The sequence below is a fragment of the Pipra filicauda genome, unplaced genomic scaffold (assembly GCF_003945595.2).
Source record: "Pipra filicauda isolate LSUMZ 115617 unplaced genomic scaffold, ASM394559v2 scaffold241_size1546129_pilon, whole genome shotgun sequence".
NCBI classification, from domain to species: Eukaryota; Metazoa; Chordata; class Aves; order Passeriformes; family Pipridae; genus Pipra; species Pipra filicauda.
This window is the reverse complement of record NW_024104356.1, coordinates 1199161-1465909: the sequence shown is the minus strand read 5'-3', so window position 1 is coordinate 1465909 and position 266749 is coordinate 1199161. Positions and strand designations below refer to the sequence as shown.

Genomic DNA, 266749 nt, shown 5'->3' with positions numbered 1-266749 from the left:
CAAGGGAAACCACGAGAAGGGTTAGCATTGTGGGCTGGGCTGGCATGGCTGCAGTCATTAAGAGTGTCTTTAATGAACTTTCCCAGTCAATAATGTTGTGAGAAAGGACAGGAGAACACGAAGGCAGCTGCTGGTAAGGTACCAATCTTCATCATGAGAAGGCAGGGCAGTTCAGGCAATTACTGCCCATCAACAGAACTTCATCCCTAGCAACATAATAGAGCAAATATTAAGAGAAAAATGCTTCTGAGGACCTCGAGGGCAGGGGAACAGGGAGTAATAAAGATGTGCTTGGAGCTCGCATGGAATAAATCTGCCCGATCTGACTTGATTGCCTTTTTTGGGTAAAATCGCTAAATAAATTGATGGTGAGGAGACAAGAGGTGTGATATATCAGGTTTTTATTAAAGCATTTGATATAGTATCTCAGGGAATTAATTCCAGTTGGTGGGGACAGCCATACCCTGTCTGAGCTGGGTGCAGCTGAGGAGACGAGGGAGATGGGGCAGCCTTGGACACAAGTAGAACACATGGTGGCATCCTGTGACACCACTGACAGAGCAGCCACTCTTCTTCCACCCAGGTGAATGTGTCACAGCTCCTGCTCCATGGGCAGCTGTGACAGGAGCACCAGTGTTGCATCTGGATTATCTGGATGCACCACCCTGAGACAGTACCCATAGCAAGACTTGTGCCTCAAACTGCACCTGTTTGGGGCCACCACCTCTATGTGCCCAGGGCCATTCTGCAGCTTCAGGACTTTTCTGCTCTTGCCATGGGCTCTGCTTGCAGAGCTCTGGCTGGGAAGTGGCATCAAGCATGGGCAGTGGTCATGCCCAGCTAGGCACAACTGGATAGGATGCCTCAAGCCGTTCCCATGACTCTACTTTGCACAGCATTTCTGCTCTTCTGCCATGAGTGTCTCCAGGCAGGAGATCTGGTCCTGCCTCTCAGCCCAGCATGGGTTGCAGTTTCGGCTCATGCAGGCAATAAATCAGCCTGCTTGCCCGGAGGTGGCTGTGTGGCCCCTGCTGCTTCAGCTCACATTTCCCAGCCTCAAATTACCCCAGGCTGCCAGAGAGCTGGATGGCTTTGTGCCACCCCTCCAAACTCCCCTTACTCTGCTTTTGTCACCAGATCTTGCCAAAGCCTCTCGAGTGCCCCTATGTCCAGGCGCAGCATCTCCCAGCACGTGGTTCCCACCAGCAGCCCTGCTGGGCAGCAGAGCTGTGCCAGCCCCAGCTGCTCGACACCACAGGGAGCCAGATGAGCCTCGGGAAGGCAGCTTTGTTCAACTGCAATGGCATTTGCTCCTTGACCAGATCAGTACAGTGTCAGAGGTCCCCTGCCAAATTTTGACATGTTTGGCTCAGTGGGGGAGCAGCCCAGAGCATGCTTTTTGCTGGAAACCGCCTGGAGTGTTTCTCCTTGAAAACTGTTTTTTCACAGTGGGGTTCCTTTGATGTTCACACTGGGAGCACCACATGCAGCAGTTACACTCCCAGCTGGAGTCTCTTTTCCCCTGACTGAGGAGTCCCTCTTTCTGTCCCCTACAGCCCCTTTCCCTGTCCAGCAGCGCCAAGCAGACAGGGGCTGGAGGTGCTGGAGGTGATGGCAGGCTCTCTGATGGAAACAGCCCTGCCACGGGGCAGGGCTTGAGGGAATCCTTCTGCTGTCAGCACCCACAAAGTGTTGGGTGCTGTGAGATCCTGGAGGAAGCTGGGGGAGAAGCTTCCTTCGTGATGGCACAGCTCACCTTTGGTGCCCGGCCAGCCAAGCTGCCCCAGAAGAAAACCACTAAATCCATGAGACTATTCAGGCATCCCAGGTGGGTGTGATGATCAAAGCACAATGATTCAGGGGCCAAGCAGAGAGAAAAGATCTGTGTTTGTGTGGCATCAGCAGATTTCCCCACAGCCCCCACTTTTCGGGCAACAGAGGAAGCTATTAAATGAGGCGCATCCATAGTGGTCCCAGCAGGATGCTCTCCCCTATATGCTATCTTCTCTCTCCCTGCAGTCTAGCTACTTCCCGCACCAGCCTCTTTCCAGCTCCTTGCACTGGTGCTAATCCCCTAATCTGTGCAAAGCAACAATTTTCTGCATGGCACAGCTGCTGCTTTGAGATCTGCATCCCTCCTCCCCGCATAACCAGCTCCCTTATCAGCAGCAGGTATCAGGTGAGCCAGGCACCATCTACTTCTGATAAACCCGTGTTTTATTTTGCCCTATTTCCATTTATCTCCAAGCTTGTAATTATCCCTCATCTCGCAATGTGTTGTGCTGCCTTGTGCGCTGAGGAGTGGAGGTGACAGGTGCTTTGCCAGGCAGCCCTGGACCAGAGTCTTCCTGGTGGGATGCAAGGACCTGGTGAGGTGATGTTCCAGGACGGGTCCTGCCCACCATGCTGGCTGCTGAGCTATCCCTCCTCTCTCAGCACCCAGGCCGCATTCCCTTTAATCTTACACAGTGGTGGAGATGGATTCTCTCCCTGTGAGCCAGATGTGTTGCACGGAGCATAAACACCCGCGACAGTTGTTGTGCTCCTCGGTGCGAAGGCATCAGATGTCTGCATTAAAACAAAGCTCTCCACTTAATTACTCAGGCTGATAATTCAGCGCGTGGAGGCGGCTCTGGCTGAGAGCAGAGGGCTGGATCACAGCTGGGACTGGAGAGCCTTGAAGTGCACATTAATCCCAGCTCTTGCAGCCCTGATTAACGGTACTGGAAACCTGCCCGCCCCACGCATTCCCAGGGAAAGGGTCTGTTACTGCCCCACCAGAGGTGGCCCAGGTTGGAGCCCAAGTGGCTCTGCTGACCCCTCGCTAGGCCAAGGTACCCCCTTCTCAGCATCTTTGGAATGGGGTGGTCCAGGACATGAGGGACTATCACTCTGAGGGTGTTGTGCTGCCCATCTACTGCTTCTGGAACCCATGGGAGCTGGGTGCAGTATGGTGAGGGTCAGGCAGGACCCCAGGGTCACCCTGCACAAGGACCTGATGCAAGGGAGAACTAGAGACTGGAACTGCCGCTGGCTGGTGAGAACTGGAGACAGACCATGGCTGGGCTCAGATCAAGACCAGGCAGACCACCTAAGACCTTCCCCTTGGGGCCAAAGCTGCCTACTCCTGCTAACCTGAATTTCTCCTTCCAGGACCAACAAACACCTCCTACAAATTCTTTTTGCTCCCCTCAGTCATCTCCAGGGCCTAGGGCCCTTCCTGGCAGAGTCCCTCACTCAACTGTGTGCCTAGGCCTGCAAGCACCTGCCCAGCTCTGCCAGTTTGTCTGGGATGGGATTCTTTCTTGAACCTATCTCCCCTTCTCTCCCTCCTGCCTGGTTCTCCAGCCCTGCCCCTACTCCCTTCCCTCTCCTCATTCCTCCCTGACCCCAGTGCATGGTCATCCCTGGATCTGGGGCATCCCTCTCCCAGTAAAGCCCCCAGCAGATTGGCACTGACGAAGATCTGCCTGTGGGGTCCTGTCTGTCCAGGGAGACTGATTTCCTCCAGCTCTGCTCCTGCCCTCTTATCTCTCTTCCCTGGCCCACACATTTTGCTCTGTGGCCAGGGTGAGTGGGAGTCACAGACCCTATCCTGCCTGGGCTGAGCACCCAGGCTGGTGCTGGGCATGCGGGTCAGACAGACCCAAAGCAGGCAGGCAGGCAGATGCAGACAGCACCATCCCAGCGGGGCTCCAAGAGTTAAGTTGTCATGTATTCAGGGCCATGCGCTGGCCAGGAATTACACTTTTATCGGCATGCGGTGCTGCCGCCACTTGAATTGGGACTGGGAACTCTATTTCCGAGCTCACCCAAATTATTCTCGAAGAGATAAAGCGCGGTGCAGAGCAGCGCCGGCGCTTCATTAACATTCCCCAGCCCATTCAGCTTTAAACGAAGATTGCCTGCCTCGGAAAATGATAAAATTGAACATGTGAAGCAGGGCATTATGTTCCATCAGCCGATATTATTTCCCACGCAGAGGCCGAGCAGAGACACAAACAGCTATTTATGCAGTGCCTGGCCAAGCCAGGGTGGCTTGGGAGGGGGGAACAGGCAGTGGTGGGGACACAGACTGGGTGGCAAGTGCCCCCCTCCCATCCCTGGGCATAAGAGGGGCTGTCTGCATACTGCCAAGGCTGCTCTGACCTTCTGGGGGCTTCCAGGCTTGTATCCAGAGTGCAAGGTGAATCTGGAGACCACAGGCCTGCTCCATGTGTGGTGTGGAAAGGGGCTCAGGGGTGTGTGGGTTTCCCCAGGCAGTGCTGGCAGGGCTGGGGCATCTCCGTCTGCTGCCCTGACCGGGAAATGCATGTCCCCTACGAGACCTGAGCAGGTGGGGTGCTGGCTCCATATGCAGGATGGGGTCTAACCTCGTGGGTGGGTGCTGGGCCAGTGGGGTTGGGGGCCATCCACAGCCAGGGAGCATGTGCCTCCCCAGAGGCAGGCAGGGAGGGCTGGGCACGCAGGGGAGGGCTGAGCAGGAATGCCCCCGGGGCTGCAATTGGATTTTGCTTGGCCATGCTGAGCCTATCGATCCAGCAGTAATTAAAGTCGCTCCAAAACCTGACTCATATTCAACCTTGGAAGGAAGGAGCTTCTCTGAGAAACACCCTCTGCTTCCCGTGTGCTGGCATGGTGTGCAGCAAAGCCTTGCCAAGGTGCTTCCAGCCCATCCCTTTGGGTAGATGGGCTCTGTCCCAAAGAGGGACCCTGCTTTGGGACTGCCTGGGGCCCAGGCAGCAGCACCCATCAGGCAGCATTCTTGCCAGTGTCCCCAGCATCACACAGCCCCGCTTGTGAATGCTGATGAGGTTCAGCCCTTGAGGGGGGGTCCATGTTGTCTGGACTCTATAGCTATTCTCTGGACCCTGGCTATTTTGTCCCCATGTGCCCGAGACACATCCCTGGGATGTGGTAGTGCTCCCCCATGCCCCTTTCTTGTCATTGTCTGGGCCCAATGAGGGACTGACACAGGGAGAGGAGCCTATTGAATCCACAGGCACTCCTGAGAAGCACCGGGGTGTTGGGGTGGACCTGCTGCCACATGTCCACAGGATGTAAAACCCCTTCTCCAGTTCAGAGGCAGCCGCGGAGGCGTGAAGGCAGGCGAGGGGCCTGCGAGGTGTTTGTGTGTCTGTATGTGTGTGTGCAGGGGCTTGCACGCCCAGCCCTGCCGCCAGCCCCGCTGCTATTCCTGGTATTCGTAGCAGGTCGGGACAGGCACTGGGGAGGGGGAATTGCCTTTCGTCGGTGCCCCCCGCACCCTGCCTGGACCCTCCAATGAGAACGCAGGGCCGCCAGGACCCGGGGGCTGCGGCAGAGAGGGGGTGCGGGGCGGGGGGCTGCCCTGGGGAGTCCCCGTGCAGGGGACCCGGGGGCACAGCACGGACAGCGCGGGCAGCGGCGGGGCTTTGCGGCGGGAAGGTGGCTCCATCTGCAGGACACGGACCCGGCCGGGAGACCCGGTGCGGGGGATCCTCGCCGCCCCCGCCCGCCGCTTTCCATGCGGGGCACAGTGCTGGGGGACAGCGGACAGGGGCAGCGGCTCCTCCGGCTCCTCCGCCCCCATCTGCGCCCCTCCCGGGATGCGGGGCTGGGGAAGCCGTGCCCCTTCCCGCATCCCTGCACCCCCCCAATGTCTCCCGCGCCCAGTGCTCCCGCCGACGCTCCTGCACCCCCGAGCACCCCGCACCCACTGACCCTGCACTGCTCAAGTGCTCTCATTAGGTACATCCAGTGCCTGGGCATCCTCCGCCCCCAAAGGCAACCCTCACCCTGTTCCGCACCCCTGCAGCCAGTCCTGCCTCCGCACCCCGGGGCATTCCATGCCTAAAGATCCCTGGAACATTCCCCCTCGCCGGCAGCAGCCGGGACGGCGGGTCGGGCCCGGTGGCGGCGGGAGGCGGAGGCGGAGCCGGGCCGGGCTCCACCCCGGCCCCCGGCCCACATAGGCCGGCCGAGAGGGCCCCTCGCCCCCTGAGCCTGCGCCGTCCCGGGGGCGCACGGCCCATCCCAGTGGTCGGAGGAGAGCGTGGTACAGAAGCTGCGGGTGGATCCGGGGGAAGGGGTGCTGTGCTGCCTGACTGCGGGGTTCCTGTCCCGGGCGTCGGGATGCTGCGGCAGCGCTGCGGGCGGCTCCTGGCCCGGCTGGAGCAGGGGCTGCAGCTGCTGGAGCTCGGCGGCAGCGTGGAGGAAGGTGGGTGTGTGCAGCCCCTCGGCCCAGGGCACCCCGGAACCCCTGTCTCCATCGAGGTTTGGGGGAGCTTGCCCCGCTCCCGTCTGGCCACCCGCTGGTTTTGCCCCCAGACTACATCCGGATCGTTCGGTGCTTCGAGGCAACACGCCAGAGATGCTGCCGGCTGGAGCAGGACGGGCGTCGTGCCCGCGAGAAGCTGGCCCGTGTGGAGGCCGAGCGGGCAGCGCTGGAGGTGAAGCTCAAGCATGCCCGAAACCAGGTAGAGGTGGAGATGAAGAAGCGGCACCGGGCAGAGGCTGAGCTGGAGAAGCAGGTCAGGGGGCTGGCCACAGGGGTACCCCGCAGGGCTGGCTGCGGGGACCCCAGCCCTCTCACCACCACCCTGTTTCACTTACAGGAGCGCAAACTTCAGCTGGTCTTTGAGTCTCTGATGCGGGAGCCATGGGGCAATGAAATGCTGAGCAGGAACCAGTGCTCTGTTCTCAGCGCCCTGGCCGGCCGGCGCCTCGGGGCGACCCTGGCACCGGGCAGGAGGTGAGCAGGGCTGCCAGACCTCAGCCCCTCGGGCAGCCCTGGGCTTGGCTGTGCCCCTCTCCCCCTCACTGCTGCTCACCTTGAGGGGCTGGTTGGGCATGGGGATGCTTGGGCTCTGCAGAGGCATCAGCCATGAGCTCCCAGGAGCAGCTGTATGAGTAGGTGCTGGCTGAGGGGGGAATTGCTCCAGCTGAGCTCACTCTGCAGGTCATCTGCAGTGGACGAGTCGTGCCAGTCCCTCTTGTCCCACTCAGATATCAGCTATGACCGCACCGAGGATGATGTGGTAAGGAGTGTCCTGCTGTGACTCTTGGGGTTCACCCCAGCAGTGAGGGGGTGTTTTTACCCCACTTCTGCAGTGGAGCAGCCCCTTTGCATGTCTGTGGTTAGGGGTGGGCTGCTGTCAGAGCCAGAGATGAATGTTGGGGTTGTCCCTGGCCTTGCCAGCCCCTAGACTCCTTGCTGCCTTTCAGGATGTTGATATGACGGTGGTGCGGACCCTGAAGCGCAAAGCCCCGGAGAGGCAGGTATGAAGGAAATTCCGGGAGCCCTGGGGGCTGGTGTTGAGGTGGGGTCTGTGCCCCTCTGTGGGTAAGGATCACCCAGCTCTGATCCCAAGGTAATGTGCCCTTGGGTCCCTCTTCCCACTCAGATCCTCATGTACAGCCCAGATTGGGGTACTGGCCCTGGGCCATGAGAGGTGAGGGCACCCAGATACTTATCCATCCCAGCACAAGAGGCTGCAAGGAGCCTGGCAGGGGGTTTAATTTATTGATGCTGGGCTGGGAGCATCGTCTCTCGGCAAACCTCCCGCGATCAATAGAAACTCCATTATGCTCCACTGTGGCCCAGCTGGGCTCCTCAATAATTCATCCCCATATGTGGGCATCCCGCACCCTGCTCCGCTTGCACCTCTGCATTGCAGGCCTGGCCTAGCCTCCCCCAGCCCCAGGGCTGGCTCCAGCCCGGAGGGGGGCCTGAGTCCCCAAGGTGCCTGGTGTGGGGCAGGCAATGCTGGGGGGGTGACATGAGACTGGGACTTTTTTTTGGGCTGGGGGCCACTTGATTGAGTGATCTGGTGTGTGGGGCAAAGTCAGGGAGAGGTCTCTGCCTGCTCTTCACACTGTTTTCTCTGTTTCTAGCATGTGTCCCTGGCCCCTCAGATTGGCCCTGTTGTGATGGCAAAGAGGCACCGTTCTTCTGTGATACCCCATAATGCTGTGAGTAGGGACCTCAGCGTGCCCTGAGCAGGAATGGGGTGCATGGGCTGTCCCAGTGCCAGAAGGCAATGCTGCAGCCTTCAGTCCTGTGGGTTCTATGGGGTCTGCTGTGTCACCCTGGCCCCAGTGGGGACAGCATCCCTGGCTCTGGAGGACCACAGGGATGTGGATTGGGTGGAGCAGAGATCATGAGGGAGATGTTGGAGAACTGTGGGGCTGCGGACAGGCACCTTCTCATTGCCTCCTATCTTGACAGGCAAGTGTCCCCTCTATGCCCCCTCCTGCTGAGGTCCCAGGCCCTGCTGGAAGCCTCCTGCCCACTGCTTTGGTCCCACGCCGCCGATCTTGCCGGGGACACCGTGTATCCATGCGTGCAGGTCATGGGAAGGGCTGAGGAGAGGGTTGGTGGGTGATGGGGGACTAGCCTCAGGATGCTGCTGTCACATGTCCTCTGGACATGCCAAATGCCACTGTCCCATGCAGAGGTTCCCTGAGAGCTGAAAAGCCCCTCCCCACATGCCAGCTGGTAGATGGGATGGTTTGCCTTTCAGGTCTCCCTCCACTACCTCCTCCCTCTGAAGAGCTGACCACGGCGTGCAGCACCAGTGAAGCTCATGGCTGCCGTGCCCCGGGGCAGGAGAGCCACACTGAGGGTAGCTCAGTGGGGCAGCCAGCACCAGCCCCCTTCCCCTCACCTCCACAGAGCCTCCCAACAGTCCAGCACCAGTTCACATCCAAAACGGTTTGAGTCCCAGCCTCTCTCATCCTGGGTGGCAGGCAAGGGGAGAGGGTCGTGGTTTGGGGGGGGGAAGGGTCTCCTCTATCCCCCACCCTCTTAGCTCTGTCTGCAGGGGGAATGGATGGAGGTAGTGGGGGCTGACTGAGAGAAGATAAAGGAGTGGTACTGGGTATCTGCAAGAAGGGGGGCCCCTTACCCTGCCGTCCTCTCCAGGTGATCCGCCCTGAGCCGTGTGGTGTCTGTGGCTCCCGCATCCGCTTTGGGAAGACTGCCATCAAGTGCTGTCAGTGCCAGCTGCTGCTGCACACCAAGTGTCGGGAGCAGTGCCCCAACCCTTGTGCACCCCGGCCTCGCCACCCCACCTGGCCCCGTGAGGTGAGGGGGCACAGCAGTGCGTGGGGGCTGCTCCATGTCCCCATGGGGCTTTGGGGCTATCAGCCCCAGGATGCTGGGCCTCTGCCCACCCTGACTGCAGGGCTGGGTGGTGGGCACAGAGTGGGTCAACGTTGTCCTCCCCAGGGTGTGTTGGCTGACTTCGCCCCCTCCATGAGGCCCCTGGTGCCCTTGCTGGTGGTTCAGTGTGTGACCGAGGTGGAGACTCGAGGCTTGACAGAGGTAGGGGCTAGGATGGTGGAGGTGGTTGATGCTGTGGTTCCTATGGGCCTGAGCTTCTCTCCCTGTGCCCCAGACAGGGCTGTACCGGGTGCCGGGTGCAGAGCAGCTGGTGCGGGAGTGGAAGAGGAGGCTGCTGCGGGCTGGGGGTGCGCTGCCCGCCCTCAGCAGTGTGACTGACATCCACGTGGTGTGTGGTGTGCTCAAGGACTTTCTGCGGGGCCTCAAGGAACCACTGGTTACCTTCAGCCTCCACCCTGCCTTCCTGAGTGCTGCTGGTGAGCAGGGGTCCCAAGGTGTGGGACATGAGAGAAGAAGAGGCTGCTTCTAACAGTGATCCCTGGTGCCACCACAGACATCCTGGATGATGCTGCCTGTGACACAGCCCTGCGGCACGTGGTGAGCAAGCTGCCCCCAGCCAACAGGGACACCCTGGCCTTTCTCATGCTGCACCTGCTCAAGTGAGTGGATCATCCTGGTGTGGGTTCTGTCCCCATCTTCTGGCTCTCTGCCCCTCACCCAAGCTTTGTGCCCTAGAGCAGGGAAGCTGTGGATGAGGGGCCCCTTGGCTGGGCAGCATGCTCACACCCTCTGTCCCCACTTGCAGGGTATCGCGCAGCCCCGACTGCAAGATGGACGTGCTCAACCTGTCCCGTGTGTTTGGTCCTACGCTGGTAGGACACAGCTCAGCCAACCCCACACCACTTGCCATCATGGAGGACACACCGCGGCAGTGCAAGGTGAGGGGGTCCTTGAGGTGTGGGGTGTACCCTGGGCACTGCCAGCATCCCTGTCCTACATCCCTCTCTGCCCAGGTGGTGGCTCGTCTCCTCTCGCTGCCACCTGACTTCTGGAGAGGCTTTGTGGGGACAGAGCAGGAGAACCTTGTGCCGATGCCAGCCCCAGGGGGTGAACGTGGTGAGGCACAAGAGCCCCAACCCCTCCTGCCTTGGCCTTGTGGCTTCTTTGAAAGGTCCTGGTTGTCCATGGCTGGGGTTTGATAGCTGTCTCCACTCTATCCTACAGAGCTGTTCTTCCACCCCATTGTCTCTCTGGAACCCAAGCCAGGCCAGCTGAGCCCAGCTGGTACCTGCTGCCTCCCCAGCACCCTGCGGAGCTGCGTGGGCACGGCCACCCAGCCCCCGTGAGTGCTGCCAGGGGTGGGTGGGAGCCCAGGGGAGCTCACTTTGCACCCCTGACTCATCTCTCCCCACGCAGGCAGGGGCCGGCCCCGAGGAAGGTGGGCCGGTTCTTCCCTTCTCCAGTGTAGCCTGCACCAGTGGCTCCCTGGGGACATGGAGCTGGCACTGGAGGAGGAGCAAAGCCTGCAGCAGCAGGCTGCCTGTGGGGTGGCAGTGCTGAGCTCGAAGCTCTGCTCTGCTTCCCTGGGGTGCTTCCCTCGGGGCTGGGGAGCAGAGCTGGCTCTGCCCAGCCATGGTGGCAGGGATGCTACCCCAGTGCTGTACTTTGTCAGGTTTCTATTAAATGTTTGCAGCAAAACACACCTGGCTGTGGCTGCTGTCTGTCCCTCCTTGCTGCTGGCACCCCAGGTACCAGGGGTTAGGGAGCATGGGCATGATGGAGCCTGGCTGGGCAGTCGACAAGAGCTGTACAGTCAGCACAGGTGTAAGCAATGCCTATTTTGGTAGGGCAGACAAGGCCTCCTTCCACCTGAGCTGAATCCCTCCTCTCCTGCCCTGGAGACCAGGATGTGGGAGGCCCCTCTATGAGCTCAGATGTTGGCCTCAAGTAATTGGAGCTGTCCTGCTCAGGGCAGGACAACCTTAAAGTGTTTCCAGACTTCCTAGCGCCTCAGCGGAGGCCCCTTTAACCCCTTCCTCTCCTCCAGCCCTGGCGCTAGAGCTGCAAAGCCCAAGCAGCACTGGAATGTACAGCTCTTTCCCTCCAAGACAGGAAAGCAGAATGATGCTGTAATGGAGCAAGATACTAGGAAGGGCTCATCTCCCAGACAGCTCTGTGCAAGGGGGAACTTAGAGAAAAGGGTCATTACACAACAGGGCTGAGAACTGCCCCATGGTCACATCCAGCAGCTGATAAACCTTTGTCCCTACTAAAAGCTGGACCAGATGTGGCACATGGGAGAAAATTCATGTACAATCTTGAAAGCAAGTACTTTGGCTCAGTTTTCCCCAGCGCAGGAGTGTACACCACAGGGCAAGAAAATTAACACATCCAAGGCAGAGGCAAAACTGAAGGAGTTTAATGTGCTTAAAGCCAGGGAACAGCTAATCCCCGCCCAGGACCACAGGAGAACTGGCACAGGAAGGCACAGGGCTGGGAGCAAGGATTTACTGCAAATCCATTGAGCTGGGGTGGTACTGGATGAATGGAGAATATCTAATGTGGCGTCTCACTGAAGGTGAGAGGCATGATGGGGCCCTCGGTGCAGTGCAGGGCTTTAGCACAGAGCTCAAAAATGGGGGTAAATGGATAAAAGGCAGTGTTGGTTACAATAGAGAGCCTGTGCTTCAATAAAATCAGGTTTTTGAGACAAAGCGAGGTGCTACATCTCTGGCACCTCTACACATGTAAGTTGATTGCTCTGGTGCCCTGTGAATGTGGCTAGTGCAAGAGAGAGACGTGCGGTGAGCCCCCCAACCTACAGCCATGCTGGTGTGAAGGAGGCTCTTGGCCCACCAGGGTGGCAGAGGCTTGCTGCCATCACTCTGAGCCCTGCCTAGGCAGCAGACACAGGTCTCAGCCTGACAGAAGCAGGCCTGGCAAGGCTGGCAGCTCTTCTGGCTTGCACTGAGCCCATGGGGGAAGAGGTTGTGCTAGGGGAAGGGGTGCTCTTGCAGTTCCCTCCAGGGCCAGCAGCCTTCGAGTCTAACCCAGCCCTTGTGTGCCAGTACCCTTAGGACAGCTTGGCACTGTTTTCCCAGTAGTAGGCAGGAGCCCAGCTCAGGCAGTTGCAATCACACTGATGAAATCAGGAGGCTCCCAACTGGCTCCTGTGGGGTGAGCTGCCTACACAGGACAGGCCCATTCAAAGCTCCTTGGTCTCTAAGATGGGCCAAGACCTTCCAGGGAGATGCAGACAGCAAATGATGCAGGGAGAGCCTGGTGAGGAGTGTCAATGTGGTGCTGTTAGTGCCCTTTGGTGGAGAAACACCCAAAATTGGATCCACAACACTGCAGGCAGCAAGTGCTCCCTACACAGGTAGGCAGGCTGGTGCCAGGGTCACATGCTGTCCCTGAAGCCTTCACCCTGGCCTGGGGCTGGTCCCTGGGCTGCAAGAGAAGCAGCACACAAGGCTGATGCTCACCAGCTTTAATGTCTGTCTGGAGCAGTAGTCAGGCACTTGCAGGGCTCCTGGCCTGTACCTATTCCTTTGGGGGTACTGGGAACCTCCCAAGAGGGCACAGGCTCTTGTTGTGGGGCACAGCAGGGAGTGGGTGGCTGGTGCTGGCCCCTGACTCACAGGATAATCTGGTTTTTGTAGCTGCGGCTCAGCTCCTTGTGAGGAAGGACAATGGAGTTGAGAATAACGACCTCAGCAGGGATGGTGACACTGCAGCCTGCAGGGAGAATGCAAGGACGTTAGCAGGCGGGGAGAGACTGCCTCGCTGAGCAGCGCCATTTGGTGCAGCAGGGACATACCCAGGATCGTGATGGATGGTGTGAGGCGTCCATCCCGGAAAAGGGTCTCGCTGTCAATCTTGGCATAGGGATCATTGGGGTTGGGGTCACTGGGCGTTCCTTCAACCCGGGCCCAGCGCCCAATGGTGCTGTCCCAGCCCACAATGGTATTGAGGACACAGGTGTGGTCCTGGGGTGAAGGAAAGGGGAATGCAGAGTGCAGCTGCCTCCCTGCAAGGAGTGGGGGTTGATACCCACTCCCTCAGGCAAATCCTACTTACGTGGAGTGAGGCACCGTGCAGTACAATGGACTCTCGCACACGCACACCAGCTCCCACTGTCACCCCCTCCCCAATGGAGACATTGGGGCCTAACTGTGAGGACAGAGGGAGGTGATGAGGGCAAGGAGGACAATAATGCCCTTGGCACCCCTGAGTGTCTCCCTGCTCCAGGGCTCCCCCAGCCTGCACTCACCACTGCAGTGTTGTCAATGGAAGCTGTCGGGTGGATGTACACGTTCCCTGCAACACAAGGCAGTGGTGTCAGCAAAGGCAGCTCACAGGAGCACCTGTCTCTTAGATCAAGGGAGATCCTGCTCATGGGTCCCACTGCCTCCCAAGGCAGCCCCAAAGGCATTAGCAAGTCAGAAAGGTACCTCGGATGACAGGGCCTCCAGGTTTGTTCTGGGCCAGTCTCTCTGGGTGGCTTTTGCTGTACTGGTTCAGGTAAAGGCGGCTGGCATAGATAGCAGAGCTGGAGAAGGAAAAGCAAAATATTGTTATTGTCACTCTGGCACTACCAGGGCAGAGAAGGAAGATCCAAAATCAGCACCGCCCACCTACGCTCAGGGTCCTGCCTGAGCACCCTCCTCTCCCATCCCTCATATGGATCACTTGATGCTCCTGCTGCACCAACTCTGCCTTCAGCCCTTACCCAGCTGATTTGATCTGACTCCAGAAGCCATCAGTTTTGTAGACATGGAGTTTGCCACTCCCAGCCAGTGCTGTAAAAACGTCCTGCTCTAGCCGGATCACTTCTGCACGCTGCCAGCCATTGGAGCTTTCCTCTCTGCAAGAAAGAGTCCTGTTAGACACTCCATTCCTTGGCTAAGGACCCTGGCAGAGCTACCCTCCCCAAATTCAGGGGCTTTGATAAACCCAGATTCCTACCTAGCCATGCACTTCTCCCCAAAGCTGGGGACAGTGCCAGCCATGGGGCTAGGCCAGGACAGTTCCACTGAGCACCAGAGCAGCAGAGGGATGGGGCTCTGCCAGCCAAAATAAGCTCTGAGCCAGAAGCTGATGGTGCAAGAGCCCCACCCAGTCCATGTGGGTGAATGATCCTGCCCCCAATCCAGAGCTTGGCACAGCTGGAGTTTAGCTTTGGTGGTGGCAGAGATGATAGGTGACAGGCTGGCTGGCACAAAAAGCTGGAGGGGAGCAGAGCATTCCCAGGTGAAAGACTTGCTCAGTCCCTCATCCAGAGCTGAATGAAAATGGGGTGGGAGAAGAGGAAGGGAGAGGGGGAGTCAAGCTGGCCAGGAGGGGCGCAGAGGAAAGAGCAGGCTGGAGGAAGGAGGGAAGCATGCATTATCACCAGGAATGATCCGGCCCAGAGAGCAGCCAGTACAGACACAGAGGGAGACTTACCCAAGGTAAGGACAGCTGGTGCAGGACCAGGAAACGAGTGAGTGATGGCAGAGGAGGAGAAAAGATAGAGAAAGAATGGAGGATGAGTGTGCTGCTGCAGCCCCGGGAAGCAGTGGGGTGGGAGGGACACAGAGCAGAGTGAGGCACTCACAGTGCTAGCTCCTGCTGGTTCCTCTGGAAGACCTCGCCAATATGCTGGAAGATGGCAGGTGTGAAGAGGTAGATGCCGCAGTTGATGATCTCACTGACAAACGTGCTGGGCTTCTCCACATAGTGTTGGACCTGGAGGCAAGAGAAGAGATGTGAATCCTGGGGCGCAGCCCCCACGCCCAGCGTCACACCCTCTATGTCGCACTGGGAACGCGCGCCCACGCAGGCAGCGCAGCACCCACTGCCCACGCTGTGCTCAGCTCCCTAAGGCCCTCCAGTACCTCCTGCGTGTCCGCATTCGCCACGATACAGCCGTAATTCAGTGCCTGTGTCCTGTTGGCCTATGGAGCAAGGACATGTAAGGAATGGTGGAGCACTGGGCAAGCCGATGCAGAGCAGACGAAACCCAGAGCTCACAGCCCAGGACCCACCCACCACCAGAGCCACTGGCTTCTAAGCCCATGGCAGAGCACTGCAGCTCTTCTGCTCCCCAACACTGCCACTCACTGTGGTACCCAGAATGACAAAGCTGTGCATGTCCCCGTGCTGTTGCCAGAACTCCAGCATCTCCTGTAAGGGGAACTCTGAGCACACGTCTGCATTGAGGACAAAGAAGGCCTCAGCACCACCTGACAGGATCTGGTCTCGGAAGTGATAGATGCCACCACCCGTGCCCAGTGCTGCATACTCCTGAAGATACCTGTGAGCAGAGTAGGGAAAAGCAAGGGCTTAGGGAAACAGATGCTTGGTGGCACCAACTGGCACCAAGGCTGGGAAGGGTTGGGAGGATCTGGAGAGACATAATCCTGCCATGTAGCAATGGGGCTCACATGGACACTGCACAGAAGGAGGCCGTGGAAGCTTAGAGCTGGGCTAGAGAGGCATCTCTGGAGCACAAACCAGCCAGGGCAGGGCCCAAGGCAAAGGAAAGATGATAGAACACAGGAGGCCAGCTGTGCCTATACACGGTGGGACAGAGCCCACCTGCCTAATGCCTGAGTGCTAGCTGGGGGCTGCCAACCTGGGGAAGGCAGGTGAGGGGCCGAGCCAGGCTGTCCCACTGCGTGTGCCCCAGGGGTGCGAGAGCTTCTGCCCACCTGATGGGGATCTTGAACTCTTGCTGTGCTGACACCAGAAAGCGGCTGAGGGCCTCGTGGGGCTGGTAGAAGCCCATCAGCAGGATCTCCTTCATGCCAGGCACCTGGAGAGGGACGAAGGGAGTAAGCAGAGTGGAAAGGGTGGCCCTCAGCTCCACGGCCCCAGCCTCGGCCCCCCGGCCTCCCGTACCTTGGCGCAGGCCTCGATGTGGTGCTGCACCATGGGCACACCGGCCACGGGGAAGAGCGGCTTGGGCACCTCGAAAGACAGCGGCCGGAACCGAGTCCCTGCGGAGCAGAGTGGGGTCGGCGGGGCGCTGAGCCGGGGGGGCGCCCCGCGCGGCCCGCGCACTTACCCTTTTGCGGGCCCCCGATAAGGATGACGGCCTTGAGCGGCATCGCGGCTCCGCTCCGCTCCGGCGGCCCCGCACCGACCTCCGGCCCCGCAGCTCACGCCGCGCCCCCAGCCCGGCCCCGCCGCCGCTTCCGCGCACGTGGCTGCGACACGTCAGCGCCGGGGAGGGCTGCCGGGGCCGCCCGCGACCGCCAGGGGGCGCCCGCGGCCGCTGTGGGGAGCTGTGCAGATGGGTGCGAGGGCCCGTGTGCGTGCGTGTGAGTGTGTGTGTGTGGGGCCGTGTGCGTGTGCGTGTGTGTGTGTGAGGGCGTGTCGGTGCGTGTGTGTGTGTGAGTGGTGGCGTGTGCGTGTGTGTGTGTGTGTGTGAGGTGGTGTGCGTGCGTGTGCGTGTGTGTGTGTGAGGGGCCGTGTGCGTGCGTGTGTGTGTGTGTGAGGGGCCTGTGTGTGTGAGTGTGTGTGTGTGTGTGTGTGTGTATGCGCGCGTGCGCGTGCGTGTGTGTGCGCGCGCGTGTGTGCCTGTGTGCGTGTGTGCGTGCGTGTGTGTGCGGGGCCTTGTGTGTGTGTGCAGAGCCGTGTGTGTGTGCGTGTGTGTGTGTGCAGAGCCGTGTGTGCGTGCGTGTGTGTGTGTGCGGGGCCGTGTGTGTAGCCGTGTGGGTGTGTGTGCGGGGCCTTGGGTGTGTGTGCGGGGCCTTGGGTGTGTGTGTGCGGGGCCGTGTGTGTGTGTGCGGGGCCGTGCCGGTGTGTAGGGAGCGGCGCTGGCCGTGTGGGAGTGTGCGGGGCCGTGGGGGTGTGCGGAGAGCAGCGGGTGTGCGGAGAGCAGGGGGTGTGCGGGGCCGTGGGAGAGCAGCTCCGTGTGTGGGTCTGCGCAGGGCAGCATGAGGGTGCAAGGGAGCTGCTGTGGCCGTGCGTGTGCCCCAGAGCGTCGGTGTGCGGTGGGGGGACGCCATGGGCTCTGACACGCCCTTGGACACACGGGTGTGCAACGTGCACAGTCGTGTGAGCTCGCGTGCGTGTCGGGGCAGCGTGTGACAGCCCGCAGGCACCAGGCTGTTACCGTGTGCCCGTGCCCACAGCGGCAGACACAGCACCGAGGGGCCGGTGGGTGCAGCGAGGGGCAGCCGGGGGGGCCGGCGGGCTGTAACCAGAGCAGCCCCTGCTGGCACGGCCCGACCTCATATGGGCAGTGGGTATTTATAGCCGGGCATGAGATCCCTCACGAGCACGCGCCGTGTCCCCAGCAGGAGCCCGTCCCTGCTGTCTCACTGTCCCAGACATGTCGGGCCCTCTGACACCCCATATTTTCGCTCCATGACGTGAGGGCTATGTGAATCAGCTCCCCTGCACTCATCCCAGTACTTTGCAGCTTCTCTGCCTTCTTCAGCAGGTTTCCAATACCATTACTAGCCCAGCCCCACCTGGAACCCTTCCTGGCCTCAGAACCTTAACCTCCCGAGATACCAGGGAGCGCAGTGCGCTTCCCACTCCCACAGTCCCCCCCAACAAGGTGCTGAGACTGGAGGAGCTGCTCAGGGTCTTTATTGCTGCTCTGACACACTGCTTGCTCCAAACCACGGGGACATTGGCAACTCCAGAGCCTGGCAGAGAGGAGGAGACAGGGATGGGGATAGGAACGGGCAGACGTCTTCTCCCCAAAGTCAATAAATAAAGCCCTATCACTACAGCAGCATCTGGAAGGGGAGAGCCCAACCACTGCCCCTGTCCACCTGCTCAGAGCACCCAGGCCATGCTGGAGCATCTTGCTACCAGCTGGGGAGGGGTGAGGAGGGGACACAGGGCTCGGCAAGGCACTCAGGATCAGATGGGAGGGGTGAAGAGTCTGGGGATAGGTGGGCAGGCTGGCAGTGGGGCACAGGGCAAGGTCTGGAGCTGGGCAGGCAGAGCACGAGCAGCATGGGCCTGAGCAGACGCAGGAGGTGTGCGTGGCACCTGGGTGCCCCCCTGCGAAGAGGGGGTGCCTGCCAGTCCCCCGCCCTGGCATGGGGCACAGCTGACAGCCCCGGGGAAGGCACCGGCATCGGTCCTGGGGCCACAAACCTACTTGCCAGGACCAGGGCTGGGAAAAGTAGAAGGTGGGGGGCTGGCAGCCCCCACTCCCAGCTGTAAGGACTGGAGCTGTGCAGGCTGGCAGGGAGGCGTGAGCAGGTCCCTCTCTGCAGGAACCACAGGAGCAATCTCAGTCCTTGGGTGCTGGTGTGCAAACCAGGGGGAGCACAGGGACCCGCACACCGTGGCCGGGGGCAGCTGCAGGCTGCGGTGTAAGGCACACGGCTGATGGGATCTGCATGGCCAGGGTTGGCTGACATGCTGGCAGCTCTCCCCCTCCCACCTGGGGCTTCCCTTGCCCCACTGTCTGCATCCCATTCTTCTCCCGACCCTCTGCCACATTCTCTGTTCCTTGCAGCAAGGCTTCCAACCACCTCTCCACTGCCGGACCCCACTGCTGGTCTGGCTGGGGCAGCACCTCCTCTCCATCGGCACTGCCAAAATGATGCTGGTCACCACTGTCCCTGGCAGCAGCACATGAGGTCCATGGACTCATCCCAGCGCGTCCTGGCTCCTCCTCAGCCGCCCTGTACTGCGGCCCATGGAATGTTCCTCTGGCTCCTCGGCCCCTCATGGCCGTGGCCGTGGCCGAGGCACCAGCTACTGTGGCCCTGGTGGCTGTCCGCCCTGGTAGGAGCGGAGTAAGACCTTGTGCTTGGTGACAGCCTCACCACGGCGCCGCTGGTGATCCACCAGAAATTCCTTGAGGCGGTTGGTGGTGAAGGTCAGGGTCTGGCGACGCAGCTTCATCAGGTAGGCATCCTGAAGCCAGGCATTGGCAAAGCAGTCCTTCACCGTGGGGCGGCTCCTGGGGCAGAGCCAGCTCTGCGTCAGGAACTTCAAGGTGTCCACTGATGCTCCACCCCCCAAACCCAGCCACTGCCCCTGCCCTGCAAGACTCAGGGATCCCAGCAGGGACAGACATCCACTGCCAAGAGCAGGAATGGACTCCAGAGCCCCGGGCTTAGGAGATCCCAGATCTCTCCAGAAGGAGGGCTGGACCCCAGGGTCCCACTGATGATATCTGGAGGGATCCCATGTAGCAGGGAGCTGGTTTGGTCAGAGGCACAGTGTGGGGCCACATATCCTCCCTGGCTGGGCCAGGCACTCACCAGGGGTGGACAGTGAGGACCTTGCGGATAAAGAGGGCAGCAGTCTGTGAGACATTTGGGTACAGCCTGAAGGCATCAAAGCGCCCTGCCAGTATGCGGTTCTCCGTCTCGATGGGGTCCAGTTCGAAGAATGGTGACCGCCCACTGAGCCTGTGATGGTGGAGGGGGTGGCATGGGCTGGGGAACAGTAGTGGGAGGTCCCCTTGTACATAACCCTCCCTTCCCCTTCCCTGGTTTGGGACAGCCACAGCTGCCCAGAGTGCCTCCATCCCCACGTCTAGCTGAGAAGGGTCTGTTGGGCTACAGCATCCCTCAGTCCACAATCAGCTTGGCGTCCCCCATGACACCAAGCCCTGAATGAGGCTGACTTACACTTCAAGGTGCTCATCCCCCGGCCCCTTCTCTTACATGATGTAAGTGAGGACTCCAACACCCCAGACGTCTGCTGCGGAGCCCACCGGGTCCCCCTTCACCACCTCTGGCGCTGTGGGCAGGGAAGCAGGTCTGTCATACACACTGAGACACCAGCCCCAGCATCCATACCACTCCCAGCACCTCCAGAACCTGCAGTAGCCCCAGCACCCACAGCATCCCCAGTATCCTCAGCACCTACAGAAGTTGCCATATCCCCTGCATCCACAGCACCCACACGCAGTATGCCCAACACCCACAGCAGCCAAGCAGCCACAGCAGCCACAGCACCCCACTACTGCACCCTCCAGCACCCCTCCCTGACACTCACCCTACTCTGACATCCCAATATTCTAACAGAGCCCAGCACCTCCAAAGGGACCCCAACTGCCCCACAGCTCCCAAACTCTTCCACTGACCCCAGCAGCTCTCACAGAGCCCCCAGCTCCCCCAAGAACACAGTTCCTCCCAATTCCCAAGCTCCCCAGTCCATGGGCATACATGCACACCTTTGGGAACAAGCATGCTCCAGTTCCTTCCCTCTCCTCATCCCCACCCCCCTGCCACCACACCCCTGGTGCCCCACTCACACATGTACTCCAGGGTGCCAGCACGTCGCCCCAGCTGCCGCAGCACAAGAGGATTGTAGGTCTGGGCACTGCCAAAATCAATGATCTTGAGGGCATTCGTGCCTGAGACGATGATGTTGTCTGGCTTGATGTCGAGGTGCACGATGCGGCGGCCATGCAGGTACTCGAGGCCCTGTAGGAGCTGCAGTATGTAGCTCACCACGTCATCCTCTGAGTAGCGAAACCTGGGGGCAAGTGGCATCAGTGGGCAGTCCTGTACTAGCAACTGTCCCCGGCAGGCCCGCGCCCACCTGTACCTGTCCACGATGCTGTAGAGGATCTCCTTGCCGGCACAGTTCTCACAGATGAGCACCAGGTAGCGAGGGGTGATGTATGCCTCGTGCAGGGCCATGATGCGCTCATGGTGCAGTGCCTTGAGGACTTCGTACTCCTGCAGCACACTCTGTTTCCGCTCTGCCTCATAGGGCACGATCTTGGCCATGAAGTGCTTCCCTGTGGCATTCTCCTTGCACAGCCGAATCACCCCGAAACGGCCCCTGCGGCATAAGGTAGCACTCAGCATCTCTGGTGTGGAGTGCTGGGGGCAGAACACTCCTGGCAGAGCATCCCATTCCATGGCTACTCACCTTGCCTTCTCATCCAAGAAGGTGTATGGCTTCTGGGGGACACCCTGCCGCAGCGCCGTGCCATCTTTTGCCCCTGGGACCCCACTCTCAGCTGGGGGCTCCTTGGAGGATGGGGTGGTGGTGGTGGTGGGCTCTGGCACAGGGGGTGATGAGGGGGGCATGGAGACAAAGGAGGTGACCATGTAGGGAGGCATCTTCCGTGCAGGTGCAGTGTTGGGCGTGGGAGATGGTGTAGGGGCTGGACTGGGGGTGGTTGACACTGGGGAAGCAGGGGGGGACTTGGAAGGTGACAGAGCCTGGGACAGGGGGGAAGTGTCCGTAGGGGGTTCAGGGGACCCCTGGATGGGGGTGTCTGTGTGGGGAGAGGCAACAGTCTGAGGAGGGGTGAACATCAGTTCAGGGGGAACACAGACAGTGATGTTAGGTGGAAGCTCAGGGTCTGGCGGATGACCCTCCTCATGGGGAGCAGAGGATGGGGAGACCCCTGGGGGGACACCCTCCTGTGCAGCCCCAGCTGCCTTCTGTACCACTCCCTTGTGCTTGCGTGGTGGTGTGGTGGGGGGAGCCCCTGCTGTCAGTGGCTCCAGCTGCTCCACAGGTGTCTGGATTGACCGGCTGGAAGCCACCTTCTCAGGAACAGGGACGGGGACAGGGACAGCAACATCCTTGACTGGAGCAACTCGGGCATCTGAGGGAGCAAAGGCAGGTATGAGCCAGGTGGGGGTAATCCAGGAGTGGGGTGTAAGAAGCGCTTAATTTTCTAAAGCACTGAGGGGGAAGATGCCCTGGGAGTCAAGGTACCCCCAAAGCATCCCAGAGGCCCCACAGCTGCCCTGTGCCCCATGAGACAGGGTTCACTCACCTGCCGCCTCGAGATGCACCTTTGCTGAGGGGGTGCTGTAGGGTCCCTGCCCGGCCTTGTTGACACAGGCCACCCGAAACCTGGCAGTGCTCCCAGGGGGCAGGTCTGTCACATTGAAGTAGCAGTCCACAATGCTGGTGCTGACAATCTTCCACACATGCTCCCCTGCCAGAGCAGGAATAAGATGAGGCCAGAACAGACCAGGGACAGAGGCAGCCCACAGTCCCCCATCCTTGATGCCATCAAGCCACAGCGGACAGCCAAGACATTGGGCACTTTTGTCCTGTCTAGGTGTCCCCCTGTGAGCCCATCTTCCTGGCTGTGGCTCCTAGGAGATGAGAGGCAGTGAGTGCTGCATACCATCCAGCCTGCGCTCCAGCGTGTAGGTGCAGGGGGCTTTGCTCTCCGCGGGCTTCCACAGCACCAGCACTGTGTTCTTGTACTTCTGGGGGATCTCTGGAGTGCCTGGCCGCCCAGGGAGCCCTGCAAGGGGACAGACAGGGTGGGCTGGGTGCCTGGCCAGGGCAGGGCAGAAGCTGCTGTGATGTGAGGACAAACAGCACATGGGTTCAGAGATGCCAGAAGTGCTCATGCAAAACCAGCCTGTCCCCTCTCAAAAAGCCCCAGTCTCGTGCAGATGTGGAGAACAGAACTTAAGCGACCTGCTTCGACCGGTCCCCAGCCCTGAGGTGTCTGCCTGGCTTGTGCTCTTTCCCCATGGGGCAGCACCTCTGTCTCCCGAGGTCCCCTCAGCCTCCTTACGTGCCACAGCCACTGTGCAGGAGCTGATGGCCGTGCCCAATATGTTGGCGGCTGCACACTCGTACAGCCCTGCGTCCTTCCTGGAGACCTTGGTGACGGTGAGCATCTGCCGTCCATCCTTGCAGGAGACAACGTTCAGCGCACTGTCCGGCTGCAGGGACTTCTTGTCTGTGGGGAAGCAGACAGGAGAGATGATACAGTGCCCCCCTAGAGTCCACCCGCTGAGACAATGCAGGCAGCCCCCACCTTTCATCCACAGGATCCGGGGGGTTGGGCTGCCAGCAGGCAGGCAGCAGAGGGTCAGCGCCTCGCCCTCCAGCAGCACCTGGTCCTTCAGTTTGATGTGGAAAATGGGGGGGAAGTCTGGAAAGCAGAGTGGTGGATTAGGCTGGGACAGGGATAGGCACCCACCATCCCATCCTGGGGCTCCACCTACCTGATTCACTGGGTACGTGTGGCCGGCCAGCGGCAAGTGCCTCCTCCTGCAGAAGGCTGGAGGGGATGCTGGGCTGCGAGGCCATCTTCTCCTTCTTGCCCCGGGAGAGCCCCCACCGCTCCCAGCGGGACCTCTTCTGGCTGTCACCCCCACCTGTGGGCACCCAGGGCAGCTGAGACAGGGGCCAAGCCATGGCAGACATGACTGCCATGCCCACAGTGACTGGGCCATGGGTCACCAGCAGGAGCCTCCCATAAGATCCCCCCTCATCACTCACCTTTGGCGGAGGCAGAGGAGCCCATGCTGCCCTCGGAGTGCAGGGACTCAGAGGAGGGTGCGGGTGCTGGGGGAGGTCCTGGTCTCAAGCTCTCGCCCTCAGAGCTGGTTCGACGGAGCTCCTGGGGCCCCTCGCCCTCTGGCCGCTCATCTGACACGCTGCGCAGCCGTGCGGAGACCCGCTCCACTGTGGCACTGATCTTCCTCCGCACAGCCACCACTGGTGACTCACTCTCCCCACCACCCCCCAGCTCTGACTTGAGGCTCTCTGAGTCCCTCCGCTCCTTGGAGCTGGCCATGGCCATGCTCCAAGAGAAGCGGCGCCCACTGGATGGGGTCTCACTGCCTCCGTCCTCCCCCACGCTCTTCTTCCTCTCAGCAGGTGGGGTCCGCTTGAGAAGAATGGACATCCTCCGGAAGAAGCCCCTATCCTTCTCCACCTCATGCAGGTCCTGCACTGACTTGGACTTGGCTGCCAGCCCGATAGGCCGGTCCCTCCGCAGTTCCAGGGGCACACCAGCTGGTGTGGGACGGTAGATGCCCTCATCAGAGACTGGGGGGCTGGCCAGGTGCCGGTCCTCAGAGCGGGAACGGGTGAGGAGCTTTAGACCCCGGGTGAGGGATGATTCCCGGCCCCTCTTGAACTTGGCCTCGAAGACCTCCTCCGAGTCGATGTCCTGGATGATCAGGGAGCTGGAGGAGCTGGTGGGCTTCACCTCCCTCCTCAATACCGGTGCTGGTGTAGGCGGCTTTGCAGGGCTGGCTGGTGGGGTCTCCTTGATGGTTGATGGAGTCTCCTTGATGGTTGATGGAGTCTCCTTGATGGTTGGTGGGGGCTCCTTGGTGGTTGGTGGGGGCTCCTCAGTGGCCGGTTCCCCAATTTGCGTGGCTCCCATGGCTTGCATCATCTTGGCGTAGGAAGACTTTATGTGGGTTTGGGGGCCAGGGGCAGGGGTCTGTGGTGGGATGGGTGCTCCCGTCCTGGCAGCCCCCTCCCCACTGGGTCCAACAGCCTTTGTGGATGACTTCTCCTGCTCCCTGTCCATGGGCTTCTTCCCCGTGGTGGTAGCAGCCATGCTGGCCCCAGGCTGGCTGTGTTCCTCAGGGATGTGTCTCCTTCCAGAGCCGGCCTTGGCAGGGGGAGCCTGGGGGACAGTGGTCTCTGCTGCAGGGGGTGTTGGTGGGCTTGCAGTGTCTGACGTCACTGTGGGCCGAGCATCAGAGAGGGCCGAGAGTGAGGGGGACTCCTTGAGCTGCTGGGCCTCTAGGCAGGCCACTGGGATCTCCAGGGGTGCACCAGAGCGTCGGTGCCGGACAACAGGCTCGGCATCCCCATGGCTGAAAGAGCTGCTCTTCTGCAGCCGGAACTCAGAGGGGAGGAGGCGCGGTGAGGTGGCCTCACTGGAGGCTGCCCGCACCAGCCTTGGCACTGCTGGTGCCTCCAACCGGCCTGGCCGCGGGACTTTTTTGTCAGGGCCAACCCCCAGGGTCTCCAGGAGGGGACCCCGCAGGCCACTGACCTTGCTGTCCCCAGAGCTGCCCCGCAGCAGCCGCTGGCGCATCAGCTCTAGGCGCTGGGCATGATCATCCTCCCCCCAGGTCACCTTCCGGCGAGGCAGCTCCATGGAGGCTGCCTTGGCCAGGGCCCGGCGGGAATCCCGCACCACTCCAGCCCCTTCCTCAGTCCCAGGGGACTGTTGGAGCAGTAGGGCGCTATCGGCAGATCCGCCTCTCTTCAGCTCTCCCCGACGGGCACTCCCTGGGGACTCCAGACTGGAACCCTTCCTCATGGCTTTGCGAGGGTACTCGGGCCTCTTCTGGGCTTCAGGGGCTTCTTCATCAGAGGAGCCAGGCGCCTCCACCTCTGCACACGGTCGCCGTGGCCCAGCACCCCTCGGCCGCTTCCCCAGGAACACTCCGGGCTTCCCTGTGCCCTGGCTCTGCCACTCCATGGCGGAGACCTCCCCCTCTGGCTGCAGCCCCTCAGATGGCCCAATGGTTTCATCATCCGTGGGTATCTCATTGAGCGACATGCGGGAGCCAGAGAATTCCACCTGGTGTGGCATGGGAATGAAGGGCAGCTCATCCAGGTCATCTGAGTCTGAGGAGGATGACAGTGCTGGTGACTCCTTGAGGTGCCGGGGCACAGCGATGGAGAGGTGGTTGGACGTGTCCTCGAGTAGCTCTGGGATCGGCCGCAGCACCATGTTGCACTTGTAGCTGATCTGTGAGCGCTGCAGCCAGCAGAGAGGGCTGGATCAAGCCCAGGTGCATGGCATGGCATGGCATGATCCTGCCGGTGCACATCACCCCATCCTGCCCAGCACACAGCCCTGCCCGCTCCCTTGCTCCCCAGCCCCTGCCTTCACCTGCCATTTCCGACGGGAGAGGAAGAGCTTGAGGTGGTCGGTGCTGATGACCTTCCCCTTGGCCAGCGTCTGTGGGGTGAGAGGACAGCGGTGTCCCATGGAGCCTGCAGCAGGCTCAGGGAACCCCATGGCCGCTTGGCGCTAGTCCCTGCCCAAACTCACCTTAAACCAGGGATGCTCCAGGGTCTGCTCTGCATTGGGTCTCCTGTGAACCAACACCACTGGGTGAGAACCATCCAGGCTTAGGGGCTTTGGCCAGAGGGGTAAGGGCAAGAGGGTCTGGTTGCCCGTACTGCACCCAGGTAGGGCTGTGCAGCCAGCTTGCCCTTGGGCATCCTGATGCGCAGGGATCCCCACCTTCCCTCGAGCACAAGGCTCATGCTGGAGAGGCAGGGGATGGGGAAAGAGGACCCTGCAGCACTCACAGCCTGTCGTTGACCAGCACTTTGATGACGAAGCCCTTGGCTTCCCGGGTGAGCCCCTGGAACATCCTCTCCTCAAAGGCCACATTGTAGTTGCGGATGTTCATCAGCGTTGTCTTGTCGTTCTCTCCCACAAAAGGGGAAATCCCCGTCAGGCTGCCAAGGAGGAGATACTGTCATTGGGCCGTGGGGACATGGGAAACAGCATGAGAAGTACAGGAGACTGAGGACAGGACCTCACACCCCAGCCCTGGTGCCAAGGGGAGAGCAGAGGCAGGAGCAGCTGGGGAGGAGGCTGAGTCTGCAAGGACTCATGTGCATGATCACATCCTCAGCTCTGGAACTGGTGAGGGTATGGGAAGGGTGTCCCTCCCATGAGGGCACACCAGGGCACTTACCAGAGGTATGCGATGACCCCCACAGGCCTGTGGAGAGAACAGTTATTGCACATCATGAGCCCTCTGGGGTGCAGCCCCTGCTGACGTAGCAGGGAGCCTACCAACCACCCCAGGGCCACCCTTACCAGATGTCAGTGACACTGGAGACAGGGGTCTGGTTGACGATCTCAGGGCCCACGAACTCGGGGGTGCCATACTTGCAGTACTGTGGCTCCTCAGGCGTCAGTTCCTGTGCATTGCCGAAGTCGCAGATCCGGACCTGCTCGCTGCTCAAATCTGCCATCAGGAGGTTTTCTGGCTACAGGACAGTGCAGAGCAGAGTGGAGCTTGGCAGGATGCAGGGGCTTTCCCTGGTGCTCTTGGCACTGGGGGCAATGCCTCCCAACTATATACAGGAATGTTCCCTGTCAGCAGGACCAAGCCCCTGACAGTGCACCAGGAGCCCTTCCCTCAGGGCACAGGGCAGGAGGGGTCTGTAAAGGCCTACACTCACTTTGATATCCAGGTGCAGGACGCTGTGCTGGTGCAGGTAGCAGATCCCTTCCAGGACCTGCCGCATGTAGGACCGAACCTGCAAGAGAAGGACTGAGGAGGATGAGCACTCTGAGCATGGGTCAGCCCAACACTAGCCCTGCGAAGAGGAGAGTGTGGGCTGTAGCCCCCTCAGTAGCCTGATACAATGAACATTGCATATCTCTAGGCTGAAACAGATCCCAGTGTCCCCAGAATCCCTCCCTTCTCCATCACTTTGCCCCCACAGCATTTACTCACCTCTGACTCACAGACCGAGGGCTTCCTCACCATCCTGTCCAGCAGCTCTTCCTCAGCACAACTGGGTCCCAGTCAAGGAGCACAGAAATTCCATGCTCAATTGTGCCCTGCATCCAGTTCCTCTGCACCCATTCTGCCCACCCATTCCCCCAAAAGCCACCTCTCATCCCCTGTGCAGCGCACTCCTGGGGCAGTGCCTGGAGGATACAGCTCCATGACTATTATGACTGCATTCTTCTTCTCAAAGGCATCATGGAAGAAGACGATGCGCTCGTGGTCCAGCTGCGAGAGAATGTGCAGCTCCCGCCGCGCTGACTGCTTGGCCTTGGTCCTCCCAGGGATGAACTTGGCGGCAAAGTCCAGCCGGCTGCTCTTCTCTGTCACCCTCCGCAGATAGGAGAAAGCCCCCCTGCAATGCAGCAGTAGGGGCAAGGGAGGATAAGAAGGTGGGCAAGCAAGAGACACCCCCCCTTCCCTGAGCAGCTGGTGCAGGCACTCACTCTGCAGGGAGCTGCCCACAGCTCTCCATGACCATCCATGGAGAGACCCCAAGCCTGGCTTTTTTCTGGCTACCTCAGCTCCCCACCCTAAGCTAGCACTGGAGTATCCATTGACACCTGAGAGCAGCCCCAGCACACCAGGATGTGGGGTACTATGGAGCTCAGTTCCCCATGTTGGAGCCCCAGGGTGCAGCCTGGCTTCAGCAACCCTGTCCCTGTGGTTTCTGGGGTGCCCCCTCATGCCAGCAGACACGTACCTTCCAATCTCCTCGTGCACATCGTAGTAGTCAGTCAGGCGTTGTGCCTTGTGCAGTGCATCCTCCTCCATGGCAGCATCAGTACTGGGCTGGACTGGGGGAAGGAAAGGCACTGGCATGGGGCAGGCCAGGCACCCAGGCTCTATCCCCAAGGGCTGGGGGGCCAGTCAGTCGTACCTGCCTGCACCACCAGCTCTGCCTTGCAGGAGACCTCCCCAGCCAGGTTCTTGGCCGTGCAGGTGTAGACACCACTGTCAGGTTCGGCGGCACCCAGCACCACCAGCGAGCACTCGTTGTCCTCATATACGAAGCTCAGGTGGCTGCTTTCCTCCAGCAGCTCCCCATCCTGAGGGTGGCAGGGGTGTTGGGGACATCCTGTCCCATCCCTGACCAGCTCCCACCGCCCTTTCCCCATAGTTAGGGATGGGGCACACCCTGCATCACCAGGGTTGAACACAACCCTGAAATCCCAGTGCAGCATCCCAGGTGAGGCAGCATGCAGGTCCAGTGGGTCTGTGGGTCAGGAAATGGTTGAGAGCTCCCGGCCCACCTTGTACCACATGATGTCCGGCAGCGGTTTTCCCTCCACCACCACAGCGAAGCGCGGTGTCTCCCCTTCTTGGACATCAATGTCCTCCATGATGGTCTCAAAGCGTGGTGCCTCTGCCAAGAGACAGGGCATGGGGCACCACGGGACAGTGTCACTCCCCTACCACTGGCAGGGGGTGTATGGCTGTGGGGCACTGCAAGGAAGTGTCAGCTCATGGTGTAGGTGCATGGAGTAACATGGGGCTGTGCCACCCCAATGCACATGGGAGCGGGACATTACGGGGCAGGCCACCAAAGGCATGTGCCTGCAGCACCATGGGGCAGTTCCCCATTGCTGTGGGGCACTGTGAGGCAGTGCCACTGCCAGCACACAGGCATGGGGCACTGTGGTACTGCATCTTCCATTACATGTGGATGTGGGGTACTGTGGGGCAGAGCCGCCAATCACAACTCTGTGGAACATTCTGGAGGGGTCCTCTATGGCTTTTGGCACTGGGGGCAGTGCGTCCCAACTATATACAGGGATGGGACACCCTGCAGCAGTGCTATCCGTGGCATATGGCTGAGGGACACCATGGGGCACTGCCTCTCCATGCACATGGTCATGGGGTACATGGGACACTTCTGCCCAGGTCAGATGGGTATGGGACATTAAGCAGCAGTATCAGTGCATGGTTCATGGTCTCTCAACCCCATGGGTCATCACCACGCTATAGAGCAGCATCCCCATATGAGTGTGGAGCACTGAGGACCAGTGTCATGCTATGGGGCAGTGCTCTGATGGCATATGGGCATGTGGCACCATAGACCAGTGCTACCCTGTAGGGCAATGTCCCCGCCCATGGTATATGGGCTTGGAGTACTGTAGGGTGATGCACTGTAGGGTGGAGGGACACAGCCCCTCAGTGTGGGGGCACCTACCTGCAAGGTGGAGGCGGAGGGTGCAGCGGGCAGTGCCGTGACGGTTGCTCACCTCGCAGGTCAGCAGCCCTGCAGCCCCTCGGCCCACATGCAGCAGCCGCAGGCAGTGCTGGTCGTCATCCGGCATTGTCACTTCGCATGTGCCTTCCAGCTCTCCCAGCACCTGCCCACCCCTGTGGGCACACCAGCTGCCACATCACAGCTCCACAGGCAGCCCCAGACCCACTACCCCACTGATCCCACTCCAGAGGCTCATGACCACCTCCTGACCCACAGACAGCCCCAGTTCCCACCCTGCACTCCCACAAACTGCTCACACCCCATTGTTAGTTCTGCCTTCTGAATGGCTCTTCCCCTTAAAACCCCACAGACAGCATCTCATCCCCCCCCTCCTCCCCAGCTCTGCACAGCCCTGAACATCACTGTTGTGTGCACCTCCTGCCCAGCCCCAGGGAAGGAGCCACACACACACACACATACACTGTGGGCTGTATAGGAAGCTGGTAGGGAAGCCCCTCTTTATGCATCCCGTGGAATGATGCTGGGCCATCTCCTACCTCTTCCAGGTGGCAGTGGCCTCCACATGGTTGATGGTGATGGTAACAGAGGCTGGCTGGCCCTCCACTACATACACAACGTCAGGCTTGTCCAGGATGACCGGTGCCTCCTCCAGGTAGGGACCTGTCACATGCATTGTCACCACCCCGCCAGACCCCATGCCGCCCAGCCCTGGGCAGCTTACCACCTGACAAGGGACAGAGACCTCCACCACAACTACCCAACCCCTCCCCACTGCCCTTCTCACCCCGGTCCAGGAGCTGCACAGGCCCCACAGGCGGGGATGGCTTGCTGTTGGTCTTGGGGGTGGCAGTGATGACACGGAAGAGGTACTGGGCACCCTTGGTCAGCCCATGCACTGTGTAGGTGGTCTCCTGCACGCCGGTCACCAGCACCACCCACTGCATTGTGCCCAGCACTTGCATTTGCACTGTGTAGGTCACTGAGTTGGGGTCTGCAGGGGAAGAGAGTCAGTGCAGAGGCCCCAGTATTGGGCTAGCCCATAGGCCCCATCACGGCATTACCCACCCCCTGCCCCCTCACCTATGGCAGTGTCCAGCCACTTGGGTTTGTTCCAGGTCAGAGTGATGACTCTACCAGTTACTGAGGCCACGGTGGGGGGCCCATCTGGGGGGGTTGGCACCACATCTGCATGGGGAAGTGGACAGGGATGTGAGTATGGCCACTGCCCCCACTCCTCAGGGCATCTACCTTACACCCTGGAAGATGCTGGCTGAGGGGATGGATGAGGCCAATAATTCTCCCTGGTTCCCTGGTTGGGGGTCAGCCTGGCAGCCCTTGTGGAATTGGTGCTGCCAGCAAGCCTCATGTGGGACCTGAGGGTCCAGGGATGGGTCCTGACCCCACAAGATGAGAACTGTACTGCTGGCCCCACAGTCCCCTCCAACCTGAACCGCCCTGTGATCATAAGCCCCTAAAATCTCACGACAGCAACAGGGCACAGCCTGGCAGGGTGGCATAAAGTTGCTGCACATCCCCAGTGGTGCCCACTTCTGCTTACCAGTGACATAGAGGTGTGCATAGCACGTGGCCTTCCCCACTTTGTTGGCGATGACGCTTTTATAGACACCAGCATGTGCACGGCTGACAGCTGTGAACACCAGGCGATGGATGTCCTTATCTGGTGGGGAACAGGAGGACACAGGTAAGACCTTACCAGCTAAGCGACACAGAGCTCCCCTCCCTGCCTCATGGGCCATAAATGTCTGGGGGTTGATGCCTTCTCCCAGGGTGTTCCCCCTTCTTCCACCCCAGGTGGAGGAACCCCAGTGGGCGAAGAGGGCAGTGGGGAGTCCTACACTGCATCATCTTGCGGTCATCGGTGCTGTCAATACGGGAGCCATTGTGGTACCAGGTGATGGAGGGGTAGGGCATCCCGGCCACCTGGCACTCTAGCACAGCCTCCTTCGACTCCACCACATCCAGGTTGTGCAGTGGCTTCAGGAAATCAGGCATGGTGAAGCACTCTGTCTCTGTCTCCACCTGTTCTGGCTCCTCCGGGATGGATGGCATCTTCTCCAGCTTGGAGCTGCAAAAGCCCTCACATGCTCATGACAGAAGCATGCTGCCCACAGCCCAGCCCCGACCCCAGGCTTTGCATAAGCCTGTTTATCCCAAGTCCCAAAGGAGAGCAAGCAGGGGGAAGCAGATTCTGGAGACCGCCCAACTCTTACATCTGGGAGGCAGCAGATGGCCGTGGCTCCTCCACATAGAGCTCAGCAGAGCACTCCACATGGCCATGGATGTTCCTGGCAGTCGCCCTGTACTGCCCCTCATCTTCGCTGCCCACATGCACAATGACCAGTGAGTGCAGCCCTCCATCCTGCTGTATCCGCACGTTCTCCCCCTCCTGCACTGGCAGGCCTGCACAGAGACACACACCAGAATCAGCATCAGCACCCTGTCCAGCCCCAGCCAAGTGCCAGCCTTTAGGAGCAGCCCCAAAAGAGATGTCTTCCTGCGGGGCCCTTGGCAAGCTCTCTGGGTTTGGGGGTTACCAAAGTGGGTCCAAGTGACCGTCGGGGGGGGAGTCCCACTGATCATGCAGTCAAAACGAGCCGTCCTCCCTTCCACCACGTCCACGTTCTCCAGCTTGCGGGTGAAGAGTGGCTGCACAGAGGGCTGCACTGTCAGCCGGGCGCTGCAGGTCAGCTCATCTGTGAGGAGAGCGGGCAGAGGTGAGCCCTTGCAGCACGTGGCTGTGCAGGGTAGGAGGCAGACTGCGACCACATGGCTGCAACCCAGGAGCCAGCATGGCCCCCCCCCCCCCCCATGCCTGGTGGGGGCTGAGCCCAGGTGTGCGGAGTGCCAGGCTCTGTCCCGGTGCAGGGCAGAGGTGTACAACTCTGTGCAAGGTCCCCATACCCAGGGCTGGGGCTCTGCTGGTGGCAGGGGCCTCTTTCCTCCCTGCACAGCACTACAGGTGCCAGCAACAAGGTGAGGGCACGAGATCACAGCTGGCCTCACCTCTGGGGGACAGGGAAGTGACACTTAAGCAGGAAGTGCCACCACATGCAGTACCCAGGGGCAGCATGGGGACGGGTTCAGGCTGGATGCTCCAGGTGAGAGAGTTTGCAACAAGGACCACTTTGCAGTGATGGTATCATCACCCACCCTGGGCAGGAATGGGCAACACCATGCTCAGGCCCAGCCTCACTTCCCTGAGCCCAAAACTGTTGCTGCTCTAAAAACCTCAGAAGTATACACAGCCTCCTTCATGGAGGGGTGCACAGGCCCAGCCAGAGAGTACCGGGAATGCTGCTGCCCCCTGCACTCCCCACAATCCAGCTGTCCAGGTGAGCTGGAGAGTGGGCTCTATGGGAGACAGAGGCTCTGGCAGCATGCAGAGGTGCAAGGGGTGTTGGAGCCATGCGACAGAGGACCATGCTGCTCTTCCTGAGCTGCCACTGGTGATGGCTTAGTGGGAGAGGGTGGGCAGCCTTGACTCCCTGCCCATTTCCCCACTATCTCCCAACCTAGCAGAGACAGGTCAATACTGGAGCTTGGCACTGAAGCCAGAGACTCTGGAGCCAAGGGACAGGGACAGCTGGACTCCAGGCCTGCATCCACCTAGTACAGCCATGGTGCAAATGCATCTTCCCACATTTCAGGGAGCTGTGTGCATGCCAGCAGAGGAGTTGAGTGGGGTGGGACAGGGCTGCAGGGCTCAGAGTACTGGAGCCTGAGGACTGATGCACACCAGGTTTCCTTATTCCCTTGTCCCCCACCTCCAGCACTCACAGCTACATCCCAGGGAACCAGAGCCCTGAGCTCTGAGCCCTGAGCTGGGGGCAAGGGGGTCTATCCACCCCCTAGGGCCAAGCCCTAAGTGAGACCCTCTCTGGGGAGCTGCATGCCCACCACTTACCTTTGGCAGTGCTGAGCTTGCAGGTGTAGATTCCACTGTCGTCCTCGTGCACGGAGGTGAGAAGCAGCTTGCACTTGCGCCCGTCAAAATGCATCTTGCATTTGAGCAGGGCAGGCTGGAGCAGCCGGCCCCGGGACAGCCAGTCCACATCCATGTCTGGTGGGCCGGCCACCAAGCACTCAAAGACCGCCATCTCCCCCGCCCCGACCACCAAGTCCTGCAGGGGAACCACGATGGCCAGGGACTGGCACTCGGGGCGAGCTGCCCGGGGAGAGGGGAGAGAGAGAAAGAAAGAGAGAGAGATGCATCTCAGCAACTGAAAAGCAACCATGAGAAGTGGCAGGGATGGACTGGGGGTACGTGCAGGGCAGGGGCTCATGCAGGGAGAGGGTCTGGTGCAGCGGGCAGAAAGTGCAGCAGGGAAGGGTGGGAGGGGAGGCGAGATGTGGAAAGCAGAGCTGAGCTGGGGAGGGGATTGGGGGTAAGGGGAGGTGTCCGTGCCAGGAACACACCACACAGCGCTTTACCAAACAGATTTTATTAGAGCTACAAAAGAAAAGGGTCACGGCCTCGCAGCCCGCCCCCCTGTCAAGCCCACTCCCTGGGGAGAAGAGACCCGGAGCGATGGGATGCTCCAGGCAGACCCAAGCCCTGGGGCTACACGAGACATCTCTTGGTGGCCAAGCTGGCACCTGCATGGCAGCTGTGAAGCCAAAGGGGCTGATGCTTTCCCTCCCCCCCTGCAGCTCAGGCAGGGTGCTCCCTTGTGGGGTCCCTGGGGTCTCCTGTCTCCCACGCTCCAAGGTGACCGTCACAGAGCTGCCACTGCACTGTAGCCCCTTCCCTACAGCCCTGGCCAGCACAGCAGCGACCACGGGCTCAGCTCCCCACTCCCCTTCGCTGGGCACCAAGAGAGAGGCAGCAGGACACGCAGACAGGGACAAACGGATGGAGCAAGAGACAAGACAGCATCATACGGGCACCCTGGCCCGGCTGAGGGGGTGCCTGCCGCTCCCCTGCTGCTCCCCCCGCCCCGCCTCAGTTACGCCTGCCCCAGCCATCCAGTGAGCCCCTGCCCACAGTCGAGGGCCCGCGTGTCCCCGCGGTGCGTCCAGGACGAGGTGGCGGATGGAGAAGGAGGTAATAACACAAGGTGAGGTCCACTGCCTAAGAGGTGTCCAACTAAGAGCCCCGCAGCTGCGGCTCTGAGAGATGCACCCCCTTATCGTACTCCCCCTGCGTACAGACAAAAACGGCAGTCAGCAAGCAGAAGGGTTAGTGCAGCAGCGACGGGACCGGCACGCACACACATGCCAGCGCCGGCACAAGGGGTGCAGGTGGGCAACAAGTCACAGAGCCATCTGCTGACCCCCTGAGAGGGGCCAGGGCTTGGGCCATCTCCCCTGAAGCCCAGCTCCTGCCAGCCATGGGACATGGGGACAGTTTCTGCTCCCACCCCCGTGCCACCGCGCTTTGCTATAGGCTGGGAGCATAATCCTGGCAGAGTACAAGCAGTGCAGCCAAGGCCGGGGTGGAATGGGCACAGCCCAGGGGGGCTCAGGCAGCCATCAGCAGGGAGGGCTGGGGGTAGCAGGGCACACACAGCAAAGGGCAAGAGGAGGGAGGCAGCATCACTCATCCCCAGAGGCTCCTTCCCTGGTCTTGGGGACACCAGTCTGGCTATCAGTCCTGACCCCCATCTCCCTCTCAAAATTGCACACATACTTTGGGGTCCTAGGAGGGCTGGGGAGAGACAGCAAGAAAAGGGGGCTGGACAGCCAAGTCCCATGCATATGGGACATTGCCGGAAACAGGCAGGAAGGGACCCCTGCAAGCTGCCCTGTGCCTGGCACACAGCTTGCAGGCAGCCTAGGGCAGGGAGGGAGTGAGCTACAGGGCAGGGGTACATGTCCCCTACAGAGCCACCAAGGGTAAAAGCACTCCCTGCACAGCCAGGGGCAGCACCCAGCCCCAGCAGTGGGGGGATGTGGGGTGAAGCTGGGCTGTGGGGAGCAGCAAGGTCTGGGTCAGATCAGCAGGGGATCTGGTACAGCGGGGCAGTGGGACAGGGAGCCTTACAGCTACACATTTGGATGGGGCAGCAGGGCAGCCTGCCTTCTGCTACAGGCACGCAGCTCCACTTTCCTGTTCCCGCCTGTGCTGCCACAGGGCAGACTGGCTACTTATGTAGCACCACCAACAGGACTTTGCAGTGGCCCCTTCCGCATACAGTTTATGCAGGGCACTGGAGTCAGCTGGTCCCTTGGGTCAGTGGGGGACACGCTTAGGGAATTTTACCTCTGACCTCCAGCTTGGCCTCGCACTGCTTGGTGCCATACTCGTTGACAGCCTTGCAGGTGTAGAAGCCGGTGTCAGTATGCTCTGCTGCCAGGATGTGCAGCGTGAAGAGCCCCCGCACTCCCTCTGCCTCCTCCGCATGGTGCCGACGGCCGTACTTCACTGGCTGCCGGTTCCTCAGCCTGCTCGGGAGAGCAGCATGGTCACGCCTGGCCGTGCACACCCAGCTGTCCCCAAAAGCCCCTCTCCACGCCCAACTCTGCTCAGGACGAGAGCTCCAAGCTCTGAGATAATCATCCCCAAAAGTCACTGTGCCTGTCCACTCCTTCCCTGCCCACCTGTGACCCCAGAGAGCAGCAGGACTCACCAGTAAATGATTGGCTTGGGCTCTCCATGGACACGGACACTCATGCTGACATCCTGTCCCTCTAGCACTGACTGGTCTGACAGGGATACCTGGGGAAACAGGGGTCAGACAGCCCTGCACACAGGGCCATGCACCCCCACCACTGCACCCAGGTTTGTGTGTCCCTCCTCATAACAGGAGTACCAGGGAGCTGGTGGGGTGGAGCCTGCCCAGGTGCTGTGAGCATCCCAGATCAGATCAAGGGGTAGGAAGACCTGACCCAGCAGCTCCTGCACAGAGGACCTCAGCACTGCAGTCACAGGGCACTGCTCCCCCTCTGCCAGGCCCTGGGGGAGTTGTTGTCTCACCTCAAAGGAGGGTGCAGCCTTGTAGGTGGTCTCTGGGGAGCTGTGGGCAGCCCCATGCTCAGCTCTTGGCTGCAGCTTCATGGCCGGTTGGTGCTGGGGGGTTCCGGACTCGGGGAACTCTTCCAGGGGGCTCAGGTACTCCTCATCCGATGTAATGGGGCTGGCCTGGCCGAGGGTGGGGGGCAAGTTTCCATGCCGCTCCACGACGGGGGCTAGCACAGGAGAGGCTGGATAAGGAGCTGGCAGCAGCCGGAGCTCGGCAGGCGTGTCAGGGCACCCCTCCCCACTACCCTGCACCACGAGAGCGGACACCCACTCCGCGGCACATCCCGGCTCGGCTGCGGCCGGCAGCGAAAGGGTGCGGGGCCGCGCCGGGGGAGGGGGTGAGCAGCGCTCCGCGGGACGATAAGGGGACGCGATATTCCGCAAGGCGACAGCAGGGCTCAAGTGGCTCTTACGCAGCAGCCCGCGCTTCCATCCTTAAGCCGCCTGGATTCCCGGGATGGCTGTCCCTGCCCAGGCCGGCACGGCTGAAGGTGACATTGGCAGCTGCGCTCCCCCCGCAGCCCGCCCGCCGGTCCGCTCCATGGGGGCCGGGATGGGGGACTCGCGGAGTGCGAGAAAAGTGCAGGGGCCGGGGTGGAGAGTGGGGAACGGTGAGGAGCGAGCGGCTCGAGGGGCTGTCAGAGCCCAGCCGCGGCCATGGGGGTGCCGGCCCCATTGGCCTGGCCGCTGGAGCGCCCTCAGCCCCCCATCTCCCCGCGCTGGGGGAGGCGGGCGATCTGCCCGGTGCTGGGAGAGAGCTGTGCCCCCCGCGCCTCCGCCACGCCCGTGAGCAGCCCCCGAGCGGAAATTTGGGAAGTCCGACTCCGGCTCCCCCCCGTCCGCATCCCCGCACCCCCTTGCGAAGCAGCCCGCACTCACTGGGGTCCCGCCAGACCCGCGAGCCGATCCGCGCCACGCTGCCAACCCGCCGCCGATGCCACTGCCGGGGCCGGATACCTCCAGCCCGCAGCGCCGCCGGCCCGCTGAGCCCTCCCCGCCCCAGTGCTGGCCGGCCCCCGGGGCTGGGCCAGCAGCGCGGGGGAGGGCCCGCGGCGGGCCGGGGTCTGCCGTGGCCCCTCGCGGCCCCCCACGGCTGTGCCCGCCCGGTCCTGCTCGGCCGCGGCTGCCCCTGGGTGTGCAGAGCCGCCGCACCACGGAGCAGGGCGGGTTTGGGTGCTTCCAGCCCTCGGGGCAGCTCTGAGCCTATACCTGCTGCCCAGAGACACTCTCAGGATGGGGAGGCTTTGGGGCTGCAGCGGGATGGATATCTCCACAGCCAGTGGCATGGGTGGCAGGTGGGGTACCCCCTGGCTAACAGCTTGGTGGGCAGGCAGAGTATCCCCATAGCTAATATCTTGTGGGGCAGCGGTCTCCTCACGGCTATCAGAGTGGAAGGCAGAGATATCCCCAAAATTTGTGGGCTGGGGAGCAGGCTGGGGCATCCCCATGGTTCACATGCTGGAGGTAGGAGCACCCACATAGTTTGCAGATTGTAGGGCAGGCTGGACTACCCCCTCGGCTAGCAGGACACAGGGCAGGTGAGGGGGAGGCCAGACACTGGGCTGCTTGCTGGGCGCCGGGGGATGCTCACAGCCTGACCCCGCTCCCCCCACGGCAGTATCCTTCCATGGCTGCCGGGAGCACGTCAGCTGCTTTGGTTCAGACAGAGCCTTGTAGGGTAAGGAAGCCAGTTTCTTCCCAGTGACAGCAGCGGTCGAGCTGGCAGCCAGCCTGCCGCGGCGCCAGACCTTGCTCCACGCTTGCCTGCCGCCCTCCTTCCCTTCCTCCCTCCCTCCATCCGCCGGCCGCGGCACTCACCGGGCCGCACGCTGAGGATGGCACTGCAGCAGGTGGCCCCCACCTCGTTGGTCGCGGTGACAGTGTACAGCCCGGCGTCGGCCACCCGGGCGCTCCGCACCAGCAGCGTGTGGCGCTCGCCCTCCGCCTTGATGGGGCGCGTGGTGCTGCTTCGCAGCGGAACCCCGTCCTTCCTCCAGGACACTGCCGGCAGAGGCGGGGGTCACGAGTGGGCAGGACAGCTCGAGCTCCCCCGGGGGTCTGCGCAGGGTCCTGGAGAGACCAGGCGCTCCCCTGCCTGGCCTGAGGACCCATTTGCCATAGGTAGCAGCCCCAGGATCCCACAGCCCCTGACAGAGAGACTGGGGCTGGTCCCTTTCTGCTTCCTGGCATCCGCCTGCCCTCCAGCGGAGGCTGAAAGAGGGAATCAAGGCGGCTTCACATCTGACCGGCTTTGGCGACTGCTACCGGCTTTGGATGCCCAGCTGCCCACGTCCTAGCTACGGCGTGCCCGGAGTCCATCAGCCCTGAGCTTCTGCCCCCAGGAAGACACCTAAGCTGTCCCGACAGCAGCCCAGAGTATCATGGAATCATAGAATGGTTTGGGTTGGAAGGCATCCTGTTGATCATCTAGTTCCAACACCCCCTCCCCCACCATGGGCAGGGCTGCCACCCACTGGATCAGGTTGCGTCACCCGTCCCTGCCCGCGCAGGGCTCAGCAGCACTTCTCCCACTTTCCCAACAGCCCAGCCCAGCACAGGCAGACAGCAGGCATCCTGCCCTCTGCATACTGGCAGGCAGTGCCCAAGCACTTCGCTCCTGTCTGGGGGGAGGTAGGGCAGAAGGGGTGCTCCCAGCTCCCATCACCTCCCCTGAGACACCCAGCTCAGGTTTGGGTGTCCCACTCACACAGCGCGGGTGGGACAAGGACATGCAGAAAGCCCCTCTGCCACACTCGCACCCCTGACCCCCAGCCCCGGGGTCACTCACCTTCTGGCTGGGGGTTGGCCGTGACAATGCACTTGAGCAGCACCTCTGCCCCCACAACCACTGCCATGTCCTGGATGGGGATCTCAAAGATGGGGGCTTCCAGGGGGTCTTCACCCGCTGAGACGTAGGAGTCGTCTGAGGACTCTGCACAGGGAGAGATGAGCCCCGTGGCTGTCAGTGGGGTGGAGCAAGTGGGTCCTGTGCCACGCTGGGCTGCATGCAGGCAGAGCAGGGGTCTCACAACCCTCTGCCCATCCCTGCCACCACGTGCTCCACACCCTCGCTGGGGCATTAGCAAGTACCCAGGCCATGCAGTGGAGGAAAAGGCCACATCAGGGGCCACCTCAGCACAGAGCAAGAAGCAGGACAGGGCAAGGGACAATAGGGCAGGAAGTGTACAGCCTATTTTACATCCCCATAGGACATATGAGGTGACAGTGGGATGTGAAAGGAGGGGCAGCTGCTGCCCCCACTCTGAGCTTCCCCCAACCCCACATGGGATGCTGGCTGCTGTAATCCATCATATCAGCACCCACCTCCCAGTTCCTTCCCTCTCATGGACCCAGCACACGAGCAAAGGTCTTGGGGCTATGCCAGGAGCATCAGGCATGTGGACCTGGCACTGCTCTGGCCAGAGCAGAGCCTAGAAGCTCCCAGCCCAGGTACAGTCTGGTCTCACTGTTGCATGCTAGGATGGGCAGGACATCTTTCCCCCAGCCATGCCACCACAGCATCCCCTGGGGATACTTGGACTTCATGCCCTCCCTGGAGCACCAAGCACAGTCTAAATGGCACAAGCTGCAATGGGTGCCCTGTGCCCCAGGGTGCTGAACCAGTACAGGGCTAGAAGTCAGCACCCTGCATCTTTGCTGTGCCAGGCAGAGGTATGGAGAAGACAGCAAGCATCATGACCTCAAAGCCCAGAAAAACTGGTAGCCAGGCTGGTCTATCTTATGGCATTGGTTCGTGCCAACTATCCCAGCCTCCAGTCACGTCCCTCCACTCCACCCTTGTGCTCTCTGGCACAGCCTGGACTTCCCATGCCTCCCAGGGGCAGGCTGGAGGTCCCCCATCCCACTCAGGGGCTGGTCAGGCCAGCTCTGTGCCTGCAGGAGGACAGAAAGCTGTGCCCCTACCTAGCTCTGGAGAGGTGGGCCTGGCTCGGCGTCCCTTCCCCTTGCTCCGTGTGCTCCTGCCTTCTTGAGCCATCCGGCCACTCTCTTTCTTCTCTGACACTTTCATCTGCCTTCTCTCCACGTCCCTGCCCACACCATGCTGTCCTGCCAAGCTCCTCTCCAGACGAGCCTCCTGCTCCATCCCTGGTTTCGCCCAGGGCAGGAATCGCACCTCCGTGGGTGTCTCCGGCCGCCGATACAGTCCATGGGGCACAGCCAGTCGGGCAGCCAGAGCTTCGCTCACTGCCCTGGGGCCACGGGCTCCACTGGTGGGGCCTCCATCTGGGCATGGGCTGCCTTCAGTGGGACCTGCCTGCGAAAGGGACATCCTTCCCTGCGGGGTGGCTTGTGCTAATGGCCACTGCTCCTTCTTCTTCACTTCCCCAGTGCCTTCTTGCTGCAGACCCTTCCTGGCAGCCGCATCCTCCGCTGAGCTGGGCTGTCCAGGCACCCCACCACCCATCGCTGGGGCTCTCCTCCCCCGCTGTCCCCCTGTCTCTGGCTCCCCGTCGGGTCCCACCAGCACCACGCTGGAAAGTGCCAGGTGCTGGATGACGTGCGTGCTCTCTGCTGGTGGGCAGGTCTTTGGTGGCAGTGCCTTGTGTCCGCCGGCGCCCTGAGTGGAGGGGGTGCGAGGGGTACGGGGGCCAGGGGGCTCGCTGGCTGCTGGGGGCGAGGGTGCCAGGGGCAACCCGGCTTTGCACAGCTCCTGGGAGCGTCGCAGCTGCTGCTTGGAGACCGTCCGTTTGATGCGGGTCAGCTCCTCTGCAAACTTGTGCTCGATGGCATAGACACGGTTGGCGAACTTGCCCCGCTCGTCAAAGGATGCAGCTTTCTGCCGGAAGGCCAAACGCCGGCATGCTGCCGTGCTGCCCGGCTCCCAGTGGCTGCCTTCCCGCAGGTCCTCCCGCGAGCCACCCGGCGTGCTGGCACGGCGCAAGCCAGAGCCAGGCTGGTCAAATGAGCGCGTCTTGCGCAAGGGTAGGCTGGAGTGTGGGGGGAAGGGGCTGTCAGCCTGCTCCAGGCTCCTCTGCCGCTCCTCAAAGTACTGCAGCCTCTCAAAGATCCTGGAGCCAGCACGCACCAGCTTGGGGGATGCCCGGACAGAGATGCGGCCAGATGTGTCACTCATTGGTGTCTGGGGACGGGACTCTTGTGTGCTGCCCTGTGAGTACCCAGAAGACTTGGGCCTCTTGATCTTCTCCTCGTACTCCTCAGGGACAACGTCCTGGTACTCAACTGGCACTGAGGACTTCTTCCGAGGGGTCACGGGTGTGAAGGAGGGGACGCCAGGGCCACGGGCAGCAGGCTGGGATGCTGCACCAGTGGGCGGTGGCAGGCACGTGCCAGCACGGGGAGATGGTGAGCGGACGATGGGTGGCTTGGCAGTCAGTGGCAGGGCAGCGGGGGATCTCGGGGGCTCTGCCCCAGGCTTCGGAGAGACGGGGCCTCTGTGGAGGTCATCTCTCCGGTAGCCCCCCTGGGGGATGCTGCTGCAAGGGCAGAGACAGAGGAGCATGGTTCAGAGCCCACCCTCACACCTGGCTGCATCCCAGCTCCCAGCCTGCACCACAGTGCCCAATGGGACATGGCAAGAGGGGCAGACAGTCAGAGCAGCTATGGAACATGGGAGCCTCAAGGAGCCCTGGTGAGGGCATCCGGTCATCCCAAGGCCACTGGGAGCTGGCTGAGTTATGTGAGAGTCCTGGGCTGCTGGAACACAGCCATGTCCCCTTGCCCAGGAATACTCACGTGGGGCAGCAGGGTGATGCTGGAATACCCAGTGAACGCCCTCCTCAGGGCCACCATGCAGACAGGACCCAGGGCTGGGGAGGTGCCCCAGTTTGCTGGAGTGTCTTGGTGTGCCGAGGCAGGGCAGCACAGGCCAACTTTTCCACAAGCCAGAGGGGGTCCCCAAGGCTACAAGCCCTGCCTGTGCACATGCTGCTGTGGGCCCATCCTCCCACCCCACTGCCCACAGAGGGCCTCAGCAAATGCAGAGCAGAAATCATAAGGTGGAGATGAGGTTCTGGTGGAACAAGCAGCCTTGAACAAAAAAAAGGGCGGGATGGAAGTCGAAGGAGCAGGCCTGCGGGGATGGGAACCAAAGGTGGCAGGGAGGGACAGGGGCTCTGAGCATGTCAGCAGGACCTGCGGAAGCAGCATGTCCCTGGCCCCTACTGCCACCCCTATGTGGTGGAGGCTCTTGGTGATAGAGACTTGCCAGTAGGTGTCCCAGACTGCCATGCACCTCCAGTTCCTGACACCCTAGGCTGCACAGAGTGCCATGTCTCGGTTGGATGGGAAACATCCATGGCACAGTCTGTGGGTGGGATACTGTGGCTCACGCAGTGGCACAGAGGCCACCCCCAGCCTCAACCTGTCCACAGCAGAAAGGGACACCACCCTACATCACCCCTAGCCTCGGTTGCTCCCACCTCCTCACTAGAAACAGGCTGCCTATTGCTCAGAGTCCCCACTCCTCATCCAGGATGGTAAAGGCAAAGAAAGCCCAGGCAGAGGGGAGGAGATGGCTGCAGGGATTGGAAGGAGATGGCCCCAGCATGATGTCCCCTCCATGTGCTTCCCTGGCTACTTACACGTGGAGCGAGAGCGCCCGTCCTCGGTACAGGCTGAAGGCGCTGCCGTAGGGGTCGCTGGCCACTGAAAGGCTATCCTCCGACCCCCAGCTTGTGCCCACCAGATTAGCCCGTGATGCCCGCACTAGCGGCTCCACGCCCAGGTGCCGGACCTCGGCGCCACGTGGGGCCGGTGTGTTTGCTTGCCTTGGGGTTCCCTGTGGCTGCGGCCAGGCAGCGGGGCGGAGGTAGGGTCCCCGTGAGGGGAGGCTGGCATCTGTCTCCTTCTCCACCACGGTCTGCTGGCTGCCGGACCAGCTGGAGCGCTCCTCTGCCTGTGACAGGGCCAGCACCGAGGTTGGCGTCGTGTTCATGGAGGCGTCCACGAGGGTGTCAGACCCACCTGAAAGGAGAGGGATGAGCCGACACCAGGTGCATGTGGAGACAAGCCCAGTACCCTGCTTGAAGAGGGCTGAGCCACCATGGGGTGTCCCAACATGTCCTGAGCAGCACCCTACTGCCTCAAGCCCTCTCCCCTTTGCATGGATCACAGCTGTGGATCACAGCTCCCCCTCCATGGAGACCCTCAAAGCTGGGCCAGCAGAGGCTTTGCAAGGAGTCATGTCCAGCAACCAGTGCTGGGTCTCTGTGCCAGCCAGGCATCCCTGCTCACCCGTGGGGGTGCTGAAGGCCGTCTCATCCTGAAGATCGCTGCGCTGCGTCACCTGGGGGTCGCTGGATTCATCCTCGCCTGTCTCCGAGTCTGGGATGGAAAGGGAAAGCAGGTGATGAGGGAACACAGAGACAGCAGACCACACTGGCACTGCCCCTTGCAGACCCACTGGCTCCAGAAGCAGGAGAGCAGTGCCCAGGCAGCTCCAGGGCAGGGGCCATGATTGTGACCTGCAGGGACAAGCTGCCAGGGAAAGGCAGGACTGAGAGTGGGAAAGTGCAGCAAGGCAAAGCAGGCAGGAGCAGTGTTAGATGATGGGAGAAAGGGAGACAGTGCCAATGATGGGAATGCAGCTGGCAGAGGCGGCATGGGGATGAAAAGGCAGAGCAGGGGGATAATGGTGATGATGGGGCAGGGTGGCAGGCTGGGGCACAGGGCCCACTATGGGTACAGAGGTGGCATTAGGAAGGGGTCTTCCTACCGTAGCTTTGTTTCCTGCAGGAGCGGAAAACTTCGCTTCCATAGGGGCAGCAAGAGAGAGAGAGACATCAACACCCGGTTATCGGCCCGGCCTGCAGAGACGCGGGGGGCAGCAGGGAGGGCTCTCGTCCCCAGCATTTCCCCACCATGTCTCCAGTCTGCACCATATTCACTGCACACCGCTCCAGCACTGCACAGAGACCCTCTTCGCACACGCCCTCCCACCTGTACAGTGCACAGCACCATTCCCTCCCCACGCCACAGCCACATCCTGCCCAGCAGGACAGCCACCTCCTGTCCCTGGAGCTGCTGGCCTCACCACTGCAGCATCCATACATCGCTATGCTTCGCAGGATACCGCAGCCTAGGACTGGACCTCCCAATATGTGCCCCAGATGGGTGCTCTGAGGGTGCTGGAGTACACGGAGACGCGTGCCCATGTGCAAGAAGCCTCCCTCTGGCATGTACATGTGCATCCCCTGCCCCACCAGTGCAAGTGCTGCACAATACAGCTGTGCTGTGGGGCACAGCTGCGGTTAAAAGCCAAGATGCTCAGGGCAGGGCATCAGTAAGAACCTCCCCATGGGCAGGATGTGGCAAGGCCAGATTAGTGTTATCCTAATGTCCCATTCCAGGAAAGCCAGTGCGATGCTGCCTGGGAGAGACTGAGTTTCCTCCTTGCCACTGCCCAAGCTCTAGCAAGCTGCCACAACAGACACCTGCAGTAAGGAACATGTCCCCCGCCCTACAACTGCTCCCCTCCCCTGCACTGTCAAGGCATAAGGGGGAGCCACGCTGCTTCCTCCATTCCAAGCCACCCCTCTGCAGCTTGGCACACCGCCAGCTGCCCCATGCACTGCCACTGCCATTGCATCAGGCTCCCCATCCTGGCCACAACAGCCTGGCAGCCCCTAAGGAAGTAGAGCTGCAGGGCCAGGAGCAGACCAGCCTTGTGGGGAACACTATGAGTCCCTGGCTGACCAGGACCCTATTTTGGGGTTGGCAAGATGCAGCCCAGCCCTGCCTAGCCTCTGCTCGCTGCCCCATGCAGCATGGTGGAGGACCCCATCCTGGCACACTTGGGGTGGCGGGGGGAGTCGGGTCCTGGTAACTCAACGCACCATGCGTGAAGCGCCCGAAGCGCCGCGAGTGGCCTGTCTTCTGCAAAAGAAAAGAGAAGAGAGTGTTACCCATGGCAGGGCGATACGCACCTGCTCACACACGCACACACGCACACTGCTGGCATGGAGCACCCGCACGCACACACCCCACCCTGACACACGCAGCGCTGCTCACACCCACAGCTGCTCACACACAGTCCGGCACAGCGCACGTGGTGCTGCTCACACCCTCCCACTGGCAGGGCACACCCGGCACCACACACACGCACACTCGCTGCACACCCGCAGGGTACCCACAGGCACACACCCCCACACGCACACAGAGATGGATGGGTGTAGGTGGGCACGTGTAGCGCATGCCCAGCCATGCACACACACTCACATACACCTGTGCGCGCACGCACACACACACAGAGTCCCCCCGGTGATGGCACTGTGCACCCCATCCTTGCGCCTCAGCCCATGCCCAGGAGTGACTGCCCTGGGCAGCACAGGTGCCCCAGAACCGCTGTCTGTAGCCAGCACCACCTGCAGCAAAGTCTTTGCCTGGGCTGCTGCCAAATGCCCCTTCAAAGCCACCCAGCCAGTGTGGAGACTGGGCCAGCAAAATGTCTTTCAAGCACTGGCCCAGGCACTGCCATGGGCACTGTCCCAGCCACTGTCCCCCATCCCCAGAGGAAGCTGTGCCAGTTGCAAGAGAGGCTGCCTGGCACATGCAGCACGGAACTGGCCCATCAGTGCAGGGCTTGAAGTGTAGGGGTTGTGCTCGCCCACGCTGTCTGGGCAGGCAGGTGGGACCTGAGCATGGTTTGGAGATGCCAAGAGCTCCCTGCCAACTTGGCTGCCCTCTGCGCCGCAGCCCAGGGCTGGGCACCTACTTGCCAAGGGAGGGAGGGACGGGCTAAGGGCAGCCTGTCTGCCAGGCTGTGCACCAGCATCATCTCCCAGGAAAGTAGAGGGATGGGGTGATCTCCAAGGCAGGCAGGAGGGGGAATGTGGAGTGCAGACAGGCAGGGTTGGGCTGCCAGGACTAAGCATCCTTCCCAGTCAGTCTGGGTGACAGTGTCTCCCCAGGACACTGACATCCCATGCCCCATCTCCCCAGCGTGGAGCCTAGGGCTGGACACCCAGCTGTCTTAAAGCCCTTTGTTCTGCCAGCCCCTCCTGCCCCCCACAGCTCCCAAGCAGGTCATGGACAGCTAGACCCCAGGGACAGGCAGCCACCAGGATCAGACAGCCAAGCATGGCCAGCAGTTAGTTGCCCTTGGAAGGGCAGCAGGCTCATTTTACATGTCCCAGAGCTGCTGCCACTGTAGCAGCAGCCCCTGCACATGGGCAGAATTTGGGGGTTCCCACCAGCCCCCTGCCTGCATGCAGTGCTGACCAGAGGGCAGCGGCTGCACGAGACACATTTGTATTCAGGCTGAGCCAGGCTTCACCTCCCCTCCTCGGCTGACTGTGCTGGTTCTGGCTGGCAGCCCGTCTTCCAGGCCAGGGAAAGATAGATGAGTGATTAACTGCACCATCGGCGGATAATTCCCCCATTAAAAAATGAAAATGCAATTGAGTGCCATTATCGGGTACTCTTGTGGCTTCCCCAGGGACTGGCGCCATCAGCTCCCCATCAAATATGGTGACTGCACCCAGCAGGCCTGGGCTGGGCTCCGTTGCCCAGAGCTACGAGACCCCTCCCCTCTGCCTTACAACCAGTCCCTGCGGGTTCAGGGCTCCCCACAGACTGGACCCGCCTCGGGCACACAGCACCCACCCACAGCCCATCAGGAAGCAAGCACTGGGTGATGCAGTGTCACCCCCAACCAGGAGGTGAAAAGGGGGCAGGAGCAGCTCGGGGCTCACTGTGGGGCCGGGGTCTGCACAAAGGTGACAGACGGAGAGCAGAGGTGATCCTCCTACCTGAGATTTCATTTGCATTTGGGGTGGAGGAGCCCCAGGAGCATGCTCTGTGCCTACCCAGCCCAGGGTGGAGAGAAGAGCTGGCTGAGACCAGCACCCAGTTTCAGCCCTGCCCCACAGGGCAGCTAGGTGAGGTCTTCTTCCCGTGTGCTAGACATGGATCCACCTGCTCAGGTTGGGGTCCTGCCCTGGCCCAGGTATGGGACATCCGTCACCATGGCCATAGGGCCAAGAGGAGTCAGGGGAGTGAAGAGCTCCTGGGACCATGGAGCCTGCCACCACCTTACAAGTGGAGCCCAGCACCACACGGAACTGGTGCCACTCGTGACAGGCAGACAAGGAGCAGGGATGCAGCGAGGAGGAGAGGGAATGTGTGGCTTGCCTGGTGCAGAGACACAGCCACTGTGGGTGTTCTGATACTCCCCCATGCTCGGCCAGCGGTGCAGGACCCTGCCCCACCACACGGGCAAGTCCCTGGGCTTGCTGCCCCCAAGGGCGTATGGGGCAGCCAGGCTGTGCAAACCCCCCTGCCCCAGAGGGACGCCCAACACCTGGCTCCCAGCGCCCCTGCAGACCTGTATCCCCCCAGTGCATCCTGCACCCCTGGGAAGGAGCTGCGGGTGACAGCCGCTCCCCGGTCCCTTCTGGGCCACCAGGCGGGGTGACAGCGGGGAGGCTATGTGCCCGCATTGGGTCTATATGCCTCGGGGAACTGGGGCTTGGGGGCTTCCTGGAAGTATGCTCTCCATCCTCCACCCCCCGCCGAGGCCAAGTGACGTCCTTGTTCCTTGCTCGGCAGCGGAGCGTGCGGCGGGCCCGCGGAGGGAGCCTTGCCTGTGCCAGGCATGCTCCTGACGCGGAGGGGATGACGCATGCAAAGCCTCGTCTCCAGCTCCGTGACCACCGGCAGCGGGGCTGGGGGGAGCCATGAAGCAGCCTCCATTTCCCCCCGGCTCCAGAGGGCAGCGAGGGGAGAGAGCGGCGTGGGGGAAAGCCCCCGACGGGTGTCCCATCCTGGCTGCTGGCACAGGCGGTGCTGAGCCCCTGCCCCCTGCCCCTCCTGCCCGGGCTGGCGAGGCCAGGCAAGCAGCTGGCGGCTCTGCAAGCGGGGCTGGAGCCGGCGATGGGCAAAGCCCTGGGGAGCTCCGGCGGTAACGGCAGGGCTGGAGGAACATCCCCATCCCCATCTTTATCCCCATCCCCATCCCCGTCCCCACTAGCATCCATTCGCATCCCGATACGCTCCCGGCACTGCCCCCTCCTCCCGGCACCCGCCGGCGCGGCAGCCCAGAGCCCTTACCTGGAAACGCTTCTTCACCCAGATCTTCTTCATGCTTCTGCAGAGCCCTGCTGGCGCGGTGACGCCGGCTCAGGCCCGTCAGGACGGCAGCCCGCTCCCGGCGGGGTCCCCTCTGTCAGCACGCCGGGGGGGCAAGCGGTGCTCCGTGCATCCTCCACCGCCGGCAGCCGAGGACGGTGGAGGGAGAGGAAGGGGCTAGCCAGGTTGGGCTCTCAGAAGGGCTGGAGCATGAAGCATCACTGGAGCGCTCCTCCCTCCATCCTTCCCCCGCCTGCCTCCGCCTCCGCCTCCCCGCCAGCCCTGGCACACAGTGACAGCGGCGGGGGACAGGCAGGGCACAGGTGGTGCCGTCGTTGGGGGGGGGGGGAGAGAGGTGCAGCTGGGGCGGGCACATGGCCTCCCCTCCTCTGGCTTTGGCTGTACAGCACCCAGGACTCCGAGTCCCTTGCCAGGCAATGTGGCTGTACCACTGTTCTCCATCCTGCCCCACAGCTTGGGACAGGGGTTCTTCTCTCCTAGGACACAGACCACCACTGCAAGTCCCACATGAAGGCCAACTGGAATAGCAACAGCACAACACACCACACCAGCACTCCATGTGCTACCTCCAAAGTGTCCCCAAACAGGGCAGTTTCACTGCCACAGCTGCCACAACCCTGCACCTAGCAGCACAGCCAGAATGTGCTATGGCACTGCCCAGCCAAGATCCAGGTTTGCCATCACTCTGCCAGCCTCCACGCACTCCCCCACATCTTCCAGTCACTGGCAATGCAGAAAGATCCCCTTACCAAGACAGGTGTGGGTCACAGCGCTGCTGACCTGCTTGTATGTGACAGGAGCTAATATGGGCACAGTCTTTCACAGCAATCCCCCTGGCAAACCACATGGTCTCCATCCCCAAGCACCCAGTGCTCTAGGGCAGACCTGCCCCCCCGGTGTCTCAGGGCCCACACAGGATGGCAGGGCTGGGCTGCTCAGCCCTGGGGTAGCATCACTGCCTCGTGGCTGGGGACACAATCTTGACCAGGGAAGGTAGGTTGTTCTCCCTGTCCATGTGGCATGACACACCCAAGACATCCCCTTGTGCTGGGGTGAGGACCCACAGCACAGCTCAGAGCCAAGAGTGGGTGCCCAGGACTGAGCTGTGATGGGGCTCCTAGGATGTGGGCGGAAGCTGTGGGTGGGAGTCCCCATTGAGGCTGGTCAGGGCCATTAAGACCTATTAGTGCTCCTGGGGTGCTGGCACACCTTCCCTAGCTGACTGTCCCCACCCCTGCTGGCCTATCCCTGTCCTCTGGGTGATGCTGCAAATAGGACAGAGGGGCAGTTTCAGCCCCACAGCCTCAGCAGGGTCTGCCCTGCCTGCCATGCCACCCACAGCTCTTGGTGCCCACAGCTCAGTGCCCTGCCTCACCAACTCACCAAACCCCACCATGCTCATCAGCCCCCTTCCCAGGCTCCTGGATAGGCTGCCAAGGTCCCAGCCCCATCAGCTGTTTGCGCTGCCTCCTCCCACTGCAGAGCATCCATGGGGACACTGCTGGAGGCCTCCCCACCCTATGCTTGTCCCCATGCTGTTCACCTGTCCCCTGGGGAGGCAGCCACCCCACAAATGGCTGCACACAGGCATCACGCTCCCCATGATCCTTGGCAGCGCTGGCAGATTTTTTTCTGCTTCCCCTCCCAGCTCATGACTCCAAACGTGAGGCTTTTCATGACTCCATAATAACTTGCAAATTACCCAGTACAAAAGTAGCTGTTTATACAACATTTCTGTCAGTCCCACAATTTGAGTGATGCTGCGGAGTTTCCGTGGAGACCCTGCACGTCAGACGAGTCCTACAAATGCCAGAACTGGCATTAAGGGAATCTCCTGTCAGAGCCAGAGGTCTCTGCTGGGCTCCCCAGCATTGGGGACAGAGATGGGTACCCCTGAGCCAGGGCCAGGTAAAGGGGTGAATTATGGGGCTCATGTCTGTCAGAATACCTGCACCCAGGGTTTCCCTGCCAGGTGCTGTCACCCTGGCTGTGCATGCCTGTGATCCTGATGCATACCCACCGAGCCTGTGCCTTTTTTTCACACTCCAGTGGGATTAAAAGCCTCATCAGGGATGCTGGGAAGAAGCACCAAGGCTTGGATTTGGACCATGGTGGTGCCAGGGCAAGGGTGCTGTCACCACAGCACCCTCAGGTCCAGCTCCAGTGCTGGCCCCAGGGAGCGACCACCTGTATCCAGCCAAAATATGGTCACTCTTGTATCCTCCGACTGACAGATCTGCTGCCTCATTGGCCACGGCTCCTGGCTGGCTGGGCACAAAGCCCTTCCCTGCAATTGTGGCTCTCTAGCCATCCCTCAGCAAAAGCCTCAGGAGTGACTGGTCTGCCCCAGAGATGCTGCACTCCTGGGAATAACTGGGTCACCTCCAAGGGGCTGTGCCAGCTGCAGGGACCAAAAGTCCTTTCCAGAGGCAACAGCACCTGCAAATCCCTGCTCCAGGGCAAAGCCAGAGTCTGCAGAAGGGGTCTTTTATGGGAGGTGATGGCTGCCTGCACCCAGGGCAGCCCCTCTGCCCTGCCCCAGCCCATGGGTAGCCCTGACACTGCCCTGCTCCTGTGCAGGTCAGGGACATAGGGCAGGGGATGGGAGCCAATGCAACCATAACATGGACAAGAGGCAGAGCTGAAGCAGGTCACCCATTGCCACCCAGCTCCAGCTTCACCCACTGGACACGCATTGGCCCTGAGCAAGGCAGACAGCAAACATTTGCTCAAAATGCAGAATCAATTCCACTGTTCCAAGAACCGAAGCTCTCTATGCCTTGCTGGGCCTCTTAGGAGCCCTGCATGGATCCTGATCCAGCACCACATCTCCAGCCTGGCACCAGCGCCCAGCCCCAGCCAACAGCCCACTTTTCTCCATGCTTGAATAATTGATGTTGGTGTGTGCATGCAGCGTCTTGGGTAGGAGGAGATCAGGGCATGAATCTTTCATGCATTTGCACCTTCCGGAGCTGCTGGGGATGGTCTGCAGGAGGAGGTGATGTTCTGGGAGCCTGGGAAGGTGGGGACCATCCCCAGTCCTGTCCCCAGGGGAAATAAGTACAGCAGCAGGATGTCCCTTGTCAATGGGCAGGGCAGCACCACAGCAGTTTTTGGCCCTGGGCAAGAGCAGTACTGTGCTGTGACCCCTCTCCCAAGGGCTGGGACACCCCAGTGCCCTCCCCAGCATCACTTTCCCTTGCTGCCATGAGAATGGTTCCTGAGCACACAGTGCTCACTGCAGGCCGAGAGCACAAGGATGCAGGACAGCAACGTGACCTTGGCTTTGGGTGCCTGAACATAGAGCAGGACAGCAGAAGGCATTTCATCTCTGCCCTGCCAGCCCCACTCCCGGCATCCCCCTTGCCAGGACTGAAGGGCTGCATGCAGTGGGTGGGGGAAAGCAGGCATGAGTGCAGGCAGCAGGGTGGAAGTAACCAGCCCTTTCCCAGTGCTACCATGCCAGGGCAGTAACCTTTTGGTGTCAGGAGGCGGGAGGGGCACTGGGAGTGCTGGGAGGAGGAAAAGGCTGTCATCCCATCATGCAGTCCTGAACGTCGGTGCTATATTTACCCAACTGCAGGCCTGGGTTTCGGCCTCACGCCTGTAACACAAGCCCTGCAGCCCGCCAGAATCCGAGGGGACGGCACATTCCTCAGCAAAAATAACCCCCCAGCAGCAGGCGAGAGGGCAGGGGTGGAGGTGACTGACTGGACAGCTGCACCCACCGCCCTGCTCACCGGGGAGCAGCACTCTCACTCCACCAGACCTGGGATGGGGACCCAGCACATGTGGCCACCACACCAGCCCCCTGCCCAGGTGGCTGGGGGCAGAGCTGGGAGCTGCTCTGGGGCAGCTGGCATTCAACATGGGCATGGCACCACGAAGTATGGGACTAAAATTAGGCACTGAGATAAATGGCCAGAGATGCCGAGCCATCGGGGATACTGTTATCACAGCCATCCCCAGTGGGGTTCATTGTCATCGCCATGCACCACCAGCTGAAAAATAACGCCTACACTGTCCCACTGTAACTCCCTGCACAGGAAAGGGCTTTGCAGGGCCACCACACACAGGCAGCTCCTGCCCCTAAATCCAGGCAGGTGCAAGCTGTTCCTTGGGCAGAGGAAAGGTTCCAAGGCAGTTTGATTGCTGAGTCCAGGTGGAGGCAAACAGAGCAAGACTCTGCACTGGGAGCCCAAGATGGACACATCCAACCTTGAAACAAGAGGCAGTTTGGATGGGGAGGATCAGGCAGTGCTGGCACAGTGAGGGAGGGCTGGGCTCTAAAAGGATATTAGCTCAGGTTCTTAAGAGGTGGTTTAATCCAGTTTACAGGGAAAAAATTCAGAAGATACAGCTGAGAGGTGATAGAGGCTTTAGCAAGCCTTGTGGCAGTGGAGCCATGGTGGGGACCAGGGCTAGCTGGAAGGGTGTGGAAGGAAGATCTCTGAATGGACCTGGGAAGCCCCTGGATCAGCCTGGTGCTGGTGTGAGAAGAGTCAATGCACCCTACCTGCACCCATGGAGCCAGGGCATGAGGGAGAACCTGCAGCAGGAGAAGGACAGAGCAATGGGACAAGGGGAAGATGGCATGGTACAGTGGGGATGGTATGCCCCTGGTAGCCCCTGCCCCTGGCTGTCTGGACAGCCCCACACATGTGCTCCCCACTCCCCTTGCCGAGCACTGACGCACTCAGGGAACCTGGGAGAAGAGCAGGAGAAAATCATTAGTGGGGTGGAGCGACAGATTCAGGGCAAGAGATTAGAAGAGCTAAATCGGGCTTGTGTGAGCAAGGGGGACTGCTGAGCTGGTGCAGGAGGAGCTGCCAGGGCTGAGTGCAGAGATGGGCAGCATGGAGCCCCCCTTAAGCCACCTGAGCCACCCTGGGAGAGCTGATGCTGGCCCCAGAGAGAGCTGCAGCCTGGCCTGTGCACCACAGAGAAAAGGGGGAGGACTGGACTCTGTGCTCACCAGAGACCACAACCCATCAGAGGCAAATGGAGCAAGGGCATCCCAATACCTCTAGACACAGGGGATTGAGACTGCAAGTCCAGAGAAAGACTTCATCCTGCCCGGGGACCTTGCCCCACAACTGGCTGATGACCTGGCTCACAGAGTGCCCCAGGGAGCAAGGATGCAGTGTCCCTTCCCAGTATAAGGATAGCGAAGCCATGAGTGGAACTTCCACAATCCCTGGAGAGCTAGGTCTTGGTGGGAAGTGTATGTAGGCCCTAAGCAACCAGGGCCTCTATGCCAGAGGCCAGTGAGCCATGGCACATGTCCCGGCAAGGTGTCAGGGCAGATGGGTGTAGAGCGGTGACACAGCTCCTCTCTTCACACAATGACCTGTCTCACTGCTCAGCTGGTGGCAGGGAGAAAGTGGCCACAGGAGGTGAACATGTTGAGTGCCAGAACCCCTCAATGGGGCCGGGTGATAGGGCTGGACCCCCTCTGCATCCCATCCATCATCTCCACATCAGCATCCAGCAGGACATGGTGCTCCCTGGGCACTGCCACGTCACACCACAGAGACTGTTCTGCCCTGGTGTGGGGACAAACCCACACTGGGGGCTGCCCTACTCCTCACCCATCCCTGTGCCCCAGATTGTGCATAGCACCAGAGGCATCTCTGCCACAGGGCTGGTTTTTTGGGTGCCTGTTTGCTCAACGGTGGTGCGTCCACAGCCAAGAGCCTGCTGGGAGGAGTGCCCATGGCAGGGTGACATTCACACTGCACGTTAGGCAGTCCTGGCTGCTCGGTCCCTCCCTCAGCTGTCCCAGAAAGGCAGTGGTGAGGGCCAGCAGCTGGGAATTGGGAGCAGGGACGAGTGCGTCAGCACAACGGGAACGGGCACCTGGGGAAATCAGACTGGGCCATGCTGCTGGGCAGAGGCAGTGAGGCCCAGGCTGGTGTGAACATGGTAAGGTGCAGCTGCACACCAGAGTGTGAGAATAGGGTGATACCCTGCTGCCCCACCCCTGGGACAGTGCCTGTCTCACATTCTGCACACATCACACCACACATCCAACTGCACAGTGACACCATTCCCAAAGGTGTGATGTACAGTCACTCTCTGCAGATCCACTGCAGGGCAGGACCCCTCTTGCATGCTTCTCCAATCCTCCTGTTATCCCACCAGGCTCGTGAGCAGCACATACATCTTCTTCCATCCTCCAAACACCACTTTTCCAGACTCCTGGCTCTCAGAGCACAATACCTCCTATTCCTCCAGTGCTCCTCTTCAGCACTGCCAGCATTCCTTCTGACCTGCCACTGCCATCCAGTCCCCCCTCAAGGAACAACATCTCTGGTGTGCCTCCTGTGCTGCAGCTCCTTCCCTGGAATCTCAGGGCTCAGCATTGCTTTCCTCACTCCATGCCCTCATTGTCCCCGTGCAGGCAGCTCAGCTCACATTTCAGAGCAGTGCCACCAGCCTCCACATTTCCCAACACTTCAGTGTCTCAAGCAGGTTGCATCCATCCTCCATGGGGAAATGGCCTCCATTTGTGCCAGGGAAGATTTAGTACTGGAACAGGATGCCCAGGGAAGTGGTGGAGTCACCATCCCCAGAGGTATTTAGAAGACATGCAGTTGTGTCACCTGGGGACATGGTTTGATGATGGACTTTACAGTGATGGGTTAACAGTTGGACTCAATGATCTTAGAGGTCTTTTCTGACACAAATGATTCTACGACGTGATTCCATGATGATGGGGCAGAGTGGGCTGAGCCCCAAGCCTGCCTGGCCCCTGTACAGGATGAGGCCTACTCCCTGTCTGGCTGCTGCACTCAGGGGTCATGGTGATGAGCAGAGGGGCTGCCACAGGGACGAGCAAATGCTGTTTAATTTTCCTTGGCTAATTAACCACTAGGAATCGCCCACTGCAGGGCACAGGCTCCACCTACTTGTCAGCCCTGCCTCTTACCATGTTGTGTTCCTCCACCCAGCCCCACCGGGGTCCCTGTTTTCCCAGTGCAGCTCCAGTGCCTGGTAAAGCTGTGATGGTGATACCACAGAAGTTCTGCCCACGGACAGCTGGTGCTCAGGGTGTATTGGGGACCGTGTTGGTAGCTGTGGTGGGTGGTACCACCAATGCCGTGCGCCCGACCCCCATACCTATCTCTCTCTGTCTCTATCTCTCTCTCTCCTCCTGCCCTGAGCAGGCTTGGCATCACATGCTCCTGACACCTCTGTGCCCAGCCCTGGCACCCAGCCTTGCCTGGCAGTGAGTACTGCAGCCACATGCTCGCTCCAGGCTGGAGAGCCACCCCGGTGCTGCCGGCACTGGGCACCCCAGCCTGCAGCAGGGTGAAAACAGCAAAGCTCAGCAGCCCTGTCTGGCCCCAGGGCACACACTGAATCAAGAGCTTGCAAAGCACCTCTGCCACCCTCGGCAAACCTGTGCTCCCATCTGTGCCAGCACACCCGTGCTGGCAGCCACGCCACCCTTACCTTCCATGTCAATGATGGCCAGCACAGCACTGGTCATGGCTTCTCCCCGCCCATTTTCAGCGACACATGTGTACACGCCGGCGTCCTCCTTCTTGCTGTCTCGGATCCAGAGGGTGCCATACTCCTCCCCGCCCTGGGGCAGCTGCTCTTGGTTTCGGTACCAGCGGAGGCTGGGCCGGGGGTTGCCCACCACCACCACCCGCAGCCGGATGTCACAGCCAGTGCCGATTGCAGCGTTCTTCAGTTTCCGCACAAAACACGGTGCCGCCAGGCGAACCGGGCCCTCCTCGGGCACTCGCGGTTCCACTGTGACCTTGGCACGCTTTGGGGGGATGCCGGGGCTCGGCGGGGCTGCACGGGGCTCTCCACCATCCCTACTCGTGCCACCACGTCCCTGTGCTCGGTGCATGGTCTGCAGCTCCCCCACCACCACCCGTGACTCCTGTCACCCCAAACCAGCACGTTGTGCCCCTCTTTTCCCCCTGCCTGCAGTCTGGGGGTGTTGGGTGCCTGCCAGGGGCACCGGGGCTGTAGCAGCCCCCCGGTCCTGATGCTGTCTAGTTCAGCGTCTCCCCCCCGCAGCCTGCAGCCCTGAAGGTCGAAGTGCTGTGGGTAAGCAAGGGGATATATTTAGGCCGGGGGTCGGGTTCCTGCTTGCCCAGCCGCCGCTCACCGAGCGCCCAATGCAGCGTGGCACTCATACCCCATGCTCCGCTGCGACCCCAAGCCCGCCCAGCACCTCGGCACCTGCTCCTTGCCAGCCTGGGTACGAGTCCCACGGTGCCGGCCGCTCGCTGAGCCGTCCCAGTGCTGGGGCCGTGGCGTCCCCCCCCTCACCCGTCCCGTCCCGCACGGCCCCCGGCGAGCTGTGCTCTCTCTGCCCCCTCTCCTGAAGTGGCAGCTGCCTCTGATATGTCACATTCCTTGGCTAGGTTCCCCTTCTCCGCGCCTGCCGCCCTGGGCCTGCAGCTCAGCTCCACTTGCAAAGATAGAAAAGGGCCAGCACCTTTCCATATTAGCAGAGAGGCTCGTGGGGAACCTAGGCGACCTCCCCCTCTTCCCCTTCTCCGGCAGTGTCATTGGATCAGGGCAGAGAGAGACCCTGGCGGCATGTGGAGGGAAAGGACACCATCATACTTCCTGCAACGCGAGACCCCAGGCAGGAGCCAGCCTGAGGGGCCCCTTCGTCCCATTCGCAGCAGGCAGTAGAGGCGGGGATCCCAGCATCCCTGATGACCCCAAATCCATCCTCCCAGGGGGCTGCAAACACAACAAGACTGTATTTCCCTCACCAAGCCCCTGCCTCACTGCCTAAGGGTAACCAGAGTCCTGGCCAGCCCTGCTTGGAGCAGGAGCACCCCACCATTTGATTTTTGGGGCACCCCATTGGAGCTCCCACATGCTGTGCTCCAGGCAGCAAGCAGCCAGGACTATCTGTAACAGATGCTGCCTGGCCACCCCCGGGCAAGGCAGGGCTTCCCCATCTCTGGTGTGATGGCACCTGGCCCCAGCCACCCTCGCCAGGGGCTGTAAATCTGGGTGAACAGGACGCCAGCGACATGGCACGGTGCTTCCCAGCTGCAGGCCAGCCCTGATGTCTTTGGCACAGCCCACTGCCACCAGCCCGAAGGTGCCAGCATCAGTGGAGCATCACCAGTGAGGAGAAGACCCCAGGATCTCCCAACTTGGATAGCTGGGGCACAACAGAGTGGGATGCCTTGCTAGACCCACATCCTCACTGCAGAGTGGCTGAGCCAGCCCCAGGGTCTTTGGGACTGGAGAAGAAGCCCGGGAGAGGCCTGGAGGAAAGAAAAGGAATGCTCTGTCTTCTGCCTGTCCCCAGGGGCTGAGCTCTGTCACAGCTAGTCTGGGCCAGCGGGGAGGGAGGTGTCATCCCTCCCCATCCAGCCTGGGGACTGTCCTCGATGTCACAGGGCCACCTGCTGGAGACAGACCTTGAAATCCAACACCCCCTAACTGGGGTTTGACACACTGGCCTCTCCATCAGGGACCCCTCAGCCCTGCTGGTAGTGGCACATGCCTTGTCCTAAAACATCACTCCCTGCCAGGCCCACTGCCCTCCCTGGGATCTGCTTCCTAGCAGAGGAGTGTGAACCCTTCAGCACCTCCTGGGGCAGAACAACCCTGAATTGCTCTCTCCCATGGGATACTTGACCAAAACCCCCACATTCTGACCACAGGGAGCACGGCACATACATTGGGAGGAAGGTACTGGCAGGTTGAGGCTGCAGGGTGAGCCTGGAATGCAAGCATAGGGTGGTGGGTCTGATGCTCACAGGGTACCAGGAAGGAGTTCAATTTGGGATGAGGGGGGCTTTGCTTGCAGGTCAGTGACAGTGGGCAGGGCTGTGAAAAGCCCCAGGCAGGTGTGGATTTGGGCAGGGCTGTCCCAGATGAGGGCAAAAAGGAGGTGGCTGTAGAGTTAAGGGCCACCAGGACATGGTGTGTGGCCCTGGGTGTGTGTGGGGGACATGGCACCATCACCGAGAGCCCCTCTAAACCTGATCAGGGCTTGACTGTTACTGCCCCCTGTCCCAGCAGGGCTCCCCCACCCAGCGCAACTGGGAAATGCACCACCACAGGCAACAAAATGCTCTGGGACACCTTCAGCGTGAGGGCCCACAGCTTTTGGGGGACCCAGCAGCCAGGGAAGAGCAGCCCAGGGAATTGCTGGCCCCTCCATCCACCTGGCCCTTGTGATGGCCCCCCCCACGTGCTGCCTCCCCACCACCCACCCTATCTCTGCCCCAGAGATGCACTGAGAGGACAGGGTGATGCTCCGCTGTTTATTTTGGCCGCCTGAAGAGTCACATAGATGTGGTGGGGTGGGGGTGCATTGGGGCGAGGGGTGGGGATGCCTGCCCTGGCCCCCCGGGCCTCTCTCTGGCTCCTCCCATTCTCTCCCCCCTCTCTCCCATTCACTCACTCCTCGTCTCTCCTATGTCCACCTACGGGTACCCTCTCGGCTCACGAGCCCAGACCCGTGCAGCCTCCGGCTGCTGGGGGTCCCCGCCATGGTGGGGGGCGGGCACTGCCCTCCTCTGCCCCACAGGCCTTTATCTTGGCCGGGGGGAGCGAAGAGCCCCAGCCCCCCTGGGCTGGGGGGGACATGCAAGTTGGGAGCCCCCTTGCTCTGAGCCAGGCAGAGAACAAGGGGCTCAGCCCGGACCACCCCTAGCTTGTCCCCATCCCTGGCATCGCCACTATGCACCTGGAGAAGCGCCAGCTCCAGGAGGACGGCAGTGCTGGCAGAGGGGGACGGGTCCCCAGTCCTATGGAATGAACCCCAAGCCTTTGCCCGGTGTGGGAGGGGCCTGTGGGGGGATCCAGAACCCGCTGCTGGGACCGTCCAGCTCTCCATGGAGCTGGTCCAGGCCACCACCTGCTCCCCCCAGCCCCTTCTGCCTGTCCCCTCCCTCCTGCCACCCCCCTTCGGCCCTGGCCTGATCCTGACACTGGTGTGGCTGCTGTGAAGCTGCGAAAGCAGACCAAGCCTTTCGAAGCCAAAGGAGAGAGCCCAGGGGGTGTGGGGGGCCCAGAGGCGGCTGCATGGGGAAACCCCTCAGGCAGTGTCAGGGGATCACTGAGGGGCGAGGCAGGGGGGCAGGACGGAGGCATGGCGGCAGGACGGAGGCAGGGACAGAAGGTGCCAGTGGGCTGCTGGAGCAACGTCCTCTACAGCACTTCATGCTGCTGCTGGGTCGCCTCACTCACCACCTGTGGGAGAGAGGCACTGTGAGTCGCCGTGCCACACTAGAGCCCAGAGTGCAGGAACAGGCGTCGTGCTCGGCCCCCTGTCTCCCCACCACCGTTGGGTGGCACCCTTGGGTGCCACCTTGTGCTCACCTCCCCATCACGGGTTTCAATGGTTTTGATCATCACGGTCTTTTTGGTGTGCACTTCAGAGCCCCGCTGCTCTGGGCTGGTCTCTGCAGGGAGAGGACACAGGATAGGACCACAGGATATGTGGCATGGGGGCACAGCAGTGGGGCTGGGGCTGCTGGGGGGCTTCAGCAGCCCTGGCTCAACCCCTCTCTCAGCTCATGGCAACACCCGAACAAGTGCCCCCACATCAGGAACTCCACGTGGCAGCTGTGGGTCCCCAACTTGCCAGTTTGGCTGCAGCCCCCCAAGAGGGAGCTTTGCCCCCAAACTGGGGACCCTGGGGGACTCATGAGGTGATGCTCACCTCGGAAATTCAGTGCAGAGGCGAAGGTCTGGTGCATGGGGATGCTGATCCTGCGGGGACACAGAGGGGAAGCTTAGTGCCAGCTAGCTCTAGCCCTCAGGTGGCTGCTCACGAGGTTGGAGCCCCAAAAAACAGCTGACCCTGCTGGTCTCCCCAGCCTGTCCTGCACCCCTGCCACTCACCGGTTCTCCTCGCCCTCCAGCAGCTTGCGGTATGTGGCGATCTCTACATCCAAGGCCATCTTGACATTGAGCAGGTCCTGGTACTCACGCAGATGCCGGGCCATCTCATCCTTCAGGTGCCGGATCTCCTCCTCCAGGCGGGCAATGGTGTCCTGGTACCCACCGGCCTCCCCCGCAAAGCGCTCCTCCATCTCCCTCATCTGGCGCATCAGCGAGTCGTTCTGGAGAGACACAGGTCTCAATAAGGGACAGAACCCAGAGGAGCCAGGAGTCACCTGGGGTGGGAGCTGGGGATGACAGGGGGTCCTGGGGAGAGCTATGGTCAGCCCTGGGCTGGATCCAGCTGATGTGGGACCATGATGAGCGACTGTCATCCTCCATCAGCCCAGCGCTGACCAGCAGGATCTGGCAGGGCAAGCTGGGCATATCCTGGGCAACCCTAGCACCCTGGTGTCCAGGCTCCTCAGCAAAGCCATCCTACCCCTGCAGGAGGGCAAGGAGAGCTGCAGGAGCACTGGATAGCTGCCTGGGGTTGGCACTGACACTCTGGTGGCTGCTGGCTGGCTTCTTTGAGTATGACTGTGTCAGAATGGAACTGTTGTGTACTGTTTGTTTGCAACCACCTTCCCAGCCTGCAACCAGACACCCTGAGCCCTGCGCCCGCCTGCCTGGAGCCTCCCAGTCTGGATCACCTTTTACAATCTGTGCCTTGATCCCAGGACTCTGTCAAAACACCTCGCAGGAGCCAGGCCACTGTTGGGGGAGGCACAGCCCACATGTGGGGTACAAGTTCCCTCATGGCAGCAACTCAGAGAGCTGGAAAGAGCCCTCCACCCCAGAGATGTCCCGGAGGTCCCTGAGCAGCCCTGGAGCAGCAGGTCCCTGCAGGAAAGCTGGGGGTCTCCCCAGTGCTGCCCTCAGCTCACCGTGCCCTTGAGGGCATCAATCTCGCAGGTGTAGGACTGGATCTGGTGCCGGTACTCCAGCATCTCCTGTTTTGCTTGCCGCAGTGCATCATTGTTCTTGTTGGCTGCCTGCGTCAGGTCGTTCACCTGAGGAGAGACCAGGGTCAGTGGGCATGGCCACCAAGATGGCCAAGACCCACTGCACTGGAGCCAGCCTGGAGCCCACCACCCCCTGTACCTTGGACTTGTACCACTCCTCGGCCTCAGCGATGTTCTTGGCAGCAATGCTCTCATACTGAGCACGGATGTCCCGCAGCGCAGCCGTCAAGTCGGGCTTGGAGATGTCCATCTCCACCTGAATGTGCTGCTCCTGCAGCTGTGCCTGCAGCTCCCGGATTTCCTGGGTGGGCAAGGTGACATCTCAGGGCACCCACTCCACCCTCCCTGCCCCACAGGTCCCACTGGGAAAGGGGACACCCCAACCAACCTCTTCGTGCACCTTCTTGAGGAAGGCGATCTCCTCCTGTAGGGACTCGATACGTCTTTCCAGGTCGATGCGTGCCAGTGTGGCCGCGTCCACATCCTGGGGGGAACACAGAGTGAGGGGTATTGGGGGGTTGCTGGGAGAGCACCAGGGCTGGAAGGTGCAAAGCTGTGTCCAGGACCATGCCATGGTGCTGGGGCCAGGCTACCGGGGGGAGATGGAAGTGGGAAGGGAGGCAGGGGTCTCACACCACATGAAGGGGACAGGTACTCACAGCTCTGAATGCAGCGAGGTTGTTCTCAGCCTCCTCCTTCAGCTGGATCTCCTCTTGGAGCCTGTGGACAGAGAGGGGAGGCTAGGGGGTTCTGGAGGAAGCCCTGTCCCTCCGTAGTAATGTCCCCCCAAGCTGTCCCTTAGTCCAGCATGGCTCGGTGGGAAGACGGCAGATTGTCCTGTGTTCCTGGCAGGCAGCAGAGGGCTGGCAGGGGGCCAGGGGCTCTTCCTCCCATTCCCTATTATAGTCAACACCGGAGAGATCACAAAGGCATGAGGTCAGCTCCGTGCCATGCGTGCTGCCCCAGCCCTTATAGGGGAGAGTGACCAGCAGCTGGGGGGGATCTGGCACTAGGGGTCCAAGAGATAGCCATCAGCTGAGCCATCCCAGGGAGAGCAGGAGGACAGACAGGTCTCAGCGATGCTGTAGGATGGGGTATGGAAAAGGGACTGCTGCCGGGGGTCCCAGCTCAGGGCTGGAGATCCGGGCTTGTGCCAGGGGACGGGACACTACTGAAGGCTGCAGGCCCATGGAAAGGCAGTGGGGAGGAGATGGAGGTGCCCAGGCGGTACTGGCACATGAGGTGACAGGAACCTGACACCTGTTTGTTCTGGGCCTTGCTCCTCCCCTGTCATTGAAAGTTCCTCCATGCCACCACTCCCAGCCCCCCAGCACTGGGGCTTTGCCCCATTAGGAGCATCTATGTTGTGGCTGGGGTTACAGAGGGATGCAGCAGGCTGTGTCACCCCCAGGGGATGGGTACTGGTGTCCCCAGGGCACAGGGTCCAGGAGGGAAGGTGCAGGCCAGCATCAGAACATGCAGCTCCCCCTGATCATTCGCCCCTACTGCCAGGTGTCCCATGCTGTTCAGTCCCTGGGGGTTCCTTCAGCCTGGCCACCCTTGTGGCTAATCCCCACTGGCCCCAGCTCTCTTCCCCAGCACCAGCCAGGTCCACAGCATCCTTGGGATCTCCTGCCACTCACAGGGCATTATGGACACCCACAGCAGGCCTGGAGCATCTCTGGCCTGCGGAAGTGCTGCTTCCTCCCCTCCCTCCTTCATGTCCGGAGCTGATGGAGCACCCTCCCCGGGTTATCCTCCCCCTCACTTCCGCCTGTCTGGCTGCCTCTGTCTGCTCATCTATCCCACAGAGCTCAGCTCACTCATGGGCTCGCCAGCCCTCCCTGGTGTGAGCAGAGATGGGGACTCCATGGTGAGGTGCACTTCGATCTCCCTTCTCTGGGTGTCCTGTGGCATCACAGCCCAGCCTCAGCTCCACCGTAAGGGAGGGCATAGGGACACCCCTACTACCAGAGCCGTCCTGCCCACTGGGTGCTGCCTGGGCATCGGGACAGGGGTCAAGGGGAACAGAGTAGTGGGGACATGATAGTCTATGAGCATGAGGCACAAGGATGACAGTAACCACCAAAGGGGCTGTCAGGGCGATCTCTGCCACCACCCATCCCTGGGGATAGAGATGCACAGATGGATGCCCGCAGGGACACTCCAAGGGCCCCCACTCACTTCTGCTTGAGCTTCTGCAGGTCATCGAGCAGGTTGTCGCGCTCGACCTCCACACGAGCTCGCTGGTTGGTGAGCAGGTCCACCTGGCGCCGGAGCTCCCGTAGCTCCTCCTCATACATCTCAGCCACGCGAGTGGGCTCCTTGCCCCGCAGGCGGTTCACCTCGGCCACCATGAGGGCATTCTGCTGCTCCAAGAACCTCACCTTTTCAATGTAGTTGGCAAAACGGTCATTGAGCTCCTGCAGCTCCACCTTCTCATTGGTGCGGGTCTGAAGGAACTCCTGGTTCATGGCATCGGCCAGGCTGAAGTCCAGCAGCTCGCCGGCACCTTGGTAGGCACTTTGGTAGGAGCGCAGGGGCGTCACGCGGGTGGTGCGGAAGCTGGACAGGCTGGGGACGGCCGAGGTGCGGGACACCTGGTAGACGCGGGAGGTGACGGAGCTCCCGCTGCTGCCCTTGCTCCCGAAGGAGGCACGGGGAAAGACCGGGGAGCCGCCGAAGGTGCGGCGGTAAGAAGAGACCCGCTGGCTGGAGGAGTAGGACTGGCTCATGGTGGTGGCGTGGGTCGGCGAGGCCGGAGCAGGGAGCAGGCGGCGGGGCTGGCGAGCGGCCGGCAGCTCGGAGAGGCGTCAGGAGGGGAGCTGCGCGCCGCTATTTGTATCCTGCTGACATCACCCGCCCCTCCTGCTGCCGGGCAGCTGGGGGATGCTGCTGCGGGGGGGATGGCCACCAGCCCCCGCCCACTGCCCCTCACCTGCCCGCACCCCCTGGCAGACAAGAATGATACAACGATACCCATGGACCCCTGAGCACCGCCGGAGTCCCCTGGTGCCTTGACTCCGGCCCCCAGTGCTCTGCCCTGTCCCTGGAGGTGTGAGGAGAGTTAACTGGGGCAGGCTGATTGTGACCCCCCTATCAGGGTGCAGTGCCACCACCGAGGGGCCCAGACAGACAGACAGCTTAGGTGGGTGCCACGAGGGAGAGAAGGGGACTCAGACCCTCACAACAAACCCTCACTTGACACTCTTAAGCCAAACCTCATGACTGCTAGCCATGGTCCCAAAATTGGTCTTGAGAACCCCAAAAAGCCTCTGATGATGCCCTGACCCACCCCCTGTCAAGAGTACCAGGGGTGCCCACAGCTCTCCATGTGGGGCCAGACTCCAGCCCCCCAGAGAGTGAACAAGGAAGAGCTCAGGAGAGGGGTTGATGTGGGGGGGACTCCTGCCCTGAGTGTGCTTGTACAGACCCACCACCCCAACTCCCTTTCTGACATGGGGGGCTGAGCACTGGCCAGGGTCTGGGCACTTTTGAGTGCTGCTGAGTGACCTCAAGCAGGTGCTGGGTCTGAGCCCCAGTGACAGTGACGTCAGCCCCCTGTCCTTGCTCAGGCACATTCCCAAAGCAGCAGGCACCCAACCAAAATAGCCTTCCGAGCTCATACTCATGGGGCGTGGGACATACATACATGGTATTTATAGCTGGGTGCCTCCCTGTTAACCCTTCTTGCTCCAGGCATGTGGAGAGCACAGCTGGACGGGGACCCTGCCTGGAGCAGCTCCAGGCCCTCTCTGCCCCCCATCACTCCAAGAGCAGAACAAGGTCCCCAGGTTATCCCGAGGCACTGCAGGTTCTGTCCTGTCTCCTCAGTCTTCCTCTTGGCCAGAAAGTACATTGAGGATCAGAAAACCCAGCCTATCTCTGCAAAAATTCACAGAATGGGGAATACCCCAGTCCTGTATAGGCACCCCCACAGCTTCCCACTTCCTGGACAGATGGTAGGCCAGATCAGGGAACCCCAGGGCCATGCACAAACCTGTGCCAGCTAAAGAGGTCATCCTGAGGGAGGGGAGCTGTGCTGGGGGAGGGTGCCCCTTGCCTGGGAAGCACCCCCTCCTCTCAAGCCCCCCAGCACACTTGGTGACCCCCAGCTCTGTCCAAGCTGCACTGTTTTGGCTGACGTCAGCTGGCTCAGCTCCAGTGACTCTGTCCCTGGAGGCCCTGGTGTAGGGGACCGCGGTGCCACTGGGCATGGGGTGACTCAGCAGCAGGAGCAGTGCTCAGCCCTGACTGGCCCCGCACCTCCTGGCCTTCTGTCCTGTCTGTAACATAGACACCAAGCAGTGCCATGGCTCACCCACGGCAGCATCAGGATGGCAAAAGGTTGGGCTTAATCATGGAATCATTCTCAACTGCCCTGGCTTTGGAGGCACTCCTGCCTGCTGCCTGCCTGCTCCATGCCATCTGAGGGCCAGCGAGGGTCTTGGTCCCATATCCATGCAGGTGGGCAGGGGCTCGATGCCCCACATCCCTTTAGCCCCTCCAAGCCCCCCATCCCTGGAGCCCCTCCCAGCCACCCAGTTGCAGCATGATGTGGCATCTTCCCAAGGGTGCAAGCTGCCTGGCGGAGCCTGCCTTTAAAAGGGAAGGTATTTCCAGATGGGGTTGTTTCATACCATCACAGGGGGAGGATGGAAGAAAGGGGGGCTTGTGGGGGGAGAGTAGATGGAAAAACAGACAGCATCCTTCCCCCTTCTGGCCCTGCGCCGAGCATGCCCTGCACATCCCTGAGCTCCGCACGTGTGCCCTGCAGGGTGGCAAGCCAGTCCTTAGCTGGTGTGCAGAGGGGCAGGCGGGTGCCCACACCAGTGAGGGGGACCCCAGGGATCTGGGACAGCACACCTCCAGCTGTGGAATTCAGCCATCCCTTCCCATGACCCTATCCTGCTGCCATGCCAGCTGGGGTGTGGGGAGGAGGGACTCCCTAGGGGTGCTGTGTCCAGCAGTGCCTGGCACCCTACCCTGGTAGGGCAATGCAAACCCCATCCCAGTCCCAGGGAGCCCTTGTTTCCATCGTCATCCCACATAGCAGGGGTATGCAGGGTTGGGGTGCTCCAGGGAGGGGAAATGCATTCTCAGGCACTGGTGCTTGGAGGGGAAGTAGCTCAGAGTGGTTAACAAGGAGCATCCTCCTGGCCCTGTTCTAGGACAGAGTGCTTGAAGTGGCCTTTCCTCAGCTGCTGTGACAACCTTCCGGGCTGGCTCTGTGCAGGCAGGGGGCCCCACAGCTTGCAGAGGGTGGACAAAAGCCTTGGACTTTCACAGCCTCTTAGGAAAGCCCCGTCTGCTTGCAGGACCCAGCATGACGGGAAGAAGGGACAAAGTGCAGGACCCAGAAACCCTGCCTGAATCCCACGCCAGGGACATGACGCCAAATTCCATGCCGACCAAAGACCCAGAGGCTGCAGAAAGTGAGGAGGCTGCAGAGAGCAACAGTGCAAGGCTGATTCCTGTCCCGTCCAGCCCCATTCTGCCTCCCCACAACTACATCCCAGGCCAGGCTGACCCAGACCAGCAGAGCCTGGGAAGTGGCTCCTGAACCCCCGCACTGGCCTGGTTCCCAGCTTCCACCGAGCTGTAGATGAGGCTGCTGCTGGAAAGGCATTTGGAGCTGGAATGTCAAACAACTCCCTCTGGTCATGACATCCCTGTGAGCAAAGCCAGCTGCATCCTGCAGCCACCCCTCCTCCCCAGCCCTCCCTCCCTCCCTCCCGCTCCCCCAGGATTTAAGCCCTTCACAGTCTCCCCAGGCTGTGGGCATCTCGGGGCTCAAAGGATGCAGGGACAGGGTGCTGACCCCTCCTTGGCCCTGGACCCTGCCACCAGACCCCAGTGCCCCCCTCACGCCTGGCCCTAGCTCAGGGATGAGTGGAGGGATGGGAATGAAGCAGCGAGGGCATCCATCCCCTCACTCCTGACCCCTAGCTGTCTCCCTTCATCCCACTCCTTTTACAGCCATGAGCCTCCCAGGCATCTTTACCCTAAGAGGGAAGGACTGTGTGGCCCATTCCTTGGTGCTGACGGACCCAGGGCACGATCTATTGTCTAAATAAGAGATGTTCTCCTTCCTTGCCTGGACCATGGCCCAGCCTGGCACAACAGGGTCCCAGAAGCTGGTGGATGCCCTAAAGTCTTCAGCCCCCCACCCACTGTTCACCTCAGCTGTCCCCATGCCTTCGCCCACTCCAGAGCTCAGGACAGCACCAGTGGGCACACAGCCTGTCTGGCTGTTTCTGGTCCCCATCCCTGTGTCCCCAAGTGATGGGGATGCTGAGGACAATGTCCTGTCTCTGAGTGGCACGAGGATGATGGGGGTGCCTGGATGCCCCATGGCATGAATGGATGCTGCCGGTGTCCAGCTGCAACCTGTGTGGATGCCGGGAGGTGTTCACTTGCCCCCCTTGGTCTTTGTATATCCTTGGGATGAGTTGTTGCCTCCATGTTTCACAAAGTTGCTAGGGGTGACCTGTTGCTCCCAGGGCCATGTAGCTGCTGGGGATGATCAGCTACCTCCATGTCCACACAGATGCCTGAAGCATGCGTCTGCCCCTCCATCTAGAGCTAGCCCTCTCATCCGTGAGGATGTTGGGAGTGTTCACCCATCCCTGCAGCCCAGGGGCAGGCTTGGTGCCCTCATGGTCCATGGGGGTGTTCACCTGCCCCAGTGGTGTGGAGATACTAGGGATGCTCAGCTGCCCTCGTTGTCCACATGGATGTAGGGATGACTGGGTGGCCCACGAGGACGCTGGGGTGTCTGTCTGGGCTCCCACAGGCCTTGATAGTGTCACCCATGCCAGTGAGATGAGGTAGCATTAGCCACTGCATCGCTGGCAGCTCACGTAAGGCATGGTGGCCATTCACTCAGCCTCCAGCAATGCCTGGGCAGTGATTTCACTTTCCCATGCTCAGACACGTGGGCTGGGATGCGGGGGACCGCCTTGATGGATGCCATCCTTTTGCTCATCCTGGCAGGGCTGGCTAGGGGGGATCCAGGCAGCCTGGCAGGCAGTGGGAGAAGGGGGTGGCACTTCCTGGAGCTCTGGCTGTTTACAGGCTCTGTCCTGGGCCGTCTTTCCATTAACCCCTTCCAGCAAGGCTAAGCACTGTCTGCCAATTCCCAAAGAGTCCTGCCATCAGGGAACACTTCCCAGAACAAACCCTGCCCAGAATCCCACTCTGGGCTGCCAGGGCACATGGGAAGGGCCACAGTGCCCTGTCCCTACTGGTTCTGTCCCTGCCAGGCACCCCTGGGCACATGCATGAGCCCAGCACCAGGGTGCATGCACTCCAAGGATAAGCTGGTGCCTTTTTGGGAGGGCTGCCTCGGGCTCCCTGCTGCACTAGGTGGTCCATGCGGCAGTGTGGAATGCGGACAGGAGCAGTGTCTTCCCAGGAGCATGGTGATGGGGTGGGGGGCAGCCACGACAGGTGCTGCGCAGCCCTTGGCACCCAGCCAGGGGTGAGTCAGAGCCCACCCGGAAATAGCCATCATGAGCTTTTTCTGGAAGCCTCTCTGTTCCGGGAATAGCTGCGGCATGCCAAGGCACTGCCCTTTGCCTGCTCCAGCAGGGCTGGACGAAGGCCACACCCGGCCCTGCCACTCACCCCTGTTCTGACACCCCAGATCCAGGCACCCCCTGCTCCTGTACGCATCCCCACTGGGACCCATCTGCCCTGGGCACCTGGTTACTCACCCGCTCGGGGCATCTACCAGCTGGGGAGCCTTGGGCTCCAAACGTCCCCAGGTGTCCTTCAGGCAGAGCCCGGAAACCACCCAACAGCATCTGACCCTGAGCTGGGTGCTGGCAGCAGCAGGGGGTGATGCTGGCAGGAGGAGCACGGGGACAGCCGCCTGGTACCCACTTCCCTTTGGCTGGGGTGTACTGGGCAGTGGCATGTGCATGCCAGCTCCAGGCAGGGGTGCTGGGTGCTCCCAGTCTGGTCCCTTTTCAGTGGGATGCTGGCCCTGTGTTTTGCTGTGGTTGACTTGGAGACCCTCCAGCTGTCTGTTTGCATGGTGCCAGGCAGTGGGAGTGCTTGTTCCCTTTTTCTGGGGAGGAGAGGCAGGTGCTGGGGGCTGGGAGCATAAATCCAGAGCTGTCAGGAGCTCTTGGCACGATAGGTCACAGGGTCAGGTGGAACAGGACCACCATTTTCCAGTCCCCGGGACACAGACAGCATTCTCCAACTAACAGGGTCTCCATGCTAGTGACTCGGGAGATGGGAATTCAACTGGCACCCAACACCTGGGCCCTATGCAACTCTCACAGGCTGCCATGTCCCTCTCCCAAGGCTGCACACCCATTGTCTAGAAGACAAAGGATCCTGCTGGGAAACGATACACATGGACTGATGGAAACCCAAAACCCCACTGCTGCACCCAGCCCATGCAGAGGACCCAGCCAAGAGTAAGAGGCACCCCAATCCATGCGAGTCCAAGGGCTCCTATCCCCTGGGAGTGCCCCAGCTGGGGTGCTGCCCTGCCACTGTGCATCACTGTCACTTGGAGACATTGGTCCTCAACATGGCACCAGGGGCTTGTGCCTTGTTTCCTGTGAGGGTTGAGCAGTACCAAGGCAGGGGAGCAGCAATGATGGGGGGCGACATCTTGCTTTACACCAGCGACCTACCCTAGAGATACTCAGCCTCTGGGAAGTGAGTGTGTTCCCCTGTGCACCTGTACCCCACTGTGCATGGGCCAAGCCCTGTTTTGGGGCAGCCCCTATTCACCCAGTGGCGGCAATTGGGGCACACCCCAGGGCAGGATGGGTGATCATCCCTGGAGAGCCTGTGTCAGCGCCTTCTGGCTGTGTCCCACTCACCCAAAACCTAGCTCTGTCCTGGCTTTGGCAGGCACCGCGTTTGCCTGGCCTGGACCAGGGTGCAGGGTGAGTGGTGCATGGTGTGGATTGCAGAGTGCGAATTTTCAGGGGGCAGGGTGTGGGTTGTGGGATGCGGGGTGCAGGATGCAGGGTGAGGGGTGTGGGGTTAGGGTGTGCGGTGCAGCGTGCATAATGTAGATTGCATGACGTGGGGTGCAGGGTGAGGGTGCGACGTGCAAGGCATGGGGTGCATAGGGTGCAAGGTGCAGGGTGTGGGTTGCAGGGTTGCAGGTCGTGGAGTGCGGATTGCAGGGTGTGGATTGCAAGGTGTGGATTGCATGGTGCGGGGCGTACGGTGCGGATTGCGGGGTGTGGATTGCGGGGTGTGGATTGCGGGGTGCAGGGTTCGGGGTTCCGGGTGCGCGTTCCTCCGCGCCGGCAGGGGGCGCTGTGCGGCGCGGGGCGCGGGGCGGTGGCGGCCATGCAGGTACCGGGCGGGCGGCGGGCGCGGGGCGGGAGGGGCGCGCCCGGGCTGGGGGTCCCCGGTCCCGCGGGGATCCCCGACCCGGGGCGGGGTGTTGCCGGTGCTGTGCGGTGACGGCGGTGCCCACAGGCGGCGGCGCAGGGTTCGAAGGCGGCGGCACAGGCGGCGGCGCAGGAGCTGGTGAAGTTCGTGAACCGCAGCCCCTCGCCGTACCACGGTGAGGAGCCGCCCGGGCCCCCGCCCTGCCCTCTTCCCCTCCCCGCAGGCGGCCCTGACGGCTCTTCCCCCCCGCAGTGGTGGCCGAGTGCCGCAGCCGGCTGCTGCAGGCCGGTTTCCAGGAGCTGAAGGAGACGGAGCACTGGGACGTGCGGCCGGCGCAGAAGGTGAGCCCGGCGGAGACGAGGCGGCGGGGGCTGGATGGGGCCGAGGGCCCTCACCCCTCACCTCTGGCCCTCTGCCCCCAGTATTTCATCACTAGAAACTACTCCACCCTCATCGCCTTCGCCGTCGGCGGCCAGTTCCAGCCCGGGAATGGGTTCAGCCTTCTGGGGGCCCACACCGACAGCCCCTGCCTCAGGGTAAGGCCGCCCAGCCAAGTGCTGGGACCTTCTCTGGGGCCCTCCAGTTTCATGCCACAAGTAAAAACAACCCTTACTTCCCCTGTACCAAGGAGCACCATTGTTGGCTCCTTACACATCCCAGATCTTCCTCCCAGAGCAGCCCATGCTGACCCCCTGCATTGCTTTGCCTGCTTCTGTGTCCTCTGTGTCCCCTGTCCTGCAAAGCCCCTCGCAGCACCCTGTGCTGGCACCGTCAGCGATGAGGCTCTTGGCCTGCTGTGCCCAGTCCCCAGCATTTCGCAGTGCCATTAGTGACACCTCTGCTGTCACTCAGGTGAAGCGTCGCTCTAAGCGGGGGCAGGTGGGCATAGTCCAAGTTGGTGTGGAGACCTATGGAGGTGGCATCTGGAACACCTGGTTTGACCGTGACCTCACCGTGGCTGGGAGGGTGATCATAAAGGTGAGTCTGATTTGGGGCAGGCACAGTGGGATAGCTGTGTGCCCCCAGCTCTGGGTCCTTGACTCCCACACAGAGTGGGACCTGCTGCAACCTCTCAGCCTTACAGGCCTGGCCCCAGAAGTCCTTCTTGTGTTTCAGGACCCGGCCACAGGGCGCCTGGAGCAGCGCCTGGTACGCGTGGAGCGGCCCATCCTCCGCATTCCTCACCTGGCCATCCATCTGCAGCGCAGCATCAATGAGAACTTTGGGCCCAACACCGAGCATCACCTGTAAGGCCTGGTTCGGCCCCAACCCCTGGCCAGCCCTTGGGAGGGATGGGACACAGCTGGAGCAGTTGCCCACCCTCAGCTCGCCCTTTGCCAGCTGCTGATTGCAGTGAGGAGGTCTGCAGTGGCTTTTCTTAGCCCCACAGAGTCCTTTCAGGAGATGCTTCCAAGCTTAGGACTTGGGAAGGACACGGGGGTATCCTGAGGTGGCACAATAGATCTGTGCTTCAGGGGCTACCATGTTCAGCATGGTAGTTGCTCCCTGGAGGAGCAAGGCAGACACTCGGGAGGGATTTGTTGTGTGTGGCCCAAGCAGGTGAGGTGAGCAAAGCCCTGGGGGCTAACATCATTGTCTCCCACACAGGGTTCCCATTCTGGCCACTGCTGTGCAGGAGGAGCTGGAAAAGGAGGTGCTTATGGAGTCCACACCTTGCAGTGCTGTGGCCCAGGTGAGCTGGGTGCCAAGGATCAGTGGGGACTCTTGCTAGGACCTCACACTTGTCACCTTTGATCTCCATTCCTCAGGGACCTCCCACCAGGTTCCTCTTCCCCTTCTCCCCATGGACTGGTGGTAAGCTTCCACTCGGCCTCACAGCTGTGTACGTGGCACATCTGCTCAGCCATCTCTGTCTTCTCACCCTGCTCTGCAGCCACTGTGTAGAAGTGGGTGCACTTCCCCAAGGAGGCAGGGCGGGGGCCTTGCACAGGGGGCGGAGACCTGTCCTGGGTGAGGTGGGGGCTTGAGCACAGGACATGTTAGCAGGAGAGAGGACATAACAACGTGAGTGGGGTGTGGGACAGCTCTGCAGGGTGAAACAGGGAGCTTCCCCTGCCATCCACAGCCTGCCCTGCCCACAGCTCTGCTTTCTTCCCAGGCAGAGCGCCACAGCCCTGTCCTGCTTTCCCTGATCTGCCCCCAGCTGGGGGTGAAACCGGAGCAGATTGTAGAGCTGGAACTATGCCTGGCAGATACACAGCCAGCGGTGAGTAAGGGCAGGAGCCTCCTTCTGCCGGCACACAGCCTGCGGGCTGGCACTACACAGGTGTTTCCTGGCACACGTCCTCGGCCTGGGGCGTGCCAGGGCTGGAAGCTGAGTGGAACAAGAGGAGGCAGCTCCTTAGGGGCATAGATGAGGGGACTGGAATGGGGACCCAGTGCAGATACTTTTTGGTGTGCCAGAGGCTGTACCCTACTCCTCCTGGCTCTCTAATTGCAGACACTGGGTGGTGCCTTCGATGAGTTCATCTTCTCCCCACGTCTGGACAACTTGCACAGCTGCTACTGCGCCCTGCAGGTGAGAGTGAAAAGAGCCTGGAGGCTGCAGAGTGGTCCCAAGGCACCCTGGCTCAGCTTTGAGCTGGCCCAAGGCTTTGCAAAGATGTGTGTTCCCATGAGATGGCTCTGGCTTATAGGAGGATCTGGTTTTGGGAGCTGCCCACTTTGCTGAGTGTATGGGGTTCCCAGCAGCTCCCAGGGGTGTCTCCTGCTGTCACCGGGCCATGTGTGTGCCCACAGCTCCCTTCCTCCATGCTTTGGGCTCTCCTGGGAAAGTTCCTGATGGCTCGGTCGTGAGACTCCCAGGATGGCACTCAGGCTGATGTCCATTCCCCCCAATCCTGCAGGCCTTGATTGACTCGTGCGCGGCGCCCTCCTCACTCTCCCAGGAGCCCAATGTGCGTCTCATCGCACTCTATGACAATGAGGAGGTGAGCAAGGGCACAGTCTGGGATGGCTGGCACTGGGAGGGGCTCCATGTTCTTTGCTCTCCCCCAGCCATGCCTGGCAGGAGAGAGACATGCCATGCCCCAGTGGAGGAAGCTGGGATTTGTCTACACCTCCATGGAGTGTGGCCTGGTCAGGGGGTGGAAGGCACTTGTATGATAGGAAGCAACTCTGCTGGCTTTGGGGAGTCCCCTGTCACTCAGCTGGCCCCTGGAGTGTTGGGGGGTTGTGCTGATGGTGATTCTTGGCAGGTAGGGTCGGAGAGTGCACAGGGCGCGGAGTCCTTGCTAACAGAGCTGGTGCTGCGTCGGATCTCGGCATCGCCACACAACCTGACAGCCTTTGAGGAGGCCGTGGCCAAGTCCTACATGATCAGCGCTGATATGGCCCACGCTGTGCACCCCAACTATGTGTGAGTAGCCTGAGCAGTGCCACAGGTCAGGACAGCTTCCTCTGCCACCTGAGGGGACATGTCCCCATCATTCCCCAGGGAGTACAGACCATGCAGTCTTTGTTGTGGCAGGGAGGGAGGGCTGTACATGAAACTCCTGCTTCTCTTTTGCAGGGACAAGCATGAGGAAAATCATCGTCCAGCCTTCCACAAGGTGAGGGCAGCCCTCTGCTTTGGGTTGGGACAGACACTTTGGGTCTGTCCTGCAGTGCTGTGGATTGTCCAGCTGCTCCCTGGAGCACAGTTTTGGGGTGCAACTCAGCAGCTCTCAAATGGGAAACATTTGTCCTGCAACAGGATTTGCCTGTGCCACACGTCTGATGTTGATCACTTGGGATCTCAGTCTTGTCCCTGGAGCCCTTCCCTGCTCTGAGCTGGGCTGCCCCTGTCGCAGGGCTGTCTCCATCCCCATAGGCTCACCCAGGGTGGAGAGAATGGTCTGGTGTGATGTGTGATGGGGTGGGACAGCATTGCCTGGGCATGAGTGTTTCCAGAGCCACTGACTATCCCTGGGTCCCATCATGGACCTGCGGCACCTTTGCTTGTGCAGGGCCCTGTCATCAAAGTGAACAGCAACCAGCGCTACGCCTCCACAGCTGTCACCGAAGCCATAATCCGGGACATCGCCGCCCGTGTGGGTGTCCCTCTGCAGGTGAGCGCGGCTGAGTGAGCCCTCCTGGAACACTGCGAGTTTGGGCTGCAGCCCTGCCCCTCAGTTCATGAGAGGAGGCCTGTGCTAGAGCCCCACTCCTGTTACCATATCTGTCCCCACTGTGGTCTCTGCTGCCGGCTGCTGTGGGGCTCCAGCTCCACTGCTGCCTCAGGGAGCAGGCTGGGGAACAGGAAGGGAATCTGGCCTCAGTGTGTCCCATCTCTGGAGGATTTTGTACCCTGGCTTGGATCAGTGCTGCTTCCTTGTCCCAGGTTGTCTCCCTTCAGGGCTGAGTGCCCATGTGGGAGGCTGTGGGGCAGCATGGGGAGCTGCTGAGGCCTTGTCCCCCTGCAGGAGTTCATGGTGCGCAACGACACGCCCTGCGGCACCACCATTGGCCCCATCCTGGCCTCCCGCCTGGGGCTGCGCGTGCTGGACATCGGCTGCCCGCAGCTGGCCATGCATTCCATCCGGGAGATGTGCTGCACCTCAGGGGTGCTCCAGAGCATTACCCTCTTCAAGGTAAATTCTATGGACCCCATCCTGTGCTGAATCCCTCTCCCTGCTCCTCTGCATTTCTTGCATCCCCATGTCCCTATCCAACCCCTGCCTTGGGACTGAGCTTTCCCACTCTCGAACCCTCTGGAGCAGCGCAGGTACCGGCTGCTTCCAGAGGTGCCCCCTTGCATACCAGCCTCCCCCAGTGACTGCCATCCCTAAATAGTTACTATGGCAACCAGTGCTAGCCTTGAGTCAGCGATGGGTTACTATGGCGACGTGGTCCTGCTCTCTGCGAGTAGCATGCCTGCTACAACGCTGCCTGCGTAACCCAACAGGGAGCCACTGCCTGCTCCCGCTGCCTGTCCCCCCACCCCACCCCACCCCAAGTTGCCCTGCCCGGCCCACTCTGACAGCCTCTCTCCTTCCAGGGCTTCTTCGAACTCCTGCCGACAGTCAGCAGCAGCCTGGTGGTCGACTGAGCGCAGTGGGAAGGGAGCAGCAGCGGGTTCAGTGCTGGGGCCATTAAAGCATCTCTAGCTCACTGGCGAGTGGTCCATGACTGCGGCTGGGGTTGGGGGTAACATATGTAGCTACCGCTGGGGACTCCCATGGCTCCTAATCCATGCTCTCCTCCCCTGGGGCTGGGAGCGGAACCTATTCACCCACCCCCAGTGCTGGCGATCTCAGCTGAGGGGCAGAACACGGCTTTGCCTTCACCCATGGAGAACTGGCTGGATGATGTCCCCTCTCTCTGCGGTGCTGGGACCGCCCCTTTCCGCAGGGCTGAACCTGCCGTGTGTGCAGCTGCTCTCCGGGGCCGGGCCAGGGGTCCCTGCGTGGGGGCTGCGCGCTCCCCTCGGCCGGTGCCGGGGCGCTGCCGCTGGGCGGGGCACGAGGGTGCGGCTCCGCGCTCGCCGCCCATTGGCCCCTTCTCAGGGGCGTGTCCCGCCCAGGAGCCAGTGGGATCGCAGAACTGGGCAGGGGCGGGCGCTGATTGGCGGAGGCGCTCCTGGCGCGGTGACACACCCCCGGGGGCGTGGCTCACCCCCAAGGAGGCCGCGATTGGCGCGCCGCTGGGCCGCCTCTTCCCCAGGCGTGACGTGATTGGCCGCGCTCGACAGCGAGGGGCGTGAGCGCGGCGCCGGGGACAGCAGCACGGTTTTCTGATTGGCTGCGGGGCGGGGGGGCGCGGCGCGGCGGCAGCGCGCCCGGTGCCATTGGCCGGGCGGTGGCGGTGGGCGGGGCGCGCGGCTCGGCGGGGCGCGGGTTGGCGGCGGCGGCGGGGGCGCGGCCGCGGGTGCGCCATGGTGCGACCGTGAGCGGAGCATGGGGCGGCGGCTCCTCCGGGCGCTCCTCTACCTCCTTCTCCTGGCTGGCCGCGGGCAGCTGCGGGACGGCGCCTCCGCCGCCACCGCCGCGCACGGTGAGATCGCGATCCCGCGCGGGGCGGCTTTTGCGGGGGCCTGGGGGCGCATTCCGGGGAGCGGCGGGGCAGGGGGGTCCGCGGCCGGTGCGGTCGTCGCAGCCGTAGGTGCTGTCACGGCGCGCGGCGGTGGGCCCGATCGACCCCCGGCGGAGAACAGGGGACGGTGGCCCGGGGCCGGCACCGCGGGTGCGTCACTGGCGCCGGGGGCGCCCCTCTCCCGGGGCTGCCGCGCCAGTGGGGGTGCTGGTCCCGGGGCCCCCCGTCGGCTGAGAGTTTCCGACCCGTCGGGGCCGGCGAGACAGGACGGGAGCAAAACGGTGCTTGCTCATGCCCGAGGCAAAGCCAGTGCCTGGGGCTGCCGCGAGAATCGGGAGCCCGGGGCAGCGGCCCTGAGCGCGGCTCCCTCCGGGACCCCGCCGCCCCTTGGCCACCTTCCTCTAGTGAGTGCGGCCCAGACCGGGCCGGCGCACCCGCTCTTCTCCAGCTCGGCCCGTGTGGCCTCTGCCTGCGACTCTCGGGGACCCGAGTGTCGCTGCCGGTAGCAGGGCTGGAGCCCCTCGCACGGCACGGCACGGCCCCAGCCACCGCTGACTCACTACCGGGCGCCCGGGGCTGCTGCGCCCCTTGTCCTCCAGCGGCCCAGGAGCGCCGGGATGGGTCTGGCCAGCCCGCGGGGGTCCCGCTGTCCCCGGGAGCAGGAGGGGATGGTGCCGGGGCGGCTGTAGCCGAGCCCCGTCCTGGCCAGGGTAGCCCCCCTGGGCCGGGGCCACCGCCCCTCCCGGCGGAGCGGGGCGTCCCGGCGGGAGAGCGATACGTCGCTTCAGCACCGCGGACAGCGCCGGCCCGGCCCCGCCACCCCGGCCCGGCCTCCGCTCCCGCCGCCCCCGGGGTCTCCCCTGGCAGAGGGGTCCTGTGCCCCGCACCCGCGTGGCTCTCGCCCCGGGGGACGCTGGCCCGCGGGTGCCCGGGTTTCAGAGACCCCCATCCCCATTAGCCCCCTTCCCCTGCGGCGGGCTCGGCGGGCCCCTCCCTCCCCTCCCCCCGGTTGTTTTCTCGTTCCTTCCTTGCCATCCGGGGCTGAGTCATCGCCTGCTGCCGTCTCGCTGCTGACGGTCTTGGACCGAGACGGGGGGGGAGAGCAAGAGGGAAGCGGCCCCCTGCCCAAGTGCTGCCCCCCGAAGGGGATGGAGAGGCACACACCCCACCCCCCCACCCACTACCGCTGCTGCATCCATGCTTTGGGGTACCTCTTGCAGGGCGAGTGGGTCCCTGGTGTGACTGAGTTGCATCTCTGCCTCGTAGTACCACATGTAGGAGGGCAACAGATGTGGTTTTGCAGGTCTCTGCCCCCTCAGTCTTCCCTGCCTAACTACCAGCACCCCAAAAAACTCCAGGTCTTCTCCATTCTCCCAGGCCAAGGGCATTCTGTGTACACATCCCCCTTCTTGGCTTTGAGGGGCAGAAAAGGCTGGCATTGAGGCTCTGCCCTTAGCTACAAAGTTGTGCCCCCTCCCACCATCACCACATTGCATCCCTGTGCCACTTTCCTGGAGAGTGGGGGTCCCCAAGCAGCTGGTGACAAGCAAACCCAATTGAAGCCCCCTTGGATGCTGTGCTGACTGGCCTGCCTGCCTGTCTTTCTGTCTGTCTGTCTGTCCACCGCAGGCTGCCTGTTTGACCGGAGGTTGTGCTCCCCTCAGGAGGTGTGTGTGCAGGGTAAGTGTCTATCGGGGTGCAGGGATCCCCTCCCCCTTCCCAAGGAAGGGATGCAATGCAGGGGAATATGGCAGAAGAAAGGTAGGGCTGTGCCTGAAGACCCTCACCCTCACCCCAGCGTGTTTGTTGTCTGGCCATGCTGCCTCCCCTCTCTTGCAGATGGGCTGTTTGGCCAGTGCCAGGTGGGCTCCGTGCAGGACAGACCCTACTTCCAGATCACCTCTCCTGTGCTCCAGCGCCTGCAGGATGTCTTACGGCATCTCATGGCACAAGGTGAAGGGGGGAGCGTGGGGGGAGTCTCTGAGGCCATGCAGGGCAAGGGTGTCAGGCAGCATTGCCTGGTGGCACTAGGGCTGTCCAAGGTTCTGCTGGCCCGGGGGCCAGACTGCGCTAAGGAGGGTGATCCTGGGAGGAGTGGGACCAAACCCAGGCCATAAGACCCAGAGTCAGGACATGAGGACAGCCTTCCGTGCACTCACACCATGGTTCTCAGGCTGCCCCCACATCTCACAGCCCTCTCCCATGGCAGGGCTCTCGTGGCAGGACAGCATCACGCAGTATGTGATTTCACAGGAGATGGAGCGCATCCCCCGCCTCCGCCTGCCGCCCTCGCTGGAGCCAGTGGCCAGGGACAGGTAGGGCAATGCCAGCTGCCAGCCTGTGAGGAGAACCCAGCAGAGCAGTGAGGGCTTTGCTCCCCTAATGGGGTTTAGGGGAGGGAATTCTCCCTTACCCAGGGGAGTCACCCCAGCACTGTTTGCCTTCAAGGTTCCTGCCACTCCGTGTTGAGCCCCGGCGAGCCCCGCTTCCCCTAGACCGTGGCCTGCCAGCAGCTCAGCATCTGGGGCAGCCCCCACCACTATTACCTTCCCCACTGGTGCAAAGGTACCTGGAGCACCTCCTGCTGCCCTCCCCGTCCCAGCTGGGCTATGAGGAGGCTCTACTCAACCCCTACTCCTACCACAAGGTAAGCTGGGGGTTGAGCCCTCTTCTCTCAAGCAGAAAAGTAGAGATTTGCAGGGGGCCTCTGCACTCCCAACACCCTCCTGCTGGGGTACCCCCTGCTTCCACCATGGGGTGACAGGAGCCCTGTGGGTTTTGACCATGTGTTTTGGTTGCAGTTTGGCTACCAGGATGGTGCTCACCAGCATCCCAGCGGCTCAGCCAGGCAGAGCTCTGAGACCTCCTCGCTACTGGGCCGGGTCCCTGCCCAGGCCCTTTTTGGGGCTGGCCCTGTGCCCTCCTATGGTGCACAGCCAGGAATGGATGGGGGGCATCTCTTCCAGGACTTGGGCATGCTTTCCCTGCCCAGAGAGAAAGCCAGCCGCCCAGACCCTGCCAGCACCAGGCTCCAGCACAGCTTGCAACTCCCCAGTGACTACAGAAGCACGGAGGAGAGGGAGCAGCCAGCACCCTTGGCTGCCCAGCCACCCTCTACACAGACAGGTACCTTGTTCTCCAGCCAGGCACCAACCCTTGTCTCTACCCTGTACTTACATCCATGTTCCTCATGTCTCACACTCTCCCTCCTCTTTGACTTTATGCCCAGGGGCAGCATATTCCCCCAACCCCACTTGCCTCATTTGCTACATCCTTAGCCCCTGGTTTCCATGCAGATGCAGAGCATCCAACCTCATGCTGCATCCTCTTGCAGATGCTGCCCTGAAGAGACTGGCCTCCCTCCTGGCCAGCTATGGCCTCGGGCTGCCAGAGCTGAGCCCCCAGCAACTGAGCAGCCTCTCCAGCCTCATCCAACTGCTCCAGAGCTCTGGTGAGCTAGGTGAAGGGATGGGGTGGGCAGGTACTGGCCATGGTGGGTGCCAGCATGCCCTGTTTCAGAGTAGGGCATGTTGCCTTTTTGGGGTGGATGCTGCAAGATTTGTCTCTCTCCTTTCCAGGTGTTGTTGGCCCTGAAGTGCCCACAGTCAAACGGGTGGGTTTGCAGCAGGGTGGTGCTGGAGGAGATGCCACACCACAGGTGGGATGGGGTGGAGGAGGCAGTCCCCCAGGGCTCTCCTCAGAGGTCCCAGTTTCTCCCTTTCCCTCCCTTCAGGTGACGGAGGGGGACATGCAGCACGGAGAGGAGCCAGTGCCCCCTTCCTCCACAATGCCGCCCCCTAAAATCCCAGCCAGCAGCTCCCCAGGGGATGTGCCAAAGGGCAGAGTGGCATCCTCATCAGCTCCCCAGGCCGAGCCACAGGGGGCACATGGTGGAGATGCAGTCAGCCCCAGGCAGCAGATTCTGGTGGAGAAGAAGAGCTACACGGAGACAAAGGATGGTGGGGCACAGCGGCACATGCATCCACCAGACGAGTATGGCTACATCATCACAGACCAGAAGTGAGAGCAGGGGGTCAGGCTGAGGGGGTCTGTGTGTGTGGAGGGTCTGTGTCTCCCCACCAACAGCTGTCACAGCTCCGCATGTTTGGCCAAGCCTGTTTGGGATGGGGTTGGTCAGCTTCTCCCTGTCCCCTCTCTATCCACACCCTTGTCCCACCCCAAAGCCTTCCTTTCTCAGCCCACACCAAGGCTAGAGCTTGCTGTTGCAGGATGGGAGGCTGGGAGTGTCTGTGCAAGGATGAGGGGGTCAGCTCACTCCCACCACCACACATCCCCACGCTCTTACCTCCTGCCCCTCCTGACACCCCTGCAGCTAGCACTGCTCTCACTGCATGCTTGGAACTCCCTGAGCCTGCCCATCCCTGTGCCCTGACTGTGGGGAGCGTGGACTGTCCCCTTGCCCTCGCTGCCTGCTCCTCACCCTGACCCTGTCCCCTCAGGCCCCTGGGGCTGGCTGCTGGTGTGCGGCTGCTGGAACTCCTTGCCAAGCACCTCCACCTCTCCACCACCAGCTTCATCAACATCAGGTGAGAGGAGCAGGGCCATGGGTGCTGCTGTCTCAGCCTTGGCTGTGCTCAGCCCTCTCGGGCAGGAGTCCAGGAGGGACTGGTCTGTGGTGGGGATAGGAAGGGGGTCTGCACTTCCCAGTCTCACACTGTGTCCCCCTTCTCCCTGCAGCGTTGTGGGTCCTGCACTTACCTTCCGCATCCGACAGAACCCTCAGAACTTCTCCCTGACAGATGTGGCCAGCCAGACTGGTGAGTTCAGCACCTAGTCCTGTTCCTCTCTTCCCCCTGCACTGTGGGGTGCCCCTTCCCAGGGACTGGAAAGAGGGGAACTCCCACCATACATCCCAATGTCTTTGGCTGAATGGGGGAGCTGATATGAGGTAAAGAGTTGCTGGGGTTATCCCTTGGCTCTATCTTTGTTGCGGGTGGATCTCTTGTGTGGAAAGCAAGCGTCCCTCTGACCATCTCCTCTCTATCCACAGAGCAAGTGAAGACAGAGCTGGAGCATGAGCTGGGCCTGAAGATTGTGCAAACAGGAGTGGGAGAGGTAGGAGGGAGCAAGCATGCCTGTCCCTTGGGGCTAGGGTGGCCAGGGACAGGGTACTGGGAGTGCTGCCACTGAGTATGAGCAGGAAGCATGCTGTTGCCCACCCCTGGGGCACAGGGGTCTTCATGACTGAGACATCCCTGTGGGTCTGTGGGGCAGTTTAGGAACAGAGGGCTCTGGGCAGTGTTTGGGATGCTGTGCTGGGGGCAGACTCAGGTTATCTGGGATGGCCCAGAGCAGAACTGCTCCAATTCCATCCATCCATCATTCCCCCTGATGCCCAGCAGCACGATGTTGCTCTGTTGCTTGTACTCCCAGGGCTCTCGGCTCTTTGCAAAACAAAATCTCAATAAGGTTTCAAGATGATTTGTGAGGGACTCCCAGGGGCTTTTCTACCCCTCCAAGACTGGGGAGCTGTGGGCTGTACCCCACAGGACTCATCCTCACCCTTGCCTCCCTCCAGCCTGCACACCCCATCTTAGCTGCAGCCTGGGCATTCGAGCACTGGGCTGTTTCCAAAGCACCCCAGAGATCACAGCTAGGCAGGCAAAATGCCATCATGTCCCCAGAGAATGGCAAAGCAGCTGACGACAAGGATGGAACAGGAACCATCTGTTTGGAGAGGGATACCCCCTCCCCTTGCTCCTCTAGGGGTCCACAGGAAGAGTCTCCTGGGAGGGGAGCAGGGGTTGGAGATGGGGACGAAACCTGGCTCCTGTGTTTGCAGCCTGAGGAGGGGAAGTGGTGTAGCACATTCCCAGCCTGGGATCCCCATTTCCCACCCTCTTGCCCTGTGACCATATCTGTGGGCAAGGAGGAAGGAAGGGGGAACTCTGGAGGAGGAGGCCATGGAGAAGGGGTGGCCTGGCCACCTGTCTCCATCAGTAATGTGTGGAGTGTCGCTATGGCAATGCCTTTTGATGTGGCAAGTGGCAGGAACTGGGAGAGATGTCAGCGATGACAGAGATGGAGCTCAGAGGAGGCTGTGGCAGCTTTGCAAGCCCTCTTCTGCATCAACCTCTCCAGTCCTCACCAGCTTGTGCTTTTCCTTTATTCCCTGCTGGCTCTGAATTTGATGGGACTGGTGCATGATTTGGGGAAGGAGCGATGTGGAGAGTCAGGGAGACAGCAGGGCCTGGGCAGGCCTTGGGAGGGAAGTGCCTTCTGTCCCCCCTGGCTCTGCTGATACCTCCAGGGGCTACAGAGCTGTTCCTGCTCGGGTGCCTAGGAGAGCTGGGAGGTGCTGGCCCTGGTGGGTGCCCTGACTGCAGGACTGGCTGGACCCTGACATGGGGCTGATGCAGCTGGGGGGCAAGTGGCAGCGGGAACACCTAGGCTGGGGACATCCCCAGGCGATGATGATGATGATGACGTAGATGATGATGGTGCAGTGTTCCCTCGGTAACCTCATCAGGCTCATAGCCAATGGGAGGCTGTGGCAATGAGGTAATGCTGGGCTCTGGCACCTCATTGGGCACAGGGTATTTGAAGTGCTGATGCCTCAGCATCCCTGTGCTGCCCCACCAACATCCTGATCACAAGACGCTCTGGGGCAAGGACCTGGGCATTGGCAGGAAGGTCTTGTCCAGCAAGGGCTGAGCAGCATCCTGTTCCAGCATGGCTTAGGGTGTCTTCCCCAGCCACACGAAAGGAGCCCTAGAGACACTACCTGCAAGGTGGCAGGGGCTGCTCTGTGTCCTAGCTGAGGAGGGCAATGGGCAGGACCTGTCCCCCAGCCACTACAGCTGAGATGGCACCAGCCCTCTGGCAGTGCTGGCACATCTGGCCCCCCTGACTTCCCCCAATGTTCTGTTGTGGAGCAGTGACTGCAGAGGAGAGCAAGCCTCATTTGGGGAAGTCCCCTGAGAGCAGCACATCCAGCGCTGCAGTGGCCCATCCTTCACCATTAACCCCTTGGGCTGAATTCAGCCCTTTTTGACCTCCAGCTGGGCAGAAAGAGCACATTGAACCAAAGTTCTGTGGGGCTACTGCCTGGTCTGAAAGGGAACAGCTCAGGCCAGGGCTGCCTTGGGCAGCAGCCGTGGGTGCTGGGAGCACGGAGGCAGGAAGTCGCTGCTGCCTGGGCTTGGCCAGGCTCCTGCAGCCCCAGGGACACCACTGTGAGCAGTGCCCCATGTAACATGCAGGTGGGTGCACCCTGCCTCACCCCAATGACACCATCTTTGTCCCAGCTCAGGGTGCTGAGAGAATCAGCACCCTCAGGTAGAGGAAAAAAGAGCCCTTGTCCTGTTTGAACACCCAGCAACCCCAAATGTAGAGCAGAATAGGGTCTCAGCCTGATGCAGATGTCCCCCACTAACCCTTGCTTGGCTCTGCCCCCAGCGAAACGAGGCTGCTGCCTATTCACGCCCATCCCACTTCAGGGATGGCTTCCACTCGGTGCTGCTGACCTTCATAGCGCTGGCCTGCGTGGCGGGCATTGCCATCGCAATTTCTGCAGCCTTCTGCCTCCGGCGCCATGCCAAGCAGCGGGAGAAGGAGCGCCTGGCCGCCCTGGGGCCAGAGGGTGCTGCTGACACCACCTTCGAGTACCAGGTAGGACCCTGTGGGATGCAGGATCCTGCAGGATGTGCCACTGCTGTGTCAGCATCGCTTGGGGTGCATGGGGCTGTCCTATGGCAGCACTGTGGCCAAGGGACAGGGCTATTGCTGGTGTTCCCCAGGAGCTGTGCCGCCAGCACATGGCTGCCAAGTCTCTCTTTGGCCGCACTGAGACAGCGGCAGCACCAGCAGAGACCTCGAGGGTCAGCAGCATCTCATCCCAGTTCAGCGACGCCCCACAGCCTAGCCCCAGCTCTCACAGCAGCACACCCTCCTGGTGTGAGGAGCCCGTCCAGTCCAACATGGACATCTCCACTGGACACATGATCCTGGTGAGCCAGCCTGGCAGGGTGGCAGCACCCCTGCCCAGCACCCTTCCTCCCCCCTGCTGCTGGGCTGACCCCTGCCCCTCTACCCCAGGCCTATATGGAGGACCACCTCCGCAACCGGGACCGGCTGGCCAAGGAGTGGCAGGCGCTCTGCGCCTACCAAGCTGAGCCCAGCATCTGCTCCATCGCCCAGAGCGAAGCCAACCTGAAGAAGAACCGCAACCCTGACTATGTGCCATGTGAGCATCCCAGCCACCCTGCCCCAGGGACCAGCTCCTGCCAAAGCCGTGGCTGGAGCAGGGTGTGGGGCATGGGGATGCTTTGGGGCCACAGCTGGTTGCAGTATTGGTTTGCCCCCAGCTACCCTAGACACTCACAACTTTTCCTGGCCTGTGTTTCCCCAGATGATCACGTGAGGATCAAACTGAAAGCCGAGAGCAACCCCTCCCGCAGTGACTTCATCAATGCCAGTCCAATTGTGAGTGATCACCAGGGGCTCCTGCCCTGACACCCTACTCTGTGATGTGCCCAGCTCAGGCAAGGCTCTCACTCTGGGATAGAGATAGACTGAGCTCACATTCCTGAAGGCTATGGATGTGAGCCTTGTGCCTGCCCCATTGCTCAGACATAGTTCAATCTCATTTTCCTCCTGGCTGTGGCACCTGAATCTCCCTCTCCAGCCCTCCCATCACCCCTGGAGTATCCCCCCACTCCTCTCAGTGTCACCAACCCCTGGCCAAAGAGCATGCAGTCTGACAGCCCCTATTCTGCTCCAGATCGAGCATGACCCGCGGATGCCAGCGTACATCGCCACACAGGGGCCACTGTCCCACACTATTGCTGACTTCTGGCAGGTGAGTGTCACCTGCCTGTGCCAGCCCATTGGGGCCCCTTTGTGTGCTGCCCACAAGATGGGTCACAGTGGCTTGACTGCCCTCCTGTCTGTCCTGTTGCCCGGCGGTGACAACCCCCTTGCCTTGCCTGCAGATGGTGTGGGAACATGGCTGCACTGTCATTGTCATGCTGAGCCCTCTGGCTGAGGACAGTGTCAAGCAGTGTGACCGATACTGGCCAGATGAAGGCTCCTCTCTCTACCACATCTACGAGGCAAGTGTGGCGAGTAGCCTTGGGCAAGGAGCATCCTCCAGCCCCCGCCCCCCTGAGTGCAGCGCCCTTGCCGGCACTGGCGCCCACGAGCTGCCTCTCTTGGACAGGTGAACCTGGTGTCAGAGCACATCTGGTGCGAGGATTTCCTGGTGCGCAGCTTCTACCTGAAGAACGTGCAGTCGCAGGAGACCCGCACCCTGACGCAATTCCACTTCCTCAGCTGGCCAGCCGAGGGCATCCCCACCACCACCCGGCCCCTCCTCGACTTCCGCAGGTGAGTGCCCACCCGGCACCGTGCCAGCCCACGGGGAGCCAGCGGTGGTCCCAGATGCAGGTGACTGATGGGCGAGGAAATTGCTGCCAATGTGATGAGGGTTAGGGCCGTGGCGTGGACTGGGTGCAGGGACACCGTGCATGGGAGAGAGCAGAAGATCCAGGTTCTGGCCAGCTTGGGATGAGGCTCAACAGAGCTTGGTGGGCAAGAAACCTCCAGCTGAGGTTGCCAGGGCTCTCCAGCCTTCATGGGGATGGTGGGAAAGTGCTCTTCCCTAGAGCTAGCATGGGAGACAGTGCTGCCTGGTACCCTCCCCACCCATGGGTGCACAAGAAGCCCCTAGACCCAGCCTTAAACAGCTGTGACCCATTGCTCCCAATGCATTGAAACCAGTGGTGGGTCCCCAGGTAGCCCAGGGCAAGGACTTCAAAGCTGGGACTGCTCCCAGGAGGTCAGCGCCTGCTCAGGTCTTTAGGTCCCTGAGTGGCAGTGGGCTCTTGCCAGGGGCAGGCTGCTTACTGTCCCTAGGCTGTGTGGGGCCAGGGACCCAGCTTAGGGCAGCAGGGGTTCTCTGAGCACATTATCCTCCTCTCAGTCCCACTCACGCTCTTTCTCTCTGTCTGTCTCTCTCTCGCAGCTGCCGGCGTCATTTTTGTGATTTGCAGCTAGTAATCTGGCTCCAGTTGCATAGTCACAAAAGTGATCGTTGGCAGCCGTGCCTGCTGCATGGAGCACACCGGGAGCCGAGCCGGCACCTGGCCCCAAGCTTCGTGCTCCACCGGACCAGTTACTCCCTTGGGGGTTCTGCCACTGCTCCCCTCTCCGGGTTGGGCACCCAAGGAACTGAGCTCCTCTCCCTGTCCCGGCCACTTTCCACACATGGTCCCCATCCCATGTCCAGCACCACTGTGGAGGCAGGAGGAGCCATGAGCTGGACCCCCAGGGCCACATCATGGTGTGCTGCTGCCCTGTCCTGCTCAGCACAGCAAGGGACACCTAGCACAGCCTTGTCGCTGGCACAGCAGGGCACTAACCTGTTCCCTCTTATCCTTGCAGGAAGGTGAATAAGTGCTACCGGGGTCGCTCCTGCCCTATTATTGTGCACTGCAGGTACTGCGGGGGATGGAGGAGCATAGGGGATGGAGGGTGGCTGCAAAGCTGGGACTTGCTGCCCAGGACCAGTTCCTGGAGCCAGTCCCCCTGGGCCAAGCATCTGTGTCTTGCAGTGACGGTGCAGGCAGGACCGGGACGTATATCCTTGTCGACATGGTCCTGAACCGAATGGCCAAAGGTACGTGCAGGGAAGCACCATTTCTGCTGTCTGGGGGCTACGAGGCCATGAGCTTGGCCTGTGTCTCCCCTGTTCTAGCACCCCTCTCCCCCTCTTCCCCAGGGGTGAAGGAAATAGACATAGCTGCTACACTGGAGCACATCCGAGACCAGCGGCCTGGCATGGTGCAGACCAAGGTACTCCCCAAACTGGCGATCTCCTCCCTCCATAAGCCCCCTTGGGGCTGGGCTGGCAGGGACCCTCACGCCCCCTGCTGTGCTCCCACAGGACCAATTTGAGTTTGCGCTGACGGCCGTGGCCGAAGAAGTGAATGCCATTCTGAAGGCACTCCCGCAGTGATGGCGAAGAGTTCTCTCATCTGTCTCCGTGCCCCCGCTTCATGCTCTCCTCATTCTGCCTTTGGGGCTGCTCTCCCTGTAAAATGCTGTCTGTGCTTCTGGCTCTGTTCCCCCTGCCCCCAGGCCCCCCTTTTCCTCTCCCCAAGAACACCAACCTCAGGCCCTCTGTGTGCAGGAACCCCATTGCACCTGCTGTCACCAGAGGGGACAGGGCTCATGTCCCCTATGCCTGCAGAGGAGGGGAGCAGGTGGTGCTGCTGGGAACTGGCGGGAGGGGCCCCCCAGCTGGTCTCCTGCACCCCAACCTGTCAGTCCTGTGTTAGCTCTCTCCCTGTACCACGTGAGGGGCAGAAGTGGGCAGGAGTCCCCTACAGCTGAGGGGAGCACAGGGTGCAGGGGGACCTGGCCCAGCCCCAGGTCCCCTTTGTGTGCTCCCTGCCTTGTCACTTGAGCAGAAGAGAAATTTCTAGAGAAATATAATTTTGTATCTTGATGTGAATAAAGTTCTCGTGTCACGTTCGTGCAGCTGCAGCCAGGCCTGGCCTCTGATTATGTGTACTGGGAGATGTCATGTCTGTCCATCTCTATCCCTGCATTCCACAACTCCTGGACAAGAACAGCTCACCTGCAGGCAAAGATGGGAGGAACCCCAGCTCAGAGAGATCCCACAGGCAGAAGCTACTGCAAACAGGTTTATTGACAGCTGTCAGTAGAAGGGGGTTAGAGGGGGGGGGGGCTACAGCAAGGAGGGGGGCAGAGCCCAGTCCTGCTGGCTGAGCCCAGCCATGCTGCCCCTCACTGCCTCCTCCCAGCACCCCCCAGCAGCCTAATCTACAGCAACCCCCATCACCACCCTCCCCACCACCTTGTGGTGCCCAGGGCATCTCCCCTCAGCTCCAGGTATTGCTCAGCCATAAGCCCTGTTGTGCCCCCCAAACTGCGTCCCACGGAGCCAGAGGGTGCTGGGGGAAGGGGGTGGCAGGGGATGGCCGTGCAGGGAAAAAGCGGAGTCCTGGCTGGGAGAGCCTCCATGGGCGAGTGGGTGTGTGCAGTCCCCGGGCGCAGCAGCCTCAGAACACACCTGGGGAGACAAGCGGAGGGGGGGACACAACAGCATCTGTGAAATCCTCCTCGGCCCAGGGCTGGGTAGGGGCAGGGATGGAGAAAGGTCCCAGGAAGAGGAGGAAGAAAGCCAAGGCAGAACCACAGACAACAGAGAGGTTGGAAACACTTGTGAGCATCACGGAGAGTCACTGCTGCTGTGGGAAGCAAGGATGAACAAAGCCCTGGAGGGTGTGCAAGGCACAGGGAAGGGGGTGACCAGGCTGGGTTTACAAAGAGACAGGAGGAGGGGATACAGGCAGGAGTGACAGCATCCAGAGGGGAGAGACAAACACCAGGCACCAAGCAGAGGCCGTGTGCGCACCCCTTCTTGCAAGGAGGAGGAGCCCAACCCAGTACTGCCCCCAGCCGGGGCAGGAGCAGGCAGCAGGCAGGGAGGCACCGGCTGGAGATCCTGCCCATCTGCAGGCAGGCAGGGAGAGAGCAGCAGGCAGAGCCAGGGCATGCCTGCCTGCGGGCACACCATGCTTCCAGGAGCCAGGGCAGGGAGTGCCCCTCTTCCTGGGACCCCACCAACAGAGCCCCTCTTTAAGCCACTATCTCCAAGTCTGGAAGCCCCCAACCTAGGGATGCCACCAGCTGCCCACTCACATGAACAATGATGCAGAGCAGGAGAGACCCCCTCCCTTGCTGGAGTAACCTGGAGCCGAGTTCCAGGCAGTGAGACTCCACCCCCCTTTTCTTCTCCCTACCCCATGGAGAGGGGCACGACCCCAACACCATGATCAGAGCAGGGGGCAGTGCCACAGCTTCACTTTGGGGGCAACTTCATGCCCTGCTGTAGCAAGGCTGCTGGCCCCCAGTGGCTCCTGCTCTGGCCTCCCCCGGGGGCCACGGGCTCTGTGGCTGGAGGATGGGGTGCTGTGGCTGCCCCCCGGTGCCGGCAGGGAGCTGTGCCCACCTGCTTGGTGGTGCCCTGCAGCTTCCATCTCAGAGAGGCTGTAGGCCATGGCCAGCTGCAAGTCCTCATCCTCATCCTCGCTGTCCGTGTAGAGGCAGACAGGTGAGGAGCTCGAGGGCTGGTGTGGGGCTGGTGGTGGGGGCGAGGAGGGCCGTGGCCTGGGGAAGGCTTGCTGCTCCCGCCGGCTCAGCTCCAGCCCCAATGCCATGTCATCAGGAACGCCTGTGGGGACAGAGCTGGTATGGAGCCCCAGCAATTCCTACCCATCCCACTAATCCTTCACAGCAGAGCTCCAAACCAGGGCTGACCAGGGCTCAGTCCAAAACCAAGCCTGGATGTAGCATCTCCCAGATACCCCAAAGGAGGAGAGGGGTCCCCAAAGGGATAGGGTGCAGACACCAACAAGTCAGTCTGCAGTGCTGCTTCTCACCATCGATGTGGATTGACTTTAGCTCCCCGTCCTCCTCCACTTCCACCCGCTCTCGCCCGTTCTCAATAATCCTGCAGACAAGACAGATGGATGGACAGTCAAGGGCCATGCAGCCAGAGCACTGCAGCAGGAAGCTGCAGGGTCTGGGGCCCACCAACAGAGACGGGTCTATGAGGGCAAGGTGGGCCAGCACCGCCCTCACCTCTTGGTGGTGATGCGCTTGCCATTAACGAAGGTGGTGGAGGTGGAGACAGAGCGGAAGCCCAGCCCTGCGTCCGCGCCAGAGCTGAAGGATGATGCGAAGAAATCTGGAGAAGGGAGCGACAAGGTCAGTGCCAGGGTGGGGGTCACAAGGAAAGTAGGGAACAGATCTTAGAGAGGGGGACATGATGTTCCAGGACTCCTCTGCTGGGAGGAATGGCAGCATCTCCTACCTGAGGATCCTGGGAAGGCAGAAAAGAAGTGGCCTCCCCCATGGTGCCGGGGGCCAGGTCCTCGCAGCTCAGAGAAGGGAAGCACATCATCTGAAAGGCAGGACCCCCTCAAAAGCATTACCCTTGCAGCATGGTAACCCAGGAGCAGGGCACCGATGTGGTGACCCCCTGCTGGGGCCAGCCTGAGCTCTGTCCCCAGGCCCAGTGGCTGCCCCAGGGCTAGAGAGATGCCCCAGAGCCAGCCCTCCTCACCCTGCACATACCAAAGAATTCAGCAAAGGGGTCTCGCCCACCGAAGAACTCCCGGAAGACATCGTGAGCGCTGCGGAAGGTGAAGGTGAATTCGGGCGCCCCAGCATTGGCCCTGGAGCCCCCTGCTCCTGTAAGAGGGAAGAGGCTCAGAGTTAAGTGGAGCTGTGGGTGAGAACTCCCCTGAGGATGGGGAGCCCTGGTGGCACCAACCCACACCAGGTCCTCAGACTTGGATGTATCCAGAGCTGCACTAACCTCCATGGCCCTGCTCACACACTCACCTGCCCCCATGAGTCCATCCTTGCCATAGCGGTCGTAGACATCACGCTTCTGCTCTGGAAGAAGAAAGGGGGCTGCGGGGAAGCCAGCTGCCAGGCATTGGCAGGAGCACTGACAGTTCTCCCAACTAAGGGAAGTGCAAACCAGCAGGGAGCAAGAGGAAGCACGTTGCACAAGCCCCTGCCACACCAGCATTGTACCCAAACCCAAGAAAGAGCAAGGGCACACAAGCCTCAGCTCTGTGGGGGAGATGCCATCGTGGAGGCCAGCATCCCTCCCAAGAGCTCTTTCGGGGGATGTATGGGGAAGTAACCAAGCCCCACAAGCTGTGTGGTCCCCTTCAGGGACCCACTGCCTCCTGGGAACATCCAGGAATGCAACCTGGGTGAGCTCAGCAGCAGGACACCTATGGGCGAGCAGCCCCAAAGGCAGGGATGCACACACAAGACATCACCGTGGCCTCTTACTGTCCGACAGCACTTCATAGGCCTCAGCAATCTCCTTGAATCTCTGCTCAGCGTACTCCTTGTTGTCTGGGTTTTTATCTGGGTGCCATTTCAGCGCAGCCTTCCTGTACCTGCACAGAGGGACAGTGATGGGCATGCAGCAGCCCTCAGGTTCCTGGGACAGCAACCCCCATCTGAGCCAACACCCCCCACCCTGTGGGCAGGGGCACCCCAACCCATGTCACCCAGTGCCCTACAGCCTCAACAGGACCTTCCTGGACTGGTTCTGCCTCCTGAGGAGAATATAAATTTTATATATCTCTCTCTATATATAATTTATATTTATACATACACACACCAATACACACAGAGTAAAAGAACAAACAAAACAGAAATGACCCCAGAACTGTGGTGTGAGCACAGCGGTGCAGCCTGTGCCCACCTCAGCTGCCCTTGGCGATGGCTCTGGACAATGCTCACAGGTTTGTTCTGGAGCCTTCCCAAGCTCCACCATGAGCATGAATGGACCAGGGGTTGCGGGGCACCTCCTGGGGCCAGGAAAGCACCAGCAACCTTTTCCTCTCCCCTGCAGGTAACTAGGGTTATCCCAGGTTGCCCAGCTTCTTCCACCCACTCTTAGGAAGCCCCACAGCAGGCACTTCTGTCCCCCGATGGCAAGCTGACGATCTGCTGGCATTCCCCTCAGGTGATGCCTCACCCCAGTGAGAATAGGAGGATTTCAGCAGGGTGCCAAGGCAGGAGTTGCAGAGGCTCCCCAGCAATGCCTGGGGCACAATACCGACCTGCCCACAGGGCCCATGTCTCTATAAGGGGACAGGCTGCTCCTCACCCTGTGAGCTCCAGTCCCCTGATCCTGACAGCCAGCAGAGCCACTATGCCCCATCCCTCTGCCACCCCACACCCTCCAGCAGAGAGAGAGGGGAGCCTCGCCTCCAGCCCCAGCCCAGGGCTGACAGCAGGGACAAAGGGACCAAAACCCACCAAGAGATGTCTTTTGCAGCCCCACTCTGGTCTCCGTACAAAGGAAACAAAGGCTGAATTTTCACCTCTAGACCTGGGCCCTGTGCCCACCTGCCCCGCAAGGAGCCCCTGCCTAGCTGGCACCAAGTGAGGGGTGGCTTGTGGTCCTCTGCCCGGCGGGCCTGGACACCCTGCCATGCACTTACGCCTTCTTGATGTCCTCGGCGGTGGCGTTGCGGCTCACCCCTAGGGCTTCGTAGTAGTCCACCATGACGTGAGCTGTCCCACGGGGTCACTGCGGGGGGGGAAAGCAAAGTCAGGGGTCCACAAGCACAGCCTGGCAGTGCTGCGTGTGCGACAGCAAGGGCAGACTGTCTGCCCTCTCCAGCACCCCAGCCACCTCACAGCCATCCCAAGAGCAGCTCAGTGCAACCCCATATCCAGCTGCCCAGCACCCTGCCTGCACCTCGGCCACCTGGGAGCACCCACAGCCCCAGCCGGGGGTCCCCTTGCTGCTGCCGCACCGCCGTCCCACCGGCGTCACCCCAACACGCCCAGGCAAGGGGTCAGGGTTTCCCGCGGCCAGCGCCCCTCCCCGCCCGCTTCCCGCGGGGGGTTCAGTCCCGGGGCGGTGTGGGGGGGGCAGCGGAGGGCGCAGCCCGCTAAGGTGCTTAGCGGCTGGAGCGGATTAAGGGCTCAGGGGGGACCCTCCCCATCCCCGGGCACACCGGGACACTTCCAACGGCCGACCCGCTCCAGGTGGGGGACGGGAGCAGGATGCGGCCGCTCCAGCCCCCCTCCTCGACCCCGCGGTACCGTCCCGCCCCCGGTACTCGCTCCGGCCCGTGCGCCCCAGCTGCCGGGAGGGCGGCGCTGGCCCCGGTCCCGGCCCCAGCACGGCGGCGCTGGGACCGCCCCCCGGCCCGGCCGTAAACACGGCGCTCCCGGGGCCACCAGCTGCTGCTGGAAGTTTCCCCACCCCACCCCGCCGCCACCGGCGGGCGGCCCTGGGCTGCGGCCAGCGGATCTGGGGCACCGGGAGGGGCGGGGGCGGCAGCGCGGGAGGAACCGCACTGGCCCTGCTCCCCCCCGTGCGTCGCGTTCCGCCGGTGCCCCCGCTGCCCCCTTGCGCCCCGCTCCCCCCGTCACGGCACGTCCCGCCCCGGTGCCCACCTGAGCGCCGCAGCCGAGCCCGCCGAGCCCTCCCCACCCGCCCCGGGCCGCCCGCGGCCGGTGTCGCGCGTCCCCGCGCCCGGGCCACCGCGGGCCTGGAGGCGGCTCCGCTGCGTGACGGGCGGCGGCGGCAGCCAACGACGGCCCCTGACGTCACGGCCACGCCGTTGGGACGGGTGGCGTCACGGGGGGCGGGGGGGAGCGGGGGCCGCTCCGCCTGACGGGCACTGCTCAGCCCCGGCCCCTGCTCAGCCCCGGCCCCAGCACCGGGGTCCGCGGGTGCGCCCGGGGCAGGGTGCGGGGAGGTGGCACTGACCTGGGCCGCTGGTCCCTCTGTGCCCGCGATACCGGGGCACGGCCGCCGCCCCGGGGCAGCCCCGGCGCCGCGTGCCCCTGGCGTCCCGCCAAGGCAGCTGCCCGGCCGGTCCCGCCGGGAAGGAGGAGCCGGCTGGGGGGACAGCTGGGGTGACTCAGCGCTTTGTCGGGGCGGGGGACGTGACGGGGCGCAGCCCTGCCAGACCGGCGGGCACAGGTCCCGGCCAGGAGCCTGAGCCGCCTGGCACCACTGTGGCACCGGCAGCCGGGACCGGCAGGCCACCCCGAGCACCAGGGTACCCAGGCATCCAGAGAACCGGAGACCTGCAGTGGGAAGCTCGTTGTGGACTTCCCCTGCATGGCCCCTGCCCAGGCAGCTGCTGCAGAGGGGCTGTACTCACCCATCCTCAGCATCCTGGGTGGTCTCACCTGGGGACACTCACCTGCACCCGTGAATGTGTCCTGGCCACGGAGATCCATGATTCCCTCTTGCTGTCTGGATGGGAGAAGGAGGGAGCTTGATCTCTCTGCAGGAAGGCCTCTTGGACCCTCTGCCACTCCAGCACCACAGCTAGGATATCTTCCTCACCTCCCATAAATCCCTAGCTGGGAACCCTGGCTGGATGGAAAGGCCTGGATGTTGAGACAGGACATTCCCAGTGCTCCTCAGAGACCAGTTTCAAGACAGTCATCCCTGAGAAGAGCCTTTCCCAGCCATAACCTTTGGGCCTGGGTGAGCACTAGGGTGTGTGAAATGCCAAGGGCATCATCTCCTGTGCCAAGGGCATTGCCCTCACCAAGGGATGGGAGATCTGTCTCCTGCCATCAGACAGCACTTGATAATTTCCTTGAACAATGGCTTGGAGTATTCCCTTCCATTGGGGATTTTTTTCCTGGATGCCACTGCAGCACTGTCCCCCTGTACCTGCCTGCCCAGGAGCAGGAAGTGGGTTCCCTGGCAAGTTGCCTCTGACCAGAGTATCCTCACCGGCTACTAGGGGCTCTGATTTGGCCCATCTGCCCAGCAATGGGTGCAGAGCTGGCATGGACACTAGATGGTGCCACAGGCTGTTTCACAGGGACCCCATCCTGCTGCTGGGAAGGTGTGGAGATGCCACCAGGACCCAGCCCTTGGCACCTTGTTTTCCTTTCCCTGGCTTTTGCAGCTGATGTGGGGACAAGGAAGCCCAGAGTTTACAGGTCTCAGCCCACTCTGTGCCCACCAGCGGGGAGACCTTCATGCTGGGAAAGGAGAGGAATCCAGATGCTGGCTGGGACTTTGCAGCCAGGGGAACACACTGCTGATGCCTTCATGGCATCAACAAGTTTCCCCCACCCTTCAGATCAGGATATGGAGTGAGAAGGGCTAACAACTCCCTAATGTCCTTAGGAGATGTGGTGCAGAGTTGGGCAGTAGCTGGTGCTGGTAGGATAGAGGATGTGGTGCCAACCAAACCTCACCCCACAGCTGCCACAGTCACTGCCCTGCTCAAACCTGGCAGCAGCCACAGAGAAGCAGTCCATCACCCACCAGTGCCTCACACAGAGCGCACACCTTCAGCCACCTTGGCCTCTTTTCCCTTTCCTCCTAGGTCTGCCCAAGGTCCTGATGCACCAACCTGCCAGCCTGGCTCACACCAGCTTCAAACCCTGCACAAGCATCCTGAGTATGTCTCGAGAAGATCCTTATTTCTTTACAAATTCTGGAGGTCACTGTGTTGCAAGCTTGTTTTCACCTCTCCAGTCTCAAAAATGCTCATGAAATACTCTTGAGGTTTTCTGAGAAAAGAGGTTTCGGGTGAGCAAAGCAGGACCCCAAAGGACCAAGTTTTTTTATCCTGGTTTACCCAATCTCTCAGGAAGCCAGCAAAATTGCACCATAAACCTGTGCTATATTATTATGCAAACCACAAATTAAGAGATATATTTTTTTCAGCGCTACACAACATTTCAGCTTTTGATTTCCACAGGAAAACATAAACCTTCTCACAGCCTCATCAAAACTGGCAGTTATGTACTGCAAAATTGTATTCTTGGCAATTTTTGAGCTATGGAGTGAAATGCTCAACAAGTGGTGTGTCCACTGCTCCCCTCATCACATGCAGCTGTTTTCCTTCCTCTTGTCCCTGCTCCCCAAGGGAAGGTGCCCATTCCTTGCAGTGGAGCTGCAGCAGAGAAGGAGCAGGAGCCAGAGCCAGTGGGATGGAGGGAGAAAGGGCTGAGTAGAGCAAGACAGACTCCTGTGTGCCGTTTTTGTGTCACCTTCCTGTCTGCCCACTCTGAGGACAGTCAGCAGCAGTCATGGCCATGGTCCCCATCGCTGGGCATGGCCACAGGGTCAGTGCAGCCCTCAGAAAGGGGGTCAGTGGGAGCTCCAGGGTTTGCTTACTCCAGAAAGGGCTGTGCCAGGGTGGGGATCCCCAAGTGCAGGGGACTGATGAGGACTTCACTTGAGCAGGGCACCCATTTTTAAAATCTACATTTTTTTCTTTTGCCCTCAGTTCTGCTATCTCATCGAAAGAGCCCTGCTCAGCTTCCCTGACTTCCCTGCACAGTCAATTTCTTCACATCTTTGTGTTTTTGATGCTCCTAGTGTTTGTCTCAGTGGCCAAGCTCTCAGCCACCTGCCCATCTCTTTCTAATTCACTTGTCCTAGCTGGCTCTTCTAGAATTTTACCTTCTAGACACCGGGGAGAATCCAGGGAGGCAAAGTCATGCAGCTGCTTTTAGTTTGCATAGCAGGACAGAGAAGTGAGAAACAGCAAAGTCAGGGTGACTTTCGTTCAAGCAGGGTGATGACATTGGGCCAGATTTAGCAATGTGACAGATCCAGGCTGTGCATCCCAGGCTCTGCCTTGGAGTGCTCGCCTGCGCTTACAATGGGGCTGCTGCCCCAGCCAAAACCCAGGCAAAACCGAGGTGCTTGCAGATTTCAAATCAACAGAGGCTGGCAGAGGTGTCAGATGCCTGTGACTAAATAAGTTAGCCATGATAAGCAGGCTCACGGGCCCAGGAAGCAGCTGAGCCTCGTGGCAGCAGGGTTTCACCCCTATCCCTGGCACATGGTTGGTGATAAGGTGGGCTGGATAACCCTGTGGTTCACAGGAGCAGGACACCCCAAACCCACCCATGGTGGGGCTGGAGGCTGCATGGTGTGGATTGGATCTGAAGGTGATGAGAGAGGAAGGATAATGAAAAGACTGATACCACACTCCCCCTCCAAAGGCTGGAGAGCCCTTCAGCTGCAGAGGGGAGAAGAATCTGTGGCTGACACTGGACAGGAAGGGATTTTACTGTGAACCAAAACCTGATTTCACTCATGCACACCAACACATCCATGCCCACACACTTCCAAGCACCAAGACCCTCCTGTCCATCTGGCTTGGCCATGATTTTCCACAGAGCCTGGTAGGACTGGGATCACAGGCTGTCTGGTCCTCACCATTCCCTCCAGCTACATGGCCAACCTTGGCTCATTGACTTCCTACTAGGCATGGCTCAAAGGCAAAAAACAAGCCAAGCAAGGGCAAATAAAAAAAGGAGATAAAGCTAACGCATTTGCATGAGAAGAAAGTAAGAAAAAGCAAAAAGAATGCCAGTAAACAGCCTTCTGCTCTTTTCCACAGCCCTTGGTGCCTAAATACCAGTGCAACAATGCAACCAGTGCTGTGGATGAAATGGAGAAGGCTGCAGTTTGGATGCCATCTGTAACAAATCAGCATGTAAAGTGTCATCTGTTAATATCAACATTTTCAATTCATCAGGCCCACACTGAAAGCATTAATGGGCTTAACTGAGGGTCTTATTGAGCTGCTGATGGCAATTTTTAATAGAGCTAGGAAAACTGGGGTAATTCCAAAGAACTGAGAACAGAAATCACCTTGATCATTAAGAAAATAAACTAGTTGGCCCAGAAAACCCTAGATTACTGATAATACCAGGAAAAAAAAAAAGAAGAATTAATTTTGTTTCTATCAGGAGAGAATGAAATAATGAGAAATGTATTTAGTACTGATAGCCTTGTCTCAGGGAAGGCAGGTATTGCTATGCAAACTTATCAGCACCTGCAACACGATTACATGTCTGGCTGATTCAGATCAACACCACTGGTATGATATCCTCACTTGGAAGCTGGCAGGAGATACTGATAACAGCATTTGCATAAATCACAATATTGCTGCAAAGAGGGATGGAACAATTAGTGTTCCCTGTCCACAAAAGAAGGAAGTTCTTAGCTGCTGCTGATGGTCTTTCCCAGTCTACTTTTTGTGTTGCCCCTGAATATTTATCTCAGCATGCCAAGCCAGCCTGTTTGTATTCCTGCATTGCACCAGAGGAATCAATAGCAAAGGTGTGTGTTAGCCAAGAGCTATACTGCCAAGGACCTTTGCAGGGGGAGATCCCTCGGTGTGGGTGCAAGGCCCACAGTGATAAGAAATGTTTACTGGGAAAAATTTGGGATAATGTTAAGCTTGGTGGGGTAGCAGCTAGTGAAGAGGATGATTAACTCTCAGGGATGGTTTAGAATTCTCTGATTAAAAGGCTACATTGTGGCAAAATTTGCTTTACGTAATTCATTTGAGAATTGGTAGGAAGGGGCAGTCTTGTCATTTATTACTCTGCACACCCACTTGCCACCCTCACACTTTATCAGCAGCGATCTGGGATTCATTTCAAGACCATTGATTAAACCATCAAAGCCGGTGGTGCTTGGCATGGATCCCTGCAGAAGCCCAGCAGCTCCTTGCTGATGATTCACTGTTGCCAACCAGCATTTTGTTCCCCAGGCTGCCTGCTAGGCACCACACTGACAGTGCTGCTCACTTCCTGGGACGCCCTCCTCACAGCAAGCCAGTTACATCCCTGCCTTTTCTCCTGAGCACACCTGTTATCTCGAGAATTGAAACCAGGCTTGTTTGGCAGGAAGGTCTTCCATGTTAATCAGCACCTGGTAAGGATGCTGAGGGTGCCCCAACATATGCAGGAGTCCTTGGTGCCCGGCTCTTGCCAGACTTTGCATCCTCCTGCCTGGGAGGTGGTAAAGCCCCTCCTGGTTGTGTCCAATGATGGGCTATTAAGTGGCAGAATGAGAACCACACTGTCCAAGCCATGCCATCTCAGGGAAGGGCACAGCAGCCCCGATGTGCACAGAGCGCCTGTAGATGCCTCGTCCTAATGAGGAGAGCCACGTGGAAACTCAGCAGACTGGGGCTCCTAAGATCTTGCAACAGAGAAATTCTGCCAAATAGCTGTTTTTTCACATGCACAGCTTCTCATCATCTGACTTAACTCTGCTAGGAAGCTCTCAGATATGTGTTTGAGCCAGGCATCCTCAAAATGCCCATTGAACACAAGCTCTCAGCCCAGTAACCTGAGGCCACTGACTCCCAGCACTCAGGCTCTGGGAGGAGCAGGGAGGACAGCCCTGGTTTTGCAATACTGCACTCTCTCTGCACACAAACAGCTCTGGGCAGGAGCACCCTGGGAGCCATTACCCAGCTGAGTTATTAAATGCATCTTTTATCACATTAACTGTTTCCCTCTGACATCCACCAGCACTTGGCCAGATGCCAGCACCTCCTTTCCACTTTTAACAACTCTACAGCAATCCCCTAGACTCCAGCCTAGTTTCTCCATGTGCAGCTCTGATCTTGGTGTGCCCTCAGGCCAACAAGCTGTTTGCATTCGATACCACCAACTTCCACGTGCAAAAAAAATGCTTGCAGATATCCGTCCAGCCATGGGATGCTCTCCAAAGGCCAGGGTAGAGCAGAGCCATTGGCAAGACGCTCCTGTACCAGGAATCGTTTGCTTTCCCAGTGGATGCTGGACTGCCCACCCGGCAGTGGTTTATCTACCTTGAAGGAGTGGGTGCACCTGCAGAGCTGCCCTGTGTGAATCCGCTGTGTCCCCTCCACTGCCCAGGGTGAGACGTGTGCTCCTGGGAGCGGGGGAAGCAATGGCTGCCTCTTGCCCCATCACTGCCAGCTCACACGGGCACGCTCTGTGGCATTGCAACAGAGCTGACCACAGCTTTGTTGCAATTCTGAGAACTTGTAAGACAGGAAGGCCTAAAGGGCTGGTGATGAAGACATCACCGTGCCTACATTTCTGTCTGGGGCATGCAGGGCCTTTCTGCCTCATGGGATAACCCATCTCCCTCCAGGAGCTCCTACCATTGCACAACCTTGCAGAATACATTGCACTTCTGTTTCCAGCTATTCCTACGCTGTCTGTGCCATTGCCAGCTCTGAGAGCTGCTGAAGAGGAGAAGCATCACTGGCCCCTCCACATGGCCCATCAGCGCTGAATACCAGCAGTTCCTGAGACCACGGGTTGCGGGGGGAACACCTCAGCAGGCTCAGCCCGTCATCACCTGCCTGGAGGCAGCTTGTTCACACCAGGCATGCTCAGAGCTGTGACATGAAGTCACTGCAATTAGACAGCTGTGGTTTTATTTTGCTCCCGTGGGTGTGTAGCTGCCTTTCCCAGCACATGAGGAAAGGCAGGTGACACTGGCAGCCAGGGCAGCTGGCTCTGAGCCAGGGAGGCTGCTCACCCGGGACTTCTGTGCCCAAGAAAGAGCTAGTCACAGCTCGTCCAACAGCTCCTTTTAACCTCCCAGGTTGGGGCTCGGCAAGCAGGACTGCCCATGTCCCTGGGAGTGCCTCCCTGCTCTTGCCCTGTGATTCAGGGCTTAGGACTGTAGCGAGATCTGGAATTAGCTTTATTGTTCCTGTACTGAGGCACACGCTCTGGGCAATGCAGCAGGCGTTGCACAATTGACTTCATTATATCTGAACCAGCAATTATGCTGCTGTTGCTCAGCTCCAGCAGAGAAAACTTCTGTCAGATCACTACTGTGCCCTACATCCCAGCAGATCTCTAGGAGTAAATGCCACACTTGGGTTATTGAAGATGTTCGGTGATGAAGATCCCTTGGCCCTAAGGCAATCATGCTTCACTACCCTTACTGCAGGCCTTAAACATGCGTCTTCTTTCCCTGAGCATGCAGAACAGTTAATCCTCTTTCTATCTGCATCTACCTTAAATATATTTTAAGACTTTTATTGAGTCTCTGCTTGGTCTTCTTGTAGTCCCCATTCCTTCAGCCTTTCATTACAGCCCATGACATCTCGCCTTCCAGTCACCCTTGTTTCTCTTCTCTGGATCATCTCCACCTTCTCCAGATGAAGGATGAGGTACTACTCAGAGGGCCCTTTCTGACCTTGACAAGGCATGCATATCTTAAGGAATGGCAAAGGGAGCATTTTCTGCCCATCTCCATGCTGTGCTAGAACTTTTCAGGGCAGAAAAGTATGTCTCAAATGCTGCCATATTAGAACTGCAGCAGCACTCAGACGTACAATTCTGGGCCATCACTGAGAACCAGCTGGGCTTTAGGGGCCCTGCACAATGGCTCAGTGGGATACTGCTGGAGCAGTTAGCATCACAAGGGCCTTGTTTGAATTCACAATATCTGCAATATGCAGTCAAGCCCCAAACTTTCAACAGACCTATTAGTTTCACCAACCAACGTTTGTCTGACTTGTACTAACGCAGAGCAGCCACTGCTGGAGAGCAAACTGCACAGGGCACTGATGGGCTGGAGGCGCATGCCGGCTTCTCCAACTCCCCGCCTGACTACGCTGCTAAGAGGATTATGAGCAGAGCAACTGTGTGAGGATGGAGTGAGGGGTAAGCAGGGCAAGCACGGATGTAACATCTTTGTGAAGCTCCTGGCTGAGGTTAAAGATGCAGACAGGGGCTCTGTTCCTGAAACACCCCTCATAATCTTGTGTTTGCTGTAAAGGCTGGGCTTAAAGTGGAGGGCACTGGGCTTCTTTGCCAGACCCACAGCACAGTGGTGCTCTCTTCTACCTTCCCAAGAAAGCCATGTCCCCAAACTGCCTTGTGACACTGTTTGCTCTGCCTGGAACAGGCTGGGTGGAGCTGAGATCTGAAAAGCTGGAACAATAATTTGGGCTTTCCTCAGCAGAGAGTGCAGAGAACTGGGGTGTGGATGGGAGGTACCAGGCTGGACTCTGAACCCATCTCCTCCCCACTTTCAGCTCTGGGTGCTTTAGGTGTGGCAGTCTTTAACACACTTCTTGAAGACAGCTGTGTGAGAGGCTTTGTTTGGGTAACTGCAGGCTGTGCTGACAGGGGTTCCTGTACCAGCAGGTACCTGTCAAGATCTGGCTGGTTCCCGAGAGTGGCAAGTAGGGGCTTTCCCCTGCAGTGGGCAAGGCTCTGCCCCTCAGGTATCTTCAATCTGTTTTTCCCATCCTTCAATAAAGAGATGATTGAATTCTGACTCTATAGCCTAGAATTTGCCTTGCTTGCTTTTTATACCTCTCTGGTTGCTGATGCAGAGTCCAACCATGTTCTGCACAACGACGAAAATGTTTCCTGAGCAATTCTGGCAATCTTGTGATTTCTAATGTGGTCTGAAAACATTTGTAGGGTCTTTTTAGACATGTGGGTTACACCTCTGTAAGAGAGGGGTCGCCTCAGGACAAATCCAGTCAGAGTGAGCTCAGCCTCTGCTGTGTTTGCAGGCTGCTGCTACCAGCATCTGGCAGGCTGCTGAGCAGTTAGGCACTGACAAGATGCAGGCGATTGGTGCTCCCTGGATTTAGCCAGATGTTCTTAAGCATTTCAAAAAAGCTTAGACATCTGTTTGGACATTTCAGATCATAGGCACATGGGGATGCACAGCTCCAAATGACTCATGGCTCTCTTGTCATTCGGTGCTGCTCTGATCGTCCAACAAAACAGCATCTGAGTGGGTATTTTCACTGTTGAACATGCATTTGCAGCAACGACAAATCAGGGATATTTCACCCTCAGCTCTCTACCAGAATGGTATGTAAACAGTTCCAGGCATTTCTTGGAGAAGTATAACATTATTTTACACCCCTAGGTGCCCCAGATTGTCATACAAATGTTCAGAATTTGGGTGAAGTGTGCAAGCCTTCACGCACAAACTGTGGCCGCAAGCTGTGTGGCCACCTGAGATACTGCTTGCTGCTTAGCTCAACACTTGTGCTTCCAACCACTACTGCAAAGCATTGTGTTAAAAATGCCCCAGAATTAATTGGCACCGTGGAATTAAGAAGGGTGCTAGGACACACCCAGTCAGAAGTGATGCCTTGACATCCACCATGCATTTCAATGAACACCTTGGCAAAGATTTTCACAGAGAAAGATGATACCATTGCTCCTTTTCACTCCAATTAACTTCTGGGTTCAAATTTTGATGCCTCAGTGCTACCAATTACTCTCTCACTCTCATGGACTGTCTGCATCAGCATGGTCTGTGTTATCTAGTAATCTCTGAGGTCACTCAAAGGACATTTATACCGGGGGAGGCATTTCCAGAGTTATCTAGTCACCACAGCATCCTGTGCATGTTCAGCAGCACTCACAACCTGGGTCACCTCGACATTTTCCCACCAGCTTGATTAAACCCATTCTGATCCTTTGGGTCAGCCATTTCTGCAGGTCTCAAAAAATGCGTTGCTTAGACACTGGCACAGGCTTCTCAGCAGTACTCTTGCTTTCAGTCACTTTACACATGCACATCAGTGAAGGTGACACTTTTCAGGTGACTCAGGCACAAAGAAAGGCCATTGTGGGTGGATAATTTAGGTCCAGCTTTCAACTTTCAGATCAAGCTGAGAGATGACAGCAACTTTCAGTGAAAACTCATTAAATCACAGCGCTCAGGCAGAGGCAGGACTGGTTCTGCATCACAGTGGATGCTGCGAGCATTTTGGAGGGTGTAGGACATGTTATTCACTGTAGTAAAGCCAGACATCAGTGAAGTCACTGCAGACTCCAATAAACCCCGTCTGAAGTCCTTCATGCTCTCCCCATCCCCTCACCATTCCTTTCATAAAGCTTTGTGAAATCATATCAAAACTGTGGAGGCAGTGGAGAACCAGGCTGGAGAAGAAGCCCTTCAGCAGACAGGGCTTTCAGACACAGCCCTGGGGTACAACAGTCCTTGATGCAAAGGACAGGACAGAATTCTCTTGCTTTTGTTTCGCACTGATCTCCAAAGAGGTCAGGAAAGCTTGTTCTCATCTCTAAAGAGTTTCCTCTGCCCATGTTTCCTCTAGAAATTCCCCCAGATGTTTTTTGGAGGCTTTGGGTGACTGGCAGAGACCTGGCTCTGTGCTTGTCCAAGGATCACATCAGCACTTAAACCCACCAGGAGGGAAGACCTGGGCCAGGTTCTTTCTTGGCTTTCCTGCCTCAGCCCCCAGAGTCTCTCTGGGTTAGTGCCTGGATAGCGGCCAGTAGAGCACTAAGGTGGAAGGTGCCATCTCTGCTCTTTAACAGAAGCCCCTCTGCCAAGACCGGCAAGCGTAGCAAGGCCAACCCTTATGGCCCTTTCCTCGAGGGGATCCCTGGGTCTCCCGTGCTCCTGTCAGGGGATGCTGCTTCCCGATGCCCAACCCATGCACCCCGCCGGCTATCGGGCAGCACAGCCCCATCTATGCAAATCTATGCAAATATGAGCAATGCTCGCAAATCTATGCAAGCGTGTGGGGCCGTTTCGGGCGGGGCAGCCCGCCCCGGAGCGCCGGTGCCGCCCCCGGTATAAGGCGGCGGCAGCGCCGCCGTCCCAGGGCGCGGATCTGCGGCAGCCCGGGGACAGGCAGGTCGTGCGGCAGCGGCGGCATCATGGTGAGTGCCAGCCCCCGCTGCTCCTTCCCTCTGGTCCCATGAGTGCTCCCGGGAGTGGGGGAACCCCGTCGGGACCTTCCTCGGAGCGGGCTGCGATCCCCGTGGCTTCCCGGGAGGGCTCTGCCGGGAGCCCAGAGGTGCGGGCAGCTTGCCGGCAGGAGTGCCCGCCTGCTTGCCTTGCCTTTCCCTGGCTTCAGCCACTTTCTGAGCTGCTCCCTCTCCGGCTCTCAGCAGCCTCCCTCCTTTGAGTATCCCCTTGTACCCGTGGCAAGGTCCCCTACGAGCCCCTCCGTCTTTGGAGACCGGCGCTCGGGCAGACTCTCTCACCACTCTTTCCGACTTTTGGTAGTGTCGATTCCTGCCTATGTCCCGCGGTACCATCCCCGGCTGCGCAGAGCCAGCCCCCCACGCTGCCGACCCACAGCTGAGCCGTGGCAGGAAGCTGTGGCTTCCTCCACCCACTGCCCTGCTCCAAGGGTGGGCATCACTGTGGGTGGGCTTCCGGGCTGCCCTGCCGCCGTGGTCCTACGGCGAGCTCTTGTCTCTTGAGCTCTCCATGTGCCCGGGAGAGTATCTCGGCCCCAAGGTTCCCTAGCCACCCTGCCTGCTGTCCTGCGGGCCCATGCTCCCAGACCTTCCTGTGCCAGACCTTGCCGTGAAGAAGGCACTCTGCTGGCTGGTGACCAGCACTGCTTCTTGCTGGTGCTGTTGGGCTCTGCCCAGCCTGCTGTCAGTGCTGGGTCCCACAGAGCCAGTCCTGGCTGCTGCATGTTGGTGGGATGAAGTGCAGTGAGCAGCATAACCCTCTGCACCCCCACACTGATTTGCAAGGTCCTTGGCCATGAAGGAGTCCTTTCTCATCTCTTCTTTCTTGAGGTGCTTGCAGCTGTGCCAAGTGTTTTCTGTGTCCTTCTGTAGAGGATCCTGGAGGACTTACCTCAGGACTTAAGTCCTCAGGACTTACCCTTGGCTCCTTGTGTTACACAACCTTTATGGACCTGCTGGGAGGGATAAGCGGGGTATTGTTTTGCTGGTCCTTGCACCTCAGCTTTGGGAAAGGTGGGAAGATGGGCTTCTGTCTCTCACCATGGGTATCAAGGGCTTATTTTTCTGTCATTCCTTGCTGTCACTGCTGCCTCTGAAATGCAGTGACAGCACTGAAAGCACTCTAGATGCAGAGAACCAGGACTTGCTGCATCCTGTGTAACTTCCTTGGATGGCAGTCACTGCCCTGCTCCTGAGTGCAAAATGGCTGGTTCCACCGGCTTCCTGCGAGCTGACTCACGCTGGGGCACTCATGGCTCTGGAAATCCGGTTTGATTTCGATGCTTCTCTACCTCAGTTGTGCCTGATGACGCATCCAAATCCTTGGCAACAGCAGGTCTAAGGCACTGAATATTTTGGTTCTTGTTCAAAGGACTGCAGGCTCTGGGGTGCCTCACCTGAAGGGAGTGAGGCTGCAGGGCCCTCCTCAGCCTGTCTTCTCCTGAGGAACCTGAGACTGCCCTCAAAGTTGTAATCTAGGTGACTCTCCCCGCTCAGCCTTTGGTTCAGTTAAGAAGTGCAGCTAATGCTTCCTCCTCCTCTGGAGCTAGTTTAGGGAAGCTGAGCCTCAGAACATGGCAACCATTCATGACTGCAAATCCCTGCCCTTGCTGGGCACCCATCCTCAGTGCCGTCACCTCCTCAGCTCCCAGCGCCTGGGTGGTGCTCTGCCATCTCAGCCTCCAACCCTGTTGTTGGAATAGCAACAGAGGCTGTGCCAGCTGATGCAGGGCCCCAGACCTTAAGCCGTGTGGGTGTTTGCACAATGGAGAAGATGCTCACGGGATGCTTCCCAGGGCTGTGGATGGGGGCAGTCCAGGGAATTGGTGGCCTGGTATCCTGGGCTCCAGCAGATGGGTCTCCATCTTCTTGGGGCAGTGAGGTGGTCAGTGCAGTGATGAGAGGCAGAGCACCAGATCTGGGAGACCACAGTTGATTGGGATGGACACAGGACACCCAGGCACCAGAGCAGTGTGGCTTGCCCAAGATGACAAGGGCCCAGGCTGCCCTGTCTGGGCTGTGCAGCACCTGCAGTGATTGCATTTCTGGTCTCTGCTGGGATGTGACCCTGCCTCCCCCTCCCCAGCGCGAGTGCATCTCCGTCCACGTCGGCCAGGCCGGCGTCCAGATGGGCAACACCTGCTGGGAGCTGTACTGCCTGGAGCATGGCATCCAGCCCGATGGGCAGATGCCCAGTGACAAAACCATTGGCGGAGGGGATGACTCCTTCACCACCTTCTTCTGTGAGACCGGGGCTGGGAAGCATGTCCCACGGGCCATCTTTGTGGACCTGGAGCCCACTGTGATTGGTGAGTGTACCCTGTTGGGCAGTGACAGTGGTCATTATTTCTGTGAACAACCCATTGCAGGACACTCCCTAGAGTGGCTCCTGCCACCTTTCCCCAGGCCCAGTTAGAAAATCTCTCTCATTGTGCCAATGTCTCCTAGATGAGGTTCGGGGAGGAGTCTACCGCCAGCTCTTCCACCCTGAACAAATGATCACTGGCAAGGAGGATGCTGCCAACAACTATGCCCGTGGGCACTACACTATTGGCAAAGAGATCATTGACCAAGTGCTGGACAGGATCCGGAAGCTGGTAAGTGACTGCAGAGAGGGGACATGTCCCCCTGACTGGTGGGATCCAGCATCCTGCTGGGGGGTGGGAGCAGGGAGTGAGCTCCTCTATATGCTGGGAGGAATCTGGAGCTACCCAAGCAAACTTTTGAAACTTCCCTTGAGCCAAGTCAGTGCTTGGAGAAACCTTACTTGTCTCTTTCTGCAGGCTGACCAGTGCACAGGACTCCAGGGATTCCTTGTGTTTCGTAGTTTTGGAGGTGGCACGGGCTCTGGGTTCACCTCCCTGTTGATGGAACGACTCTCTGTTGACTACGGCAAGAAGTCCAAGCTGGAGTTCTCCATCTACCCTGCACCACAAGTCTCCACTGCTGTGGTAGAGCCCTACAACTCCATCCTCACCACACACAGCACATTGGAGCACTCAGACTGTGCTTTCATGGTGGACAACGAGGCCATCTATGACATCTGCCGCAGGAACCTGGACATCGAGCGCCCAACCTACACCAACTTGAACAGACTCATCAGCCAGGTTGTCTCATCCATCACAGCGTCACTGAGGTTCGATGGAGCCCTGAATGTTGATCTGACCGAGTTCCAGACCAACCTGGTGCCCTACCCTCGCATCCATTTCCCCCTGGCCACCTATGCCCCCGTGGTTTCAGCTGAGAGAGCTTATCATGAGCAGCTGTCAGTGGCCGAGATCACCAACTCCTGCTTTGAGCCAGCCAACCAGATGGTGAAGTGTGACCCTCGCCATGGCAAGTACATGGCCTGCTGCCTGCTGTACCGCGGGGACGTGGTGCCCAAGGACGTCAATGCCGCCATTGCCACCATCAAGACCAAGCGCAGCATCCAGTTTGTGGACTGGTGCCCCACGGGCTTCAAGGTGGGCATCAACTACCAGCCGCCCACGGTGGTGCCAGGGGGTGACCTGGCCAAGGTGCAGCGCGCCGTCTGCATGCTGAGCAACACCACAGCCATCGCTGAGGCCTGGGCTCGCCTGGACCACAAGTTCGACCTGATGTACGCCAAGCGCGCCTTTGTGCACTGGTACGTGGGCGAGGGCATGGAGGAAGGGGAGTTCTCTGAGGCACGGGAAGACATGGCTGCTCTGGAGAAGGATTACGAGGAGGTGGGCCTGGACTCCTACGAGGATGAAGAGGAGGGTGAGGAGTAGAGAAGCCTCAGCCAAAAAGGACCATGCTCCTTCCCAATGTTACCTGCAGAAACCCTTTGCAATAAACCGTTTCAGAGCCTCTGTGTCTCCCACTATCCCCCCAGCTGTATCGGTTTCTTGCCAGGTCAGGTGTGTGGTGAGTGCTTCAGCCCTGGTACTGGTGCTGCTATGCTTCCTCCCAGTGCTCTGCTCCAGCTCTGCCTCCCCACATAAGGAAAAGCCCCATACCAGAGGGATATAGCCAGGACACATGGCAGGCTCTGGGCCAGTGCCCAAGCATGTCCATCAAAGGGATCCAGAAGAGTGCTGTTGATGTGATAGGAGAAGCACCTAGCTCAGGCATGGGGTCTTCTGTCTGGGATTACCTCTATCTGCCCTGCTCTGCCTGTGCTCTGCCATCCTCCTGGGGCACGTGGCCCCACTCTACCTGCCCCAGATCATCTTCTGCATTGTCCCCATTCTGACTCTCACTGCCCTGCCTGTTGGTGAGTAGTCCCAGCATCAGCTCCTGGCTCCAGCTGCAAACTGGAGATTTCTGTTACCCATTATCCAGCATGCTTGTTCCAGAGATTAATTTTCCCTGCTTACCACTAATGCTACAGCTATATTGACCCACGGGGGCTGTCCTCCCCTGCCCTTCTCCTCCCGACATGCACCCGTGTCAGCTGGAGGGGGAGTGGGAGCCACCCCCAGCTGCTGGAGCGCAGCCAGGCACTCATCCCACTGTGCAGGGCTGCTGGCATTGCTCTGCACATCTGTGACCAGAGCACTGGGCTCAGACTGAGTGGTGCCTGCTGTTGTGCCAGGGCAGGAGTTGCTGCCCCTCACACCAGGTGCTGCTCTGATCTACTCTTTACTGAGGTCTGAGTGTGGGGAAAGGAAGGAACCTGCTCCTCCAGGAGTAATTCCACCACAGATACCTCCCTGGGTATTCACAGAGATCTGATTCTGCAACCAAAAGGATGAAGGAGTTGGAATTGAATCCTACTACTATTTTCTAAAAGTTATCCTGCACCTCTGATCTGGACCCTGAGGGACACAGCAGTGTCCCTGGTGTGCTACTCCTGGCATGCTGCTGAGCAGCAGAGCCCCAGCCATCCCCATGTCCAGGGAGGGGTAGCTGTGTGAGCCCAGGCCCTGGCAGACAGCATGCAAGGCTGGTGGTCCAGGTATCCTCAGCAGAAGGATCATCCCTGGCCCTGGCCAGGGCTCAAACAGAGCTGCTGCTCTGAATGTAGTCACAAGTTATTAACAGCAAGCGGTCTGCAATGACCCTTTTTTGGCAGCCCAGATTTGTCATGCAGATCTGCAGCCTCACAGGGTTGTGCAGAACTGACTGTTTGTCCCCACTGGGAGAGAAAGGCAAACCTTGTCTGGAGGCTTCCAGAGTATTGATGGCAAAGGGAGGTTTGGGGGTACCCTGGGCTCCAGAGTCTGGAGCCAGATGTGTGTCTGTATCATGTTTCTCCTTATTTCTCCTGTTCTAGAGGCCCAAGCGGTCTCGGGGTGTCCCCCTGTCCCAGGGGGAAGCTGGTGACAGAGCAGGTTAGGGGCTGCTCTACCTGCTCGGATTCCGGTGCAGGTGGTTGAGCACCGCCGGTCACCCCTGGGGGTTGGTGCCCAAGTCTTCTGTCCGCAGCCTGGCCAGGTGTCCCCGCTTCCCTCCCGGCAGAGAAGGGGGAGCAGCCCCGGCCCCCGCACCTCGGAGTTCCTCCGCAGCTGGAAAGACCCCGCCAGGTTCCCACGGACCCCGACGTGGGTACTCCCCCCTCACATGCAAGCGTACCCAAAATAAGGGGGCGTGGCGGCAGCAAGCCCCTCCCCCCTATAAGAGAGCGCTGCGGCGGGGATTGCAGCAGCCGCAGCTCAGCGCCGAGCCCCGCAGCACCGAGCAACCGGGACAGCCCGCACCCCCCGCCGCAATATGGTGAGTGTGGGCCGGCGGCGGGCACGGCGGCGGGCACGGCGGCGGGGAGGGCGCCCGGCAGCCCCCCGGCGATGTCCCTGCAGCCCCCCCGCGGCACCTTGCCCGGCGGAGCGGCCGCGACGCGCCCCCTCCTTCCCCGCCGTGACCTTGGGCAGCTCTACCGGCCCCTGCCCGGGGGCAGCCGTGCCCCCTCACCCGCTCCCCCCGCCGCCGATGCCGGGGTACCTGCCCTCACCCCGCTGCCGCAGCGGGGAGAGCCCTGGGGATGGAGGGGGGTGACCTCTCCAGTGGGGAGCGGTGGCGGGGGACGGACGGGGACAGCTGCTGGGGGTGGAGGCGCCAGCCAGGCTCCGGGGGCCGGAGCTGGGCGCTCGGCAGGGCTCCGCCCCCGGCAGCGGACGCCCCGTCGGGGCTGGTGGCGGGGCGCGGTTGTGGGGGTCTCGTCCCTCCAGTCCCGTCCCGCGGGGGTATGGCAGCGGCAGAGCGGGCCGGGGCCGCTCTCCGAAGCGGGCAGTCGCCGCTGCCCTCGCCCGGGGCCGGGGCTGTCTATATTTAGCGGCTCAGGAGTGGGCCAGGGTCGTGCCAGGAGGCGCAGCGCTCTGCCCTCCCCGCCGCAGTGCTGACCGGGCTCTGCCGGGGGCTCTGCTGGGGACCCTCCCCAGGACTGCCCTCCCTTCCTCCCGGCGGCTGGCCCTCCCGCAGGAGGCAGGAGCCCTTGTCCTACTCTGGCGCTGAACGGAGGCACGGACCCCATCATAGCTCAGGGCACTGTGCAGTTGGGAAATGCAGGAGGAAAATCCTCCAGGACGCCCAGGCTGAGTCGGGGCGTCCCACCAGGGGAAGCGGGGATGCTGGGAGCAATGAAACAGGGATGCTAGTACTAGCAGAGGCGGGTTGCCAGGGATAGGGGACCAAGGGTGCCAGGGGCAGCAGAGGAGGGATGCCGGGGTAGCAGAGCAGGCCTAAACGTAATGTATGGGGTTGCACAAGGTACATCTCCAGCTCACAGCCTGCTCCCCAGCACTTCTGCCGACACAGGTTTTGCAGCACAGCGTTGGGACTGTGTAGCCTAGGGAGTCTGTATGCTGCCTCAGAAACTGCTGGGCTTCACTGCCAGCCCTCACCTGGCTGCCACCCACCACCCTTGCATCTCCAAGGCCACTCACCCCAGGAAACTGAGGGCTTATCTGGCTCTGGGGCAGTAGGCAGGACAGTTCCCCCATGCTAGTTGCCACTCATGGGTTAAATGTGTGCCCCTGTCAACTCAGCCCCTCACTGGACTGCTGTGGCAAGGGGAAGGAGCTGGGTCTGCCAGGGACCCTGGCAAAGTGGCTGGGGCAGGGAAGCTGGACCAGGCTCTGCTCCCCATGCTGCTGGAGGACAGGCCTGGCCAGAGTCTGTTGTGCTAGTGGCCACCAGCAAGGGCAGGGCAAGAGGGATGCCAGAGCTGGCTCTTGACCCAGCAAGTGTTTGTGCATGGCTGAGGGCAATGACAGACATATGGGGCCCCTCAGGGGCACACAGGAGGTCATCCAAAGGAAAACATGCTCTTGAGGGTCACTAACCAGAGCAAGTCATGTGTGGGTGACTCTGTGGCACTGGCACCAGGCAGAGCACTCCCTGGGACAGGCAGAACAGAGCTGTGCCAGGATCTGACCCTGCCTCCCCCTCCCCAGCGCGAGTGCATCTCCGTCCACGTCGGCCAGGCCGGCGTCCAGATGGGCAACACCTGCTGGGAGCTGTACTGCCTGGAGCATGGCATCCAGCCCGATGGGCAGATGCCCAGTGACAAAACCATTGGCGGAGGGGATGACTCCTTCACCACCTTCTTCTGTGAGACCGGGGCTGGGAAGCATGTCCCACGGGCCATCTTTGTGGACCTGGAGCCCACTGTGATTGGTGAGTACTGGAGATCACATGGCCGGGGGTGCCCCCATGGGTGGGTAGCAGGCAGCAGGTGTGTGGTGCTTGTGCTCTGCTGACAATATCCTGCACTGGGTTCAACCCGAGGGCCCTTCTTTTTCCCCAGGAGAAGCCACAAATCTGAGCACCTGCTTTTGTTCTTGAAGTGTCCTAGAGGCAGCGGTGCTTGTACCACATGTGCGCAGAGAGAAACCAGCCCAACCGGCAAGGCAGCTCCTGCTGTGCTTGTGGGCAGGGAGCTCCGGATGGGTGGGAGAAGCTGAGCTGCACAGGGAGGTGGCAGCCACCTCCTGCTGCCAGAGAAACCTGATGCTGGTGTTGGCCTTGCTGACGTGTGGGTCCTTGGCCATGGCAGTGGCAGGCGGAGCCAAGGTGAGGGATGGCTGCTGGCACCCACTCTGCTTGGCGGCCGGCTCAAACCAACTGCCTCCACCAGGCTCAACCTGCCCCTCTTCTCTCCTAGATGAGGTTCGGGGAGGAGTCTACCGCCAGCTCTTCCATCCTGAGCAGCTGATCACTGGCAAGGAGGATGCTGCCAACAACTATGCCCGTGGGCACTACACTATTGGCAAAGAGATCATTGACCAAGTGCTGGACAGGATCCGGAAGCTGGTAAGTGACTGCAGAGAGGGGACATGTCCCCCTGACTGGTGGGATCCAGCATCCTGCTGGGGCTCAGAGCACACTGCAAGCCCTGCTGCACCCTGGGAGGAATCTGCAGCTACCCAAGGCAGGGATGGACCAGGTCTTGAAGGGACTTCTGAATAGTCAGGCCTTCACAAAGAAATGTGTCTCAGAAAATCTTGTGCATCTCTCTCTGCAGGCTGACCAGTGCACAGGACTCCAGGGATTCCTTGTGTTTCACAGTTTTGGAGGTGGCACGGGCTCTGGGTTCACCTCCCTGTTGATGGAACGACTCTCTGTTGACTACGGCAAGAAGTCCAAGCTGGAGTTCTCCATCTACCCTGCACCACAAGTCTCCACTGCTGTGGTAGAGCCCTACAACTCCATCCTCACCACACACACTACCCTGGAGCACTCAGACTGTGCTTTCATGGTGGACAACGAGGCCATCTATGACATCTGCCGCAGGAACCTGGACATCGAGCGCCCAACCTACACCAACTTGAACAGACTCATCAGTCAGATTGTCTCATCCATCACAGCGTCACTGAGGTTCGATGGAGCCCTGAATGTTGATCTGACCGAGTTCCAGACCAACCTGGTGCCCTACCCTCGCATCCATTTCCCCCTGGCCACCTATGCCCCTGTCATCTCCGCAGAGAAGGCTTATCATGAGCAGCTGTCAGTGGCCGAGATCACCAACGCCTGCTTTGAGCCAGCCAACCAGATGGTGAAGTGTGACCCTCGCCATGGCAAGTACATGGCCTGCTGCCTGCTGTACCGCGGGGACGTGGTGCCCAAGGACGTCAATGCCGCCATTGCCACCATCAAGACCAAGCGCAGCATCCAGTTTGTGGACTGGTGCCCCACGGGCTTCAAGGTGGGCATCAACTACCAGCCGCCCACGGTGGTGCCAGGGGGTGACCTGGCCAAGGTGCAGCGCGCCGTCTGCATGCTGAGCAACACCACAGCCATCGCTGAGGCCTGGGCTCGCCTGGACCACAAGTTCGACCTGATGTACGCCAAGCGCGCCTTTGTGCACTGGTACGTGGGCGAGGGCATGGAGGAAGGGGAGTTCTCTGAGGCACGGGAAGACATGGCTGCTCTGGAGAAGGATTACGAGGAGGTGGGCCTGGACTCCTACGAGGATGAAGAGGAGGGTGAGGAGTAGAGAAGCCTCAGCCAAAAAGGACCATGCTCCTTCCCAATGTTACCTGCAGAAACCCTTTGCAATAAACCGTTTCAGAGCCTCTGTGTCTCCCACTATCCCCCCAGCTGTATCGGTTTCTTGCCAGGTCAGGTGTGTGGTGAGTGCTTCAGCCCTGGTACTGGTGCTGCTATGCTTCCTCCCAGTGCTCTGCTCCAGCTCCGGCTTGCTTCCCATGTAGGTAATAGCCCTGGGGTCCAGTCCCCGGGGCTGTGGCACACATCCCACCCCCCTCACTGCTCCTGCCAGCGGTGAATACCACTTCCTCATGTGATGTATGGCCCCATGTTCTACCGTGGAGCTCAGGGGAGCAGATTTGGTCTGAGCAGGAAAAGATCGGCAGCTGCGGAGTCTTCTCCCCACGTGCAGCGTGAGGATAGGCAGGCTCATCTGGAAGGATAGTGGTTGAAGCAGTGGGAGCAGTCTGGCACCCCTGCCCCTGTGGCCACAACGCAGGGCAAAGGGTATGCACGGCTCTCTGGTGCAGTGGGTGCACCCCGCAAGGGCACCCGGCATGGCACAAACCCCCGCGGCTGCTGTACTGCTGTGTGTGGTGAGAGGATTAAAGGAGGGGAATGCTCCCTGTGAAACTGCTTGTCTGCATCTTTTTTTTTCTAGCACCCCTCTGTGGACAGCCCAGCTGCTGTGTGTCCCAGTGAGCCCCTCCAGCCAAGGCTGCCTGCTGGACTGGGAGTGTCCCCAGCACTGGGATGGTTGTGCTGTCCCCAGGCTCTGCTCATTCCCACTAGAGCAGAGCTCCTGCTCCTGCCTCCCGAGGTCTGGCAGCTTCCCAGTCTGGGCACCCACCTCCCTCTCCCTGGGCAGCAGAGAAGTCTGGCCTGTACCCCTGCCACCACCCTTCTGCCTGCGCTGAGCCCAGCCCCAGAGGCTCTGAACAGCAGTGCCTGGCTCCAGCTGTGGAGTTGTGTTAGCTTCTGTCAGGACAGTTCTGGGGCCAGGGATTAACTTTCCCTGCTTACTGCTAATGCTCTGTCTGTGCCTCCCCAGCTGGCCTCTGCTGCCCTTCCCCTCTAGTAACGCTTGGCTGCTTAACCCAGACAGTGTGCCCTGCTCTCCTCATGACCCAGCAGGATCCCTCCCCACAGAGAGGGACACAGCCACACCTCCGCAAGAACGTATTTTACTTCAAACACAAGGCAACGTTGGTGCCAAGAGCAGTGGCAGAGTGGGCACTGGGGCCCTCTGCCTCCCTCCAGCACAGCACCGGGACCCAGCCTGCAGTTCTGCCCCGGGCAGGAGTGACCTTCCTGGGACACGGAGCTGCGGTACCGTGGCTCCTGCCCCCTGGGGGGTCCTACAACATCCTCTTCTGTCACCCCTGGGGGAGGCAGCAGCCAGCGAGGGCCCCATGTTTAGCAGCAGATCACACGTCCACAGCTCTGAGGCACAGACCAAGGCCCAGGTAGCAGCATCCAGGGCACAGAACACTCCAAATCCAACACACCTCCAGCATAGAGCAGCAGCTCCCCCAGGGCATTAGTTCCCTCTGCAATAGGTCTGCAGGGGAGCAGGGATTAGGGCAGCTGCTTTTCTCCTGGCTCAGCCTCAGGGCGCATCACTGCTGGAATGGGATGGGCTCAGATCTGTGTGGTGTCCTGTCCCGCCAGTGCTGGCTGCAGCCCCTCCAGCTGGCGGAGGATGTCATCTATGTTGGGTCGCTCCTGGGGGTTCACTGTCATCATGGAGGAGAGAAGGTGCTGCAAACCAGCTGAGTACCTGGAGGAAAGACAGCGACAGGAAGACCCATGTGGAGCACAGGACAGGGGGCTACCCAGGAGTGGGGTCACCCTCCCCAGCCCCTCACCTGGTTGTGGGGGGAAACGTGATCGGGTTCTGCACTGCCAGAGCCACACTGTCACCCTTCTGGAAAATGGCATCAAAGGGGCCCTCCCCAAACATCATGCAGTACAGCACACAGCCTAGGGACTGGAGCACAGTTGGGTCAGGGCAGCTTCATGGCAGTGGGACAGGGTGGGCCAGAAGGCCGGATCCTTACCCAGATATCCGTGCGCTCATCTATGACGCACTGGCTCGGCACCGTGAAGAGCTCAGGAGCACGGTAGGAGATGGTGCAGCGCTGGGCAGCCCAGTCCTGCAGAGGGGAGAGCGGGGATAAAGGGCTTGGGCAGGGAGAGGCTGGTGGGGTGATGTCCCAGGCCACCCACCTGCACAGCCATGGCCTCCCGAGAGCTGTTGACTTCGATGCGAGCTTGGTTCATGGAACCCAGATCCATCAGCACAGGCTGGTCATCCTCATCCAGCAGCACATTGGTGGGCTTGAGGTCTCTGTGGGGATAGACATCACCAAGCACCCACTGGGGCCCCTGCCAACCCCCCTAGCCAGCACTGCCAGCCCCTCACCTGTGTGCATAGCCCTTGCTGTGGATGGCTTGCAGCCCACGGCAGATCCCATGGAGGATGAGGAGGATCCGCTGCTCTGGCATGAAGGTCCCTTTCTCTCGCAGTGCTTCCACCTCTCTCCAGAGGGTCCCGCCCTGGCAAACACAAGCAGCTGGTCACCACTGCTGCTCCTGGGGTGGTGAGGCAGCCAGGAAAGCCCCTCTCACCTTCACATAGGGCAGGAGAAGCCAGGCCTCGTGCTTGGCGCCCTTCTCCACCATGGCGTGGGCCACCAGGCGCAGGATGTTGGGATGGTCGAAGAGGCCGTGCATCTCCACCTCGTGCAGGGCGGCCTGGCGGTCCTCCTTGTCGTGGCACAGGATGCGCTTCAGGGCGTAGAAGCGCCCATCCCGCAGCCCCTCCACCAGGTCCACATAGCTGAAGCCCCTGCAAGGAGTCAAGCATGGCGTGGGCTGAGCACTGTGGCATCCATGTCAGGGCCTTGAGCCCAGTCTAAACTATCAACACTCAGAGGAGAGGCCAGAGGGAATCCCTCAGCCATGCCAAAGCATCCCCTCTCTGCATGAAAAACCCCACTGGTCCAATCACCCCCACTCCCATGGCTCTGAGCACCCACTCCTTGGCATGACCAACCCCTGCCACCCAGCATGAGAATCCACTGCCATGCACAAGCATCCCTTATGCTGAAGCATCAACCCCACCAAGCCCAAGTATTTCCCCCATGCCCCAACGTGACCTGAGTTCAAGCATCTCCCCACCCTGCCCGACCATTCCCTGTGCCAGAGCATCACCCCCCTGCCCAAGCATGTCCCTACGCACAAGCACCCCCCCTTACCTAAGCATCTCCTTATGCCTGAGCATCACCCCCACGCCTGAACATTCCCATGCCAAATCATCCCCCATGCACAAGCACACCCCTGCCCAAGCACGCCCCCCATACTCGAGCACTCCCCCTGCACAAGCGCCCCCAGGCCCGCGCGCCTCCCCATACCCGAGCATCCCCAAGCCCGAGCATTCCCCATGCCCTAGCACATCGCTCCCCCGCCCGTAGACCCCCCTTGCCCGAGCATCCCTCGCAGACCCCGGCGACCCCCCGCCCGAGCCCCCCGCGCCCCAGCCAGCCGCGCACCCCTCTGCCAGGCGGTGGAGCAGGAGGTACCGCGCTCCCCCCAGGCTGACGGTGCCCCGGGAGCAGACGCACAGCGTCTGCCCCATCGCCCGCCCGCGTCATCGCCCGCCGCCGCGCGTCACCCCCGGCGTCACCCGCCGCGTCACCCACCGGGCGGGGCGCCGCCGCCTCCCGCTGCTCGGTGCCGCCGCTGCGGCGGGGATCCCGGGCTCCCTCCTCCGTGCGAGCGGGGACCGCAGCACCCAGCGCCCGGCAGCCCCGCGCGGTGCCCCCGGCGCCGTGGCATCCCCCGGTGGCGGTGGCGGCAGCAGCCCGCAGCCCCGCCGCTCCCGGGGCTGGCCCCGGTGAGCCAAACCCCTCGCACAGGCGAGCGGGTCGGCGCTGCAGGGGACAGAGATGACGGAGCCACCTCAGCGGAGCTCGTCCTTCCCTGCGGCATCTCCCGACACGCCTGTCATCAGCTCTAGCCCCAGCTCTGACCCTCTGTCTGGGGATGTTTTCCTTTCCCTCAGCCAGCAGCAGCATCCCCCCTACTAGAGCTACAGCCGAGGTTTCCATCACCACCTCTCTGATGAAAGAAGCAGGCTGAGCTCACTGGAAGGGTTCTGCTTGGTGGTGATACTTTTATGAGGCTCCTTGTCCCTCCACATGTGTCACCCACTATCCCGGGGAGCACCGGGGATGTGCCCGCCGGCCGGAGCCTTCTTGGTGGTGTGCCGCCAGCATCCCCTGCTGGATGGGCTTTGGAGGGGCTGATGTGCGGCTGGCCAGGCGTGGAGAGTCGGAGCCGCCCATCCCCGTCCCATGATCCCGCCCCAGGCGTGCTGCAGTTCCAGCTGCTTGCACTGAATATCTAGAGGAAGCAGCACTCGGCGCTGGCTGAGATCCTTCTCGGATCATGTGATGGTGGTGTCCACGTCCAGCTTCGTCCTCTGCCCCGGGCCTGCCGAGCACCCGGCGAGGATGGGGCTGCCGGCCCTCGCCCTGCTGCTGGCGGTGAGGCTCCTGAGTACGCAGGTTAGCAAACACGGGTGGAAAAGTTTGGGAGAACCGTGTGGAGCTAGGCTATGAAAGATCCGGTGGGACGACACCGGAATCTGCCTTGCTTCCCTCTCCGTGTTCCTACTCTTCCTGCTATGGCTTCCTTGTGCTGCCGCCCACGTCCCGCTCCAATGTCCCGCTTGCATTTCCAGCTCCCTGCCTGTCCTTTCAGCACCCCTCCCAGCAGCAAAATGCCACTATCTCAGCCGCTGGATGTTTGATTAGCAGGGAGGGTGTGAATGGTTGCTCTGCTTATCCCTTCTGCTCTCCCAGGGCAGTGTGGTACCCTCCTCGGGGGATAGCCCCCCCGGAAATAGCTCCCATCAGTCCCTGTCCCAGGGAGCATGGGAGGGGGCAGCTGGGCTTGCAGAGAGTCTTCTGCCCCCCCAAAACTGCCACTCTCCCGCAGGCCTCTCCCTCACCACGCTCCTTCCAGGTGGATTATGAGCGCAACTGCTTCCTTAAGGATGGTGTCCCTTTCCGCTACATCTCAGGCAGCATCCACTACGCCCGTGTCCCGCGGCCTGCCTGGAGGGACCGGCTGCTCAAGATGCACATGAGTGGGCTCAGCACTGTGCAGGTGTAAGCCCCAACGGCGCACAGCCCACTGCCACCACAGCCACTTGGGGTTTCTGGGATCTCTGGAGTAGGAACAGAGACAAAGGTGTTGTCTGACCACAGGGAGAAAGGTCCAACACTTGCACTGGGCTGTTGTTCCAGGACAACCCTGCCAGACACAAGCATGAACCTGGGCTAGTGCCAGTCCAACCCCAGTTGCCATAATCAGCTCAGGCTGGAGGCCAGTTCCCAGTAGCAGAGGGACCGGCTGGTGGGATGGTTCCCTGTTCTGCTGGAGTACCCTTAACCCCTGCATGCTGATCTCCCCTCTTGCCCCAGCTATGTCCCCTGGAACTACCATGAGACGCTGCCAGGGGTTTATGACTTTGCTGGGAACCGGGATGTGGAAGCCTTCCTGGACCTGACAGCTGAGCTGGGACTTCTGGTGATCCTGCGGCCAGGGCCCTACATCTGTGCAGAGTGGGAGATGGTGAGCCCTGGCCCCCTGCATGGCAGAGGGGTGACGGGTGGTCTGGGAAGGGCTCAGTGGGGTTGGCTTTCTGACTGCCACAGTGACTCCAGTGTCATGCCAGCCAAAGTTGCTGCCCTGTGGGGCACATGCTGCACTGGTGCTGAGCATTAGTACTGTGCTGGCTGGTTTCAGCTGTGTGTCAGCCTGGGCTGCTGAGCAGTTTCTTTGCTTCCCTCTTTGCTGTATGTGTTTCTCCAGGGTGGCCTACCTGCCTGGCTGCTGTGGAAACCAGACATCATCCTGCGCTCCTCTGACCCCGGTGAGGCTCAGCACAGGGCTCTGGCCACTGTGTTCTTACAGCCTGGTGCTAGCCCTGGCACACTGGTATCTCTCCACACACCTGCCAGCCCCACGTGTGTTGTCTTTCTTATAGTCTTCTCCATCTTTTGGGAGCCTCGTGGTTTTGTACTCCACCTCCACTTCCCCATTGTGCTTGGCCCTTCCCTGTCTGTTCTTTCTTCCTTCTGGCAGGCTGATTGCAAGTGGGCTGGGGTGGATGCTGCAGCCAGGCTGAGCTGCCCTCTGTCACCCCAGCCTACCTGGCAGCTGTGGACTCCTGGCTCCATGTCCTGCTGCCCAAGATCAAGCCACACCTGTACCAGCATGGGGGGAACATCATCAGCGTGCAGGTAAGGTGCCGTGGGACCCAGCTCCCTGCTCTGGGTCATCTTTGGATGTGCCCCAAAAAGGCACTGTGACCTCACCCAGTACAGCTCAGATAAATCCCTCTCAACTTCTGGACCTGGGTCTAAATCCAAAGGCTGGGACTCTGAGGTACCTGTCATCACCCCAGTTGTGGTTTGAGGGACACTGGCAGAGATAGGACTCATGGTGGGGCTGAAAGGTCATTTTCAGGACACACCTGGGGGGGTTCACTACATCTAATGAAGTCAGGAGGAAAGAGGGGAGCTGGGTGTTTATCCCAGTGGGTGGTGGGACCTGGCTGCAGCCCTGTCATATGCATCCTGGGTGCCAGCCCCTGCCTTGCTCACAGGTGGAGAATGAATATGGGAGCTACTATGCCTGTGACTATGGATACCTGCGGCACCTGCTGGGCTCCTTTCGGGCGCTGCTGGGGAGCGAGGTGCTGCTCTTCACCACCGACAGCACGCGAGCGGAGGAGCTGCGCTGTGGCACCCTGCAGGGGCTCTACGCCACCATCGACTTCGGGCCAGGTACCCCTACGGGGGAGGAGGAGGACAAGGAGAGAGAATGGGGATTCCTTCTCTGTCCTGCTCAAACTTCCTCTTCACCTCCACAGGATCCAATGTGACAGAGCTGTTTGATGCCCAGCGCCGAGTGGAACCGAAGGGCCCCCTGGTGAGCTTGGCATGGGCACTGTGGGGGAATGACCTGTGATGGCTTTGGGGAGGCAGAGGCAAAGAGGGGTGTTGGGGCCAGGCTGCAGGTGAGCAGGGGGAATGTGGATGACGAACGGGTGCCAGGAGCCCCAGGTCCAGGCGGGTGACAGTCCCTTTCTCCCCTAGGTAAACTCTGAGTACTACACAGGTTGGCTGGACTACTGGGGGGAGGCGCACGCCAGCACCAGTGCAGCGTGGGTGGCCCAGGGGCTGGAGGACATACTGCAGCTGGGAGCCAGTGTCAACATGCAAGTAGTCAGCTGGCAGGGCGCACAGCCAGCAGGGGAGGTGGCATCACCTCTACCTTCATCCCACGGGGTTTGGGCAGGCAGGGCTGGGACTGTGGGTGCAGCAGGGAGGGGCCAGTGCCTGGTGAGTCCCTGCCAAGTCTGTGTGGGTGCTGACTGGGTTCTCTGGGGTTATCATAGGTACATGTTTCATGGAGGGACGAACTTTGCCTACTGGAGTGGTGAGTAGGGCCTTGCCCTAGGGAGGGGGCACTGCGGGGCTTGGGGGGTTTTCCTTGGCCATCCCTGAGGAGCCTGCTTCAGGCTGTTGTTCTGTCTCATGGGGCAGGCTGACACATAACCAAGGACCCCTGAACCCAAGCTTGTCCTCGCCTGGGGACTCCTTTTGTCCCTAGGCAGGGGTCCACAGTTGGGGATCATGCCCTCCAATTGCATTGCAGCCAGCCTGGGGCTGGCTTCCATGCCCTGGGCTGTGCCAGAGCCCCTTCCTCCTGCTCACATTGCTTCCCCGGCCAGGTGCTGACTACAAGGACCAGTACAAACCAGTGACCACCAGCTATGACTATGATGCCCCCCTCTCAGAGGCAGGAGACCCCACCGAGAAGCTGTTTGCCATCCGCATGGTCATCAGCAAGGTATTGAACTTGGCAGGAAGGGGACAGTACTGGGTGCTGCTGCCTGTGCCAGGACAGAGGGGAACATAGAGGGTCCCAGCAGGGCAAGGGACATCTCCCTGCTTGCCCCAGGGGGCAGCTGACAGTTTGCTGTTCAGTTCCAGCCCCTGCCAGTCGGTCCGATGCCACCTGCCACTCCCAAGTATGCCTATGGCTGGGTAGCCCTGCGGAAGGTGAGTGCCTGTCCTAAGGGCTGTGCTGCCCTGGCCTGGCACTGCTTAGCTGCCCAGCACCCATCCCTCCTTTGCAGTATGCTGACCTCCTGGATGTCTTGGATGTGCTGTGCCCCTCTGGGCCCATCCAGAGCCAGTTCCCCCTCACCTTTGAGGCCATAAAGCAGGTGAAGGGCTGGGAATAGTGGGGGACACTTGGGGAGATGCCCCTGTCTGCCTGGCCCTGGCTCTGGGGCAGAGGAGCAGAGCTCGTCTCCAGCCCCATTTCTCCTCTGTGCTGCTGTGCTGTGTCCTGCAGGCCCATGGCTTTGTGCTGTACCGCACACAGCTGCCCCAGGACATCCCGGACCCAGCCACACTCAGTGCTCCTCCCCACAGCATCTGTGACCGTGGCTACGTGATGCTGCACAAGGTGAGGCTGTGGGAGCTCACCAGTCCCTGGGCCAGTGCTGAGGGCTGTGGGACAGCCAGCAGTGGAGCTGTGCCATGCCAGGGCCTTGGGGACAGCCAGAGTGCTGAGAGCCACACCGAGCCCTTGTGGTGTGGCTCTCTAGCCTGAATCTGTCCCCTTTGGGGGCAGAGGGCAGCCCTGGGCTGGCTCTGCGAGGGCTGGCAGCACTGGGGGTGGTGGGATCTGAGCACAGACTGGCAGCACTGACCTTGCGGCTTTAGGAGTACCAGGGGATGCTGGAGAGGGATGGGCAGATGACACTGCGTGTGACAGGCAAGGCAGGGGACACCCTGGACATGCTCCTGGAGAACATGGGCAGGATCAGCTTCGGTGCCAATGTCAGTGACTTCAAGGTAAGAGGAGAGAGCCCTCCAGAGGGAATGGCCTGGCCACCCACGTGACCAAACACCTCCTCTACTGCCACCTGTGACAGACCCCAGCCTTCAGGGGGGCCACCCCAAGTCCTGTTCCTTGGTTCATCTCACACCATTCCCTGGCAAACCTGCCAAGACAGGACTGAGAGACTGGCACCCCTCTCCCACTTAAGGTGCCATGGCAGCCAGGGCCCTTCAGGCCCTCAGAGGGAATCCTATTCCACCTTCACTGCTGCTAGGGAAGCCAAGTATCCTTCTGCCTGTGGCAGACACTGCTACCTCATTTTCCCTCCTGTTCCATCTCAGGGCTTGTTGGGAAACATCTCATTGGACTCTATCCCTCTCAACAACTGGCTGATCTATCCCCTGGCCATAGATACTGCAGTCCAGCAGGGCTGGCCCCACGCTGCCATGCCAAAATCAAGCAGCAGGGGCAGAGCAGGGCCAGCCTTCTACACCGGGACCTTTGAGACCCCTGGCATTGCCTGGGACACCTTCGTGAAGTTCCCAGGTTGGAGCAAGGTAAGGCAGTGCCAGGAAAGGGGGTGAGGGTAGAGCAGGAAACAGCTCAGTCCCATCTCCATCATCTTCTAGGGACAGCTGTGGATAAACGGCTTCAACCTGGGCCGGTACTGGACCCACCGTGGGCCCCAGCAGACCCTCTTCGTGCCCGGCTCGGTGCTGCACGTCGGCTGTCCCAACAACATCACAGTGCTGGAGCTGGAAGGGGCACCCCTCACCCCCCTCTTGCTCTTTCTCGACCGACCCCTTTTCAACAGGACCCTCAGCCACAGCATCTCGGCCACAGAATAAACACAGTGCTGCTGGGCACTGGCCTTGCTTCTTGCTGGGGCTGCGGAGATGGCAGGGGGCTGGTGAAGTACAGAGGCTGCAGGGTCCTAGGAAAGTGGCACAAATCCTGACATAGACATACAGAGCTTTCTGCCCTCCTCTCAGGCCAGGCAGGGCTTGTGCTAATGAGAAAGGGGCCCACGATTGAGATTTATTTGCATGTTAATCCCACATTCATCCCAAATAGTTCCAGTACTCATGCTGACTCTGCCCCTGTCTAAGGGGTCAAGGCACCTTTTTATTGACAATGTAGGCAGAAGAGGTAGTTGCTAACATGACAGGGCTGAGATGCTGAGGGCAGCCAGGAGAGGAGAGGACAAAGAACCACCTCAAAGGTGCCCACAAGCGTGGTTGCTGGTAGCTCAAGGCTGCAGGGTCTGTATGTGTCAGGATCTGTCCCTCCAGCACAGACAGCAGCCTACAAGGTAGCCATGAGAAAAGCTGGCAGCAGGACCCCCAGCTGGAGCCAGGCCACCAAATAGTCCTGGCACCACACAGTAGCACAACCTCTCAGTTCTAACGTCCCCAGAGTCAGCACCCAGAGCGACATTCATGCCTAGAGCCTTGCCAGAGCTGCCCCAGAGTGACATGGTCCACAGGCTCTCCCTTGCTGCACAGCCAGTGCTCAGCTGTGTCCCCACATTGGTCCTTGGCAGGTGGCAGCAGTCCCCAGCCTTAGGTGTGTCTGGCCTGTGCCCGGCGGTGGGTTTGCAGGCAGGCCGTGGAGCAGAAGGAGAAGTCAAGGTAATGGAAAGGGATCCGTCCCAGCAGGGACTCTCCACAGTGCCAGCAGCGGCTGCAGGAAAGAACAGAGCTGGCCCTGAGTAAAGGGGACACTTGAAGAGAGTTAAAGGAGGAGAAGATTCACTGCCTGGGCTGTGACATGAGACACCAGCAGCATGAGGGAGCTGATGCTTGTCTGGTCCTGCAGGGCTGATGTGCTCACCCAGCAGCCTAGCCGAGACATGCTCCCTGGAGGAGATGCTGTGTGGGAGGATAGTGTGAGGACACTTCGAGGCAGAATAAACATGGAGGAATTTGGCCTCATATGTAGTTGTAAAGCCCCTGCCCAGATCAGCACAGGCTGTGCTGGCTGCCAATAAGCCTGTGGGATGGCAGAGGGAAGAGATGTGAAGTCAGGAACAGGGGCACAGGAGTGGCTGGGGAGTTGGCTTGCCATAGATCTGGCTGCAGGTGGACCGAGTCATCCTTTGCAAAATATTTCAGGGGAGCAGGGCAAGACAGAAAGCAATCTTTTATACAAGCACTGCAGGGAATTGAGTGGACAGGAATAGCTTTAGACTGGAAATGAGACCTGGAGCAAGAAGGGTAGGGAAGAGCTGTGCTGACATGGGAGAGTTTGTGTGCAGAGCCGTGCTGCCGGGACCATTACCTGATGTTGGTAAGCGTTGTGCCGGTGTCCTGCAGCTGCGCAGCCAACCTCCGCTCGGCAGCCAGCGCCCTCTGGGGAGCAGAGAGACAGCTCAGCCACCCCTAGCCCCTGGGAGCTGCTGTGCCCAGAGCCCACCACAGTAGCACTGCCTCAGCCGGGCTCAATCCCCTTCCCAATGCACAGCCTCACCTTCTCCCTGTCAGACAGAGCCGCGAACCTCTGCTTCTCTTCCTGCTCCTGCTCCCAGCGCTGCCGCTCCTCCCGCTGCACTTGCTCCCGTTGCTTCCGCTGGGCTTTCTGTGCCCGCTTCTTCTCCAGCTTTTTGGCTTCCATCTCCTGTGTCAGGGGCCCTGGTACCTGGGGGCAGAGGGCAGGCAGCATTTCTCACTGAGCCTGGGGCAACAGCACAAGTGGAAGAGGGGCACTTTGCTCTGGGGTCCCCCAGCTTCCAGAAGGCAAGGGCAGAGGGCAGGCGGCAGGCACCCACCTTGGCACGGCTGTAGTCGTACTTGTCTGGATGGTCCACCATGAACTTGCGGAAAGCGTTGCGGGTCGTTCTGTCAGCAGAGACGCAGTATGGGGTCCTTTCCTGCCTGTCCCTGCAAGACAAGGGAGACCAGCTCACCCTGCCATCTTACTGCCCATGTCCCACTGGACTGTGAGCCCAGTGACTCCCCAGAAATATGCAATGTGTACTGCAGGCCATGGTATCACAGCCAAGGAGGGGAAAGCTCCTTATTCCTACACTAGAATCCTCAAAATCCTCCCCTTCTTGCATCTCAAAGGCCCAGCATGAGGCTTTGGTCGCATCCCTACCCTCAGAACTGCTCACCAATAAACCTGGGTGCACTTTGGGGCATTGCCTTGCCTGCTGCTGTGCCAGACCAGGCAGGCAGAGAAAAGGACAGTTCAGTGCTTAGGCCTCCCATAACAAACCCAGACATCTGGGGTGGTAGAGACCAATCCTGTCTGTCCCAGGACAAGGGTGGCACCAGTTTCCTGCAGCTGAGACAGGAACGAGTTGCTGGACTCCCACAGCAGAGCTCTGGTTGTCAACTGCTAGGGACTCTGCAGCCATACCTGAGGGCAGGGTCCGCCCCTGCCTCCAGCAGCAGGCACACGGCCTCCGCCTTGCCTGCCCGCGCTGCCACGTGGAGCAGACTGCAGCCACGCTCATCCACAGGCTGATTGAGCAGGGAGTAGGCCATATCCAGAGTCTGTGTGACCTCCCCATCCTCGCTGTCCCCTGGCAGGCCCTCGCTCTCTCGCACACCCAGGAGGTGCCGCAGTGTCTGCACATCCCCTGTTTTGCAGGCGGTGAATAAGGCATCGCGGAGCTGGGTCTGAGGGTCTCCTGTGAGGGGAGAACAGGAGAGAATCTGATGCCTCCCTGAGCAGAGCGGTGCTCTGGTCTGACTAGGAAACATGCATAATGCAGTTAAAGCATCATCCTGCTAGCCGGATTTGGGCACTGCAGGATCTCCAGCACCTTCAGAGTCTCTGACAATGTACCATGGCACTTGGTAGCAGACAAGTCCTGAGATAAGACCCACTCCAATCCCCTCAAAACACCTGGCTTAGCCAGATGCTGCCTGGCCCTCCGGTTCAGAGCTACTGCTCCTACATACACACAGCTCACTCAAAGGCACATGGCTGCACTGCAGACATCCCACACCCAGCTGCTCTGGGCACCTGCATGACGTGCTCTTCACCCCACTGCAAAGCCACCAGTAAATGGGGCAGGCATCCAGGTGACCCAGCTCCTGACCCCACTTACCTCCATCACCCCAGAGAAGGGGCCCAGCCTCAGTCTCCCCCTGCAGCTCCGTCACTGGTTCCCAGCCAGGCTGCACACACTGAGTACAATGGTATCCAGTCTCTTCAGCACAGGGCTCTGCACAAGGAACACATGGTAAGGAACAGGGACAGGGTCAGCCTGCACCTCAGCCATGGCCTTCCTACACCGCCCCCAGACAGCTCTTCCCCCTCACCTTTCTTCACCTTGTCCCTCTTTTTCTTCCTTTTGCGGTTTCGCTTGGGCATCACTTCGAACTCCTGGAGGTCCAAGGTCCCCAGTGTCACTTCGACAGTCTCCAGCTCCCCTGCAGGGCTTTCCTCCTCCTCTTCCTCCTCCACCTCTGCAGCTGAGTGAGTAATAAGACTGAGGCTGAGGCTCCTCACACAGGAGCAATCACTTAGGTCTCTCAGCTGAGCACACTCTATCTTTCTCTTGTCCAGAATGAGGCCACATTCCACAGATTCTCCTCTGGGCTACAAATCTGGTCCATGCCTCCTATCTGGTCAGACTCCTCCTGTTTGCTCAGTTATGTTTCCCTCCATGGCTCAACTCACCAGTTGTGTTCTCCTGCGGGGGATTCATCTCTGCTTTCCGCTGCCTTTTCTGCCAGACCTTCCTGGGGGACCCCGTGATATCCTCCACTGGTGTATCCTTCCCTGGGCAGCAAGGGTGCTCCTGTTATTGCCTGGGGACAGGGAACACCCCATGTCTCCAGGGATTGAGGGCTGGAGAGCTAGCACCTCCACCCCATAGGGCAACATCCCCTCCCGCACAAGAGATTACGTCACCCCACCTGCCCTGACCCACAGGAACAAGGGCTGGTCTGACCTACCATACACCTGCAGGCTGGCCAGCGTGGCATGGACTCGCAGCACCTCTCGCAGGGTGGCCCTGCGGGTGCTGAGGGGGATGTGGCAGATGCGAGGGTCCCCTCGGGTGAGGGGTGGGTTCCTGCCACCAAAGAGCAGCGCACGGTTGTGACGAGGGGCCCGGAGGAAGATGCGCTGAGCTTCATTCAGGTGCTGTGCCCAGGCTGCCAGGAGGTCCTGAATATCCTGGGGAGGAAGGGGAAGCACTATGGGATCCTGAGCAGATTGCATGGGCAAAGGTATCTCTGGAGCAGGGACAGACCCAGGAGGGCCTCAGAGCAGCCTCGTTTATGCCCTGACCCTCTTGCAGAGCCCACACTCCTGCTATGCCCTCCAGCAGCAGTGTGGTACCACCTCACACAGCCAGATAAGACCACGTCTCCCTGACAAGAGCCCAGTGCTGTGGTGCATCCTCACCTTGAGCAGAGCAGCCTCATTGTAACGCCGCAAGGAAGCTCCGGCCGACCTCGGTGCTGACCCCTGGGCATCCCGCAGGCCCTGGGCTGTGCCACGCCGTGCTCGCACCGTGTAGCGGTGGAAGGTCTTGTGTTCCTGCACCTGGGGGCTGGGGAGAGGGGCAGGCATGAGCAACAGGGCTCAGTGCGCGTGGGATTAACATGCAAAAGTAGCTCCACTTGACCATGCAACCCCGGCCAAGGAGTAAGCCCAGCTGTCGCTCTGTACTCACCCCCGGAACACAGCTCCCGCGAAGTGCCCGCCACCCATCATCAGCACAACCCAGCACGTGCTCATGCTGAGGCTCTGCAGTGACGCTGTCAGCTCTGCTGGCTCCTCGATGTCACCCTGATATACAGACACCCTTGCTAGCAGGGATCACCTCCTTAGCTCTTGCTGTCCCCCAGGGCAGAGATCAGCCCCTCTGCTGGCACCAGAAATAGGTTTCTGGGAGCACCCCAGAGCCAAAAAATAGGCTACCAGCAAGTCTGGTGCTCTGATCTGGCACCAGAGACCACCCTTCCCATCATGGGAAGTCAGGGACTGTCAGACAGATGTCTACCCCCCAGTGCCACCCACCTTCTCTGAAGTCCCTCTCCCAAAAAGCTGGGCTGTGACTTGCCTTCCCTGTGACCAGCACGCAGCGATATGCAGAGATGAGCTGGCCCTTCGCATTGCGGACCAGCACCTTGTGGGAGCGGGAAGTCTGTGGGGTCCCAGGGCTGTCACTGGCAGAGGGCAGCAACTCTGACTCACTGCTTGTATCAGAGCTCTCTGAATCGGATCCTGAGATGCTCGAAACATCACCTGCAAGGGAAAAAAAAAGGTGCAGTGAAACAGGGCAAAGATTAACCTAACAGCCTCCCCAAAACTCCGCAGGTGACTCCAAGAGCAAGCCCACAACCCCAGGAATGTTCTGTCCAATACCCTACGTATCACAAGGGGGCTGTGGGTTGAGGAGATAGGGGCTTGGGGTTCTGGATCCGCAGGTACACCTAGGCAGCAGCTCAGTTATAATGCCCCCTTCGCCCTAAAAAAATCATCAAGGCTCAGGAGCAGTGCTGGAACTCCAGAAGACCCCACAGGGGCAGAATAAAGGAACCCTGAGCTAGCAGAGGGCTTCATCCTTGCATAGAACAGGCCCAGCAAGGTCGCTGACAGCCCCTGGGCTCCAATGCAGACAGCCCCCTTCCTCACCTGTGCGGGTCTTCTCCTCAAACACTTCCACAGGCACTGCCCGGCGCCCCCGGAGTCGCTGCTTCAGGTTGAAGCGGTGCCAGTCGAGACGGTAGTGCTCAGTCTGTGGAGCAAAGAGGTATGAGCCAGCAGGGTCTTAGTGGTCCATGGAAACTCCCAGCACCAAAGGGCATGAGGTGACAGACCCCGAGGGCTAAACTTATGCTGGGAGTCTTCAGTTATCCTGATTGGAAGACTGCAGTACATTAAGGAACAGTTAACCTAAAGAGGTACAGCCCTGTGCTATACTTACATTTACTTCCACTAAATGACACTTCTAATCAATAACATGCAAGGTTTGAATGCCAGATACCAACAGGACGTGAGCAGTAGAGCTCCAGGAAACAGCCAGCATTGGGCTGCATCACGCTGGGGCTGAGCTTGCACAGCAGGACCCCACCAGTCATGCCAGCCCCACGCCCACCTCATGGTGACTGCCCGGTCCTGCTTACCTGCTCCTCCCGGCTGCCGAATACCTGCCCACAGGTTGAGCAGCACATCCTCTCTGGCATCTCAGGGACCTCATGGACCTTCTCCTTGCAGCTGGTGGCTGCAGGCTTCTCTGTAGGAAGAAGGAAGCGCTCTGCACAGGCAGCTCCCCAGACTACGCCACAAGGAGCAGAGCCTCCTGGGTCCCTTCTCAGCCACCCAAAGAGCCCTATGGTTGTAGAAGAAGCTTCGGGGACCTTGGGGTGACACTGAGAAAAGCCCATTTATCTGCTCACAAGGCAGCTCCCATGGCCAAGCTCCAGCGTGACCACCCATGCTCTATTAGGGACAGAGTTCCTAACCTGTGGCTTGGGGCTGGGGGGCAAGAGCTTAGACAAATACTTCCCTCATGCCGTCCCCACGGAGTCCCACGCACCGTGGCTCACTGGTGCCAACTCAGCAGCACCTGCATCTGCAGCAACTCCACTGACAAGGGTCAGACCGTGAAGAAGGGCGGGGTCCTGGGCAGCCTCGAACACGGACCTGCTCTCCGGGGCCAGCATTGCTCCTGCTCCTGGCGAATGGGACGGTGCCTGAGCGACAGGCCCGGCGGGAACCACCCGCGGGTGACCCACGGGCACACCGCTCTCTCTCCACCCGAGCCCTCCCTGCGGCCGGGACCTTCCCGCCGTCGCTGCCCCCGGAATCCTGCACCACCCAGGGACATTACCCCCGCGATCATCCCCCCCCCAAGCTGCCATATCTCCATGAGCTGCCGTACCATCACTCCCCCAAACCTGCCGTGCCCCCATCACCCCCCCAAAGCTGCCGTACCCCAATGAACTCCCCAAGCTGCTGTACCTCCATCGCCCCCCAAACCTGCTGTACCCCCACTGCCCCCCAAAAGCTGCCGTACCCCAATGACCTCCCCAAACCTGCCGTACCGCGATGACCCCCGCAAAGCCGCCATACCTCCACCGCCCCCCGAAAGCTGCCATACCTCCATCACCCCCCAAACCTGCCGTACCCCGATGACCCCCCGCGCCGCTCACGCTCGGCCGCCGCCGCTCGGCCCGGAAGCGCCTCTCGTCACATCCCGCCGCCGCCGCGGGGCCCGCCCCTCCCGCCCATTGGCCACCGCGCCCGCCCCCCACCTGCCCATTGGCCGCCCGCGTCCCACCCCGCGGTCGCCATTGGGCGCCGCTGCCGCCAGTCGCGGGCGGGGCCGAGCGGGCCGCGCCGGGCCGGGCCGGGCCAGGCCGGGCCGGTGGCGGCGGGGGGGCCCCGCCATGGCCCACTTCGAGACGCAGTACCAGCGCCTGGAGAGCTCCTCCACCGAGTCCCCCCCCGGCGGCGGCGACCTGCTTGTCCACGTCCCCGAGGGTGCCAAGTGTGAGCGGCGGCAGGGGAGGTTGGGGCCTGGCGGCGGCGGGATGCGGGGAGAGGCCAGGGACGGAGGGGAGAGGCTAGACACCGAGAGAAGCCGGGAGTGGGGGCTGCGGGGCCGGTTTGGGACCTCGGGGGCCCGGGGCAGCGGGAGAGAAGTGTGTTGTGCCGATCACAACAGCAGGGGTGGGTGTGCTGAGGGCCCCTCACCCTGTGCTGCTTCTTCCTTCAGCTCCGTGGCATCACATCGAGAACCTGGACCTCTTCTTTTCTCGAATATCCTTTCGCAGGGCGGGGGTCAGGTGGGATGCAACTCCCGCCTATCGGGCTCTCAGTGCGGGGAAAACATGGGGTTTGGTGTAACTTGGAGCTTGGGCAGTGTCTGCCCCTTCCAGTAGGACACCACACGGCTCCAGAGGGGCTGGCAGAAGCCCCAAACCTTGGGATGCTGTCACCCGACACTGAGGGTCAGACAGCTGCTTCCAGGGATTCTTGGCAGAGTGATGACGGTACTAAGTTGTAGTTACAATTAATGCTTTATTTTCTTAACAGATTTTATTGCTAGCATAGCATTTATAATCAGAGTAGTGGAGGGTTTCTGTAAGCAGAATCAGTGTAGGACAATTTTTTAAGTAGCACAGCACAGAATTTTATAGCACTCTTAGCTTATGGTTTCTAATCACCTGGATTCTCTACAGATCAGGTCATATCTTAATACATGGTTTGCTATATCAGTATAACAGTCATAATGAGAATCAAAAATCCTATAAAAGAATACAAGTCACTCAGTTCTCAGAGGAAGCAGATGACAAGTGGAAGTGTCCCTGGCTACTGTGGGATCCTGGGTCTCACTGTCCAGCGGCAGTTCTGTTACAGGTTCCCACTTAGGACTTGGAACTCCTTGATTTTGTGGGCAATGCTCTGGGTGGGGTTACACTTCCGTGTTCTCTGACTGGGTCATCACCTCTGTCAGGTTGGCCAGGTGCCTGGGACCTTCAAGGACAGCATGGGAGAGAGTAATCAGCCTGGAGCCAAGGAATCTTGAGGGAGAGGAAAGAGAAATCTGTTTGATTTGTGTACTTGGTTCACAGGACCCTCAGGGCCTGATAACTGGGGAAAGGGTGACCCTCTCGGTCATGGAGAATGGCTGCTTGCCTTATAGAATGGTGTTAGTTATGCTGACCACATTGCCTGGGTCAGAAACAGGGGCACCAGTCATAGGTGCTAGGTGCCATTGAATGCATTTTTGCCTGCCTCTGTGTTGTCCTGCCTTGCCCTACCCATCCTTGTGCAACCTGAGGGCAGGCTGAGTTTCTTCTCTGTGCTGGGACAGACCCTGTTCTGGGTGTTGGGTGGGGGAAGAAAGGAGCATGGATAAAACCAAGTCCTCCAGTTGCGCTTTACCTGGGCAGAGTATGTTTTCCTGCAGTGGGGAACCAGCTTGCTGATGAGGAGGGTTGGGAAGGATTTTCTGCCGGTGGTGGAGGGAGACTTGACTGGGGAGCTGTGGAATACGGGTGGGACAGAAACTTCTCCATCCTTCATCAGAGAGGAGTGTCCAGGCTGTTCTCCTTGACTGTAGCTTTCACGTCTATAACCTGCATCAGAAGAATGGCTTCACTTGCATGCTCATTGGAGAGATCTTTGAGCTCATGTAAGTGCGGATTCCCCTCTGTTGTGGCTGTGACACCTGCTGGGGAACAGTCATAGGCATTTGCCAAGCTCATGCATCTGGGAGGGTGGAAGGGCTCCTTTCATAGTTGTCCTGTCTCCCCCTCATTAGGGTTTTCCATGCCCCAAACCTGCATTTCACTTTGAGGAACCATCGTCCATGAGCTTTCCTGCTCCAATGGCTGTGGGAATGCATCACCATGACGTGTGACCCTGGCTGCTTCATGTTTTGGGGAGGGGAGCAGAAGGGTGATTCCCTCACACCTGCTCCTTTTTTTTTCACAGGCAGTTCATTTTTGTGGTGGCATTCACCACCTTTCTTATCAGCTGTGTTGATTATGACATCCTCTTTGCCAACAAAGCATTAAATCACAGCCAGCATCCCAGCGAGCCCATTAAGGTGACTTTGCCAGATGCCTTCCTGCCTCCAAATGTCTGCAGTGCAAGGTGGGTGCAGTGGAGGGCATGTTAGCCACTGCTCTTGCTTTCTCAGGTAGTCAGGGCACCTGTCTGGGCCTGTCTCCCCCTACTTGCCTCTTCTTGCTTACAGAATCCAGGCAAACAGCTTCCTCATCTGCATCCTGGTGATAGCTGGGGTTTTCTGGATCCACCGACTTGTCAAATTTATCTACAACATTTGCTGCTACTGGGAGATTCACTCTTTCTACATCAATGCCCTGAAAATCCCTATGGTAAGTAGCCGAGCCAGGGGCTCTGTGTGAGGATGCTGAGGGTCATGGGAGGCATTTGCTGGGTGAAGCAACTTTCCTGCATGCCTCTCCGCTTCTCCTCAGACTTCTACAAAGCACTCTTCCCTCTGCTCCATAACCACATGGTCTCCCTTCAGCCTCTTCTCCAGCAGCCAGCTTATTCCATGTTAACCCCTCTCTGCCCAGCCTGCCTCTCTGCCTGCTGGCACGCATCTCTGCCATCTGCCACTCAATATGTGTATTCTTCAGTGATGGCCTTTTCTGTGCTGCCTTCCACGGAGAAGGCATAAGCAAGGATATCCTCATACCCCTCTGGATTGTGGACAACCTCATCTTCCTTGTTTACTTTTGGGGGAACCGAGGCGTGGAGCTACTTAGTTGTTGAAGGTCACACAGGAGATTGGCATGTCAAAGGTGGGGTTTGAGGCTTGCACATACATCCTAATCCAGAGTCCTTGCTCTGATGGACAACATGAAAAGGTGTGTGCGCATCCTGTGAAGGGAGAAAGTGTCTTGAGAGAGGTGGGGTGAGCCAAGAGGCCCGGTTTCTCACCACCTTTTCCATGGGCTCCCTCAGGGACACTGCTTAAGTCCCTTCCCCTGTTTGTGTCTCCCTGCTGACTCCAAATGGCAGCTCTGGGAGGACCCATGGGAGCCTGGAGCTATGTTTGGGCCTCCAAGGCAGCTGGTGTGTGAGTGGCTGGGAAACAGTCATCTGTGCTAATCTAGGGGTAAAGGGCACCAGGTATGGGGTTTGCCCGCTGCAGGCTGAAGCGGTGCCAGGAGGTGCCTTGTGTCCTGGTGTTGCATGGGTTTTGTCAGCACCCCAAGGCGTGCGCTGGGACCTGCTGCTTCAGTGGGCTCAGCCCAGCTTCTGACCCTGGATGCCTCCTGCCCCTAATCTTGCTGCTTGTCCCCTTCCAGTCCACCTTGCCCTACTACACCTGGCAGGAGGTGCAGGCCCGCATAGTGCAGATCCAGAAGGAGCACCAGATCTGCATCCACAAGAAGGAGCTGACAGAGCTGGACATCTATCACCGCATCCTCCGCTTCAAGAACTACATGGTGGCCATGGTGAACAAGTCACTGCTGCCCATCCGCTTCCGCCTACCACTGCTGGGAGACACAGTCTTCTACACACGTGGGCTCAAGTACAACTTTGAGCTCATCTTCTTCTGGGGTCCTGGCTCCCTCTTTGAGAACGAGTGGAGCCTGAAGGCTGAGTACAAGCGGGCCGGGAACCGCCTAGAGCTGGCTGAGAAGCTTAGCACTCGCATCCTCTGGATTGGCATTGCTAACTTCCTCCTCTGCCCCCTCATCCTCATCTGGCAGATCCTCTATGCTTTCTTCAGCTACACAGAGATCTTGAAGCGGGAGCCGGGCAGCCTGGGCGCCCGCTGCTGGTCTCTCTATGGCCGCTGTTACCTCCGTCACTTCAATGAGCTGGATCATGAACTGCACTCACGCCTCAGCAAGGGGTACAAGCCAGCTTCCAAGTACATGAACTGCTTTATCTCCCCGCTTCTCACCATCGTGGCCAAGAACGTGGCTTTCTTTGCTGGCTCCATCCTGGCCGTGCTCATCGCTCTCACCATCTATGATGAGGACGTGCTGGCAGTCGAGCATGTCCTGACCACGGTCACCCTGCTCGGGGTGGGCATCACGGTGTGCAGGTGAGGTTGGGTCTATGCTGCCCCTGTGCTCCTGGCAGCGCTGTGGGGAGCGGTGGGGCTGGTAATCCATGTAAACATGCTCTTTGCTTGCAAATGGGTGTGAATCTGCCTGAGTGAGGGGCACGGCTGGGGAGAGGCAGGACCAAGCAGAAGAAAGGGGGTAGCAGTGATCCTGGGTGCAGTAATTGCATGATATGAAGGGCTGGGCTGGCAGGAAGGTTACAGGTGGAGCTGTGATATGGGGCAGTCACCCTGCCCTCCTAGGATGATGCCTCCCAGGAACTGAGGTGTGATGCTGTGATGTTTCCCTGTCCTGTCCTGCAGGTCTTTCATTCCTGACCAGCACCTGGTGTTTTGCCCAGAGCAGCTGCTGCGAGTCATCCTGGCACACATCCACTACATGCCTGACCACTGGCAGGGCAACGCCCACCGCTACGAGACCAGGGATGAGTTTGCCCAGCTCTTCCAGTACAAAGCGGTGAGCTTGGCTTGTGTGGGGTAGGGCTGTGGACTCTGCCCCATCCCTGCAGGAGGAAGAAGCTGCTGGAGAGCTGAGCAGCTCCTGGGCTGCTAGAGGAGCAGGGCAGCGTTCTCAGAGACACCCTGCCCCAGGAGATGGAGGGCTGGAGCTGGGGGCTGGCTTTGGGATTGTGGTTTTTTTGACATCCTCAAGCTTGTGCTGAACCCATCTGTCTGTGCTCAGGTCTTCATCCTGGAGGAGCTCCTGAGTCCCATTATTACACCCCTGATCCTCATCATCTTCCTGCGGCCCAAGTCCTTGGACATTGTTGACTTCTTCCGCAACTTCACTGTGGAGGTGGTGGGTGTGGGTGACACCTGCTCCTTCGCCCAGATGGATGTGCGCCAGCATGGCCACCCGGCGGTAGGTGCCATGGGAGGCGGGAGAGCAACCTGGGCTGCCCACCAGCATGTCTGGTCCTTTAGACCTATGAGAGGCCCTAACTCAGCCCGCAGCCCAGCCACTCACCTACGGGTAGGGTGTCTGGGTTTGCCAACATAGATTGCCAGCCCCAGAAGGCTCTTGTGGCCCGGCTGTGATTATTGACCAGATACTTTCTGAACCAGGCTCTGTCATTTCTTTGACGCCGTTGCCTGTCTTCACAGTCGAGAGTCTTGTGTCCTCAGGAGAGAGGAATGGAGATATTTGGACATTTAGAAAGTGTGGTCACTAAGAACTGATGTAAAGAAGCTGGGTTGGTTGTGCTCAAGAGAGAGGCAGCCTTGAGGAAATGGGAAGCATTTTCCATTACGTAAAATCTAGTACGGAGGGAAAAGGGATCCATCTGTTTCCTGTGCCTGGGAATTTAGGTTACTTGTCTAGGGAAAGACTCCCTAGTGACAGAGTCATGAACTAGGAAGGGGGTGAATTCAGTGGTGGGAAGCTTTTAAGAACAGTCATTTGTTGGCTGCAATCACTCCTGCTGTGAGCTGTAGAGTGCAAGACAAGGCGTTCAGCTCCATATTTTGTGACTGTCCCCAGCTCCAGTTCCCTAGCAGTGATGCTCATTCTGGGAGGTGGAAGACTCCATGCTTGTTGCTTCTTCTCCAGGCTGTGAGGGCTGAATGAATGTGGGACTTATGGTGTATGTAGCACCTGCTACATAGGGAGCTGCAGCCCAGCTTGTGCTGGGTGTTACGTGCTTTGCCCAGTCTGATTGCAGGATTCCCAGGCCTGGCTGGGTTTCAAAGCAGACCCTGTCCCTCATTACTTTTCTGTTGTCTGCAGTGGATGTCGGCAGGAAAGACGGAGGCCTCCATTTACCAGCAGGCCGAGGATGGCAAGACGGAGTTGTCCCTCATGCACTTTGCCATCACCAACCCCAAGTGGCAGCCGCCTCGTGAGAGCACAGCTTTCATTGGCTTCCTGAAGGAACGGGTGCACCGAGATAGCAGCGTGGCGCTGGCTCAGCAGGCTGTGCTCCCTGAAAATGCCCTCTTCAGCTCCATCCAGTCCCTGCAGTCGGAATCAGAGGTGCCTGGGCTCAGGGAATGCAGGGTGTTCTTGGGGTGCTTGCTCGATGCTGGCAAACTGATCCTCAGACCCTCTAGGCAATTTTGCCCTTGCCTGGGATGTATGTGGGGATGCAAATGTGATAGATTAGCACTAGCTGGGACACTTAAGGGTTTCAGGAGAAGACAGAAGGCTGTCCTGGAGCCCTGTGAGGTGGGAGAGGGGCTGGAATAGCTGAGTTGTCGCAGCTGTGTGCTGCTGGTGGGGATCAGTTCTCCAGCTCTGCACAGGACAGTGACTCTCTCTCCTTCAACTCTGCAGCCTCACAGCCTGATTGCCAATGTGATAGCAGGCTCCTCAGCACTGGGCTTCCACATGAGCCGGGACGGACAGGCATCCCGCCATCTCTCTGAAGTGGCCTCGGCCCTGCGTTCCTTCTCCCCACTCCAGTCTACCCAGCAGCCTCCCAGCAGCTTTCAGGCGGCAGGAAGGGATGGAGAGGGAGCCCAGCCTCGTGGTACCAGTGCCATGACAGCCTCTGGGTAAGCTGCCAGCTGGAGAGGGGCAGACCTTGCACATTCCTTTACCCCATGCCCAACTGCCATCTTGTTGTCTTAGGTGCATGGTGGCATTTTTCTCTGCAGCCCGGGACAGCAAGGGACATACTCACAAGTACAGTTAGACTGAGGTGCTTAGGCTGGCCCCAAAGGACAGGGTAGAGGTCCTGTTGTTCTGTAGGTATCACAGTGGTGAGAGACCCCCATAGGGAAGAGGCAGTGCCATAACAGGGCTGGTCACCTTGTGCATTTGGGGAGGTGCTGCGGAAGGAACTGGGTAGGAACTGTTCTTACCCAATTCAGGAGCAGATCTCTATGAGCCTGACATTAGAGTGTAGAGGGGCTGGGCAGTGTGGGGCTACCTGAGCACCAAACACCACTTGTGTGTCTCATGGCAGTGCCGATGCGAGGACCATGAGCTCGGGGAGCAGCGCCTGGGAGGGTCAGCTGCAGAGCATGATCCTGTCGGAGTATGCCTCCACTGAGATGAGTCTCCATGCACTCTACATGCACGAGGTGAGCAACCCAGAGCCGGGCTGGACAGAGGGGTGTGGAGCAAAGCAGGCTGCCTTGCTCCTGGGCTGCCCTGTCTGTTGTGACCAGGAGACCGAGTGTGTGCAGTGCTGCAGAGAGGGTGTGTTTGGGCGTATGGGCTCTCCCACGCAGCTGAGTCACTCGTGCTTTGTCATGCAGTTGCACAAGCAGCATGCCCAGCTGGAGCCTGAGCGGCACACTTGGCACCGACGAGAGAGCGACGAGAGCGGGGAGAGCGCCCACGAAGAGCTGGACACTCAGCGGAGTGGCCCCGTCCCCATTCCTCGCTCTGCCAGCTACCCTTTCTCCTCGCCGCGGCAGCCCACCGAGGAGACAGCCACGCTGCAGACTGGCTTCCAGCGGCGATACGGGGGCATCACAGGTATGGGAGCCAGGGCAGAGGTCTGAGCCCAATAACCCATGCCCTTATGGACTGGCACAAGCAATTTGCCTGCTGCTGAGCACTGGCAGTCCCCCAGGTAGCTAATCTTCCTTCTTGCCTCTCCTGCAGACCCAGGCACAGTGCACAGAGCTCCATCACACTTCTCCCGTCTCCCTCTGGGAGGCTGGGCCGAGGACGGGCAGTCAGCGAGGCACCCAGAGCCTGTGCCAGAGGAGAGCTCAGAGGATGAGCTTCCGCCACAGATCCACAAGGTAGGGGCTGTGGCTCAGAGGGCCACAGGGTACTCTGCATGTCAGGTTGGGGTGCTGGCAGCTGGTCCCAGTAGGTGTCACCTTCCCTCTCTGTCTTGCAGGTATAGCCTTGTAGACTGGGGAATCTCATGGGGCTTGCAGACTGGGAGCCACCTGGGCAGCAGGATGTGGCATCGGCCTGATTCTTCTCCTGTCCTGAGTGGACATTTTGTTGCCATCAATTGCCGAAGAGACAAAACTGCCAGGCCGGCGGCTTTGCTGTGGCACCTTGTGTCCAGCCATGTGTCAAGTCAACACCACTGACTTGTGGGGTGAATGCGTGTGTGAGTACATACATGTGTCTGTGTTCACATCTGTGTCGTCCGTGTCGGAGGATCTCTGCAGAGGCTGTGGAAGCTGACGTGACAGGACTAGCATCGAGGAGCTGTGGACTGTCTTGGAGGTGGCAGCAGCAGCTGCTCTTTGAAGGGATGTGAGATGGCACCAGCTCTATCCAGATGTCCTTCCGGAGCTGGGACCTGCCTCCAAAATGAGGGCAGGAGTTGTTGAGGGTGGTCTAGCTCAGTTTGTAGCACCACACTGCCCTGCCTGCAACCCTGAGGAGGTGCCCAGGACCACGCTTGTCCTTCCAGAGGGGACCAGTGTTGTGCCTCTCAGCCCTGAGCAGGACAGCAGTGGGGCAGTAACCCACCCCTCTGTCTCAGCACCCTGCAGAGGGATGGGCCCTGGTAGCTGCTGCTGTGAGTACGGGTGGGATATAGAGCTGGTGGGAACAGCTCTGGCTCAATCCCAGGATACTGCAGCTCTTCCCTGACTCTCACAACAGCTGGTCCATTCCCTGTATGCAAGAAAGGGTCAGTGAGATGAAAGTCCTGGGTCCCTGATGTCCCTCCCATCTGGCAACCTCCGTGCCATGCCTCTGGGCTGGGGCAGCAGCATCTTCCCCCTGTGCAGCACCCATGGGATGCAGGCTGCTAGTGGGCCCTCCTGCAGTGCCAAAGAGACCCCAGTGTGGAGCAGCTGGGCTCTCCGGGTAGTGCTCACAGCCCCTTCAGAGCCCATCCTGAAAGTCTTGTGCTCTGTGTGTTGGTTCCTTCTCTCCAGGCACAAAAAAGGCCTTTTTCCCCATGCCCAGGTGCTGTTGCATTGGGTCTGTTTTGATGCTCTTCCTGTGGAAGTGGGCCTTTCCTCTTCCCCAGGCAAAGGTTTTGGTGCATCTCGCCCAGAGGCTCACAGCTCCTCCTTTCCTCCTGAAACCTTCCTTTTGCTTGCAACATGGTTTCAGCTGCTGTGGAGACCATGTACCAAGCAGCTGTGTCATGCCTGGATAGGAGTCCTGAAGGAGCTCAGCCTGGGGATCATGGTGGGGAATCAGGATCCCAGCTGTGCCGTGTAGCCTCAGACAAGACCTTCCCACCATCCTTCTGGTTTCCCTCTCTTCTCTTTGCAGCTTCTGAGGATTTGCATCCCAGCTAACTCCTGCCAGGATTTGCTTTCCATTCTTCTTGCCTCTGGCAGGGGCTGCTTGCTTTTGCCATGCCCTCTGCAAGCACTGCACACTGCACTCTGCTGTCCCTGGAGTCCAGGGCCACCCCTCTTCCCCTGCCAGGGTTATTGCCCTCTGCCCTTTGAGCATGGGACAGAACGTGCTGCCAAGCCACCTACTCCCAGGGGTACTACACCTGTGTAGCCCAGGCATGAGCAGGGCTGAGGGGCTTGTGCAGGGTCAGGCTCTTTGAGGTAGCAGGCTCCCTGCTGCCATGGAAAGGGCTGGGCTGGGGCTACAGTTGCTCTGGGGTCTGTATGAGATCAAACAGAGCATGCTAAAGCGTAGCTTGGGTGGAGTTCAGCTCTTCAGTGCTGGGGTCAGGGCTCCGTGGACCTAGATGTTGCTGGGGTCTTTCCATGGAGGAGTGGCTGCAACAGCCCCACAGCAGCTTTGGCTTGGGACTGTCATGGCTTGGTGAAAGGAAACTGAAAGCAAATCCCCAGGAACCCAAGCTTTCCAGTGGCTTCCCTGGTTGCCCAGGCTGCTGCCCTGCTCAAGGTGAGCCTCTCTGGGGCTGTGGGACACTGTGTTTGGGCTTCCCAGTACTGTTGCTGCTGGTCTGTAAGCTGAGTGGCTACAGGCAGTGCCCAAGGGGACAGCCTAGGCCTTTCCCTGGGCTGTCAGAAGGGAAAGGCCGGGCAGAGCAGGCCTGAGACTTTGCCGCATGTTGTGCTTGTGTCAGTGTCCCATGTGCATGGCGAGCCACTCTTCCTCATCTCCTCTGGGGCGTGCGGGGATCCCTGAGGAGCGCCGTACCGCACCCTCACGCCCTCGCTGTACAGCTGTATAGCCGTCTAATAAAGATGGGGTGTATCATCCCTTCCCGCGTCCGAGTCTCCCTTCGCTCTACGGCACTGTGCAGCCCACCTGGGCCCAGCCACGGTACGGGCCACCGAGGAAACCGCTGAGCAGAATGCCTGCCATGGCAGATGGGAGCTGCGAGGAGCCCGGAGGAGGCTCCGGTGGCCAGGAGCACGGTCCCGGCCGCGGGGGGAGGCAAGGGCTATATTTATCCCCGGGAGGGCAGTGCCTCGTCCTGCCTGACCTCTGCGGCGGGAGGGCCCCGCTGGGGCTCCGGAGGCTATCGCGGCACTGCAGGGCCGGGCTGGCGGCGGCGATAAGCGGGAACGGGGCGTCTCACCTCGGCTGCGGGGACCGCCCCCGGCCCAGTAGGGCGTCCCCCTGCACTGGCACCTCCCCATGCCCGGCGCTGCGGGGGCAGGTCCATACTGCCGGGGCTGGGCAACGGAGCCCGGGGAAGGGACACACGCTGGGGTTGCAGTGCCGGCGCCGGGAAGGGAGGGCCGGCGGGCAGGATCCTGGCGGGGCGGGCGCGGCGCAGTGCAGGGAGCGGCGCGGGGCGGTGCGGGGCAGAGAGGCGCCGGGGCCCGGCTGGCAGCGGCGGCGCGGGGCCTGGAGCGGGCCGAGGCCGCGGGCGCGGGGCAGGTGAGCGGGGTCGGATGGAGCAGGCGTGGCGGCTGCACGGCTGAGCGGCCCCGACACTGCCGGGGCATTGGGCCGGCCCGGCCCCGCCCCTGCCTTGCTCTGCGCGAACGTTTCCCCGGTGTGTCCCCGGCTTTGCCCTTGCCTCTCCTCTGCTCGGCCTCGCGGTTCCCCGAGCATCCTCCGCCTGCCCGCCTCCCCTCCTCGCCCCGCACTGCTGCTGCATCACCCCCGTTGTTCCCTCCCACTCAAGACTGGTCCCAGCACCCCTCTGCCTTCCTATTCCTTCGTCTCCCGTTGTCCCCCTGTCCGAGTGCTTCCCCAGGGGCCCGGGTGGCTCTGAGGGACCCAGTCCAGTGTTGCCCCCCCGTCCAGGGCACACAGCGGGTCCTAGTGTGGTGCTCGGGGCCATCCTTATGCAAAGCTAGCCCTGCTTGCACACACAGCTCTGTGTGTTGCATGCAGCACATCCTGTGTGCCCATGTGCAGCAGTGCTTGCCCCTGCCCCATGAGGGCCCCTGCTGCTTGGCCATGCCATCCCACCGTGGGTCCCTTTGTGTAGCCGTACTACAGCCCATCCTGAAACGTGTCCTCAGATCCTCTTCTCTCTACAGCTGGTGACCTGCCAGGATGGCCATGCTGGGGGGCTACTGTGAGGGCAACAGCTCCATTGCCCAGGCCTGGGTCCAGCAGGGCTTCCAGCCCTGCTTCTTCTTCACACTGGTGCCGGCCGTGCTGCTGAGCGTCTGCCTGTTGCTGGGCGCTCTGCAGTATGCCTGCTATGCCCGCTTCGGCCGTGCCATGGAGCCCAAGTACATTCTCCACTCCCGCCTCTACCGTGGCCAGGTCCTGCTGTCCCTGCTCCTGGCCCTGCAGCCCTTCGGTGGGCTGCTGTGGCAAGGAGTGGGGCTGGGACGACTCTACGGGTACATGTTGCTGCACGCCTGCCTCTGGGCCCTCAGCTGGGGCTGCGCCATCGCCCTCCTGCAGCTGGAACGTACGCGGGTGCTGGCGCACGACCGGACACGGGGCCATGGCACTGTCCTCCTCCTCTTCTGGGCGCTGGCCTTTGCTGCCGAGAACCTGACCCTGGTGTGCTGGAGGAGCCCGCTGTGGTGGTGGGCACTGGAGGACACCAACCAGAAGGTGAGCTGGTGGGCTCTGGGCAGGGATGGAACATTTTCTGGGGCAGGGGGGTGACCTGCACCATCACAGTGCAGGAATGGGATGTGCATGCCATGATCTGCCATGCCCAGGGTGTTTACGCTCCTGGGTTGCACCCACACATCTTCCATGTGCCTTGGCCCCAAGCTTATCTATCACACATCTCTCCATTCCACCATTCAGCTCATCTCCTGCTTCTGCCTGGCCCAGACCCAAGTGCAGAGGTGGGGGTATCTGCCTGCTTCCCACATTCCTTTTACCCTCTGCTCCCCCCAGGGCTGGTGCACCCAGAGCCAGAGGGCACAGAACGAGATGTGGCAGGGAGGAAGAAAGGGGTCTGGGTGCCGCCTGAGGTGCTGTGCTCAAGCAGGGGCTCCCATTGAGCTGTGTGGGGTGTCCCCTCTCTCCTGGCTGCACTGCATCCCATCTCCATGCCCCAATCATTGTCTCTCTCAGCTTGTACCCATTCCATGCCCAGGGTTGTGCTGAGGGCTGGTTGTGACACTGACCCTGCACTCTCCATCCAGGTGCAGTTTGGCTTCTGGCTACTGCGTTACATCTGCACATTCGTGCTCTTCATCCTGGGTATGAAAGCCCCAGGGCTGCCCCGCCAGCCATACATGCTGCTGATCAATGAGGAGGAACGGGATGTGGAGAACAGCCAGGTGAGTCCCGGGGCTGGAGCAGTTTTAGGACATCCTCCAGGGAGGAGCTGGGGATAAAATGGAAATACAGCTGTCCTGGAATCAGCATCTTCAGGAGACGTGGGAGGGGTGAGGTTTGGGGCTGCCCAAGCTCCCTGCCCACTGTCAGCAGGATGGGGCCCTGCTGTGAGGATGGAGTGGGCACTCTGGGAGGACAGGGATGGTTTCCTTGGTGAAGTGTTCCCCAGGGCCATTGCTACCTGGGTTGGGGTGCCAAGGCAGTGACCCCTGCTCTGCTCTCCCACAGCTGCTCCTGACCAATGCCAGCAGGACCACCTCCACCTGGAAGGATTTCCGGAGGAAGCTGCGGCTACTGGTGCCATACATGTGGCCCAGAGGCAACCACCTGCTGCAGGGGCTGGTGTTGTTCTGCATGGCGCTCATGGGACTGGAGCGGGCGATCAATGTCTTCGTCCCCATCTACTACAAGAACATTGGTGAGGCACCTGGAGCTCAGCATGTGAGGCTGCTCATGGCCTCACCGAGTGCTGGGTGGTGTGCTGCAGGGGGCTGGTAGGAGCAGAATCTAGGGTGTCAGGGACCAGCACTAAGTGCTGAGGCTTGTTCCCATGGGCACCCAATAATGCTTCCTGCCCCTCCATCCTCACCCTTGCCTCCCTCTCCTCAGTGAATGAGCTGACGGTGGGCGCTCCCTGGCACACCCTGGCCTGGACTGTCTGCAGCTACGTGGGGCTGAAATTCCTGCAGGGTGGAGGTGCTGGTAAGGACCACTGGGAAGGACAGGGCACTGGGGAGAGACAGGGTGGGGAACGTCTTGCCAGGGCTGGAGTGGCCAGGGATGCCCTTATCCCCCATAACTGCTGTTCTCTCTTGGAAGCAGCAACCAGCGCTGATCCTGGGCTGGGGACAGCAGGTGGACCTCATCCCAAATCCCCCTTTCCCAGCTGGGCTTTCTGAATCTTGCTTCATGCTCCAGGGGGGCTGGTCTCGCTTGACCTTTTCATGTTGCCCTGCAGGCTCCACTGGCTTTGTGAGCAACCTGCGCACCTTCCTGTGGGTGTGGGTGCAGCAGTTCACCAACCGGCAGGTGCAGGTGCAGCTCTTTGCCCACCTGCATGGGCTGTCCCTGCGCTGGCACCTGGGGCGTCGCACTGGCGAGGTCCTGCGCAGCGTGGACCGGGGCACCAGCAGCATCGACAGCTTGCTCAGGTCAGAGCGTGCCTGTGGCAGGTGGGAGGTGGCCAAGCAGCCCCACTGGGCCAGGCTGATGCACCATCCCCCTTCCCTCCCTCAGCTACATCGTGTTCAGCATTGTCCCCACCATTGCGGACATTGTCATCGGCATAGTTTACTTCACCTCGGTCTTCAGCGCCTGGTTTGGCCTCATCATCTTCGTGTGCATGAGCCTGTATCTGAGTGAGTGGGGGGTCAGGATGCAGGGCTTCCAGGCTGTGGGGTGACAGGAACTTGCCAATGCAGCTCCCTCCTGCCCACAGCTCTGACCATCTTCATCACTGAGTGGAGGACCAAGTACCGGCGGGAGATGAACACGTGGGACAATGATGCCAAGTCCCGGGCTGTGGACTCGCTCCTCAATTTTGAGACGGTACTGTAGGCATTGGAGGAGTCACTGAGCACTGCTTGGTGCTGCAGGGGACCATTTGGGTGCTGACCCCTGGTCTGTGTCCTGCAGGTGAAGTACTACAATGCAGAGAGCTATGAGGTGAACCGCTTTAATGATGCCATCGTCAAGTACCAGGTATGGGGTGCTCAGCACCAGTGGGGGAGTTGAAGGGGAAGGAGCTGAGCCTCACAGTCACCTGCAGGGAAGATGAAGCTCACCATGGGTCTGCTTTGGACACAGCAGCATCCCACAGGACTTTGCCTCTTCCAGGTGTCGGAGTGGAAGGTCAGTGCCTCGCTGGGCCTCCTCAACCAGACCCAGAACACAGTCATTGGTCTGGGGCTGCTGGCAGGGTCCCTGCTCTGTGCCTACTTTGTTACCGAAAACAAGCTGCAGGTAAGGCTTGTGCCAGCCTGGGCAGCCTCCTGCTGAGTTGGGGCTCTGGGTCTGGTGGTGATGGACCCCTATACCGTGTCCTTTCCAGGTGGGGGACTTTGTCCTCTTTGGCACCTACATCATCCAGCTCTACACACCACTCAACTGGTTTGGGACTTACTACAGGTAACACAGAGCTGTGGAGGTGCCTGGGGTCCTCCTTTCCATGGGTGACTGGTTCTAGATGTGCTCCTCCAAACCCTTCTCTCTGGTCTTTGCCCCCCTTCCAGGGTGATCCAGAAGTCCTTTGTGGACATGGAAAACATGTTTGAGCTCTTCTGCGAGGAGCAGGAGGTAGGTGCTGCCTTTCCTGGACCCCATTCCCTGGATTGCCCCGTGGTCCTGCCCTGGGGACAGGCTAGCTCTGAGGCCACATCTCTCCTCTGGCAGGTGAAGGATGTGGTGAATGCTGATGACCTGCACTTGGAGGCCGGGCAGATCGAGTTTGAGAATGTGCACTTCAGCTATATGGATGGGTATGGGGTGGTGGGTGCAGGGTGGAACAATGAGCTATGGGGCCTGACATATGGGGATATGGGGTGGTGGGTGCAGGGTGGAAAAATGAGCTATGGGACCTGACATATGGGGATATGGGGACGTGGAGTGGTCCTGAGCCCCTCTCAATCTCCCTCTCCCAGGAGAGAAATCCTGCATGACATCTCCTTCTCTGTGATGCCTGGGCAGACTCTGGCTCTGGTAAGAGTAGGAGCTTGGGTGTGGGTTCACTGCGGGAGGGTGGGATGGAGGAAGAGGGGCTGGAAAATACGAGGGTGGGAAGGACAGACCCTCAACAGGGCCAACTCTTCCCTGCCCAGCTTTACTGGCAGGGAGACTCTGGCATCTCCAAGTCCCTTTACCTTTGCCTGCAGGTGGGACCTTCGGGCTCAGGGAAGAGCACCATCATCCGCCTGCTCTTCCGCTTCTACGACGTGCAAGGTGGCTGCATCCGCATCGATGGGCAGGACATATCCCAGGTAAGGCTGGGAGGCCTGCAGGGACCCGGAGGGGGGACACACCAGCTCCTCTGGACCGCACAGCGCTGCTTGGTGCAGGCACTAGCACCCTCCAGGGGCAGGGATGAGTGCACACGGCCCCTTTGCAGGCTGATGGCTATGCCAGGAGTGGGATCAATGGCATGACTGCGGGACCCCTGGGCTGAAATGCTGGAGACTGGCCAGGGCTCCCTGGGAAGGGCCAGGCCACTGTCAGGGTGCTCCACCACAGGGTGGAGATTCAGCTGAGCCGGTGGTGCACAGGATCCTACAGCACACACCCTGCAAAGAGTGGGGGTCATAGCAGAGGGGTAGGATTGGGTTTTTTGGCGGGGGGGTGTCTTTGCAAGAGTTTTGCATCTGCCTGAGCCCTCTCCCCCTGCCTCCCCAGGTGAAGCAGGCATCGCTCCGTGCTCACATTGGGGTGGTGCCCCAGGACACAGTGCTCTTCAATGACACCATCGCCAACAACATCCGCTATGGACGGATCCTGGCCACTGACCAGGAGGTGCAGGAGGCAGCCCGGGCTGCTGATATCCACGACCGCATCCTTTCCTTTCCTGATGGTGAGACACTTGCAGTCCCCTCCTGATCTTCCCCTGCGATCCCAGGGTTCCTCATGACCTTCTAGCTGCACTCACAGGTGTCCTTAGGTGACATGGCCCATGGTGACACTTGCATGACCCTGTGCCTTGCTTTGCCTTGCCCTGCCTTCTCTCCAGGGCTAGATCAGCTCCTGGTTAGGGATGGGCAGAGGCTGTGCCAGGTGATTGTGTGGTCCCAGCAGGACCTCCCTGGGCAACAGAGCCTGGTCCCCATCCCCATCTCGGAGGGCACCAGCACAGTATGTTCCCGCCCTTGTGCCTGTAGGATACAACACGCAAGTCGGGGAGCGGGGGCTGAAGCTGAGTGGGGGTGAGAAGCAGCGTGTTGCCATCGCACGCACCATCCTGAAGGGCCCCCGCATCATCCTGCTGGATGAGGTAATGGCAAGGGCCTCCTCCCGCTCTGCAGCAGCCCCACCCTCAGCGGCTGCCTGCACTGCCTCCATCCTTTCCCTACACCTTGCCTCTCCCACAGGCCACATCCGCACTCGACACAGAGACTGAGAGACACATCCAGGCCTCACTGGCCAAGGTCTGCACCCACCGCACCACCATCGTTGTTGCACATAGGTAGGGATGAGAAGAAAGGGCTGATCCAGGGGGTGCTGAGCATTCTGAGCTGTCCAGCCCCTCCCAGAGGGGCACACAGACCTGTCCCCTGCTCAGGGGGTGACAGTTCCTGGGATTGCATCTCCTTACACTATCCAAACCCCACTCACACACCTCTCCCCTCAGAGTCAGGATAACACCTGCCTTTCCCTGCAGGCTCTCCACCGTGGTGGGTGCAGACCAGATCCTGGTGCTCAAGGACGGGCGCATTGTGGAGCGAGGGAGGTGAGCATGGAGAGGGGCTGGGTACTGTCTGCCCACGGGGATCCACTCCCTGGTTCTGAGGCCAGCTCAGGACCCTGAACCCCTCTGCTCTCCCCACAGGCATGAGGAACTGCTGCAGAAGGGTGGCGTGTATGCTGGCATGTGGCTACAGCAGCAGGCTGGGGATGAGGAAGAGAACAAGGAACATCACACTGAGAAGCCCTAGGGCAGCAAGAAGGGATCGCGAGCGTGACTGGCGTCTCTGCTGTGACACTGACTCGGGGCCAGGCCCCCACACTGACAGGGAGCCCTTTGCTGGCTGTGGGCTGGAGCCTGGTCCGTCCTGGAGCTGCAGGGGCTTGGTTGGACACTCCACTATATTTCTACCTGTTTGTTTTGCTGTTGTGTAATTTCTTAAACCAGGTCCTTCTCAGCTCCTTGCTTGTGTATTCTGAGCAGGGTACATGCCTCAGGGCAGGGGCAGGCAGGATTAGTGCCTGTGCCCTTGGGTCAACCAGCAGCTCTCTGCCACAGGTTGAGCTCCACGGGCTTAGGCAGGCAAGGGGCCCCACACACAGGGCTGAGCTTGGCAGGGGACTGCACCCCAACAGGAAAGGAAGAAGCAGGGCAGTTGGTGCCCCCACACCGCCATGTGCCCCCCCTTGCACTCCCATCTGCAGAGATGTGCCCCTCTGGGCCAGATACCAAGTGACCACTCCCCCTAAGTGCCTCTGCATCTTGTGCTATGCTTTTATTTTCTCCCAGGCAGCACTTTGACAAGTCTCAATGTTCCCTCAGCCCAGCCAGATCCCCCCTCCCTCAGCTGGACGCAGCTCAGAGCAGGACAGCCCAGTCCTGTGCAGAACCAGGCATAGCCCCTGCAGGCCAGAATGGTTCCAGCAGCAGGAGGAAAAGCAGAACCACCCTGCACAGCAGCAGACCCCCTGCCAGAGGCCAATGGGACAAATCCCCCCAACCCACCCATCAGCTCCAGCCTTCAAACACCAGCAAGGAAGAGCTGGCTCGAGGCTCAGGGCTCCGTTTCTAAGAAGGGGTTCTGTGCCGCTGCTACCCCAAAGGGGATTCCCTGCAGCATGGCTGGAAAGAGGGAGGCGTTCTTGCCCCAGCAGCATTAAAAAGGGGCCCTGGGGTAGGTTAGGGCAGCAGACAGCAGCCAGCAGCAGGAAGGCAGCTGCAGCCCTCCCATGCGAGCCATGCTGGCACAGTCAAGTCACCGCCAAGGTTCCGTTTCAGTTAATGGCCCTTGTTATATTAAACCAGAAAGGAAACAGCTCCATTCAGTCTCAGAGAGGTCCTGTGCCCCAGCCAAGCAGGGTAAGGCCCAACGTGCTCTTGTGCATGCAAACAGCAGGGAGGCACCGAGGGTGTGGGGAGCAGGGAAGGGGCTGTCTTCACACTGCCGGGAGGCTGCACATTCAGCTATGCTGTGTCTAGGCAAAAGACCATCCCAGCCATGGTTGTTCTTTGCTGAAGGGCTGGCAGGGCCCTCCCCAGAGCATGAAATCCAGCCCCCTCCTACTGCAGTGCGCAGCTGCGTCCCAGCAGCTGTATGTCCAAGCATGCGGAGATGTCCCCATGTGGCTCTGCCCTCATGCCACAGTCCCACCAGTGTTGTGACATGGCTGTGGCAGCCGTGGGTAAGTGCAGGCCCTGGGCTGCTGCCTGCTTTGGTCAGTGTGTGCTCAGCCTCGTCCTGCACCGTCTTCATCTCCCCAGGAGCATCAGTGATTTGCTGCACTAATTTTATACAGGTGCTGGGCCGAGGTTCCAGTGTGTGTTCGGTGACTTACAGCTCCCAGAGAGACAAGATGTCCCTGGTGAAGGGCTCTTGTCACCAGTGCCCAGGCCAGAACCCCACAGCATCCATGTGGGAGGCTAGAGCCACTCCTTGGGTCACAAGCAGGATCTCATGTCTGCTGGCACACCCTGCCTCTGCTGCCTATGACATGCTGCAGTTCGATGGCTTTGAACTGTGTGTCTGAAATGGGAAGAAGCACAGAGTGAGCAAGAGAAGACAGGCTTTCTCCTCTGTCCTACAATGGGGCACATCCAGTGCTCAAGTCCCCAGGGCTGTGTGCTCAGCAGTGATGCTGCCACTGCCCCAGGCCAGGCTGCCCTTCTGGTGAAGAAAGCCAGTCTAGACAGAGTTCAGAGGAAGCAGAACACAGGGAAGCTCCCTCCATGACATAGCTAGGCAGGATCAACTCCACGACAGTGCAGAGCCTATAGCCAGCTTCACTCACCTGCCGCTGTGACTGCTGGTACTCAGCTTCACTCGCTGACAGTGCCTGGGCCAGTGCCAGATCCTCCTCCTCCTGCGTGCTGCTGGGACAACACTGCATTATGTGCCTCAGCCTCCCCCAGGCTCATGGGACCAATGCTCAGAGCCCTTTGGAGTGGCAGCATCTCACTGCAACTCTCCAGTACAGCTAAGGGTGGGGAGCAACTGAGGATCACCCTAAAGGAGCCAGGGGCTGGGGAAGGAGCAGAGGATCCAGCTAGGGCTGGCAGCCACCATTCTGGGCCAAGGAGAGCCATGTTAATTCCAGTCTGTAAGACAGTGCTTTTAGCACCACTGGGCGCTGTGCCTGAGGACGTGAGCTCCTGGATGTCCTCTGTGAGCAACCCTACTCTGCTTCTGTCATGCTCACCCTATTCTCTGTGTCAGTCACCATCCCCTCCCAGCTCCCCCAAGGGCTGAGGGCTTGCTTGCTGAACAGAGCTCCCTGATGGCTCGAGACTATTCCTTTTTTCCCCTGTCAGCCACAGAGAGGCATCATATGGAGACACGTGCTGAGAGAAATATCCCAGAGTCACATGATGCTTCCCCAGGCACCTCTCACACACAGGCTGGGCGCATGACACACCACGTGTTTTGGGGTTGTACCTGGGTGGCTGCACTGAGCTGTCTGCTGACTCTGCCAGGGACATCTCCAGAGCTCGCTGCAGTGCCTCTTCCTCGCTCTGAAACAAAACACCTTGTCACCAGCTTAGTCAGGGTGGGGGGCAGGAGGCAGCCCTAAGGGACATGTGGCAGGTACAGTCTTGACTTGCCAAGGATAGGTGAATCTCCTCTCTCCAGGAGGCCAGACACAGTCAAGGTGAAGGTCTGGGGCTCAGGACAGACCTGCAGTGCTCTCCCCCTGTCCAAGGGAACACACCTCTGTCTGCTAATACAGGAGTATGCCAAGAATACCAGTGGGAAGCAGCTTCCAGTCTCCTCCTCCACCCTTGGCTTGCAGAACAGAAAGACAACACCTGGGGAAAACGGCTGGTGCGCTTTATCTCTTTGGAGAAAACTGAGCACCAAGTGCAGCATAGCTGCAAGCTCTGATTTCCCACAGAGCATCCAGGATCCCTGTTTGCCAGGGAAGGCCCAGCTAGGACCACATAGTCTCCTACAGAATGTGGGTTAGAAAGCAGTTGTTGCAGTCACTTCCCAGGTCACAGGAACCACTCAAACCCACCCCAAATGCCCAGGCCAAGCCACTCACCAGCCCGTTCAGCAGCATGGCAGCTGGAGGGGAGGTGCTACGACTCTGCAACACAGCTGCTCTGCCTCCTCTGCAAACAGGAAAGAAGCTGGGTTATTGTCAAGGCAGGGAGGCCTGGTACAAATACTGAGTTCTGCTGATACACAAGAAGCTGTCACTCCAGCGTTCCATGGGAAGCCAAGCAGAGCCTGGTCATCCCCACCTCAGAATTACAAGTTGGGCCATCACCTTACCTGGCAGAGGCTGGAGAAGAGGAGCTGTCTGCTGGCCGGGCAGCTCCACTGCTCGATGCGGTGACTATTTTGGAGGAGGATGCCTGGGCTCTCATAACTGCAGCGTGCCTAGGACAGACAGGATGCCTGTGAGCAACTGTTTTACCATCACAAGCTGTTACTGGGCACTGAACACCTGGGGAAATGAAGCTGGATAAGCAAGAGGCCTCCTTGGATCCCCACCCCCCTTCCTCCCAAGAGTACCCATGTTGTGGCTCAGTTATTCCCAAGAGTTTAAAGTGCTGTTTCTCTACCTGCAACTGTGTACCAGGATAGGCAGAAACCATCAGCTCCAGAATAATGAGATGGGCAAAGAAGCAAGTGCAAAGCAGTCAGTGGGCAGTATCAGCAGCTTTTGCTACAGGGGACTGCACATATCTCTGCTTGGTGCTGCTGGAGGACACCCCGACACACCACGCAGGGAGTGTGAGAATGCAGCAGTCCCAGACAACAGGCCAGGTGGAGCGGAGTTCTTTCTTATCACCCATCTGGCAAGCACAGCCCCATCTGTGCCAGCCTGTCTGTCCCCAGGCCCTCACCCTGCTTTGGAGAGGGGACGCCCTGCCCCACTGCAGTCATGGTCCAGGGGGTGCCGGTGCTTGAGGCAGTAATTCTTGTGGCACTGGTCACAGATCACCTTCATCATCTCCTTCTGCTTGCAGCCAGGCTTCAAACACTTGTTGGTGAAGATCTGAAAAATGACACAGCAGTGGTGAAAAGGAGCACGGCGCTGCAGGTCTAGGGTTGTCCCCTCCCTCCATGCCAGGCCCTGGGCATTGACCAGCTTTTCCCATCAGTGTGTTATCTGCAGGGCTCTAGAGTTTGTCTCTGAATACCAGCTTTCTTTAGATAGTTTATTAGTAATTCACTGGTGCTTTGGTCTCCATAGATGAGGATTTCCACAACCACAGAATGCAGAGCAAGAGAAAGCACGCCTCGCCCAGGGACTCCTGCCTTCCATGCCAGTGCAGTGGGGACAGTCCAGAGAGCCCTTAGCCGTTGTTGGGCTGGATTCCTGCAGGGCCAGCTCCCTGCAGCAATTTCATCTCCTGGCAAGATGAGGCAGCTAATTGCTGACTGCATTTTCTTAATGGCAGCATGCAGTTTCCCATCCTCACATCCCAGGTGGCTGCCCAGCCCCGCTCCGTCCCAGGCCTCAGACTGCATTCACAAAGCCCCATGGATGCTCACACCTCCAGCTCACCAACCGTCCTTGCCTTCAGCTTGTGCCAACATGGAAAGCACTGGGCAGGGGCAAATCTGTGTTGTTTTCATCCCACTCCCAGGCTTTGTCAGGGACCCAGCAGAGCTCAGCAGCCACGCAGAGAGCATCAGGTTCATACCTTGCGCTTGCGCTGTGCGGGATCGGATTTGCAGTCACGGTCAATGTGCTCACCCACCACAACATCAGGCATCTCCCCCCGCCTCACAGGAACTGGGGTGTTGCAGAGCGGACACACTGGGACCTGCACATCCTGCAGAGATAACAAAAAGGGGCTGGGAGCAGGTAGCTGGGCAACCTTGAGTGCCGTGCAGCCATCTCCCTCCCTTTCTGGACCTGCCTATCACAGCTTCTACAGCATCAGCTGCAGTTTGAGATTCTGCTCACGACCCTCCAACCAGCTTGCACAGCTGGTGCACAGGCATGGATACACATTCCGGGAAGGGAAGACAGTACGGCTGGGAGATGCCCAAACCATTTCACCCAGTGGCAGAGGGAGGGCTGGATGTTTGTGGCATTGAGATGCACATCCTGCTTTCAGGGGCACCTTCAGACTCAGCACACATCCCAAGGGGGATTGCCCAAGTGATCAAAGAAATCACAGATTATTCTGACCCCTGGCTGGAAAAACTCAGCAGCTCCATGCAGGAGGGTGCATGAGGTCTCCTCTCTGCACTTACCTTCTTGTAGGCAGAGGTGCAGTCATGCTGGGCATAAGCAATGTGGTCGGTGCAGAAGATCTGCTCGCAGGCATCGCACTTCAGGGGGAGGAAGTCTGGGAGCGGGGAGATGCCGCAGGCAGAGAGCACAGAGGTCAGCACTGCCCACCTGCAGCCCGGGGGCCTCCCCCACTTCCCGAGGGCACAACCCTGACCCGCGGCAAAGCCAGGGCCGTACTTCTCATCCCCCAGCACGGAAGCAAAAGACCTGCAGCTCCATAGCCACGCCTTAGAATTACCCAGGGCTCCTCCTTAAAACGTGCCCTCCCCGGGATCAGGAGTAGCACCCGGAATCACACCGAGCTCCCCATGGGCTGCTGGCCTCAAGCCGGCGGCGACCGATGCCGCCACAGCCACCAGGGGATTCGCCCATCGGGCTAATCGGAAGACGAACAGGCCCCAGCGGCCCCTCGGCACCGCCGTCTCCGGCGTCCCCAGCCTGCGGCACCGAGGGCCCTTCCCTGCTGTCCCGGCCCAGAGCCGCTGCCCGCCGGGGCAGAGCCGTGTCCCCGGGCTACCGGCACCGGCAGGCAGCCCCGCCCTGGCAGCGGGAAGGACCAGTGACCCCTCCGCCAAGGGCAAGCCGGGCGGCACGGCTCGCCCTTCACCCCCCGCTGCACCGCCCCGCCGCCTCCCCGCAGGCCGGACTGCCCGGTCCGCACCACCCAGGCCCGAGCCCGGACCCGCGGCCGTGTCGCCCGGGCGGGAGCCCCGGCACCCCTGGTGCTCACCCAGGCGCTGGCACGCGGGCCAGGAGCAGTGCGCGCCCAGGTCCGGGAACTCCATGGCGGCCCCGCCGCCACCAGCACCGGCGGCCCCGCCGCGCCCGCTTCCGGCGGGGCGTTACGGGCGGGCCCGAGCGCTGCCCCGCCCCGGCGGCATCGCCCCGCCCCGCAGCATCCCCTTCCTCCGGAAGCACCGCCGGGAGCCGGCGGCAGAACCACCTCCAGAGATCTGCTGCAGCGCTCGGGGCAAGGCGGAGCCCAGAAGGGCGAGCAAGACGTGTCTCTGCCCACATGGGACAGCTTGAACTCGGGGGAATTCCCTCTACCCTCCCCCTGCCCCAAGGGGACACAAACCATGGATATTCTGCTGTGTAACACAGCTTCTGGCTCTCTTCCAGCCACCTCGGAGTCCCCAGGTGCCACGCTACGATGCCCAGCTAAGCACAGAAGGGGTGCTTGTGGGGTCAGGGGTGCAGAAGGCATGAGATGCCACAACAGCAAGCAACTGGAGTACTGAACAGGGCTAGGAGTGAATTTCATTGATTGCAAAAAACTCAACTCCACACCCACCCAGCAGCAGAACTCAAACAAGACAGGGAAAACAATCACCCAATACCCTGTTACAACAGTGACACAGAAGATGGTATAGTCTGCAGAAGGGGGTCTCTTCACTGCATAGCACCCATCTGCTTTTGTCTCCTTAATGCTACCCTCTGTTCCAAAGACCCCTTTCCCTCCACTAGCCCCTAAGAGCCCCTTTTGACTATGCACCCCATCCCTTTCCCCCAAACAAAACCAAGGAAAGTTAAAATTATTTACACTTTTAGCCATTTAAAAACCCAATAAAATAAGATTGCATATGTCCTACTGGGGATGCGGGTATTAGCAGCAGCTACAGCTAGCTTGGTACTCTGCGTGCAAAACGAAAGACAAACAGAAGACAGACCGAAATACTGCACCATTACTAGGAAGCGTTTGCTGGGGTTGGTGTTTCAGTTGTGGCATAAGGCTTCTAGGAGCCGGCTCCTCCCCAGCTGCAGGGCCTCCCGCTCAGCCAGTGAAGGCCGGGCTCGAGAAGGATGGAAAGGATTCATTATTCCAGACACAGCACATTAACACTGACGCATTTCCATCCCAGTCAACACAAACATTTAAAAACCCGCTGCACGTTCACCGTGTGAGTTTTTCCTTCTTTCCAGTGACGATGGAGGAAAAGGGGGTGCACGAAGAAGACCTAAGACATAGATGCTGCTGTCATCACTGCCTCCTCCTCATCTCCTTGCTTTGGCAGCTCAGCAAGCACAGCAGAGGAGGGAGATGGAGCGGCAGGAGACTCTTGTGCCTCCTGCTCCTCTCCAAGCCCTAGCTCTACATCCATTTGCTCCAGCTCCCCCTGATCCAGTAGCTCAAAGTCATCTGCTTCCTCCTCATCCTCTGGTGAAGCTTCTGTTTCTGTCTCCACCACTTCACTCTCTGACAGCTGTGCTTGGAAACTCAGTTTCTCTTCAGGCTCGGTGGGGAGGAACTCAGAGAGGGAGGGCCCCTCGCTGGCCTCTGAGGACCGCAGCAGGGCAGAGAGGGTGTTCTGCACCGCCGTGGTGATGGCAGTGGTGACAATCTCCTCACTCAGCGTGTTAATGCAGATGCCCAGGCCCGGGGCAGGGGCAGTCTTTGGCTCTGTGCTGCCTCCTGCCGCTTGACCACTCCCATTGAAGTGCGTATTTACAAAATGGAGAGGAGACGCGAGGTGAAGGATGGAGAGGTCAGAGTCCACGGCCTCTTTCTCTGCTGAGTCCAGCTCACAGGCAGCGTGGGCAAGCTCAGGACCCAGAGGCACACCAAACGCGTCTTCATCACTCTGTGGTCCCAGGTCTCTGGAATGATATTCTTCCACAGATGGAAACTCTGCCAGGTCCTTGGAAAATGACTCCTCTGGCTCACTGTGCAGGCTCTGTTGATCCAGGTCTGAAAGGCACCAACATTAAGGCACAGGTTCTCTCATCTCTACCTCCCACCCACCTTCTCCTAGATGACACACCATGGCTGACTTTTGGGCATCTTCCCCATCCTTGGAGCACAGCAGGAAGAGGTCTGTAGTTATCCCATTCTCTCAGTGGCATGACTCACACGGGAGTGTCCCTTTTGTCATCCTGTTCTATGTGCTCTGTGCTCAGAGTGGACTTCCTGCACCAGCTCATGCTCTCTGCATCTAGAGCCCCCCACGAAAACCCTCAGGGTCAGGGAAATGGTGCTTACAACACGTCACCTGCGTGCTCCTCCCCAGACACCGAAGTGACCACATCCGAGTGCGTAGTACCTCCATGCTCCTCACCACTAACCAGACCTCCTCTGAGCTAGGAAGTCTGACAGGGTGGCATGTCAGACATGTTTCACCCAGCACCATATATAGGTGTGTGACTATCTATGCAGTTATTTCTGTGAGACTCTGTGAGTGCCTTTGCTCCCTCGCTGGTGTCACAAGACAGCATTGCTTTGTGGGGCAGTAATTAGAGGCAGATGTCCACTGGGGACCAGCTTATGATCAGCCATGAAGTCACAGCATGCTGTGCTGCTTTTCCTCCTCCTTTCAATGCTTTTCCCACGCAAATAGCTGGGTTCCCTCCCTGTCCTCCTATTCATAAGGCTCACTGTTCTCGAATAAAACATCCAGGGTAAGGGGGGCAGCAAGGCATCACATACCTTCAGAAACATCTGTCAGCTGTGGGGTGGTAGCCCTTGAGACAGAAAAGCCCCCACTTTCCAGGATAGAAGCCTCCTCATCAGAGAGCTCAGAATCTGTGATTGACAGTGCCAGGGCAGTTTTCTTCACATCCACCTGGACGGGATGAAGGCAGAAGGACAAATTCATGTGTGTCTGGCTAACAGTGCTGCCTACAGGTGCCTCTAGAGCTTCCAGGCAGAAGTCCTTGCTGGAGGGACAGTATGCTGGGCAAAGTGCTCACTGCACTACAGGGAAGGGTGGTCTCAGCTCACTGGCTTTCCTGCAATAAATCATTGCCTGAAGCTTTGCCTGCTCTCAGTGAAAAACCCAAAAGAGGCAGTACAAGATGGGATCAGACTGTGGGAGTCTGAGGAGGCTTTGATCCTTCTTCTTTCCTGGGATGACCAAGAAACAGAACACCCCTTCCCTTCTGCATTCACACTGAGCCCAATGAAGCCTTTCACAAGAAGCAGTGGTTCGAGTATCCACATTCTTTTGGAAACTGAAGCTTCCCACCTCACAGCCCAGCTATATGCCCAGAGCTCCTGAAAAGAAAGACACCTGGTCTATTTCTGCAGTGCAAATATAGAAAGGTCACACACAGTCTGCCTGAGAGCAGGGAACAGCGTAAGAGACACTAGTGCTGCTCATCCCCCTTTTTCAGTGTTGAAGAGCCCCCGTACATTACACCAGGAGGAGTTCATTTCTTCAAGAGACACCATGTTCTCTGAGCATGAAGCATAACCACCAAAGTCATTCTGAGGTCAGGAGGAGGCTGGGGCATGTCCTCACCAGCATTGTGGCACTGAATTCTCAATACCCACATTGGAGACAATGGCCTTCATCAAACACATACCCTTCTCTCCTTTGAACTAAGTCACTAAGAAATGACTTAGTGCTCTGCTGTTTGTTATCAATGCAGCTGTACTCAGACCACCCCTTGGCTCTCAAGCTGCTACAGATCAGACAGGAGGGACTGGTTTCCGCTCAGATCTTTGTGCTCTTACCACTGGGGAGAAGCCCGACAGCTCTGCCTCACTCTCACTCTCTGTCTCTGCTGTTGGCTCATCACCTACTGCAGGCTCGCTCTTCGCTTGTCGCTCTATGAGAAAGAGAAGAAAGGCTTTACATGACACTGAAGGAATTTTCTGCCTTTATATATTACTTTCCCACTACTTCTACTACCATGTGAAAGTGTACAGGGTTCCCAGAGACAATCATAATCTGCTGCTCTTGTGTGCTGTTCTCAGGACCACCCGGGAGCACCTAATTGCTCTCCCCATAAACCTCAAGTTTCCACCTGCTTTCCTCTGCTCCTCTGCAGCTTTTTGCCACACAGTGTTGGCAGATGTGGCCTCTTATTGTCCCTTTGCTAGGGCTCCACCCTGGGAGTACAGCACCAAAAAAAACCAGACAGAAGGTGGGTCCTTACTCTTCTTCTCATGCTTGTGGTGCAGTGTCTCTGCCTTCATACTGTAATCCAGTTTCATCAGGACAGGCTCCAAACGCGTGTACATCCTCTGGATCAGCTCGTGGTAGACCACCAGAGGCCAGAGCAGAATGCTGAGCACTGTGGACACAAGATGCAGTGAGTGTGAGAGACAGACCAAGCACAACCCAATCCTCTCTGTGGCGCCATCGAGAAAGACTGCATCAAGGGAAATGCAGTTGAATGGCATCTGCTTTCCCATCTGACTCTGCTTAAAAATCATTATCCATGGCTATTCTTACTCACTCCAAAGCTGCTTGATTAACTGGGCTTTACTGCCAGATCTCTGTTAGAATACAGATTTATGTTAAGATGAAGTGTAAGTCCTTTTCTTCAGCCACTACATCCCAGCCCCAACATGCAACACAAGCCCTGAAATGAGGTTATTAAAACTAAGTATCATCAAAACTTCTATAAGGGCAGCAGCATAGAGCTCATATGTAGATGTGCTTGCAGCACAGCACCAGAACAGTTATTAGGGCCTCATGATGCAGTGAAAAAGGTCTATTTACCAAACACACAGCTGCATTAACAACACTCGATACAGAAGCTTCCCACTTCCCTGGCGCTTCGGCAGCACAGCCTCAGCTGTGGGGAGCAGAGGGCAGCAATATTTTAGCCACAGCTCCCTCTCCTGCCTTTGCAGTTGTACTGCACGCATGCACACACAGAGACTTCCCGGAGCGCACTCCCTGTATTGATTCATCATTTAGCACAGATCCCCTTGAGAAAACCACAAATCTGCTTCTACCAGCGTATCAACAGCACAGTTAGGTCACATTTCGGCTTTCAAGAGAGCTGCTTATACTCACAAATGATGTAGGAGATCATTATGCCTGGAACATAGTGTCCAACTACAGCCAGAATCAGGCAGCCTGAACAGACACTCATGCAGAACTGAAGGAAGAGAGAGGAACAAAGAGAAGTGACAAGAGGCAGAGATACATCTATGCAACCAGAGCCGGAAACCCAGTTAGCGCAACACAAGGGATGCTCCTAACAGTCAGTCAGCCAGCTCTGCACCGAGTACATTCAGGTGCTGACAGTCACAACTCGGACAGCTTGGTTGGGTTAAGCTGTAAGCATTAGAGGTTCAAGCGCAGGACAACCAAGGTAACCCAACACCCCAGTAAAACATATCAAAAATTTGTTGGACAGTTCTTTATGAAGTAAATTATGTTCCTTGAGGATAGGATTGGATATTGCAAACTGCCATTTTGGAGTTCATGAGGAACAGACAGGAACCTGTTACAGAGTCACCAGATGCTGTGCCACTGCTGTGCCATAAACCAGCTGGCAGAAGCATTAGCAGAACCCACGCTCCCACCAGACCAGGACCTTCCTCCTCCGGAAAAAGCAGAAGTATACTGGTGCAGCCCTAACAACTTGTCTTGCATTCTCCTGGGGAGGGGGGAGAAGTGAGAACAGACACTCTGCAAGCCAGTGCATGGATTCAGATATGGACTAAATCCAGCAATGAAGAGTTTAACTCATAATGGAAAGGGTCTGCAAAAACTAAGGGCTCTCTATAGGCTTTGTTCCCAATGAATTCATCCTTTAAGGGCATCCTGGGTCCTGGTCTTCTACTCCCTGTGGCTGGGACAGGATTTTAACAGAAAAGGAGTAACAAGCAGTGTTAGAAACCCACTCCTTTTGGCACACTGAGCCCCAGGAAGCCTGACACAATCCTAGTGGTTGGTTGGTCCTATTTTTTGTCATGCTAAGCCAGCTCCTGTCTACAAACCCTTTCCAAACAACATGTCACAGCCATCATAACACGTTTGATGACAAGTTTCCATTCACTCAGAAACACTGCTGCATTTGGACTTGGCTAGGTACAACCCTGACTAGCAAAATAGGTAAGACCAGCTTAAGTATGGAGCCTGCGAAAAGGGCAGAAACTGTAGGCCTCCCTTTTTTCCTCTCCACTCCCAATCTAAGAGCTTCCTTTGCACACTGAGAAATAAAACTAAGTACAGCAAGGGGTTAAGGGAGGGGTTAAGTTCAGCTTCAGTTTACAAGTACTGGAAGTCAATTACTCATTATTTAAACTTCCCATGGCACAGAGTCTGAAAGGAATGAACAGCAAATATTGAACAGGGACAGCAATTGTAAAAATATTGAATTTACATTCTTCCATCTCCTAAGCCATACTAACGGAAAGAAAAGCCCCTGCACAGAAGAGTAGGTATCTCCAGCTTACCTTGGCAGGATTTTGCCTCTTGTACTGTAGCAGTTCCTGCAGGTACAGCCTGAAGGTGACCCAGCTCTCTGCCAGACAGTGGCACAGCTCAGGGACACTGAGCAGGTGAGGTTGTGCCCCTGAAGTCACCCCCTCACTAGAGACAGACAAGAGCAAGAAGACAATCTTTGAACATGGTCTGTTTTGCTGGAGGGGAGGAACAGCTGCACTGGGAAGCAGAGTTCCCTACCAAAGGCTTGACAATACTGACTGCATCTTCAACTGAACTATGGAAGATGCTTAATTTGGAGACAGTTTTTTTCTTTAATCAGGAAGAGTCAAGAGACACTTGAGCCAAGCAGCAGCAGCAGACATCATGCCACAGAATCCTCATGCCACAGGCCCAAGATGCAAAGTGGTTTACTCAAGGCCACGCAGACAAAAGTGCTGAAGGTGGAACTAGTTACATGGCCTCCCCTTGCACCAAGTCCAAGATAGCCAGAGTGTGGTGCTCAGACCTACAACCATGGCCAAGGATGCAAGCCACGCCACACAGAGAGCACATATGGCTTGCAAAAGTCAGTCTCTGTGATTTTCTTCTCTTTGGAGGATTCTTAAAATAGTTCAGGAGAGAGTCAGGGAAGAAACCCGAGAGTTCCTAACATCAGAAGTACTTGAGCTTTATTGCTACTGAAAGAACACTAGCTTTCCCCAGAGTTTCAAAATGTGGCTCCTGAGCTGATAAGCAGCTCCCAGTGCAGGAGAAATGGCTAGCAATGTTTCACAGCAAGAGCCATGCAGTTTATCAAAGACAAAAAAAAAATAGGACAGGTGAGATCACCTGTAAATTAAGTAAATTAAGGCTTCCCCACTCTCCCCTCCCACCAAGGAGCACATCAGTGAGCTTACCTCTCCCCTCTCAGCTCCTCTGATGGTTGTGCTGTAGAGAGAACACAGCAGATTAGTCAGCCAAGTGAAAAATACAATCTGACATTTTTACCAGTTGGAACAGAGCAGAGCTGGAGATGTATCATACTTAGCTAGGGATGCACCCTGGGGATCTTCTTCATGCTCTCACGCAAGCAGAAATCACTGGCTTGGAGTCTGAGCTGCGCAGGCTGCAGTGAAGCATGCCTGGAGACTCGGAGAGACCGGAGCACTGGGCTCCGGGCACCCCAGTATACCCTGCAACCTGCATCGACACACATATGCCAGTACACTCATATCTGAGGTGCACCCTGGTGCTAACATTTGGGCTCTCCGCTGCAGGGATCACACAGCTTATCCCAGTCTCCCAAGAATCTGGGCAGTGCCATTCCCATGGCAGCTGCGAGCCCTTGTCATTCACAGGGGGCTGCCAGCACAATTTCTGAGCTAGGGAAAGCTTCAGTTTCCACCTCAGAGCTAAACATGGCACCAGGAGGTCTGAGCTGCATTTCCCACTGACCAGCCCAGTCCCTGGCAGGATGCTGTGTACAAATACCAGAGACATCTCCGTTGTCTCCATCTTATCCCATGGAATTGCATAAAAAATAGCAGTCGTGTGCATAATTTTCTAATTTTAGGTGTCTTTTATGCCCCCTGAGAGCCTTTTGTGCCAGGTACAGATAAAACTACACTCCTAGGGTCCATCAGTCTGGATACAAGCAAGGAAGGGAAAGGCTCTCCCATTTCTCTCCGCACTCAACTCAGTGATGATCAAATAGGGACTCATGGAGTTTATGTAGTACTGAAGGGAGGAGTGGTGATTCAATGGCAGAGGTCACATATGATTATGTTCTGACTTTAAATACAGAGAGGAAAAAATACTTCTGTGACAACTGGAACTCACAAGCCTGGTTGTTCATGGATTTGGGTGTCCTGACTAGCTGACTAGTGTCTCAGGATGTACAGAGCTCAACCAAAGCTCTTCTATCAACACAACCTTTTTAAGTCTCCTGTGTTTAATGAGGCCCTGTTCACACTGTGATGGCTTATCAAGGCCTACCCTCCTCTACCAGTCCGCCCACTGTCCTTAAGCTGTCAGGGACAGATACATCTTTGATGCTGTCTGACCAGCAGCCAACGTGGTCCAAGAGACTCTAAAAGTCAGTGGGACCCTGTCCCTCACATGTGTGGCACCATGTAAACAGATCTAAAATAAAGGAAGAGAGTTTATGTTCAGAGACCAGGCTTATAATTAGAAATGGGCTAATAAAATGCAACATGCAAAAAAAGGGGGTTGAATCCTCCCTGGAGTCATCAGCCCATCACAAAGCCCAAGACTGGCAGTGACGCCCACAGGGAAATGCACAGAAGAGGTGAGCAAACATCACTGCCATCACCCATCCAGACTTTAGACTCCATCCAGCTCAAGCCACAGAAGGGAGCAAATGCTTGTAGCCACCCTGCCATTGTTCTCCCAAGACACAGGACATTGGGCCAAGTATGCCAGACTCCTCCTCCTCCTGCTGCAGGCACTGCACCAGCCTGCTCGTGCAGTGCAGCGGAGCGGGAGGCCATCCGCCCGGGGAGGAGGCGATTCTTTGAGAGCATGACCCAGATTTCCAGTAATCAGGCCTGACAAGAGGAGTCAACTGCTCGCACACTGGGCTGCCCATCCGCTCCTCTGCCCACGACTGTTTGGCACGGTGGCTGGGGAAGCTCACAGAGGGAGCTTGGGGTGCAAAGTGAATATTACGGATGCAGCTCCACCTTCACGGGGCAGCTGCTTCCCTCCTGTGACCGCCATTGCTGTTTTGTTATTGTGCTCAGGAACCTAAAGCTGCTTAATCACAGCACACAGAAATCCAGCTCTATCTCTAAGCCTCATCTATTACCTGCACTAAATCACCGAACACATTACATCTGGCACTGGCCAGGCTGTGAGGGCTGTCTACATGGGTCACACCAGCTACCAGATGAGGTGCTGGGACACTTGCCAACTCTGCTGGACAGATATGCCAGCAACACAGTAAGTGGGATGGCACAGGAACCCCACTCCTCTCCAACTGGCTGCAGTCATCCAAGCCATCCAAAATACACCAGCAGAGGGAGTGAAACAATTCTCCTCAGTTGATCCTTCCTGAATGTTTCAGAGACACTTTGGGAAGCTGCAGAACATTTCAGCAGGCTGCCGGGCCTTCACGTGATTTCAACTATCTGGCAAAACACAAGCTGTCTTTAAGATCAACAGTATGTTGCTTCCTGTAGTAGAGTAGTCTGCCTGCTGGTCATCCCAAAGCGTTGAAGTCTTACACCAGTTGGAAGAACAGCCCAACCACAAACCTAGAGCATTTCCAACAGGATATGTTCACTTAGTTAAGGCTTAACTCCAGCCTGTGCTGCAATACTGTCTAGCACAAGTACAACTAAGCTGGCAAGCAGGACACCCAGGGCTGGCCTCAGATCATCAATAAGTGACTGAAATCTTTCTGTTAGCATTTCACACTGGATTGTGGATTAATACAAAACACTTGACATACACCAGACTCTTCTGGGATACCAGTCAGCCATGCAGGAGTTTAGGTTACATGTTGGTACTGACAAATTATCGCTGATGGATTCCTTGGCTCTTACAGGTTTTCAACACTTCTCCAAGACGCATTCTTCATCTGTGTGTAAACTTTAGCTAGAAAGCAGGGGCCCTTTTTAAGGAGTACTAGCATTCAATTGCAATGCAACCTTTGCTAGAGCTCTTCCACACTGCACTCTCCTGCACTGACCAAAACACAGCTGCCAAACAACAACACTACCGAAAACATCCCTACTTGATACCCATTTCAGGAGAAAATGGAGGTGCCTCCTAAGTCCTTAAACAATATTTAAGTGGAACTCTACGTAGATATTGAGACTGCATGGGAGCTGAAAATACGCAGTCCCTTCTGACAGGGCCCAAAAAAGTTGCACATTTCAATGCTGTTAGTGTGTCCCTGATCACAGTGTGTGAGTAACTGCAAAATACATGCTGAGGTTTTAGCATTCCTTCAGAAGTGATGTTATAAGCAGTCACCCAAGACATACACAACTGCCATAAGCCAAGGTTTGTGTACGTACGTGCTGACTCCTGAAGGTATGGTACTGACCCACTTCCCAAAGCTCCAGGAAAGGCTTACAGGAAGCACTGAGAAGAAAAGCCACAAAGCTGCAGCTCTGTGTCAGTGGGAAATGAGAGCCAAACAAGAGCCCCTAAGTATTCAGGAGTGTCAATTCAATGGGAGGTCCCTCAGGAATGCAGAGCACCACTCCTTCCTCGTGGCTGAGGAAACACGGTCCAGTGGACCATGTCAAAATCAGGGCTGTGACCTAACCAGGCACATCAAAGAGGTGTCCCTGTTCTCTGCTGTCAGCACCAGAAGAGCAGGAAGGAGTGAAGTGTGTGAAGAACACCGAGGAGCGGCGCAGTAGGACGTGCACCGATTCCTCACAGAGCCTATGACACAGGACGAGCCTAACCCCCACTGGTGCTGGTTTGTTTGGTCTTCTTTTTTATTCCTCACTACTCTGCACCATGTAAGTTGATTTCAGTATGGATTTCCTATTTCTTCTATGATAACACCACTTTTACAGGCCTAGTACTTGCTGGAGCGATTCCACCCCCACCTGCCTCAATGACACCATTCTGTACTGGACCCCAGGATTTTGCATTTCTGGACACATTTCAAGTGAAATGGTTTGGGTTGGCTTTAAACTATTCCCTTAAAAAACTATTGCGAATAAGCAGGAAATTAAATTGGCCAGTGCAGTTTAGCTGCCTAGTTACCTGAACCACACAAAGCAAACAGTTTCAAGACTACAGCTGAAATATATCTAATCTTATCAGGACTTCTGTGAAAGCAGCCTTTAAGTTAGTAGGCTTTTAGGTCAAATAAAGGGCACCTTACAAACACACATATAGAGGGGCTTTCATTCAGAAACCCTCCTTACAGTAGGGGGGCAGGGATGGAGGGCCCCAAGCTGCCTTTGAACAGCAGCAGTAAATGCAGTAGGCAGGTCTGGGTCCAGCCATTTAATAAACTTCAATGAAGGAGGCACTCAAAGCAGACAGCAGCCAATCCATGCCTGTCATCATTACGAGGCTATTCCTCTTGCTGCTTTTGTGGCTAATGTCAGCAAAGACCCTTCAATAAACAGGAAAGATAAGACAAGTGATCGGACTCACTGATTAGGTGGAGATCAGATGCTGTTCAGCAAAGGTACAATACATTAACTGTCCCTGCTGCCAGACCTCATCATCCACTCTGCTATCTGCCACAAAAAGTGGCTCTCATCTGCTCTGCCTCTTTCACGGCATAAGCTCACACTGAACTTAACCAAAACCAAAACACTTCAACAGTCCCCATTTTCCTTCCCTCAGCTCATCGGGCCATACATGCTCAGATTTGAAATTATCTTTTTGCCATGACATTTGCAGGAGAAAAAAAGACACACCAGAAACATCACATCATCCCTGTCACCAGCTTCCTTGGCAAGCTAGCTGGGCCCCTTCCCTTAATCACTCTCAAAATGAAACACTCCCAGAACTTTTCAGCACTGGAAGCAATTCTCCCCATGCCTAGAGTATTAGGATACATCCTAATCCTCTGACACAAATAGGTAAGAGGCAGCACCAGTACCTGGGCCTGCAGTTACAGTTGGAAGGTGCTTACATGACCTATGAGAGAGCCAGGGAAGGGCCAGCTGTAGCAATAGCCCAGCAGCTGGTAACACTAGAACTGTGTCACTAGGTACAGTGCTATATCACATACCTGAGAAATCAAACAGGAACCTGGGCTTCCACTTCTCCAACAAGAGGATGCCAAGAAGGGACATGCTGAGGAGAAAGAGGGGTCTCAGGGAAGTGGAGGAAAACAACCTAGAAATCAAAAAAGGAATTGTTAGGCAGGGGCAGGAAAAAGGCAGCAAATGACTGCTCTTGATAAGCAAACAGATACAGCTTAGAGCACAAATATTCAACTGCTACGGGCCACTGTAGCAAGCATTGTACTCTGCAGACACCCATCCTCGCCACAGCACATTCTCAAATGGTGCCTTTGGCTCACCACCTAACAACTAACTCCCTGCCATCTCCCAGTGCTCTCCTCCCTTGCTTCTGAGCTCCTCCCTTGGTTGTAAAACAAGGCTAATGCTCCCTTGTACAAGTCTCTCCAAAGCCTCAAGGTGAAGGCTCTAGATAACATAAATACAGATTGCTGTAGCAGAAAACTGGTTGCGACTCAGCCTGTTCGCTGAAAACTTACATTTGTCATCACAAGATCCAGCACTACACACAGGTAATACATCTTGCCATTCTAGATGCCCATTCTCTTATTACCATTTCACCAGAGCCCAGCTAGCACTTAAATGGTTTAGTTGCTCACTTGACTTTATCATAAAACCTTTCATGTCCCTCATCCACACACTGGCTTGAGCCACTTGCCAGCTCACACAATACTACTCACACACGGTTGTGCAATGCCACCATCAAAGAGTTTATCTCCCCACTCCACAGAGATTCAACAGCAAAGGTCCCAGGATGGCACGTGTGCCAGCAGCAGCTGTCTACATTCATCCTTTCCTCCAACCCAGAGGAGCTGTTTTTAAGTCACTCTAGAAACAAATGCCAGGGAAATGCATTCACCTTCACCCCTTTAATGAACATTCCTTTCCAGAAAGAAAGAGCTGCTCTGCTATTTTACCTTTCTCCTCTTCAGTGAATGTTTGCCAATATCTAATCTCAAATACACCAAACAATGACTGGAGTCAGGGAGCATCTCACAGTGCAGAGCAGGGAAGGGTTGTGCTTCCTACCAAGCCAGAGGCAGAGGACCTGGATGTAAGATCTGCCTTACTGGGCAGCACAGAACAGAAGCTGCACTTTCCATGGACTTACAGAACCTCTAATGTCCTAAACAACATTTGTATCCCTTCTCACAGGACAACAATTCCGTAGCTTCATACTATCTCTGAAAGACTTTCCTCATATTCTATCTCATTTATGGACTGCAGTTGAAGGATGCTGGGCTGAATCTTCCATGGGACCATAAATGATTCCTCCTCTCCCTCTGTGATATTTAAATCTCTCTCTGCTGTCCCATATTCTGGGCACTCTTTGCTCTTCTCAACCTTTTTGAGTACGGTCCCTGGGCCAGCATTGTCTATCACCCTTGACATCTCACCTGTGCTTCTCACCCTCCTCCTCACTTCAAAGCTCTGCTCTGAGACCTTTCCAGCTGGCAGAGTAGTCCAAAACTGTTTAAGCACCTGTCTACCACAAATAGTATGGATGAAGGAACAGAATGTAAGCTGCCTCATCACAGTGACTTCAGAGGTTATTTGGTCACATACTTTCTCCTCCTCTGACTTCAGAATCTGTCCCTTCCTATGTCATCTATGACCAACGTTTAACCCTTTCCCTGGGCACTTTTGACCTTTTCTGCTGGGAAAGCCACTGGCTGAGAGCATTTTCATCAGTAAAACTGACTCACTGTTTATACAAACAAACAGGATGTTTTTCATTCCCATCCACAGCTGGGCTCTGCCACTCACACTCCCGGCTCCTCGTGCTGCTGCCCTGCCCGAGAGGCAGAGAAAGGAAAACAGGGAAGGGGGAACACTCCCATGCCAAAACCGACTGGCCTAGGCTTCGGCATGAAGAATCAGCATCTCCTGGGAAAGATTAACGAGCAGAAGGGCTTAAATAAAACGCCTCAGGGCAGCTGCCGCTGCAGGAGGCCGTGGGGCTCGCTGACCGCCGTAGTGGGGTGAAGTGAACCGATAAAAGCACGGATGCAAAAATTAACCAGAAACGTGCCTGGGCGAGGCTCCAGTTGGGCCCATCTGCATTTTATTATCGCGGGGCAAAGCAAATCCTCCTGGCACTTTCTCCCCTCAGGGAGGGGCCTGTTTATGCCTGTCAGAGGAAAACAGCGAGGCTACTCCCGGCTGTGCACATCCCACGGCGATGCGGGCTGCGGGAACACGAACAGCAGGCACCCGGGGGGCATTGCCCTGGGCCCCGAAACCGCCGCACGCCGCGGGCACCGGCACGGCCCGGACGGGCGGCACCGACAGCCCCGGTCCTCCCCCCAGCCCCAGCTCACCAGAGGGCCCCACCGAGCGCGGCCGCGGTGACCAGGCTGTGCAGCGGCCTCTCCCACACCAGCAGCCGCTGCGCCGCCACCAGCGCCGCCTCCCAGCCCCGCAGCCGCTGCCGCAGCGCCGCCGCCAGACGCGCCGCTGCCGCCGCCGCCGCCTCCTCCTCCTCCTCCTCGGCCGCCGCCGCCGCCGCCGCCTCCTCGGCGCGGCCGCTCGCCATGGCTGCGGGGGGGAGGAGGTGCCGCTGTCACCGGCCCGGGCGGGCGGTACCGCCTGGGGGACCGGCGGCCGCTGCCGCCGCGCGCGTGCGCCCGGGGACGGAGCGGGGCGGGGGGGGGACCGGGGGAAACCGGCGGCGCGTGCGCCCGGCGGCGGGAGGGGCGGGCGGCGGCCGCGCCCCCCGCGCCGGAACAGGAAGGGCGGGCAGGGGCAGGCCGGCGGCGCTGCTCGGCCTGGGAGCGGCTCCGCGGGCCCCGCTCCCAACACCGCGCTCGGCCTCGGCGCGCACCGGTCCCCCGGAGGACACCGGCCCTGCGCCCTCGGAACGGCCCCAGAGCCGGCCCCGCACCGCCCGAGGGGACCTGTCAGCGCCTGCCCCGTGAGCGGGCAGGATGGAGCTGGACGAGCTGCTGCTGGACGAGGAGGGCGCCTTTTCCCTCAGCGGGTTCCAGGAGTTCACGGTGAGTGCCCCCGGCCCAGCCTGGCCCCAGCAGGACCCGAGGTGATCCCCCGATATCCCCCGCCCCCGGAGAGCCCTGTGTGGCCGCACGGCCGGGCCCCGGCCGAGCTCGTGGCCTTGTTGGGCTCGGTGTAACCATGAGCTGGGATGGGGTGGAGAGAGAACCCGTCACGGGGAGTGCTCTGGGCGTTTCTCACATTCCGCCGTCTGCCTTCAGTTCCTGCCCAGGCACCAACAGCTGAGCGAGAGAGTGCGGAAGCGGCTCTACTATGGCTGGGACAAAGACTGCAGCCTGGATAATCTCTCCAGCCCCGTGGCAGGTGGGTTGCTGATTGTCCTCAGATGGGAATGCTGAGTCAAGGGGGTTGGAAGTAGCCCAAGGGGCCGAGACCAATAGGTCACCTGCTTCCTTCCCAGTGCCAAATCCCACCCCTGCCCAGCCTTTCCCGCTCAGTGCAGCACAGCAGGGCAGGGTGCCAGAGCCTCATGGCTCCTGTTCTCTGTTTTATTGCCCTGTCTGGCCCACTGCTGCGTTTTTGGCGTCTCGCTGGTGTGCAAAGTCCTTTAGGTTGCTTGTGGATTCCTAGGCAGTGAACATTGTGAACCTGTCCCTGATGAGAGCTGTCTTGGACAATTTCTTGTGCTCTGCAAAATACCAGGAAATTTCTTTAGCCTTTAGTTCTGAGCACTGATGGAACAAATTCCTGTGGTGTGTTTGTCTGGATCACATCCTTTTTGGTTTTTCCTGTTGATTCAGCAGTGTTTGGGGGAGCAGATGGACATGACTGGGTTGAGGCTGAGGAGGTGGTGCAGGTGATGGTGGAGAGGAGTGGACAAGGGCAAACAGTGGTTTACTAGAGGGCCTTCATGGTGTGTTTGTCTCAGTATTTGCATTAGCTGCTTGCTAGGAAGTTGAAGTTGCCGGGAGGCTGTGTGATCTGCCTCAGTGAGGAGGAGGATGCTGGGCAGATCCAGGCAGGATCTGCCTGGGTGCTGCTGGGAGTCACAAGTTCTGACACAAGCGGTGTGAGGGAGGCTCGGGGCTGGCATTACACCGGGCTGCGAGGTGGGACTGTTCCATGGGATGCTACTGGTGTTTAAAGTTCAAAGGACACGGTCATGGAAGAAGACTGTTGAGGGCTATTAGCTCTAAGGACTGCCTTGCACCCAGGAAATGCCTTAGCTCTAGCAGCTGGGGAGTGAGAGCAGTGCACAGAGAATGTGTCTGTGGGCTGATCTGCTTTTACAGTCTTCCTTAACCAGCCACTGCCAAAAAACAGAGCATAGGGCTATGGCATCTCTCATGGTACAGCTGTACTATTGCTGTATGGCAAGTTTATGGCACTGCTCTTCAAACAAGTTAGAGACTTGTTGGGAGAGTTCAGAGGAGCAGGAGGAGCAGGAAAAGGTCCTTGGTATTGGGGATAGTTGCAGGAGGCAGTATGTCACTGACTGAAGAAAGGAGTTGAAAAGTTGATTTGTTCCTTTGGGAAAGGAGGAACAGTAACCACCTTCAGCACGCTGTGGCTGTGAGATGGGGACAGGGCAGGGCACGCTGTTGTGAAGAATTTGATTTCATACTGGGACAGAGCCTAGAGGGACTTCCTGTCATTTCCATCACTCCGGACATTGCCACTGGTTCTGCAGCACAAGGGTGGCCAGATAGGGCAGCAGCAGTGGGAGTGGCTGGGAGCAGCCAACAGGTGGCTGGAGCTGTTTCTGCCTGGCTGTGCATTATATTGGTGGTGTGGTTTGAATGGTCTGGGAAGGTCCCTTAGAGGTGCTTCTGAGTTTGGTGGCTGCTGTTTGGGCAAATAACTCTTCTCTTAGTTGCTGGAGAGACATGGAAAGGAGGGGTGTGGAGAGGTTATGTGGTGATGCTTCCCCTGGGAGCTGAAAATGCAAGGCTGTTGAGATGAGCTCTGCTCTCGACTCGGTGGGACAAGGGCTCAGCAGCAAAATGGAGCTGGAGTTTCCTGTCTAAAGCACTTCTTACCAAGCACCAGACTGTAGTGCTGCTTGGGATGCTCCCAGCTGGTTCTATCGTGTAGGGAAGTGAGATGGGAGCTGCTGAAGCCATCTGTCAGTATACGTCAGTCTCTGGCCTTTTGAGTGGGTGAATGCTGAGGCACATCTTGAGCACAGGAGAAGCAGGCTGAGATGAGCTGCAGTTACACTGTATCGCTGCTTTCATGTTCTGTTGGTGCCTTTGGGCTCCTGCTCACATGGATATGTTGTACATCATCATTTCAGGAGCCCTAGGGTTGTGGTGCGGGGGAAGCTGGATCAATGCTGATGAGATCTGGAGGGGGAGGATGCTGCTGGTTGGAGAGGAGCAAAGGACTGGGAAACGTAGTGTGACCTCAGGTGCAAAAAAGCCTCCAGAAGGGCTACCTGAGGTTCTGCAGGGTGAGTGGGAGGGTGTTAGCCACCAGCTGACTGCTGGTGACTCCCCGTGACACAGACCTGCTGATCTGGCACTGCCGCAGGGCCTTGGTCACTCACATCCTCTTCCTGCTGTGGTCTGCCTGTCCTGCATATTTGTTTGTTCCTCACTTGTCCCTGACCTCTGATAAGGCCTGTCCTGCCTTCATAGTTTAATTTAAACTTGAGGAGCTGAGCAAATGCCAAGAATTGATGGGCTTGGAGGGAGAAGGGGAAGGGTGGGGGTGGACTGTGCCACATGGGGCTAACCCTTTTGCTGCTTTTCTGTCCTAGATATTGCTGTGGAGTTGCTGCAGAAAGTGGCTCCCAGTCCTATCCGCAGACTCCAGAAGAAGTATGTGTCTCATGTGTCTCGGTAAGAAGCAAAACCTGTTCCTTCATGTCCTGTGTCAGAACTTGGAGCTCTGGTCTTACCTGTGATTCACTTCTGTCCCTGGGCCAGCACTGGCTTTGTGCTTAGGCCTGATTAGTATCAAAAAGGAGCTGGGGGCAGGTGTCAAGGACAGCAGGCACACTGACTTCCTGACACAGCCAGGCCTGCTTCAGGTTTGTCCTGCTCTCTGGGGTGCAGGAGTGCTCTTGTTACTGTGAGTCTGTACTGGCTGGACCTGAAGCTCACTGCATAACCAGGTTTGAACCCAGGGTCTGCCCTTGCAGCTGAGCCCTCATAGCATGCCTGGCTGCAGGCAGGGCTGCTCAGTTTGGAGCTGGCTGTGCCTGGGAACAGAAGCCAGGGCTTTCTGCTCTCCACTTTGCATTTCCTGCACTTTCTCTTGCTGCAGCTCAGGACACCCAGCACAGAGCTCACGAGGCTGCGACCTATCTAGTGATTTATTAAACCTCCTGCTGCCTACATGGGGAGGGAGCAGCCAAGTTGTGCCATGGTGGCTGGCATGTCTGCTGCACATGGATAACCTTTGTGTTGGTTCTTGCCTGTGCCACAGGGAAGCTTGCATCTCTCCCTGCTCCATGATGTTGGCACTGGTTTACATTGAAAGACTCCGGCACCGGAACCCCGAATACCTTCAGCAAATCTCATCTTCTGACCTCTTCCTGATCTCCATGGTGAGTCGTGGGCTGGGGGATAACTGGGTTGGAGGGAAGCCTGGAGGAGTGCAGTGGAGGCTGAGATCCTGTCCTTTGTGCTGCTTTTAGATGGTTGCTAGTAAGTACCTGTATGATGAGGGTGAGGAGGAGGAGGTGTTTAACGACGAGTGGGGAGCAGCAGGGAAGGTGGACGTCCAGACCATGAACACACTGGAGATGAACTTCCTGAGCGCTATTGTAAGTGGAGCCATCACTGCTGCTGACTTTCACAGAGCGGGGGAAAAGAGGCATTGAGGGGAATCTGGATGTCTGTTTTTTCCCCCACATGCTCCCATGAAGGAACAGAGAAAGATGTGTCCGGGTGCTGGGTGGCCTGTCCTGACTGCACTGACTTTTCACTGCTGTCTCCACAGGACTGGAGTCTCTACACAGACCCTCGGGAGCTGTTTGAAGTGCTGAGCTGGCTGGAAGGACGGTAGGTGTCTGGGGTGGGGGCGACCCCTTCATCCATGTTGCAGCCTCTGCTTGGAGGTAGCCCTGCTGCAGTGAAATAAGAGGTTGGGACACTCGTGAGCCTTTGCTAGGCTCTGCAGCTTCCTTCTACAGACCTTGAACAGGGTCTCCTCCAAGCCTGCCTGGGCTGAAGCTGCCTTGATGGGGAAGGTCCATGCCACATCCACCATTCCCTTTTTTTTTCCTTGCAGCGTGGCAGAAAAACAGGGTATGTGGCGTGGCTGGTTCACCTACACAGATCTGTGTGTCCTCATGGAACAGTCCGTGTGGCAGCATGTGCTGGGCCAGTTCTACCAGCAAGTGGTGAAGGTAAGGACATGGGAGAGCAGCTACTTGCAAGAACATGGGACCCAGCAGGCTGTGGATTTGGAGGGGGACCCTCTTTTCCCCTGGGAACAGCAGCTGTTGAAAAGGGAAGCTGTCAGAAGATGCTGATTTGCAGCTGCACTGCCTGAGGCACTGCAGCCTGGTGCTGGGCAGTGTGCCCTGTACTGGACTATAGCCCCACAAGTCATGGTGCAAAGACGTGGTGGTGGCACGGAGGGAACTGGATGCTGGCTGGGATTTTGAATAGGAACTGTTAGCTTTTAGCTGGAGCATTTTGGTTTGTGGTACTTAGGCCCTGCTTTGGGCAGGCTGTGTGCCACCCGCTGTTAGCAGCATGGCTGCCTGCTCCCTGGCACCCAGCCCTAGAGCTGGTGATGCCTTTTACCATCATAGCTGCTGGATTGATCGTGGCCATGCAGGTCATGGCTGGCTGGGAGGTCCTGCTGGAGGGCTAACGGTTGGCTTCTCCACAGCTGGCCTGCCTCCTGGGCGTGGTGTACCTGACGGGCTTTGCTGCCATCTTTGCCTCCGTCACCGTGGTGCACCGGTCCATGTGCATGAGGAGCGTCAGTCCTGCAGCCCCCCAGCCTGCGCTGTTCCCCGAGGAGAGGAGGTACCAGCTGAATGCCCAGCCAGCCCCAGGCCCTGGCCAGCCCCAGCCCAAGCTGCCTGATGTCTCCTCAGCCAGCAGCACCCATTGCCTGGGGGAGAACGAGACAACTGAGGAACCACGTCGTGGGAGTGTCACAGCAACTGCACTCTACCTGTGGAGCAGTGTGATGACGGCTCTGTCCTACCCAAAGGCACCTGATCTAGCCCAACATAGGAGGCTCCCACAAAGTCCTTTCCGGAAAGTACCCACTGCCTGTGAGAGATCCAACCGTACCACCCCTGCTGCAGCCCCAGGCCAGCCTAGCCCCTTCGGACTCGCCGTGCTCCCGGCTCCTCCGGCGCTCCACTGCCATGCCTGCTCAGCCGATGCAGGCCCCACGTGGGATGCAGCCCCCAACCATGAGGACTGGCTGGACCCCCTGGGGCTGAAGCAGTGCTTCTTACACACTGCTATGGATCTCAGTAGAATCAAGAACTTCATTTTTCCCAGCTAGGAGTACAGGGCAGCAACTCCTTTCCCCTTCCTTTGTAGTGTGGCACAACTCACTTCCTTGCACTTCTGGAAACCCTAATCCCTGGGGCTGCATGGGGCTGGAGGCCCCTGCATTACTTCCAAACCAGCATTTGTGTCCCCCCACCCAGGGCAGGGGTATCCTTCACTTTGGGGGCTGCTGGGACAGACTGGGGCAGAGCTGGCTTGCTGGGTGCTGGGGTGGGAACCTACTAGCTGAAGGATAGAAATGGATTGCCTTTAGGCTGGGATGCCAGTGCAAAGGAGGTGTTGTACCTCTTCCTATAGTGAGTGGGTGGCCCGTGGCGGTGTTGGACAGAGGTGGCATGTGGGATGTAGGATGCTGGGGATGTATGTGCAGGGTGGAGAGGCTGAGGCAGTGACCCCAGTCAGAGAGAAGGTTGAAGGAGGGGGGAGCGACTAGTTATAGCAGTAAAATTACACTTAGGGGCTGTTAAGCCACTTCTTGAGAGGTGCAAGGGTGACACCAAGGAGGCACCCCAATATGGCTGTGCCCCTGGGAAAGGTTGTGCCCCTCTGGGCTTGGTGGGGGTGAGGTGTGGTTAGGGCTGAGCTTCCTTATCCTGCCTGTGTTGGGTGTTTTGAATCTGGGGTGCTCTGTGACCCCATCCGAGACCCCAGCTGTTTGTGTCTGTGAGCAAACAGTGCCTGACTGCTCTCAGAGCGGGGAGAAGGCAACTTGTCTTGCTGACCAGTTGAGTTCATCATGCCCCTTCTTTTTACTGTGGATTTTACACCTGTTTTTCACTCTTTTGTAGATGCAAATCTCTTCCAATAAAAGTAATTCTTGCTGTGTGCCTGCCTTGTCCTGCTGAGTTGCTCTGTACTGGCAGCATGTCTGCCCCAGAGCAGAGCCCCATCCATGCAGCTATGCCTGCTCCCTCAGCTGCTGTATGAGGCAGATCCTGAGTGCTGCTGGTGAGCTCAGGAGCACTGTGGAGCCTGTCCTGCAGGGCTCAAGAGGAACCAGGCTCTCTGGTGACAGGAGGAATATCACTTCTGCTGCCTGTGGGAGGAATATCACTTCTGCTGCCTGTGGAAGGCAGGAGAGAGGAGGTTCCGCATCCTTGGGAATGCGGGGAATGCACAGTCTCCAAAGTCTTACTTATTAATGAGTGAGCCCTGCACAGCAAGGGCTCAGCCCAGGTCACTGGCACATCCACCTCTGCCCCATGACAAAAACATGAGCGTCCCCTGCCTGTGCGCCCTTGGGATCCTTCCCAACCAAGCAGGTAGCTCTTGTCTCTGACATCCTTGTCCAGTGGTAGGATTCAGCAGAATGAGTACTGTGACAGATCCCCATCGGAAACCAGGCTGGACCAGGAGGGCAGGGGCTGCTGTGCTGAGGAGGAACAGGTATGGGCAGGGCATACCGGGACTGGAGGATGCTGCTCATGGAGATGCCCCAAGCACATGGAGGAAGAGGTGTCTGTGCTGTGGCCCACCCAGCCCCTGCCCTGTGTATCACAAGAGGCCAGGATGGGATCCAGGCTGTGGCCAGTTGGCACTGCAGTAGTGTCTGGTGTCCTGGCTGTGGTTGTGTGGTTGAGCTGGCTTCCCGCCAAGTCCCCTGAAACTCAACAACAAGGACCCGCCTCCCAGAGAGGGAAAAGAAAAAAAAAACCAAGCAGCCAAAGCTATAGCAAAAATATATATATATATATATATATGTTTTACATATGAGACAGATACACAAAAGGAGAATACCACACACCGGGGTGGGGGGGAAGGGAAGGGAGAAGGACAAAAAGGGGCAAGGACCGCACAAGTCAAACAACCAGCCGAAGGCAAATTAGCAAAAATCTCACCACTTCCCTTCGAACAGGCAGGATGGCTAGACACGGCCCTTGGCTCTCCCCTCACGGGTGGCAGATAACAGCAGTCACTGTAGGCCTCGGCTCCAGATAAGCCCGACCGAAACAGGGACCCACCGTTCTCGAACCTCGCCGGAAAGGAAGAGAGCGAACTATCTTATCAATGCCTTATTTATACCCTAGGTTACATAAAGGAATAGCATGGAATACTTCCTTGGTCACCTTCCTAGTTCCTTCCTGGTTACAAGCTGGTTTCCAGGAAGGCCTAGACTGAAACCATCACAGGTTGGCTGTCATTTGGCCCTTGTGGTGACAAGCCAGGGTGACACTTGCATTCCTGGCCACAAGGGCAGGTTACTCACCAACTCAAGTTAATGGCTAACCCTGGGGCAGCTCCTGCAGAAGGTGGAAGTTCAGCAGTGAGGAGCCCTGAGGGGGGTGGGATCCCACCCACCTTCTTTGAAACGCAAACTGAGAGCAGCGTGGCAAGGCAACAGCATGAATGGGGGCCATGGCAGAGTGCCTGGAGCTGGGAGCCCCATGCTCACATCCTGCTCCTCTCCAAAGATGTGCTCCTGGATGCTGACCTGTTGCTTAGCCCTTCAGGTGAGGGGGGACCATGGTGAGGAGCCAGAGAGACGGGATGATGAGGAGAGGGCTGGGATCCTCTCAAGTGGCAGGGCAGGGACTGCATCCTGTCAGAAAAAGGGTGTGTGGGACTCTGGCCAGTGGGTGCTGGGAGGGAAGTGGGCGGTGGTGAGTGCTGCCCAGGTGGTGTTAGTGGGCATCCACCCACTCAGGGCGCCTGGGCATGGGGAGCTGCAGCTTTGGGTACTGCAGGGGAATTGTGACTGCTCCATCTCTTCCCTGCACAGCACCTGGCCGTGCAGGCCTCCTTGCTCTGCATCTTCCACCTCCTCCTGCTGCCTACCCTGCCCAAGGAGCTGCTTCATGGCCAGGCCACCAGCGAGCTGCTGGCATGCAGCCTCTTTGCCTGTGGCATCTCCACGGTGCTGCAGACCACCCTGGGGAGCCGGTGAGCAAGGGGAATGAAGGGGGTGCAGCTGTCACCAGGAGGTGGGTGATGCCATGGCAGGGCATGTCTCTGCCCTCTCCTAGGCTGTCGGAAGACAGGCTTTGCTGGAGGTGGAAAGGGGCACAAGGAAACTGTCTTGCCCTGTATCTCTGCACAGCTGTCCCGTCCCTCTCACACATCCCTCTAGAAAAACCACTGTGCTTTCCCTCTAGCTCCTCCCTGCTTTGATCCAGCATCATACACAGCTCCTCCAGACCATCCAGTGCCTGCGCTGCACACACAAGGGCTGGGTATAGGATTTGGCAAAGTCTCTGACCTCTGCACACATCCCATGTACTGGCACTTGGGATGTACTAGGACATCCCAAGAATGTACTAGGACATACTAGGACTGGACTATGTGATGACCTCCTGCCACTTTGAAGTTTCTAGCCGGTTCCCTTCCCACTCCTGCTCCTCTGGCAGCCTAGGCTTTTGGAGCAGCCTTCTCCCCTCCTTCCTCCCTAATGTGCCTTTGCTGTCCCTTTCTTCAGGTTGCCGCTGGTTCAAATCCCATCCTTTGAGTACCTGGTCCCTGCCATGGTGCTGAGCTCCCACCTGTCTCCCAGTGCCAGCACAGACAAGAATGGTGAGCACAGCCCTGGAGCCTGTGTCCCTTGGGGCCCAGGCCACGCTGGTGCCAGGGGAATGGCGATGATGGGGTGCCTGGTACATGAGGTAGAGATGAGGGATAGCAAGGGATCCTGCCTGCTGGCCCCTCTGGTGATGGTACACAGCACCCTACTCACCCCTGAGTGCACCTGCAATGCATCTGGTCACCTCCCCAGTGTCAGAGCTTGTGGGGATGGGGATACTGGCACATTGCTCCTTCTCTAGCCAGGAGCTTCCGTGCTGTGTGCTCTTGGACACGGCTCCAGGAGCCCAGCATCCATGTGCATCACATCCCTCCAAAATTCCCTTCCAGGAACAGCCATGGCCAGCACATGCCCTGCACCACATTGCACTGTCACAGGGAGCCGGGCTGCCTCGTTGCAAGAGGTGGGTGCTCCCTTGCTGAGATGGGGGTCCCTGTCCTGCTCTATCAGCTTCACAGTTTTCATCCATATACCTGCACCACTGGTCTCTTTTTCCATCCCTCTGGGGGATTGCTATGAGTAGAGGGGACACAAGGGGATGCACAAACGCAATGGGGATCCTGATGCATGTGCATGTATATGTTCCTCTGGGCTTGGGGTGAGCAGAACATGTGGAACAAGTGATGCTACTGGGGCAGTGGGAGTGTGGCCAAGGGAAAGTATTGGACTGCTCTTCATGTATCCTGCCCCACTGGCCCCATCCTTTCCTCTTGCAGGTCTCTGGAGCAGTGCTGGTCTCTGGGCTGATTCAGTTGGTACTGGGAGTGTCTGGCATGTGCGGGTGGGCAGCTCGGCACTGTGGGCCCATGGTCCTGGCTCCCAGCCTCTCCATCATCGGGCTGTCTGCATACAAGGAAGCCGCTTTCTTCTGCTCCACTAACTGGGGTGTAGCGCTGCTGTATGTGAGCCTGGGGACCATAATGGTGTGCGGCTCCTGGGGCTTTCCTTCACCACAGGGACAGGGATGGGGCACCCCTGTGCACAGCCCCAAATGTGTGCACAGCACATATTTGGGGCCCCACCACTGTGATGCTGTGTGGTGACCTATGCTCCCTTTCCTAGGCTCATGTTCCTTGCTGTCACCTTCTCCCAGCACCTGCGGTCCTGCCGCCTGCCCTTCTGCGCCTGGCCCCACACTCGGGAGGGCTCCACAGAGCCATCAGTTCCCACCCTGCGCACGTTCTCGGTACTGTGTCTGTGACCAGGCTTTTTTCCAAGCCTTGCTCTTTGGTGTGGGGTTAGGTGAAACCTGGAGCAGAGACAGGGGTGAGAAGTTCTGGTGCAGCTCTGGGGAAGCGCTGGGAACCTAGGGTGTTGGGGCAGCAGAGCCTGGGATGCTCCCTGCAGAGGTAAGGGGAGATGTGGCATGGCTCCATGGAAGAGATGATAGGACAAGGACCTGCTGTCTGGGGCACAGCAGACAGTGCACTGGCCAAGGCAGGCAGGGGAGGAGGGTCCTGAGGGTCCCCTTTTGCCTTGCAGGTACTGCTCCCTTTTGCTGCTGTCTGCATTGTCTGTGCCATCCTCAGTTGCTTCCACATACCCTGGGAATCACTGGACCTGGCCATGGCACAGCTGTCCTGGGCCAACAGCACCTTCCATGCCCCTTGGGTCCGCATCCCCTATGCAGGTGAGGGGCAGCAGGGCTGAGTGCAGCCATTCACCTTTGGCTGGGGCCTCTATCATCCATCCCTCTTCCCTCTGCTGCAGGTGAGTGGGGGTGGCCGCTGCTCACCCCCCGGGCATTGGCAGTGGGCGTTGCCATGGCCATCGGCTGCAGCATGAACTCAGTGGGCTGCTATGTGCTGTGTGGGAGGCTGCTGCGAGCCTCCCGGCTGCCCACTCACGCCTGCAACCGGGGCCTTTGCATGGAAGGGTTGGGCAGCCTCCTGGCAGGACTGCTGGGCACCCCGGGGGGCACGGCCTCCAGCATTGCCAACACCTGCGCCACTGGCCTCACTCAGGTATGCCAGGGTAGGGGGAAAAAGGTTGGCAAGGGACAGGGAGGTAATGGAGCAGGTGTGGGGGACCTGTAATGCCCAGGCTGTCACTGGGAAAGGCAGGTGCGCATGGCAGAATAGGGGCGGAGACAGAGTAGGGGGTAGTGCTACCCATCCTCACTTCCATTCTTCTTTCTGCCAGGCTGGCTCTCGCCTCTCAGTGCAAGTAAGCGCGCTGGCATGCGTGGTACTGGGCATGTCGCCGAGGCTGGCAGGGCTCCTCACCCGCATTCCGCTGGCAGTTCACGGTGGGTACTCTGCCCTGCCCTGCCCCTCATTGCGGCACCTGCAGCCTGCCTAGCGCTGCCTGACTCCCACCCCTCGCAGGAGGGGTGCTCTGTGTCACCTACGCCGTGGCTGTGGGCACGGGGATCTCCTACTTCCAGTACGCAGACATCGACTCAGGGAGGAACATCTTCATTGTCGGCTTTGCCATGTTCATGGCACTGCTGGTGCCGCGGTGGTTCAGTGCAGCTCTGACTCACCTGGCCACAGGTAGAAGGGACATTCCCCAGGCAAGGCAAAGCTTTGGGTCCCATGGCATGGTGACCACACATCTCTGGTGTCCTGGGAGGCTGGGTCAGCTCATGGTATCAGGCAGCTCCCTCTTCAATCCCTGGGTCTGCCATGGCTGCTCCAGCCCCTTTCCCCCAGCTGAGCTGGGACCCCCGGACTGATTCTGGCACTGTCCCTGCAGGCTGGGTGCCACTGGACCTCCTCTTCCTCTCCTTGCTCATGGTGCCTGTCTTCTTAACTGGCTTCTTGTCATTTTTTCTGGAGAACACGGTCTCAGGTGAGGGGCTGTTCTAGGTACTCTGCATAGTTCCTGCTCTGAGGGCTGGATCCGTCATTTCCCATACCACCAGCTCTGCCTCCAGGCAGTCCTGCTAGGGTCCTGAGGCTGGTGTGGGCTGGGAGCATGCACCTGGAGGACGGGGCTCCCATCTCACTGCCTACCTCCCAGGAACCCTGGAGGAACGAGGGCTGCTCTCTGATCTGGCACCTGGGAAAGCTGGGGCAGGTGATCGTCATCCCCGTGGAGAGAGGGGAGAAGTCAGCCAAGCATACGGGCTCCCCACTGGGCTGAGGAGGCTGCTGCCATCCTCCTGCAAAGCCTTCCCCTGCTGCTTCCTCTGCCCAAGAACTGAGGAAGAGGAGGAGGGCAGCTGTGCCACTGAGCAGGGGACTGCTGCTCCAGGGGAAGGGACACACCTGCTCCCCAAACCCAGCTCTGGGGAGCTGCAGCCAGCAATGAGGCCAAGCCAGACAGAGGTGCCCGCATGGCACACTGTGGCCTGACCCTGTGGTGTGGGGATGTCTTGCGTGAAACAAGGGCTGTGTCCCCAAGGCAGCTTGTGAGCCACTTTGCTTCTCATTTCTGAAGCCCATGTGGACTGGAGGGCTCTGAGGTTCCACCCTCCCAGCACAAACCTGATTTCCCTGCTTGGGAGCAAGATATAAAAACCTTCAACCAACTTCACCCTTTCCAGGGGTTTCCTTTCCAGACAGGATTTGCCTGGGGAATCCCCTGCTGCCCTGAGGACTGTGACTGGAGGGCATGGCCACCTGGTGACTCTGCTGCTGAGGATGTGGGTGCCTCTAAAACCCACCATCACCCTGTGGACATGACTAGGGGAGGGCTCAGTGCTTTGGCCAGCCCCAAAGGACTGGCCTAACCCTAACCCTAGGCGTGCTCACCTGCCGGCACTATGCTGAGGAAGGGCTGGCTCTCCACCTCCTCCCTGTTGTGTCCCAGTTGTGCCCATGGCTCCTTGATGGCAATAGCACCAGGTGCATAGTAATGCTCTGGCACTCCAGGATGCCCCAGGCTGGGGGTGCAACTCAGCTCAGAATCAAAACTCAGCTCAGCTCAAAACAATTAAGGCCCTTTCACCTACAGTAGGATGGTGCCAGCAGTGCTTACCACATAACTGCCCCCTAGGTATTGCTCTTGTGACTAAACCACCTAACAGCGGATTTCCCTGGAGAAGAAAACATGCCCTTTGACCTAAGGGGATAAGCTGAGTGCCTGGGTTGTTTCCCACTGCCATCTGCAGCAGAGTCTGCACCAGCCCTGCTCACTGCTCCAGCGTTTACAGCAGATCAGAGTCCACAGAAAGGACTCTGTTGCCTCCCCTCCATGTCACCTCCACCAGTCTGAACTGCCCTGGGTGCAAATTCGAAGGGAGGATGGACTTTTGCTGGGAGGAAGCTAGAGCTGGTCCATGGGTGTGATGTGCTTGGGCTGGATCACAGCTCCAAGTTGTGGCTGCCCCCTCCACCTAGTCCCAAGGAGGCCCTCAACACCCAGAAACACCCAAAGGTGGATGCAAGGTGGAAGAGATGTGGTGGCACTGTGTGTGCAGCTGTGAGGCCTCTTTCCCCAGCTCTCTCCGATCCCCACAGCTGGGTCCTGTGCACCCGTGGGCACGGGGTGTAATGCACAGCTCATCTTCATCCAGCCAGCACCCCAACCTGGCCCTACGTTCCAGCTGTGCACTAGTTGGACCAGTCCAACTAGTCCTGCACACCAAACCCTGCTGCACTCTAACCTGGCCATGCAACCCAGTCTGTCCTGTGCCCCAAAGTCCCTACCTTCTCCGCTGTTCCCTGGCACCTCTTCAGGATGAAAACCCTCTGAGATGACCATCTGCCCTGCTCTGAGGTGCAGCTGCAGCCTGCATGCTAGGGAGAGGGGTGAGTGGAAGGGTGTGTGAATAGAGCGTGAATGGGGGGCTCAGGGGCAGCACGTGGGTGCACAGGAGGCATTTTGTGGGAGCCGGAGGGATGGCCTCAATGCACGGAGTGCACATTGGGGATTGCAGTCAGAGTGTGGGTGCTGGGGTTTCCAAGGTCAGTGCCTGGGGTAAGGATGGGGCTGTGCTCAGTGTGGAGAGGACTGAAGGTGTGTGGTGTGCCAAGCTGGCACAGCCCTGCTCTGTGGTGTCTTGTGAGCCCAGTCCCCACACATGTGGGACAGAGGCACCTGCAGCCACAGCTATGGCTGTGGCGCAGCAGCCCAGTTCCCGCACAGCCGGGGAGAACAGCGGTGCAGGTGCCTGCCCTGTGCCGTGCCTGCACCGGCACCCTGGGGCTGAGAAATAAACCCGGGGCCAAGGGACATGAGGAATCCCTCGCTACCGCTGCCTCTCCGGCTGTACCGCGCCCTGTCCCCAGCTGGGCACTTGTGCCAGGACATTTCATAACAGGCGCAAGCGCAAAACAAAGTCGTAAGGCATTTCGGTCCCCACCAGCCGTAGCACCTCCTGCGGCAACTGGGAATGCTCTAGAGGGACGCGCCAGCTCTAGAGGTTCGCTGTCCTTAGCAGCAGCGGAGAAGCAGCAGGAGCAGTGACTCCCCACGCTCTACGGAAGATAAGGCAGCGCCCGTGGCTCATCCAGCTGCACCTCCCGGCGTGCCCCGGCCCCGCTGGCTGCGGAAGAGAGCAGCATGCCGGGAGCCGTAGTCTGCCCTCGCCTCTCGCCCGCGGCCCGGCGCCGATCGCGGCTGCAAGCCCTCACCTCGGCAGTCTCTGTCCGCCTCCCCCTCCTGCCTTCGGGTAACGCCGCGGCTTCGCACAGCCCCGGGCTTGCGGGTACCCCGCGGGTGCTGGGTCCCTGAACGTTTTGGGAGGCATGGAGTCCGTCCTAGGGAGGAGCGGGAAGCAGCAGTGGGCTGCCGGCACTCTGCCGGTGTCACTGCCGGCAGGGACGGCGCGGGCTCTCGTGGAGCGCGGGGACGGGATGCCCCAGCAGGAGGAGGGCTGCAGCGTCCTGCTGCCTGCGAGGCAGCTTAAATGTTAATTTGTGCATAGGGGTCTTGTCATGTTGCCGTCAGCAAGCACGAGGTAACCCGGGCGGCAGCAGTTACACTGCCGTGCATCTGCTGGTGCATCTGGGATGCTTATTGTGAACTGTGGTGGGAACTGCCCTGCACCGAGCTCCCCAAAACGGCCACCCCAGCTCTGCTGCATGCATGTGCAGAGATGTGAGTCACCAGAGCTGGCTGAGCATCCTCACCTCTGCGCTGTGGGGTGGGGCTGCATCGTGAAGGGGCCAGCAAGAACCAAGGTCTTCCTGGGTGGAGGCTGAGGCAGAGGCCTGATTGCTCTCTTGCAGATGGAGGTCTCCGAGGAGCTGGAGAGCGGTCTCCTGACCCAGCCCTGGGCTTCTGTTCACTTTGGCGAGTCTGCTTTTCTTGCAAAAGTGTGCTTCAGGGATACTGGCTATATCCTGCTGATCTCTGACCTCAGTAGTGTCTGGTACGAGAGTGTAGACACCAAGGCTGTGGAACAGAGGTCCAAGGTGAGTGCCTGAAAAGTCCAGGGACCTTCTTTTCTCCTTGCAGCAGCTGACATCCCAGCATAAACTGCTTGGGGACACAATGACTGTTGGATCTAACAAGGCTTGGGTGCAAACACCAAGCCCAGGAAGTCCCTGGGCAACTTTGCCCAAGCACTGTCATCCCAGTTGGCCAAACACTCTCCTCCTGTGAGAGTGGGCCAAGCTATTTAGCATGCCAAAGGCAACTAGGTGTTCGCTGAGTCTGTGTGCAGAGGATGGCACACTCCTTTCACTTGTGAGTCGGATGGGCAGCTGGTTTCCCCAGTAACAGTGTACTAAGGAGGAGCTTGAAACAGGGTTGCCAACCATCCGGTGACAGAGAGATTATGCTTACATTCATAGCTAGGACAGTCTCTCATGGGGTATCCTGTCAGCCCAGCCCCCAGAAACACATGGAGCCATGCCTCAGCTCCTCATTCTAGTCCATGTGTCCAGGCCCGCACGTGCCACTGAAGTGGCATGTCTCTGTGTCACATAATGGCTGTGCTGAATGGCTGGTGCCAGGAAGAGTTGGCATATGGTGGCAGCCATCCCCCAGCTCTGGCAGTTTGTCCTGCTGTCGGCTCTTGCCAGCCTGTGACCCTTGTGGTGGCATGCAGATGTGCTAGTGGAAACCACTGCACTCTGCCCATCCTGGGCTGGCAGGACAGGGGAGCCTTCCCAACTTGGCTGGCCTGGGAGAACCAGTGGGGAATGTCCTGTCATGAGGTTGAAGCTCAGGCCCAGGAATGGCTTTTTGCAGTGAGACATGGACTAGTTTGGCTCTTTCTGTGCTGTTTTTTCCCCTATGCTGAGCTCTCCGGGGCGTTGCTGTGCTCCCTAACCTTGCCTTTCCTTAGGAGCTGAACAAGCGGCTGACGGTCAATGTGTCCTCCTTCCTGAACCACTTGTGCAACCTGATGTGCCCCTTGCTGGCAGGGCAGCCAGCACCTACCACCACATTCTCCTGCAACCGCTCTGCCAGTGGCCTCATCCTGCATGTAAAGAGTGAGCTGTCAGGACTGCCCTTCTACTGGGACTTCCACTGCTGCCCTGCTCCCTTGGAAATGGTGAGTAAAGCTGCAGAGAGTTTGGGGAGGGAGTGGCCAAAGTTAGGGATTGTCTTCTAATGCTTGGAAGCTTTTGGTTGGTCTTGAGCCATGCTGGTGACTGTAGGTTGCTGACTCTGCCTGCTGCCCCTCCCAAGGTTTACTGTCCCTGTTTCTTCCCATTGAGACCTTGACACCTTGGTTTTGCTTTGCGGTGAGGCAGGGATGGCCCAGCACATGCTGCTGTCAGGGCAGGAGGGAGATGCCCTCATGAGAGCCCACCTGGAGTTCTGCATTCAGATCTGGGGTCCTCAGCACAAGAAAGACATGGATCTGTTAGAACAGATCTAGAGGAGAGCCACAAAGATGATGGGAGGACTGCAGCACCTCTCCTACAAAGACAGGCTGGAAGAGATGAGATTGTTCAGCATGGAGAAGTGAAGGCTCCAGGGACACCTCATTGCAACCTTCCAGTACTTGAGGAGGATTTATAAAAAAAGCAAGAGAGCACCTTTTACATAGGCAAATAGTGATACGGTTTTTTAACTAAAAGAGGACACATTTAGATTAGCTGCTAGGAAGAAATTCTTCACTATGAGGGTGATGAGGCACTGGAACAGGTTGCCCAGAGACATTGTGGATGCTCCTTGAAGTGTTCAAGACCAGACTGGATGGAGCTTTGAGCAACCTGGTCTAGTGGGTGGCATCCTTGCCCATGGCAGGGGATTGGAACGAGATGATCTTGAAGGTCCCTTTCAACTCAAACCTTTCTATGATTCTGTGTCCACTGTGGGGTGATGCCTTGTCAGTGCCCTGTAGAGCAGAGTGATGGTATTCTCTTTTGGTGCACCTTATGAAACGGGCCTCAGGGCAGCGGGTACCCCTGGAGGACCTGCAAGTGATCTGTCATGATGGAGGGAATTAAAGCAGGGTCTCCCTGGCTCTTAAGGGGACCTGTCCAGGGGGCTGCTCAGGATGTTGCATTTCTGGAGGCAGCCTCTCTGCTGGATCCCTGCAGGTGGGACAGGGCTATGGACCGAGGCTCCTACAATATCCTTCTGGACAAAATGTGCAGCATACAGCTGGACAGACACATCATGCAGTGGGTGAGCAATTGGCTTACGGGTCGAGCACAGACGCTAATAGTGAATGGGGTAACATCAGGCTGGTGACCTGTCACTAGTGGGGTTCCACAGGGCTCCATCTTAGGCCCTGTGCTCTTCAACATCTTTATAAATGACTTGGATGTAGGACTGGAAGGGATACTGAGCAAGTCTGCAGATGACACAAAACTGGGAGGAGCTGTTGACTCCCTTGAAAGCAGGGAGGCCCTGCAGAGAGAGCTCAACAAATTAAAGTGCTGGGCAATCACCAGCCATATGAAGTTCAACAAGGAAAAGTGCCAGATTCTGCACCTTGGATGGTGCAACCTGGGGAATGAGATGCTGGAAGACAGTGCTGTGGAAAGGAACCCGGAGATCCTGGTCAATGGCAAGTTGAATATGAGTCAGCAGTGCCCTGGCAGCCAGGAGGGCCAACCGCGTTCTGGGGGCATCAGGCAAAGCATCACCAGCCAGTCAAGGGAGGGGATTGTCCCGCTCTGCTCTGCACTGGTGCAGCCTTACCTTGAATATTGTGTGCGGTTTTGGGCTCCACAATATAAGAAAGATATAAAGCTATTAGAGAGTGTGCAGAGGAGGACAACGAAGATGGTGAAGGGCGTTGAGGGGAAGCCGTATGAGGAGCAGCTGAGGGCACTTGGTCTGTTCAGCCTGGAGGAGACTGAGGGGAGACCTCATTGAAGTTACAACTTCCTTGTGAGGGGAAGAGGGGGGCAGGCACTAATCTCTCTGGTGACCAGTGACAGAACCTAAGGGAATGGCCTGAAGTTGTGTCACAGGAGCTTTAGGTTGGATATTAGAAAAAGGTTCTTCACCCAGACGGTGGTTGGGTGCTGGAAGAGGCTCCCCAGGGAAGTGATCACAGCACCAAGCCTGACAGAGTTCAAGAAGCATTTGGATGATATTCTCAAGCACATGGTGTGACTCCTGGGGATGGTCCTGTGCAGGGCTAAGTGTTGGAATCCATGATCCTCATGGGTCCCGTACAACAGCATTTTCTGTGATTCTGTGATCCCCCGGGGCCCTTCGTCCCTGCGCGCACAAGAGGGCGCCCGGCGCCCGCGAACCGGCCCGGCGGGAGCCTCCGGCGGAGCCCTGGCCCCGGGCCGGCCCTGCGGCTCCGCTGCCGGCGGGAGGCAGCGCCCTACAGCCCCGGCACTCCGCTCCCGGAGGGTCGCGCTGCGGAGCACGGTTCCTCTCCCCACAAACCGCTGTGCTTGAGCATCACCGGTGGAGAGCCGGGCTCCCCGGCTGCTGCGGGACCTGTCCTCACCGTCAAGGTCGGACTGGGGAGCAAATAATCGGGGTCTCGGCTTGGCTTGCCTCAGGGGTTTAATGTCCCTCCCCGAGCAAGGCTCGCGGAGGCTGAGCTGAGGAGGTGCAAAGCTTATGCTCTCAGCTGCTCCTCTCCTTTAGCTTGGAGACACACTGGAGGTCTGCAAGGCACCGCAGAGGTGGGAAGCGGTTGGAGTCCTGAGGTTGGTGTGGATGCTGCAACGAAACCGACTCTGCCCCAGCCAGGGGCTTGAGGTGTGCACAGAGGCCACCTGTCTTGCCCTGTCCCATCCCTGCTGTGGATGGTGCACTCTGAATGCATGGGTGGGTGATGGCTGCCACTTCTGTGGCTTGTGCCTGAGTGTGTGAGCAGAGCGTGGAGGTCACTTGTCACAGGAGCAAGAATGCTTTAGGAGCAATGCTGGGTTTGCTGTCCTCTCACCTGTGGGCTCAGCCTAGCCACAGAGAAAAGGGGTATGATGGGTTGGGGAGATCTCAAATACCCTGCCAGAGACTGAAGAAGGTGATTTGAGGGAGGCTGCTTCATGTGCCTGCTGGGCCAGAGTGGTCAAGCCTGGCTCTGGGGCAGTGGACATGCCCAGGGCTCTGCATGGGGCTTGTGTGGGTGTAAGCTCGGGGTGGCACTAGTGGGCTGTGATGGGGAGCTGCAACCTCCGTGAGTCCTATATGTTGGGGTCTCTTCTGCTTGTGATCTTACCTCCCTGGGAGAGTCTCTCCTGTTCCTCAAGCTGCAGTTTGATACCTTGGTATGTCTTTATGGTTTTTTGCCCAGCTGTGCCTGTTTCCTGCATAAGAACGTGCCATGAGGTATGCAGAGCCTTGGGGAGGGTCTGGGTGGCACATGGGGACTCTCTGCCTCCTGCTGCACCTCAAATGGTGGATGGAGCATTGCCTATCCCTGCACACTGTTCCCACTGGGCTCTCCCACCTAAGCTCTCCCCTGCTACGGCCCACAGCTGTGAAAGGATGGAACTCGGATAAAGGGATGAGTCCCACAGCATCTGGCCTACCTTCTTCCAGCTTACATCTTTTGACCACTTCCCACTGTATTTGGGTGAGATGTGGGGTATTTTGGGGAGCCCTGTGTGACCTGGGCTTCAGCTCTTGCTAGGACCTTGCTGGCTGTCCTGCTTTGACCACTCTGTGTGCCTCCCTGGACCTGGACCTTTCCTAGAGTGTCCCTCCTCCATCACAGGTGTCCCGTCACCTCGTGCGGCCCTTGATTCGGATGAACCTGGCGCTGCAGCACCAGGTGCAAGAGCTGATCTCCCTGGTGCTCCAGAAGGATGCTGAGATTGAAGATTACAGGGAGAGCGGGGCCACTCTCAGCAGAGGTGAGGAGGAATACCTGGGGCAGGGAGCGACTTTCCTCCTTAGCACAGGACTGGCGTGCTCTGCTCCCTCTGGCGATTACTCAGCCAGGCTTGTGTTTCCTGTTGAGCTGAGCCAGCAGCCTGATGGTAGCCAGAAGGCTGGGGAAAAGCCCCTGGGGAGAGCTGGGGGAGGAACAGCCCTTGACTGATACCTGGAGGAGTTGGGGAGTTACCAAGGGGTTCTCCACTACTCCGAGAGCACCTGGCTGGTCCCCAGGAGCTGGCGGGGATGCCAGCAAGGGCTGGTCATGTAGAGGTGTCAGGCTCTCTTCCCGAGCACAGTAGCTCACTGACTGCTTGGAGAGCAAACAGGAGCTCCTGGCTCTCTCATACATGGAAAGTGCAGCCATGCTCAATGGTCCCCCTCCAGCGCCCAGCCCACTTTGCCATCAGGCAGAACAGGCAGGCAGTAGCCCTCTTAGGGGTAGGATGTGGGTCAGGACCTGCCGGGGGGAGCCACCTTAGAGGGCAGTTTGTCCTCCACCCATGGAGGTTGGCTGGATGCTCGTTTTTGGGTTGTCCCTTGCTAGTGCCGTGCTTTGTCCTGCCGCCACAGGTGATACCTGCCCTTCTGTGGAAACCTTGCCCCCTCGGATGTGGGGACTGATGGGGGTCAGCCCTGGCTTGTATATCATGTCCAGGAAGGTGATGTGGTCTCATGACAGGTGCCCCACCACAGGAGCACTAGAGATGCATCAGCTGGCTGCGCTCCCCTCTCTCCTGCTGCGTGCCAGTTCTGCAGGACTCGGAGCAGCCAGGACAGCCTGGCTTGGATCTAGGGATGGAAGCTCGTGAGCAGGTGACCCCTCTTGTCCCTTACTTGGTGCAGGGGAGGAGGCTGGGAGTAAGCTTTGCACCATAGCTGCTGAGGGAATCTGGCCAGGTGCTTCTCCAGACCACATCATTTTTCCCCCCGTCACATGGGGAAAAACTAGTGTTTTCAACAAGGTGCAGAGCAGAATATAACAGGGGTATGTCCCTGTCCTGCAAGAGGAGGACACAGGCCGGCTCACTCCTTCAGAAAAGCAACTGGACAAGCAGTGCCCTGTCCCGTAGACTCAGGCAGCTCTTTCCAACTGTAAGATCTGGGAATAGTGCTGAGCATGTGCTGCCACTGCTCTACAGTGTAGGAGGGTGCTGGGACAAGGGCTCTTGGCTCTGCTACCTGGTTGCTGTGTGCATCAGCAGGCTCAACCATGTTTCTCCCACTTCCTTGTGGTCCTTGCACCTTCTGTTAACTGGGTGATGTGTTCCTAGCCCAAGGGGCCTGCTTGGCTCTCCTGCTGGCTCTGATGAGTGTGCTAGAGCTTTTTCCCTGCAGCTTCCTCACCCCACAGGCAGGGGAAGAGGAAGCTGGGGCAGGAGGATTGCCCAGACCTGCCCAGGCTGATCCCTCTCTCACTTGCAGACCGACTGCGGACAGAGCCCTTCCAGGAGGAGACATTTCAGCAGAACTTCATGACTGAGGTAAGAAGTGGTGCAAGTCCCCCATCCTTTGGCACAGGGGTGGTCAGGAGCTGGCATCAGCAGCCCCAGTGTGAGGTGGCCAGGCTGGATGGGAGCACTGATGGGACTGACTGGACTTATCTGAAGAGGAGTCAAGCCCTCTGGCTCTCCTATGGCCCTCTCTGTGTCCTTGTACCTCATCTGCAGGGTGAGCAGAGCTGGGGACATGCCTGGCATGGCTGGATGGGCACTGCCTGGCTGCCCAGAGGTGCCAGCCAGGCTGGCTGCTCCACAGGAGTATGCTATTGCTGGGCCATCATCACCTGCCTTCCGCACTTGCTGTGGACTTGAAACACTGATGCTGATGGCAGGCAGGTATTAGGTGAATGAGGAGAAGCCATCTGGTCCTTTTGGTTCACCTCTTGCTTTTAGAGGTGACTTTGCAGTGGCTAATTGTGGGGACAAGTGCTTTTCACCATGTTATCCGTGCTGTGCCCACCACTGTCCCCTTGGCACACTCAGCTCTAAAATCAGACATGTGCTTTGGAGAAACTGGGACTGGAAGAAGAGAGTCTTTCCTCTGATCCTTTTTCATGGCTGGAAATCATGACAGAAGCACTAAAATGATTCAAACTAATGTGTCAAGGTCAGAAATGATTGAAGGTCATTGATGCAAAAAGACTCAGGATGCTTCTGAGTGTTCCTGTGCTCACTGTAAAGGCAAAGGAGTAGGGAGCAGTGGTGCCTGCTGGGGTCCAGGGAGTCAACCAGGGTGTCAGTGGTATCACACAGACTTTGTGAAGATATTGCTTTATGAGACAAGCTGATGCTCTTGTGCAGCCAGGAATAAATGATCTGCAGAGTTTCTAAAAACTAGAGATGATCCCTTTTTTATGTGCAAGGCGTTGCATCCAGTGCAGGCAACTTTCGTTTCCCCCTGCTTATGAAGGATAGAGATGAATTTACTGCTGGACTGCAACTTGGATGTTGCCTAGGCACCGATGATCATGACCAGATTACATTCACCCTGGGCAAAGAAAGAACATTCCTACACAGTAATTTATATCCTTCATGCTTTTGAAAGGGCTAATTTCCCAAAGCAGGGGGAAAATTATGAGTGAAATCAGCTCAGAGGAAACATTTAGATAGAAAAATGTGAATGAAAATGGTGAGCTCTTTCAGAAGAATCTCAGAAGCCACAAAAAGCCACAATTCCACAATCAAGAAAGAGGGCAGTGCTGGCCAAGAGCCCGTTCTGGTTCAGCGGTGAAGTGAAGGCAGCAATTAGAAATAAAAGAGCAGTTTATAACAAATGGGAGAGTGGGAGTAGATAGCAATCAATATAAATTAGAAATTATGAAGTGTAGAAAATGGATAACAGAAGCTAAAAACATCAGTGAAAAATCATGGTGAAGGACAGAAGGAAAGGCTTTTATTTAGTGTAGTAGGAGAAACCCCAAGCTCCCAGCTGTGGGATAAGCTTATTAGTAGACAGAGGTGGTAAAATGATTGATACTGGAACAGACATGGCAGAAACAATTGGTAAATGTTTCAGTGCTGTCACTAGAAGGATGTAGGCAGATGTGCCAGGATCGGGGGATGATGAAGTGTGTCTTTGTCCAAGGGTAGGCTGAACAACATCTGCTAAAGATGAACATCAGGCTTCAAACTCAGCATCCTCCGAGAGCTGGTAGGGTGTCGGGTACAAGGGAAGGTGCAGGCTGGGTAGGAGGGGAGTGAGGCAGCCCTGCACAGAGCCTTGCAAAAGCAGCTGGTGGGGATCACATCTGCAGAGACTGAAAAGATGAGACGGCAGCTGGTGCTGTATCCCAAAAACAGTCCAGGAGCAGTGTCTTGGGGCCAGAGGGAATGAAAGGTTCTGGGAGATGCTCCCTCTCTGCGTCCCCTGGTAGCCACGTCTGAGCACTGGCCACAGAGGAGAGGCTGGGGGTTGTGTGTTCGGTCTGCCGGGGCGATGTCTGTCCTCTCATCTGTCATCTCTGCATTTATCCCGTTCTTTGTAAACCCGCCAATGATGCTTTTTGGCCCATGTGCCTTCCTGCAGCAGCGAGCTGTGAGATGTGAACAGCTGCTGCCTTTGGTTTAAATGTGGTACCCTATTATTCCTCCAGATGTCTTCTAGGTCTTGTGCTAGCGAGGAACACCAAACATGGGATTTCAGCTCTCTCCACCACCAAAACTGGCTCTTCACCCCAGTCTCTCCTCTTTTCTTGCAGCAGAAGGGTGGGCTTCTCTGTGCAGGGATTTCAGAGCACCCAGGCAATTTAGTACTCCTTTTAGTACTCCTGAAAGGAACAACACAAGGAACTGAGGTCCCTTGGGGTGTGCTATGGGGAGCTGGGAATGCTGTGACCAACTCCTGTGTCTAGGTTTTCAAAAAGACACCAGACAATCAAGCACAGAGTCAAGGAATGAATTGAGGGCTGGAGAGAGAGCCCAGCATTGAGAGACTTGGAAGGAAAGAGCTCTTCTAGCTTATCAGGGAGAAAATTGAGAGGTGCCTTGATTACAGTGTGTGAGGGTCTTTACAAGGAGAAAATGCTGGTTAGTGAAGGGCTCTCTTTAATCTCACAGAGAGCAGTGGAGAACAAGCCAGGCACTGGGAGACACAGCCAGGCAATTTTGAGCTAGGATGGAGGCACTTGGGTTTGCTCCTGCAAGTGATTAACGACTGGGGCATTCTCCCAAGGGCAGTGGTTGATCCTCCATCTCTTGATGTCTCTAAAAGTTGGGCTGGGAGCCTGCCTGGAAGAAAACCAGGTTGCTGGGTTTGGTCTTGGGATGTGCGTGGTTGAACATCTGCGGGCAGGAGGTCAGGAGGAGAAGTCTGATGGTCCTTCCAGCCTCTCCACTTGGAAAATGCAGCTTCAGGTTGTGAATGTTTGGTAGCAGTAAGCACGTCCTGGCTGGAAAGGGATTGCGATGGTGTGGCACAGGGCTGGATGCGGGAAAGTGCTCCACAGCTCTGCTCATTTCCCAAACCTTTGTGGCATCCCCTATGAAGAGGAAAGGACATGTCAGTCCCCGAAGGCAGATCTGCTCAGCCGCTCAGCTTAAACATGCCCTTTCCCTGGGCTTGTGTGGACTTGGCTGTCCAGGGCATTTTAACTAACCGTGGGGAGTTTTCCAGCAAATCCCTGGTAATATTTATACGTTTAGGAAATGATGCTTTCACACACACAGTTTTTGGCAAGGGTTCACTGCTGAGCAGCTGCCTAGGCTTGGGCAGAGCTGGAAGGAGACTGGTGGCTGTGCACAAGCTGAGGCAAAGCCGGTGGCTTTTATTGGCAAGCCCAGGGGTTCACACCATGAGAGGAAGGAGCAGGTGGCTGGAGAGGGCTCAGTGCCTTGGAGCTGCCCCGGCACTGTTCCCAGCAGCCTAGGACCTAGCAGGTTGGGGATATTTCGTCCCCAGGTGTCCCTTTGGGTTACAGAAATGACCCCACAGGGCAACGTGGGGTGCCCACCCATGGGTTTTGAGAGCTTGTCCTAGCTTGGCTACAGTCAGCATTTCATGACATAGCTTCTGCCAGAGTCAATGATCCGGCTCTGTGGAGGGGCAGGGGGAGGGGGTCTATGCAGTGCTGTGCCCCGTGCTCTGACAAGGGCAGGGACAGGTACACCGAGGACAAGCTCACCGATACCATCAGTGCAAATATAGCCCCCGCTCCCCAGGATGCTCTGCCCTGTGTATTTTTATCTGCTGCGGCCGGAGCGGGGGTGGCTGCTCCGCACCTCCGCAAGCGGGGCGCGGGACCTCGGCAAACAGGACGCGGCGGGTTCACGGCTCGACCCCGGGGCCCGGTGAGGAGGAGGAGGATGTGCCATCAAAACAAGCAATGCTGGAGAGGAAGATAAACAAACAGGCGGCTTCCAGTGCGGCCCCAGCCGAGGGCGAGTGGGAGCCCCGGGGCCAGAGCTGGCTGTGGTGCCGGCGGCGGTGCTGGCTGACGTCAGGGCGCCCGGGGGTCAGCATCCCTCTTATTGTTCCCCACCGGGGCTGGGACCAGGGCCAGGCGCCCGTCCCCCTCCTGTGAAGGGACACAGGCCAGCAGGGCAGGTGGAGGACGGCTGGGACGCACTCTGGAGCCACAGGCCATTGCCACCCCGGGGCCAGCTGAGCACCTGCCTCCTCCAGCACCCTGCCTCGCCTTTTTAACAGGCACTAAAAATAAGCCCCAGGGAGTGGAGTGGCCACGGTCAGTGGGCGAAGGCGGTAGCGGCCTGCACATTTTGCAGGGTGGGGATGACATCCCTCAAACCCACGCCAGCCCAGTGCAGTGGAGAGGAAGTGGCCCTTTGGCTCCTTCAAACGAGGGATGTTTTTAATTAGCGCAAGGTAGCTGTGGCTTTGCAGCTGCTAGTTAGCCAGAGTGGGGCCGGCAGTGTGTGTGTGACATGGACTGCTTGCACACAGGGTGAACAGCTCACAGAGAAGATGGCATGGGCACTCGGCTGGGCTGAGGTCCCTTGGCAGGTTGGATCAGGGCAGAGGTGGCAGCATAGGGCTGGCTTATGGGGCTGCTCGATGAGCAGAGCAAGCTCTTGTGTGCAGCAAAGTATTCATGCTGTGCTTGCCCAGTGAGACGCATGGGTGCTTGTGTCTTGTTCTGAATTAGGGCCACTTGGGCAGTCCTTGTTTCATTCCTGAGCAAGCTTTGTTCACACCATCCCATTGCTGCCCTGGGGTCCGAGTCCCACACTGGAAATGCAGTAGGCTGTGGCTGTGCTGGGGGGAGCAGGACGCTCCTTGCACACGCTAAAGGAGCTGCCTTGCACACCCTCAAGGAGCTGCATGCTGCTGCAAGCAGGAGGGGAGGATCACTTGTGCTCAGTGTGAGTACAAGAGCAGGAGCGTGTGAACAAGACTGGGAGCGCGCATGCTGGCACTGATGGGAGCAAGGGGCAAAGTGCCACAACTGCTGGCTGAAGGAGACAGGGGCTAGCACTTGGTGCCCTCAGTGGGGCATTTGGGGGCACAGGTGCTCACTACTGCTTGGGTGCTGACCACTGTGTGGGCACCGGCCCCCTGCAGTGTTCGCCATGGAGCCGCGTGGCAGTCAGTACTGTGGCATTATTTATTTATTTGCTGAGGCCCGATCAGGTGAGGGGCACCCAGCCAGTATGCACTTTCTGGGCCACTCCTGGCAGCCACAGGCTGCTTGCACAAGCAGTGAGTCAGTGGAGCTGCATGTTGCTAAAACCAGACTTGGCACAGGCACCCCAGAGCAGCAGCCTGCCCAAAAGTGCCCAGACCTCGGGCAAGCAGCAAGTCCCCAGCAGCTGGACCAGGGCTATGCTGTCCGTGATTACTCCAGACCTCGCATCTGCTGGGGATGTGGATGCTGTCCCAGGAGCCCTGAGGGAATGCTCCTGCTGGGGATGTGGGGACTTCACAGCCCAAACCCCTGCGACTGGCTGTGCCACTGCAGAAAGTGCATGGCATCTGGGCCAGGTACAGGAAGCTGTCTGCTTGGTCCCAGCTCACTTCAGCCCAGCATCACCTAGTGTTTTGTTTGGGGGTGGAGGGATGGACAGGCACCAACACAGCCACCCTTCCTGGGGTACTGCACAGCCCTTGGCTCTGCAGTGGCATATGTGGTCTGGCACATGCAGGGAACCCTCCTTTGTAGCTGGAGTCTTCCTCATCCTCTCCATGCCGTGTCGTGCTGTGCCATACCCTGCAAAGCTGGGCTAGGCCATGCTGTGCTGTGATGTGCCAGGTTGTGCCATGCCAGGTGCCACTGCAGGCAGGAAGAGGGGCATCACAGGCCATCTGGCAGAAGGGGCCAGACCCTGCTTCTGCGGGAGAGGCCCCAGCCCATGCATGGGCACTGACTGCACAGTGCTGCTGAGGAGCAACTCAGCTCAGGGAATGATTGATCTCGTGTCAGCAAGGCGGTGGTTTGAGCCAGTGCCAGGCCTCAGCTCAAATGGGAGCATTGAAGGGGGATAGCCCCCTCCTCCTCCTGAAAGCAGAGCAGCAATCCCCCTGCCACCACCCCTGGCCCTGCTCCCACATCTTGGCCATTATAGGCCCCGTGGCTGCAGGCAGCTGCCTGGCCCTGAGGAGCACGCAAGGGGCAGCAGGCAGCACAGAGGTGTCTGGGGTCCCAATCTTGCCAGACTGTGTTTGGGTTAGAGGAGGGCGAATGGAGCATGCAGGGACAGTTGGTAGGGGAAAAGGTGTGGGACATGGTCTGTCCCTTGCCACTGTACCCCACAGCTGCCGGTCCAGCCCTTCAGCTCAGGATGTGGCAGTAACTCCTGCAAGCAAAGGACCTTTTGGGGAGTAAAACAAGGTAGACTAATGGCACTGCTCTGTGGTAACTTCTCTGTCCCCAGCTGATGGGGTTTGGACTGGGGTGTTGCCAACCCCGCTGTCTCCACTGGCCTAGGGCAGGGCAGAGGAGCAGTGTTGCCTGCACCATTGGTGCTGCCTTCTGCAGCCCCCTGCACCCCTTCTGTGCCTGAAATAGGCTGTCAGGTTTTTTCACCATGTCCCTGCATGTCCCAAGCCCTTTGCCAGCTTCCCCCATACCCACAGCTACACCCCTTCTCCAGTGGTATCCACTGGCAGATTTTATTGGTGTTTCTGAGAGCTGCTTCCTCCCTATCCCTTGGGCCAAAGCCCCTGTAGCCCCTTCCAGTTGTGCCAGCCCATGCAGAGGTGATACTGAACAGCTGAGCACATCTGGGCAGGCAGCAGCACCTGGGGAGGGGTTGCTCTGCACCCCAGGGGGTACAACCATCAGATTCTTGAGGCTGCCTGCTCCCACTCTGCTCCGACCTTCGTGCCCTATGTATCTGTGCAAGGAAACAGGGCCATTCATGTATTTCTCTCTCTATTTATACCTCTCCCTTTCTGTATTTAGTGTGTACGCAGGCAGAGGGGGCAGCAAATGCCGGGGCCACTGATGTTCTTGGCTCCAGTGCTGGCTGGAATTTCGTCCTGGAATGTATCCTGAACCGCTCTGAAAACACGAATAAATCTCTGTGTGTTTTGTGCGTGTGTGTACACAAATATATAGACAACATATAGACATGGAGCCATATAGGGCATTTGTGAGCTTTGCTATTTAAAGGAAAGAGTAGTTAGAGGGTTTTCAGCGAGGCAAACACCTCTGGATCAAAGGGCTGCAGGGTGCTCTGCTAGTGGCCAGGCATCTTGGGAGATAGGTGGCACCAGCTTTGTCTTCTCCAGGGACCTGAAGCCACCCTGTTGGTGACATACCTAAGGTAGCACACCCACTGAGCCCTGAGCAGTGCTCTGGTCCCTTGGTTCCTACATTTGGTGGAGGTCTCTGCTCCCTGGCCTCCAGCTTCCCAGTGAGAGCCCCAAAGAGCCAACTCCTGTGCTGATGACACAGGCTGCAAAACCTTATGTGCAGCTGGATGGAATAGGGCAAGGATATCAGCCCCTCTGTGGCAGAGGGTGGTTCAGGGCTTCTGGAGTGTCACATCAACTAGTGCTCACAGCTCTTGAGAAAATATGTGGGAAGGGAAAAAATAGATGTTGGGTAGCAGGTCCCAAGTAGGTGCTGAGTTGGGCATCTCCTTGGGATGCTGCAGCACAGCTGGTGCTCACAGTTGTCTGGGAATGACAATGAAAAGGGGAAAATAGAAATTTGGTCCCAGATCCCAAACAGGATGCTTGGCCATGCCAGGAGGGCACTCTTCAGGAACGGCTGGCACCTGTCTTGCTGTGGATGCTGAATGAGGCCCCCTGGTGGGAGCACCACTGAGTGTCCCAGCACCCCTTGGCTGGGGAGGAGGCACCCTATTTAGCCCAGGTCAGGGTCATGGTGGCTTCTTGTCTTCTGGGTGCTAAAACCCCTGATATCTTGGGCTGAAAATGCCCACATTTGGTCTCTGGCCAAAGGCGATGTGTTTGTGGGTGGGGGAAATTGGAGCAAATTCCTCCTGTGAGTCCTGCACGTGTGCGCGGGCGTGTGGATAGGGGAAATATAGTTTTCCTTTTGAAAAAAAAGCCCTGCTTATTTTTATACAGAACTCCAGAAGGGCTGAAGGTGGAAACTTGGTCTGTCAGCAGCTGTCACGGGGGAGCAGGTCCCTGCCTGAGTTTGGGGGGAAACCACAGCTGGGTGTTAATGGGACTGTTAATGAATTAATGTTGGCTGCTAGGGGCCGGCAGGGAACCTGGCTCGGTGCAGCATGAGCACATGGAGCCCTGCCCAGCACACGGGCTCCGGCACAGCTGCAGAAAGCTCCAGCTCTGGGAGCCATGCACTTGGGGAGGTGTGAGTCTCTCCTCCTAGTCATGTCTCACTTTTTGGGTTGTGGAAACACTTGGTAATGTGGCCACGTTGCAGGGGGAGAGGGTCCCACACCAGAGAGCGTGGAAACACCCACTGTAGGTGTGCTGCCTTTCAATTCTGGGCATCTGCTGCCTGAGCTGATGATACCACTTCATGCTGGGTCTACTCAGCTGCCGAAACCAAATCCTTAAAGCCATTTAAAGAAAACAGGCTGGAAGGGAAATCCCTCCAGGTTTATTTGTGGGTTGGAGAGCCTGTGCTGCTCGGTCAGTGCAATGCCTGCAGCAGCAGTGGTCTCTGCATGGCACTGCCTGTCTGCAGCCCTTCTCGGGGTTATTCCTCTTTCTCCCCAAAATGTGGAGGAGCACCCATGGGAATGTGGTGAGCACAGCTATGCCCCATGCTGCAGGCTCAGCAGTATCTTTGCACATTTTTCACACCTGGTTTGCTGGGAACAGCTCTGGAGGAAGACGAGGAGGTTGTGCTAACATGCTGAACTGATGCCAAAATGGTAGGGGTGCAGTGGGGCTGAGGAATAGCACTGTATCCTTGTTGGACTGGAAATAAGAGGGAAAATGCAGAGAGGATCTGGGAAAGAGAGGACAAATTCTTCTCCGTAGACTACTCCTACTCTGTCCTTCAGGCTCTGCGTGAGAGATTGGAAATCTCAGCCATGGGCAAGTGTGTGGCATCTCCTGGGTTTTCTCCATCTGGTATCAGACAGCTGTTGAACCAAGAAGAAAGATTGACCATCCTGAGGGATGGATGACTGTGCAGAGAAAGAGATGACAATGTCAAAGAAGGGATGACCATGCTGAAGAAGGAAAGACCACACCAAGGAAGGGATAGATATACTGGAGAAGGGAAGACCATGCTGAAGTAGGGATGGCCATGCCCAGAATGGCACCGTGGATGGACTGGTTCCCCAGCAGAAGATGCTGTTATGAATGGAGGGAGGCAGAGCCTCCTCTGCTGAGAGGAAGGCTGGAATAGTGTGAGACTTTGGGATCTCTGCGTTCTCCCCAGGGATGCTGTACTTGATGCAAAGACCACTCAGTCAGGCAGACCCTTACCTTACTAAGGAAACCTCTCTGGGCATTTCAACCCAATACCTTTCCTGGGACATTGTACTGGTCTTTCGGAGTCAATCTCCAAGTATGTAGCCAACATCTGCCACCCAGTGCCAAAGCCAGCCAGTGGGACTGAGGACCTGGAGAGGGCAGTGCCTGGGCCTCTCTTGCAGTCCTTCTCCTAGCACGGGTGAGCTTTACACAACCTGCTCCCCAACACTAGAGAAGGTCCTTCAGAGGATCCCAAATTCCAGTTTGGAGGGACTCTGAGGCTCCTCTGTGCCCAGTTGCCCGCACTTGCAGACTGGCTCTGGCTCCACTGGGCCCAGAGCCTTTCCCAACCCTATCCCAGACAGACGGATATCCCAAAACCCACTGGTCCCAGAGGCTCCCACTCAGTGTCCCTCTGGCTGAATGAGGTGGTGTGCGTGTGCCCAGACTGTCCCCTCCTGTGACTGTACAGTACACACGGCTAAATATATGTCTGTGCAGATACAGGATCTCAGAGGGGCTGAGTGATGCTCCCTTTCTATACCTCTTTTCATGGAGAAAACTAATGAGATTCATGTCATTAAAGGGCTCATGTTTTGTGGGATGGGAACCTTTTAAACGGGATGTGTCCTGGCTTAGTCATGGCAAATATTTACCAAAAAAAAAAAAAAAAAAAAAGAGAAAGAGGAAAAAAAAGGGACATACCATATAAAATTAGAATTCTGAAAATAGTATTTAAAGCAAGTGAGAGAGAGGAACCTAAAACAGAAAATACAGCTCGGTCTGTTCAAGAGTCAGGGGAAGAGAGAGCGGGGCGGGGGGGGGGAAAGCCAGAGATAAAACGAGAGAAACCTCGGCAGTAAAAACAGCATCTTGGTAAATAGACTATTAAAAAAATTCTGACTCGCTTTATGGCTTTCTTGGCTGCCGTTCAGCTGTCCTGCCCTGGCCGGCACGGAGGGAAGGTAGCAGGAGCTGGCGTCTGTGTGGATGCTCAGAGCCTCGGGACGCGGCTTCCCCCCACCCGCCCCGAGCAGCCGCGCAGGGCGTTAAATTTAGCCACATAATGATGGCCCTGAGGAGGCAGCCTTTTGTAGCCACACTGTAATTACTGCCTCGCTTATAAATTTTATTTTTCTTATTATGTTTCCTCCTCTGCTGGGGAAGGGGTGGGGAGGTCTCCCCCACCCTCATCAAACCTGCAGCTCTCCCGGGAGCAGGGGGTACCATGGGATGGAGGGGAAGGTAGGAATGGCTGCTCAAACCCTGTGCTGCTCTCCTGTCCCAATATAGGGCTGAGCCCCCCATTTGGGGATGGGGGAGGTGTTGAGCTAACCCTAGTGTGGTAGGGTCCCCAAAGCCCAAAGCATAGGTGTCTTGACCCCCGTGGTCCTTAGCCTTACCCTCTCAGGGTGCTTGGGAGATGTACTTGTGCCAGCAGGACCAGGGGATCTCCAGCAGGGCTGCAAGCCCACATCACAGCCAGGCTGAGGAGGCAGCCAGGACCCCCACCAGGGTGTGGGGGATGCAAGCAGCAGCTGTCTGGCCCCACTTGGCGAGTCACCGGCTTCAGCCCTGCTCCTCACAGAGGTGGGAAAGGCGAAAGGGCGAGGGGTGGCCCCAGCCACCTCCTCCTGCCAGGGGCGGGCAGAGGGTACGGCTCCTCTCTGAGCTGGTGCAAGTGGGGGACAGCTTCAGGCCAGGCAAGAACGTGCCAGAAAAGGCCTCGTTCCCCTCTTGTTTTCCCAAAACAAAGGAAACAGTCTTGCATTGCTGGAAGTCGCGTGCTTGGGCTGTGCTGGCTTGTTATCATCCGATAACCTGCCGACCTGGGAGCTGCCCTGCTCCTCACCCGTTGAGCCTGCACTACGGGATGCGAACAGCTTCCGCATAAGCTGCCCTTTGCAGAGATCCGTTTTCCGCTCCCTGGGCTGGGGGGAACAGTGGTGGGGGCTGCAACGATGGCCCCAGCTGGCCCCAGGCTCACCATGTGCTTGGTGAGACCTGCCCCTGCAGGTGATGGTGGATGATGAGGGAAGAGGAAAAGCAGAGGCGGCAGGTGCCTTGATGTGGCCCAGGTGCTACCATCCCATGTGCAGCTTGGAAGGTGATTTGGGGCTCTGCTATATCTTACTTTGTCCCATGCCACTTCCCTGAGAGCACCAGGGCCAGGCTCTGCCATGAAGCTGGGTGGGTAGTGTACAGGGCTGAAGGTGGCTGGGGTCCCTTGGGGCACATGGTGATTCCTTCAGGGAAACAACCCTTGCAAACTGCCAAGGAAGGCTGTGTAGCACCAGGACTGCCTGCTTTCCCTTCCAGCTTTGTGCCTTCTCCCAGGCTCGTACCCTGGGTAGGGTGCAGTGGCACCAATGTGCTGGTGGGGCTGGTGGTCATGGTGATGTTCATACATCACTATGGAAACGTGTTTGGGGGAGCATGTCCTTGGTAGAGATGTGCATGGGGGACAGGCAGGACCACAGCAGTCTCACCCAGCTGTGCCCAGGGAGGTGAGCTTATACCAAAGCATCCCCTTTCTCCAGCCCTGTGCTGTGAGGGCTCTGTTCAGCACAACGATGACCCGAAGCAACCTCCATCCCATGCTCAAGTGTCCATTTCAGGGCAGGTAGGACAATACTAAATCAACTCCTTTAAAGCCTCCTGACCTGCAGCCCCATGGACGTGCCAGTCCCCATCCCTCCCTCATCTGTGGGCACGCTGGGGTCTTGTGCACTGGCTGGCTGCCCAGGCATGGGGCTGCCTTGGCTGCTGGCCAGGAGGCTCCTGGCCTGGCTGGGTCCATGCCCTGACCCTCCATCCCACTGCGGGGTCCGTGGCTTGTGCCAGGCGCCAGGAATTCAGCACAGAGGTGGTCATAGGAACCCCTGGGGACAGTGGCCACCACCTCACCGGTGGGGCTTGGGAGCCCAGGTGTATAGAGCACCGTGGACCAAAAGACAAAGTGCCCTTTCAGCCTAAGCTCTGGAAAGATGTGTGTGTGTGTGTGTGTGTGTGTGCAGAGGTTAATGCCTTCGGCCCTGGGGAGAGGAGAGAGCACGGGCTGGGTCCATCCCCGCCGGGAGCTGGCCCCATCCCCACCGGGAGCTGGCCCCACACATGTGTCTCTGCATGTGCCTGCGTGTGCCTCTGTGTGCAGGAGGCTTATGCATTTCCGTCTCGGTGTATTTACATACGTCATGTGTGTATCTTACTCATCGCTGTGTTTTTCTTTCCTTGTTCTTAGGTCTTTCCCCCACCCCCACTATGGATCTATAATTCTTATGGCATTTTATTCTTCCCCCCTTTTTTTTTTTAAAACCTCCAGTTTTAGAAGTTGCTGGCTTCTTAGGAAAATAAACTGTATTTTTAGTGCTTGTCTGCAAGGCAGGCTGCTGATCCCGCCTGCCCCTGCTCATCGCTTACTCACTACTTGTTTAAGCTTTTATTTTCCCCTTCACCCTGTGCCGGGTTGTGGGGGCAGCCAGCGGCATTCTGGAGCTGAGCAGCACGGTGGGAGCGCACCAAAGTTGTCAATGAGGGAAAGGCAGCTCCAATCTGGCCTTTATTGAGGTCTGGGTTTGCGTAGCTCTGGAGCAGCCTGCCCTGTAATCAGCCAGCCACCAGAGTTGACCAGCCTTGTAATAAAGTAGCTCTATATTTATTTGTTGTGCTTATACACCGCTCTGTAATAAGTTAGGAGCCTTCCCCACTCCCCTCATTTTCTTTGGGAAGTTCCTCTGGATCTCTGAAGGGAACTGCCATCTGATTCACAGTGGATGCCTGGGGCCCTGCATCCTGTGAGCTGCTCTGTCCACATCTGGGCCACACGCCTTTAGCTCTGTGTGCCCCAAACACCCCATGCCCAACTGTCCCCATGCTCTCCCCAGCATCCCAGCTCTTTTCCCCAATTCGGAGAGACCCAGTGGCTCTCCCAGTACCCCGCATTCCCCCCGTCCGCTTGTCCCCATCCCTGCTGCCCCCAGCACTGCCTCTGCGAGCCCCCCTCCCTCCCTCTCTATTTCAAGCTTGGGTCTTTTTAAAATACATTCATTAAAGGGAGCTCAGTTGCCCTTTCCCCGGCGAGGCTGGAACACTGACAGCCTGTTTGCCTGCGTGTCTGTAATTAAACTCAATCTCTAGGTGAATACAACAATGTGACTGCACAGAATAATTCCTGGAGATCCTGACGCCGAGGAGGAGTGTGGCCTGTAAGCGGCCCATTCACGCCTGACTTTCTATAAATACTTTACTATGTGGCATTAAGAAAACTTCAAGCCCTTTCTCCCCCTCTCTTTTTTTTTTTTTTTTTATTAGTGCTACATAATATAGTAAATGTGTAACTAGAAGGTCCCCCCCCCCCCCCCCGTGCCTGCCTGGGTTCACAGGCCTGGGTGTGACCTCGTGCTGCACTGGCTGAGCTCAGGAGCCTGCTGCCATGCCCAGGGACTGCCGTGCCCAGGGACCTGCAGGGATGCAGGTGGCCGGCAGCACCCTTCATCCTGGAGCTGGGATGATGCCATGGGGATATTCTGCCAAGCCAAAAGGCTTATGCCCCTAAAACCCCTCCTAGTGGTGTCCCTGCTGGCAGCAGTGCTTGGCTGATACATGTCCTGTGGTCCTGGGAGCTGTGGCTGCTAGGGAAGTACAGATGGATATTGGCGCAAAAGGAGGAAGGACAGGTATTTGGAAACACCCCTACATTCCCATAGCCATCAGTGTGGCTGCTCATCAGGTTTGAGCCCGGGAGCTCTCTAGCCCGGGGTCCTTGGGAAGCCCCAGGGCAGGTGCTCTACAGGTCCTGTCCTGCCCAAGGGCAGGGGTGAAGTGTGTGTCCCACCTGTTGTCCCTGTGCCTCCCTGGAGCCTTGCCTCCCCTCCCCTCCCCTCCCCTGGAGCCTATTGGTGGCATGGGTGGAAGGGTGCTCAAACACCTCCAGCTCCCTGGGGAATCCTTCCTCTGGCTCTGTAACCTTCATCAATGATGCCTTCTAAAGCATGACTGGCCCATGCAGACCCTGCCAGCTTGGGCTGCCCCTTGTCCAGAGAGACTGGAGTCAGAGCAATTTTCCCCAGCCACGGGGTGTGCCAGCCCCACACACTGCCCAGCTCCCCAGGCAGCATCCCTTGCTGGCTCCTGGGGTACCACGACCACACGTGCCTGCCATGGTGCAGGTGCCATGGCCACGATCACAGTGCTGTCAGCTCCCTGCCCGCCTGGCTCTTGCTACCTATGTTTTAGGACCTCAGGGTTGCAGAGAGAGCACAGCTCCCATCCCACTCCTCTAGGCTGCTGGAGGGCTTGAGCAAAGAGCCTGGGTCCAGAGTATGGGCATCCCACCCTCACCCTGGGACGGTGCTGGCAGGACTGACACGATGATGTTGCTGCATTTGCGTGGCCAGGAGTAATATTAGATCTTTGTGCTGTGGTGATGTTCCTGAAAGCTGAAATGTACATTAATATTCATGAACCCACTTGGCCTCATCCGTATTTGTGTAGCATCCCTCAACAGTGTGGCCCCTACATGTTTTCCACCTTCCACTGCTTGGCAGTGTGAGGCCCTGGAAGGTGGCACCATGCAGAGCCGGAGGTGCCAGTTTGCCACCCGCCAAGGCTGAGCAAGGGCCACAGTTGCTGGTGCAGAATGAGCTGTGGGAATTTGGGGACCAGCTCGCCCTGAGTGCTGCCTTGTTTCGTGGCTGCCTAGTTTGGCTTGGAGATGAGCAGACCCACGGGTAGTACCTGGGAACAGGGACCTCCAGTGTCCCTGCTCTCCCCTGCAACCTGGCATTTCTCCAGCCCCTACAGCCATGTTCCTGCCATGGCACCTCTGCCTTGGTGGGGTAACCCACAAACCTGTCCCTCAAAAGCTCCCCAGTGTCTCTGGAAGCCCTTGATTAGGGTCTGTTTCTGGTGATGCAGAGTAGAGTGCCACGAGAGTCTCGAGTGCCTCCGATCCCCTCCATCTCTTGCCCCCTCTCTGTCCCTCTCTGTCTGTTTTGCTGCTGATGTCCCCCTGCATGCTGCTTCCCAGATTTATTCTGTAGGACAACCCAAACTCCCCACCAGCCCCAGCACTACGGGCTTGGAGCCCAAAGGAGGACAGCCCAGAAGCATTTGCATCCTCATGACTGCCACACTGCTACAAGACGGATGCCCTGGGTGCCAAAGCCGCGGAGAAGGGGCTAAGGCAGGGTACGCAGGTGGCTCCGTGCTGGCACGTCTGGGGACATGCCACGCGCGCCGGCAGGTGACAGGGACGCGGCAGATGGCGCCCTGGCTCCGGCCAGCACCCGCCTGATGGCCCGCTGCGGCGGCGGCGGGGGGGGCTGCAGATCCAGCACTGCACCTCTGCATCCCAAGCACTGCATCCTGTGTCCCAGGCACTGCATCTCTGTGTCCCAGGCACTGCATCTCTGCATGCCAGGCACTGTATCACTGCAGCCCTGGCCTTGCATCTCTGCATCGCCTTGGCTGCAGCCTCTGTGACAGGGCTGCTCCAAGGCAGCAGGGTTGGCATCTACATTGAGCCTTCACCCTGCTCAGCAATGCAGCAGGAGCCAAACAGGGGCTGTCAAGCAGCAGGGATGCAGCCAAGGAGCTTTCCCCCATCACCACAGCATCAGCCCTGTGTGGGTTAGGAGCAGGGGTGTGCCTGCAGCTGGATCCTGCCCTGGGTCTCCCTGCTGCAGAGACCCCTCCATGCTCGCTGCTCTCAGGGCAAATGGATCAGGGCAGATGAGTGGGGTTAGGCCCCAAGTTTTGGGGGTGTGGGCCTGCGTTTTGCTTTAGGAAGGCTACAAGTAGTGAAAGGTTTTGGTGGGAGCAGCAAAGGGCTGGGGTCCCAGCTCCCCAGCCCCCCCTGGGGCAAGGCAAGAGGGACTGGAGCCAACTGGGTGCTCCCCAGCACAGTGTGGGGAACAAACAGCATCAGTGGTGACAGCAAACTGCCAAAGCTCACCTCCTCTCAACATTTATTGCTTACTCCTTGGCAAGGGCCCTCTGTTTGCCAATATGTTTATGATTTTGCTGCAAAATCTATTGATAGATTAGAAATTTTACTAAAATCTCAGCTCTTGCAGTGATGGGATAGTAGGAAAAGGGGGCTCTGCTGTATATGAGCACAGGGCCTCTCAGCTGGTTCATGGCAGGTATCTGTGATGGGACGCTGATGGCAGCAAGGCTCTGCTTGCTGCTCAGCGAGTCGTTTTGCCTCTGTCCATGCATCACTACTCCTGCAGAGAAGGGCAACAGAGGCACCCAGCAGGCAAGTAGAGCCCTTTCAAGAACTCCTTGTGCTGTGGGCCCACCTCAGGAGCACTGCGCATTTGGGGTTGTGCATATGCTTTGCATTTGGTGTGTCCCCTTGAAGCAGAAATAGAAATTGCTTGCTCTAGTCACTCACCCTTGGGGATGGGGCATTCCTAAAGGGACATTTAGATTGCTTGATCTCCAGGGCTGCCATTGGCTGCTTCACCATGCTCAGCCGGTGCTGGCCCTTTTTTTCCAGCTGGGGTCAGTGATTATTGTCTCAGACATCAATACCACTGTGGGCTGTTGTCATCCACAGCAGAGACCTTTGTGCATCTCCCCTCTCCAGCCTCTCACTTGTCACTTTGGCAGCTCATCTTCAAGCTGCTTCCAAGTTCAGGGGTACTGCTGGGGTCTACCCACATCCGGGCTTCCTGCCTCTACCCATAGTGAGGGTTTGGGCTGCTGAGAAGCCCTTGCGAGGCTTCCCCAAACCTACACAGGGATCTGTCCCATGCAGCTCCACAGAGGTCCCTCCATTCCAGAGGCTTCTTGTGGGCTCAGGTCTTGGCAGAGCTGCATAGTGCAGAGCCGGGGTGCCCTTCCCCTGGCTCCTGACCGTGCCAGCCTGTCTGTGCAGCTGCCGGCACTGCTTCTTCCCCTGCCTTTCACTTGTGTGTTTTTACGGCTCGGAGGGAGCCGTCCTGCCCCAATTCCCCACGTGCTCCTAATTTCATAGTTCTCTCCATATATCCATATATATCCATATAGCATTTGATACAGGTTTTATGGGCATTTCCATACGTTTTACAGACACAGCCATTACAGAGCCAGGTTTCACCCGAGAAACCTCATGGGAGCAGAGCACTGAATCGCCTTAGTCTTGGCCCCAGAACAAGGCTCTCTTCTCTCCCTTGCCGGGGCTGCCGCTATCAGCACTGCAGAGGGCTGAGGGACGGCGGGGGGCTGGTGGTGCCAGCCCCAAGAGCCAGGATGCTGCCTGCAGCCTCATCCATCCTGCTTCTTGCAGCCTCATCCTGCAAACCCCAGGGCTGTCATTGCTGCCTCTTGCTCACTCCCCAGCTGGATGCCACTGGCAGAGGACTGCTTTGAGCAAGGCTGCTTGGTGCAGATCAGGACCATAATCTGTATGGCCAGGTTGCCAGGATCTGGCCTGTTTGCCTGCCTGTTGGGCTGTGCATCCAACTGATTGTGGGACTGGACAGCCTTGGTGGTGGTGCAGAGAGTGATGCCATCCCAGCTGTCAGGGCAGGGACACACAAGGCTCTGAGCATTGCGGCTGCTGCAGTGCACACACAGCATCTGAGCTCTGGCAAGGTGGCTTCTGGCTGGCAGAGGGGCAGGAAACAGATCCAGGTACATGCAGCTCTCTGCACATTTTCTAGCCTGTTGTGGAGGCTGCCAGCACTGCAGTAATGCCCAGAACTGCTCAGGGGCTGATCATATTACCGGCACAGGGGAAGAAGCCTCAGATCTTGTTTAAAAAGAAGCCAAGTGATACATGCCTTCATCATCACCGTGGTCAGACCCTGGAGCAGCCTGATGTGCAAATCTAGGGCACCCCCATGACGTTGGATCTAGACGCTGGGCTGTCGAGCACCGTCTGCAGATTGGGACAAGTGGGTGCAGAGTTGGGTCCTCCCTTGGCGCCCTCCAACCATTGCTGCTTGACAGGGGCAAACATAGCAGCACCTAGCCTCACTTCAGGTCCCCAGTTCTCCTGGCCTCACACTGGACTGATGAGATGAGGAATTTTCCACTCTGTATGTGAATTCCCATTTGCAGGGCAAATGCCCACTCCCACCCAGCACAGCCTCAAGGACTGCTCCTTCCCACACGGCTGTGGCATCATCCAATCCAGCCCTGCATGTGAGCAATGCTCAGCTATTAATAGCAGCTCCCCTCTCCCTTTTTGAGGGCTGGTGGGAGCCCAGGGTACATCCCACTCTACTTTCTTGAACAGGTCCTGAAAGCAGGAACCATTTGTGGCTTCCCTGGCCAGCGTGTCTCTCCTTGGCCTCCATCATGTTCTATTTTCTGTGCTGTTTACTGTTCTTCTGCGGGCTGTCAGATTTCCGCGCTGAGGAAAGGCTTGTAAATGGGGGGGTGGGCAGCGAGTCTGCACAGAGTGGCTACGGGAAGAGGGGGATGGAGGAGCACAGACATGGCCTTTATCACAGCCTAGGGGATGTGTGGCTCATAAATCCGACCCAGGCAGATAGGGGATAAATCATCCCAGCTGGGACACTGGTGGTTACCCATGGTTAGAAATTAACTTTGTGTTGGATGGGTCCCAGGCTGTGGGATGGGAAGGGAAGGCTGCGCCGGGCAGTGTGCCTCCTGCTCAGCCGGCCCTGGAGCCAAGCTGCAGGCAGGCGAGCAGATGCCACTGCCTGGCCCAGGCAGGCAGGGCTGGTGGGCACAATTAAAGCCAGAGTGATGAAGCAAACAACCTGGGGTGGATGCTGTGGCTGAACCTGTGCTGCGGGCAATGATGCTCTGGCACTCACTCCAACCTAGCTGGACTTTGGCACTTCGATGAATGGCTGTAGCCACTGCACCAATCATCAACCACTGCACCTTGGGCTGCAGCGCACTGGGCACTAGGAAACACTGGTCTGCATGGGAAGGGATAGGGACCTGAGATGCCAGGGAAGATGGCAAGGTGGGCAGGAGAAGGTATGTGCTCACAGCAGGACTGTCGTCTCTCCCACAGGGTTTGGCGGAGATGGGAACCCCATCCTGGTCTCACAGGGACACACAGGCTGGGGCAGTCTCTGGCCTGGCTCTGCACCTCTGAGGGTGGGAGGAGGCAGTGAAGCCTACAGACCCTGTTTCACTTCCCCTCTCCAGCTGCAGCATCCTTCTAGCCCCAGTTCCCCTTTCTCCCGTCCCCAGCGCTCCCTGCCCAGCTCCATAAGCATCCCCAAACTCTGCTCTGTGTAGGACCAAGACTTTCACAAGGGCTTTTAGGCATGCGACTAGAGCAACCTCTTCTCCATCTGCTCAGGCCACGTGCCCACAGTTGGAACCATGTCACTCTTGGGATCCCAGAGCACCCACTGAGGGGGGAGAGAGGAAGGGGCAGGAGTGATGGGGACACCCCTCCTGCAGTGGGTCTCCAGGCATCTGGCTCAGCTCACTCCTGGCCAGCTTTCTAATAGCTCCTCAGCTTTCCTTTCTAATGAGGCTCTAATTGGAAGCCGGTTGTGCTTCCCTTCCCCTCCTCTCAGAGCTCTCCAGTCCCAGTGCTGCAGGGTGATTAAGCTGAGGTTTTGGTTTTTTTTAATATGGCAGAATTATTTTGGAAGGGCCAGGATCGTTACATGACGGGCTTCTTGAAAAACCCCAGGCTTTGCCTTTCAGACGAGGCCTTTTCAAGTGGTTTTGCACAGTACACGTCTCTGGGCAGCGACCGTCTCGAACAGTTACTGTTAATTATAGATGCCTCTTTCCCGCTCGCCCATTACTTAAAGGATTTTTGTGTGTTTTAACAGTGTTTTACATCAGTCTGAATAAGACTCTATTCAGTCTTTCCGAGAGCTGGAACTTGGGCATCCCCTGCTGTATGTGTCGTGCTCTCCTCCCTGCATCCCTGGGGCCAGGGGCCAGGCAGCTGACTTGGGCACAAGCCTTCCTCTCGCTGCCCAGCTGGTGCATGCACTGTTCTTGGTGCAGGAGTTGTGTCTGCTGCATGCACACCCTCTTTGCACCCCTCTCCTGGCAATGTATGGCCGTGGGTCTGCATGCCGAGCGCCTTGGGCCATCTGCTGAATTCACCCTCCATTATCCTTCTTGTGTGCTGAGCTCTGCTGCCCACTGGTGCATGCTCAGCCAGACCATGTGCCCACTGCCATGTCATCCTCGTTGCCCAAGGATTCAGGATCAATGACAGCTCCAGACACAATGACCCCATCCTCGTCTCCTCAGGATGTGCAGGATCGTCTGCACCTCACTGAGTCCCAGGCCAGTGTGTTCCTCTTGCATAAACCCAGTAGCTGAGGCTGTTCCCCATGTCTTCCTTCATTGCTCATCTATTCAACAGTAACTTGTTGCGCTAATATCCTTGAAAAATGCTCGTGTCCCATGCCACTCCATTTGTACCCTCTGCCTTCAAAAACCACTGTTTATTCCAGCTTGCCTCCTGTGTTTTACCATAGGTGTAGGCTAGAAAAGAGCTTGCATCTTCTCCCATGACAGCCAAGCTGATGTATCCATCCCCAGGGAAACATCTTGTCCTAAGTATTTTCCCATTCCCACTGTAAACCCACTATGCTCAGCTGGGCATGCTGGCCCCTTCGGAGAGCTCTGGTGGGTTTGAGAGGGGTGATTTCCCTCTGCAGAGGGGTGCTGTGCCTTTTCTCCAGCTGCAGGCTACTGGTGTTTCTGCAGTTCCCAAAGCCTTCCCAGATGCAGGAATGAGCCCTGAGTGTGGGTCCCCCTTCAAAGATGGGAACCACCACCCAGGATGTGCTGAATGCTCTGCAGAGGGGGCATAGACTCATGGGTGGAGCCGCCTGCCCAAGTCCTGGGCAACCGGAGCTTGGCAGTGGGTGCCAGACAGTGAGGCTCTGGTCAATGCAAAGGTTTGGAAGGGTTGGAAGATAAGAAGCAGCTTCAGAACTGCTCTGCTGAACAATTTCACGAGGCCAGAGGTGACAAGAGCTTCCCCTGGGTGCTCCAGGGCTGTCTGTGAGCTGCTGGCTGCTCCCTCAAGAAATCACAAGTTAGGGGGAAAAAAAAGTGGATCCTCATGCCAACCATCCATCTTCCTTCAGGCTGGAGTGGGGACTTTGTGGAGAGTGGGGGACATTGTTTGAGGAGAGTCCCATTTGGGGAAGGTGGGGATGCACTTTGTTTGGGCACCTCTGCAGCCCTCACCTCCTCCACCTCAGCGTATAGGGCACTGTGGTCAGGCCCATTTATAAAACTGGTAAATATATTGGCAGAGTTTGTGTCCCCTCCAAAGGTCAATATTTGTGCAGAGTTTAATTTTAACTTAACAAGCAGTTGTTTGCAGAGGCTGCCCTGTGTTTGTGTGTGTGTGTGTGCACACGTGTGTGTGCTTCCCCATCGATCGATGTCTGTGGGGAGGTGTGTGAGTGGCTTGTGTGTGTGCACTGACTCACTGGGGTGCACAGGGGGTTGGTGATGCTTCCTGGCCCTGGAGATGCTCCAGATGCAGGGGCAGCACTATGCGGTCCAGAGGCACAAGGACCATGGTCTGTGGACGAGTCTATAAATGCAACCCACAAACCTCTCTGGGAGGTGACAGCGGGCAACATGTGCCCCGTGAGGCTCCGAACAGCAGCCGATGGGGACGGTGGCTTTCCCAGCCTGTTCTCAGGGCTTGTTGCAGGCAGCTCTGCGGCCACACAGCCCCCAGTCTTGCCCCTCCTGAACTCGTGTGGCTTTTGTGGCTCTCACCCATGTCCTGACAACATGGGTCTCCAAGCTGAGCACATCGTTCAGGATGGTTTCAGGGCTCTTCCAGTATCACTGCCCATGGGGTTTCATACCCCACATCCATCCTACCACCCTGCCGTATAAGGCAAACCTGCATTCCACATGCACCTGCAACATCTGACTGAGGCTAGTGGCTCATCTTTGAGAGGTCTAGAGCTGAAGTGCCCTCGTGGTGTCAGGGAAGAGTGGGGAGGTGCTGGCAGGGAAGAGTGGGGAGGTGCTGGCCTTTTCTGTGCCCAGGCACCTGAGGCTTCTGTTTCTGCTACTCCCAAAGGTCTTCTAGCTGAAACCCTGGGCTGTACCTTACCCAGGGGTAGCCACATGTTCCCAGCTGGGCTTGGGGACAGGCAATGCCACTGACCCACCCGATAGTGTCTCACTGCTTGGAATAGAGGCTGTGATTTCTCAGGTACTTGCAGTGTATATCAACATCCTAGGGTGGGACAGGACAACAAGTTGGATCCAATACCTTCCGCCAGCCCATCTTGCCAACAGTACAGAATGTGTTGTCTGTGGGAAAATGAGAGAATAACAGTGGGCATAGCCCTGGCTGCAGTAATTTTTCCAGCAGCTTAGAGGCAGGAAGTGGGGGATGCAGCTGAAGGAGAAACAGGAGGGCTGGGACAGAGCCCGCCATCCCTGCAGCACTGCAGCTGCTGGGGCTCCGTGTTTTGCAGCCCGCCTTGTGGACGCTGAGGTTTGGTTTCCTTCTCTCTGCTCTTTTCCTCTTCCTCGCCAGGCCCCGGGGCTGCCGACTGACCTCAAAGGGAAAAGCGGGCTGTGAGGGACAGCAGCAGGGATGGGCAGGGGTAAACACGGGGCTGGGGCTGGCCAGGCAGTGGAAGATGGAGGTGAAGTCATGCTGTGACGTCAGTCCTGTGGCTTTGGGGACAGCCGTGGTTAGGCTGCTCAAGGAGAGGCGGCTGTTTTCCTGCAGCTCTGCCGCTTGCTCCTGGTGCCCGTCTAACTTATAAACTTTAATGGCCAGTTTAAAAGGTTCCTGCCATGGGCACCCTCTCGCCAGTTTTAGGTTTTTAATTTGGAAACTTTCCTCTCTGTGGTCAGGGAAGGAAGGACTTGGGTCCACTCAGGGCCAGTCATCAGGACACGTGGGTGCCAAAGACACGGTCCAGAAGGACTCTGCTGTCGTCACTGGTGTCGGGACAGGGTTGGCCATGCATGGGGCAGACAGGCTGGAGGAGCCCCCTGGTCCCCTCCTGCTGCCCACATATTGATGGAATAAATATAGCTCTTCCTCAGCCTCTGGCTGGGGGAGCACTGGGAGCTGCCACCTGCTCCTGATCATCACAGTCCTACCCCCCGGGGTCACCATTGCTCTAGGATGTGTGAGCAGCATCCTCACCCTGCAGCCCTTGGGAGACACTGGGAGCCCCTGAACCTCTGCTTACAGGGGTGAGGAGACCTGGGGCTACAGCCACGTTTGCTCTTCCAGGTGTTGGCAGAGCTGGGGTTAGACACACACTTGGGGTCAGGTGCAGAGCTGGGATTATACACAGTCATGCCTGGATGTGCTGCTTGGCAGGAGAAGAGGATGTGGGGTCAGCACTGTGGGAGACAGTGAGGGCATATCACTGCTGCTCTTCATCCTCTTCCTCACTTCCCACCTTTCCCAAAGCTTTGGCAGCCCGCACGAGGTGTGTGTTAGCAGAATCACATTTCACTAGTGTAAGCTCAGCTCTCCTCTGCCTTCAGAGACTCAAGAAGCCCTTGCAAATGCCCAGAAATTGCTGGGTGCTGGGGCACAGGGCCAGAGCCTGATCCCTCCCGTGCAACAAGGAAACCAGCGTACAAGCTTGAGGGGAGCCTCCCCACAGCCTTTCCACTCAGCCCTGGAAAGAGCACGGACATCTTCCCCCACCCCAGCTGCAGCCACCTGGAGTTACTAACAGTGTGGCTCCAAGGAGTGATCATGGCTTGGCTGGGTCTCTCCTTGTCACCAGACAGGTGTGACAGGGCTTGTCCATATGTTCCTGCTATACATGCTGGTTGTCTGAGGGTGCTGCATGTGGGCTGGTCCTTCCAGAGCAGAATGATGCATCCATGCTGTGAATCCCTGTGATGGGCTGGGTCAAAGCCCACCCTAGAGCATCTTAGCTATCAGGAGGGTCCAGGACTTTGCCGGGGGCCTGGGGAGCTGCATGGCAGACATGGCTGGCTTGGCAAAGGAGTTGAACTCCCCCAGGGTGGGCACCCAGAGCACTATAAATAGCACATGAAGCCAGAGGAGCAGAGGAGTGGCCCTGGTTTACCAGCACTTTCATACCATGTCTTTCAAGTGGTTCCCCTGCCTTTTCCCCATGAGCCAGTGGCACATCTGCACCCAGCCGGCTGCCTCCGGTGCCATGCCACGTGCACTGTGGCCACTGGAACTGATGCCACGTGCCAGCCCTGGAGCAGCCCTGTCTTTCCCAGCCCTGTAATTGATTCCTGTTCTCCTGAACGGGTGGAGGCTGTAGATGTGCAGCCTAGTAGGAGGCAGTGGGCTGCGGATACCACCTCCAGGGGCCAGCCTGGGCAGAGCGAGGAGCAGCCCAGTCCTCGCCTTGCTTCTGATGTCTACTTGGAGAGCCAGATGTTTGGAGAGGTTCTCCCCAGCCTCAGCTCCTGGAGCATTCAAGTGAACCCTGCTCCCCAACTTTGGCACTACTGGCAGAGCTGGGGTTCTTGGGGACCAAAGAAACAGCTCCCTGAATATCACTGTATGTCTGCTGATGACAAGCTCATGTTTTGAGATGATGGTAGCTGATGGCAGTGCAGGGATGGGCTCTAGAGGTCCCCTATTATTCCTCTGAGGCTGCAGAAAGACCTGGCTGTGGTGATGGCAGGAGTTTAAACTGATGAGGATTTTGTAGTCTAGTGCCATATATGAGACAATATATTGGAACACACTATTGTGCATAAGGTTAAAGATAAACCAGTTTTAGGCTGGAAGGTTATGGTGGTCCAGGAGAGAGGGCCTGCAAGCAGGTCAGTTTTGATATGAGCACAGGGCAGCTGGAAGCAGGGACCCTTGGTACCTTGTTTTCCAGTGCTGCTGATGACAGATAGTGCTGCATGGAAGAAGATGCCTAGAAAAAAAGGGAGGAAAATGGTGAAGCTTTTAAAAAAACCTGTATTTAGCCAAAGGGCATGGTTTTGCTGTCTGGAGATTGTAAGGAGTGGGTGAGCCCTTCAGAGCAAGGCAAGCATGAATGGAGAGAGTAGTGTGATGAGTGGGCAGGGGGCTGGAAAAAGCAGTGGTTACCAGAGCTGAGGAGGTCTTTGCCCACAGGGGAGTGGTGAGGCTCAGAGCATCTCTCCCAGCACAGGCTGGGATCCCTGCCCTTGAAAGTGAGGAGCAACTCAGGCTACAGTGGCTGAACGTGGCAGGACAGAGATGAAAGGGGCTGCAGCAGCAAGGGGTAATCTACTTGCCCGGGTAGAGGGGAACAGCATGGGGCAGCGTTGGAGCCACGTCTCCCAGCTCCCCCAGGTGGAGGACTGCAGCATGGGGCAGGGTCAGGGCCATGGCTCCCAGCTCTCCCAGCCCTCTGTGTCCCCCCTAGGCAGCACCACAGGGACCCTGTCCCTTTCTCCAAAGGCTGAGAGGGTGAAGGTGCCCTGACAGAGTGTTTTATTAGCGGCAGGTGCCTGAAATCCAACCGTGGTGGAGCAGTAATCCCTCCGCTCACCTGGAGATGAACCCATCTTGAGGGACATGGCTGTGCAGGGTCAGGCCCCACCAGTGCTGGGATTGCCCCAGCCGTAACCAGAGTGTCTCCCTGGCAGCCTGATGGGCTGGTCCTGCCGTGGGCGACAGGCGCGTAATGCCTGATTTCACAGCACTGGCGTTTTCTGTTTGCTTGTGGCAATGATCTCTCCTGCCCTTCCAGCTCCAGCCCTGGCCATGTGTGGCAGCTCCCAGACCTGCTTTCAGAGATGGGGCAGGAGCATCTCTGGTCTTGCCCTGCAGCCAGCACTGGAGCTTTGCAAATGCCATGGCAGTGCCATGGCTGGGAACATGTCCCACACAGAAGAGGAGGAGGAAGGCAGAGACTCCACCATCTCTCAGATGCTGAAGTAGTCCATGAGATGGGCATAGGTCCCTGGGCTGTCTGCAACAAACCAAGGGGATGTATGTGAGGGAGAGGAACAGGAGCGGTCCATACAGGAAGGGTCTCCTCTCTGCCGTCCAGAGCCCTGCTCCCAAAGTGCTCTTTGCTGTGTCCACCTTTTTCCATCAAATCCATGTCCGGAAGGAGGAGCTATAGGCCAGATGCTGCCCAGCAGCCCCCTGCCCTCAGTGCCTCCATGCTCAGAACTGGGAGTGGTTTGGCAGCAGATGAGCAGTGATGTCCTCTAGGATGGCTAGTGCAGCTAGTGCAGCTAGTGCCAGGGGGAGGCGGACCAGGATCTGTGGCACCCTGGCAAACACCAGCCTTGGACTTGCAGGAGCACTGTATCTGCATCTCACTATTGCATGGTGCTGTGCCCAAGCTGAGGATACTCATCACCTTGTCATTGGGTGCACAGCCCTGACCAGCCTTCTCTGTCCCCACAGTCTTACCCTCTCCCGAAGTGCTGCTTTCTGCTCGTCTCACTGGACCCTGGCTTTGTTGGCTGAGCTCATTTAGCTTTGACAAAGTTTATAGCACTGGAATGCAGAATGGCTGCTGGCCTCCCTCCAGCCTAAACATCCCCACCCCACAGTGCGACAGGCGCTGATAAGGGTGAGTGCTGCAGCGGGCAGGTATCTCGTGCCCAGCCCGTGACCTTACAGCCACACGACCTTGAAGGTTGTCATTTATCTCACGCGTGTGAGTGTGTATGCACATGAGCTGTCTCCCATCCCCAAGAAATGTTCTCCTCATCTCTGGTTTTCTCTCTGGGCCAAACCCACATGCACGTTGCCCGAAACCGACTCCGAACAGAGTCCTTTGATGAGCAGGGCTTAAATATATATTTGGCATTCCAACGGCAGCATGCCGAGCCTGGCCAAGGGTGTGAAAGTGTTTGCTTGACAAACTCCGGGGGCTCTCGCCTCTCTGCTGGCTCTGGGGATTCACAGGAGAGAAATATCAAGGAATTTTTCACCTCTCTGTTTTGTTTTGTGCTTTTATTTTGTTTTCCTTCTGTGAGTGCATTTTTAGCTCTGGTGAAAAGTCCCTGATTGACAGTCACAGAGACTGAGTCCCCTCTCTTCACTGAGACAGAGACAGCAGCAGCAAACATCCCACCCCAGGCCCAGGAGAGAGAGGGAACAGCCCTGAGAGAATTGTATTGACCCCGGAGGGCTCCTATCTCCTCTCCACTGTCCCTGTCCCTTCTGTGAGCCCAGTGCTGTCATGGATGGATTTGGGTACCAGCAGGATGGAGATGCTCCACATCCTAGATGTCCCAGGCTGTGGTCTGCTCAGAGCTGGCCCTTCTGCGAAGACCCTCTCTCTGCTGAGGTCAAGGGTTTTCAGTCACAGGGTCCTTTGTCACCACTCAGCTGGCCCCAAAGAGCCCCAGCACCACACTGTGAAGACATCTATGCCCATTGCTCCACCACGGATTTCCCAGCCAGTGTCCCCATGTGCCATGGCACCAGCTTCGGGTACACACTGGCCCCCGGGCACCTTTGGGATTGCAGAGAGGTCTTGTCACCTTGCGCCTGCGTGGGGAGAGATGGAGCAAGAGGAGGAGCAGAAGAGTGTCTCCATGGGTAAGTTTCAGGTGGATGGGCTGGTTGCTTGCAGCCTCCTAAAATGATGCATGGGAGGTGCTGGGGGCATGAAGTCAAAACCACCCTTGATCTTCACTTGCCACTCAGCTCCTTCTGGGCAGGAGAGGCAGCTCTGTCACCAATTTGCATGTGATGCAGGATCCACGGAGGCTGGGATGTGCGGAGCAGCCTGGGGTGCAGAGCTGGGACCCTGGGCTTGGATGGGATCCCAAGAGTGTCTCCTGTATGGGGAGGAGGAGGAAGGCAGATCTCCTCCATGACTCCAGCTGCTGCATCCTGCACCTATGGGAAATGGGGAGGGGAAGCCCAGGGCAGTGGATTTGGTTTCAGAGCCCATGTCTGCAATGCCTGCCAGAGCAGAGCGAGAACTTGGCTGGCTCTTGGGGAGGGGGCTGAGGGGTCTGCATTTGTGTGTTCTCAGCTGTCCCCAGCGTAATCCCTCATGAAAGAGAACCCCCTGCCCTGCTGCATCCCCACTGTCTGGTGGCAGCGCTGCCTGGCCCTAAATCACCTGCCAGTCCCAACCTGATGGATCACCATGGAAATGGGGGTGCTGCCCCCCAGATCAGCAGAGAGAAAGGGTCTGGAGTCTGAGGGGTAGGAGTACAGACTGGAGGCTGCAGAGCAGGGATTAGGATGCTGGTAGTCTACAGGAAGAAGCTCGATGCCCAGGGACAGCAGGGCAGAGGTTGGTACCATCTTGCAGAGAAAGATTGAGCTGCTGTGAATTGCAGATGGTGAGAAAGGGATAGAGAGAGATTGTGGAGCCAGGTTGGAGATCCTGGAGGGCCATGAGGCTGGGGGCAGGCTTTATTCCCGGGGCAAGGGCAGGCTTGGCTTGGGCTCCCCGAGGTTTCCTTCCTGGCCCACTGAAGAATCGCTGGCTTGTCTGAAGATTGCTGACGGATCATGGACCTGTGGATTTACTTGGCAGTGAGTCCCTTTCATGTGGCCGCTTGAAAACTCTCATGACATCACCAGGGGCTGCTCCTCCTGGAGACAAACCTAGTGCTTTTTAGGGTTTTGCCTTCCCCCTCGCCCCAGCCTGTGTGTTTTGGCCAGGGGGGACCTGGGGAACCATGTCCAAGAACAGCCGCTCTGGCAGGGAGATGGTGCACGGGGCTGGGGAGCAGGGAGAGGGCAGTGTGTCCCCCCCATACTGAATAAACATGGGCTGGCCAGGGCTGGAGGGGGCTTTTCCAGGCGGGACCACACCCCGGGGGGCTATTTTTTGCCATGAATGAAGGGGCTGTGTGCTCTCAGGGCTGGCTGGTCTCCTGCTGCTGCTGCTGTGCACGGAGAGCTCGCCTGACACTCAATCCTGGTGCCTGGCTGGGGACCAACATCTGCACTTACCACAGCTGGGCACTGCCTGTGGGACACCTGGGTACCTGGAACAGCTTGGCACTGCCTGGGGGGACACCTGGGCACCTGGTACAGCTGGGCACTGCCCACAGGGACACCAGCAGGCTGCCATGCTTGGGAAACACAGTCTGTCACAGAGCATGGGGAAGTGATGGTGACTCAGTGGCTGCGCCAGGGGCAGTGCCAGGGCTGCTGGGGCATGTTGGACCCAACCCTGCTGGGACCATGTGCCTGGGGACCCGCCTGAGGCAGCCTAGTGGTGAGCCCTGCTGCCCCCCTGCCCCACATAGAAATGCTTCCTGCTGCAGTTTCGGGTGATGATGGGGCAGCATCTCCAGGGACTGCCCCTCCAGCTGTACCCATGCTTGGGAGAAACTGCAAAGCCGCAAGGGTGGAGCAGCTGCCTCCTGCTCAACCTGGTCCTGAACGCACCCAGATTCTCCCCAAAGCCCCTAATCCCACCTGGCTCAGCCCCAGCTTCCGCTCTGGGCCTTGTTAGCTCAGCTAATCCCTTGTGTGCCAGGTTTAGGGATGCGCTGGGTGCAGCATCTCCATGGTTGTCAGTCACATATCCCTCTATCACCCCCAGATTTTGTTTCTCAAGGGGTCTGAGGCTGCTTTGCCAACCCCCAGCCCTGACCCATACTCCTGCTGCCTTCCAAGCCCCAGTGCCCCATAGGTCCCAGGAGTTAGCTGCATGTGTTTGTGCCCTTGAATGAGTGACCTATCCTTGCCGGGTGGAGACGAAGTGCTGGATCCCACCCCTCACTGTTCCTTATCGCCACACAGCATCCTTATGATTCACCAGGTGTGGCTCCCTTTCCGTCACCCCACTTTGCAGGAAGTTTCCTGGCCAGCCCCCCATGAGCTCTGTGCAATAATAACAAGCTGGGATGAGCTGGCTGGCCTTCCTGAGCAACCCTACAATAACAGACCACTGCAATGTGTCCAGCTTTCCTGGGCAGACAATAATAAACCCACATGAGCTGGCACACTTTGCGGAGGAACCCTACAATAATAAGCCTGGATGATGTGTCCATATTCACCAAGTCAGACTAAAATAACAAGGCAGTATGAGCCACCCAACTTCATCACAGATAAGAGGGGTCCTGAGCTGTCCCCCTGGGACAGGAGGCACACTTGGCCACCAGGTCTCCACATCTTCTTCTCTTGACCGTGGAGAAGACAGCCGGTGTCGGTGATGGGCTGGGTTGGTTGAGGTGATGCCCGTAGGTGCCATCAGCCTGTGACTCTGCCTTCCTGGAAGCCAGCAGCAAGTCCTCACTAGTCCTGGCATGCTGGAACCTGCTGCTCTTCAGGGCATCCTCCTTGTCCAGCTTCCTTGCCAAACTGGTACCCGGTGCCAGCTTCCCCAGAGGCTCTCCTGCTGTTGCTCCATGGGCTGCTGGACAGGAGGACAGGTGCCCATGGTCAGGCTGGATGTGGGGGTGACACCAGCAGCTACCACCAGACGCTGAGCAGCACCCGGGTGGGGAGGCAAGGCTAGTGCTGGATGCTACTATTTTCAGGGAGTTTGTTGGCACTTGGGCAGTGGGAGGGCTTGGTTGTCCATGGATTTGCTGGGCATTGTGGCAGGATGGCCTCTTTCCAAATGGCATGGAGGAGGGACTGTGCCCACTGGGGGCTGGAATCCCTCGCTCCCCATCAGCCCTCTGCCAAGCCCTAGGGTCTGGAAGGCTGGTCCTCACATGACTGGGGAGAAGATGCTGCAACCTCCTGCCCTACCTCTGCGCTGCTGTTGACCCTCCTTTCCCTGGGATTTGTCCCTGGAAGTTGGATGCAGGAGCGGGTGGGCAGGGCAGGGTCAGGACCCCCCCAGCATCTCTTCATAGGGGGGACCAGCATCACACCAACGTGGTGGCAGCACAATGCAGAGCCTCGCTGCCACCACGCCCCTCTGCTCAGTGTCTGCGAGAAAGGCTGTAACCCAAGCCACAAAAACAGCACAAGGAGAAAGAAAAGGGTATTGAGCGGCAGGGCTGCTGCGGTCACCGGCCAGCATAGACTGCTGGTTGTTAAGCGTGTGCCTCGCTTGCAAAGGCTGCCTTGATGAAGTGTGAGACAGCACTTACGGAGGGACGCGGGCAGGCATTCTCGCTCCATCTTCCTCTCACAGTGCCGGCCTTTATGTGCCTGACATTTGCTTGCTGGAAAGGCCCCTAAAATCAGGGGGAAAGGAAAACATTGCTTGCAGCAGGGCCAGAGTGGTGCTGGGAGGAGTGCTGTGCTGTGCTGTGCTGGGCTGCGCTGGGTTGGGTCGAGCTGGGATGCTCGCCTGTCCTGGCCTCACCACCCGCTCTTCCCCGGGGTGACCCCTTCACCTCTCAGCAGCTCTCCGGTTGCCTTCCCCTGCCGGCACCGCCACTTCCTGTCAGGTGTGCTCAGCCTGGCTGCCTGCCTGTGAAGTCCTGGCCATCCTGCCCGTGCCTGCTTCAAGGGCGGGCTGGCAGCACTGCCAGCTCTCTTAGCTGCTGCTGGTGCGTGTCCCCTGGGGCTGCATGGTAGGGTACAGTGATAGTGCAAGGTCAGAGCTGGTCCTTTAGCCACCTGCTGCTGGGGTGCCCCAAGGACTGCTGAAGGCTGGGGTGAGTATGTGCAAGCACATCTAAGAGCTGGATGAGCTGGGAAAGGGCATCAGTGGTCAATGTAAGGCATCTCGGGGGGCCTGGAGGGAGCTTGGCCCCAGGAAGAGGGGTCATTGCCCCATCAGGGAGCTAGGGCAAGAGACTAGGCTTATGTGGCCTGCTTCATCCCAGGGAGTTAAGTCCCACCTTTCTCTGCCCTTGATCCCAGCTGGAATGGAACAGTTCAACCCTCTCCATCTATTTTCCTGCAGACAGATTCTACTGGGATCCCTTGGTCCAGTGCTACTAGCAGAGGCTGGTTGAGCATCTCTCTGGATCCCAGAGTGGATCCCTCCCCAGCCTAACTGACACTGGCACAACCATGGGCAGAGATGCCCAGCACAGATCCAGCAAGCCATCCACAGATCCAGCATCCCCATTCCCAGGAGCATGCACAAAACTCATGGCAGGGGAGAGCGCCAAGGGCAGCCTGGCCACAAGGAACAGGAACACTCCAGTCATGGAGCTCTTCCCCTGCCCTCCATGGATTGACAGAGCATCATCAGAATTTGCCCATGCCAGTGTGATGGCAGCCATTCCCATTGCTGGAGAGCCAGTCTGCCATTCCTGGGCTGCCACTCCACCACACCGCTTCCATGGAGCCTGCTGGCGGGGGCGGCCTGGGGAAGCCATGCCCCCCCTTGGCCCACAGCACTTGGCTCCTGCCCCCGGCAGGAATTATTAAGTGTGCCTCTGAGGAGCATGTGCTGAGGCTGGCCACGGGAATGTGGGCAGATCTGACATACAAGCCACAGCAGCCAGGCTATAATTTCCAAACAGGGCCCATTCGCTCTGTTTTCCAGTTAAAAATATATTAAAAAATAGGAATGTGGGATTTGTAGTGAAGAATGTTGGTAACCGCTTTGAACGTCTGGTGTGATAATGAAAGGGTCAGTCCCCAGCTTTGAGCATGACCAATTTAGACTGTGGTGCTTGGCACTAGTTTGGGGGCCCAGCACAGTCCAGCCTGCCTGCGAACCCATCCTGGGCCAGGGAAAGGTGATGCTTCTGTGTTGGTGGTGTGGTGCTGGGCTTGGTGATGTGTCCCTTCTGCTCATGCTGTAAAGAGGACATCCAAATTGCCATCTCTTATGGCCTCTTGAGAAGGGAGTCTGGGCAGGGGTGGGTGAAGGCAGCATGCTTTGGAGATAGATGCCATACCCTGCCCACCATTGCCTCTCCACACTGGGGTGCAGCCTCATAGCAGAGCCCTCTTGGGATGGGGGTCACTGAGTGAGGCTGCAGCCCAGTTCCCCCCTGAGCTGCCCCTACACACTGCAGGGCTGTCAGTGAGCACAGCTTGCTCCCAGCACGAGGTCAGGCACCTGCCCCCCTTCACCGGGCACCCCTCCTGGCTGGGCTAATCGCAGTTCAGGGTGTGCCTCCCGTGCCACTACCGCAGCCTTGAGTCCCTCCTGATACTGGGGCATCCCACTTGGCCTTGTGGCCAGGTAGTCATAACAGGCGGGACAAGCCATGCCAGCTCCTCAGGCATCGCTTCCCGGTGCCTGGCAAGCCCCGTGAGCAACCCGGACGGCACTCCCCCAGCTGCCAGCTCTCTGCCCGTGCTGCTCCCCAGACCTCAGGCATCATGTTTATCCTGGAGATGGGTAATCAGGGAAAAACAAGTCACCAGAGGCCAAGACTGATGTTGCAGCGGGGACAAGTTGTCTGCAGCAGGGTTCAGCTTCGGGATGTGCTGGAGCAGTGGAGCAAGGAGGAAGGAGAAAATCACAAGTAGCCAGGGCTTGTCCCCCATCCAGCCCCTTCCAGGGACACCTCGCTGTCCCTCTCAGCCTCCGGGGCCATCAGGTGGCCGGTGGCTGGCACAACACGCTCCGCTCCCTGCTGAGTCACAGCTCTGCAGGGAAACGCTTCCAGCTCTGGTTATAACCCATTTCCCTCCGGGGCTGTGAAGCTCAGCCTCCCCGTCCCGCCGCTTGCCGGCTCCGGCCGCCCCATGGCCCTGAGCCCGCGGGCTCCAGCCGCCGGGAAGGGCAGCGGCAGGAAGTGGCCGCTGACTCCCAAATTCCACCCTGGGCTTGCTGGAGCTAAGCCTTTCCCACGGGCGTGGGCAGCAGGTGCCCTGCACCTGCAGACCCCTGTGCCATCCCAGATGCCCATCTCTCCCAGGGGTGCTAGGTACCCTTCTCCCAGTGCCTCCCCAGGGTGCCACTTCAGTGTGTGCGTGGGTGCTGATCTTGGGGACGCTGGGTGGCTGCAAGGATGGTTTGTCCCATCCCTTTGGGCAGCTGGGACTGAGCACTGAGTGAGCAGCTGCCCTGCTCAGATCCTTGCCCGAATGCTGTGCAGAGGAGCAGACTGAGCAGCCCTGGAGCTCGAGGCACATCCCAGGTGCCATCCTGGATGGGTTGGAGCAGAGGGGGATGGGCAGCACCCTACACCTGGATGCATAGCCTGCCCCATTGCCCTGGCATTCCCCAAGGACCCGTTGTTGGCAGGGAGAGGGGGTGGGCACCAGAATAGTGGCATCCAGGGCTGTCTGGCTATGCAGGGGACTCTCCTGCCCTCCTGGGGCACTGACCCACACAACACTATCTAGTACACTTTGCTCACTTCACTGCCATTCCTGGCTTTCCTGGGAGCTGCTGTTTGCTTTTCTCTGAATTATGACTCCAGCTTGTGCCTTTGATCTGGGCTGTGTCGGCCACCCGTTGTCAGCCCCTCTCCTGCCTTTGAAGTGCAGTTGCCTTCCCAACCTCGGATGCTGCTTTTGCAATCTTGGGTGCAACCCTGGCCCCATGGGGTGAGACACCAAGGGCAAGAGCATCCCCAGGGTGTCTGAGGTGCTCAGCATCCCTCCTCCTCCCTGAGACCTTGTGATGGGCCATCACAGCTCATGGCTTGGAGGCTGGGCAGTAAGGCACTGAGAGGTATGCTTGCCCAGTGGCAAGCAACCCTAGGGATGCTGGCAGGTTGCTGGGACCAGAGTATCGCTCCCTCCTGTGGCAGTGGGCAGGGACACAGGAGGTGACCTGTGTTTGCCTGGCCAGTGCCATGCATATCCTGCAGCTAAGGGGCCTTTCGTGCCCACAACTGCAGCAGAAGGGATGAGACCTGCATGGAAGGTGTCTTTCTGGGCACCAGCCAACTCATCCTGGCATCAGCCCTGTCCTCCCACCTGTCTGGCAGAGAGCAGCCGGAGGAGGGCTCAGCTTACCCAGTCTGCCACTGGGAAGCTGGGATCAGGCTTTGGACTTTGGCCTTGAGTGGGTCTGAGTGTCCCCATCCCCTCCCCACTCCTCTGGCCCAGAGAGGATCCTGCCTTATCTGTTACACTTTGTTCTGCTGTCTGGGTGTGGAGCAGGGCAGAGATTAGTGTGCAGACCTTTGACACACACACACATACACAGCCACACAACCACCCACGCGTGCATCCCCAGCCACGCTCATCTGCACACCACTGCACATACAGTCCCCATGCACGTCAGCATGCTCACACTCACCCGCACGTGTATGCCCACACTGTGCTCCACACCCCCCCAAAGCCACCCCCTCCAGGGCACACACGCATTTCCCCATCCTTGTACATGTTTGTTTGCTCTCTGTGAGCTGTGTTATGTTCCCACTGGAGTGTGGCGCTTTCCCAGCCTGCCAGCTAAGGTCTGCCATGTGCATCGGCATGGCCCAGTGGGTAAAGGTGGCATCAGGCAGGCAGGGGGTGCAGGCAGGAGGAGAGGGGCTTCCCTATGTCAAGCCTGGAGGGAATAAAAATGTTTGCAGGAAGGTGGGAGCTGTTCTGGCAGACTGGGAGTAAACCTGGGCACCCCTCGTCCAACTTGTTACATTGCCCTCACTTGCCATGGGGCCACTGGAGATGTCTTATGCTGCACACATAGACATGCTGAAGGCTGTAGTGGCAGACCGGGGCTCCCTGTTCCCACCTCTTGCCGAAGTCCTGCCCCTGCCCAAGGCTTACTGTCCATGTCTGCAAGCTGCAGCCCCTGCTGCTCCAGCCAGGGAAGTCAGAGCACTTCCAGTGTGATCTTATCTCTGGCATTTCATGAAAGAGTCTGCAGTCTCCCTCTAAATGGGAAGGCAGCCTACTGGTCAGAGCAGGTGTGTGCACGAACGTGTGTGTGCATGTGTGTGTGCACAACTGGGGAGCAGCCACATCCTATCCAGTGCCAGAGCTGGCTGTTCCTGCAAGCTGTGCTGCAGTCCCTGGGGTGAAACAAACTGAGCCTGACAGGCAGAGGGAGGCACAGCCTCTTCTTTGCCCCCCCAGCAGCACCGCGGCAGGGTGACCTGGCAGGTGATTTCCTGGCAGGGTGATGGTGCCTCTGCTCTCTCCTGCAGAGGCTGCCCCAGATCTTTGGTGCGGGAGAAGGGCAGGCGTTTGCCTCTGCTCTGCAGCAGCTCTACACGGCAGTGATGCAGCAGGAGGCCAAGCAGGCTCAGAAACGGCAGTGCTCAGGTGAGGAGCTCTTTGGCTGTGGGATGGGGAGTACATGAAGCAGTTGTCTCCCATACAGCTGAGCCCCATATCTCAGGGAAGGGGAGCGTGGCCTCAGGTGCAGCTCCCCCCATGCAACAGTCTCTCCTTTTGCTTTTCCCCCATGCAACCATAATTCCTGGAGTGGGTATCGGCAATGCCCCATGCTCCCTCATCTCAATCCAAAATTGCATCTTTTTCTACTGGTACCAGAGGACGATGCAGACCTGGTGTCCACTGCAGAAATCACAAGGGACCCCCATTCACCTCCTCCATCCCAGGAGGATGAAACAACATCTTACAGAGAGAGAACCACGGTAAGTGCAGCTCTAGAAACAGCCTCTCTGTACCAATGGCAGATGGGGCCCGCACATCCTTTCCCACCTCACATCCAAGCCCTGTGCCCCTTCAGGATGGCCCGGGGGTCTCAGTTTGGTTCTTAGCCCATCCTACCCCATGTGCCCTGACTGGGGAGCGTGTGATTGCACACGTGTGTGTGGTTTGCACTCCCACAACAGGGATGACAGGTGTGTCACTGCTTGCACACATGCACCCATCCTGCATGACCCCTGACATTGCCTTCTGAGGGGGCACTGACTCTACCTTCTCTTTGCTTGCAGCCAGCCTGCTCCCCAGCTCAGAAGCCTCGGCTGCCTGCAGCCAAGGCCAAGCCAAAGAAGGCAAAGGGGCTCTTCAGCTGAAAGGTTTCTGCCACCCCTCCCTGATGGTCTCTGCTCCCCCCAGCACCCGAGAAAGGGAGTGCAGGGCACCCATGCATCCTCTACCTCTTCTCCTGCATCTCCTGGTGAACCCTGTGCAAGGTCATGGTCCCCTCCCAAGGTACCTCCAGCTGAGGAGATGGAGCTCCTTTCTTCAAGAGTGCCTCTGAGAACAGCTTTTCTTCCGTGGTGCAGAGCTTGCCCAGGCTTCTTCTCATGGCAAAGCCAGTGCTGGACCTTGGGGAAGTGGGAGGGATGCTGCCAGTGGGTGTGGGACAGCCAGGGCTCTGGCAGAGCTGTAGGATTTGACTGCTGTCATGTGGGTTTTCAATAAAGGGCTGTGTCTGGCTGTGTCCCTCTCCTGCTCTGTCCCACCAGGCCTATAGTGTCCAGGAAGGGGTGCAACCCCTAGTGCTGCTGGGTCCTCCTCAGTCTGGTCCTGCTGTCCCAGGGGCTTGCAGCAGCTCTGGACAGAGAGGAGGTGGCAGCAGCTCATTGCTGTGGCGTGTGACGGCAGCTCCCAGACCATGCTGTGCCTCACCCTGAGCAGCAGTATGTGGATTGGGGCGTGCACAAGAGGACACCCAGATCATGGGGGCACAGTATGCTGAGAGGGCTGGAGCCCATGTTCTCCTTGTCCTACACCATGCGCTGGTGCCTGGAGCCAAGTGAAGCCCTTGCAGCAGCAGGCTGGCAAAGGCAGCAGACACCTCCACCATGGCTACTGGGCAGATGATATGGGCCTCCAAAGAGCAGGAGACAACCAAAACACTAACACACTGAATGCTTCCAGGCCTGGGGGCAGCTCTGGACCAAATTACAGATGCTCCCTGGACACAAAGCACCACCTCCGCCCCTTCACAGCCAACCCATCCATCCATTAACTCCTGCTCTCTTCTTCTTCTAGCCCTTGTGTCCACATGCTTCCTTTGGGACTGGGACCTCATTCCTGTGCCCAAGTTAGGTCCTAAAACAGCAGGCAGAAAGCCAGGCAACAGGCAGGTTGCAGCCCGTGGTGCTGCTCTCCTGGGGCAGGGACCTGTGCCCCCAGCTGCCCTGCTCCCTGGGGCTGGGCCAGCTGCAATCATGCTGCCTGTTCTCCTGGTCAGCAAGGGGGAAACAAAAACATCCGGAGCAGCCCCTGTGTCTTATGGAAGGGGAATGAAAGGGCCTTTGCTGGACCACAGCCAATCAGCCACAGAGCAAGTGCAAAAGGTTGCTTTTTATATTTCCTCTCTAAGGGAGCAGCATGCAGGGCAGAGTGGGTGGTGAGGAGAAGACATGGGGTGGGGAGCTTGTACCAACAGCCGTAACTACATATCCTGCATTCTCCCATCTGCAAGCATCTTACCTTGGCAGCTTTAGGTCTGCCTCCTGGGCACTTTTCCTCAGGGAGAGTCCTGCTACTAGCTGAGGGGGTATGACTGGGGCAGCAGGAGCTTAACTGCTCTCTGTTTCATGTCTGCTGTCACCAAGTTGTCCCCTGGTGCAACCTCTAATCCATTCATGTGGGCTGTCTCCTGGCCCAGGAGCTGCTCTGTTGCAAACCAGGTCCCTCGAGTCCCTGCTGGTTCTGGGATTCATGCTGTTCCCCCATGCATGCCAGCACATTCAGGAGGAGGATTTATTACCCCAGTAAGGGCATCTGGCTTGTCTGTCCTCTTTGGGCCTGAGGAGACATCATGGGAAGGGGCAGAGGGGACACATTCCCAACCCGGCTGTGCCAGTGACTGGTGGACTCTATAGAGGGGGAGCAGGTGGTGCAAACCATCACCTGCACCCCTGGGTCATCCCAGATACCAGCTGCACCCAGACTGTGTCTCTGCTTCTCCCTGGGATGCTCAACTCAGGGGAGCCAGTGCCAGGGATGCTTCAGGAATGTTGCTCATGAGCCCTGTTCTGCTGCACAGTAAGTCTCTGTGGGGTGTCCTGCAGTCTGTGCTCATGGATGGATGAGCACCCCAGTGGGCATCAGGTGGGTGTAAAGACCTGCTGCAGGGACAGATCCTGTTCCATTTACCCTGCTCCCAAGGCAAGGGAAGGTGGGGATGGAGAAGAATGGATGGGGGATAAATAAAAACAGGAGAGTGAAGATAGCAGGAAAAAGAGCTTTGCCAATGCCCCCCAGAGAACCACAGGGACCCTGGCCCCCAAGACTCCAGCATGGGGCCACTGGTGCCTCCCTGGCCCAGGTTGTCGCCAGCTCTGGGGAATGCCACTACTCATTGTCCCATCCTGTCCCGCTGGGGTCTCCTTCCCTGTCCCCAGCCCCTCCTCCCTGGAGCCGGCTGGATTTGAGCTCCCGACACACATTAAAGGCCACAAGTTCGGCCTTGGCCTCCATAAATTTGATTCCATAAATATTAGTTTTCGCAGGGTTTAATGAAGCCGTTATGCCGGGCACGGCCCAGCACCCCGACCCGTGCCCTTAATAAGGGCTCTGTGGCCTCGATTAAAGGGACCTTTCAATCGCTGTCAAGTATTTTTAGAAAAGGAAAAGAAAAAAAAAGGGAGAGAGAGAGGGAGAGAGAGAGGGAGAGAGAGAGAGAAGAAGACGACCAAGGCAGCAAATAGGGAGAGGAAAATCTCAAACCCGTCCAGTGCAAAAATAGAGAAATAGCACCACCTAGACTGCTTGGCCCTGCTCCGCCACCCGCTCCTCCTGCGCAGCGCCCAGCTCCGGGCAGCCCTGGGAGCCCAGCAAGGGGTATGTGGGATGCTACACTCCCGCTTGGGGCAGGGACAGTGGGATGCAGTGGTGGAGAAAGCTGAGGTGCAGAGGAAAGAGCAACTGGTGCACAGTTGGAATGCAGGCAGGAGCAGCGTGTGATGGCCAGGCATCTCAGTGGTGCCTGAGAGTGGCTGAGTGTTGTGGGAGATGCTGTGCAATGCAGGGATGGATGTTGCATCTCTCCCCACCTCCACTAGAAGGTAATTCCTCCCTGTGACCTAGTGCTGCAGCAGCAAGCGTCCCTTCCCACTAGTTGCCTGAGCAGGAATCCCACTCCCCAAGCGAAATTCTCTCTTTACCCACTGGTTATCTGCCCCTGTTCCAGCCTGCAGCCACCTGCCCACCCATCCAGCTCTGGCTGCTCTGTCATGCCTGGGGCACCTATCCCGAGTGGCCCCATGTGCCAGTGGGCTTTGCCTGTCAGGGACACTGACATTGGGAATGCTGCATGGAGAGATGATGAACTCTGCACCCTGCAACAGGGCACTGTCACTGCTTGGCCAGAACCAGTGCAGGATGCCGGGGCCCCTGCATGGGTAGGAGTTGCTGGCAAACTCAACTCCCAGTCTTTCACCCTGGATCTCCATGGGATATAAATGCTGTTACCAGCAAGGGCAGGGCTAGGCTGCTTGCTGTGAGCCTGGAGCTGCTGGGAGGGGGACAGAGGTGTGTGATATGCATGCTGCATGCTGGCAGGCTGCAGAGGTTATTTGGAGGTCTGGGTTTGGGTCATTGGCAACCCAATGAGGAACTTGTCCCTGGGAAGTGCCCCAGCCCCCAGATGCAGCGCTATCCCAGATGATCCTGCTCCACAGTCCCTGGTGATGAGCAAAGTGAGAAGCTGAGCTTATTCCTTTCGCTGGGAGTACAAACAACTCTGGAGGATCCTGTGGACCTAGTCCAGGGTCCACAGGGTCTGATTTTCCTGTGCCAGTGATGCACAGAGAGTTGTGTCCCTTCTGCAGCCCTTAGAAGCCAAAGGCAGGGATGGAGAAAGGTGCTGTGGCATGTCTCCTCTGCTCTTTCTGCTAATGCCATTAGGATGCTCCACTGAAAGGATCAGCTGAAGAGATGTAGAAGTGGGGTGGCCTGAGGCTGCTGGCCAGACACTCTTGCTCCATCATGTGCAGGAGCAGTGGGACATCTGCACCCCACCATCCTGCACAGTGGCAGGAATTCACAGAGGCTCTGGGCACTGGTTTTGGGTACCTAGTATGAAAACCAGTATGAAAACCGGCTGGAATGTGGCTACTGATTATGAAAACCTGATGGAGACACCTCTGGTCAGCTGCACTTTGCTGCAGCTCCTGCAGAGGAAATGGTCTACTGGGGCCACTGGACAGCAGCATCCCAAGCCTGTGGGTGCTGCTGGATCCCCAGCCTGCATCCCTCTTGCCCAAGTTGATTGGTCCTGCTAAGATGAGCGAAGCCCTGGAGCCAGAGCTGGATGTCTGGCTGGGCTACTCTAGCCTGGTCACTGCATATCCCTATGAGTGACCTGTGCCCTGTGCCCCCTGAAGAGCTGGCGAGGGGACATCTCTGAGACAGTTGTGTGCACGGGGGCATCCCAAGGCACTGCTTCACCTGGGAAGATCCTAGAGAGCCAGAAGGGGTGCAAGCAGAGCTGTGCAGGACCCCTCCCCGGCACGCAGCTGGGGGAGAACCGGGGGGGCCCTGCAAACCCTCGCTCCTGAAATCAGGGTGTTATATTTACTTTCCCCTTTTGGCAGCTAGAAGGGGAAGCCCATCCCAGCCCCTCATTGTTGTCTCAGCGAGTTAATCAGATGCCATAATCCTGTTGTGGAAATATCGGGCCTCCCTGGAAACAATGGGGAGCGAGAATATTGTGGTTAAATTTCAACCAGCTGCCTCCCTGCTCTGTTTGATCCCCGCCCGCAGGCCCGGGCCCCTGGCGAGCAGGCGGCGCAGCGGGGCCCGGAGCCCCGGGGGTGCCACCCCGCGCCCACTCCACCGCGAGGGAGCCCCCGCGGGTCGTACCGCGAAGGGGGGTGAAGGGTGTGCAGCGGCCCGGGCACGTCTCCGGGTGGCAGCGGGGCTGCCCCGGGGGGCAGGTGTCGACGGGCACTACCGACGGGGTGGGCTGCGGGGCTCGGCAGGGGGGAGGAGGCTGCGGGCGGCCCGGGGCAGGTTCCACGGGGAGGAGGAGAGAGAGGGAGGGCTCTGGGAGGCTGGGACACGGGCAGGGTGCGGTCCTGGCCGTTCCCGGTCCCGGATCTCTTCAATTTCCCCTCTCACTCCTGCCCGGGGAGCGGAGGCAGCGGCGGCTCCGGCTCCGGCTCCAGCCCCGCCGCGCTGACCGCCGAGGCGCAAACCGCGGAGGGCTCCGGCAGCGCCGAGCCCCGCGCCCCGCGCCCCGCAAGCGGCCGCTCGCCTGCCAAAACAAACGGCCCTTCGCTATTTATTGCCGCCGCCGAGCCACAGCAGCTCAGAGCGGGCCGACGCCAGCCCGCCGCACCGGGCAGCCGGAGCGCACCCGCGCCGGGCAGCCGCCGCGCCCCGCCGTCGCCGGCACCGGCACCGGCACCTGCCCGCCGGCTGCGCGCCGCATGGGGAGCCCCGGGGCGGGCGGCGGGAGCGACGGCCGAGCCTAGCGGGGAACCCGGAGCCGCCGGTGCCCCGGGCCGCCCCGGGGCCGCCGGGCGCGCCATGAAGCCGGCGCGGCTGCTGCTGCTGCTGAGCGGGTGCGCGCTGCTACTGACGCCGGCCGTGCGCGGCTGCGGGCCGGGCAGGGTGGTGGGCAGCCGCCGCCGCCCGCCCCGCAAGCTCATCCCGCTCGCCTACAAGCAGTTCAGCCCCAACGTCCCCGAGAAGACGCTGGGGGCCAGCGGCCGCTACGAGGGCAAGATCGCGCGTAACTCGGAGCGCTTCAAGGAGCTCACGCCCAACTACAACCCCGACATCATCTTCAAGGACGAGGAGAATACCGGCGCCGACCGGCTTATGACCCAGGTACGGCCCCACCGCCGCCCGCTTCTACCCCCGCGCCGGGCATCTGCGGGCACCGAGGCTGCTCTGGAGCGCCCTACTCCCCACTATCCGGGGGCAGTGCGACCAGCAGCACCCGGCGCTGCGGCTTCCCCGTCCTGCCCTGGGTATCCCGATGCCCGGCCCGGGCTGCCGGCGGTGCAGCGAGTGCATCTTCCTTCGCCGGGCGCTGCAAAGCTCTGTCCCTTCGGTTACGCTGTGCGCGTCGGACAGCACGCTGCGCCCTGGTACGGCAGCACCCTGCTCCCGGAGCCGGCAGCACCCTGTCCTCCCAGATGGCAGCAGCTTTCCCCACTGCCCCTCGGAGCCTGTGACACCCGTGTCTGGCTGCACCCCGAGGTGTGCCCTTGTGCCTCCCGAGCTGGCAGCACCCTGCAATGGTGCCTCTTAACCCATGTCCCACTGGCCCCCGAACTAGCAGCACCCTGCCCTGGCATCAGCCTGTCCTGGTGCCCCTGAACTATGCCACACTGCCCCAGATCCAGCAGCATCCTCCCACATCCCCCCGATCCAGCAGAGCTGTGCCGCGCTGTTCCCTGGTTGGGCAGCGCCCTGACTCGCTGCACCCATCCTGCCTTTGCCCCTCTGCTCTGCCTACCCACTGGCAGAGCAGGCAGCCTGCCTATTGGATCCGAGGGACAGAGCAGAGCCTGGTGTGTTGGCAGGGAGGAGAGTAGGCTCCAGGAGTGCTCTTGCTGACCTTGTCCCCAATCTGACACTGATGCAGTGCCCCCTCTTTCTTCATGTCTCGGGTGGGATGGTGAAGGGTGCTCGATGGGGACTATTTGCTGCACTCAGGGATGGGGACAACCTGTTACTACAGTCAGCTTACAAGTGCCCTGGGCCAGCGGGAAGGAGGTGGGGGGGGATGACACAGAGGACGGCAGAGAAGGGAGGGTGATGCTGGACGAAGGTTACTCCATGTTTTAATATTGCCAAGAGAATGCCTGAGGGTTTCAGGAATGCAGATAAGGAGCCGCACGGCCTTGCTAAGAAACCTGGCCACCAGCTTCAGCACTGGGTTACAGCCTAAGTGAGCTCCTGATGAAAGTGGGGGGGAGCTGGTGCTGCCCCTCTGACCACTGCACTCTCCAGTCGGGGGCTGGTGGGTGAGCGTGGGTGGCTGTGATGGCAGGCACTGAGAAAGGCTCTGACTGGGGTTTCTGACTGAGGTGTTGATAACATTGGGAGGAGAAGCTGCTTGCATGCTGGCTTGACATCTCTGCAACTCTATGTGTCCTGGAAGCAGATCCCTTAGGGCAGGGACCATGGTCCAGGGTGGTTCTCAGGCTGGGGACTGTAGCAGAGGATCCCCTGCAAGGCATCGCCAAGACTGGGGAGTTGCACAAGCTGTGGTTGCTGGTGACTGGAGCCCTAGGTTTAGGCTGGAATCTGCCTCCTCTGGGGAACAGCTTTAAGGATACTCGAGGAAGCAGTGAGCTCCTCTGGTCCATGCACCGGGGAAGTAGGTGACATCATATTGCTTGAGTTGGAGGCAGGAGAGTGCTTCTGGCTCTGTTGTCCTGAGAGTGCTCCCAGCACCTGCTCTAACCCAGCCAGTGCCTCTCGGTGCCCTTGGGAGAGGGAGAGTTCCATGTGCCACCTACCAGCCTAACATTTCCCACTCTACTGCTACATTGCTGGCAGAGTACCTGGAAGCTCCCTGGTCTTCTTGGAGTGCCCAAATGAGGGTTCTTATTTCATCAGGGTCCCTGGCCACCACACATCCATGCCCAGATGGGTACCACTGTGCCTTGGGCAGCTCTGCAGGGAATTGTTCCCCTTGCTATGGAGGCAGCATGATTTCTAGTAGCTTGCTGCCATTCCCACAGCCCTTTGGGCTTGTCCTATGGCCCCTGACTGTGGGACATACCCCCAGACATGGGAACTCTGGCTCTGGCACCATGTCCTGTGTTGCTATGGGTTGGGAAAGGCCATTGACCCAACTCCTTGTCCCTTCCCCCAGTGCACTGGCTTTTACTGCTGTTGACTCACTTCAAACCTGTTTTCTTTCCCCAAGTCCAAGGGTCTGGGTGTCCCAGGCAGCCGGAAGATGCCGCCTGCTTAGAGGAGTGGGTAGTGCTGCTCTCTGCCCGCCTTTCCTTTATCGTTTCATCTTCCTCAAGAATTCCAGTGTGTTTGCTCTCACTGGTCCCACTCGGAGGTGCTGAGATAAGGCTGGAGGCAGAGCATGCCTCACCTCTCCCCAGCAGCCTGGCCCAGGAATGTCTTGGGTCCCCTGCCCCCATGGAGTCCCAACCCTAAGCCTCTCCCTACCCCAACCATCACTCCTTGCAGCCACTGTTTGCCCAACTGACATGGAGACCATGGTACCAGACCTTGCAGTGGTGAAGACTTTATCATGGAGACCTTGGAATAGGACTTTTGGCTTCCTTTGGGAGAAACCTCACTTGAGGAGGAGATGCTAGTAGGACCCCTCTTCTCCTGGCCAGGCTCTGGACATGGGGGAAGCTGTGACCAAGCACACTCCATTCACAACACCTCTGCTGAGACTGTGGTCACACCTGAGTGTCCTGCATACCTCCCCTGAGATGATCCTGAGGTCCCTTCTGGCTGCGCCCCATCTTGGAGCTCTACTGTTCCTTCCAGACCTGCTGCCTTCTCTAAAGAGGTTTGGCTTGCCCCACAGGACATAGTTCTGTCCCCAGTCTGAACTCAAGAAGGGAGATGCAAAGGTTGGGCCATGGGTAGAACTTCTCTGCTCAGCCCAGCCCAACATCCCCAGGGTCTTCACCATGACATGTATGGGACAGCAGAACCACCAGCTAAGCGTGGTCATATGGGGCTCCGTTCTACATGTGACCTGGCGGTGCCCCGTCATCTGCACCACTGCAGGTACAAGCTGTGTCCTCCCTGCAGCCACCATCAAACACAGACCCTGTGGATGGCCCATGCTTATGGGTTTCTTGGTCCCTGCCTACCTGTCTATGCCGGCAGCAGAGCTTCTGGGTAGGCAGTGCCCATCCCTACCTGCTTCTTGCTGCCCATGCCTGCTCCCTGACCATTGCTGCCTGCTCCTTGCCCATCCCTGTACATCCCCATCCTTTGTTGTCTTCTCTCTGCCTCCTGTGCCTGCTCCCTGACCATCCCCACCTGCTCACCCTTGCCTATCATTGCTTGCTCCCTACTTATTTTTGCTCATCTCTGCCTGGTCCCTCCTTATAGTTGCTTCTTCCCTACCCATCGATGACCCTTCCTTGTCCACTGCTGCCCTGCCAACCCGTGCCTATTCCCCACCCCTTACTACCTGCTCCCTCCCCGACCTGCCTGTGCCTGCCTGGTCCTTGTCCATTCGTTCTTGTTCCCTGCCCGTCCCTGCCGGTCCCTGCCCGCGCTCTGACACCTGCTGGCCACCAATGGCACCGGCAGAGCCGGGGACAGGGTGCTCCGGGGCTCTACCTGACGCTGTCCCTGCTTAGGGGAAAAGGCTTGGAGGGTCTCTGTGTTTCTTTGAGGGCAGAGTGCCCCTCGAGGACAGAAGGGCTGGCAATGAGGGCAGGAGGGGTGCCCAGAGCGGGGTGCTGGCGCGGGAGTGGCAAGGGGATGCCTGAGTGATGGCTGGAGGATGCAGGGGGGCATTGCATTGCCTCCAATGCTGAACCCCCTTACTGCGGGGTCTCGGTGGGGGTGGGGGCTTTGGGAGCAGCTTGTGCCATGTGCCAAGTGTCACCACGGTGGTGCTGGATGGGGACAAAAGTCACTCCCTCCCTCTTCCTCCTCCCCTCACCTAGCAAACTGTTTGTCCAGCACCTTCCTGGCTTATCTCCCCACACCCAGGGAGCCGTGGGATGACGGTAGATCTCATGTGGGGCAAAGGCCTGCCTGGCACTGCCCTTCCCAGGGCCCAGACCCTGCCAAGTGCAAACGGGTTTCCCCAAGAGCAGCAGCACCCACCTTCCTGGGATGAGAGCAGGTGCTTGGGGATAGGCACTCCCTACATTTTTGGGAGTGCAGCTCCCTGCAGAAGCAGTGCTGGGCCATTTTTGAGCCCAGGGATGTAGCCTGCATCAAGTTTTAAAGCTCTGGCTCATGCTTGCTGTGGCTGTCTCAATGACCCATGACATACTGTGGTGGGGAGTCCCAGTACTGAGCTGGGCATCATGCAAAAATGTCCCCAGGTGTGGCTGTTTTTTAAGCTGCTGTCCAGTCATTTCATTTAATGCTTCCCAGAACTGGCCTTGTGCATGATAATGAATGCTCTGTCCTTTGCCTTGATTTTATGGGACTCTTCAGGACCTCACAACATCTCCTTTCCGGGCTGCGCAGCCCTAGTCTGTTCAGCTGGGTTTCTGTAGAAGCTCCCATATTGCTTTTCCTACACTTTTTCTATGTCTCCTCCATCCCTTTAGCAGCAGGACAAGGGACCAGAAGTGGAAGCTGTACTTATGCAAGTCAAGCAGACAGTTTTGGACCCTCCCTGAACTTCGGGTGCAGCTGGGGGGATGTGGAGCAGTGCAGAATGAGGCTGGGAGGACTGCAGGACAGGCATTTGGGACTGGCATCCCTCTGCTTGCTGGGGAGCATCACCACAGGGGGATGAGGCAGGGCATTTATCTTGCTTGTGTGGCCACTCTGAGCACCAGGTCTGGTGCTTTTAAGATCTGCTACTGTTCCTCAGCCCAGGCTTTTCACTCCTCTTGTGGTGGGCAGAGGTGAAGGGGGCTTCACATCCTTTCTACTCCAGCACAACAGAGCTCTTGAGCAGTTATGGCACTACCCATGTGAGCAGAGGACGAAGCTGTGAGGCTGCCCAGTGCTGTGTCCTTGTTACTCAGTACTTGAGGAGTCATACCAAGCAGAGCTGTTCTGAGGACTGGGCAAGTTGTTTTATTTGTGCCTGGGGATAGTGCTAGGGACCCTGGGCCATCTTCCCAGCCAGGAGGCAACAGAACTGAAGCTCCTGCATCCTCCTCCTTTCCCAGATGGGAACCCCTGGTGTGGTGCACACCTCTGCCAAACGGTGGTATCAGGCACTGCAGGGAGTCTGGAGGGCATGGGATAGACAAGGCACCTCATGTTCTCAGATCTTACTCTGCTGGACCAGCCCCCAATAGGCCTGAGGGCCCAAAGAGGCTTAAGGGAAGCATGGCGGGATACAACCTGCCAACCAGGCAGCTAACCCCTCTCTCCAAAAAGCTTTTACTGACTCTGTCCCTCTGCCCTGCAGCGCTGCAAGGACCGCTTGAACTCCCTGGCCATCTCTGTCATGAATCAGTGGCCAGGGGTGAAGCTGAGGGTGACAGAAGGCTGGGATGAGGATGGGCACCACTCAGAGGAGTCGCTGCATTACGAGGGCCGAGCTGTGGACATCACAACCTCAGACAGGGACCGCAACAAGTACGGCATGCTGGCTCGCCTGGCTGTGGAGGCTGGCTTTGACTGGGTCTACTACGAGTCCAAAGCACACATCCACTGCTCTGTCAAGTCAGGTAAGACAGGGGTAGGGGGCAGTGAGCAGGGCCAGGGGCCAGACCCCCTCTTGCAGCATGCCTGGGGATCTTGGCTGGCTGGGTGAGGTGCTCCTGCAGGGGGTGCTGGCTCTTGCAACCTGATTTCCCTATCTAGGCCAGACAGTCAGGTGGGGAGTGAGTCACACACCTGTGGCCAGCAGTGCCATAGGGCAAATTCCCCATCTGGCTCCCATAGACCTACATCCTGACCCACTCTCTCTACTCCCCTCCTTTTCTTGGCCCACATCCCCTTCTCCCCAGCTTGTCTGCCCAGTCTGCCCATCGCATCTGTCTCCATGCCTCTGCCCTTGCAGTCCCTTAGTGCCCATGCTCAGCCTTATTCAGCCCTGCCCTCCTCCACTGCTGCCTGCTCTCGAGCATCCGCTGTCCAGCAGCATCTGTCCAGCCTTGCCTAGCCAGGGATGAGGTCAGAGACACCCAGACAGGAATAGGCCAGAGTGCCTTGGGATCAGCTTTTCACTGTGCAGCACCATCTGCGGAGGGGAGCAGAGCTGGGTGGTGCTGTGAGGGGCGCTATCGTCGCTGGTGGCGTTTGCTTCCCTCCGTGCGGTGCATGGGGGGCAAGGAGGGAGCTGCTCTCAGCTGCCCGTGGCCAGGAGGGGATTGCGTAGGGTGCAAGGTCCCCCCAGCCCGGGCAGAAGCAGCCCTGCCCGGGATGCTGCGCTCGCCGGAGCGGCCTCGCTGGCTGCGGGCTGCAGAGGGCAGCAGCGCCCCGCGCACGGCACCGGCCACCGCCGAGAGGGGGCCGTGCTACTGCCCGTGTCGCGACAAGCTGGGGAGGGCTCTGCCTGTGCGTGGGCTTACGTGGACACAGAGGCAGCCTCGGCGGCTGCATGCACAGCCTCCCGTGCCGCAGAGCCGTGCCTGCACGCGGAGCCCTTGCACACGCAGGCACAGAGGGCTGTGCCAGCACACGCACGCCCACACCTGTGCCCGCGTTCCCGTGTGCCACACGCCGTACCGCGGCGGTGCCGGGGCTGGTGCGCCGATGCTGCTCCGCGCCTCTTGTCCCCGGGCTCGGCTCCCACCGCGCTCTGCCTATCCTACTGCCCTAGCCCGCAGCCAGCGGCTCGACACCCCCAGACGCCAGCCTGGCCCCCCGCGCTGACCCGCTCCCCCGTGCTGATGCCAGGACGGGCACAACACCAGCCGGCGATGGAAGTGGGGTGACCGCGCCATGGAGGGGGAGTGATGCGCCCCCGAAGAAGAGGGACAAAACGTGGGAGAAGGACCAGGGCTCCTGTGCCCCGTGGCTCCCTGCGGGGCTGACCGGAGGAGTGGGGCCAGGCTCTGAAGCAAAGACAATGACCCCGGAGCCTTGGGGCTGGCCAGAGGAGTGTGGCTGTGCCCCTGGAGAAGGACAGAGGCTCTTGAATCCTGGGATGTCCCCCCGGACCAACCAAAGAGGGATGCCATGACCCAAGCAGCAGACTGGGGCCCTGAGGCCCTGAAGGGCTTCTAGAGGCTGGTCATATTCCCCTTGCTCTGCAGCAGCTCCTCAGGGCTCTGGGTCCCCCATATTTATCCCCAAGGTCTGGGGAACCCAAGGGTGCATTGCGGAGGCTGTGGGGTACACATCCTGATCCCCACAGAACTGTGTACAGAGGGCAGCCGGGCTGCCCCTGCCTCTAAGTAAATGGCTTTTATTTTTGTATGGATGGCCACACGACCTGTTGTATTGTATTGTGTCTCCTCGGGTCCTCCTCTGCACCTGCATACCCCTCCATGCCCAGCATCTATGCCTTCCACTTTCTGCCAGATGCCCCTCTCACCCTTCTGCAACCCCTCCCCACAGCTCTGCTGTCTGCCACAGGATGCAAGGTGCAGGATTTGGGACCTGGCCTTCCAGGGCAAGGACAGGGCAGACACTGCACCTCATCTGAGTAATAAAAGGATTCTGTCCCAGAGATGGATGCCTCTCTTCATGGGCCTGGGGGCTGGGATGTGGCTCTGCCCAAAGCTGGGGAGTGATGGGAGCTGTGCCATTGGGGTTGGAACACTCAGGGATTGGATGAGGGTGTTGGGAGAGGGTCCTGAGAAGGGCTTAGAACTCAAGGATGGAACTGTGCAGGGCTAGAGCAGGACCTTAAGGTGAGATGCCACTGACAGATGGTGGGAGGGCATAATATAGACACTAAGATGGGGGTTGCTGGGACTTGAGGGAACAGGGCAGCTGGGGTAGATAATCACTATTTCTTGGGAAGCCAGGGTTACCTAAGTGCCAGGATGGACCCCTTGTGACACTTGGTGACTTGCTGCATCTTTTCATCTGGGGAAGGGTAGGACCTCTGTGACACCATCTCAGAACACAAGCCCCAGAGAGTTTGAGTCCTTTACCCTGTGGCAGGGAAGCCCTGCCCAGGAGGCTGGTGACTTTTGCCTGATAATGGCCACAGGTTGTGACAACTCCCTGCAATCTAGAGAAGGGGGGTTGGCTGGCATAAGTGGTGCAGGGTTGAGCAGGTGGTAGAAGGAGCAGTGCTGGGGAAGGACACTGCATCCTGCACTGTTCTTGTAGCAGCCTCCCAGGTGGTACTCAGGACCAGCACTGCAAGGAACAGAGATGCTGTGTGTATGCAGACTGAGACCAGGCACTTTGCTCCTCAGCCTGCCACTGCTCAGGACTCTGCCACTGCTTTTTCAAGCTTCAGGTGCCCCCTGGCACTGACTGTCTTGCACATTTGGAGCTGTGGTTGTGTCCCATTCCTCCTGCTAGGTTGGTTTTGTGACCTGGCTCTTTAGAGCAGACCCAATGCCCTGCTACCATGCTGGAGCCCCCAAGTGTCACCTCAAGTGACATGGTGGCTGGGGACTAGGTACCTAGGGGGGCTGGATTGGTGGCTGGGGGTGTGTAGGGAACACACTTATATTTGTGATGCCAGGACCAGGTTATCCCTGGGTGGGCAAAGCTGGGCAGCCAGGGAAGGTGTCCACGCCTTGTGGAAGGGTGATGCCGAGGCTCTGGCTAATGGGTAACCCTCCTGTCCTCTCTCTCCCTGCGCAGAGCACTCGGCCGCTGCGAAGACAGGGGGCTGCTTTCCTGGGAGGGCACTGGCAACGCTGGAGGACGGTGCCCAGACACCACTGTGGGCACTGCGGCCGGGCCAGCGAGTGCTGGCAATGGACGGGGCGGGCAGGCCCACCTACAGTGACTTCTTGGCTTTCCTGGACAAGGAGCCCCGTGCCCTCACCACCTTCCATGTCATCGAGACGCAGGAGCCACCCCGGCGCCTGGTCCTGACGCCCACCCACCTGCTCTTTGTGGCAGAGAACGCTTCAGCACCCACCGCCCACTTCCGCCCCATCTTTGCCAGCCTTGTGCGCCCTGGACATTTCGTGCTGGTGGCCGCAGGGGGAGGCAGCTTGCAGCCTGCCAAAGTGGTGGGGGTGCGGGACCGGAGGGACGTGGGAGCCTATGCCCCGCTGACTCGCCATGGGACACTGGTGGTGGACGGTGTGGTGGCCTCCTGCTTTGCCCTGGTGCAGGAGCAACAGCTGGCACAGCTGGCCTTCTGGCCACTCCGGCTCTACCACAGCCTGGTGGGGTGGCCAGGGGCACAGGGGGATGGTGTGCATTGGTACTCAGGGCTGCTCTACCGCCTGGGCAGGCTGCTCCTGCCCCCCGACAGCTTCCACCCACTGGGGGTACCCCGGGCGGAGAGCTGAGGGTGCACCACAGCTGCAGCCAGCACTGCTGGTGGAGGTGGTGGCTGCAGGGTGACTCACTGGGGGCCAGCACCCCCTCCCAAACCTGGATGCCCATGGGGAGCTGCCTCCAGCCCTGCCTGCTTGGGGTACAGCCACCTCCTGGTCAGGGGGCACTGAGGCTCCCCGGCTTGCCTACTCCATGCCCAACCCCCCCTCCCCTCCTGTTCCTGGGGGCAGGGGGGAGGCATGAAGGGCTTCCCCTGGGACAGGGGGATGCCCCAGCTGGATCCACATGCTGCTATGTGTGTGTGTGTGTGTGTGTGTGTGAGATGTGTGTGTGCATGGGCTGAATTAGCTAATGATGGAGGTCTGATCAAGGAGTGGGGCCTGGAAGAGGAGAGAGCTGTGGCTGCTACTCCAGGACTCCCAGACCGTCTGCACCCAGGGGGGAGGCTTTTGGAGAGGGACCTTGGGCCCCTTTGCTAGGCAACCTGGGTGGGAGGGCAGGCAATGCTGTTTCCACCTCTGGGACATGGTAGATAGGAAGACGGTGGTCCAGATGCTGGGACAGCTCTGGCGTGAGAGCTCTGTCTTGGTGACACAAGTGCCACTGGAGTGATAGACTGGGGAGTGGGATGTCAAACTCTGCAAAGCGAGCACTGTAGCCACCCAGTTGGTCATGCCCATGGGGCTCCTGTGACAGCATGGAGGGCTCTGGCTGCAAAGAGGGGTCTGTGCAGGCAAGCACATGGGCAGGAGGGTGCAAGTGTCAGCCAGATATGGGCACACACTAGTAGGAGTAGGGGTGGGGAGAGCAAGGGCTGCAGCCCCAGTCTGCTGGAGCCTGGGGAAAGAAAGCGGCAGGGAAGAAAGCGGTCCCTCCCTTGCCTTCCCAGCATCCTGCCCTGAGTTGGCTTAGCCCAAAAGCCTGTCCCACTGCAAAGCTAAAAAAACTCCTCAAGCTTCAGACCCTGCCTGGCCTGACCTCCACAACCCACCAGTACCCCAAAGCCTCAGGGTAACTCATTGCTGCTCACCCACTCCTGGGACCTGCAGGGAGTTAGAGCTGCGGCCACAGTTCCCCCCCTCCAAATCCTAGCTGGAGCCTCAGCCTCCCCTAGCTCCACATTAGCAAAGGTGAGAGGGCTGAGGGGGACTCTGACCCACATTCCCCCTGCAGCATCACGCGTCTTTATTTATTTATCTGCTCTTTGTATGTACCATAGAGGCAGCGTGGGCGCATGCAGGCTGAGATGGGAGTGGTGGGGGAAAAGCTGTTTGGTTGGGGGGTAATTTTTTTTTTAAACAAAAAGCAGAAATTATTTAAAGATTATTTTAAAGCACAGCTTTTTTGGTGATTGTTGTCCAAGACAAAGTGAGGGAGTGTGAGCATGGCCGACAGCAGGTGTATTTTTGTCTCTTCACTGGATGTACCTTTCCTTATTACGGACACGGCCCAATAAATCCATCATCTCCCAGGAGGGAGCTCTGAGCTCTGGTGTGGAGAGGGCAGGCAGAGATCGGGGATGCTTAATGCGCCCATCATAGCTGGAGGCTGTGGGTTTGACCCAGGGTACATGGGACCAAACTGTTATTGAGGCCACCTGGAAACTAGAGCAAGAGGGGTAGGATGTAATAGGTATGGCCAATGCAGGATTACCAGGACACCTCTCTATCCCAGTTTGGACCCATCACCCCAGCATCCATCCGTGCTGGGACAACTTTCCCCACCATTCCTATCACCGCTACACCCACCAACCCAGTCCTACCAGAGAAGATGGACCCCATACCCTGTAGACAGGGTTTCCGATGTCACTAGTGCTAGTCACTGCTGACTGTCCCCTTACCCTCTGCCAGCCCTCTCGCCCCTCTACCACATCCCCATGCCAGCAGAAGGGAAGATCACCAGCCAGCACCCCACAGTGTATCCCCATACCTGTCCCACCCATACACCCTTCTGTGCACCCCCTGCCCCATCTCCAAGCTGTCCTGCCTTGGTATCTTGGGTGGGGCTGGGAGCGAAGTCCCCTCAGACCTTTCCCTGGACCCCACAGGATGGTAAGTGCTAAGCAATTCCACAGCAGGCTGTCAGTGAGGGCCCTCATCACCATGGCTAATTTAAGGGCACTGCGAGGCGGCTTAGCTAATTTAATTAGGTTCTTATTACAGAGAAGGACAAATTGGTCCCTGTGGGGGCCATGGGGTCAGGCTTTTGAGAGGCACTTTATGGAGTGAAATTTCAATCAAGTTGTCGTCGCAGACAGGGGGAGCTGGAGGCAGAGGATTCATAGGGAGAGGATATGCTCTTTGGGGGGCCTGGTGGTGGTGTGGGGCAATCATCTCCATGCTCCAGTGAGCACGTCAGAAGAACTCTGCTGCATTAGGAGGATGCTGCAGGGTATATGGGGGCTCCTTTGCGGTGGAGGCAGGAAAAGTGGGGCAGGAAAAGCTCCTGGCTCTCAGCTGGCCCCAGGGCAGCGAGAGGAAGAGTGGGACATCCTTAAGTAAGATTCTGCAGTCTTTCTGAGGCTCCATTAACTCCCCCATAGCCCCATAACCCCCCATGGTGAGGATGTTGAGGGCAAAATGATGTCCAGCTGATAGATGAGACATATGGGGGTCTCTTCCTTGCCTGGATGTCCTCCCCTCTCTTGTCAGTCAGCCCCAGGAGAGCCAGGACAGCCTGGGGGCTGCCCCACTGACCGTGGGCACCTGAAGCAGCCCCATCTCCCAGCATGCCAGTTCTGGGTGGGTCCCAGCACCACCAACCATCCCAGCTGGGCAGTGATGGATGGGGATGCTGGTGGGTGGCCGGCAGAAGGGCCGGGCTGGAGAGTCCAACAATGGATGTCTCTCCATCAATTTGTCCTCATTACCATGTGAATGGTGGGCGGGATGGAGAGGAAGGGCATGTGGCCCAGGAGAAACCCCCCACATGCTCCCATCTGGGGTAGCATGTTCCCCCTTCCCATCCCTCCAACCCTGTCTGAGCATGTTAAACCATCTTCAACACCCCTCGGGCCTCTAATTCAGGAGAAGAGAGGTACCACCCTCTATTCAGAGCCTTGAAAAGGCTACAGGGTCTGGCGCTGTTAACAAGGGGGGACTCCCCGCCTCTGCCGGGGACTGTCCCCGCCTCTCCCGTCTGTCCCTTGCCCCACGGCCTTCTGCTGTGGCAGCACAAGCCAAACTTGCTCCCAGCTCCAGGCTGGCATGCTAAGTGCCAGGATCCTGGCAAAGGAGCAGCAGGGAGGCACTGGGGATTGAAGAGCGGGAGCAGAGCGCCCTAAGTGCATCCCCTGTTTGTGGCAGTTTTGGGCAGCACAGGCAGGGAGAGAGCAGAGTGGGATCCTGTGGGTCTTCAAGGCCAAACCTGCCCCTCCGGGCATGGCAGTGGTATGTCTCCAACGTCCCTGAGCTCTGGGTCCAACCAGGTCCCCACGGCCTGGGCAGTGATGATGATGGGAGGTGGGGGGTCACCCCGAAATATTTGTACCTGCAGGCATGAGTACAGCAGGTTGCAGAGATCCTTCTTCTGGCGAGGCCACACCAACCCAAACTGCTCCCCTAAAAGTCCAGAAGAAGCTGCTTAACCCTGCACACTGCCCGCCAGCAGGTGTCCACAGAGGGAGCTGGTACCAGCTTCCCACTCTCACTTGCATTAGCGTGATTAAACTTAATGGCTTTTTGGAGTGCTGCTGCTCTAGGAGCAGAGGCAGGACCCTGTTCTCTGCAGCTTTGTTGTGGGTGGTGTCCCAGTGCCCTGTCCTCGAGCCCACAGAAGCCCCAGGAAGGTGTGTAGTGTGTGCTCTGGAACCCATCCTGCACAGCGAACTCCTCCCCCACATATTGCCCCTCTGCCCTGAGCCCCCCAGCTTCTGCCCCTCTGTCAACTTCTGCCCCCCAGCTTCTGCCCCTCTGCCCTGAGCCCCCCCCCTTCTGCCCCTTGTGGCACCCATGCGGGGACAATCCTGGGGACATCCCCACATTGCAAGTCTGCAGAACCCCTCTGCCTCTGTGTGGCAGCTCCTCACGGGCAGGGATTAAGGTGTTTTAGCCTCTGGGAGTCAACCACAGCCAGCTGTGCCTGTATGGACACCTTGGACAAACAGACACATGCATCCATCCCCTACACATACCTTTATCCCCTGAACAGACACCTGCCCATGACCTCACTAGTTGAGCCTGAACACCTACCAGCTCTCAGAATCACCATGCAGTCCTCCAAATTACTCCCTTTCCACTCTATATCCTTTATATCCCAGCAGCACCCAGGTGTCCCTGTGTCCCTGATCTCTGTTCCTTCCAGGGACAGTCAGGGGGACATGTACATGGCCCATTGTGACAGCACAGACACTAAGATGGAAGGACATGGGCAACCCGTGGCAGTGCCCATCTCTCCAGCCATACCCACCCCACATCTCCGGGGTGCAGAGAGCACCCTGGACCCACGGAGTGGGCTGACATCTCCCTTCATCCAGGGTGAGCCCTGTTGACCCTCCTGCTGGAGAGGCACCCTTAGCTCCCTCTCCCACAATGTAGGGTACAGAGCTAACACACCAAAGCCCACCTTTCCCTTCCCATACGCCCTCCCCAGTCATCAGGACCCACTCAGCACCCACTGAGTAGGTGGGTGCCTACTCTGTAGGGTCCCCACTACAGAGTAGGCAGAGCTGGGCATGATGCCAGTAGTCCCCCACCTTCCAAACAAGTGAGGGGCAGGCAGAGGCAGCTGGGGACCATGCAGGGGGCCTGGCACCAGGCATCAGTCGTTACCTCATACACTATCCCAGTATGAGATGGGGGGCTCCCAGCACCACAAGAGCAGCCAGCAGGATACACTCCCAGGAGAAACCCCACAGCCATCCGGCACTGACTGACACTGGCTGTGTGGTGCCCCAGGGGGAGTCAGGATGGGGGGTGTATGAGTATGCATCCACACGCAGGGAATGAGTAAGAATCTAATCAGAGTCCTTTTCCTTAATAAATCATTCGTCTTAATCCAACGCCCTCCCTCCTGCTCTAATAACTCCCAGCGCTGGGCCCCACAGCCACAACAATGCAGCTAATGGAACGATTTATTTTCATAATGGTGCTAGTGGGGAGAAGGGGTGGCCAGGGTGGGGGCAGCATGCTCTGGGGCAGGAGTTTCTAATTAGTGAATGAAACTTGATGTAAGGCTGGAGGAAGATGGATGCGCTCCCTGACAAGGGGCCTTTCAGCTCATCAAAGCGCCCGATCAGGGAGGTAAATTAAATTATTTCTAATTCTTCACTAACCTCCAGGGAGTCACTCTTCCACCAGCAAAGGTGGGTCCATTCCTGAAATGAAGAGGCGCTTGAAGGACTGAGGTTAGGTAGAAGGGACTGGTGGAAGGGATGGGGAAGACAAGATGGGATGGAGTGGGACAGTGGAGCAGGACATGCCATTGACTTTGCTGGAAGACCAGGGAGAGAACAAGTGGTGATGGAGGGGAGAGTTGCAAATGGTCAATAAACAAACAACTCCAGGGACTAATGACTAATTTGTTGCAAGTTATCCATCCATGCCTGTCACATAACTAGACCCAGAGCAGGGCTGAAACTCAGCCAGTGCTGGGATGGAGCAGAGCAGCCCAGCAACAAGGAAATGGCATTCCAGCCCTCGGGGAATTTGATGAGGGACAGCACTTGGTTTTGAAGGAGCGGCTAATTCTGAAGTAGGCGAAGGGTCCAGCACAGAGGCATGCTTCAGCAAAGGCCCTTGTTCTCATGACTTTGTATGATTTAAGGTCAACACCAGTGATGTTAATGCTTGTGGCATAAAGCTGTTCTTGAGAAGCCCAGCAATTTTTTTAAGCACCTAGCTCCTGGAATCCTGTGATGGAGACTTGTTTTACAGAGAACAAATGCACTCTCTCCTAGCTCTCCCTCTTTCAGAGGAACTTTCAAATGTCAACCCACCACTAGCCCAGATGTCCCCAGTACGAGAAGTGCAAAGAGGAAGGCTCAGTGCTGCGGCTGAAATCAGCCCCTGACTCTACCTGGAGCAGGAAGCTACCCTGAAAGCACCCAGGGTTGCCCCGCAGCTCCACTTCCTGCAGTGCCAAGGAAGCACATTCACGGACAGCAGGCAGGTTCCTGAGGGTCTTTCCATATGAAATCATGGACTGCATTTCCTGCAAGATCTGCCCTCCTAACCATCCTCAGCACTGCCAAGCAGTTGTGATTGGAGCACAGCCCAGGAAGGGAAATAGGGGGATTAGGGGGGCTGTGTCTTACTGCAAGGGGTTGGGGAGGCATGACGGGACCAGGGCTCTGCAGCGGTGCGTGGTTTGCTGCAGGCTGGGAAGCACAGTCCCCTCCTCACGGCTGAGCTAGGTAGAGCTGGGACAGGCGCAGAGCTGGCTGTGCTGACCCAACACTCCAGGAATTTAATTTGTTTAATATATTCCCTGGGAAAGAAGAAAATAAATAAGTGGCACCTTGTGTGCCCCCATGTCTCACTCTCGCAACGGAGGTGTCAGCTTAACGAGCCGAAGCCCTCAGCCTGATTAACCAGCCGCTGCTCCCGCTAATAGGGAGCCGCCGAGCAGTGTGATTGATGTACACAGAGCATTAGCCCCCCCAGCCTGGTGCTGGACTGCCGAGCAGGGGCACTGTATCCAGCCCAGACCCCTTGCTCCTGCCCTCCATACACAGGCGCAGGTCAAGGGCATGTCAAAGGCTTTCTCTTTCTCTGGGGCAGATCATCATGCCCCACTGCCCTAGAGCATAGACAGTGCCTGGGGAAATGGAGCTGAGGCTGCTTTTGCCTCTGGAGAAAGGGACACACGCTGGTGACTTCCCACGAGCTGCGGGTCTGTGTGGCACCTTCTCAAACTAGGGGCTGAGGACCAAAGTTGTGCAGGGGTTCTGTGCTGAGCTCTAGGTCTCAGCCACATTGCCACACTATCCCCCATGGGCTGGGGCAGGGACACTTGGGGACACTGAGGCACAGGGATGTGCTAGTTGTGATGGTGACAATCCAGGGGGAGCCCACGAGTCTTGGCAGCTCCTTCAAGGCTTCAATCCAGCAAGCCCTTACCACACTACCAGGAAAAGATACTTCACCTTGTCCCATCCACTCCTCACTCAGGCTCACTCTTCTGCAGTCCTGCTTGCCTGTCCCTTCATCTGCCCCCTCCCCTTACTGAAGTGTCCCTGGGTCTCACTGCAGAGACGTCACTGGCTCCCACCATTCCTGTCCCATGGTATCACTACCCCCTGCCCCCACCCTGGGAAAGGGTTAATCAGCAGCCAGGGAGACAGGGTAATAAATAGCCGTTATCTTGGTAATGAGCGGACATTAATTAGAGCCCAAGGTCTTGGGAGGAGCAGCTGATTTATCCTGTCACCCTGGGAGCAGGTTAGGAGCTGACTCCATGGAAAGCCCATTACCAGGGAAGAGGTGAGGCTGTGTTGCTGGGGCGGAGTGCGTGTGTCCCACCCTTTCACCCCCAGAGCCCAGATCTGACTCTATTCCCTCACAGGGAGAAACTCTGGCCTTGGGACAAGACCTGGTAAAGCCAAAACAGAAGGTCCTGGAGTTGACAGGAAAAAGCAGGGCTGGGAAATCCCCCTGTGTGCCCAGTGATAGCGGTGCCAGGGGGAAGGCGAGCCTGGCTGTGCCAGAGGTGTGTGGCACAGGACACAATGTGCTGGAGTGGTGTGCTGAGCAAGGGCTGGGGGAGTGGGGGCATGAGAAAGCAGCAGGAGGGATAGTGCGCATTCGGTCACTTCCCTGCTTTCCTGGATGACTCCCGTGCTGAGCTATAGGAGATGCTGGCTGTTTAGCCTCTCTCCACAAAAGCCAAGGCCTAGGGTGAGGACAGGACAGATACTGATGATGAGCTAAGGTGCTCCCTCATTTGGGGGCAGTAGGATGAAAAAGATCTCTGTGTGGGTCCTGTGGGATCATGGTGTTTCAGGATCAGGTATTTCAGACTGGTCAGGGACTAACAGGACTGGAAATGAAGCAGTCATACCCTGAGTTCTTCTGAGAAATAGATCTGAGTGACTGGGTGTCTCTGTTCCTCCAGTGCATATGTTTACAAGGCAACAAGCCCTCTGTCTCCACACCCGAGCACCTCTGCAGTGCATCGCTGAATCCCAGGAAGACAACAGCTAACAGAAGGGAGCCTTAGGGCATCCCTTGCCTGTCCACTGCAGCCCTACTATGGCTGATCCTACACGATGCTGGTACCCAGCCCTCAGCAGTGTGCTGGGATCTGGTGTGATATGCCAGAGCCGCCCTGGCTGTTTCTGCCGGGGGAGGCACACTCCCTTCCCTGCCAGCCTTCCCGTGCTGGTTTACTATCCCCCAGCTCCAGGGTGGGAGCTGTTAACAGATTTTTCTGCTCAGCCTTGCCATGTCCCATCAGAGATGAAGCTGCTTATTTGAGAAATTGCTTGGCTAAATAAACAGCTGCCCAGAAATCCCTGCAGGAGGCTGTCTGGGAGGGACTGAGCCATGTTTGCTTTGCCTGTTAACCCCTTCAGTGGGGGCAAGTACCTGGGGCTCCACGCAGAGGGAAGGGTGACAGTTGGGTAAGGTGAGAAGGGGGCGTGGGATTTCTGCCTTCCAGGACAGATCCCTGCCTGTTGGACCAAGCAGCTGATGTGCCAGGATGAAGAAGGTCTCAAGAGCCTGTGGCTGGGTCAGAAGTCTCCACAGTGGGCAGGAGCAGGCCGACCCATGGGAGAGGGGATGCAGGCAGGGACACAGCATGGCAGTGACTGAGCACAGCACCCTGGAAGCAGGTGGGAGGTTGCTTCATTGACTTGTCTGCTGTCACCATCAGAGCAGGGGGAGTCCCCTAAAGACAGATGAGGAGCCCCTATGAGCATTTTTGCAAACAGCTGCTCTGTGTGGATGCCTCTGCCAATGTTTCTGTAGAAGGCACAGCCACCAAACAACCTGGGACCTCAGGGCTGGCTGTGCCGGGTCTGACACAGGCTGGGCTCAGCTCCCATCGCTACAGGGCTGATTAAGACCTATTATCTGGTTGGTTAACAGCCGCAGGCCATGCACAGGTGACTTCAACTGTTCATTTAGCCACAAATCATCACTGGGCTGGCAGTTTATTTACCTTCCCCACCAGCCTCCTGTGGCTTCCCAGACTCCAGAGATAGTGGATGGCCTGGCTGTGAGGGGCAGGGGAAGGGCAACATCCTCCCGTGGGCAATAGTCAGGGCTCCCACAAAACCTGGGACAGCCCAAACTGGAGTAGACCAGCGGCTGTACCACCCAGCACTTCTTACCAGGGGCTTAGACTGCTCTGGGATAAGAGAGGGATGCTTCTACAGCCCCTCTCATGGCCGAAGAGCTGGGAAAACACTTGTGAACAGGCTTATATCCTGTATCTCCAGCATCCATGGTGCCTCCAGGCTGTATTTCTCCACTAGCTGGCTACAGACTTTGGAGTGGTGCAAGATGACTTGAGGCACCAGGGCCACAGCAGCAAGATCTCTGTCTCCTCAGACATGCTTTAAACAAGGTTGTTGCACTGTAGGTTTCTTACAGAGAAGTAATTTCTAAACATGGAAAGCTCTGGGGACTGTGACCTGGTGAGTAGTTAATGCTTAGAAAATGGGTACAGCCATCCTGGGGACAGGGAGATCTTTCAAGGCTTAAAAGCTTAAATGGCCTGGGTAGAAATTAGGGTGCCTGTCACCTCTCTGTGACAGGCTATGCATTGGTTCCTGCACAGTCTCTATGTCAAAGGTAACTTCTATTGACTCAGGGCAGGGGGTGACCCAAAGCCGCCAGAAGGACCTGGTGCTAAACTGTGCATCTAGGAACGGCCAAAATGAGAGGTTAGGTGAAAATCAAGACACCCCAGCATGGGTCATGTCATATCTGATATCTGGAAGGAAGACTCGATTCTGGGAAGATGGAAGTCTAGTCCCAGTCGGAAATTTTTTTATTAGGGTATGGATTTTCCTCGGCACCCTTGGCTTTGATCTTGGGGCAGTTTGGTTTGCTGAGGGACATTACGTTGCTTCCCAAGGTGATACTGAGGAAGTGGTGAGGCTGTAAAACTGAACTGTGCTCCCAAATACTACTTGTGACCCCCATGGCTTGTTTTTGAGGGCTCAGATATTGCTGGCGACAGATTGGGGAAGTATGTGAAGTGATGTAAGTAGTGTTGTGGGGCTCTAAAGCTGCTGAAAATTATATGCGCCAGAGCTGGGTGTCTTTGGTGGCCATGTGAGTGTTAGCTCTTCTAATTTTACTCCTGCTGTTTGACCTCACATGGATGGGAGTCTCAATGGAAACAGTCCATATGAGGTTATGGACAGAGCAAAGAGCTCCAGTTGTCTATACAGGCACCTTCCCATCAGCAACAAAAGGCTTTGCAGGGCTTACGTGTACCTGCATGGATGCTGCTGTGACTGCTGCTTTCAGGTGACTGAAGGAAGACTGAGCTCTGAATGCCCACAAAATCCAGAAAATCCCCCCAAAATACCTGGGCGAATTAAAGACTCCCAGGAAGCTCCGGGCTGTGTGAACACTCACAGTGCTGCCCATTGTCCAGCAAGGGATGCTATGATCAGTCCCCCCAGAGAGGTGAGGGAGCTGAGGAACCTTGCTGCTCTCTGGGCAGCAAGGACCTGTTGCTGGTTTGTGCTTGTTGGACTGAATAGTCTAAGTGGTTAAAAGCAGAGGCATCTTTAGAGCACACTGAACATGAGGTGCATCAGGCAGGGGACAAATGGAGATGTTGACAGGATGGGCTTGAGCCAGTAAAGGACGAGGAGATGAGAAAAGCACCCTGACTGGTTCAGGGCTTTGAGCCGGTCCATCTAGCTGCATATGGGGCTCAGAAGATCTGTCCTGGATGTGCTCAAGATCTCCCACAGCAGCAAGGTAGTGTGCATTGGCCAGTTTCACAGACCTTGGGAGGGCTCTGCTACCATGGGGTGAGCAGAGGAGGCCATGGGGTAACAGCATAGGGTGAGCTGTGGTGGAGCTGGGAGAAATATGGTGCTGACTGGGAACATCCTGCCTTAAACTCCACCTCATCCTGAACTGGGGTTGTTTCTTAGAACAGCTTCCCTCCATAGTGCTCTGAACCCTCAGGTTGGGGGAATGATCTGTATCTCTGGCTGGTATCTTGGGGTCTGCCACTCGTGGCTGATGTTCAAGGTTGCCTTAGACCTTCCTATGAAGGAAGGATTCTGGGCAGAGGTAAGGAGCCAGGCCATAGTCATGTTCACTTACTACAGTCCTCAGATCTAGTTAGCAAACAGGTGAGCTGTCACCAGAGGATCTGATGGATGGCAAAGAGAGTTCCCTCCTTCCTGAGGCGGGAAATGAAGCTAATCAGACCTTGGACACCTTAATCCAGCTCTGATCTGATTAATGACCCTGAAGACTGTGAACTCATCAGCACCCTGGCATCTATCACTGCCTTGCATCCTGCCCCTTCTGCTGTCCACCACCCAGCCCGGCTCTCCTGTTCACAACCCTGGACTCTGCCCTGCATGGCATGGGCTGCGTGCCACCTGCTCCAGTCCTGGACAATCCTCTTGCAGGGTTCCAGTGTCTAGTCCAAGTGTCTTCACTTGGAGGAGGGAATTCCTTCCATCATTCTCCTACATTTCTTTATTGGGATTTTTCTTTATTTCCACCCAGGTTTTATGGCTGTGTCAGCAAAGATTTCTTGCTTGTGCAATTCAAAGGCTGCAGCTTTGTTGGTTGTACTTGCATAACCCCAGGATGGGCTGCTGATCCTTGAGGGAGTTGCTTGTCTTTGGAAAGCCTCCTTGGGTAGTGCAGGGGACTTCCATGAGGACAGTAAGGCTGTGACCCAGACCCTTCGTTCAAGCTACAGTGGGTACAGTCACAAACAGTCTCAGAGCTTGGCAGGGGTTACCTTGGCTCTCCTGGACTTGTTACCTGCCTGTTACCCCATGGTTGTCACTGAGATGGTGATTTCTCTGTTGTGCCCCAGTCTTTGCCCTGGATCTCAAGGTATGTTCCCTGTGCAGAGCTTACAAGCCATTGCAATCCCCAGAGTCAGTCCTGAGGGCTCAGATAAGAAAACGATGGCTTCCCCCTTGTCACTGTCACCAGTGCAGGCTACTGCCCTGCAATGGAAGAGTTGTTCTACTTCCACTGTGATCTCTGTTCCCTGGATACTTCTTGCAGTTTTCCCCTGTGCTTGGGAGTCAGTCTGCTCCATTCCTCCCCAAATCTTGTCCTATCCATGCCTGATGCTTGGCAGTGCTGGCTACTCGCAATGGGGGAGAGAAAGGGCTTGGTCTCCTTTCACTTGGCAGGGACGTTGGTTTCTGTCCTGGGCAAGTGGAGAGGGATGAACTGGGGGGAAGGAAGGAGGGAGGTCCCTACAACCTCCCTGATGGCGGAGAGGGTAGAGAAGCAGGTGCAGCTGAGTTGAGGTGAAAAGGAACACTGTTCCACCTTCAGTACCTTCTGTCCAAATTGGGGGTGTTACCGCGGGGTGACATCCACCCCAAATCCCCTTCTGAGAAAATCCAGCTCTAGACTGTCCATGTGGCTGATTTCTGCCCTCCTCTCTCCCAGAAAGGCATCTGGAAAAGGGCTGTTGTGCGTGTGTCTGCACATAAGGATTTTGGACCGCCCAGTGAAGCTGTTTGAGGCTAGACTCAGGCAATGGAAGGAGGAAGTTGTTACACACGTGGGAGCTTTGAAGCTCCTGCAACAGGGTGAGGTGTGTGCAGGGAGATCAGCAGGTTGCATGGGTGTAGGGAAGAGAAGTCCCTGGGGTTACTGAGCAGAGAAAAGAAGGAGGCTGAGGAAGGCCCCGTATGCCCCTGCCTTCCTCCTCTCTGGACATCTGCTTGCAGCCTCTGTGGGACACAGGATACAGTGGAATGGACCCATCTCTTCCTCAGGGAATAGAGCAGAGCTGAAAATGCTGAAGAGAGAAGAAATACAGGGGTAGGAACTCCCTTTAGCCATTATAACATTTAGGCAGGACAATAGCAGCTGTCTTACTTCTCTTCCAAAGAGCAGGACATGCCATTGGGCACCAACAAGAAGAGGCTTGTCTCACTGCATCAGCAGGACACAAGAAAGTGGGACCCAGAGACACACAGGCACAGACCCTCAATGGCAGAGATCACTGATGCACTCGCATACACTCTGCCTCTCCCTGAAGGCCAGTGTTACGGGGTCTGGGCCAGCTCTGCTCCTGTTCACCCACAGTTCCCAGACCAGCCAAGGCTTTCCTCTCTACCTTTCCCAGGTGCCACTGTCTAAGCTGTGGGCACCTGCTCTGTTGGCATCTTGAAGAGACATGAGTGATAGAGGGTGGTTGGCCCTGTGTGTGTCCAGCTCAGGTCCACTGATCTCCCTGGCTCAGAGCGATGCAATGGGAAATGGCACAGCTGGGCATTGGTGATGATCCCTGGTGCACAGGGTATGGAGGAGCCTGCTAGTAAGCAACTGCCTCTCCTGTCCTTCCAACCAGGCCTTCTGCCCTCCAGGTGCCTGGGGGCTTCATTGGAACCCAGCAGGGTTTTACCTACACGTGTTGAAGTCTGTCTAGTCTCTCCAGGTCTCCTCTAGCCACTGCAACCACAGACCTGCTTCTCTGCCATAGGGCTCTGGATCAGGATGATGGGCTCAGCACCCTGGGTGGTGAGTCCTTCAGGCTGGGGGACCCCCGAGTGTGAAGGGGCTGGGCTGGACTATGAGGCTGAGGAAGGGGCAGGGTCAGGCCCTGGCATGTGCCCGCTGCTGCGGCCGGGAGCTGAGGAAGCCGAAGGAGGGCGGCCGGGCCGGCGGGGCGGGGGGCCGGAGCCGAGCCAATGGGGAGCTGGGGCAGGTAGAGGGGGCGTTAAACCCCCCCCCCCCCCCCGATGCCGGCGAGTGAGCGAGTGCCCGGGAGGCGGAGCAGAGAGGAGGGTTGCCCTCGAGGGCAGCCGCGCTGAGCGCGGCGCGGCGGGGCCCCGCGGGTGGATGCCCGCCGGTGCCGGGGCTGGCCCGGGGCTGGCCGGCCGGGCTGTGCCCTGGCAGGGGAGCGGCGGGGCGCTCGGAGGCTCGACGGCTCCGCACGGGCTAGGGCTATGCACAAGCCCATGGAGAAGTCCCAAAACTTCCGCATCGAGGCGCTCCTGGCCGAAGAGCCGGCGCGGAGCGCCTCCCCGTCGGGGCTGAGCCCCGGGAGCCCCGCGGTGAGCCCTGGCCCCGCCGGGCGCTCCGATACCCCCTCACCACGGGCGCCCCCGGCCGCCGGGCCGCTCGCCCCGGCCGGCTTCCTCCCCAAGCCTGGCTTGCTGCACCTCTCCGGCCCCGGGCTCGGCGCCCTGCCAGCCCTGTACCCGCCCGCCGTGTATCCACTCCCTACCCTGGGGGGCCAGCACCCCGCTTTCGCCTACTCCGGCATCCCCCACCTGCCGCCGCCCGGCGCGGAGCACCTGAAGGCGGCCGTGGCCGGCTCCTTCCCGCTGGAGCACTGGATCCGAGCCGGGATGGTGGTGCCGAGGCTCTCCGACTTCCACGGTGAGTGACCTGGGGACCGACTCTCCCGTCAGGCGGAACACGGCTCTCGCCCCTTCCAGCCCCCGAGGGTCTCCGCCAACACATCGCGGTGCAGGTCCCTTAGGGAACTGAGGACTGAGGTTTTCCAAACCCGCCCTTTCGAGGCTCCCCGGCCGTTCGGGTCGGGACGGCTATGCGGGGTTCTTTCAGTGCCTAGACCCGCTCCCAGCCCGGCAGGGTTCGGGGTCCCACTGCTGCGGGAACATGACTCGCCAGAGGCTGCGGGGCCCCGGGAAACCCATCCGAAGGGCAAAGTCTCGCCTTATCCCGGCGCAGTGCTCCGGAACAGCTCGGAGCGGCACTGCCCGCGCCGCTACCGGCAGAGCCGAATCGCTCTCAGGCCGAGCAAACCGCGCCGACCCCGCCTGCCAGCCCCGCACGGCCGCCGCGGGCTTGTTGGGCTCCGCCGTGGCGGGAAGGAAACGAAAATAAAGAAGGGGCAGCCAGAACCTGCACTGGAAAACGAATAAATTCCGCCTGCTGTGGTTGGAAACGAACCCGCGGGATGCGCTGCCGGATTGGGCCCCCCTGCGGGAACCGGCAGGGGATCCGTGTTCTGCCCGCCGTCGCGCTCGGCTCGTGGGGGTGAGGGGCCGGTGAGTCCATCGGCCGGCGGGAGCCAGGGGGCCCGACAGTGTGCTCTGCTCTAGCCCTGCCCCGGTCCCTCCTGGTGGGTACGACCAGGGCTACAGGAAGCCGCCGTATCCTACATTGCAATGATGGGCCGCGGGTGGGAAGGGTCCTGCAGGGCACGGACGGCACAAGGCTTCAGGCTTTTGTCCCGTTGGGGACTGTCACTGGCATCCCTGGCAGTGTGACTTGGACTCTGCCCTGTGCTTGTGGTGATCAGAGCTCTGGTCAGCGCAAAGATAGTCTGTAGACTAAGAGTGGCTGGTTAATAGCCCCCCGGCAGAGTATCCAGATTTATTGGCTGAATGTAGCATCTTAATAACTTGGGAGCCCATTTATAAAATAGTACTAATAAAAAACAAGGCTGGAAAAGTAATTTAATTGATAAACTGGCTGAATGCATAATAGTATAAAAATGGAGAATTAACATGAAAGGTCCCATTTGTTGCTCCTTCCTCAAATTACTCCTGGACAGGTTAAAGGGAAGCAGACTGTTTTCTTCCCCATTCTGTTTCCCTTTCCCTGGACTTTAGGTTACGTACATTTGTGAATCTAGAGGTGTAGAATAAGCTTCTGGTGCAATGGGCTGTGTGTGCTCTTCAAGCATGTCTTTAAGACAAGAAAAAAGAAATCTCTATTTGTTAGGTGGTAAAACACCTTCCTGCTCTTCTGCAGAGGCCATGTTATCTTTGAAAGGTCTGGGTCTGTTGGTGTATCTCAGCATCCCGTGGCTTAATGCAGGGTTATGTTTCACCAGAGTGGGAACACACCACTGCATCTGCTCCTGTGGCCCTGAGTGCAGCTTCTGGCTGGGATAACGTAGAGGTATTTGTGCATCAGCCCTACTCCTCTCAAATACAGGTTCTGCTCTACAGCTGGTTATATCTAAAACCTCACCAGAAGGAGAGAAATCCCAAATTATGGGCATGAGAACAGCTTGTGGAGGGAGGTTTTGGGCTGTGCAGAATACACTAGAACAGAATGTCAATGGATATCGTGGGAAGCACTGAAAAGGGCTCCTATGGAAGCTCAGAGGGAGGAAAAGCAATCTCTGACCCAAATATTACTTGACTGGGTTTTGAAGTAACCAAAACAATGTAGACGCATGGGGGTGTAACAAGGATGGAGCAAAAGCTGACAAAGCTGTAGATTTTTAAGTCAGAGTGATCACTGCCTCAATCCATATCCTTACTAAAATGTTTTTGCTCACAGTTCTGGGGAGCCCTTTGCAGTGGGGATGCTTTCTCTCCGGAATGTCCTGTTTAGTATTCCAGTGGTTCTTCTGCTGTGCAGGACAGAACCTTATCCATCTTCAGATCCTTGTTTCAGTCCATTGGGAACATCAGGATTCTCAAGTGTGTCCTCAGCCCTTGCTCTTGGCGGACTCACAGAAGCTCTGAAATCTGGTTCCTTTGCCTTGTCCTCACCAGTGCTGGCCCCAGCTGCATTTTATGGCCGTGTCTGGGCTCATACTGCCCAGTGTGCTGGCCATGGTGTAGGGACAGGGACAGGAAGGGGCACTTGCCTAGGATGTGCTGCTTCCATGGCCCTTCCTCATCTCTCTGAGAAGGGTGGTGGGCTGGGCTGTAGCCTTACACTGTTGGCACAGGGCTCCTGGGCTGCCTGTAGTTTTATGGGAGTCCCTGTCCCACCACTCAGCCTAGACAGACAGATGGACAGACCTGCCTGGCTGAAGTTTCCAGAGGGACTGAGTACAAGTGTCCACAGTGCTGGTGCCAGTCATGTTTAACGCTCTCATAGCAGTAAGAGATGAATCTGAAAGCTTCCTAGGACATGTTATGGATCATTCCAGAGGGAGATCACCCTTGTGACTTATTTATAGGGAATTCCAGGACTTAATTCTGGAATAAATCCTTTCTTTAGCTGCATGTGTAGAGAAGTTTTGCAGGCACGGTCTAGTTTGGTCTCCTGGGTACAATCAGGGTGGGGGAAGGAGCAGGATAGCCCATGAACTGAAGCCACAAGCTCTGTGGTTATGCATTGCACACATTCTCCCTGCTCTCACCTGTGTATGGGGAGACAGTCTGAGATGGTATCCTTAGGAACCCGGCCTGGGCTTGGGTGCTGGGATTGCTCAGAGCAGTGCTCCTGGCTGTGAGGCAAGCGGGTACTGTGCTTCCCTCTCTGGCTCCTGGTGCAGAGCTGCATGCAGTGCCTGGCTGCCTCTGCTGCAATGCGGACTGAGAGGGTAGTGGGAAGGCCTGGGTGCAGGAGCAGGCATGCCCTTGCTGCAGATGTCAGGGATGCTCCCTACCCAGGCTTTGCTGTCCCTAGCCTGGGTCCCTGTCCTGGGGCTTTGAGCACCTCCTGAACTGCACAGAGGTAGCATTTGGCACCAGAGTGCTGTGCCTACCAGTTTTACTGGGAGCTGTGACTCATTTGCCAGTGTGGAAATGCAGCACAGCAGTGGAAGCCAAGTGCAGAGACCCACCTCAGCCAAGAGCTGTAGGAGTGAGGAACAGTGACATACAGCTGTAGACTCTCAGAGCAAATGATCCCTGCTGGGACCTGGTGCTTAGATGGCTTTCCTTGCACACAGCTTCCCTGCATCGCCTACTCACGACCTTGATGGCCTGGAGCCCAATTCAGATCCTGCTCATGGTGGCAGAGAGCTTGTTGATGGGTTGTGCTGGGCTAGGAGAGGGGACAGGATAAGTCTTATCAAACGTCTTCAAAAATCAACGCCTTCCAAGGCTCACCAGGTGCACAGTGGTCTGGTGTCAGCAGGAAATACGTGCTGGGAAACAGCTGGCAAGCAGCAATCAAGGTTAAATTGTGGAGCGAGCAAGGGGCTAGTAGAGATAGCAAGTGCCCTTACACATGCTGCCCCACGGATAATGGCCGGAGCTGCTGACAGGCCAGGAGGAGCCTGTGGTGATGGCCCTGACACTGATGAGACCACTTCTCTCCCTTCCAGCTCTGACATCTGGAGAAACACCTCCAAAGCAGTTAGGGTGCTAATTTCCTCTTCTTTATCTGCCAGCACACAAAGTTAAGTGAACTATAGCTAAACAAACCAAATTAAAACCAAGTGAGTTAATATCAACCTAGGATTACTCTCGTTATCAAGTAGACGGAACTGTGTCAAATAAACCAACAATTTTTTATAAGCTTTATCTAATTATCCAGGAGGCAGCTGCCTTGTAGAGCTCCTGGCCTCAGACTCGGAGGGTATTCCCAGCCACAGGCCAAGCAATTTATTTACTGATACTTCAGCCAAATGCCAGGCACCCATCAAGGGGTCTAAGCCCTACCAGGCTGAAGGGATGTTAAGACAAGCTCTGATCTTGGATACAGTGCTGGAAGAGATGGTTGAGCAGATAGTAAATCCTTTGGCAAGCAAAGGTGTGATGCTGAGGCACTCAGCGGTCTTCTGGTAGGAACTGGATAAGGGGGAGAGCCTTTCCAAAGGGTTATTCTTTCTATGGGATGTTGGTTGTGATGCGGATGGGTTCATAGCTCAGCTGACACTGACTGGAGGAGGTAAGCCCTGTGTGGGGTGCTTCCTGTGCATCCCTTGGAAGGATTCTGTCCATGTCAATGTGACAGCCTGCCATAGGACAGGAAGGGACAGGATTCCACAAAGCACACTGGCAGGACAGGCTGGAGCTACCAACAGCCACAGAGCATTGTCTCCTCTTTTTGTGGGAAACTGGAACCTACTTCATTCCCTATTTCATTTCAGTCTCCACTTCCTCCTTCTGCCTTTGCTCCTTCCCCAGTGAGAAACTGCAGACCCTCTTCCTCCATACTCTCCCCACACAAAGAAGCCAGAGCCCTTCAGGTAAGCTAACAGCAGAGCTGAGGCCAAAGATGTTGTTCATTCAGGTCCACGACAACCTGCTGCTGTGGGTGGCTGAAGGTCAGCTGTGTTGGTTTGGGTTTGCCCCACCTTGTCTGCAGGCAACAAGTCATAGTGGGGAGCACTGATGATGGATAATAATACCTGCTGAAGGGTGTACTGTCAGAGGAGGTCACAGGTTAGGTGGCCAGCAACCTGTGCAGGCTGGCCTTTGGACTGGTAGTGGTGGCTTGAACTGTATGACAACACCAGAGAGGGGTTTAAGGGCTGGGTTTTTCTTTTCAGCACTGGAGCAGGAGGCACAGTGGGTTTCCAAGGAGGTCAAGGTCTGTACAATCTTTGTAATGGACACCACTGCACTGAGCCTGAATTGGACACTAAGAAGGAGAAATGGGGACTGGCAGACGGACCATGCTCCAGCAGTCAGTCCCCTGCATTGGTAGTCATTTGGGTAATATCCCTTTTGGATTTATTTGACTTTTGGGCAAACTTTCTGTTCTTCTTTTCCCTACTGGACCATGCAGTTCTTAGCACCTTACCTGGAGAAGAGTGAGTTGCTTGAGGGGGTGTTGTTAAAGCAGGCTGCCTTCCAGCCTCCTCTGAAGCTGGAAAGACCTGCACTGCTTTTGGGATAGATACTTCTGTGCCTTCACTCCTTCCTACATGTGGTTGTAGTCTGGCCACATACGACCTTGCAAGAGGGTGCACAAAGGAGCCTTTTGGGGTGGTCTGAAGGATTTCTGTGCTCCCCGAGGCCGGGAATCAATGCCCTAGGAGCTGAGCCCTGGGCTCTCTGCTATGGAGTGGGGAGTTTAAACTGGGAATATGATATTTATTCACCCCTGGACCCTTCGGCTCCAAAAAGCATAGGACTCTTGGATTGCTGGATGCTGAGATGTGGGTACACCCTCTTCTCTTCTCTTTCCCCAAAACATCCTTTACAGACCATGCCCAGAAAGAGTAACTGCTCAGAGGGACCCTTGCCTAACCCAGTATGGCCAGCCTGTGCAGTGCAGCCCCTACAACGGGGAGGGACTGGGGCATCAGGTGCTCCAGCCACCCTCCTGTCTCTGTCAGCAAAGGGGGCTTGCTGGGAGCCGGAGTCATTGGGCTGCTGGACACTGCCTGGGACTGCTTTGTGCCTCCCACCAACACAGACTGAATTAATTTCTTCTCTGGTTCTTTCTGATGCACCTCTGCCCTTTCCCTCAATGAGGAGCTGCAAAGCGTGTTGGCTTGGGCTGCCCCATCCCTGCAGATGCTAGTTCCCATAACACCTCCTTTTCCTAGCCAAAGGGAGCCTTTGCAGGTCTGTTTGGTCCCATGTCTCCATTGAGGATTTGTGCAGCCAGAGCATCCACAGCCAGCCAGAGCCCAGACAGCTGCCGAACTCTGCAGAGCTGAGCAGTCTTTCATGTGACATTCGTATTTGTCCTGGAAATCCTTTGAGCCTCTCATTTGATTTTAGCCTTGAATATCTTTTGTATGCAAAATAATGCACTGCATGTGTGAGAGCCATTGGCACAGCCTGTCTCTATTTAATCCCTAGTATAACTTCCCAGTAGCTGCAAAGTGGGTCCCACAGGCTGTCTCTCCTGGCACTGTGGGGCTACAGGCACAGTAGGGGATGTATCTGTCATGCTCTCACAAGGAGCTTGCACAGCCCCAGTCCAGTCTGTGCTCTGTCTGATTGACCCATACCACCCAGCATCCAGCTACTTGGGATCAAACCTGGATTGTGATCAGTTAATGCCCCTTTCATAAATTCCTGCCTCATGCGTCACTGCTGTGTTTTTGAAGGGTTTGGTGGACACCTCAGGAGATGGGCAGGTGGGATCAAAGCTGGAATCTGGGGAAGATAACAAGAATGGTGCCCCATGCCCAGCAAAGCGGGTGAGCTGGAGTGGCCCTTGCCAAGCAGGGGCACAATGAGGCCACAATGCTCTATCATATGCCCCTAGATGCATCAGCAGGGATATGCCAAGGACCTTCCCATTAGTGGCCCCCCACGCTGCTCCAGCACTTTACTCCTGACTGCAAACCCCTGGGTTTGATTGCCGCTTCAGTGGTGGGAGAAGCAGTAAAAGCTGAACCCCGGGGGGACAATAAAGCCATCGGAGAGGAGATAAGGAGGGATCAAACAGAGCGCAGCAGCCACCCTGTGCTGGACTCTCAAAGGTTTCTTTGTTCCCGCTGCCTCCTGGTTCAGTGCCGCACTGCCTTCAAGGGCTGCGAGTGAGATAGCAGGGCTCTTGGGCAGCCCTGCTGCCGCAGCCCCTGGCAGTTGAGTTGCCACCTGTGCGGCCCAGCAATAAAAAAACAGGATTAATTTCAGTCACAGGACTGATCCTAGTTGCACACTGAGGCCTGATAACGTATCTCACTGGTTCCTATCAGTCAGGCAATAAAGCCATTATTGGGATGGGAGATGACAGGAGACACCTTCCTCCTCATCCCAGGTTTGCTGAGGGGATGTCCCCCTCTTGCTCTTCTGTCTCCTGACTCCCGCTTACTGTCTGCTCCACAGCTGCCCCACAGTCTGGCTTGATGGGGAAGTGCCGCCGGCCCCGCACAGCCTTCACCAGCCAACAGCTCCTGGAGCTGGAGAACCAGTTCAAGCTGAATAAGTACCTGTCCAGGCCCAAGCGTTTTGAGGTAGCCACGTCGCTGATGCTCACCGAGACACAGGTACCTTGGTCCTGGGGAAATGGAGCATAGCACCATGCAGCTGTATATGAGGGAAGTCAATGTCATGGGCAATGCTGATGCCATCAGCCCCGCACCCCAATGCTCCCATCAGTGCCCCTTCCAGGGCATCTCCTGCAGACACCTGCCTGGTGGGTTCCAGGCTCTTCTCTTTTGAAGGGCACTCCAGAATACTGCTCTTTTTACCCATCACCCCCAACTTGGGTTTCAGAGCCTTCCCATCCCTCAGCATTCTGTGGGAGGGGGCTTTTTGTGGGGCTAAAATGAAAATGTCCCTATGCATGTCCTTGGCCATCCTGTGGAGGCCAGATAGAGGGAAGGCAGCAGTATTCCTCTCCCCATGACAACTTCAGTCTCTTTGCACAGACTCGCAGCACCACAGAATGCCCCACAGCAGAGAGGCTTTGGGGGGACCCTCCATACAGGGAAGGTGGGGGGCTGGGGACAGAATGGGGCGGGGGACACACTCTCTCCTCTGAGGGCTTTCCCTTTGCAGGTGAAGATCTGGTTCCAGAACCGCCGCATGAAGTGGAAACGGAGTCGCAAAGCCAAGGAGCAGGGGGCTCAGGCAGAGGCTGACAAGCAACGAGGGCTCAGCAAAACCTGCGAGAAGCTGCTGCCCAGCGAGCCTCAGGGACAAGCTGCCAAAAGCCCCGAGTTCATGGGGCACAGCCCTGACTCAGGCTTCCTGTGCTGCAGCACTACCGAGCTGAACTACGGCCCCGATTCCTCCTGCTCAGGGGGCGAGGAAGAGGAAGAGGAGGAGAATGAAATGGGTGCCACCGAGAGGAAGATCGGCTCTGTGTTGTGAAAGACGAATGGAGCCAGCCAGGGAGAGGGGCTGGGCTGTGGTGTGGGGGTTCTCTTTGCTGGCAGACACAGATTGTGCCTGGGTAGAGCAGGGAGTGCAGGGCATCTGCCCCCCTTTAACTTATGTGTATTTGGATCCTATTTAACTCGTAAATATTCCTCTGTGTGTATCTGGAGGAGTCCCCACATCCCTCCTTTATAAAGATGTTATCTGGATGCTTGTGCTTTTCCTTAGGGGATGGGAGGCTCTGCCCCTCTCCTGCTACTCTGCTGTCCTGCCAGGGTCCCTGGGGGAAAGGGTGGGGAGAGCAAACTTGCACAGCTGGCAGCCTGCTGGTACAGGTGGAAGAGAGAGACCATGGACCCTTCTTGGACTGCACTGCCACTTCCTTGCAGATCTGACAGTGCTTGGAGCAACACATCCCTGTGTGGTGGTGCCAGCTGCCCTTCCCCTTGGTGAATGAAAGGCTGTGAAGGAGGATTCCCAGGTT

The 266749-nt window shown here is 58.3% G+C and overlaps 21 protein-coding genes and 1 long non-coding RNA gene across 37 annotated transcripts; 13 read left to right on the top strand and 9 right to left on the bottom strand.

Annotated features, from left to right (window-relative positions):
* Nucleotides 1-5974: 5974 nt before the first annotated feature.
* On the top strand, nt 5975-10808 carry LOC113995030 (rac GTPase-activating protein 1). Its single transcript, XM_039381832.1, has 16 exons — nt 5975-6199; nt 6310-6512; nt 6597-6733; nt 6941-7019; nt 7207-7260; nt 7876-7953; nt 8210-8330; nt 8505-8695; nt 8906-9067; nt 9212-9307; nt 9381-9582; nt 9660-9765; nt 9912-10044; nt 10120-10222; nt 10331-10448; nt 10523-10808. The coding sequence occupies exons 1-16, from the start codon at nt 6115-6117 to the stop codon at nt 10572-10574; spliced, it is 1920 nt and encodes a 639-aa protein (XP_039237766.1). The 5' UTR covers nt 5975-6114; the 3' UTR covers nt 10575-10808.
* Nucleotides 10809-11503: 695 nt separating this feature from the next.
* GMPPA (GDP-mannose pyrophosphorylase A) lies at nt 11504-16447 on the bottom strand. 2 transcript variants are annotated; one of them, XM_027734715.2, is made up of 13 exons: nt 16158-16447; nt 15992-16089; nt 15802-15905; nt 15212-15404; nt 14986-15045; nt 14706-14836; nt 14555-14569; nt 13839-13973; nt 13561-13658; nt 13380-13426; nt 13187-13279; nt 12927-13095; nt 11504-12844 (listed from the first exon to the last, which is right to left on the bottom strand). In XM_027734715.2, exons 1-13 carry the CDS (start codon nt 16198-16200, stop codon nt 12744-12746), a joined length of 1287 nt encoding a protein of 428 aa, XP_027590516.1. In that variant the 5' UTR covers nt 16201-16447; the 3' UTR covers nt 11504-12743. The 2 variants fall into 2 exon arrangements, with proteins under 2 accessions (XP_027590516.1, XP_027590517.1); XM_027734716.2 differs by lacking the exon at nt 14555-14569 and having other exon boundaries at nt 16158-16445.
* Nucleotides 16448-17675: 1228 nt separating this feature from the next.
* Nucleotides 17676-48758, bottom strand: SPEG (striated muscle enriched protein kinase). 2 transcript variants are annotated; one of them, XM_027734714.2, is made up of 43 exons: nt 48516-48758; nt 45302-45341; nt 44182-44211; nt 43701-43790; nt 43049-43430; nt 40410-41941; nt 39274-39417; nt 38304-38486; nt 36441-36652; nt 36094-36182; nt 35727-35908; nt 33429-33689; nt 32059-32217; nt 31735-31924; nt 31360-31589; nt 31062-31181; nt 30584-30688; nt 30288-30494; nt 30040-30163; nt 29483-29655; nt 28563-28675; nt 28190-28358; nt 28013-28106; nt 27464-27664; nt 27256-27316; nt 26978-27055; nt 26610-26782; nt 26485-26511; nt 26090-26242; nt 25827-25869; nt 25665-25733; nt 23297-25529; nt 23020-23172; nt 22830-22946; nt 22584-22751; nt 22182-22304; nt 21822-21986; nt 20960-21647; nt 20630-20869; nt 20334-20557; nt 19741-19816; nt 19333-19482; nt 17676-19028 (listed from the first exon to the last, which is right to left on the bottom strand). In XM_027734714.2, exons 1-43 carry the CDS (start codon nt 48546-48548, stop codon nt 18821-18823), a joined length of 10212 nt encoding a protein of 3403 aa, XP_027590515.2. In that variant the 5' UTR covers nt 48549-48758; the 3' UTR covers nt 17676-18820. The 2 variants fall into 2 exon arrangements, with proteins under 2 accessions (XP_027590515.2, XP_039237747.1); XM_039381813.1 differs by having other exon boundaries at nt 40410-41938.
* A 10047-nt stretch (nt 48759-58805) lies between these two features.
* Nucleotides 58806-64345, bottom strand: DES (desmin). The gene is made up of 9 exons (XM_027734805.2): nt 63593-64345; nt 62068-62128; nt 61797-61892; nt 61548-61709; nt 61331-61456; nt 60405-60625; nt 60223-60272; nt 59880-59962; nt 58806-59750 (listed from the first exon to the last, which is right to left on the bottom strand). The coding sequence occupies exons 1-9, from the start codon at nt 64141-64143 to the stop codon at nt 59709-59711; spliced, it is 1392 nt and encodes a 463-aa protein (XP_027590606.1). The 5' UTR covers nt 64144-64345; the 3' UTR covers nt 58806-59708.
* A 2389-nt stretch (nt 64346-66734) lies between these two features.
* Nucleotides 66735-75892, top strand: LOC113995089 (aspartyl aminopeptidase). Its single transcript, XM_039381838.1, has 16 exons — nt 66735-66869; nt 70658-70741; nt 70859-70955; nt 71033-71121; nt 71203-71316; nt 71633-71758; nt 71897-72027; nt 72389-72473; nt 72900-73007; nt 73242-73319; nt 73648-73731; nt 73999-74159; nt 74313-74352; nt 74749-74850; nt 75205-75372; nt 75780-75892. Exons 1-16 carry the CDS (start codon nt 66735-66737, stop codon nt 75828-75830), a joined length of 1653 nt encoding a protein of 550 aa, XP_039237772.1. The 3' UTR covers nt 75831-75892.
* Nucleotides 75893-76662: 770 nt separating this feature from the next.
* On the top strand, nt 76663-88321 carry PTPRN (protein tyrosine phosphatase receptor type N). Of its 2 annotated transcripts, none has more exons than XM_027734752.2 (23): nt 76663-76774; nt 78443-78493; nt 78653-78766; nt 79023-79128; nt 79262-79460; nt 79615-79939; nt 80148-80264; nt 80392-80426; nt 80547-80833; nt 81274-81360; nt 81512-81591; nt 81825-81889; nt 84233-84445; nt 84574-84783; nt 84872-85019; nt 85185-85258; nt 85557-85634; nt 85768-85887; nt 85995-86161; nt 87218-87271; nt 87388-87452; nt 87555-87628; nt 87720-88321. In XM_027734752.2, exons 1-23 carry the CDS (start codon nt 76678-76680, stop codon nt 87789-87791), a joined length of 2838 nt encoding a protein of 945 aa, XP_027590553.2. In that variant the 5' UTR covers nt 76663-76677; the 3' UTR covers nt 87792-88321. The 2 variants fall into 2 exon arrangements, with proteins under 2 accessions (XP_027590553.2, XP_027590552.2); XM_027734751.2 differs by having other exon boundaries at nt 80392-80471.
* On the bottom strand, nt 88250-93911 carry DNAJB2 (DnaJ heat shock protein family (Hsp40) member B2). Of its 4 annotated transcripts, none has more exons than XM_027734756.2 (10): nt 93809-93909; nt 92842-92930; nt 91676-91785; nt 91211-91264; nt 90941-91057; nt 90678-90767; nt 90446-90551; nt 90244-90314; nt 89814-90035; nt 88250-88415 (listed from the first exon to the last, which is right to left on the bottom strand). In XM_027734756.2, exons 2-10 carry the CDS (start codon nt 92904-92906, stop codon nt 88375-88377), a joined length of 876 nt encoding a protein of 291 aa, XP_027590557.1. In that variant the 5' UTR covers nt 92907-92930; nt 93809-93909; the 3' UTR covers nt 88250-88374. The 4 variants fall into 4 exon arrangements, with proteins under 4 accessions (XP_027590557.1, XP_027590558.1, XP_039237758.1 ...); XM_027734757.2 differs by lacking the exon at nt 88250-88415 and adding an exon at nt 88470-88871 and having other exon boundaries at nt 93809-93908; XM_039381824.1 differs by lacking the exon at nt 88250-88415 and having other exon boundaries at nt 88878-90035; nt 93809-93911.
* Nucleotides 93912-103112: 9201 nt separating this feature from the next.
* On the top strand, nt 103113-108716 carry LOC113995051 (tubulin alpha-5 chain-like). Its single transcript, XM_027734753.2, has 4 exons — nt 103113-104821; nt 106953-107175; nt 107315-107463; nt 107650-108716. Exons 1-4 carry the CDS (start codon nt 104582-104584, stop codon nt 108619-108621), a joined length of 1584 nt encoding a protein of 527 aa, XP_027590554.2. The 5' UTR covers nt 103113-104581; the 3' UTR covers nt 108622-108716.
* Nucleotides 108717-110450: 1734 nt separating this feature from the next.
* On the top strand, nt 110451-114892 carry LOC113995052 (tubulin alpha-4A chain). The gene is made up of 4 exons (XM_027734754.2): nt 110451-110548; nt 112225-112447; nt 112935-113083; nt 113295-114892. The coding sequence occupies exons 1-4, from the start codon at nt 110546-110548 to the stop codon at nt 114264-114266; spliced, it is 1347 nt and encodes a 448-aa protein (XP_027590555.1). The 5' UTR covers nt 110451-110545; the 3' UTR covers nt 114267-114892.
* Nucleotides 114893-115427: 535 nt separating this feature from the next.
* On the bottom strand, nt 115428-117907 carry STK16 (serine/threonine kinase 16). Its single transcript, XM_027734839.2, has 7 exons — nt 117814-117907; nt 116891-117110; nt 116685-116818; nt 116489-116609; nt 116320-116415; nt 116128-116249; nt 115428-116039 (listed from the first exon to the last, which is right to left on the bottom strand). Exons 1-7 carry the CDS (start codon nt 117897-117899, stop codon nt 115901-115903), a joined length of 918 nt encoding a protein of 305 aa, XP_027590640.1. The 5' UTR covers nt 117900-117907; the 3' UTR covers nt 115428-115900.
* Nucleotides 117908-117991: 84 nt separating this feature from the next.
* Nucleotides 117992-124054, top strand: GLB1L (galactosidase beta 1 like). 2 transcript variants are annotated; one of them, XM_027734783.2, is made up of 16 exons: nt 117992-118830; nt 119264-119436; nt 119752-119902; nt 120143-120203; nt 120479-120573; nt 120939-121119; nt 121206-121264; nt 121432-121553; nt 121734-121774; nt 122070-122188; nt 122326-122400; nt 122478-122567; nt 122699-122812; nt 123073-123204; nt 123532-123747; nt 123820-124054. In XM_027734783.2, exons 1-16 carry the CDS (start codon nt 118717-118719, stop codon nt 124036-124038), a joined length of 1962 nt encoding a protein of 653 aa, XP_027590584.2. In that variant the 5' UTR covers nt 117992-118716; the 3' UTR covers nt 124039-124054. The 2 variants fall into 2 exon arrangements, with proteins under 2 accessions (XP_027590584.2, XP_039237746.1); XM_039381812.1 differs by lacking the exons at nt 122326-122400; nt 122478-122567.
* A 225-nt stretch (nt 124055-124279) lies between these two features.
* ANKZF1 (ankyrin repeat and zinc finger peptidyl tRNA hydrolase 1) lies at nt 124280-131345 on the bottom strand. Of its 4 annotated transcripts, none has more exons than XM_027734780.2 (16): nt 131286-131345; nt 130695-130832; nt 130282-130391; nt 129791-129893; nt 129216-129400; nt 128826-128941; nt 128555-128702; nt 128101-128323; nt 127823-127924; nt 127462-127614; nt 127248-127364; nt 126551-126824; nt 125958-126069; nt 125660-125827; nt 125471-125541; nt 124280-124873 (listed from the first exon to the last, which is right to left on the bottom strand). In XM_027734780.2, the coding sequence occupies exons 2-16, from the start codon at nt 130819-130821 to the stop codon at nt 124753-124755; spliced, it is 2130 nt and encodes a 709-aa protein (XP_027590581.1). In that variant the 5' UTR covers nt 130822-130832; nt 131286-131345; the 3' UTR covers nt 124280-124752. The 4 variants fall into 4 exon arrangements, with proteins under 4 accessions (XP_027590581.1, XP_039237745.1, XP_027590582.1 ...); XM_039381811.1 differs by having other exon boundaries at nt 127462-127608; XM_027734781.2 differs by lacking the exon at nt 131286-131345 and adding an exon at nt 131259-131275.
* Nucleotides 131346-131486: 141 nt separating this feature from the next.
* ATG9A (autophagy related 9A) lies at nt 131487-141783 on the top strand. Of its 2 annotated transcripts, none has more exons than XM_027734773.2 (14): nt 131487-131650; nt 131877-131920; nt 133234-133298; nt 133601-133762; nt 133866-134007; nt 134950-135698; nt 136023-136176; nt 136402-136581; nt 137446-137691; nt 137992-138212; nt 138626-138743; nt 138921-139143; nt 139273-139415; nt 139517-141783. In XM_027734773.2, the coding sequence occupies exons 1-14, from the start codon at nt 131548-131550 to the stop codon at nt 139520-139522; spliced, it is 2556 nt and encodes an 851-aa protein (XP_027590574.1). In that variant the 5' UTR covers nt 131487-131547; the 3' UTR covers nt 139523-141783. The 2 variants fall into 2 exon arrangements, with proteins under 2 accessions (XP_027590574.1, XP_027590575.1); XM_027734774.2 differs by having other exon boundaries at nt 131488-131669.
* A 581-nt stretch (nt 141784-142364) lies between these two features.
* On the top strand, nt 142365-149138 carry ABCB6 (ATP binding cassette subfamily B member 6 (Langereis blood group)). The gene is made up of 20 exons (XM_027734776.2): nt 142365-142410; nt 143022-143553; nt 144099-144236; nt 144523-144712; nt 144904-144996; nt 145253-145445; nt 145531-145652; nt 145733-145842; nt 145930-145995; nt 146131-146256; nt 146345-146421; nt 146526-146589; nt 146686-146771; nt 146934-146991; nt 147165-147269; nt 147679-147853; nt 148158-148270; nt 148368-148462; nt 148658-148726; nt 148826-149138. The coding sequence occupies exons 2-20, from the start codon at nt 143038-143040 to the stop codon at nt 148929-148931; spliced, it is 2502 nt and encodes an 833-aa protein (XP_027590577.1). The 5' UTR covers nt 142365-142410; nt 143022-143037; the 3' UTR covers nt 148932-149138.
* A 293-nt stretch (nt 149139-149431) lies between these two features.
* Nucleotides 149432-155578, bottom strand: ZFAND2B (zinc finger AN1-type containing 2B). Of its 3 annotated transcripts, none has more exons than XM_027734788.2 (9): nt 155165-155578; nt 154395-154489; nt 153836-153967; nt 153032-153183; nt 152454-152561; nt 152221-152290; nt 151614-151690; nt 150970-151051; nt 149432-150704 (listed from the first exon to the last, which is right to left on the bottom strand). In XM_027734788.2, the coding sequence occupies exons 1-9, from the start codon at nt 155217-155219 to the stop codon at nt 150666-150668; spliced, it is 810 nt and encodes a 269-aa protein (XP_027590589.1). In that variant the 5' UTR covers nt 155220-155578; the 3' UTR covers nt 149432-150665. The 3 variants fall into 3 exon arrangements, with proteins under 3 accessions (XP_027590589.1, XP_027590590.1, XP_039237748.1); XM_027734789.2 differs by having other exon boundaries at nt 150970-151048; XM_039381814.1 differs by lacking the exon at nt 150970-151051.
* A 391-nt stretch (nt 155579-155969) lies between these two features.
* Nucleotides 155970-169925, bottom strand: RETREG2 (reticulophagy regulator family member 2). Its single transcript, XM_027734787.2, has 9 exons — nt 169612-169925; nt 167278-167384; nt 162461-162491; nt 161573-161708; nt 160182-160266; nt 159313-159450; nt 158888-158982; nt 157859-157994; nt 155970-157123 (listed from the first exon to the last, which is right to left on the bottom strand). The coding sequence occupies exons 1-9, from the start codon at nt 169824-169826 to the stop codon at nt 156393-156395; spliced, it is 1674 nt and encodes a 557-aa protein (XP_027590588.1). The 5' UTR covers nt 169827-169925; the 3' UTR covers nt 155970-156392.
* Nucleotides 169926-170015: 90 nt separating this feature from the next.
* CNPPD1 (cyclin Pas1/PHO80 domain containing 1) lies at nt 170016-176558 on the top strand. Its single transcript, XM_027734806.2, has 8 exons — nt 170016-170286; nt 170503-170605; nt 173004-173085; nt 173675-173795; nt 173886-174014; nt 174191-174252; nt 174482-174599; nt 175091-176558. Exons 1-8 carry the CDS (start codon nt 170218-170220, stop codon nt 175721-175723), a joined length of 1317 nt encoding a protein of 438 aa, XP_027590607.1. The 5' UTR covers nt 170016-170217; the 3' UTR covers nt 175724-176558.
* A 1390-nt stretch (nt 176559-177948) lies between these two features.
* On the top strand, nt 177949-182832 carry SLC23A3 (solute carrier family 23 member 3). Its single transcript, XM_027734677.2, has 12 exons — nt 177949-178181; nt 178451-178611; nt 179144-179238; nt 179575-179648; nt 179962-180143; nt 180308-180431; nt 180728-180875; nt 180956-181209; nt 181388-181493; nt 181573-181740; nt 181943-182038; nt 182210-182832. The coding sequence occupies exons 1-12, from the start codon at nt 178074-178076 to the stop codon at nt 182542-182544; spliced, it is 1851 nt and encodes a 616-aa protein (XP_027590478.1). The 5' UTR covers nt 177949-178073; the 3' UTR covers nt 182545-182832.
* A 1618-nt stretch (nt 182833-184450) lies between these two features.
* NHEJ1 (non-homologous end joining factor 1) lies at nt 184451-228925 on the top strand. Of its 3 annotated transcripts, none has more exons than XM_027734762.2 (8): nt 184451-184805; nt 185365-185550; nt 186429-186638; nt 190230-190368; nt 191816-191874; nt 228005-228122; nt 228354-228457; nt 228761-228925. In XM_027734762.2, exons 2-8 carry the CDS (start codon nt 185365-185367, stop codon nt 228839-228841), a joined length of 897 nt encoding a protein of 298 aa, XP_027590563.2. In that variant the 5' UTR covers nt 184451-184805; the 3' UTR covers nt 228842-228925. The 3 variants fall into 3 exon arrangements, with proteins under 3 accessions (XP_027590563.2, XP_039237765.1, XP_039237764.1); XM_039381830.1 differs by lacking the exon at nt 184451-184805 and adding an exon at nt 184992-185093; XM_039381831.1 differs by lacking the exons at nt 228005-228122; nt 228354-228457; nt 228761-228925 and adding an exon at nt 200797-201853.
* Nucleotides 228926-234219: 5294 nt separating this feature from the next.
* Nucleotides 234220-246598, top strand: IHH (Indian hedgehog signaling molecule). The gene is made up of 3 exons (XM_027734760.2): nt 234220-234560; nt 239785-240046; nt 243093-246598. The coding sequence occupies exons 1-3, from the start codon at nt 234258-234260 to the stop codon at nt 243752-243754; spliced, it is 1227 nt and encodes a 408-aa protein (XP_027590561.1). The 5' UTR covers nt 234220-234257; the 3' UTR covers nt 243755-246598.
* LOC113995058 lies at nt 245056-248014 on the bottom strand. The gene is made up of 3 exons (XR_003543264.2): nt 247934-248014; nt 247233-247303; nt 245056-245347 (listed from the first exon to the last, which is right to left on the bottom strand). It is a non-coding gene; the product is annotated as an uncharacterized LOC113995058 (long non-coding RNA).
* Nucleotides 248015-257814: 9800 nt separating this feature from the next.
* LOC113995074 (motor neuron and pancreas homeobox protein 1-like) lies at nt 257815-266437 on the top strand. Its single transcript, XM_027734802.2, has 3 exons — nt 257815-258250; nt 265270-265430; nt 265945-266437. The coding sequence occupies exons 1-3, from the start codon at nt 257815-257817 to the stop codon at nt 266257-266259; spliced, it is 912 nt and encodes a 303-aa protein (XP_027590603.2). The 3' UTR covers nt 266260-266437.
* The last annotated feature ends 312 nt before the right edge of the window (nt 266438-266749 follow it).

Bases quoted from the DNA above. Each gene is read 5' to 3' on its own strand.
- LOC113995030 (XM_039381832.1), top strand. From the start codon at position 6,115: ATGCTGCGGCAGCGCTGCGGGCGGCTCCTGGCCCGGCTGGAGCAGGGG. The intron at 6,513-6,596 runs GTCAGGGGGCTG...TTTCACTTACAG, and splicing joins AGGCTGAGCTGGAGAAGCAG to GAGCGCAAACTTCAGCTGGT. The intron at 6,734-6,940 runs GTGAGCAGGGCT...CTCACTCTGCAG, and splicing joins ACCCTGGCACCGGGCAGGAG to GTCATCTGCAGTGGACGAGT.
- GMPPA (XM_027734715.2), bottom strand. From the start codon at position 16,200: ATGCCGCTCAAGGCCGTCATCCTTATCGGGGGCCCGCAAAAGG. The intron at 15,046-15,211 runs GTGAGTGGCAGT...CTTGCTCCATAG, and splicing joins TTGTCATTCTGGGTACCACA to GCCAACAGGACACAGGCACT. The intron at 13,427-13,560 runs GTACCTTTCTGA...CTTGTGTTGCAG, and splicing joins TGGAGGCCCTGTCATCCGAG to GGAACGTGTACATCCACCCG.
- SPEG (XM_027734714.2), bottom strand. From the start codon at position 48,548: ATGAAGAAGATCTGGGTGAAGAAGCGTTTCCAG. The intron at 30,689-31,061 runs GTAAGCAGAAGT...TTCCCCATGCAG, and splicing joins TGCACACCTCTATGTCACTG to ATGTGGTGCCAACCCCCCCA. The intron at 25,870-26,089 runs GTGAGTGCTGCA...GTTGGTTCACAG, and splicing joins GTGCTGGTCAACGACAGGCT to GAGACCCAATGCAGAGCAGA.
- DES (XM_027734805.2), bottom strand. From the start codon at position 64,143: ATGAGCCAGTCCTACTCCTCCAGCCAGCGGGTCTCTTCTTACCGCCGC. The intron at 62,129-63,592 runs GTGAGTGGGGGC...CTCTGTCCACAG, and splicing joins CTGCAGAAGCTCAAGCAGAA to GCTCCAAGAGGAGATCCAGC. The intron at 61,457-61,547 runs GTACAGGGGGTG...GTCTCTCCTCAG, and splicing joins AGGAGTGGTACAAGTCCAAG to GTGAACGACCTGACGCAGGC.
- LOC113995089 (XM_039381838.1), top strand. From the start codon at position 66,735: ATGACGGGAAGAAGGGACAAAGTGCAGGACCCAGAAACCCTGCCTGAA. The intron at 71,759-71,896 runs GTGAGTCTGATT...CTTGTGTTTCAG, and splicing joins CTGGGAGGGTGATCATAAAG to GACCCGGCCACAGGGCGCCT. The intron at 74,160-74,312 runs GTGAGTAGCCTG...TCTCTTTTGCAG, and splicing joins GCTGTGCACCCCAACTATGT to GGACAAGCATGAGGAAAATC.
- PTPRN (XM_027734751.2), top strand. From the start codon at position 76,678: ATGGGGCGGCGGCTCCTCCGGGCGCTCCTCTACCTCCTTCTCCTGGCT. The intron at 80,472-80,546 runs GTGGGATGGGGT...CCCTCCCTTCAG, and splicing joins GAGGAGATGCCACACCACAG to GTGACGGAGGGGGACATGCA. The intron at 84,784-84,871 runs GTGAGCCAGCCT...CCTCTACCCCAG, and splicing joins CCACTGGACACATGATCCTG to GCCTATATGGAGGACCACCT.
- DNAJB2 (XM_039381824.1), bottom strand. From the start codon at position 92,906: ATGGTGGACTACTACGAAGCCCTAGGGGTGAGCCGCAACGCCACCGCC. The intron at 91,265-91,675 runs GTAAGAGGCCAC...TTCTTCTTCCAG, and splicing joins CTATGAAGTGCTGTCGGACA to AGCAGAAGCGTGATGTCTAC. The intron at 90,036-90,243 runs GTGAGAAGCAGC...CTGTCCCCACAG, and splicing joins AAAGTCAATCCACATCGATG to GCGTTCCTGATGACATGGCA.
- LOC113995051 (XM_027734753.2), top strand. From the start codon at position 104,582: ATGCCCAACCCATGCACCCCGCCGGCTATCGGGCAGCACAGCCCCATC. The intron at 104,822-106,952 runs GTGAGTGCCAGC...CCCCCTCCCCAG, and splicing joins GCGGCAGCGGCGGCATCATG to CGCGAGTGCATCTCCGTCCA. The intron at 107,464-107,649 runs GTAAGTGACTGC...CTCTTTCTGCAG, and splicing joins TGGACAGGATCCGGAAGCTG to GCTGACCAGTGCACAGGACT.
- LOC113995052 (XM_027734754.2), top strand. The intron at 112,448-112,934 runs GTGAGTACTGGA...CTTCTCTCCTAG, and splicing joins CCTGGAGCCCACTGTGATTG to ATGAGGTTCGGGGAGGAGTC. The intron at 113,084-113,294 runs GTAAGTGACTGC...CTCTCTCTGCAG, and splicing joins TGGACAGGATCCGGAAGCTG to GCTGACCAGTGCACAGGACT.
- STK16 (XM_027734839.2), bottom strand. From the start codon at position 117,899: ATGGGGCAGACGCTGTGCGTCTGCTCCCGGGGCACCGTCAGCCTGGGG. The intron at 116,610-116,684 runs GTGAGGGGCTGG...CTATCCCCACAG, and splicing joins AGCAAGGGCTATGCACACAG to AGACCTCAAGCCCACCAATG. The intron at 116,416-116,488 runs GTGGGTGGCCTG...TCCCCTCTGCAG, and splicing joins GGGAGGCCATGGCTGTGCAG to GACTGGGCTGCCCAGCGCTG.
- GLB1L (XM_027734783.2), top strand. From the start codon at position 118,717: ATGGTGGTGTCCACGTCCAGCTTCGTCCTCTGCCCCGGGCCTGCCGAG. The intron at 120,204-120,478 runs GTGAGGCTCAGC...CTGTCACCCCAG, and splicing joins CCTGCGCTCCTCTGACCCCG to CCTACCTGGCAGCTGTGGAC. The intron at 121,120-121,205 runs GTACCCCTACGG...TCACCTCCACAG, and splicing joins CACCATCGACTTCGGGCCAG to GATCCAATGTGACAGAGCTG.
- ANKZF1 (XM_027734782.2), bottom strand. From the start codon at position 130,542: ATGGGCTTTTCTCAGTGTCACCCCAAGGTCCCCGAAGCTTCTTCTACA. The intron at 129,894-130,281 runs GTAAGCAGGACC...TTTGCTCCACAG, and splicing joins TCGGCAGCCGGGAGGAGCAG to ACTGAGCACTACCGTCTCGA. The intron at 129,401-129,790 runs GTGAGGAAGGGG...TTTCCCTTGCAG, and splicing joins TGAGGAGAAGACCCGCACAG to GTGATGTTTCGAGCATCTCA.
- ATG9A (XM_027734773.2), top strand. From the start codon at position 131,548: ATGGCCCACTTCGAGACGCAGTACCAGCGCCTGGAGAGCTCCTCCACC. The intron at 134,008-134,949 runs GTAAGTAGCCGA...GTCCCCTTCCAG, and splicing joins ATGCCCTGAAAATCCCTATG to TCCACCTTGCCCTACTACAC. The intron at 139,144-139,272 runs GTATGGGAGCCA...CCTCTCCTGCAG, and splicing joins GCGATACGGGGGCATCACAG to ACCCAGGCACAGTGCACAGA.
- ABCB6 (XM_027734776.2), top strand. From the start codon at position 143,038: ATGGCCATGCTGGGGGGCTACTGTGAGGGCAACAGCTCCATTGCCCAG. The intron at 144,237-144,522 runs GTGAGTCCCGGG...GCTCTCCCACAG, and splicing joins GGGATGTGGAGAACAGCCAG to CTGCTCCTGACCAATGCCAG. The intron at 147,854-148,157 runs GTGAGACACTTG...TTGTGCCTGTAG, and splicing joins CATCCTTTCCTTTCCTGATG to GATACAACACGCAAGTCGGG.
- ZFAND2B (XM_027734788.2), bottom strand. From the start codon at position 155,219: ATGGAGTTCCCGGACCTGGGCGCGCACTGCTCCTGGCCCGCGTGCCAG. The intron at 154,490-155,164 runs GTGAGCACCAGG...CCCCGCTCCCAG, and splicing joins GCCCGCGTGCCAGCGCCTGG to ACTTCCTCCCCCTGAAGTGC. The intron at 153,184-153,835 runs GTATGAACCTGA...GTCATTTTTCAG, and splicing joins CCGCACAGCGCAAGCGCAAG to ATCTTCACCAACAAGTGTTT.
- RETREG2 (XM_027734787.2), bottom strand. From the start codon at position 169,826: ATGGCGAGCGGCCGCGCCGAGGAGGCGGCGGCGGCGGCGGCGGCCGAG. The intron at 162,492-167,277 runs GTATGTGATATA...TTCTCTCTACAG, and splicing joins GTTCCTGTTTGATTTCTCAG to CACAACCATCAGAGGAGCTG. The intron at 159,451-160,181 runs GTGAGTATAAGC...TTGTGTCCACAG, and splicing joins AATGATCTCCTACATCATTT to TGCTCAGCATTCTGCTCTGG.
- CNPPD1 (XM_027734806.2), top strand. From the start codon at position 170,218: ATGGAGCTGGACGAGCTGCTGCTGGACGAGGAGGGCGCCTTTTCCCTC. The intron at 170,606-173,003 runs GTGGGTTGCTGA...TTTCTGTCCTAG, and splicing joins TCTCTCCAGCCCCGTGGCAG to ATATTGCTGTGGAGTTGCTG. The intron at 174,253-174,481 runs GTAGGTGTCTGG...TTTTCCTTGCAG, and splicing joins CTGAGCTGGCTGGAAGGACG to CGTGGCAGAAAAACAGGGTA.
- SLC23A3 (XM_027734677.2), top strand. From the start codon at position 178,074: ATGAATGGGGGCCATGGCAGAGTGCCTGGAGCTGGGAGCCCCATGCTC. The intron at 178,182-178,450 runs GTGAGGGGGGAC...TTCCCTGCACAG, and splicing joins CCTGTTGCTTAGCCCTTCAG to CACCTGGCCGTGCAGGCCTC. The intron at 182,039-182,209 runs GTGAGGGGCTGT...CCTACCTCCCAG, and splicing joins TCTGGAGAACACGGTCTCAG to GAACCCTGGAGGAACGAGGG.
- NHEJ1 (XM_027734762.2), top strand. From the start codon at position 185,365: ATGGAGGTCTCCGAGGAGCTGGAGAGCGGTCTCCTGACCCAGCCCTGG. The intron at 190,369-191,815 runs GTGAGGAGGAAT...TCTCACTTGCAG, and splicing joins CGGGGCCACTCTCAGCAGAG to ACCGACTGCGGACAGAGCCC. The intron at 228,458-228,760 runs GTAAGTGCAGCT...CTTTGCTTGCAG, and splicing joins CTTACAGAGAGAGAACCACG to CCAGCCTGCTCCCCAGCTCA.
- IHH (XM_027734760.2), top strand. From the start codon at position 234,258: ATGAAGCCGGCGCGGCTGCTGCTGCTGCTGAGCGGGTGCGCGCTGCTA. The intron at 234,561-239,784 runs GTACGGCCCCAC...TCTGCCCTGCAG, and splicing joins CCGACCGGCTTATGACCCAG to CGCTGCAAGGACCGCTTGAA. The intron at 240,047-243,092 runs GTAAGACAGGGG...CTCCCTGCGCAG, and splicing joins CCACTGCTCTGTCAAGTCAG to AGCACTCGGCCGCTGCGAAG.
- LOC113995074 (XM_027734802.2), top strand. From the start codon at position 257,815: ATGCACAAGCCCATGGAGAAGTCCCAAAACTTCCGCATCGAGGCGCTC. The intron at 258,251-265,269 runs GTGAGTGACCTG...TCTGCTCCACAG, and splicing joins GAGGCTCTCCGACTTCCACG to CTGCCCCACAGTCTGGCTTG. The intron at 265,431-265,944 runs GTACCTTGGTCC...TTCCCTTTGCAG, and splicing joins TGATGCTCACCGAGACACAG to GTGAAGATCTGGTTCCAGAA.